The sequence below is a fragment of the Pholcus phalangioides genome, unplaced genomic scaffold (assembly GCF_987345545.1).
Source record: "Pholcus phalangioides strain wild (caught in Gottingen) unplaced genomic scaffold, Ppha-v1.0 ptg000017l_1, whole genome shotgun sequence".
Taxonomy (NCBI): Eukaryota; Metazoa; Arthropoda; class Arachnida; order Araneae; family Pholcidae; genus Pholcus; species Pholcus phalangioides.
Window position 1 is genome coordinate 50006664 of NW_028301610.1, and position 288358 is coordinate 50295021.

The window sequence follows — 288358 nt, forward strand, 5'->3', positions numbered from 1 at the left end:
TAAATTGGTAAGCTGGTATATTACACATGCTCTATGCCAACATGCCCCTCAGCTGGGATGTCAATTTGCCTCCAACATGACTACACAAGAGGACTGCCTCACTGTTCCACAAAAGTTCCACGAAGCACTTGGATACAAAACGGTGTTGACCATTCTACATATCGCAATTGTTGGAACTGTCTCATATTCATGGGCTTCACAGAATAAAAAAAAAATACTTTCCTAGCAAGAACTTGCTGGTCTTCCGCTCTGGCAACTCCCATCATACTGAAACTACAATGAATGATGCGATACTCTAAGGTGGTTTGACAGTGGCAATAACTCAGTGCTCACTATGGTAGAAAAGAGAAGCTATATGTCAACTTGCTCCAGTCTTCCTTACAACTGATTAAATTTTTACTCAGGATAATATTTAATGTTCAATTTTTTATTTAATTTAAATGAAATTAAATTGAATATTTAAAAAATATTCTCAAAAATTCATACGAACATCTTAAAATCAGAATGGCAAAAAAAGTTATTGGAATAAACTGCGACTTTATCACACTGTTTAACAAATTTTCACAAAGTCTTGGTAAATGCATTCAAATGAGGTTATTTACATTTCTATGACCACAAGGGAAACGAATATTACTAAATCGCTAAATCATTAGCTCTATAATTTAATTGTTCCACATCTATTTTAAATACATGATGCACATTCATAATTAGAAGGTGAAATTTTAAAAAACCTTAAAACATTCCACATATTTATTGGGAATTTTTATGACAAACTAACATTTTATATATACACAGGGTGCATATATAGCAAATGGGGTATGACATTTTACTGGCTAACCATTGATCCTAGAGGTATATTTGTAATATTTTTATGGGCATCTTTTTCTCAGCCACCTCGTTGGGCATTTGGCTTTTTGTGGCGTTGTATTTGTATTTACAATGCAATTCTCAATACATTCTCATTTAAGGTATGAGAATTCAACTTGTGAGATAATGATGAATCAATCAAACTTTGTACACGAACGGTGAGAAAATTTGGTCATTTACCTGGACTCTGGGTTCTAAGTTCTACTTGCTCCGCGATTTTCTCTCTCACGAACACATCAGGGTACCGATTCTTCTGGAAATTCGATTCTAGAGCATCTAGCTGAGGTCTTCTAAAAGTTGTTCTTTCCCGACGCTGTTTACGACCTGCTGTTGGACCACCTATTATAAAATTCAAGATTGTTTTATCAAACAAGCTGAAGTTCTCAAAAGCTGTTTTAAAACAATTCTAAAACAATATGAAATTTAATGCATTTCAAATATTTTGATATACATGTACTCTTCAATGTATTTCTCCATTTTATCTAATTACAAAGGACAAGTAACGTATTTCTTGGCTTATTTCCCGCTGTGCATACTTTTTAAAAAAAAAACGTAATAATGGAAGCTTACCGATATCCAAAATAATTTTTATTTAAAAAAAACCGCAATGTGTGTGACCAAGAAATTTACTATGAACATTATCGTGTTAGCATCAGGTCCAAAGTGATTCACCCTTTAAGCGGCATTGGCGAGACATAAGGCCGCCATGGAAAAAAGCCTCTTATTTTAGCATTCATTAAGATCAGATATTTTGTGAAGTTGATTGCTGAACGCAACATTTTCTCCCATACCTCTCTTAGTTTGCACCTGCTAAAAATCTATTTGATCAAGAAAAGTATAGAATTTCGAAGGAGATCTTGTGATTTCTGCTGTGCCGCTTAAAGGTATAAATTGCATTGCTACTGATTGAAGAAAAAGATCCTAAAACAACAATACTTACTCGTATATCTTGTGCTATTATGATTTATACGACAATAACAATTTTATAAGAGAACGTTATTATATTATAAAACATATTTTCATACTGAAATCACTAATTTAAGGTGATGTACAATCAAAATATCTTTTTAACGCATTTATGTTATTATTTTTAAAATGAGAAATCAAACATTACAGGGGTGTAATGTGATAGGCCTCCTCGTGGTGCACCCTGGGTAATGCTAAATCTATCACACGTCATTGTCATCGCTTATTTGTGCTCATATCCTTCACTTTCAATAGCCAAGATTACATGTTTTTTTCTACACATCTTACAGTACTTGTCTTGCGTCTTGTTTTGTCCTGTACATGTTTATGTCTTGTGTCCAACCCCTCATTGTGGACCCCGCTTAGGCGGAGAGGGGTCCTCCCAGACGGGGCGTTGCTTCTAGCGTATGCTCTGTCTGGGACGCTGTCTACCTGCGTGTTTGCCGTGCGTGGAGACCCGTAAGGCTGGAGATGGGGATCCTGGTTAGCCTGATGCGCTAGCTTTGGCCTCGGATTCAGCCGAAACGGGAGGCTTGGATTAGCCCCGTCCAGGTCAATCGGCTGTGGTCGCCTCGGTGGCTGAAGGGGTTACACTACTGGGCAGGTAGAGGGGCCGGGCCTGCCGGACGTCGTTGAGGTTTGTTGGTGCTGCTTCACGACGATCTTGGATCTTGAACGCGTCTGCTCGCCTGCTTTGGTGGTGTATAGCTCCCACCTAACCTGACGTTGCTACTAACCTTCACCGGTTACGTGTGCGCGTCCCCTCGTAGGGCTCCATGGTGGGTGGGAGTGGAACAATACCCATTCAAATATGGGAAAAAATCAAAATGCACCAAAACGTCAAAGAACTGCTTCAAACCAAACACATGTCAATGTAACTGCTTCAAATTCATCAACTGTCTCATTTTTCTTTCTGCACTCTTCAGATGCTGAAAAACCGCTGGCCAAAGTATCACCATTTGTAATAGATAAAGCTCTCTATGGCACAGTTGGTACCTTAAAATCGGTGAAGGCCCTTCGTTCAGGAGACCTTCTCATCGAGACTAACACATCCAAACAAGCCGAACTCATTCAAAAGCTCACATCTCTCGGAGACATTCCAATAACAGTCAAAATCCATCCCACGTTGAATTATTCACGTGGTGTCATTTCAGATACTAACTTAATTAACATGGATGAAGAAGAACTAACACAAGAGCTGACGTCTCAAGGCGTAACATCTGCCAAACATATTATGAGCCGCAAAGATGGCAATCCAGCTCCCACACGAAACATAATTCTCACATTCTCATCACGAACATTGCCGAAAGATATCAAAATAGGTTATTATAACCTCAAAATCCGGCCATACATTCCTAACCCTGTTCGATGCTTTAACTGCCAAAAATACGGCCACTCACGAACGGCGTGCCGCAGTCAACCCACCTGCGCAAAATGCGGTGAGAAGGACCACATTTCGGACAACTGCACTAATTCACCATTCAAGTGCGTCAATTGCGGTGGCGACCACCCCGCATTTGACAGAAAGTGTCCGAAATGGAATGAAGAAAAAGAGATCCAGAAGATCAAGGTCCTCAATAACATCTCATATATCGAAGCACGCCGTCGTATAACCTCTAACCAAACTCCAATAGGTAATAGATCATATTCTAATATGGTAACAAATCCATCATCAGCTAATATGACTAACAATGTTGTCACCAAAGCATCCGTAACAACTCAGACTGAACCAATAGCTGATACATCAACTCAAACATCATCATCTAACCAACCGTGTAATAGTTGTGGCTGCTGTTGCTCTGCTGGATTACGGAGGGAGTCCACTACCTCCGAAGAAGAGGCAGGAAAAGCAACAGTGCACACATTCAAAAAACCTACGGTTACTAAACCCAAGATTAATTCTGGAAATAAATCTAAAAAGACCGGATATTCAAGAAAAGCAATACAGAGAGCAATAAAATGTCCCACCCTCAAGAATGTGTCACTAATTGATGACAAGTCAATTGGTGACATGGATCTTGATAATCTATCAGAATCTGGTGGTACTCGCCGGAAACTAGACCGGAATAAATTTAAAGACCTCGAACCGTCTACTTCTACCTAATTTATGGCCAACATAATCCAATGGAACATTCGTGGTCTTAGATCCAATTACGAAGATCTCAAGGATTTGATCAATCACTATCATCCTGTTTGCGTGGCACTCCAGGAAACTTTTACGAAGCCCTCGGAGACATGGAACATCAGGCGACATTCCCTGTTCCGTATTGATTACGATGACGGGAGTAGAGCCTGCCGCGGTGTTGCTCTGCTGGTTCCACATTACGTGTCGTCGCGCGTTCTAACGCTGCGCACGAACCTGCAAGCCATCGCGGTGGAAATCTCTACAGGCCCAAGAATTACCATCTGTTCCATTTATTTGCCACCAAATGACACCATCTTACAGAGAGATCTAGAAGATCTGATTGATCAATTACCTCCACCATTTTTTCTTCTTGGAGACTTCAATGCACATAACATGATATGGGGTTCTAACAGCAACACCCCACGTGGCGAAATGGTTGAACGGCTGTTAGAAGACATGGACCTCGCCATCATGAATGATGGCAGTTTCACTCATTTCCATGCCCCAAACAATAGTTTCACTGCAATAGATCTATCCTTATGTTCACCCTCACTCTTGCCCAACTGGTCCTGGTCGGTTGATCCGGACCTCCACGGGAGCAATCATTTTCCTCTAGTGGTTAAGTGCCTTGATCGAAGCCATAGCATACCTGAGGGTCCTCCTCGGTGGAAGCTTGTGGCCGCCCGATGGGCAGACTTCACGGTCAAGGCAGAAATCACGGAGGATATGGTTTCGCAACCCGACGTCGACCATTGTGTCGACCTTGTGACCAGTTGTATGATCTCAGCAGCCAATGAAACAATACCTAAAGTCTCCTCGAAACTTCCTAAATTTCCTAAACCTTGGTGGAACCACGAATGTAATCTCACGATTAAATCACAAAAGAAAGCATGGAGTAGGTTCCGGCGGTATCCTACCCATGACAACAAGTTGGCATTTTTAAAAGCAAAGGCGATAGCGAGAAGAACCAGGCGCCAGGCTCAACGCGAGTCCTGGCAAAAGTTTACCACGGGAATCAATTCATCTACTTCATCTAAAGTCATTTGGGACCGGATCCGAAAAATCAATGGTCATTATCAGTCTCATCCGATCACTATTTTAAACACCAATGGCACTATCATCAGCGATGTGAGGGATATTGCGGATACCATCGCCGCCCATTTCGCCACTGTCTCCAGTGATGCGAATTATCCCCCATCGTTTCATCCCATTAAATCATCGGCCGAACGTACATCGTACACCTTCCGGCCTTTTACACCGGAGGGATGCAACTCATTGTTCACCCTTCATGAACTGACGACGGCCTTCCAGCGAAGTCCTGACTCAGCTGTAGGGCCCGATGCCATTCATTATTCCATGATTCGGCATCTCTCACCAGAATCACTGTCACATTTACTCATTTTATTCAATCGGATCTGGGTCAGTCATTCATTTCCTGACACCTGGCGAGCAGCCATTGTTCTTGCATTCCCGAAGCCTGGAAAAAATCCTCAGCAACCTAACAGTTACAGACCTATTGCTTTGACCAGTTGTTTGTGTAAGCTCATGGAACGCATGGTCAACTATCGCCTTACGCACTACCTTGAGGTTAACAATATTTTATCGAAACATCAAAGCGGCTTTAGACGGTTCAGGTCCACAACATGCAATTTGTTACGCCTTGAGACATCAATAAGACAAGCATTTGTGAAGAGGGAGCATATGCTAGCCATATTTTTCGACATAGAAAAGGCCTACGACCGTACTTGGAGGCACGGAATTCTTTCCGACCTCTATAATAGCGGCTTGCGGGGCAACTTGCCCATTTTCATTAAGAACTTTCTTGCTCGCCGCATCTTTCAGGTACGGATCGGAAGCACGTTATCAGCTCCCCAAATTCAAGAACAAGGTGTACCTCAAGGTAGCATTTTAAGTGTAACACTTTTCATTTTAAGACTCAACGGGGTGTTGAACCAACTCCCGTTGTCTGTCACTGGCGCACTCTACGTGGATGATCTGTTGATATCTTACCAATCAGTGAATATGAGGTCAGCCGAGAGACAATTACAAACCGCTCTCAACAAGATCAGCAAGTGGGCTCATAATAACGGCTTTTCATTCTCCGCTGACAAGACTGTTGCTATGCACTTTTGTCGGCGTCGAGACCTACATGATGACCCACAATTGTTTCTCAATAACAATCTAATACCTATTGTAGAAAATACTAAATTCCTCGGCATCACATTTGACAAGAAACTCACTTTCAAACCTCAAATTGCGCAATTAAGAGCTCGTTGCATGAAGACGATGAACCTCTTGAAGGTCATCTCTTCTACATCGTGGGGAGCTGACCGTAAGTCGCTCCTCCACTTATATAAAGCTTTAATAAGATCGAAGCTCGACTACGGCTCCATTGTATACGGGTCGGCACCTCGGAGCTATCTGAGTGTGCTCGACCCAGTCCACCATCTCGCCCTGCGGATTTGTTCTGGAGCTTTCCGGACGTCTCCAATGGAGAGCCTGTATGTCGAATGCAACGAGCCATCACTGATATCAAGACGACAACAACTTTCTTTGAAATATTATATCAAAATGAAGTCTTTACCAGGTCATCCACTTCATCGTGTCACTTTTAATCCCTCATTTCATAGACTTTTTGCTGCTCGCCCTTCATGTGTTCCATCTTACGGTCTTCGTATGAGGGCACTTGTGGAAGAACTAGAATTAGACATCAGTCGTGTGGCCCCAGTTGCTTGGCAACTGGCACCATGGGAGCAGTCTCTGCCAGATGTCTCTCTTTCATTATCATTATACCCTAGAGCCACCACAGCAGATGTCACATATCGACAGATATTCTTTAGGCACAGGGGTAGGTACAACAGGTACTTCCCCATATATACCGACGGCTCCAAGAGCCCTGGCCATGTCGGTTGTGCCTACATCTGCTGTGAGGAGACATCTTTCAAACTTCCAGACACATTGACTATATATTCGGCAGAACTGTACGCAATCCTTCAGGCTCTACGTCATATACGACGCAAACGCCACCGACGATGCATTATCTATAGCGACTCTCTCAGCGCATTACAAGCACTGTGTTCCTGTACGTTTCACACTCATCCATTCATTCATTCCATTTTTCATGAACTGCATTACCTCATTCATCATGGTACCACAGTAAAATTTTACTGGGTACCAGGTCATGTAGGAATACCGGGCAACGAAAAAGCAGACACTGCAGCTCGAACAACAACTAACATTGACAATAACCTTTTGGTACCTGCCAGTGACCACTTCTCAATCCTCCGGGAAGTGATGCATCACCGCTGGCAGGACCATTGGAACAATCAAATTATTAACAAATTACATGCCATCAAGCCCACACTTGGCCATTGGCGTTCGAGCTGCAGAACTAACCGAAAGGAGGAAGTTCTGCTTGCCCGGTTGCGCATAGGACACAGTCGTATCACACAATCATATCTTTTATTACGAGAGAGTCAGCCACAGTGCCCACATTGTCAAAGTCCATTAACCATTGCTCATGCTTTTACTTGTTCACATCATCGTCATCATTTTACGACCGCTTTTGGTCAAAGTCATCTTCCACTTCATGACATTTTAAATGACCACAGCGATGCATCTCGCATTTTTAAATTCATCAAAGCCATTGGTTTTTATAACAAATTATAGATTTTTACAATTCATGTCATTTTTTTATGCTTTACGTTGCTTTTTATCATGCATGATTTTAGTATTTTGACATGACAAAAGGATGATTTTTCTTATTTTTATAATTTGTTTTGGCGCAGTTTGACCAAATTGGTCCTTGCGCCAGAAAATTTAAAATCCAATCCAATCCAATCAAACATTACAGTCGATGCCGCTCTTGGAACTAATTTTCGTTAATTTAATTTTTTTTCCTATATTGATAACGTAACTTTTCCCGGATACAACGTTTAAATTTTAACTATTCCCGCTTTTACAACGGGCTTCTTCTTTCCTTGGAATCAGCGCGTACTCTTTTTCACCTTTTTTTTTCATGTGAAGAAACGAAAATGGTGTATGTGCTAGCGTTGAACACTTCTTTTTCTTGCGTCCAGCAATAGTGTGCAAAGCATAATTGCCCTTGCCATTTGTTCAAATACACAAGGTTAATCCAAGTTACATCACTGAATAAGGAGACATAAGAACTAGAAAACGTTCCCAGAAAAGATTTTTTTTTTCCTTTGCGGTCTTAGGCCGGGATTACACTATAAAAGTTTGATAAAAGTCCTATTATAAAACTTGAAAAATTCAGCCAATAAGGTCAACGGTTGCATTTTCTAGAATGTAACCAATAACCTTATTGGTTAGATTTTTCAAGTTTTATAAAATGGATTTTATCAAACTTTTATAGTGTAATACCGGCCTTATTCAAATGTTCATTAGATCGATTCCAAAAAATTAGTCTTCTCATAGTGGTGTTATAGACGGTATCGCGTCAAATCATCGCCGTGACAAAAACATCGCACGTCAAAAACATCGCCGAAAATTAATATATATATATATATCGTATTTACCTGCATATAATCAGCGACTTTATTATTACTTTCAGCGACTTATGTATTTTTAATTGCGCTTCATTATTTTATTGCTTTATTCCTTAAGATTATACACTATCGCATATTTTTCTGAGATTTTATTACAGAAATAATAAAGGTACAGGTGAACTTGGCTAGTTCGAACTTGGTTAATTCGAATATCAGGAATTCCCTTTGAGTTTCTTGCAAAAATTTCAATTCAATTTGAAATTACTTGTTTAATTCGATTCCCCCCCCCCCCCCCAACGTTTTGGATAATTCGATGTTTGATGCAGATAATGTCATTTGCAAAATGTCTCGTATATGTGTGTTACTGCCAAAGCCGGAAGTTGTCTAGTTCTCGAACTGGCCGGCACAATTGAAACGGCCATTGTCCGAATTTCGGGCTTTCGTTGAGCTTAGGCCGGCCCCTATATGTCGATCATTATATATCCCTCCATATATGTATCACCATAATATTGAATAATTTCTTCTACGAACAATCCTCGTAATGACAGAGTATCGACAGCTCAATTATTGTAGTAGCAACGAATATTGCAGTTTGATGCAGAAAACTATAGTGAAAGGTTTATTAATTTAACGGTTTACCAGAAAATTCGTACCCCTTTTTTTGGAATCTGGAAACCATATTTCCATGATGGGGTGGTGCGAAATGTCTCCCCGGCTGAAAAAGCGTCTAATAACGGCTCTGGGTACAGATAATACAAAATCCGAGGATGATGTCACTCTCCGCTTATCCATACAAACTTTATTAACAACTGGCTGATGCGAAGATATATTGTGGAAAGAGTAACTTCAACTGCCCTTGCGGGGAATCGAACCCACGACCTTTCACTCTCCGGGTAAAAGGACGTGTTCAGTGCACACGAGCTCCAAGGAAAGACTGGGATATTCGTTGCCTCTGTATAGTCTAGGGCGGTGGTTCTCGGCCGGGGCCCCAGGATATTCCAGGGGGGCATGGAGGAAAATATCGCAAAAGGGGAGCCATGAGGAAATTTATTAAAAGAGTGGGCAAAAAAATTTAATTTCAAACAAAATGCATAGAATATTTTTTTCGCAATTTTTTCCCTATTTAAGTAAATAAAGATTTGATTTTTGATTATTGGGCAGAATATTTCAATGCCGAGCATAAGGATTTGAGTAGTTGAAAGATGAAATTTAGCACTTGAAAGATCAAAAATTTTATGAGTTTCACAAAAACAAGCACAATGATTTTTTTGCGTGTGTGTAACCAATTTCTCATAAGTAGGGCTCTGATTTTTACCTAAAGATGAAACGTCATTGCTGATAAATTATTAGCTACTACGTTTCTTCAGGTCATAAAAATCAAAGCCTTTGTCGTAAGCTTGTGTTATCAATAACTATAAGGTTTCGAGATGAATGTACTGTATATATGCTAACAGTGCCACTTTATTGACAGTAACATTTATTTGAAGACAACCAATCAAAAAACAACGTTAAATGCGGATAAAACTGTTTTTTTTTGGCGTCAAAAGAGACGGGGCAAGAACATTGTAATTGGGTTTTTGAGCACACGTGTCCGTATAAAAAGTTAACATTTTTATTTTAATAACTATACACCCCCTTGCAACATGAATGGCATATCTGAGTACTACACATAATTTTTCTAATTGAAAGTATTCCTGTAGGGTGATCAAGGTTTGCCAGTAAAGTAAAATACCGTACGTCTTGTTACCTATGCCCTCTGTACATTATATATAGTATGTGTTATGTGAAATATTGTGTTGTGTTTAAGCCAACTCACACGTTACTTCGTTCGCCTGTGGGGGAGAGGTCACATTATTAACCAAAAAGATACTTGGAGATAGCTTGTCATTCAGCGCGACATCAATAAACCGATAATTTTTCGAAATCTGATTATTTATACTTCCTGATTTGTTTGAAATTCCGATTTACCCAAATTCAAATTTACCCAAGAAAAACTAATTTGTAAATAATTCAAACTTCATCCTGAACAGTAACTTGATGACATTATGCCGTCTTCAAGCGCAATGTTTACATTGATTGAAAATAACTTAGTAAAAAAAAAATATGTGTTTTAATTTTCATAAATTAAAACATTTATACTGCAAACAATATTTGAACAATTGTCATTTAACGGAAAACGGGGGGGGGGGGGTAGGAAATTGATCATGGTCGTAAGGGGGCCACAGGAAGGAGAAATGGTTGAAAGGGAGCCATGAGCAAAAAAAGGTTGAGAACCGCTGGTCTAGGGCGTTCACTCGATTCGTGAAAGGAAGTGTGGGTTTGGTTCCCCGCAGGGGCAGTAACATTTTTTCTTTTCAAAATATATCTTCGCATCAGCTAGCTGTCAAAAAAACCTTTGTATAATACAGAATTTATAAGAACTCTGTTCATTGTCCATTACTCAAAAAAACAGGCCGAATTCGAAGGATTGAGAGAAAACTAATTGGTGTGGAAACAGTCAAAACACAGACATACACATGACAGTTTGGCTTTGTCACAACCAAAGCCGCTTGAAAGTTTAATGCACTTTTAGTGCAGCTTTGGTTACCAGTTGAACAAAAAAAAGGGATGAGGTGATTTTCATTACAATGTTTTATTTAAAAAATTTTCATAAAGCGATCTTTTTTCCAGGGCCATGTTCAGGCGATGTTTTTGTCACGGCGATGTTTTGACGTAGACCCGTTATAGACGACTGCATATAACGAAAAAATGGTCTTTCTTATCCACTTCTGAATCTATTGATACAAAATTAAACCGCGAAAGAGTGGACATGGACACAAAACAAGCAACTTGACAGATTTTCAGACGCCAGCATCAAGTAGCATTTAAAAGCGGTTTTTTTTTTTCAGATACGAAAAATCGGATTTCCCAACTGCACTCTTGGAATTTAATACTTCACAGACAATACCACGCTTTCGTGACCTTTGAAATTTCAGAAAATGAAGCGGTGAATGCATTAAATTTTGCCGAACCCTGTTCGAGTCAAAATATAGCAAGTTAAGAGGAGATAATTAATAAAGTTAATTAAATAGAGCAAGTTAATAAGAAAAGTTCTCAAAGTTTAGAGCTGTAAGTTTTTTTGTACATAATAACCAGAATCGCCACCAGTTGCAACGTTTGCAAAAGCAATTAAAGGAGTGGAAACTTTTCGATATTTTGTATAAAGGCAAGAAAATTTGCCACATGTAATATGCAGATTTCACGGAAACTTGACTGTTATAAAAGAAAACTGCTAGTTTGACTATAATAACAAATAATTACTTTTTATTATATATGTTCCGTAATGTTAGTTTTTTTTTTTTTGTCCTTTAAAAGAGTTACGACATTGTTAATAAATTAAAGACATTTCCCACTTATAACGTTTTTAGTTGGTGTTTTTGAAAAACTTTATAAGCGGGATCGACTGTATATATATATTTTTTACAGATTCAGGGTAAATTTTATTAGAGTCCATTATACTACACCTGCATTGAACTTTCTAATGCTAGCAAAATGCATTTCACGAGGAATCATTTTCCGATGTGTGGCATTAAAGCCTGTTTTGGGGAATTTTTCCTCTAGTTTATTACTCCTTTGTATTTCTTACAAGAAAACAGTAATTATATGAAAGCGATATTTCTTCCTGGAAAAAGTGATATTTACAATGAACAAACTTTTTTTATTTTTGCTGCAGCGCTTGCCCCAAGTAGTATGGTAATGCAACCAAATTTTCAGCAGTCACCGCTAAATAGCAATGAAATTAATCATTTTAAAATCAGCCCTTATATTGATATTTATTAATTATTTTCTGAAAGATACACATCCTCCTCACAGTGAGAAGCTGATAGTATTTTAACGGGCGTTGGTGCTTGGATGGATCTTATACACTGAAGAGCCAAAAAAACTGGTACACCTGCCTAATATCGTGTAGGGAGCCCGCTGAAGTGCCGCAACACGACGTGGCATGGACTCGCTCGACTAATGTCTGAAGTAGTGCTGGAGGTAATTGACACCATGAATCCTGCAGGGCTGTCCATAAATCCGTAGGAGTAAGAGGGAGTGGAGATCTCTTCTGAACAGCACGTTGCAAGGCATCCCAGATATGTTCATGTCTGGGGATTTTGGTGGCCAGCGGAAGTGTCTAAAGTCAAGAGTGTTCCTGGAGCCACTTTGTAGCAATTCTGGACGTGTGGGGTGTCGCATTGTCCTGCTGAAATTGTCCAAGTCCGTCGGAATGCACAATGGACATGAATGGGTGCAGGTGATCAGACAGGATGCTTACGTACCTGTCACTTGTCAGAGTCTGTTGAAGTTTTATATTCTGCTGGTTTACAGAATGGCAACTCTTCTGTTTTTTGTTTATCTTGTACAATTTACTTTTGATATGAGTGGCAACTATCAGTCTTGTTTACGCGGCCATGCTGTACGGTTGTATCTGTCTATATCTCTATACAATTAAACTTATATTACGGGATTCCCTGCGCCCAGTCAATGTGTTTGACTATGAATTAGTTTCATAATTTTCACAGGTTATGTCCCCAGCCCCAGTTGACAAGTTAATTGTAAGTTTTGAGGGATTTATGTTCTTTGTGAACAAGTTCTAGTTTCCGAATCCGTTAGTTTACGTTTCGACTACCACGATGGCTGCAGTTGAGGTTTCGTCAATCAACAAATTCGACGGCTCGAATTATTCCCAATGGAAGTTCTTGGTGAACTGTGCGTTGAAAGCTAAAGGAGTCTACGACGTGGTTGTAGGCGAGAATGCTAAACCGGATGTAGGTCCTGCCCTCGCACGATGGGAGAAAGCTGACGCAACAGCGATGTTTGTTATCACCTCGGCGATGGAGATGACCCAGATATCCTTGGTGCAGAACTGTCGTTCCTCGAAAGAAATGATTGACAAACTAGACTCGATTTATCAGCAAAAGTCCGCCTTCAACAAAATGTTATTGCTGGACAGATTTCATCAGCTGAAAATGGAAAGCAGCGAGTCAGCTGTGGAGTATATAGCGAAAGTTGAAAACCTCGCTCGTCAAATCACGGATGCCGGTGAAGAGGTGAGTGATGTTACAATCACAACGAAAATTCTAAGTACTTTGCCGACAAAATACAGGAACTTTCGTCAAGCCTGGTTGTCTATGGATTCAAGTAAACAAACGGTCGCCAATCTAACGGCACGTCTCATCGATGAAGAGCTTTCGATTTCGCGCAACGGACAGAGTGAAACTGCGTGTGTCAGTTTCTAAGCCGAAGAAGTACTATTCGTCGAAAAACAAAAATTTTCAGAGTCATGAAAAATCCGAAAAGCGTCTCGACAAGTCGAAAGTGATCTGTTATTCTTGCCGAAGGAAAGGGCACTATGCCTCCGAATGTAAACAACGAAAGCACGACTTCAATCGTCGTTCGTCCGAAAATGATGGTGCGTCCAATTTTACCGATGTGAATCATGATTTGCTCAGTGCTGAAAGTGTCTCCAGTGCTCTTCAATCAGGTGAAAATGAATGGATTCTTGACAGTGGCGCATCTGCTCACATGACGTGTATTAAAAAGTGTCTTAGTGATTATCAAGAGGCAGATGGTCAAATTAAGCTCGGCAACAACACTGAATTACCCGTTCTTGGTAAAGGTAAGGTTTTGATTAAGAAATTCGTGAATGGTACATGGAATAATGGGGAGATCCATGAAGTATTATGTCCCTGGTCTAAAAAGAAATTTACTGTCGGAAGGTGTACTGGCTGCCAGGAACATGAAGATAATTAAAAAAAATCACTATGTGAAAATTTATAATGACAATAGATTAATTGCTGAAGGTATTCGTACTGCAAATAATTTGTATAAAATGCTTTTCAAAGTCATATTTAGTGATGAGGTAAATATTACAAGTAACAACGACTTGCAATTATGGCATGAAAGAACTGGTCACATAAATATGAAGGCTCTTAAAGAGCTATGTGAACGAAATATTTTGAAAGAAAATATTAATTTTTCTGATGCCGAAAAATTCTTTTGTGAGGCTTGTCAGTATGGAAAGCAACACAAGCTATCTTTCACAAGAAGGGAACATAAATCGACTATCCCAGGTGAACTAATTCATTGTGATCTTTGTGGACCGATGTCTGTTCAATCGGCGGGAGGATCAAATTATTTCATTCTTTTTAAGGATGATTTCACAGGCTATCGTTCAGTTGCTTTCATAAAACACAAAAGTGATGCGTTTGAACAGTTCAGAAAATTTGTTCATCTCTGTGAAAACAAATTTCAACATGTTGTCAAAGCAGTCAGAACTGACAATGGAACTGAATTTATCAATAACGAGTTCAACAATTTCCTTGGTCGTAAAGGCATCTTGATGGAAACAACGGCACCACACACGCCCGAACAAAACGGTCGTGCAGAAAGAGACATGAGAACAATTGTTGAAAGTGCCAGATCAATGCTGTACGCAAAACAGCTACCTAAATACTTGTGGGCAGAAGCAGTGAATACTGCAGTATATATTCTGAACAGAACACCAACAAGTCAAGCTCCAAATTCTACCCCATATGAACTTTGGACTGGAAAGAAAAATTGCCTGAATCATCTCAAAATTTTTGGAAGCGAAGCGTTTATGCACGTTCCGGACTCTCAAAGAAAAAAACTGGAACCCAAAAGTAAGAAGATGATTTTTGTGGGATATGATAGAGACTCGAACAACTATAGATTATTCGATCAGAATAAAAGAACTGTGAAAGTGTCGAGAAATGTCAAGTTCAATGAAGTCCATGATGTGAAGATGTTTCCTTCAACATCCAAGGTACATGTCATTCCGGATGAAAACAATGATATAAGCCCGAACTGTGAAGATATGCAAGATGATATGTCTGATCGCGAATCTAAGAATCCTGATCCTGGAAGAAAAACCCATAGGTATAATCTTCGAGATCGATCTGCAATAAAGTCTCCTTCTTACTTCGAAGCGAATGTGACGGAAATCGAAACACCTATTTCATATGAAGAGGCGATGTGTTCTCCTCAGTCACAGGAATGGAAGAAAGCGATTAAAGAAGAAATCGATGCTCTTGAGAAGAATGAAGTTTTTGACTTTGTCAATTTACCAGATGGCAAAAGGACTGTAGGTTCAAAATGGGTATTCAAAATTAAATATTTCCCAGATGGAAAAATTAAGAAGTTTAAAGCAAGGCTGTGTGCAAAAGGCTTTTCGCAGATTGAAGGAATTGATTACTCAGAAACCTATTCACCAACTTCAAGGTACGACACGATAAGGGTTCTGTTTGCTATTGCTGTCCAACGCAATCTCAAGATAATGCAATTTGACATAAAAACCGCTTTTCTCCATGGTGAAATAGAGGAAGAAATATATCTTGAGTCACCTCCGGGATTAACAAGCGATGATGACAAGGTGTGCAAACTAAAGAAATCTTTGTACGGTCTGAAACAAGCTTCAAGATGTTGGAACAAGAAATTCTCAGACTTTCTAAAAAGTTATGGTTTCGTACAATCAGTTGCAGATTCTTCAGTTTATTTTGGGACATTCAAATTGAAGACTGTGTTACTAGCCCTTTACGTAGATGACGGTTTACTATTTTGTGAAAATGAAGACATCCTCATCGAAATCGTCAATAATCTGAAGAACACTTTTGAAGCTGTGGTGTGTGAAAAGGGACTTTTCGTTGGTATAGAGTTCATTGAAAAGAAAAATTCCATCTTCATCCATTCGAAAAGTTATATTCATAGAATGCTGAAACGATTCTCTCTTGAGAATGCAAATCCTGTCAGTGTTCCTGCGGAACCCAATGCTATAATCTCTGCAGACTCAACACCACTTGAAAAAGGTTCAGTACCTTACCGTGAAGCAGTTGGAACATTAATGTTTCTAGCTACCACTACTCGTCCCGACATAATGTTTGCCGTTCATATCGTGAGCAGGTACCAAGAAAATCCTGGATTGTGTCATTGGAATGCCGTCAAAAGAATCTTCAGATACCTGAAAGGTACATTATCGTACGGAATCGAGTATACACAACAGAGCTGTGATGAATCAACCTTGGTTGGTTATTCCGACGCTGACTTTGCGAATGATGTGGACACTCGAAAATCGACATCAGGATATGTGTTCATGATTAGCGATGTAGCTGTGACATGGGCTACCCAAAAACAGTCTGTTGTGTCTACATCAACTACAGAAGCGGAATACATCTCTGCTTCGACAGCTGTGAAAGAAACTCTGTGGTTAACTCAACTTCTCAAGGATTTTGGTGAAATTATTAATGCCGATGGAGTACCCTTGTGCATTGATAACCAAAGTGCCATAAAACTCATCAAAAACCCGGTATTCCATAAGCGAACCAAACACATAGATGTTAGGTACCATTTCATAAGAGAAAAATATGAGGATAAATCCATCTGTGTGAAATATGTTAAATCAGTTGATCAAATAGCCGATATTTTCACCAAACGCCTTCCAAAAGAGAGGTTTGAAAAATTGCGAAATATGCTCAATGTGAAAATTTCATGATTATATACATATATTTTTGACAATTTTGTTTTATATATATTACCTGTAAACCATAGAATTGGTGGGAGTGTTGAAGTTTTATATTCTGCTGGTTTACAGAATGGCAACTCTTCTGTTTTTTGTTTATCTTGTACAATTTACTTTTGATATGAGTGGCAACTATCAGTCTTGTTTACGCGGCAATGCTGTACGGTTGTATCTGTCTATCTCTCTATACAATTAAACTTATATTGCGGGATTCCCTGCGCCCAGTCAATGTGTTTGACTATGAATTAGTTTCATAATTTTCACAGAGTCGTATCTAGACGTATCAGGGGTCCCATACCATCACAGAGCCTTCACCAGCTTGAAGTCCCCTGTTGACATGTAGGGTCCATGGATTCATGAGGTTGTCTCCATACCCGTACATCAGCTCGAAACAATTGGAACCGAGACTCGTCAGACCACGCAACGTGTTTCCAGTCCTCAACAGTCCAATGTCGGTGTTGTCGGGGCGAGGCGTAAAGCTTTGTGTCGTGCAGTCATCAAGGGTACACGAGTGGGCCTTCGGCTCCGAAAGCCCATATCGATGATTTTTCGTTGAATGGTTCGCACGCTGACACTTGTCGATGGCCCAGCATTGAAATCTGCAGCAATTTGGGGAAGGGTTGCACGTCAGTCGTCGTTGGTCCCGTTCTTGCATGATCTTTTTCCGGCCGCAGCGATGTCGTAGATTTAATTTTTTACCGTAATCCCGATATTCACGGTACACTCGTGAAATGGTCGTACGTGAAAATCCAAATTTCATCGCTACCTCGGAGATGCAATGTCCCATCTCTCGTGCGCCGACCATAACACCACGTTCAAACTCACTTAAACCTCGATAATCTGCCATTGTAGCAGCAGTAACCGATCTAACAACTATGCCAGACACTTGTTGTGTTATATAGGCGTTGCCGACCGCAGCGCCGCACTCTGATTGGTTCCATATATCTTTATTTGCATACGCATGCCTGTACCAGTTTTTTTGGCTCTTCAGTTTATATATGTTACGGTAAAAGCCCGAAATACGCTTGAAAACGTATACATTTCTGGCTTTTACCAAGCCCTTTGGTAAAAGCTGACATTTAGTAACTTTCATGAAAATTAGTAAAAATGCGAATTTTCTAATTTTTTTTTTAAATTTGAAAGCGCTTTTCATTTATTAATCACAACGATCCTGATGCTAATGAAGATCTCAATTAATTAACTAATTAGTCATTCAAATTAATGAAAATTACTAAGAATGCCAATTTTTTTTTTTGTAATTTTCATAAATTTGAAAGCTTGTCATTTATTAATCACAACAATCCTGGTGTTAATTAAATCATAATTAATAAACTAATTATTCATTCAAATTCATGAATTTTTCTAATTTCCCGCACGCCATCGAGTGCACATGTTCCGGATATTTTCATTATAATTGGCAGTAAACTTTGTAATTACAGCTCATTTCGGGCTTTTTTCACCTCGGCAACAACCAAAACCAATCGGAAAATTTTGGAACATGTTATTATACAGAAAATCGTAATAACTGTAATTTACAAATTCTGAAAATGATTGATTTTGGCAAATTCATTGAATTTAATTTATAGTAATTTTGCCAGCAAATGATTTTCGAAATAGCCAAAAATCTTATTATCTTTTAAATGAATTTCCAATCAAAAAGTTGGTTCAAAGAATTGTTCTCTAAATCATTGTCATTCCTTAAACAGCGTGGGTTCCAAGCGCAGTGGGTAGGAGTTGTTCCATTTTATTTTATGTAGTTTTTGGAACTGATAGAAATCCTGTGTGATTATGAGTCCATATCTTACTAGCACTGCCCCCCCTCCTCGTGCGGCGGCTCGAACTTGTCCACCGCCCGGGACCGTCGTGAGACAGTTTAGTTTTATCCGAGGCTGATGTTACTTTCCGCTATTCATACGAAGTTTTTTTAACAGCTGGCTGATACGAAGATATATTTAAATTCATCTGCCGTTGCGGCGAACCCACGTCTTTTCACTTTCCGGGTGAACGCCCTGGACCGCTAGACTACGAAGGCAACGATCATCTTAATCTTTCCTTGGAGCTCGTGTGCACTGAACGGGACCGTACATGGACGGTCGGACCTAACTCAGGCCAAAGCTCGCAATTGATGACCCTGCCACCAGATGGCGACTTATCCGAGGATGATGTCACTCTCCTCTATCAATACCTTCTAAAGCAGAAGGTGCTGTAGAAGGTGTTGCCACTATCCTTAAGAAGGTTTTTTAACAGCTGACTGATGCTAAGATAAATCCAGGAAAGAAAATTCAACTGGTCTTGCTGGGAACCAACCAACTTCCTCTCACTTGCCGGGTGAGCATACTAGACTACAAAGTCACCGAGTCCTCTTCCCTTCCAGCTCTTGTGCGCTGAACGCGACCGTACATGGACGGCCAGACCTAACATGGACTGCTGTCAAAACTTTCGGAGCAGAGAGTGACATCATTTTCGGATAAATTTCCATCTGGTGGCAGTGTTAGAAATTGTGAGCTTTGGCCTAACTTAGGTCTGGTTGTTCATGTGCGGCCCCATTCAGCACACACAAGCTCTAAGCAAAAAAGGATTCGTTGGCTTTGTGGCCTAGTACGCTCACCCGGCAAGTGAGAGGATGTGGGTCCCCACAAGGGAACTTGAATTTTCTTTCCTGGATTTATCTTCCAGCTGTCAAAACCCTCGTAGTAATAGCGGTGAGACGAGACACATCATCTTCGGCTATATTATCAAAGCCTTTGCAAGTAGGAAAATAAAAGCGTTAGCGGGAAACACCAAAACCATTCAAGTGCTTCAGGGCCTCCAAACATCTTAATCCGGCCCTATTAAGTCCCCTACACACGCTCAGCTAGATGCTGTTTTTTTAATCTTCTCTGTCCCTAATAGAATGCCAGTCTTAAATGGATGGACTTGAATTCTGTTTGGGCCATTTTTGCAGCGGAACTGGGAGGTATGAGTAGGGCGACCTACTTGGGACCGTCCTGTATTTCCCGGGACATTCCCGTATTTTCACGTAACTTTTTCTATGTCGACTTTTTCGTAAAAATGTCCCGGTTTTTTGAATGAAGTCAACTTTAATTTTTAGTCTCTATTGAAATCAATGATTGAAATAACTGTATTTTAAACTCATAAATTACAATAACGACTATAAATAAGAAAATTCATCTCGCATATTTGTCATAATTTTATACCTTTTTAGCATTCAGTAAAAGAGTTTGCAAAGATATATCAGCTTTTATTTGGCAAACCACTCAGAGATATAACAAAGTTTTCGATTTCATCGATAACTGCTTCCATTATGATAGCTTGTCTACGGATTAGCAATAATACCAAACAAGCTCAATATTTCTTTCGTTCTCAACTTCACATACGCGCGAATCTAATTTTTCCATAACGAACAATATCATCGTTCCCTCGATGAATACCCTCCCTCTTTCATCAAGGATTTTTTCCGCAAGCATTTCCATAAATTCTGGAACTATGTAAGTCGGCGGGCCACAGCAAAATGCTTCGAAGGATACATGTGGCCAGTGCCATGAATTGAAAGCTCCATGGCTAAAGCCTGCGAAAAGCACATGAAAGAAAGAATGAACGAGTGGACAGCATAAGTGAGCGCCGCTGGAATTCCCCGTGCCGAGTGGTCATAGCGACGACTCAGGTTCGAGCCCCACCGTCACCACAGGGGTGAAGTTGGTTTTCTGTGGTTCCCAACTTCAAGGCGCAAATGGGAGTCGATCTCCCCGTTAAAAAGTCTTGCCACAGAGAGCACAGGCCTACAAGGAGTACAAATATTCAGCCATTACACTTCGCTCACTTCACTTCTGAAATATATCATTTGATCATTTTTGTTGCACCGCGGTCATTTTCTGCACACGAGGGCTAATTAGACCGGGACCAAAAATTTATTGCCGATTCCGAACGGCAGGCTTGTTTTTATATTCATCGAGAGGTTGGTGCGCTGATGGGAGACTCCCTGCGGTAGCAATTTTTTCTGAGGTCATGTCGCCGTTTCTGTTGTACCCGTGTCAGGAAAGTTTTCTGACAAGGACGAACCGTTATAGATGGAGAATTTTATGAGCTTGATACCAAGAAGGGAAAGCTGAAAGCATTATATACCAGGAATCAATTCACATTACGCCGAGAAAATTTTCTAGGCATTGAAGTTGGAGATGAGAGAGTAAGTGTTCGTGAAGTAGTGAAAAAACTTTCTTTAGTTGGTGGACAAGGTTTTAAAAAATATAACTGTGTAAAGAAATGCACCTCGAAAACGTGCTTATGCAGATCGGCCAATTTACTGTGCAACAGCAAGTGCCAAAACAGCCAACCTTGCAACAAATGAGTAAATATTTCGATGAATGTGGTCCTGTGGCAGAGACAGTTTCTCAGTCAGGGAAATCAAATCATTTATTTTAGAAGTGATAGTCTTCTACACCTATTATCATCCGAAAATTTCTTTACGCCGGTGTATCATATAACGTGTTCAGCTATCAAATCTAATATTTTCAACTTCTTTTTCTTGTATCAGTTTTTCCTGTTACCTCTTGGTGTTATTCTCTATTGTTTTCTAAGTGCCGTCTTAAGGCATTTGCCCACTCGGCAACGACTCGGGGGGCCTCACAAAAATGAGACTTGGTTGAAATTTTCATTCATTGATGATCATCAATCAATGATGGGTTTTGATCATCAATTCTTTAAAACCATGCTAATGCGTATTCTGAAATCCAATAGTTCTATCGTATGTATTTTACAGTTTTTAATCAATGATTGGATTGTTGATAATTTAGTTGAATTCGCGTTTCAAGTTCCCGAATATCATTTAAATTGACAACCAATGCCCCACAGTAACGTTGCAGGTCATTTGAGTAAACTGGTTTCAGAATATTGGAGAAGCTTACATTGAAAACAGAAAGTGATGCAAATACATAATGCAGGGGTTATCGAACTGTGTGCCGCGGCACCCTGAAAAGGTTTTCCGAAGAGACTGTTAAACTGCTCTGGGGAGCCGCGGATAAGCGATGATTAGAAAAAGAGGTACCGCGGGTGAAAAAAGTTTGAGAACCCCTGACATAATATAAGTGTATAAGAGGTCCCACACATCCACCAACGCTGCCTGCGCTGGGATCTTTGACAGGCCTGCAGGCCAAGTGATTTTTCTGAGGCCCTCCCTATTAGGCAAATTATCGAAAGTTTCAACCAGATCTAATTTTTGTGAGGTTTCTTCTTCTCTTGGACCCTCGAGCCGTGCCTGGGTGTGCCCATTCTTTGACGGCACTCCCACCCTTAGGAGCCGTTCAAGTATTACGTCAGAAAATTTTTAGCCATTTTTGACCCCCCCCCCCCTGCAAAATTTCGTCAGCACTGCCCCCTACCTTCTAACGCATATTGTTGGGATCAGAAACGTACGCAGGAGGGGAGCCAAGGGGGCTAGTGCGCCCCCCCCAGACCATTAAAAAAAATATTTTTTAATGTAAAAAACAAAAAAAAAAAATTTCGAAAGTAAATACCTTTAAATGTAATTATAGTCCATTTCTGTTAATTTCAATGCTATTTGAAGGGTAAAAACTCAAAATTTCTTTTTAAGAAATTCATTGCGACCCTCACTTTAAGCCATATATGGTAAACCCTGGACCCCCCGGACCAAATGTGGGCCTGAAGGTTATCTGATGTGGCTTGCCCCATGGCCCCCACATAGGGGGGGGGGCTGACAGGGCTCTAGCCCTGGGGCCCGGGACGGTTATCATAATTTTTTTACTTTTTCACGCTACATATTAACTACAGAAGGGGCCCGTTAAAAGTCTGACCCAGGGGCCCGCAAAAGAACCCAGCCTAGGGGCCCCGCTACAGGATGTGGGGGCCATGGCTTGCCCCCTCAAACCCAATTTTGTGAAAATGAACTAAGCGGCACATTTTCAGATCACCGAAGTAAGCCTGTGGCACATTTTCAGATCACCGAAGTAAGCCTGTGGCACATTTTCAGATCACTGAAGTAAGCTCGTCGCACATTCAAAGATCACTGAAGTAAGCTCGTCGCACATTCAAAGATCACTGAAGTAAGCTCGTCGCACATTCAAAGATCACTGAAGTAAGCTCGTCGCACATTCAAAGATCACTTAAGTAATCCGCGACACAGTTCCAGAACACTTGAACGATCCGTGGCACATTTAGAGATCCCGTGAGTGAAATGTGGCAGTTAAGCGGCCCCCACTGTGGTTCTACATGACTCAAGTTACCCGCGGAACATTCCCAAATTATTTAAGTGATCCGTGGCCATGACTCCCACAAGGGGTGGTCTGACAAGGCTCCAGCCCTGGGACCGGTGTTGATTTTCATCATTTTTTTTTTCACGATATAAATTTATCATAAAGGGGCCCGTGAAAGTCCCCAGCCTAGGGGCCCTGCTTCAGGATGTGGGGGTCATGTCCGTGGCATAATTACGGATCACTTGAGTGATGCGTTGCACAGTTCCAGAGCACTTAAGCAGCCCGGACATATTTCCTGAGCGCTTGAGGGGTCCGTGGAACATTTAGAGATCGCTGAAGAGGCTCTGTAAGGAATTTATCTTTAGGGAGAATGTTAGTTCAGGCGCCCACAATATATACAAAGATTTTTTTCGTTTTTGACGGACCGAGTAAGATGCCATTAAAAATATTTCATATTTTCACCAAACCCATTGGTTTTTATAACAAATTATAGCTTTACAATTCATGTCATTGTTTTACGTTTGTTTTCCTTTTTATGTGTTTTAGTTTTTTGACACGACAAAAGGACATTTTTCTTATTTTTGTCTCATGTTTTGGCGCAGTTTGGCCAAATTGGTCCTTGCGCCAAAAAATTCAAAATCCAATCCAATCCAATTTCATATTTTCATAAAGGGTGGTTGATGACTTAAGCATCATCCAAACCCCCCTCCCCCCTTGTCATCAAAAGTCAGCAAATCGGAACCCCCTCCCCCATCGATGCTGACGTTATACAATAGTTTCGGACACGAAAAATATTTGCTCGATTTTATATATTTGGGGGTAGGAATCTCAAGGGCGTAGTGAGGGGAAGACTTGGGGGTCTGGTCCCCTCCCGAAATGACCGAGAAAAAGATGGCCAAATCTATTGTTCTATCACTTTCGTTCCCCCGAACGAAATTTCTGGCAACGCAGATGAAGAATCGGCATCCATTATTTAAAAATATACAAAAATGCTGTGAAATATCCATATAGAAAATGTTAAATACACAATTCAATAGATTAATACAAAAACTGGCGAAAATTCATCACTGAAAGCAATTTTAAACTAATGAAAGAAAATAAAATCCTGAAACTGATAAAAATTTTGGACTTGATGAATCAAAAATAATTGAAAGAAATAATTCCTGCACCAATTCAGAAGTTACGGGGGAAAAATTTGTCAGAATTGTTGAAACTTCAGAATCAATGCAAGAAATAATTTCAGAATTCATGAAAGCCTCAAATAGTTTCCCGTGAGTGCGGGGGACCACAAAGCCAGGTGCCCAGTGCGACCGCTCCTGTCGCACATTCCTGAGAGCAGCTCTCACTTTCACAGCGGAAATCACTTTTCCTCATTTCTCTTTGTCAGTGAATATCTGTTGTTTAAATTTTGTTGGCTGGGATTTTTGTCATCCCGAAGCACAGACAGATTTAAGGGCGGGCACACCCCAGGGCCGTCATTTCAACTTTTTCCAGGGGGGGGGGCGACAAAGAGCATGTACTAAAGGTACGTGTGTGTGTATATATATACACACACACACCATTTGTAGTGTATTTTCAAAAGCCAGGTGGGGCAGTCCGGGGCCTCAACTGACTTTAATCAACATCTGCCCCCCCCCCCCTCCTCCCAAGCAAAACTTTTCACGGTTTCTTCTGTAGTGAATTTACAGCTTGAAAGATACCCCAAAAAATTATGGTAAGTGTCTCAGGCCTGCTTTCGTGTCGGCCTTACCCTTGTGGGGGTCAAATCAAATGCCGAACTTGACCATACGGAAATCGGGCGTCGACATCTGCACAACAATTTTACGGTATTTAAGAGGTGAACTTTAAAGTTATTGGCAACATCAGCGGATGGTTTTTCTACAGTTAATTACACAAAAGAAAGCAAAAAAATAAATAATAATTTAGATAAAAGCAAGCTAACGTGGGGTAGAATCTAGTTCAATATGTCACTATGAAATCCTTTGAACTTTGAAAAAAAACAAATCTTAAGCATTTTTTTGCTCACATAAGACCGTTTCATTATTCAATAGAGCAAATTCGTGATAACTACTATCTGATATAAAGTTTAATCTTACACGAACGGCGGGGAATGGTTCGATTCTCTACATGCATCTGGTCATCCGACAGATGAACGGGAAAAAAATTACACCACAGGAAGTCAGGAAGTCCAGCCAGAGCCGCAACTAGAGGGGGGGGGGGCAGACGGGTTCTGTACCCCGCGCGCTAGATCCGGAGGGGGCGCAGATTTCATTCTGAAACCTCGCCTTCAACATTACAAGGAGGCGTCAAAATGCGCGCTTGCCCCGGGTGACCAAGCATCTAGTTGTGGCCCTGAGTCCTGCATAGGAATCCGTATTGCTGTACAGCAGAAACGACTTTTTCCCCCTCGTGTGTGTGTGGTATAGGTATACTGTATATCTATTCAAGAAAACAGCCGGGGAATATTAGCCGCACGCTATCAGCGGCTCTCTTTTCGCTGAGTAAAAAAAGACCGACAGCTTCAATATTGATTGAACGCATGTGTTGAATGGGTCTGCAAAACGATTTCTTCCTCTCCCTATAGAAATATTTGGTTCCGGAAAAAAAAAAACGAAGCCCCTTTGAAGTTATGCAGCTTGGTCACTGTAGCACAGATGTTTTTTCAGTCTCCAAGGAAGGTGGGATACCGAGTTTTCTCATGGCATTATTGTCATCTAGTTGTCAACAAAGCCCTGAAGCAAAAGGATATTTTCGGGGAAAAGGAACGGAGAGTATGGAAGAGCATTTCCCACCCCTGCTGTGTTGTTTGAGTCTCATGAAGACGGATACTCAAAAATACGAAAAGAAAAAAAAAATACAATTAAAAATACTAGGGAGTATTTTAATAGGGAGGACCAGAGACATGTTTCCCTTCCTTTGGGCCTTGCAACAAAACGAAGGATTTTCAGTGCGATAAGGGGAAGAGGGATCCTCCAAATTCTTATAATTTACAAATGAGGTTGCAAGCCTTTGTTGTGGGAGGGGTTTTCATCTTTCCCCTTGTCAATGATTTTTAGACTGAAAAATTGAAATAATATGTACCATAATAGTGAAATAAACCAATTAATTATTCGTGGAAATGCTTGAAAAATGAAACGGTAATGAATATAGCGGCCCGATACGATTGATGTCACGGCACAGTACTCGGCGGGGTGTAATGTGATAGGCCTCCTCGTGGTGCACCCTGGGTAATGCTAAATCTATCACACGTCATTGTCATCGCTTATTTGTGCTCATATCCTTCACTTTCAATAGCCAAGATTACATGTTTTTTTCTACACATCTTACAGTACTTGTCTTGCGTCTTGTTTTGTCCTGTACATGTTTATGTCTTGTGTCCAACCCCTCATTGTGGACCCCGCTTTGGCGGGGAGGGGTCCTCCCAGACGGGGCGTTGCTTCTAGCGTATGCTCTGTCTGGGACGCTGTCTACCTGCGTGTTTGCCGTGCGTAGAGACCCGTAAGGCTGGAGATGGGGATCCTGGTTAGCCTGATGCGCTAGCTTTGGCCTCGGATTCAGCCGAAACGGGAGGCTTGGATTAGCCCCGTCCAGGTCAATCGGCTGTGGTCGCCTCGGTGGCTGAAGGGGTTACACTACTGGGCAGGTAGAGGGGCCGGGCCTGCCGGACGTCGTTGAGGTTTGTTGGTGCTGCTTCACGACGATCTTGGATCTTGAACGCGTCTGCTCGCCTGCTTTGGTGGTGTATAGCTCCCACCTAACCTGACGTTGCTACTAACCTTCACCGGTTACGTGTGCGCGTCCCCTTGTAGGGCTCCATGGTGGGCATGGTGGGTGGGAGTGGAACCATACCCATTCAAATATGGGAAAAAATCAAAATGCACCAAAACGTCAAAGAACTGCTTCAAACCAAACACATGTCAATGTAACTGCTTTAAATTCATCAACTGTCTCATTTTTCTTTCTGCACTCTTCAGATGCTGAAAAACCGCTGGCCAAAGTATCACCATTTGTAATAGATAAAGCTCTCTATGGCACAGTTGGTACCTTAAAATCGGTGAAGGCCCTTCGTTCAGGAGATCTTCTCATCGAGACTAACACATCCAAACAAGCCGAACTCATTCAAAAGCTCACATCTCTCGGAGACATTCCAATAACAGTCAAAATCCATCCCACGTTGAATTATTCACGTGGTGTCATTTCAGATAATAACTTAATTAACATGGATGAAGAAGAACTAACACAAGAGCTGGCGTCTCAAGGCGTAACATCTGCCAAACATATTATGAGCCGCAAAGATGGCAATCCAGCTCCCACACGAAACATAATTCTCACATTCTCATCACCAACATTGCCGAAAGATATCAAAATAGGTTATTATAACCTCAAAATCCGGCCATACATTCCTAACCCTGTTCGATGCTTTAACTGCCAAAAATACGGTCACTCACGAACGGCGTGCCGCAGTCAACCCACCTGCGCAAAATGCGGTGAGTAGGACCACATTTCGGACAACTGCACTAATTCACCATTCAAGTGCGTCAATTGCGGTGGCGACCACCCCGCATTTGACAAAGTGTCCGAAATGGAATGAAGAAAAAGAGATCCAGAAGATCAAGGTCCTCAATAACATCTCATATATCGAAGCACGCCGTCGTATAACCTCTAACCAAACTCCAATAGGTAATAGATCATATTCTAATATGGTAACAAATCCATCATCAGCTAATATGACTAACAATGTCACCAAAGCATCCGTAACAACTCAGACTGAACCAATAGCTGATACATCAACTCAAACATCATCATCTAACCAACCGTGTAATAGTTGTGGCTGCTGTTGCTCTGCTGGATTACGGAGGGAGTCCACTACCTCCGAAGAAGAGGCAGGAAAAGCAACAGTGCACACATTCAAAAAACCTACTGTTACTAAACCCAAGATTAATTCTGGAAATAAATCTAAAAAGACCGGATATTCAAGAAAAGCAATACAGAGAGCAATAAAATGTCCCACCCTCAAGAATGTGTCACTAATTGATGACAAGTCAATTGGTGACATGGATCTTGATAATCTATCAGAATCTGGTGGTACTCGCCGGAAACTAGACCGGAATAAATTTAAAGACCTCGAACCGTCTACTTCTACCTAATTTATGGCCAACATAATCCAATGGAACATTCGTGGTCTTAGATCCAATTATGAAGATCTCAAGGATTTGATCAATCACTATCATCCTGTTTGCGTGGCACTCCAGGAAACTTTTACGAAGCCCTCGGAGACATGGAACATCAGGCGACATTCCTTGTTCCGTATTGATTACGATGACGGGAGTAGAGCCTGCCGCGGTGTTGCTCTGCTGGTTCCACATCACGTGTCGTCGCGCGTTCTAACGCTGCGCACGAACCTGCAAGCCATCGCGGTGGAAATCTCTACAGACCTAAGAATTACCATCTGTTCCATTTATTTGCCACCAAATGACACCATCTTACAGAGAGATTTAGAAGATATGATTGATCAATTACCTCCACCATTTTTTCTTCTTGGAGACTTCAATGCACATAACATGATATGGGGTTCTAACAGCAACACCCCACGTGGCGAAATGGTTGAACGGCTGTTAGACGACATGGACCTCGCCATCATGAATGATGGCAGTTTCACTCATTTTCATGCCCCAAACAATAGTTTCACTGCAATAGATCTATCCTTATGTTCACCCTCACTCTTGCCCAACTGGTCCTGGTCGGTTGATCCGGACCTCCACGGGAGCAATCATTTTCCTCTAGTGGTTAAGTGCCTTGATCGAAGCCATAGCATACCTGAGGGTCCTCCTCGGTGGAAGCTTGTGGCCGCCCGATGGGCAGACTTCACGGTCAAGGCAGAAATCACGGAGGATATGGTTTCGCAACCCGACGTCGACCATTGTGTCGACCTTGTGACCAGTTGTATGATCTCAGCAGCCAATGAAACAATACCCAAAGTCTCCTCGATACTTCCTAAATTTCCTAAACCTTGGTGGAACCACGAATGTAATCTCACTATTAAAGCACAAAAGAAAGCGTGGAGTAGGTTCCGGCGGTATCCTACCCATGACAACAAGTTGGCATTTTTAGAAGCAAAGGCGATAGCAAGAAGAACCAGGCGCCAGGCTCAACGCGAGTCCTGGCAAACGTTTACCACGGGAATCAATTCATCTACTTCATCTAAAGTCATTTGGGACCGGATCCGAAAAATCAATGGTCATTATCAGTCTCATCCCATCACTATTTTAAACACCAATGGCACTATCATCAGCTATGTGAGGGATATTGCGGATACCATCGCCGCCCATTTCGCCACTGTCTCCAGTGATGCGAACTATCCCCCATCGTTTCATCCCATTAAATCATCAGCCGAACGTACATCGTACACCTTCCGGCCTTTTACACCGGAGGGGTACAATTCATTGTTCACCCTTCATGAACTGACGACGGCCTTGCAGCGAAGTCCTGACTCAGCTGTAGGGCCCGATGCTATTCATTATTCCATGATTCGGCATCTCTCACCAGAATCACTGTCACATTTACTCATTTTATTTAATCGGATCTGGCTCAGTCATTCATTTCCTGACACCTGGCGAGCAGCCATAGTTCTTGCATTCCCGAAGCCTGGCAAAAATCCTCAACAACCGAACAGTTACAGACCTATTGCTTTGACCAGTTGTTTATGTAAGCTCATGGAACGCATGGTCAACTATCGCCTTATGCACTACCTTGAGGTTAACAATATTTTATCGAAACATCAAAGCGGCTTTAGACGGTTCAGGTCCACAACATGCAATCTGTTACGCCTTGAGACATCAATAAGACAAGCATTTGTGAAGAGGGAGCATATGCTAGCCATATTTTTCGACATAGAAAAGGCCTACGACCGTACTTGGAGGCACGGAATTCTTTCCGACCTCTATAATAGCGGCTTGCGGGGCAACTTGCCCATTTTCATTAAGAACTTTCTTGCTCGCCGCATCTTTCAGGTACGGATCGGAAGCACGTTATCAGCTCCCCAAATTCAAGAACAAGGTGTACCTCAAGGTAGCATTTTAAGTGTTACACTTTTTATTTTAAGACTCAACGGGGTGTTGAACCAACTCCCGTTGTCTGTCACTGGCGCACTCTACGTGGATGATCTGTTGATATCTTACCAATCAGTGAATATGAGGTCAGCCGAGAGACAATTACAAACCGCTCTCAACAAGATCAGCAAGTGGGCTCATAATAACGGCTTTTCATTCTCCGCTGACAAGACTGTTGCTATGCACTTTTGTCGGCGTCGAGACCTACATGATGACCCACAATTGTTTCTCAATAACAATCTAATACCTATTGTAGAAAATACTAAATTCCTCGGCATCACATTTGACAAGAAACTCACTTTCAAACCTCAAATTGCGCAATTAAGAGCTCGTTGCATGAAGACGATGAACCTCTTGAAGGTCATCTCTTCTACATCGTGGGGAGCTGACCGTAAGTCGCTCCTCCACTTATACAAAGCTTTAATAAGATCGAAGCTCGACTACGGCTCCATTGTATACGGGTCGGCACCTCGGAGCTATCTGAGTGTGCTCGACCCAGTCCACCATCTCGCCCTGCGGATTTGTTCTGGAGCTTTCCGGACGTCTCCAATGGAGAGCCTGTATGTCGAATGCAACGAGCCATCACTGACATCAAGACGCCAACAACTTTCTTTGAAATATTATATCAAAATGAAGTCTTTACCAGGTCATCCACTTCATCGTGTCATTTTTAATCCCTCATTTCATAGACTATTTGCTGCTCGCCCTTCATGTGTTCCATCTTACGGTCTTCGTATGAGGGCACTTGTGGAAGAACTAGAATTAGACATCAGTCGTGTGGCCCCAGTTGCTTGGCAACTGGCACCATGGGAGCAGTCTCTGCCAGATGTCTCTCTTTCATTATCATTATACCCTAGAGCCACCACAGCAGATGTCACATATCGACAGATATTCTTTAGGCACAGGGGTAGGTACAACAGGTACTTCCCCATATATACCGACGGCTCCAAGAGCCCTGGCCATGTCGGTTGTGCCTACATCTGCTGTGAGGAGACATCTTTCAAACTTCCAGACACATTGACTATATATTCGGCAGAACTGTACGCAATCCTTCAGGCTCTACGTCATATACGACGCAAACGCCACCGACGATGCATTATCTATAGCGACTCTCTCAGCGCATTACAAGCACTGTGTTCCTGTACGTTTCACACTCATCCATTCATTCATTCCATTTTTCATGAACTGCATTACCTCATTCATCATGGTACCACAGTAAAATTTTACTGGGTACCAGGTCATGTAGGAATACCGGGCAACGAAAAAGCAGACACTGCAGCTCGAACAACAACTAACATTGACAATAACCTTTTGGTACCTGCCAGTGACCACTTCTCAATCCTCCGGGAAGTGATGCATCACCGCTGGCAGGACCATTGGAACAATCAAATTAATAACAAATTACATGCCATCAAGCCCACACTTGGCCATTGGCGTTCGAGCTGCAGAACTAACCGAAAGGAGGAAGTTCTGCTTGCCCGGTTGCGCATAGGACACAGTCGTATCACACAATCATATCTTTTATTACGAGAGAGTCAGCCACAGTGCCCACATTGTCAAAGTCCATTAACCATTGCTCATGCTTTTACTTGTTCACATCATCATCATTTTACGACCGCTTTTGGTCAAAGTCATCTTTCACTTCATGACATTTTAAATGACCACAGCGATGCATCTCGCATTTTTAAATTCATCAAAGCCATTGGTTTTTATAACAAATTATAGATTTTTACAATTCATGTCATTTTTTTATGCTTTACGTTGCTTTTTATCATGCATGATTTTAGTATTTTGACATGACAAAAGGATGATTTTTCTTATTTTTATAATTTGTTTTGGCGCAGTTTGACCAAATTGGTCCTTGCGCCAGAAAATTTAAAATCCAATCCAACAGTACTCGGCCGCGGCCCGGCGGTGGAGAAACACTGTTTTAGACGATAACTTCATGGTGATAATTAAAACGTTGTGTATCTTTTCTTTTTATATATTTGAAGTCATTTACGTATTTATTTTCCTTCACAAATTCTCCCTCACACTACCAGAAGTCGTGGAAAATGGAAAAACAAACGTCGAGCCATTTCTCCTTCCTCTTTGAATCTCAATATACAGCATCTCGTTTCACTAGGATGTTTTTTTAAATACTTGTTTCTATGTCTGTATTTGTTTATTTAAACTTATGTTGAGCTTTGAATTTTAATTTTGACAATAGCACTGGAATAAACGATTCTGTAGTATATTTTTTGCGGTAAAAACTTTAGATAACAAAGCTGAGACATTATTGCATTTATTATTTTACAAGTTTTATTTTCTCAGCGACTTTTTTTTGTACTATTTAACTACATCGATGAGACTATACCTTTTAACCCTTTACACGGCATAATAGCAATAAGCTTCCTTATGATTTTCAGCAGTAAATGAGTATATAAAGTAATGAAAAGTAATGGGTATACATTAGTGTTTTCAAAGTGATTGTCGCTGTTTCTAGGGGCATCGCCAACCTTTATGTGGGGTGTCGCGGCGAGCTTGCGATATTGATTTGTGCACCTATTTATGCTTTTAAGAAGTTATTTTATACGGGGAAATATCTATTAATCTATCCTGAAGAGCCAGTGACGAATCATGAATTAGGCAAGGGAGTTACAAAAGTCTGGTTGAAAAAAGTTTGTGAACCATTGGAATAGGGCAGCGGTTCTGAACCGGGGCTCCTTGTGCACTCCCCAGGGGCTCCGCGACCACTCCAGGAAAAAAAAAACAGTAAAATTTAAAAAAATAATTATAAATATTTTTAAATAGTAAAAATAAATCAGTAATTTTGATGGATAATTAAAAATGGGCCTACGAGGCTCCGCCATAGAATTTTTTTACTAAAGAGGGTCCGCTAGTCAAAAAAGGTTGAGAACCGCTGGTATTGGGAAAGTGTTCAACTGAGAGAGGGATTAACTTTACAAAATGCCAATGCTAAAATAAGAAGGCGAGGTATCTTGTCAATGCCACTCAAAGGGTTGAGATCCGTCTGAAATCAGCGATGAAACGTACTGTCTCAAGTCTATTGCTGTGACTACCGTTGTGGAATTGAGATTCTATGATGCTCATTTTATTCTCATGCTTAATGGACATATAGGGTGTATGAGAAAGTCCCTTGGACCTGAAATGACTTGCAAACAAAAAGAGCTGCAGCAATGCAACTCCTCACAAGGAAAGGATCCCATGGATATGTCTTAAAAAATTTTAATTAAAAAAAAAAGCGCTTTCAGTGCAATATTTGAGCTATGTTCAAATGATGATTGGTATTTCTTTAGCAATACGAGCAGATATGTTCCGGCGTCCCTGCCGAATTCTGTCATCAGGATGCATCCCGTTAGTTATTTCATTCATCAGTTGCCGCAACAATGCTCGCAAAAATGCCATAGCTGCTATTAATCTGCTTGACGGATCTGTCAGAACCTCCGTTCGTATCCGAGCTGTATATGTGATCTGTTCCGCATTAAAACGGGTGTTTTTCTTGCGGGAATTTTCTTGCAACACGTATGATTTCGTGGCCTCCAAGAGAAAGGAGTTGTGGTATCATAGCAGATAAAAATAAAACATAATACACAAAGAAAAAATTTAATCATTCGAAAAACTTACTCTGGATGTACCTTCGCCAGGGTCGTAGTCTCTTCCATGGCCTATCTGATCCATGGCTTCCTATTAGAGAAACGGAGTTAATGTTAGAATATATGTATATACTCGTGAAGAAAAAAACTAATGAAAAAGGAAAGTTGGGAGGCATAATTAAATCTAACCCTCGCAACTTGACACCAATCGATTTCTTCTAAGAAAGGGTTTTCACCCATTATCCACTCTGCTTCGTCGATGGTAAAATCCGGTCCAAATAGAACGGTATTCTAGAGAAAATGTACTTATTTAACACCATTCAAAATATTCACTCATGATATTGACTAAAGATATAAAAAAAAAATTATTAGTACCTCTACTTCTTGTTCCCATTCGATATCATCAGGCATTGGATTGTTAGATTCACCATCGAAAACATTCTGAAAAAAACATAAGATTTAATACGCTATTTATTATTACACAAATACACACACGTACATTAAAAACAAGCATTCTGGTGTTGACTGCAAAGACTTCTCACTAGACCTAAATGAATTATATATTGAATATTTTCTGCAACAGCTAACATATTTATTAGGTATGTCAGAATGTATTTTTGTGTTTATACAGTTTTGAATAAAAGTTTAGTATACTTATATAGAATGAAGGTCAATAGAATATATTATTAATTTCAACTCCTGACGCCACGTCGACAGAATATTCCATAGCTTTTTCCAAAATCAAATAATTTTTAGCTTGTTTGTTAAGGTAATTTTCATTTCTATAGTTCAACAAACATTCATGGCGGAGATATTTTTCAACAAACTTGAAGGTTGTGTCCTCTGGCCAACTCACCATCCAATATTTCCGCGGAATTCTAGCGAAACTTCAGGAGACGACGGAGTATGAACAAGTTCACGCTTGAGATCAAAATAAACCCCTCCGTGAGAGAGAGCAAAAAGACCCCTCCAGCGCGGCAGGTTACGCCCACTGGCGCATAGGTCTACTTAACCGAAAAAAATAGAACCGTTCTTATCTCACTTGCCAACTAAAGCCGTGTAAACGGCCCTTATCGTCTGCATACATTGTATCGTACTTGGCAACTAAAAATTAAGTTACCAACTAAAGCGCTTGCCTCGTGTAAACGGGCCTTTCTATGAATAGGAAAAATGTTGGTTCAGGTGCCCACAAACTAGTGAAAGGTTTTCTCGTTTTTGGCACACTGAGTAAGATGCCATTAAAAATACGGTAAATACGGGCTCCCACTTGTCCTACTTTTACTACTTTTTGGTAAAATGTCCTACTTTTGTCACCAAATCCTATCGACAAAATTTGTGTAATTGATTTTAATTGAGCAGGAAATTATTGATATATTGCCAAATATTACAAATGTTAGAGAATGCAATTAATGATTCTGCCAAAGCAGAAATCTTATCATTTTTAAGGTAATTCAGAGGGGGGGGGGGTATGTGGACCATTTTATTGATTAATTTTTCATTTGCTTAGTTTGAGGGTTCAGCAAGTATAGTAGTCATTAAAAAATTCTGTCTGGATGGAAAAATAATTTTGTGTTTATTACTTCGTGATCTTTTGGACAGTAACTTTCATCATTCAAAATTATGGTGCAAATAGGTGAAACAACAGTTTGCATTTCAAAGCAGTTGGATACATAGGCCTATTCTAGGTTAGGTGATTCTGATGCTACCCAATAGCATTCAGTTGTCTTCTGTATTTTTAAGGCATGAACAGGCATAAACAATATTTACAATGCTCAGCAAAGAGCTAGAAATGAAAGTGCTTCATTTGTCAAAAATGATTACACTGGCATTAAACAGTAAAATATGAACAAAACAGAAAAATCTAAAAAATGATGAGCAACGCAGTAAAACTATCTGGTTCACCTTGCCTTATATACGTCGGATCTTGTAATTTACACATTGTGCTTTCGAAAGTGGTCTCGAAGGTGCGTCATTCTTAAAAAATGTACGTCTTCGAAATTTGCTGTGCCTTGTCGAAGAGAGTTGACAAGCTCTTCACTTTGGAAGACTCCAAAAAAGAATGTAATATATATGAGGAGAGACAGCAAAGAATTATCTGTGGTTGCTAGTGCACTGTTTTGGCCAAAAATTGGTTTTGTAACCAAGTCATTTGTCATTTTGTTTTAGCTTGACTGAAATAGTGCTAGGGGGAAAAAAAATTAATTCAAAATTTAAAAAAAATAATTTTTTATTATTTAAAAAATTTGTTTTTTCCAAAAAATTTTTTTAGGGATTTTTTTCCATTATGCTATGATTATGTTGTCTATAGTTCGTTTCAGGTTAACTTTGCAGTGAAGAGGAAGCTACGAGGGAACCACATCACTCGTTGCTATGACAACGAAAGCCTCTTAACCTATGTATCGATGCGCGGCCTCGGTAAGGTATGGCTGATTCTCGCCAATCTCGCAGAAAAAATATTTTTTTCGTGTAACATAATGCTTGTAGAAAAAATTGCAGTCAGTTAGTAACAAAAAATTAGCTAATGAAAAAAAAAAACCATTGTCGATACTTTCAGAAATTAAAGTGCGGTTTTTGAAATATTTTTTTTTTAATTGAAAAGTATCTTAGTAACTCCTATTAACCCGGTTTTCACGTTTGAATTTGGGAATAGCCCCAAATAATAATAAAAATGATACGGAAAAATTTAGAATTCTTTTACTCACTTTTCTTGCCGAAATTTCCGTCGCTGACCCACCCGAACGCATATACGTCGATGCCACTTGTTATCACTACAGTTTTAGTCATTTTTTACGGATTCCCATTCTATGGAATCCTCACTCGAAGTTGTAGAACTATCAGTTCTTTTTCAATTATTGCCAAAAAGAACGGAGAATGTTTTAGCGTGTCTATCTTTGGTGAAAAGAAAGATACTTAAAGTCCTAGCGTCCCGCCCCTCGGGGCATACGCTGGAGTTCTGACGATCAAAGTTACACCTGGATTCCCGCTCATTTAGGGTAAAAGCAAAATTTCCCAAAAATTGGTTCGATTCAGATCAGTTATTTTTGCTACCATCCGCTCTTCATTTCGCCGCCCCTGCCCAGTTCTCCCACCTCCAGCTTGTTTTCTTCCTTCCCTATATCACTTTATCTAAAAAATGTACATATATATCTATACACACACACATATACATTATAATTATACAAAGTCATGTATGTACAATGGGGTGAACCATGCTAAGCAGGGCGCAGTTGTTCAATGATTCGGGTTCTTCGTTGACGGCATGAATCTAACAATCTCTGTACCAAATATTACCCATTTCGTAACAAAAACTGTCACGTTAAAACGAAAGTCCATTTACAATTCAGAATTCGTAAAACAAGGATAGGAATCCTTCTATTTCTCACACTCGAGAAATTTACAGACCAATCGTTAATTTTTTAGGAACAAAAGGGATATGTTACGGTAGTACATCCCAACAATAACACACTTTATGAAAATATCGTATTAATAACATAGCAATATCGCCCAAAACTTTTGGGTTACCACTAAAGAGAAAAAAAAAAACACAGTTCAAGAACTAGCCGCACATTGCAGGCTAACTAACTTAAAAAAAGGAAAAAAAAGAGAGAGAGACCCTCTTCCCCCCTCTTCTCTAGCTGTAATTACTTCTTATAGATAGCAAATCGATTGTATATATAAATACATACATACACACACGCACATATATATATTCTTCTGACAATGATTCTGCAGGGACATCAATTGTAATACAAACACTCCAGTTCGTGTATTCTCACAAATCAAAAAGTAAACAAGAAACCAAAAATCCCCCTCTCTTCACTTTTCCTTATACCAAAATATATCGTTTAAATATGTCCATGTTACATACCACCAATTTACATAACGTGCACTAAAATTCACATAATACAATTCTTAAGGTCCTCATTTAACTGTTTTTTACCGAGCGTTCTATAAACAGTTAAATTTATTAATATTCTAACAATTTCTCCAGAGAGCTTTTCATTACTTTTATGCAGAATTCGAATGCTTCTTTATTTCTCAATAGGGATAATATGTCTAAGTGCATTTTCTCTCGAGGAATTGCCTTACTTCTCTCTCCAATAGCAACACTCATATATATAATGTCGTCTTCGTGCTTCGCGTTCACCACAAAATATGCAAGAACTGTCTTTATGATGGTACCAAGGGCGCCATGTTCAGTGAAAATCTGGTTCAAATAGAAATTCCCCTTAATCCATCTAGTCGTGACTTTCGGGAACAAGGCATATGTTACTCTTCCTTTTGTCGAGCTGTCCCAAATCCTTTGCCAAAGTCTGATGCTTCGCTGTTTCAATTTGAAGCAATGAGTAGTGCACTGAAACGTCTACTTGAGTTTTTGCAGTAGCTCTCTTTGCCATTTTGTCCACCTGTTCGTTTCTTGGATTGCCTACGTGGGCCTTAACCCAATCTAGCTTCAGTTGAATCTCATTTGTGGATTCTCTAATTTCTTTTACCATCTGGTCCTTATTTTTGGATGAACCTAGTGCCTGAAGAGCCGACATGCAATCACTATACAAGTCCAGTTCCGAAATGTTCATTGTTTTCTGCTTTGTTGATGGCATACCTTATTGCAGTCAGCTCTGCCATATAAACTGTGGCGTTGTCACTTAATTTCAGTTCTTCACTGTGTATCAAGTAATTTCCATTAAAGATTACATATGCTGATCCTATGCCAGCATCCGTCTTTGATCCATCGATATATATGGACCACTTTTTTCCATCAGTTTCTTTCTTATCCCAGGATAGTACTTTTCTCTCCCAAGGGTTAGAGAAATCCTCTACCTCTCTGTATACATTATCTGCTTCAATCTGTAACTGACCAATGGTAATATTTCTTCTCAGTACTTTCAGATCGAATATTTTCTTCTGGATGTCTGCTGTCAAGTACAGCGGAATACACCCCGATAATACTTGAATTGCGTGATTAGATACCGACTTGTAACATTTCGTCACGATTTTAAGGGCCACTCGTTGAATCTGTTCTAGTTTGTCTTTAATATATTGTAGTTGGTTATTATACCATATTTCTGATCCATATAAAATCTTTCGCTCTGTACATCCAAGATAAATCTCTTTCACAATCGATGCGGTCAGTCCCCAAGTTGCCCTTGTTATTCGGCGAAGTTTTTGCATGAAATTGAAGATTTTTTTTTCCTTGACCTCATTTAGATGGCCAGTAAAGCATGCATTATAATCAAGCCTAATTCCTAAATATTTAATATTTTTCGAGTGTGGAATTGAGTGTCCATTAATTCTGATCGGTGGATATCGATCTACTTCCTTGCCATGTTTAAGGATCATATATTGTCATTTGTGGTAACTCAGCGTTAAACCATATTTCTGCGTCCAAGAGTTAACTTGTTCCAGAATGTTGGAAGAGTAATACTCAAAATTAGTATAGTTGGTTGACTGCAGTGTGATGACAATATCATCTGCAAACGCTTGGATATTTTCGCGCTGGTGTAGAGGAATTTCCAATAGCTCATTTATTATGAGTAACCATATAATAGGTCCCATGGACGATCCCTGGGGGACTCCCACGTTATAATGTTTTCTTACCTCTGTGTCACTTTCTATTATAGTTCTGTCACTCAAACAATCCAATATTTGGTTCAGCAGTGGGCCTGGTATTTCGTTTTTTATTAGAAGTTGTTTGACTCCCTCTAGTCTCACTGATCCAAACGCATTCTTGACGTCAAGACTTATAAGACAGGTATACATATGCTGTTCCATGTTTTGTTTTATGGTTGCCAATATATTATGAAGAGCGTGAATAGCTCCTTTTCCTCTGCGGAAGGCATATTGCCGATTACTAATTTTGTTGTTAGACTCTAAGTAGCAGACCAATCTTTGTGTTATGACTTTGTCCAGGATTTTTCCCCCACACTGGGAGCAAACTGATTGGACGGTATCCGTCTACTCTCATCAAGTCCTTTCCCTCTTTGGGGATATACGCTATCCTTGCAATTTTCCACACTTCTGGAAATTTATTTGCTTCTACGCTAATGTTTAAGATTCCTCGAAATCAGTTTTCGTCACAATTATAAAGTTCACTTAATATTTCTATAGTCAGTCCATCTGTACCTGGTGCTTTCTTTGGTTTAATCTCGTTCATTATACCTCTCAGTTCCGTTTTTGTTATGATATGCTGGTGCTCTCCTTCCGTTAATTGTAACGGCTCCATATCTTCTTGTCTATAGTTTACTTCTTTGAAATAATATCTATTAAGTACTTGAATAGTTTCGTTGTAACTCTCAGTCAAGTTGTTGCTTTCATCAAAAATTCCAACTGCCACAGTGGATCGACTAAGTTTCTCTTTTGCTATCCTATATGGGATGCCAAATGCATCCTTGACTGATTTTTTTTTTTTTTTTCCAAGAATTCTCTTAATGATTTTCTTTTAGTTTCAACTACCATTCTCTTATACAATTTTTTTTTCTCTCCTGTATTTCATTTTCAGTCCTTCTTTCTCCTCCACTCTTTGTTCTCTCTGAAATCTCCTTCTTAGAGCTCATATATTTTCTTCCTGTATTCAGAGTTGGATTCCACCAATACGCATCCCTAGTCTTTCTTTCAGACTTTCTCTTACTATATACAGCTGAGTTGTATATTCTATCTTGAATACGTTTCAAGTATTGGTCTATATTATGGGGTTCCTAGTTCTTCTATTCCGTTTTCGTAGATAATTTTTGTGATTTCGGACCTAAATGTCAAAATGATGATACAACTGTCACAGAAGGAAAAAATACACTGCAAGCCTAAACCATTGTGGGTCTCTCTCTTGCGTATTTATATTTATCTGGAGAGACACTGAAGGGGCATCTGGAGGAACAGCCTCTGCTGTGGGGAAGAAGGCGTGTTGGTGTGGGTGAAAAAGAGACATTACTTATGTCAACACCCTCCGCTATCGGCTATTGGAATTCAGAAACCATTCCACATCGGGCGCGGTAGCCCAGGTCGGTAAGATACTCTCCTAAAGTACCAAAGGATGTTTAGAGGTATCGCGAGTTCGATACCCGGTTCGTCCTTATCAGAACACTTTCCTGACACAGGGGTACAACAAAAATGGCGACATGACCGCAGCAAAAATTGCTACCGCAGGGAGTCCCCCATCGAGGGGTTAGCGCACCAACCTCTCGACGAGTATAAAAAACAAGCCTGCCGTTCGGAATCGGCAATAAATTGTAGGTCCCGGTCTAATTAGCCCTCGTGTGCAGAAAATGACCGTGGTGCGACAAAAATGATCAAATGATCAAACCATCCCTATCCTACGAACACGGCAAGAAATAGATATAAAAAAGGGGGGGTGCCTGGAACCGTAACCTACACCCATAAAGAGAGCCTCTCACAATGGTATCGGCGCTGTCGTGAAAGAGGGACACTTCCTGTAATCTGTGAGTGAATATCTGAATTCGTTGGAGGTTATTTTCGGGAGAAAAAAAAAACTAATTGAATATTCGTCTGGGTGTGTAGGCCTATAACTACATGCAAAACTGAATGAAAAATTGTATCGGAAAATTCAACAAAATGACGATATATATATATAACTGTGCAACCAAAAAAAAGCACGCTAGTAATATTGGCGGGGAAAATTTCTTGGAAATCACGCCAAAATGTTCTTGAGCTCGTCATGGATTTTTGATAATGGTAACCAATATTTTTTCTAATTTAAAAATTTTAAACGAATATACATTGGTTCAAAACGGTATTTTTTCAGTATCTTTTTCAAAATCATAAAAAAATTTGAAATATTCTATATAAATGATCATCATAAACCTCCGATGTATGGGAACTATATTTAGCGGCGAAGGAATACACTCTCTACCTTTCTCTTCACTGCAAAGTTAACCTGAAACAAACTATAAGGGGGTTACCCTCCCCCATCCTACTTTTTAGTCCTGCGTTTTCCTACTTTTTCTCATTTTTTGAGTGGGAGCCCTGAGTAATGGAATTTTGTGAGGGAAAGGTAAGCCGTCACAGAAAGCGAAACACTCTTTTGTGAGGGAAAGAAAAACCATCACAGAAAGTGAAACGCTTTCTTTATCCCCTAAACCGGTTCCGTAGAAAAAGTGTAAAGTGTGATATAATGTTTCATTGGTTTGTGGTGGGGGAAATGTTAACTCTTCCGTGCTTAGGCTGAAAGAAAATAAAGTTCGGCAGAGGAGCGTGTGTATATCTATACAGTAATAGTTAGGCCCCTTTCACACGAGCACTGAAGATGCGGGCGAAACGCCGGCATCTTTAGTTTGCGAAAAAATTGTTTTTATGCACGAATTTCAATGTTTGTAATTATTTTTCTCCTTCACCCCTAATTCAGTGCCCATAGGCAGCCTAGAGACATTCTTTGGTAGTTTAGTCTAGAGCCCCATAGAATATGAGTATAACGATACCTTCATTCCGATCCTTACAAGTAGTCGATGGGAGAAAATATCTTAGATTTTTTTTTCAAAATGTTTTGAAAATATTGTCTTTTCGGAAAAATGTGAAAGAAAAATTCCAAAAATACGTCAAATGTTCGAAAAATCCAATCCAAAAACATTCGATGTTCCAAAAAAAAAAATTCAAGAGATATCAAAGAATTTGCAAGTAGAAAAAAAAAGGGGGGGGGGTGGAGACTTTCATAATGTCTGTGCTTAGAAATATTCACATCACAATTCTGTATTAGGCCGGGATTACACTAAAAGTTCGTTTATAAAACTTGAAAAATGCAACCAATAGGCGGATCAGTAAGTTCGCTCGAATGTAACAGATGTGTTTATTGGTTACATTTTTCAAGTTTTATGAAAGAATTTTTAATCAAAGTTTTATAGGGTAATACCAGCCTTCGGCCGGGATTACACTATAAAAGTTTTGTAAAAGCTCTTTGATAAAACGTGAAAAATTCAACCCATAAGATCACCAGTTGCATTTGCTTGAATGCAACCGATGCGCCTATTGGTTGAGTTTTTAAACTGTTATAAAACTTTATAGTGTGATCCCGGCCTTACGCCCAGATTACACTATAAAAATTTTATAATTCTTTTAAAAACGCGAACAAGAAGCTAATCAGTTGCATTTGCTCGAATGCAATCGATAAATTTATTGGTTGCTTTTTTGAAGTTTTATAAAATAAACCTTTTATAGTGAAATCCCATCCTTAGATTAGTCATTTTTTAAATATAAAATTTCATTTTTTTTCAGTTTATAGACTGAATATCGAGTAAAATATACTTGTAGTTATCGGGGAACCACCAAAAGTATTCAAGTGCTAGGGTCTTTAAACGCCTTAATCCGGCCCTGAGTGAACACCGTACGTGGATAACGTTGTTTAGTAAAAGTATTTTTTTAAAGTTTAAAAATTTAAAATAATAATCAATATTTAAAATAATAATCGGTACAGCTTCGATATAGGGGACACGCCAAATTGGCGACTTTTTCCGGCGATAAGTTGCCATCGTTGGCGCGCTCTGGTTTGTTGTTGTTCTGCTGGGTTGTCGTTGTTCCAGAATATTCGAAGAATTCTGCGAGGCAGTGGCGCTGGTGGTTGTTTTTCCGTGTTCCTAGCGTCCTAGCGCGTCTTTTACTGCCATTTTCAAACTGGTTTTCTCTTTTTTCCATTCTATTCTCTCTTTTTTTCTTCCAAATGACGTCACCTTATAGCCGCGGCGTTTTGAAAAACCGTTGGGATAGTTCTTCATATTTTCTCTTCCTTCCGTATATATGATGTAGTGTGTGTGTCGGATTAATTGGAATTCCGAATTATTTTGGATATATTTTCCCTCAGGTTGTATCTTTAATATTTTCCAATATTTATTCTTTTCCACATGCAGGATGCCCCTGCATCGTTATTATTTTATTTATTTATTTTACCGTTGTTTATTTATAAGAACCCGGATTCCCGAAAAGAGAGTCCGGGTTTTAATTTATAATACATAGAATATATTTATTTATACATCATGCAGGACCGTTGTTTATTTATAAGAACCCGGATTCCCGGAAAGAGAGTCCGGGTTTTCATTTATAATTATTTTTTTATTATAATTATGCTTGTTGGTTTTAGCATTTTTATGTTCAATTCAGCTGTTATTTACGTTTCCATTTCTCTTGTGTTTCATGATATTTTTCACATTGTTTTCTATGCTGGCGATTTTTTTTTTCGGCGCTCGTAATGTGTCTAACGGCCTTGGCGACTTCTGATGGAGTCGTCGGACATATTTGGCGCCGAAAAAAAAAGTCGCCGAAAATCGCCAACCTGTCCCCTATACCGAAGCAAATTTTTTTCAGTTTATAGACTGAATATCGAGTAAAATATACTTGTAGTTATCGGGGAACCACCAAAAGTATTCAAGTGCTAGGGTCTTCAAACGCCTTAATCTGGCCCTGAGTGAACACCGTACGTGGATAACGTTGTTTAGTAAAAGTATTTTTTTAAAGTTTAAATATTTAAAATAATAATCAATATTTAAAATAATAATATTTAAAATAATAATCAATATTTAAAATAATAATCAATATTTAAAATAATAATCAATATTTAAAATAATAATCAATATTTAAAATAATAAATATTTAAAATAATAAACATTTAAAATATTTCAAATACAGTATTTATATTTTTTAAATTTCAAATATTTAAAAAAAATTAAAATTTTTTAATTAAATTTAGAAGTTATTAAACTATATAGTCAATTAAATATTCGTAATGAACAGAACGACTTATAATTTTCGTCCTGTCAGTGGCCGTTGTTGGCAAGTTTTATTGTATAAAATTGTAAAGTATGGACAAAAGGTAGTTAAAGTTGCTGTATCTCCATCTCAGAAAGAAACGGAGGGATAGACGTATGTGGGTACATCATATTTGATGCACTGGGACCCTCATATGGTGTTTTTAAGTGTATTTATGGCAAAATAATTCCTTGCAAAATTCCGTTAAAAAAGTACCCAAAGATGAGGACGAATTCGCTCCGCATCCGCATCGTTTGAATAGCCCCGAATAACCCAATTGTCAAAACTTGTATGTGCGGATGCGGAGCCCGCACTTGACACATGCGGACGACGTCCGGACCCGTATGAACATTTCCTAAGTGCGAAGATATTTCGGCTCGTCTGAAAATCTCAGTATATTCCAATTGTTAAAATTTCTTCCGGACCCGCATCCGCTCCGTGTGAAAAGCCTCTTACGCTACCCAAAGTTACGTGAACTTGGAGGTTTGCGATTTTTTAATGAAAAATTCACATTTTTCAAATTCAAGTTCGCAGGACTATTGGCATTTATTATAAATTCAATATTGATGAGAAATTATAGCAAAAATTAAGGAATCAAAAATGATGCTGTCAACAAAACCAAAAAATTAATGAGAGTTCAGTTTCAGAATCGATGAAAGTTCAGAATTTATGAAAAACATAACATAATTACTGAAAGTTTTGGAGCCCCCCCCCCCGATTAGTTCAGGAATCCCAACAGTGGTGTCAGAGGCTTAGAGCAGGGATTTGTAGTGGATGCTGAAGCACCCACCGTATTTGTAAAACGGTTCTGAGCTTAATGTGAAAAATTCGATGTCTCATGTATAAAAATAGGGCAGAGCTCTCACGAGTGTATAATAATACTCTTCCGACACCTTTTATCCTGGTTAATTTGGTATAGATGAGTGATTTAAAAATAATACTTTAATGAAAATGGAAATTAATTTAAGAAGTAATTCTCTCCAGAACTCATTGAAAGTGATAATTCGGCGTTTATTATAGATTAAAAATTGATGAAAAATTATAGCAAAAGTTAGGGAACGAAATAATGTAATTAACAAAAACAAACTTTCATCATTTTGCAACTTTTTTGAAAGTTTGTGAGAGTTCGAAGGACATTAAACGTCCGTTTAAGGGGTCATTCAAGTATTACGTCAGCATCGATGGGGGGAGGGTGTTCCGATTGGCTGACTTTTGATGACAAGGGGGGGGGGTGTGTTTTGATGATGCTTACGTCAACAACCACCCTTTATGAATATATGAAATATTCTTAACGGCATCTTATTCGGTGCGCCTAAAACGGGGAAAAAGTCCCTTACAGAGCCGTTTTAATGATCTCAAAATGTTTCATGGATCCTTAAAGTACTCTGTAAATGTTTCCGGGCCGCTTAAGTGCTCTGGAACTGTGCCACGCATCACTCAAGTGATCCGTAATTTTTACAAAATTAGGTTTGTGGGAGGCAAGCCACATCAGATAATTTTCAAGGCCACATTTGGGCTGCGGGTCAAGGGTTTATCATATATGGCTTAAAAGGTGGGTCGCAATGAACTTTTTAGAGAAATTTTGAGCGCATACCCTTTAAATACCATTGAAATTAACAGAAATCGATTATAATAACATTTAAAGATATTTTCTTTCGAAATTTTAATTTTTTTAAAAATATTTTTTGCATTAAAAATTTTTTTCCTTGGGGGGGGGGGGGCAAACGAGCTCCCCTATGCCGCCCCTCCCACGTACGTTTCTGTTCCCACCATTATGCGTTAGGAGGGGGGGGCAGTGATGACGAAATTTTGCTGACAAGGGGGGGGGTGTCAAAAATGGCTAACAATTTTCTTACGTAATACATGAACTTCCCCTAACCTGTAAATAATGCGATATTAGGAATCAAAAGTTTTTATGCTTCATTTCAGCTAGCACGAAGTAAATGGTTTAGAAAATATTTGTGGGATTTATCATTTAACGTATAGAAGTTTTCACTTCTATCGCGCGAAATTCTGATGAAGTTTTTTCTCTTCCAAGAAGTTTCGTTTTTTTCTTTCTAATTACAAGGCAGAAGAAAGCGTAAACGTCGAAGCGCATCGGTAGAAGTTCCAGTCCGTGATGCAAACAGCTACAGAAACCTTTTGGATGATGGCGACGATTCGCGTGGTGTCGGAAACCACGAAAAAGAAAGTAATAAGCTTATAATTTTTGAAAAAGACGAACAGGGGGGGGGGGGCGGTGGCTGATAAAGGCATCAATATTTTAAAACACGCTTGTGTTTCTTTTCTTCCAAAAAATTCCGTTTTACTAAATCGATAGACATGAAAAGACGTCAACGTCGGAGCAAATCGTTAGACCCATCAGTCCGTGATGCAAGCCGCTGCAGCCACCTGTTGGATAACGACGACGATTCTCGTGTCGTTAGAAACCACGAAGATGGTAATTACCTTACGTATAATTTTCTAATACGATATGTAAGGAGACTAAAAGGGTAATCCCATCCTCACACGGGGTACAGAAATTGATTTCGAGTAAAAGCCTCAACTTGAAAGTCGGGTTAATTTGAAACTCCGGTTAACTTTAACGAGACGCGTTGCCCGTTGTTTCTGACACATACCTACATTGCAAAGACATCACAATTTAAGGAATGTGTGAACTCCGATAAGCGGGCGATTACCCCGCGGGAAGTCAAGTTCATATTGTAAATACCCATTATTTTGAGCGAGTGATATATAAGATTAAGCAACTTTATTTCTATATAAGACCAGCAGACCATGTTGCTACCGTACGCAGAAAAAAAATGTTACTGCCTTTATCTTGGAGTGTGTGGAATTTTCCCCATATTCTACAACACGCACGCATGACCCTATATTTACATTACCCGCATTCCAGTCAAGTGGGAGATTATGGGGGAAGGGTAGTGTCAGGGAAAATTTCTTTGGAAAATAAAAGTTAAATCCAACGCGTGGCCACCCGTCTTATAGCCTCGACCGACGAAAATTTGAAGAATTAATTCAGAGTCGCGCTACCAATGTAGCGTTCGACTAGTATGGCAAGTCGTCAGTGTGACTCCGGTGCGTAGGATATCCCATCACCAATACGCTAATATCCTCATGTGAGGAGCACCATAGAAATATAGATGTTGGATCACTTAGATACCGCTTCTCTTATCAGTCGTCAGATTTCATTTTCCCCCGTGTAACGAAATATCAAGTCGTCTTTGTGTTCTTTTTTTTCTTCCTTATCGATAGGCAGGAGAAAGAGTCTACGTTCTAGTAAATTGGTTGAAGTTTCAATCCGTGATGCAGGTGACTGCAGAAAGTTGTTGGATAATAGCGAGGATCCCCGTGGCTTCGGAAACTGCGGAAAAGACGGTAATTATCCTTCTATACCTATAATTTTTGAAAACAACAAACAGGGTGGCTGATAAGGGGAAGGACATATGCATTTCTTTTCTTCCAAGAAGTTCGTTTTTCTTTCCAATCGATAGGCAGAAAAAAGCGCCAACGTCAGAAGATTGGTAGAAGTTCCAACTCTACAAATTCTAATCCGTAATTCAAGCTGCAGCAACCCTTTGGACAATGGCGACGAGTCTCGTGGTGTTGGAAACCTCGAAGAAGATGGTAATTACCTTACCTATAATTTCCTAAAATGATGTACGGGGGTGACCGATAGATCAAAATAAGACATAGCTTAGTGTCTTTTTCCAAGCAGTTTAATTTTCTTTCCGATCGATAGGCAGAAGAAAGCGTCCACGTCGAAGCAAATCGGCAGTGGTTTCATTAGTTCCAGTCCGTGATGCAAGTAGCTGCAGAAATCAGTTGGATGATGGCAATGATTCTCGTGCTGTTGGAAATTCCGAAGACGGTAATTATTTTACCCTGATTTTTGAAAGCTGAAAACAGGGTGGCTAATAGGGGAAAGACATGTATTTACGTTACTTTTCTTCCCAGCAGTTTTGTTTTTCTTTCCAATCGATAGGAAGAAAAAAGCGTCAACGTCAGAGCAAATCAGTAGAAGTTTCAGTCCGCGATGCAAGTAGCTGCAGAAATCTGTTGGATGGTGTCGACGATTCTCGTGGTGTTGGAAACCCCAAAGAAGACAGTAATTATTTTACTTATAATTTTTGAAAACTATGTGTGGGTAGACTGATAGGATACGACATATCTTCCCAAATTTTTTTTTTTTTTTTGAAATGAAACTTGTTCCGGGACGTAGTAATGAAATTTTGTGAGGGAAAAGTAAACCATCACAGAAAGTGAAACACTTTTGTGGGAGAAAGAAAAACCATCACAGAAAGTGAAACATTTTCTTTTTCCTCTAAACCGGTTCCGTAGAAAAAGTGTAAAGTGTGTGATAATGTTAACTCTTCCGTGCTTAGGCAGAAAGAAAATTTCGAAAAGTTCGGGAGAGGGGCGTATATATATGCACAGTAATAGTTATGCTACCCGAAGTTACGTGAAGTTGGAGGTTTGCGATTTTTTAATGAAAAATTCACATTTTTCAAATTCAAGTTCGCAGGACTATTGGCATTTATTATAAATTCAATATTGATGAGAAATTATAGCAAAAATTAAGGAATCAAAAATGATGCTGTCAACAAAACCAAAAAATTAATAAGAGTTCAGTTTCAGAATCGATGAAAGTTCAGAATTTATGTAAAACATAATTACTGAAAGTTTTGGAGCCCCCCCCCCCCCGATTAGTTCAGGAATCCCAACAGTGGTGTCAGAGGCTCAGAGTAGTGGTTTGTAGTGATCCTGGTTAATTTGGTATAAATGAGTGATTTAAAAATAATTCTTTAATGAAAATGTTAATTAATTTAGGAAGTAACTCTCTCCAGAACTCATTGAAAGTGATAATTCGACGTTTATTATAGATTCAAAATTGATGAAAAATTATAGCAAAACTTGGGGAATGAGATAATGCAATTAACAAAAATAAACTTGCATCGTTTTGCAACTTTTTTGAAAGTTCATGAGAGTTCGAAGGACATTAAACGTCCGTTTAACCTGTAAATAATGCGATATTAGGAATCAAAAGTTTTTATACTTCATTTGAGTTAGCACAAAGAAAATACTTCGGAAAATATTTGTTGGCATATAGAAATGTCCTGTCCACTTGTCAAAAGAAGATTCATTGAAAGACTGGTTATTTGTGGAGATGGAGATTACAAGGAAGAAAATTCATCATCAGTCTTTCAATGAATCTTGTATTGACAAGTGGAGAGGACATTTCTATATGCATGTGGCCATCTGGTTGGCCTATGTCATTCACGAGCTATTAGTTGATTGTTGACGCCGTCCATGTACGGTGCCTATCAACACATATATACGCTCCAAGGTTGAAATATTCTATCTGCTTCCATAGCTTAGATGGTAGAGCACTCGTCCGGCAAGCGAGAGACCGGGGTTCGTGTCCCCGTGGCGGCAGTGATGAATTTTCTTCCTTGTAATCGTCATCTCCACAAATAACCAGTCTTTCAATGAATCTTGTAATATTTGTTGGATTTAATATTTAACCTAGAAGTTTCACTTCTATCGCGCGAAATTCTGATGCAGTTCTTTCTCTTCCAAGAAGTTTCGTTTTTTTCTTTCTAATTGAAAGGCAGAAGAAAGCGTCAACGTCGAAGCAAATCGGTAGAAGTTCTAGTCCGTGATGCAAATAGCTAGAGAAACCTGTTGGATGATGGCGACGATTTGCGTGGTGTCAGAAACCACGCAAAAGAAGGTAATAAGCTTACTAATAATTTTTGAAAAATGACGAACAGGTTGGCTGATAGAGATAGACATCAATAGAAATGGATTACCTTTTGGGTTTGATAATACGATTAAATAGTCGACGTTTGGGTTTACCCAAAATTCCAAAACGAACACGGCTATACGCGTTTCAGAACTATATGAAGTTCCTTCATCAGTAGCAGAAACGAAGAAGAAAGAAAATATTGAAAAAACTCCTTATAGCAGGAGTTACTCGCTGTTGTAGACAAGTCAAATTCAAAATGAACCGGCAACAAAAGAGCAAGAGGACGGAAAAAAACAAAGCTGCATTAAGAGTAACTTACAAGCGGCTTTGGAAAAAAAAGAAAAATGGCGGAGACAATCTCAACCAAGAACGTGATAGTGATGCTGATGGAGAAGAATAATTATTGTAGAAACTGTTGCCAGATTTTTGAGAAGGGTGGTGTGCTAGATAGGTCGTTGACCAACAGGTTTGTGTTTTTGTTGATGTGGAATGATTCGAAGAAATCCAAGTCAGACGGTGAGGGACATTTTTGGATGATTTTGGCAGACGAGAAGTCAAATTTATGGTCAAAGGACCAGCAGTGTTGAGTTTGGATGAGCGGTTAAGGTCTTGGTTGCTTACGTATCTTCTATGCTCATTTAAACGGTATTTTAGGGCACGTTTAGTTTGGCATATATATGATAATCCGCATTGGTATGAAATGCTGTAGATGCCCCAGTTGTTGAGTGTGCCAATGGGATCTTTTAGTTGAGAGAAACGAAGTTTATTGACGGGGGTGAAAACCACAGAAAAATTGTATTTTCGAAGGATTTTAGCGATGCGTTGGCTGGTTTTTGGGAAGAAAGGCAAAACTTGATCAAATAAATGAGTACAGAATCATTTAGCGCAGAAATACGGGGCAATTTTTTTTGTTCCGTGTATTCGCTATCAAATATTTTAACGGCCCCTTACCGTATTCGCTATTACATGTTTTAATTTATGTATTAAATTTTAATTTTTTTTGTCCCGTATTTGCTTAAACGTATGTCCCGCATTTTATATGGTCAGTCGTAAGGAAACCGTGGTTGAAGAACCGTTTAGCCGCCTGTGTCTACTGACGTAGATCCGCTATGTTACGTTTGGCGATGGAAGGGGGACCGGTCTCTGCCTTCATTCGCACCATGATCATCAATTCAAGTTGGGACTCTTGATTTTATTTGTTCTTTTTTCAGATCTGTTTTGAAATGGCCACTGTTCCTGACGAATGTGCACCAGTTGCTGGGTTTTTCCCTTTTAGATTTCACAGATGTAAGTAGTTATTTTTATTGTACTCAAATCGGGGTTGGTTTTTACTGTTCTGTCCAAAACCCTCCTGTCCTAAACCTCCTATTTCAGGGGCGTAGCCAGAAATTTCGTTCGGGGGGCGGGGGGACCAAAGTGACAGAACAATGGATTTGGCCATCTTTTTCCTTTTTTTCGGTCATTTTCTCACATTTCGGGGGGGGGGGGAGAGGTTTTCAATTAACTTAGCAGATAGACGTTTGACAAGCAGCTCTGGAATAGTCAGTTCAAAGAAGCCTTAATCCTTTTGTAAACGAAGAGGAATTTTCAGAAAGTATAAAAAAGGCTGCTCTTCAGCAAGAAATCCCCCACCTAAAAGGCACGTCTTTATGTTATGATAGAAATTCTTATCGCTTGATTGTAGGATATGTACTGGCATTCACTTTTATTTTGGCATGAAAAAAAATTACATTGTATTAAAACTCATTGACTGCGAAACACTGAATGCAAGATAGAGATAAACTGGATTCCCCCCCCCCCCCCCGAATTTTGACATCCTGGCTTTCTAGTGATTTTAATTTTTTTACAGTATAGGTAAAATTTTTTAATTTTATTTTTCATTTGTTTATCTTTACCTCTTTATCACTACTCAAGTACGATACGGCAGAACCTCAATTATCCGATGTGATTGGAAAGCACTACATCAGAAAACCAAAAAATACAGTATCATGTTTATTTACACAGAGCATAATTGATACCAGTGTTTCTTAACTCCTTTACCCTACACCCTGTAACCCTCTTTGGACCATGTTTTCTTCTCACTCCTTGCTTTCTTGGCCCCTGCCTTTGCCTGGGCCCCTAACCTCACCCAGCAGACTAAACCATTTCTAAGTATACAAACTATTTTTCTCTTTGAAAAAATTTATAGTGAAAGCGAAAATTTTATAAACAAAGACTGTCAGTGTCTGTCAAGACTGTCATTGTGTTTTGTCAAGACTGTCATAGTCTCTGTCAAGACTGTCATAGTCTCTGTCAAGACTGTCATAGTATCTGTCAAGACTGTCATGTCTCCAGCGAGCTTCCCTCTTGTGAAGGTTATACGCTGGGCAGTGATGCCAAGATCGCGCCAACCCACCCCCTCCCGCTTGCAAAGTGATATTCGGGAAGGGGGTTCAGTATTTTGATGGAAGTAACAGCTTACATACTTTCGAAAATTATTGTGTGCCAGAATTTTATCATGTAGGCCCATGAAGACATTATACCCCCCGGACTATGCCTGGATCAGCCCATACTTGTGAACCAGAGTTAGGCGAACGTACACAGAGAAAGCATATGGGAACGTATGCGCATCACATTTGTGGTAAGACGTATATAACATGTATGAAATTCTATTAGCTTTGCAAACTATGGCATGTTAATGTTCAGTGAAATCGAGAATGCGTCTTATTTGCAATACCTAAATCCACGCATGTATTCAATCTCTGCAATATTTTATTGCTTAGTTGATAATTTTCAGCTAGTACCATTACTTATACAAATATATACATTTTTATATCATTGTTCATCGCTTCGTTGAGCAATGCTCTAAAAAATAAATAAGGCAAGGGCACTCGTGTGTGGCTTTATTTTATCGGTTATAGTAAGAATTAAAAAAAAAACAGTTGGAAGTGGAAATAAATATACGCATGTTATCACAATTGTTGACCGGTTATGAGTAAATTCGAACTTTCAAGCAGGATAAACCTGTAACCCAGCGATTCTCAACTGGTGCTCCGTGTACACTTCCCAGGGGCTCCGCGGTGACTCGAGGAAAATAAAACAAATCAGTAACTTTGATAGATAAATAAAAAATAAGAGGCCTACAAGGTTCTACCATAAAAATTATATGCAAAAAGTGCTCCTCGAGTGAAACAGGGCTCCGCCATAGAAATTATATACTGGAAAGGGCGAGCCCAAAAAGGATGAGAACCGCTGCTGTAACCGTTCATTAAGTGGAAAAACCACAGAAAACGAACTTTGGTAGACCACCACTCTGCCGCCAGTGAGGTGCAAACCTGGATGCTCGTGATGAGATCCCAGAATGATGTCCACGCGACGACACAGTAGCTCTAGAATATACTAAGTGGCCACGGGTGAAAATCCAGTAAAAAAGTATTGTGTTGTAAAAGCTGAGCCACGGCTTATGATTAAGCATTCCGTACAAAAAAAAATGTGCAGCTCATCTATCAATTCCTCACAGTTATGTGACAGGACATGAATAAGCTTGTACGTGCTCATCAAGCACAATACCTCAACATTGAACGGGAAAAAAGTATATTTAAATTTAAAAATAAAATACAATTTTTTTATTGTATCTTTTGGTCATTTATCACACTTCTTATAAAATGTGTGCTCAGTGTACAAACGAAACATCCAAATGGTTGACTGACTTCTTTTTTTCCCGCCTAAGATATTGATCTGGTGGCCCAGACATTAGATACGTCGGAAGAGTTACGAAACCGTGGGTGCTTGACTTGAGCTTTACATGGAAACTATTGATCCCTGAATGAATTTTGGGGGTGCTCAGATCAGTGGTACAGAATACTGTAGGTACTAGAGTACTCGCTGTACCCTCTGGCTCCACCCCCACTGCCAGTCATCGCCCTAAATGCCAGAATTTTACTTATATATTGTGGAATCTTGACTAAGTACTGCACTGTCTGTTCCCTTCCCTCCAACCCACAAGAAATTTCTGGCTACGGCTCTTCCAATAGCACCATTGTCCACATAATAGAAAGGTCTTTCAGGTCTTGAGGTCAAACAACCTAACATAACATTTATTTGCACAATAATGTTTTTAGGAAGAAATTTAACGATCAAAAACAGTTCAGCTCCTGGATGTAAAACGGGCCATAGCAATTGAATTCAATTAGTGCGAAAAACTAATTTCTTAGTAAAATAATTACTGTACTCCCCCACATTAGCTGGCATGCTGGGAAACAGTGAGGCAGACCAGCATGCTGAAAATATCCGAATTTTCCGGAATGCCAATAAATTTGATTCACGGATTCTGGTAAATTCTTGAATATCTTTATTTTTCATTAATTTCTTATCAGCAAAATAGATTATACATATCCACGGAGCCAACAATGTTGGCTCTTACTGGATGTTACTGAAAACAAACAGTTGAATATTTAATATTAGAATGAATAACTGAATGGGAAGAAGGAAATGAAACATTTCATAGAGAATCAGAAATATTGTTCAATGTCGGTACTGTAATTGGAAAGAAGGTAAAATTTGATTAGTCTTCTATACATGTGTATGAACAGGGCCGCAACTAGATGCTTGGTCACCCGGGGCAAGCGCGCATTTTTACGTCCCCTTGTAATGGTAAAGGAGAGGTTTCAGAATGAAATTTGCAACCCCTCGGGTTCAGCGCCCGGGGTACGAGACCCATCTGCTCCCCATAGTTGCGGCCCTGTGTATGAATGAAGGCTGACAGTTGAATTCATATCAGATGGCATAGAGTTATAAAATTCAGGAACTATTTAAGTAAAATACTTTCTTTTCAAAGTTTCATGAACACAAGATAATGCATAGATTCAATTTATTTCTGAGGAAGAACGAGACAAATTAATATTTAAAGAAAACTGATTTTTTTTTTAAATGAGGAAGTGTGATTTAGAAAAATATACACATATATATCAACTTTATTTGGAAAATCCACTGATTCAGCTGAATGCATGCTGTGATCCTATTATAACCTCACTTTTTCCGGCATGCCGAAAGTGGCCAAGACCACAACATACAAAAAGCTGGTGCCCCTCGTGTTTTATGGCATGCCGGCCAATGCGTGGGAATACGGTAAGTTTATTGAAATTTTTGAGTAAAATAATTTGGTATTTGTTCAAATCAGCGCTCGTGTAATCACTTCCATTTTGCCCAGATCTTTACTTGAAAAGTAAAAAATATGTTCGCAGAGGAATGGGAAAAAAGACGAGCCCACAAAAAGCCAAGTATTGTACTTAGTTTGAATCCTTTTACGAGAGAACACACCTTTTCTTTTCCTCTCCTACAAAGAAGCATTCAACAGTGGGCGGAACAAAAATTTTAAACCACACAACACTAAATCCGATATCCCGCTGTTTGTACGGGGGGAAGGAAAAATTGTTGGTTTTTTTTCGAAGAGGTTTTGTGACAATTACCTGAACCTTTTTCAAGTAGATTTTCTCAACACCCTCAAACCGTCAGTCGGTTAACCCTTTACCGATTCTTGAAGGGTACTGGGAGGTTCGTGAAAATAACCTATTTTTGCTTTCTGAAATGGACTCATCCAAACTTTTACCTCTCACCTAATCCCCCGTCCTTCCATTCAGTTCGCATTCATGCCGGCCACAGCGTTGCTGTTCATTTTTTCGTTTCAAGATACCCTGTGGAGACAAATTGTAAACTGAAATCACCCTTTTTTATATAGCATTTTTCTTTTTTGTAAAGGAGTAGGTACCCAACTCTTTTTTTCCTCATGAAAGACATGTATATATGCATACGAGTTAATTTTATCCCTGTACGCGTATACGGGTCCAGCTGAAGGTCCGGTTAGTTATTTATTCGTGAGCGGCGGTATATCGTCCCTTCTCTTCAAGATATTCTCGCCAACTTTGCCAATTTTTTTTCCCTTTTCTCGATTTTTTTTTTATTTTGTTGAAGTGAACTATTAATATGAATTTTTAATTCAAAAGACAACTTCAAAAATTAGAAAAGACAAGTGCTTCCAGATATAAACTTTCGTGTATCTCGTTATGAAAACAAATAGGCTAAGCTTTACCAAAAAAAATTCAGGCCCCATTCCAATTTTACGTTAGCATCAGGAGGGGGGAGGGGGTGTATTCGTTGATTTTTGATTACGAGAAGGGCGACAGTACGAAGCTTGTAAAAACATGAAATTAGGTCCAGCGTGGTGTCATTTTTTTTGAGTGGAGTGTCTGTGCTATGCTGACTTTTGATAAAGACAGAGGAGTAAAAATATTGGCAAAATTCTGCCGACAAAAGAGGAATCTAATTTATTTTTGGTTCTGTCAGAGAAATTACGAATAACTGACGTTCTCCCTAGGGCCGCAACTAGATGCTTGGTCACCTGGGGCAAGTGCGCATTTTGGCACCCCCTTGTAATGTTGAAGGTAAGGTTTGAGAATGAAATTTGCGCCCCCTCTGGTCCAGCGTCCGGGGCACGAGACCCGCTTGCTCCCCCCCTAGTTGCGGCTCTGGTTCTCCCTCTCCATTAGAAAACAAAAAGTGAAGATGTAACGAAATATTTTCGCACACTTGTTGCTGGTGATACGTTGAAACTTACAGGCATACAACTAGGAACATGATCGCAACGTACTGGAGGTGAGGGGATAAACTTAATTTTTCCGCTTGCAAAGTTGTAAAAAGTGTTTATGCGCAGTATATCTCCTGGAAAAATTTCACCCTGCTACTGTGCCTCTAGTTCCAGCCATATTGAACTTCCTCCAACTCTTCTTGTGATTGGGGGGGGGGGGGTATATATGGAAGGGCATTATTTTTACCCATGCATACAAAAACGACATGATATTCACAAATATACGGATAATCATTCAATCGTAATAATTCAACCTCTTTCCTCCCAACCGTGGCCCTCTTGCATTTTCAGTGTATCTCCGTCATAGGCGTCTGCAGAATTTTCTCGAGGGGGTAGGGGTTCAAAATTTTTTCCTTCTGGGGGGGAGGTTACGTTTTTTCCTGCAAAATAACACTATAATCTCGGTTTGAGGGGAGGGATTAGAACCTCAATATTCCCCCCCCCCCCCCCCCCCGCGTACGTCAATGATCTCTGTCTATGCTTATGCTTGTGATAAAAAGTAATCAGAGAAGGAATCCCCTTCTTATTGGTTAATATAGCATATAAAAGGTATTTAGTTTCGATATAGTATTTTTTTACCAAAATAATTTTTTTCTAATTTTTGTTTGACTTGGAGGAGGAGATACGGACCCTCTATGCACCTCCCTGCTTACGCCTCTGCTTATGACGTTATATTATCCACTATCCTATCTCCTTATAGCTATGATATACGTGTACTTGTGGTCTCTTGTTCGTGACTATATACTCGCTGTCGGAACTTTCAATTGGAGAATCGGAATCACCTGAATCCTCATCAAACAAAATACGACGAATTTCTTCATACACGAGACTTTCTTTAGGCATTTTCCAAATCGAAAGTGATGCTTCAAATCGATAATTGACAACTTAAACATAGAAATGGTAAATATTTAAAATTCTCAAGAGTAAGGAAAAAGGTCAACCTATTCACGTTTGGATAGAAATGGAATGTGAGTTTTGAAGAAAAATATCTATTAGTAAAACCAACGTTGACCTTTGGATAAGATCGTATCTGTGGGGAAGAAAGGGGGCTGGCCATTTTCTGAATGCACTACCTAGAAGTGATAGGAAAACTCTATTTGGGAGCCATACGAAAACTTTACAATCAATTTTGTTGTATGTATTCACGTATGTATCCGGTGCCAGTGTACTTTATTTGGAACACTCCCATAGAGACAGCCCACTTATAAGGTATTATCTGCTTCGTAAGAAAAAGAGGTGAAATCACTATGTGGAAGTGTCACTTTTGCGAAAATGAGTTTTTCAAACTTGACAATGAAAGGACACAAATCCCCTGAACAAATTACAGCCATGTCTTTTTTGCTCACGTTGACTGTCTTCTTATCAATAATCTTAACCCCAGTTGGTAGTAAACGAAGATGTTTATCAAAACGCTGGATCCGTAGAAAATGAAGTCTCATGCTCAGATACTACTACAATCGGGCAACAATCAGAGGCGTATTTACTGTTTTGCCTCCCTTCTCCCATTCTATTCTAATATTCTTGACCACTTATATTCCTAGAATTCACCACCCTGGGAAATATCCGTCTTGGACTCCCGCTCCTGTGAAAACGCCTGTGTCTGTAAATCAGTAAATCACACTTTGGGCCACTCGCATGCTGGCATACTGTTTTGGTCATTTACGTGCTCACACAATCTCTATGTTCCCCCCCTTTTAGTCACTCACATGATAGCATACGCTCTATGCCACGATTTTGATTGCTCACTGACCTGGTTAGTCGCTCTTTAGGTTACTTTTTGGTCATCCACATGCTTGCACCCGATCAAGGTCACGATTTCGATCGCTCATTGACCAGGTCCCTCGCTCTGTAGTTCTTTGCTTGGTCATTAACATGCTTGCACCAGTTCTAGGTCACGCTTTTGATCGCTCACCGAACTGGGGTCACTCGCTCTCTCTTTTGGTCATCCACGTACTCACACACGCTCTAAGTCAGGGGTTCGCAATTCCCAGGTGCCAGGTCAATATGACATGACGAATATAGAAATTTGGCATTGGTGCCTAAAATGTTATATGTTTGATTGCTAAATTGAAGTGTTAGGATAACAAAGTTTTTGGTGATTATGTCAGTGTGTCTACCAACATGGAGAAGGGTTGCTGAGTCCTAGATAAGCTGAAAAAAGGGCATTATTTTTAAAATAAAGCCATTATTTAAAAAAAAATGTGTGGCTCCTATGAAATTTGGTTGGCGCTTAAATTATTTTTTTGATTTGTCAAGCCCTGCTCTAGGTCACTCACTCTCTAGGCAGAAACTGATTTATGCTTTTGCTACTCTTCTCACATTCTACTAATTTTCTCGGCCACCCATTCCTCAAACTTGCCGCCCTTTGCTATAGCTCGCTAGACCCCCCCTGTAACAATGCTTCCCCCCCCCACATTCTTTATTTAGGTGGTTTTTTTTATCATTGCACAGCCATTTTATGCACAAAAATAGGCATAATTAAGCCTGTGCAGTCTGGTGCCAAATCCTAAAGGCAGCCGTCCCAGAAGGAAGTCAAATCGTATTGCTAGAGGTTTGTGTACTAACCACTCAACTAACAATCAAAAACCTTAGTAATACGCTAAAGAAATAAAACAACACTTGCAAAATGCCCTTATGTTTTTTTACACAAAAAAAACATACCGTAATTTTTTTGCTTTTCACAAATTTTTCTTTATTGCTTTTACAGTCCTAGTAAATAATATCGGTCAGCGATTAGTCATGTTTATCCAAACATAGAAGGTTCTCTTTGTGTGAACTGAAAATATGCGTATTGATGACCGCAACTAGAGGGGGGGAGCAGGCGGGACTGGTGCCCCAGACAGGAGTGGGTGCTAATTTTTGCGGCTTGATTTTCCAACTCCCAGAATCACAACAAAGTGCTTTTATACCTTTTTGTCACTAAAATTGCCACCCCCTCAAATTTTCCGTACAGGGCAGATGTCCCTCCCTAACGCATGATCCAAATATATGACCATTAGAGAAAGTAACAGAACTTGCGAAGTATATGGCCGTTAGGAAAGGAGTCTCAAGATTGTGAACGTTTTCAAGCAGGACCGTTCCCAGTTTCCTAGTTAAAATTCATTTCAGCTTATGTAGAGAATCTTCATGTTTTTCATTCGATACGAGGGGCATCATCCCCATAACAATAATTGTTACAATAGTACATTAAAATTCATATTCACTTCTAAAAATCTTATTAGGAGTAAAATACTTCTTCGAATTTTGGGTAAAGGAAAGTTTTTTTCATGAGAGTATCGACATAATTGTAATAAAAAAGAATAAAAAGATGGAGGCTTTCAGAAGTTCAGTACGGATTACATTACACAAATGGCACCGAACTTTTGGAAATCTAGCAAACTTTTATTGTATTACGAGCAATATTAATTTGAAAGATTATAAACAATTAATCTTCTGCACAACTTGAAAATAGCAGTTCTGAAAATTTTTCAATTACATACATTGCAAGGGCGTAGCCAGAAATTTCATTTGGGGATCAGTGATATAACAATAGATTTGGCCATCTTATTCCCTTTTTTCGGTCATTTTCTCACATTTCGGGGGGGGGGGGGCAGACCCCCTCAAGTACCCCCCCCCCCCCCCCCGCTACACCCTTGAAAACATGTAAATGCTAAAAATGGTTGGGGCTTGAGTTGGGAGAGATGAAAAATAAATTTTTTTTAAAAGAAGGGCTATGGAACAAAAAGTTTGGGAAACTTTTCACTGAAGCAGCAGTTCTCAACCGGTGCTCCGTGTGCACTTCCTGGGGGCTCTGCCGCCACTCTAAGAAAATAAAATAAATCAGTGAATTCGATAAATGAATATAAGAGGAGGGCCTACGGGGCTCCGCCATAGAAATTTTACGTCGAATAGAGGCGACCACTGATGCATATTTGTGTTTGAGTATAGGCAGTGCCGTCTTAACGCATGGGCCCACCCGGGCACCTCACGAGGAGAGAGGCATCAGAAAGATGAGAAGTAGTTAAATTTTTCGAGAATTTGCCGGGTAGAGCCTCAGAAAAATCACTTGGCCCGGGGGCCCGTGATGCTCCTAAGACGGCCCTGATTACAGGTGATCATTTGTGGAGATTTTACTACATTTAGGAAAATATAATGGAACCCTTCCTATACGCCTCCCTATTACGTTTCTGACCTTACTCATTTGCACGACGTTTGACTTCAGTTGTTATATATAGGGCCTAATTTCTACATGGGCAAATGAAGCCTTTATAACTTTGAGCCCCCGAAATTCAAACAACATACATTCACTGACTAATTAACATCTTTGACTCTTTCCGCAAGAGCCTGCTTTACCCAGGTTCCCTGCTTTACCCTAATTCCTGCTTTACCCAGGGCCCCGTCTGTATACACTTCAATTAATCAACGTTTTCACTTCGATTCGAACTCCCAAGTCTTTGGAAAATACCATTTCTATCAATCGAATATAGAATAATTTTTCAATTGGTAAAACCATGTCATTGAAATAGTGTTTCCCGGTTTTCAAAAACACATCATGAAAAAACTTTATAAGCGGAAAAACTAAGCCGGATCGACTGTAGTTTCTCATGCATATTTTTTACTGAAAAAGCCGTAAAATTTAAGATAATTGACTGGTTCAATGGATTTTGACAGGTACTGAAATAATTATTGAACGGGCTATGGTATGCTGATAGCCAGGGCCGTAACTAGGATTTTTGCCGACCGGGGCAAATGATTTTGCTGCCCCCACATTTGATAATTTTCTGACGGTGTTCTCTGTTCCCACCTAAAATTGCTGCCCCCCCTAAATTTTGCCATCCGGGGCAGTTGCCTCCTCTGCCCCCCTCTCTAGTTCCGGCCCTCTGCAAACATGTACACTATTAGTTCTTTCTTTAAGAGAAAAATCTTTCAACAACAGAACTCATCATCTACTTTTTGCTTAGATATAGAAAGCAAAACAAACAAGTATAGGACGTTTTACAAAAGGTTTAAATAACACTTTTTTTCTGTTAAATCTTGAAATGAATACCGTAAAATTGCTTGAGACTTTAGCAACAGTAATGTTATGATAGTGTAATATTTCTCCTCAAGCATAAGATTTTGGATCAAAACCACAGATTTTTTACAAAAACTTTTTTGTTTTGAAACGTCTGTAAACAAAAGGGGTGGGGGGTAATTTTCGAAAAAAGTTCCAGTTATACGGTTTTCGCATTTATACGACGCGTCGTATAAATGAGGTTCCATTACTTGAGCCTGAGCCCCCCCCCACCCCAACATTTTTGATAAGTTTACGCCTATGGATACCGGCCCCGGGCGATAGTACAATTTCGACCCGTGTTGCTACATACCGTAATCAGATCCAAAACTGGGGGGGGGGGGGCAATGCCTTGGACGGCGTTTTTGATGGAATGGTATATTTAAGAAAACGCAATAAAAATTCCTTTGCAAAATTATCGAATTTCACAGTCAAGGGGCAGTAAAATTACGTTTACCCTCCAGAAAAAACAATTGTATTACAGCCATGGTAAATCGGGTGTCCCGGGTGGGGGCGAATTCACTGTTTTTGTTTGTTGAAAATTACGGGAGGAGTCAGCGCTAACGTGGCGACTTTTTTTCGCGCCAAAATAGGTAGCCCTGACAGCAGCATCCATAAACTCTGTATCAACTGCATTTATAAACCCTGTATGTTGATTCAATTTTTGTGTTCATTTTATCCTAATTTTCCGTATTTCCCGATATATATCTATAGATTTTCTCATATTGCCGTATATTAGGTTAATTCATATTATAAATTATATATTTTTTTGTAATTTTTTATGTGCCCTTTCTCAGCCATCTTGAATTGACTACCGCAAAACAGCGATTCCTTGGCGCGAAAAAAGTCGCCACGTTGGTGCTTACAAGGTTCATGGGAAATTTACCGGGGAAGGCCGCTGAGTATTACGGGGGGGGGGGGCCAAAATTATACTGTTTCCAGGGGTGGGAACACTGCGCCAAAATTAACATCTTGCGCTATCCTGCTCCAATAGTGTATTTTCGTATTTTTCTGCGCCAAATAGCTAATTTTGTTACGTATCCCTGGAATTTCGGAAAGGACGGCAAAAATTTTTTGTTCCTGCTTACCGCGAAACAATTCTTTCTAAGAGCGTGTTTTATTCCACTGTACACCTTATTTAAACTATCGGCTTTTCCATCGCGAAACCCCGATAATATCCGTGATTGTGCAACTGAAGATGGTTTGCAATGATCTTTCAGCTCTAAAGTGCAAATGCGAGTCACAGTTGCCGTTTAAAAAAGTTACAAGGAAGAAAATTCATCATCAGTCTTTCAATGAATCTTGTATTGACAAGTGGAGAGGACATTTCTATATGCATGTGGCCATCTGGTTGGCCTATGTCATTCACGAGCTATTAGTTGATTGTTGACGCCGTCCATGTACGGTGCCTATCAACACATATATACGCTCCAAGGTTGAAATATTCTATCTGCTTCCATAGCTTAGATGGTAGAGCACTCGTCCGGCAAGCGAGAGACCGGGGTTCGTGTCCCCGTGGCGGCAGTGATGAATTTTCTTCCTTGTAATCGTCATCTCCTCAAATAACCTGTCTTTCAATGAATCTTGTAATATTTGTTGGATTTAATATTTAACCTAGAAGTTTCACTTCTATGGCGCGAAATTCTGATGCAGTTTTTTCTCTTCCAAGAAGTTTCGTTTTTTTCTTTCTAATTGAAAGGCAGAAGAAAGCGTCAACGTCGAAGCAAATCGGTAGAAGTTCTAGTCCATGATGCAAATAGTTACAGAAACCTGTTGGATGATGGCGACGATTTGCGTGGTGTCGGAAACCACGAAAAAGAAGGTAATAAGCTTTACTAATAATTTTTGAAAAATGACGAACGGGTTGGCTGATACAGATAGACATAAATGTTTTAAACCACGCTTGTGTTTCTTTTCTTCCAAGAAGTTTTGTTTTTCTTCTCAATCGATAGGCATGAAAGGACGTCAACGTCGGAGCAAATCGTTAGAAGTTTCAGGTCGTGATGCAAGCAGCTGCAGCCGCCTGTTTGACAACGACGACGATTCTCGTGGTGTCGGAAATCGCGATAAAGATGGTAATTAGCGTACCTATGCTCAGACCATGAACCGAAAAATTATATACAGTCAACGCACGTTATGATGACCCCCATTGTTCTGTCAAAAATGGATGTTATATCGAAAGGAAAACAAGAGATATTCGTAATATATAAACATTTGAGACTTATCCTACCGACAGAGGCAGATTTAACGGCGGGCGTGCGCCCAGGGCCTTAGGACTTCTAAAGAGGCCCCAAAAAGCCAGCACTTCCATCCAGACTTCATAGCAAGTTTGGCACACAGCATCCTATTTCGTTTCTTCTTATTTTGGCATAGAATCTTCCTGATGGGCTCACAAATACGGCATAGTGATTGGATGTGGGGCATAGAAATCGCCAATTCTGAGCCCGATCATTACTTTTCCTCACAACGATGATACTGGCACGAGAAGGGATTTTTTCCCCTGAATATTCTGAGGGGAAAATGGACTACTTACTGACGTCACAAGCAGACTGCGGAGGCTTTCTATCTCTAGGAGGTGCCGAAAAAACCCAAACTTCACACTTTATTCTAATTTAAGGGGCCTAATATTTTCTTTTGCATGTAGGGTCTCGACCGACTTTTAATCCGCCACTGCCTACCGGTCATTGTAATGGAATGGTTGCGTTATAACGAGCATTGACTGTACATGATGACCGATAGGGACGTCTGTTTTTTTCCCCTCATTTTTCTAAGTTACGTTTTTCTTCCAAATCGATAGGCAGAAAAAAATACCAAAGTCGGAGCATATCCGTAGACGTTTTAGTTCTTGATGCAAGTAGCTGCAGCCACCTGTTGGATAATGGCGACATGTCTCGTGGTGCCAGAGACCGCGAAAAAGACGGTAAAATCCTTAGCTGTAATTTTTCGGGAACGATGGTCAGGGTGTTCCAGAGTTCCATATCGCCAAAATGAAAGCTGATAGTACACGTCAAGATAAATCTTTTTCAATGGAACCTAGGGTTGCACGTGAATTTTGTATTAAGAGCTTGTTAACAAGGAATTAAAGCCACTGACACCAAAAAAAGGAGAGGAAAGCTCTGAAGTAATGCTTGATGTGAGGGGGAAAAATATTTCTCCAACTGAAAAAAGGAAGAAATTCCTCTGTGGCTTCTCATGATGTGATCAAGGTTGCTATATTTTAGCAACTTCTGAAGTTGGGAAAAGCACGTATCCCCCCTCAATAAGTGGTTGCGAACCATGGTTCTATTGGAAAAATTGTTTGTTTTGACATGCACTATCACTTCCTCTCATTTTGATGGTCTAGAGTTCTGGGTGATCCTGTGTACGAGTCAGAGTAAAGAACAAAAAAATGAGTGTATTAAATTTATTATTTCAATTTGGCAGACATGAAGAATCACAAGAAACCCTTCGAATTCTGCCTCGAAGGAGTTCAATCCGTCGGCGAAATGAGAACACGTACGATTAAGAAGGATGTCGATACAGGTAAGCTTGTAAATATCAAACGTTTGGGGGGAATTGCATCATGGAATTATAAAATTGTTTATTAAATAAGTTAAATTTTTGTTTCTCTTATCCCAAAAATTCTGCTTTAGATAGCGCAACCAGATTCCACTGAGACGAAACTGGGACATCTGATTGATTCTTACCAAATACGGAATCGTCAGTTGATAGCAGGGCTTTTAAGAAACGAACAAAAATATACTGAACGGATATTTCAAACGGGTCGGGGGTGTACAGTTTTTCCGACAGAAGGATATATATTATTCTATTGCCGAGTATTAATTTTTTATTCGTTTGGTATATAAGCTGATCTACTACTTTGAGGGGCATATAAAAGCTTAATTTTTTTTTCGAGTGTAATACTCTTCTTATTCGAAAAACGTTTACTTTTCAAGGATCCGACATGCTAAATTAATTTCTGTCTTCAAGGACTTGTTCTTTGCGGGTCGTTCAAACACTTAAGCCGGGTTTTCCTAGGAGTAAAACTTTTGCGCCGTGTGCAGCGTGAAAATGCTGATTGAAACCTGAAATTCAGGTTTTTTAACCAATCAGCGTTTTCACGCTGCACACGGTGCAAATAACCCGCTCCTAGGAAAACCCGGCTTGAAACTGAATTTATTTATTTAAGGAACCGTATAAATACGTACTTGATTACTTTTTTCGGAGTTGCGCATAAAAATTTAATTATTGTATTTCGAGGATGCACATGCTAAATTAGTTTTAGGCAGAGGTTCATAATCTTTTTAGTATATGAAGTTCCTTTCTCTAACCAGATATGTGGTATATCTGCCGCTCTCAGGCTGAAATTGTTATATATACAGGGTGACCATGTGACCCATACTTCTAATGGCATTCTGATGATTTTTGGCTGTCCTGGAAGAAAAAAAAATTCCATGTCTGGGCTAACTACATTTCCCTTGGAAAAATACGGAAAATAGATTACCCAAACACAAGTAATTACCAATTGTCACCAAAAATGATGTCTAATTTGAAAAAAGCTGCTTCTGTAATTATTGATGAAATCATTTTTTTAAATCGCCAATGGCAAGAAATGAACTGGGGTGTAATGTGATAGGCCTCCTCTGACATGCAATCTGTTACGCCTTGAGACATCAATAAGACAAGCATTTGTGAAGAGGGAGCATATGCTAGCCATATTTTTCGACATAGAAAAGGCCTACGACCGTACTTGGAGGCACGGAATTCTTTCCGACCTCTATAATAGCGGCTTGCGGGGCAATTTGCCCATTTTCATTAAGAACTTTCTTGCTCGCCGCATCTTTCAGGTACGGATCGGAAGCACGTTATCAGCTCCCCAAATTCAAGAACAAGGTGTACCTCAAGGTAGCATTTTAAGTGTAACACTTTTTATTTTAAGACTCAACGGGGTGTTGAACCAACTCCCGTTGTCTGTCACTGGCGCACTCTACGTGGATGATCTGTTGATATCTTACCAATCAGTGAATATGAGGTCAGCCGAGAGACAATTGCAAACCGCTCTCAACAAGATCAGCAAGTGGGCTCATGATAACGGCTTTTCATTCTCCGCTGACAAGACTGTTGCTATGCACTTTTGTCGGCGTCGAGACCTACGCGATGACCCACAGTTGTTTCTCAATAACAATCTAATACCTATTGTAGAAAATACGAAATTCCTCGGCATCACATTTGACAAGAAACTCACTTTCAAACCTCAAATTGCGCAATTAAGAGCTCGTTGCATGAAGACGATGAACCTCTTGAAGGTCATCTCTTCTACATCGTGGGGAGCTGACCGTAAGTCGCTCCTCCACTTATATAAAGCTTTAATAAGATCAAAGCTCGACTACGGCTCCATTGTATACGGGTAGGCACCTCGGAGCTATCTGAGTGTGCTCGACCCGGTCCACCATCTCGCCCTACGGATTTGTTCTGGAGCTTTCCGGACGTCTCCAATGGAGAGCCTGTATCTCGAATGCAACGAGCCATCACTGACATCAAGACGCCAGAAACTTTCCTTGAAATATTTTATCAAGATGAAGTCTTTTCCAGATCATCCACTTCATCGTGTCATTTTTAATCCCTCATTTCATAGACTATTTGCTGCTCGCCCTTCATGTGTTCCATCTTACGGTCTTCGTATGAGGGCACTTGTGGAAGCACTAGAATTAGACATCAGTCGTGTGGCCCCAGTTGCTTGGCAACTGGCACCATGGGAGCAGTCTCTGCCAGATGTCTCTCTTTCATTATCATTATACCCTAGAGCCACCACAGCAGATGTCATATATCGACAGATATTCTTTAGGCACAGGGGTAGGTACAACAGGTACTTCCCCATATATACCGACGGCTCCAAGAGCCCTGGCCATGTCGGTTGTGCCTACATCTGCTGTGAGGAGACATCTTTTAAACTTCCAGACACATTCAGTATATATTCGGCAGAACTGTACGCAATCCTTCAGGCTCTACGTCATATACGACGCAAACGCCACCGACGATGCATCATCTATAGCGACTCTCTCAGCGCATTACAAGCACTGTGTTCCTGTACGTTTCACACTCATCCATTCATTCATGCCATTTTCCATGAACTGCATTACCTCATTCATCATGGTACCACAGTAAAATTTTACTGATTACCAGGTCATGTTGGAATACCGGGCAACGAAAAAGCAGACACCGCAGCTCGAACAACAACTAACATTGATAATAACCTTTTGGTACCTGGCAGTGACCACTTCTCAATCCTCCGGGAAGTGATGCATCACCGCTGGCAGGATCATTGGAGCCATCAGATAAATAATAAACTTCATGCCATCAAGCCCACACTTGGCCATTGGCGTTCGAGCTGCAGAACTAACCGAAAGGAGGAAGTTCTGCTTGCCCAGTTGCGCATTGGACACAGTCGTATCACACAATCATATCTTTTATTACGAGAGAGTCAGCCACAGTGCCCACATTGTCAAAGTCCATTAACCATTGCTCATGCTTTTACTTGTTCATATCATCGTCATCATTTTACGACTGCTTTTGGTCAAAGTCATCTTTCACTTCATGACATTTTAAATGACCATAGCGATGCATCTCGCATTTTTAAATTCATTAGTCATTGGTTTTTATAACAAATTATAGATTTTTACAGTTCATGTCATTGTTTTATGCTTTACGTTGCTTTTTATCATGCATAATTTTAGTATTTTGACATGACAAAAGGATGATTTTTCTTATTTTTATAATTTGTTTTGGCGCAGTTTGACCAAATTGGTCCTTGCGCCAGAAAATTTAAAATCCAAGAAATGAACTACATCGCAACAAAAAAGAGAAACCTATCAGCATGCCAAATAATGTGCGATGAATATTCGTATTCAGTCATAATTATCATAATACCTTTATAAGTTGGGTTTTAATCCTTGATTTCAGCAAAGAATAAAAATTCAAATAGATTTTGTTGTTGAAAATACGAGAAAAACAGGATATTTTTACAATAAGACGTCAATACGGCCAAAAGTACGGAGAAATACGAGAATGTCCTATGAAATACGGATATTTGTTTCACATATTTATCAAAAATGCAAGGCCTCCCAAGTAGCCTATCATTCAAGTTCGGTCCTGTTTACCGTATATGCTAAATTTGGCGGAGATTAATTTGTATAGACAGCACACACAGACTTGCGGAGAAACAATTTTATATTTATGACTCGTCCTGGGGTTAAGCACTCCTCAACCCTCTGGAATAAAAGCGCTCTCCACTTAGATTGAACAACTGGGGCACTCATACAGATGTTTCCTAGAGCTGAAAAACATTTTCTGGCAAAAAATTGATCTTGCCATACTGTTTGAGAATCACTGAATTATTGCAATATCGCAGGGTTCCTACAGTCCAAAAAGTCATTGAAAGTCAGGGAAATTTCTAAACATTGGAATATTTCTCTAGAAATTCGATAAAAATGAAACATTTCATATTAGATACACATGAAACAATTTTAATTCCACTATATATTCATTTTCTTCACTAGTTAGGCCAGATTTTTCATTGTAGATATATAGTTAATGCCATCTTTTACTTTCCTTTCTTTTTAACTTGCCGGGTCAGCAAAATAATTCTCCAGAGCAAGGGCGTAAAGTTATTGAAAATGTTGGGGGGGGGGGCTCAAGCCCCATACAATGGAACCTCATTTATTCGTCGCATCGTATAAACGAGGTTTTTAAGCACGTCGCCGAACAGTCGGGTCAAAGCGTCGTATAATTGAAAAACCGTATAACTGAAACGTTATCTCTACCTTACTCTTCCGCAAAAATATCCCTAAGAAAACTAAAAATTATTGTAATTCAAAACCATATTTCATGAAATTGAAATCAAGAAAAAATTATATTACAAAAAAAAATTACTCGAAATACAGCACTAAGATTGACATAACATTGCTGTTTCATAAATCTCAAGCACTCTTATGATGTTCCTTTCCAGATTTGAAATACAAAAATGCGTTATTTATAAACTTAAACAAAAAATTCGTCTGTGTTGTTCGATTTCTATATTCAAGAAAAAAGTCAATAAAGCATAGAGTTCAGCTCTTTTGAAAAAAAATCAGTTCTGCTTTAAAGAACTGTTTTTGCGTGCATCTACGGTCAACAATCAACCTCCGTTAGCAGTCAGTTCATTTCGGAACTTGCAACAGATATTGTTGAAGCCACCTCCATTCCGTGGTCACATCCGCAGGCGATCAACGACCAGCCTGGCCCCAAGAACTTTTTCAGTGCATATGTTATATCGATATGCTATACCCGGTTCCTACAGGAAAGTCTGTTCAAAGGTTCTGGTGCACCATGCGCTGGACCAGAGAGGGTGCCAATTTCACCATTTAACCTCTCCTTCAACATTACAAAGGGGCGTCAAAATGCGTGCTCATCCTGGCCGACCAAGCATCTACTTGCGGTCCTGTTTGCAACTGACATTCATTAATTTAATAGTTTGAAATAATTTCAGAGCAATATCTCAAGTGCAGTATTTTTCTGTCAGATTCAAGAGCAACACCTTTTAAAGCTCAGAAATACCTCAGATATGCGTGACCATGTATTCTGTTTTGAACATTGTCCCGTAACTCAAAGGTTCTGACTTTTGTCAGCAGCGGCTTTTTGCACAATTCATGGTTCATCCGCGACTCCACGGAATAGCTTGGTAGATATTTTTACTTATAAAAGAACCACTTTTCAAAGAATAAATAAGCATACAAATCAATATTCCAGCTTGTCGCGCTGCCCCTGACAAAGGTTAGCTACACCGCTAGAAGCCACTACGCACACTTTGAGAAACACTGACGTAACTCATATGATCGTTGTTGTTTAGTTCGTTTCCATCTCAGCAGAAAGTAGTTTAGCGGGGATTGCGGAGGAGGGGGGGGGGGTAAGACAAAAATTGATTCAAAAATTCAAACACCTTGAAAATGATTATAATTTTTTTCAAGGACTTTTAAAGACTTGAAAATGAACTTTTTCTGTAAGGATTATCAAGGAGGGTACGAACCCTGTCCCTATATACCAGGGCTTGACAAATCTTGGGCTCCAGGTCACCATGGCTTCTAGAAAATCGGTATCGGCACCAAACATTCTCTGCATGTGATTGCTAGAGTGGAATCATAGGATGACGAAAACAGTGTGGCTTTCGACATGGGAGAGGGGGGGGGGGTCTCCGTAAGTCCTGAAAAAATCTAAAAAACGCATTAACCCTATATAGTCCCGTTGATTTTTGAATAGACATGGTAAATGGTCAAAGAACTACAAACAGGTTTTTTGGTATTTCAGAAAGTACATCCTTTAGTGTCATTTCAGTACAAGGTACAGCTATATAAGTACAATAATTTTTATCTATCTAGAAAAAGCTGATTCCTTGTTGGTGTCATATTTGAGAGCTGTCCCAATTTTACGTGCTCAGAGATTTATATTATAGCACCAAATTGAGGGAAATGAAATTCAAGGACGAAACTATTCAACTTTACTGAGCAAAATTTATCTGTTTATAGATAACATTAAAATTAAGGCAGACTATATTTTACCCTTAATTATTTTAGCTAGTTAAATCCAGTATAATTACTTAAATTGCTGTGATGATGTATTGTTTCAGTCAAAAATATGCTAACAGTGCCAATTTACATCGGTTTCTGGAAAAATAATAATTTTCAATACTCCCTTTTCGTCTTCGCCGTCGTTGGGAACGGACGTGCTATTATCGCGCTCCGCTCACCGACCAATAGAAGAAGTTTTATCCGAAACCGTTGCCGGGGGATTACCGTCACGCCAGTGCGCCATTTTGTGTCTTTCTTTGTGTTTTTCTTCGTTCTCGTGAGTTTTACTTAGCGTGTTGTTTATTTTTGAGTCATATTCTGCGGTGATTTTCTTTTTTTCAGCGCACGTTGGATTGTGAGATAAGTGGTTTTTTTTATTATATTGCTCTCATTTTTTTTTAATTTTCGTTGTGTATTTTCGATCGACTTAAATTTATTTTTCTCGTTCGCATTTCATTTTCGTTGTTCTTTCGCCAGGTTCGCTCGCTTCTTTGATATAAGTTCGTAGGTTTTTGGACGTTAGTGTTAGCAAACAGTGTATACTTTTTCCCGGGTACTCTCAATAACTTTGTTTTCCTTCCATTTGGGCCTATTGTTGTAGTGTAAGTGTGATGAGATAGTTAGCTAATTCTAATAAGTATAAATTGTACTTCGTAGCTTAATACTTTTTTTAGAGGGTGTTGTATTCTTTATATACATATTTATTTTTTTCTTCGTGATTTAGTGCTGAGCATTCTACTTTACGTAATTTTTTCGTATAATCTCTTACGTATATTTTGCATAGTAATGTATTTTACATTATTTTAATTTCCAGTTAACGTTTCTCATTTTCCTATTTTTAAGTATTATTATTATTATCTAGCTTTAGCAATAGTGTTAGTATGCCTCGACCTCGACTAGTGTTGTGTAGAGCTTGCGACGGGAGGTTTCCCTGGTCTAGGGGTATAGTAGCTGATAGTTTCAATTGTAAAGGGTGCTTGGTTAGGAAAAGGCTGGAACTCGAGGTCGAAGCTTTACGGGAAAAAGTTAGGGTGCTAGAGGGCCCGGTTATAACGGAGCCTCTGGTCGTCGAGCCACCTGTTGATGAAGAAGCAATCTCCACGAACAACGACATTTTAGAGGGCGAATGGGTGGTCGTGGATGAGGTAGAGGGTGATAGTGATAGGGGTTTAATCATCGGCGATTCTATGGTTAGGGAACTTGGGAACCGAGTGTGTAGGGATTTTCGGGGTTTCGAGCGCTGTTGTCTTCCTGGGGGGAAGATTGGCAACGTTCGAGACGTTTTTCATCGCCGAAAGTTGCCCTTGCGGGTGATTCTGTGGGTGGGAACAAATCAGGTAGGAGCGAATATTAGTGAGTCTCTGTCAGAATACCGGGATTTACTATTATCCGCTAGGGAGGGGGGTTCAGATGTGGCAGTGATTCCAGTGCTGCCAAGGGGTAGTAGGGGATATAGGAGTAGGATCCATCAATTCAATATAGGCCTGAAGGACATTTGCTCCTCACTTGGGGTCACGTTCTTGGAGCTTCCCGCATTTACCTATAGGTGGCTTCGTTTGGATGGGATCCATCTAAATAAGAGAGGGGTCTGGGAGGTTTACGATAGTCTTAGGTCAGGTTTTTTACTCCCAGACCACGTAGTCGGGAATGCGGGTTAGTTAATGATAATCACAACAGTATTGACGGAAAATTACCCACCTCTGACTTGGATGGCTTCTCGATTGACACTAAATCACCGGGCAAATTAAGATGTGTGTTAATAAATGCCAGGAGCTTGGGTAATAAGAAAGATTTTTTAGAAACTATGATAGTTGTGGAGGGCTTGGATCTTATAGCCATTACAGAATCTTGGGCAAAGGATGGGGATGAATCTTTCTTACACATCTCAGGATACGATACTTTTTTGAGAAATAGATCTGATAGGAAAGGGGGTGGAGTGTTGATATACGTGAAATCCTGTTTGAAGGCTAGAGAGTGTAACGTGCAGAGAAGTGATATTGAAACCATATGGGTTGAACTTGAGAGCAAAAGACGTCATAAGCTTATTGTTGGGGTTTGTTACAATCCACCGAATAGGGATCAAAACTACATCGCCAAAATTCATGATGAAATTTCCTACATGTGTAAGCGAAAGAGGGTTCTCATACTAGGGGATTTCAATTACCCGGGTATTGATTGGGAGAACCTTTCATCTGGAAATCAGTATGAAAGAGACTTTCTTAAGTTGGTGCTCGAAAATTTTTTGTATCGGCATGTATCAGAAGCCACTAGGGGTACTGCTATTTTGGATTTAGTTCTTACTAGTTCTGAGGATCTAGTTGAACATGTTTCGGTGGGGGAAGAGTTTTCTTCCAGTGATCATCGTATCGTCAGATTTCACTAACTTTTCCTCGGGTAAGGTTGATAACAAAAGACTGGTTCCTTGTTTTCGGAGAACTAACTTTGATGTTTTGAGAAGAAGGTTAGCGGAAGTTTTCAAAGACCGGTTGGAATCAGTAAGGGTGGTAAGTCAATGGGAAGAATTTAGTACGAAGCTGTCCTCTGTTTTGCACGACGTCATACCCTTTGTTCGAAAAAAGCGTGTTTGTACATCACACCCTCTATGGTTCACGGATAGCGTGCGGAACCTTTATCTTGAAAAGAAAAGAGCATTCAGAGAGTATAAAAGTGGACGTGGTGATCTATCATTGTTTACTGATAAAAGAAGACTGTTGAAGAAAGCGATGAGGGATAGTAAAAAGGAAGTTGAATCTAGGTTGGCAGATAACATTGGCTCTGACCCAAAATCATTTTTTCGATACGTCAATAATGGATGTAAGGGGACAGTTGGCCCCCTCTCGATAGGAGGCTCTAAGGTAGAGAGCAATGTAGGCATGTGTAGTGCTTTCAATGACTTTTTCGCGTCGGTTTTTAATGGAGATAATGATATTCGATATACGGGTGTTGCATGGGGTAATAAAACCCTCAACGTTATTCAAGTAGAAGACGTGGAGGTCCTAAATCTTCTAAGAAATGTATGTGCAAGCAAAGCTCCAGGACCAGATGATATCTATCCCAGGGTTCTCAGGGAAGGTGCTAATGAATTGTTGGGGCCAGTCGCACAGATATTCAGGAGTAGTGTTGCTGAGGGTATCGTCCCGAGAGATTGGAAACTGGCTAACGTTGTTCCGATATTTAAGAAGGGTAGTAGAGAGGTGGTGTCTAATTATCGTCCAGTGAGTTTGACGAGCTCCCTCTCGAAAATTTTGGAAATTATCATCAAAAGGCAGTTTGTGAAGTGGATAGACGAGAATAATGTATTGTCGGATAATCAGCATGGGTTCAGGAAGGGGAAGTCATGTGTAACTAACCTCCTTTGCTTCTATGATTACGTGACTAAGGCTTTGGGTAAGAGCAAAAATGTCGACATTGTTTACCTTGATTTCCAGAAGGCATTCGATCGGGTCCAACATGGCAAACTCTTGAAGCGTTTACACGAGATTGGAATAGGGGGCAACTTGCTGAATTGGATAGAATCGTGGTTAAGAGATAGGTCGCAACGAGTTATGGTGAACGGGGAATTCTCTGGTTGGACAGACGTCACAAGTGGAGTTCCTCAGGGAAGTGTCCTTGGCCCCATACTTTTTTGACTTTTTATCGACAAACTCGATCAGGGTATCGATGGGATTACTAGCAAATTCGCAGATGATGTGAAGCTAATGGGAGTAATCGGGAATGAAAGCGATAGGGAGTTGCTCCAGACCAACTTAAACAAGATTGCAGCATGGGCAAATTAATGGGGCATGACGTTTAGCGTAGATAAGTGCATGGTCGCTCATTTTGGTTCGAACAACCCATGGTTATCTTACGAGTTGAATGGTGTCACTATCCCGGATGCAACTACAGTCACCGATTTGGGAATTCTCATTGACGAGCGACTTAAGTTTTCTGAACATTGTTCAGCGGTTGTCAAAAAAGCGAATAGAATGCTTGGTCTCATTTTCAAAAAGGTCTCTTCGCGTTCTCCTAAAGTCATTCTTCCGCTTTTTCGAGGTTTAGTTCGTCCTGGACTGGAGTATGCTGTAAGGTTTTGGAGACCATACCTACAGAGGGACATAGACTTGATTGAAGGGGTGCAGAGAAGAGCTACGCGTGTCCTTATTGGCACACAGGGCTTGAGTTATGAAGAGAGACTTCATTTTTTGAATATGTTTACATTGGATGAACGCAGGTGTCGAGGAGATATGATCGAAGTGTTCAAAATTTTCAATGGGATGGATAGGATGGACCATGAACTTTTAGTACACCGCCAATCAACTGCTTTTACAAGGGGACACCAGTATCGATTGGTGAGGGACAATGCAAGGTTATGGTGTCGCAGGGAATTTTTCTCTAATAGGGTTGTTAATAAATGGAATAGCTTACCCCCGGAGGTAGTAAATTGTAACTCAATTGACACGTTTAAAAAGAAATACGATAAACATGTTGGGGTAAATCGAGAAGCTATCCATTCTTAGAATAAGACAACCATAAGTATTCTTTATGGGCATTGTATGATATTTTATCATGTGTATATATTGTTTATAATTTGTGTTAATTGCATTTTTAATGGGGTTGCTGTATTTTTGAAACATATGACATCCATATTTTTATGGGCATCTTTTTATCAGCCACCTCGTTGGGCATTTTGTCTGTTGTGGCGTTGTATTTGTATATAATACGTTTTATGGAGGAGAACCATAGAGGGTATAAAAACATAGGTTTCGATTTTATTTGGCCAACATAGGTGATCAGTTGCTATTAATATTAAGGTGCGCCGCAGATAGCAAACGTTTAAAAACCCATTGGCATAGCAGCTCGCTTATTTTTCTTAACAAACACACACTTCAGTATTAGTATAATACTGAAGACATACTGATATCAGTAAAAGTATAAATACTTTTTTTTAATTCATAAATCAGAAGGGGGGAAATCTTTGTTTACATATAATATACGTCTGAACGAGTGCTTATTAACCGAAATTTTAGTATTTGTACAACACTTATATTCAACGCATAGTGTTTTTTTGCTCATATACTACTGATGTATGTAAAAAATTTCAACGTTGAAGTGACCTGCAGGACCGGTAATTATTTTTGGTCAAGCAGCATCTTATTTGCAATCATTTTCAATAAATCAATTGGTATCGGTTTTGACCATAAACACCCACGTGATAGATATGCCATTCATATTTTATCCTAAAAATTAATTTTAACAAAAATAACTTAATAATCTAATGATATAAAAATTTTCAATCATGTAATGCTGACCACGGCCTATCGAAAACCACGGTTTAAATCACCAGGAATAACCAAACATAGCAGCAATAGCAAACAGTTCGAATGAAATGCATATTTATACATTTCGTTGATTTAAAATAAATATTTATTGTATCCTCATGTTGTTCATGTCAAATACTCACATTTAAATTTACGCAAAAAATACACACAAGAACCTATTTATACAATTATATAGTTTCTGAACCGGTCCTAATTTCTGCATGAAGTGGCCCATTTAATTTAAACAGCACAGTATTTACTCTATTTGCTAATAAACTAAACACCTTTGACCCTATTTATGCAGGGTTATAATTGTCCACTTTTTTCTAGGGGCACTTCAAGTCAAAGGTCCTGACTTGCAGAAAAACCAAAAAATTTGGGTGTCATAAGATGTTTTTTTTACACAAATTATTTTCGACTTATTTTGTTCTTTGTTATTAGAGACCACTGTTTAAGCAAAACAAATTTGAATAATCCAACTCGCAGTTTTCCAAACTTTTTGTTTCATCGTCCTCCTCTTCAGAATTTGTTTTTTTCCCATCCCCCCCCCGGACATTTCCATGCCCCCAAGGGGCGATATTGCCCATTATACGATACTCTGATCTAACTGATCATAACTTCAATGACAATCTCTGTTCCCATTCTTCTAATCACTATCACCGAATATTATTACCAAAATCTCTTGTGTTGTCTGATCAATAATTTCATAATCGGTTTTCTTTCACCTTTCGTAGTTTTGTAATTTCTGAACTCCGGATAATCCACCCTCAGATAATCGAGGTTCTACTGTACTTTAGATTTCTTTAACAATCTTGTTCCAAACAATGTTTGTCGTAAAAGCTTTTGGCCTCAAGAATATCTGTATAAACATTTTATGCAATCGCAAAATTCCCAAAAAATTAGAGAAACTGCTAATGAGGTTGTACTTACCAAGATTATTGTTGCTCTGCTACAAATTGGGCTTTGATGATGATTCCTTCATCATGAAGGATGAGTAAGGATGCAACGATCGATCAGCGTTGACTTGAAAATTTGTAACATGAACACTCAACGATGACACTTGGATTCAAAAACAACTGGATGTTTCTTCCTCTTCTTATATGCTATAGTTAATATGACAATCCGGTTTTCGGTATTGTCAACTCTGTACAGAAAAATTTCTCACGTCTTCGTGCGCAACCATTTGTCGGCAATTACCTTTTGTAACTACTATAGTTCGGCTGGTCAAATCACCATTTGACCAGCCGAATTCATCTTTTGTGAACATTTCGGATGTCTTATTCTTCGTTTTTTTTCTCATGGTTAGTACATCTGGACAACATAAAAATGTAACACTATGCTAGCTTCCTGAAGGAGGGGGGGATGTAATGTGATAGGCCTCCTCGTGGTGCACCCTGGGTAACGCTAAATCTATCACACGTCATTGTCTTCGCATATTTGTGCTCATATCATTCACATTTCAATAGCCCCGATTACATGTGAGAGACACAGAGGGAGGAATTTATACTCCCCTTTTACAAGAAGTTTGGGACCACATGTCCTCGCATGGCCTTTTCGCCTCAACAAAAATATCGAATTTGCATATTCGTGCGTCACTATTATAAACATTACAATTTAACTACATTGGAATCTGGCAACATGACATAATCCGGAGAGCTGATCAGACTCTCCCGATTATGTAAACATTACTAACATAACAATATGAAATGAATTGTTCCGACGGAGGTCTGCAGCCCCCCCGCCGAAAATAAGTGAGTACAACACTATATTTTCGTATCCGCACAACGAGACTTGCAACAACTCCCCCGGGAGGTTCTTCAATAAAATTAATTTAAACTGGGCTAAGCCTCGCCCAACTATACATATATTGGATCAAACCCCTCCACGAAAATAGCGGCATCGTCGTCATGAGGGAAATTAATTTATGTGGGACATCAGTAGCCCTACCTCTGGCCCGTTCTCGTTCGACAGCCGAAAGACCCCACCCGCCGACTGCCGAACTAATCGAACACTCTGGCCCTTACCGGTTCGCCAGTGGGTCCTCGGGTGGTTTCCGGTAACTGAGAGGTCCCTGGGGTCTAAAATAAGAAGGAATTTCCCACATAACGACAAGACCACCATTAACGTAGAGGGATCGGATCCCGATACGTTACACAGCTTTGGCCTCGGATTCAGCCGAAACGGGAGGCCTGGATTAGCCCCGTCTGGGTCAATCGGCTGGTCGCCTCGGTGGCTGAAGGGGTTACACTACTGGGCAGGTAGAGGGACCGGGCCTGCCGGACTTCGTGAGGTTTCTTGGTGCTGCTTCACGTCGCTCTTGGATCTGGAACGCGTCTGCTCGCCTGTTTCGGTGGTGTATAGTTCCTACCTAACCTGGCGTTGCCACTAACCTTTATCAGTTACGTGTGCGCATCCCCTCGTAGGGCTCCATGGTGGACATAGTTTGTTCGGCCCCTACCGACCATCTCCAAAATGGAGAAAAATGCACCAAAACGTCAACGTATAGCTATGAGCAAAAAAATTGTCACTGAACCTGCTCCTACTGTTTAATTTTTCTTCTTGCATTCTACTGACACCGATAAACCTCTGGCCAAAGCATCACCATTCTTAATAGACAAAGCTCTCTACGGCGCAATAGGCACATTAAAATCAGTGAAGGCTCTTCGTTCAGGAGACCTTCTAATTGAAACTAACACACCGAAACAATCCGAACTTATTCAAAAGCTCTCATCTCTTGGGAATATTCCCATAACAGCAAAAATTCATCCCACGTTGAATTATTCACGTGGTGTCGTTTCGGATACTAACTTGATTAACATGGATGAAGAACTACTAACAGAAGAGCTGGCGTCTCAAGGCGTAACATCTGCCAAGCATATCATGAGCCGCAAAGATGGCAATCCAGCTCCATCACGTAACATAATCCTGACATTCTCATCACCGACATTGCCAAAAGATATTAAGATAGGCTATTATAGCCTCAAAATCCGCCCATACATTCCTAACCCTGTTAGATGCTTTAACTGCCAGAAATTCGGTCACTCACGAACGCCGTGTTGAAGTCAACCCACCTGCGCCAAATGCAGTGAGAAGGACCACATTTCAGACAACTGCACTAATTCACCATTCAAGTGCGTCAATTGCGGTGGCGACCACCCCGCATATGACAGGAAATGTCCGAAATGGAATGAAGAAAAAGAGATCCAGAAGATCAAGGTCCTTAATAACATCTCATATATCGAAGCACGCCGTCGTATAACCTCTAACCAAACTCCAATAGGTACTAGATCATACTCTAATATGGTAGCAAATCCATTGTCAGCTAATAAGATTAACACTGTCACCAAAGCATCTGTAACAACTCAGACTGAACCAATAGCTGACACATGAACTCAAACATCATCATCTAACCAACCGTGCAATAGTTGTGGCTGCTGTTGCTCCACTGGATTCCGGAGGGAGTCCACTACCTCCGAAGAAGAAGCAGGAAAAGCAACGGCTAACAAATTCAAAATAACTACAGATACTAAACCAAAAATCAACTCTGCAAACAAATCGAAAAAGAAACCATTCAAGACCGGATATTCACGAAAAGCTGTACAGAGAGCGCTGAAATGTCCATCCATGAAGAATGTGTCACTAATTGATGACACATCAATTGGTGACATGGACCTTGACAATAGATCAGATTCCGGTACTACTCGCCGTAAACTAGACCGGAATAAATTTAAAGATCTTGAACCGTCTACTTCTACTTAATTTATGGCCAACATAATTCAATGGAACATTCGTGGTCTTAGATCCAATTATGAAGATCTCAAGGATTTGATCAATAGTTATCATCCTGTTTGCGTGGCACTCCAGGAAACTTTTACGAAGCCCTCGGAGACATGGAACATCAGGCGACATTCCCTCCACCGTTTTTTCTTCTTGGAGACTTCAATGCACATAACATGCTATGGGGTTCTAACAGCAACACCCCTCGTGGAGAAATGGTAGAACGACTGTTAGAAGACATGGACCTTGCCATCATGAATGATGGCAGTTTCACTCATTTCCATGCCCCAAACAATAGTTTCACTGCAATTGATCTATCCTTATGTTCACCCTCACTCTTTCCGAACTGGTCCTGGTCGGTCGATCCGTACCTCCACGGGAGCAATCATTTTCCTCTAGTGGTTAAGTGCCTTGATCGAAGCCATAGCATACCTGAGGGTCCTCCTCGGTGGAAGCTTGTAGCCGCCCGATGGGCAGACTTCACGGTCAAGGCAGAAATCACGGAGGATATGGTTTCGCAACCCGACGTCGACCATTGTGTCGACCTTGTGACCAGTTGTATGATCTCAGCAGCCAATGAAACAATACCCAAAGTCTCCTCGAAACTTCCTAAATTTCCTAAACCTTGGTGGAACCACGAATGTAATCTTACGATTAAAGCACAAAAGAAAGCATGGAGTAGGTTCCGGCGGTATCCTACCCATGACAACAAGTTGGCATTTTTAAAAGCAAAGGCGATAGCAAGAAGAACCAGGCGCCAGGCTCAACGCGAGTCCTGGCACAAGTTTACCACGGGAATCAATTCATCTACTTCATCTGAAGTCATTTGGGACCGGATCCGAAAAATCAATGGTCATTATCAGTCTCATCCCATCACTATTTTAAACACCAATTGCACTATCATCAGCGATGTGAGGGATATTGCGGATACCATCGCCGTCCATTTCGCCACTGTCTCCAGTGATGCGAATTATCCCCCATCGTTTCATCCCATTAAATCATCGGCCGAACGTACATCGTACACCTTCCGGCCTTTTACACCGGAGGGATAAAATTCATTGTTCACCCTTCATGAACTGACGACGGCCTTGCAGCGAAGTCCTGACTCAGCTGTAGGGCCCGATGCCATTCATTATTCCATGATTCGGCATCTATCACCAGAATCACTGTCACATTTACTCATATTATTTAATCGGATCTGGGTCAGTCTGGCAAATATCCTCAGCAACCTAATAGTTACCGACCTATTGCTTTGACCAGTTGTCTATGTAAGCTCATGGAACGCATGGTCAATTATCGCCTTATGCACTACCTTGAGGTTAACAATATTTTATCTAAACATCAAAGCGGCTTTAGACGGTTCAGGTCCACAACATGCAATATGTTACGTCTTGAGACATCAATAAGACAAGCATTTGTGAAGAGGGAGCATATGATAGCTATATTTTTCGATATAAAAAAGGCCTACGATCGTACATGGAGGCACGGAATTCTTTCCGACCTCTATAATTGCGGCGTGCGGGGCAACTTGCCCATTTTCATTAAGAACTTTCTTGCTCGCCGCATCTTCCAGGTACGGATCGGAAGCACATTATCAGCTCCCCAAATTCAAGAACAAGGTGTACCTGAAGGTAGCATTTTAAGTGTGACACTTTTTATTTTGAGACTCAACGGGGTGTTGAACCAACTCCCGTTGTCAGTCACTGGTGCACTTTACGTAGATGATCTGTTAATATCATATTAATCAGTGAATATGAGGTCAGCCGAGAGACAATTACAAACTGCTCTCAACAAGATCAGCAAGTGGGCTCATGATAACGGTTTCTCTTTCTCCACTGACAAAACCGTCGCTGTGCATTTTTGCAGGCGTCGTGAGCTTCATGATGACCCACAATTATTTTTAAATAATAGTCAAATACCTATTGTAGAGAATACAAAATTCCTCGGCATTACATTTGACAAGAAACTTACAACCTCAAATTGCGCAATTAAGAGCTCGTTGCATGAAGACAATGAACCTCTTGAAGGTCATCTCTTCTACATCGTGGGGAGCTGACCGTAAGTCACTCCTTCACTTATATAAAGCTCTAATAAGATCAAAGCTCGACTACGGTTCCATTGTATACGGGTCAGCACCTCGGAGCTATCTGAGTGTGCTCGACCCAATTCATCATCTCGCTCTCCGCATTTGCTCTGGAGCTTTCCGAACTTCTCCCATTTAAAGCCTCTATGTCGAATGCAACGAGCCATCACTGACATCAAGACGCCAACAACTTTCTTTGAAATATTATATCAAAATGAAGTCTTTACCAGGTCATCCACTTCATCGTGTCATTTTAAATCCCTCATTTCATAGACTTTTTGCTGCTCGACCTTCATGTGTTCCATCTTACGGTCTTCGTATGAGGGCACTTGTGGAAGAACTAGAATTAGACATCAGTCGTGTGGCCCCAGTTGCTTGGCAACTGGCACCATGGGAGCAGTCTCTGCCAGATGTCTCTCTTTCGTTATCATTATACCCCAGAGCCACCACAGCAGATGTTATGTATTGACAGATATTCTTCAGGCACAGGGGTAGGTACAATAGGTACTTCCCCATATATACCGATGGCTCCAAGAGCCCTGGGCATGTCGGTTGTGCCTACATCTGCTGTGAGGAGACATCTTTCAAACTTCCTGACACATTCTCTATTTATTCGGCAGAACTGTACGCAATCCTTCAGGCTCTACGTCATATACGACGCAATTGCCACCGACGATGCATAATCTATAGCGACTCTCTCAGCGCATTACAAGCACTGAGTTCCTGTACGTTTCACTCTCATCCATTCATTCATTCCATTTTTCATGAACTACATTACCTCATTCATCATGGTACCACAGTAAAATTTTACTGGGTGCCAGGTCATGTAGGAATACCGGGCAACGAAAAAGCAGACAACGCAGCTCGAACAACAAGTAACATCGATAATAGCCTTTTGCTTCCTGCCAGTGACCACTTCTCAATCCTCCGAGAAGTGATGCATCGCCGCTGGCAGGATCATTGGAACAATCAGATAAATAACAAATTATTTGCCATCAAGCCCACACTTGGCTGCTGGCGTTCGAGCTGCAGAACTAACCGAAAGGAGGAAGTTCTGCTTGCCCGGTTACGCATAGGACACAGTCGCATCACACAATCATATCTTTTACTACGAGAGAGTCAACCGCAGTGCCCTCATTGTCAAAGTCCATTGACCATTGCCCATGCTTTTACTTGTTCGCACCATTGTCATCATTTTACGACTGCTTTTGGTCAGAATCATCTTTCACTTCGTGATATTTTATCTGACCATTGCGATGCATCTCGCATTTTTAAATTCATCAAAGCCATTGATTTTTATGACAAATTATAGTTTTTACAATTCATGTCATTGTTTTATGTTTCATATTGCTTTTTATCATGCACAGTTTTAGTTTTTTACATGACAAAAGGGCATTTTTCTTATTTTTATATTTGTTTTGGCGCAGTTTGACCAAATTGGTCCTTGCGCCAATAAATCCAATCCAATCCAATCCTGAAGGAGGGACACATAGATGTGTGTTACTTAAACACCTATAAACACATGATTCAGTTAGATGGCGGTATCCATGACTGAAAATTTCGGGAAAGTTCTCGCGCTTCCTCAGGGAAAAATTTCCAATACATCTGGCTGCCCATTCGTGTGCGTCTTTGTTCGGAATTCGCCTATATATATGTGTGTGTTTGTGTATGCTCCGCCTCGCTTCAGGGCAGTTGTATTCTAGAAAGGCTACTAAATTTCTACAGTGGAACAAAAATAGTCATAGTGCCGCTGACAGGAAAACTACAACATCCATCTCATTATTGCTATCATATAACACATTGCTACCTCCAGAGGGGTGTACAAACAATGAGGAAGGAGATCGTACAGGAAGCGATATAGACCCGTCAACCAGTTCCCAAGTTAACAAGTGAGGGGGGGTTGGGGTGTATTCTGTTGAACAGTTTTCTCCTTTTTTTTTCTTAACTCATAATGGGTATCTGTCACAGGCATAGTACAGAAGTGCATTCAAGAGGATTCACTGATGGCATTTTCTACTTCTGTCGCCAGCCGATCTACAGAGACAGTAAACAATCGTCAGCTAAGAAAAAATAAATTAGTGATTGCTCTTTTCTGATGCCCGTGTCAGAAGTACGTGCTTTGTTGTCCTCAATGGTTAATCCTGCCTATTGCGACCTAACGCTTTTCTTTGATCTTGTCCCAAAGCGATTTGCCTTGTCCTATCTACCCGCAAAAGCTGGTTGTCTGGAATAACTACTATATGGTCATACAGGCCCCCTAACTAGGCTGGGACAACCGGGGCATTGCACCAGGGCCACATGCCTAATTGGGCGCCACAAAATAATGTACATTTATTTTGCATAATAATAATCCTTTCCAAGGATCCCCAGAAAAAGTGTGCCCTGGGGGCCCCGAAAAGGCCTGTGTTCATAGAAAAGGAATTTTCTCGCTAAACATGGAAAGAAAACCTATAATTTTTTCTTTGTTGAATTAATTTTCAATTTGAAATCTTATAAACGGATGACCGAGAGAGAGGCTTGAAAAGATCTATCGTCCAAAGATCTCGTTGTAAAGTCATAACTATTAACATCATCAGACATACATTGCACTATAAACATGTCCCCCCCCCCCCCCCGCTCAACGGTGGGACTAACCAACACTTTCTAGAGCAAGCTACTTTAGAAGGTATTGGACAAACAGGGCTCCAGTGTGGGGGGACGATTCCCCCCCCCCCTCTCTATCATTTTTTGTTTTTCACACGAAAAATTCACTATATCCACCAAAGGCCCCAGCCTGAGTCCCTGATGCAGGATAGGGGATGCCTATAACATCTCTTTTATAGTCCTTGCCAACAAAATTAGTGAAATGGGATTACTCGTTATCAAGTTATCGCAGCTTCCGGTCATTTTTATTTGGTCCCCGAGTGACGTTATACCGAGGACTGACTATTTATGATTTATTGAATTTTAAATAGATACATTTTGCGGCACTTACATACCGATATTGTGCATGCATTTCACTATTTATGAAGGCGTGGCCAACCTGCTTCCTTAGGTAATTGAAGATTAATTTTTACTTTTTAAATTGAAGAAATTCTTTTCAATTTGTGAGCGATATTTTTTTTTATGAATGAATGAGTCTTGTAGCCAACTTGTAGGCTATTTCCCTTCCCCCCCCCCCTCACCGATAATGTGCAGTAGGCCATCTTTGCAATGACCTAATTGATAACTTTTTATTGAATTAGTTTTAGTTTCGTTTCTCATCTTCGAAATTCCCAACCAGATGGGGGAGAAAACGTTGAGGGGGCGGGGATATCACATACCTCATTGGCGTTGCTGTCACTGCCTTTTCAGTCACCTCATCAATAAAAATTATACAGTTTGTACAATTTTTATTGATACACATGCACAATTTAGATTAGGATGTTCAGTTTTCCTACTCAAAAATTCAAAAAAAATTCTAATTTTCTTTCCTAAATGAGCATTCTTATGAAAACGAAGAGCCAGTCAAATTATATTAGTGGAGGGTGCAAATCTGTTCCACAAAACAAGGGTTATGGTGTTGACTACACTCTTTAGGAAGACGTTGGCTGAGGTGTTGGGCAACATTTAAAATTTCCATGAGTGCTGCGAACGTAAATAGTTCAGGAATCCCTTAGTTATAAAGATAATATTTTGTATTCATTGTTAAAATGTAGTGGTGACTTAACGAATGGGCCAATAAATCCCGGTCGATGGGTTGGTCTTGGACCTTTGAAAAATTATCATTTATTTTTCATTTCCTTTTTTAAAATCAATATTATAATTCACTTGTTGTTTATTTGATTATATGTTCTACCCCCACCCCCAGTCAAATTTTGTTGTAAAGGGGCTTGAAAAATGTTTTGGCATCTGTCCTCAAGATCTGTTATGAATGGGCATTTAGAATGTGCTTTTTTCCCCAATATTGTTAAAAAAAAACATTGGGGGGGGGGGGCCTAAAAGTTATTGGTCCTCCCGCATATACGGGACTCAAGCGTGTACGAAGGAGAGGCAAAATTTATTGCGGGGGGGGGGGGCTCAAATGGCCTCAGCCTCTAGGTTCTGGCACCTATTCTTTATAGAGTGTAATTTATTTCGGTTTCAATATCATTGCTTCCCAATTTTCAACCTCCCCCTCCTCCCCACCATGCATCTTTGGGCTTATTTTCATGTCGGCGCCATGGCCGTCCTCCGGTCGCAGTGAAAAAAAGAAGAGAGACACAGTTTTTGCCACAGGCAAAGAAGAAAGAGCCCCCTCAACACCTCAAAGAATCTTCCTCTCAGCCGTGCCTTCTGGCAGTAAGGATTGGAACCGATGGAGGGTGCAATTGGGGATTGAACGGCAGGTAAGAAATGAGATAAACGTATTGTCACGGAACAAGAAAGCCAAAGACCATCCAGATTTTTTAAAAGAACTAAAATTTTGAGCAGATTGTTTCCATTAACTAATTCATAACTAGGACAACTTTTGGTTAAAAAAAAAATTTTCATCATTGCAAAATGAATAAGCCATATTCATACGAATTTTTGGCGGGGCTGAGCCGCGTCTTCAAAAATGTTGGGGGGGGCTCGGGCCCATGGGCCGTATAGAAGTTTACGCCTATGCTCCAGAGCAGTCTAAAACTATTGATCTGCCATTAGCTATTGAGCAGATGTTTATGAATTCGTGTTTTCTGAATTTTATGAAATCTCTCTCATTTGCGAGCAGTTCTTTCCATTAATGTTTGATTTTGCATTTGTCTCACAGGGTTCTTAGTATTTGTGATTGGGCCTCAGTTTTATTTATAATTTTTCTATCTTCGCCCAATCGACTAAAATATTTACCATTTTAGAATACTATATTTTGAAATTTTTCTACATTCTGAAAAATCACGCTGTCTCTCAATCTAATCTTACTCACTTAATCATGGAATAAAAATATACTTTGCAGTTCTATGCATATCTGAATTTAACTCATCCAATTGTGTTAGAGTTTCTAATTTATAGTAGCTATAGTATAGCTACGAGAATGAATATAAAATCAAGCTTGCAGTAGAAAAAAACTTGAAGCTCCACTTATATCCGAATGAAGTTATGAATCAGATAGGACCCTAAGATGCAGAGAAGCAAGGTTGAAGTTGGCCACTTCAATCAATTCTTACGAGTCCAGATATTTAAGAATTGGTCGGAATCTGTAACTCGTATTTCCCAGCATAGGGGCTAATGCAGTAATCAAACAATTTTCATCTCAAAATTAAACAGTTAAATGTTTACGAGTACCATCATTTGTTGTCCTAATCAAATGAAAATCTTGATAAAAAATTTGTTTTTAGTATTATTGTATAACATGCAACTTTTGAGTGGTATCATAGTGTATCAGTTCGATGTTTTAGAAAATATTCGGTTATTTGATGTTGTAGGAACCCTGTATTGTTTTTTCTAACAGTTCTGATCCTCTCAATATGCTACTGCTTCTATTTTTTTTAAACAGCTGCCATTTTGATTTTAAAGTTTTACTTCACTCAGGAATGCCTGTGAAAATTGTGAATGTCGAAGAATCGAGCCGTCGCGAAGAAAGTGAGTTCGATACCGATGAGCAAGAGCAGTTTGATCAATCAATGGTCATTGAAGATGATGATGATCAATCAGTGGTCAAAGAAGATGATCAGCCAGCGACCATAGAAGATGAGGATGATCAACCAATGGTCGAAGGGGATTATACTTATGCCGGTGATAAGAATGGAGATCGCACTGACGTGTACCTGGGTCAGTAAATACGCTAATTTTAGGTTATTAAGGTTTAAAGCATACATGCTCAACCCATGGCCCGCGAGCCGAACATGGCCCTCGGAGTCGTCTGATGTGGCACGTGACCTCAATACTATATATATGCAGAGTTGCCAACTGCTACGAATTGAATATACTGCTGCTTCTGTAGTTTCTACGGATGGCCGCAATGAACTACGGAGCTACGGGAGACACTCAATGCTTCGGAAATCGGTTCGAAAAATTCGGGTCTTTGAGTTTCTTGTGCTGTTTTACTTATTTTTATTATTATTTTTATAAAATTGCATCGATCTTTACCGTAACGCTGAATTCGTATACGCATGTGAGAGAGTTCGAGAGAAAACAAGCTCGGAGCGATCTGTTTTGTCTGTGCGCGGAAGGCAATCTCTAAAGCCGCGTAAAAAGTTCGTTCCGCCCCGCGCTGTTGGCTAAAAACAGGTTTTTGAATGGTTCAGCGCTGTGGTTCCGGATCCGGTTCATTTGCGTAGTGCATGGTTGAGTTTGCAATACGACTCACGACAGTGCTTTACATCGAGCGTGGGGGTGTAATGTGATAGGCCTCCTCGTGGTGCACTCTGGGTAACGCCAAATCTATCACACGTCATTGTCATCGCTTTTTGTGCTCATATACTTCACCTTCAATAGCCCAAATTACATGTTTATTTCTACACATCTTGCAGTACATGTCTTGCGTCTCGTTTTGTCCTGAACATGTTTGTCTTCTGTGTCCAACCCCTCATTGTGGGCCCCGCTCAGGCGGGGAGGGTTCCTCCCGGATGGGGCATTGCTTCTAGCGTATGCTCCATCCGGGACGCTGTCTACCTGCGTGTTTGCCGTGCGTGGAGACCCGTAAGGCTGGAGATGGGGATCCTGGTTAGCCTGATGCGCTAGCTTTGGCCTCGGATTCAGCCGAAACGGGAGGCCTGGATTAGCCCCGTCTGGGTCAATCGGCTGGTCGCCTCGGTGGCTGAAGGGGTTACACTACTGGGCAGGTAGAGGGGCCGGGCCTGCCGGACGTCGTTGAGGTTTGTTGGTGCTGCTTCACGGCGATCTTGGATCTTGAACGCGTCTGCTCGCCTGCTTCGGTGGTGTATAGCTCCTACCTAACCTGGCGTTGCTACTAACCTTCATCGGTTACGTGTGCGCGTCCCCTTGTAGGGCTCCATGGTGGGCATGGTCGGTAGGAGCCGAACACATTATCTCCAAAATGGGGAAAAATCAAAATGCACCAAAACGTCAAAGAACTGCTATGAGCGAAACTATTGTCACTGATCCTACTCCTGCTGTTTCATTTTTCTTCCTGCATTGTACTGACACTGATAAACCGCTGGCCAAAGTATCACCATTCATAATAGACAAAGCTCTCTATGGCGCAATAGGCACATTAAAATCAGTGAAGGCTCTTCGTTCAGGAGACCTTCTAATTGAAACTAACACACCTAAACAATCCGAACTCGTTCAAAAGCTCACATCTCTCGGAGACATTCCAATAATAGTCAAAATCCATCCCACGTTGAATTATTCACGTGGTGTGATTTCAGATACTAACTTGATTAATATGGATGAAGAACTACTAACAGAGGAGCTGGCGTCTCAAGGCGTAACATCCGCCAAGCATATCATGAGCCGCAAAGATGGCAACCCAGCTCCATCACGCAACATAATCCTTACATTCTCATCGCCAACATTACCGAAAGATATTAAGATCGGTTATTACAGCCTCAAAATCCGGCCATATATACCTAACCCTGTAAGATGCTTCAACTGTCAGAAATTCGGTCATTCACGAACGGCGTGCCGAAGTCAACCCACCTGCGCAAAATGCGGTGAGAAGGACCACATTTCGGACGACTGCACTTCAACATCATTCAAGTGCGTCAATTGCGGTGGCAATCACCCCGCATTTGACAGGAAATGTCCGAAATGGAATGAAGAAAAAGAGATCCAGAAGATCAAGGTCCTTAATAACATCTCGTATATCGAAGCACGTCGTCGCATAACATCTAACCAAGCTCCAATAGTTGGTAAATCATACGCCAATACGACTTCACAATCACCGACTACTAACAAGATTAACTGTGTAACAAAAGTTTCTATTACAACTCAGACCGAACCAATTGCTAACACATCCACTCAAACTTCATCCAATCAACCATGCAATAGTTGTGGCTGCTGTTGCTCCGCTGGATTCCGGAGGGAGTCCACTACCTCCGAAGAAGAAGCGGGAAAAGCAACAGCGAACACATTCAAAATATCTACTGCTACAAAACCCAAAATAAGTTCTGGAAATAAATCAAAAAAGAAACCTTTCAAGACGGGGTATTCGAAAAAAGCCATACAGAGAGCTTTGACACATCCCACCGTTAAAAATGTGTCACTTATCGATGACACATCGATTGGTGACATGGATCTTGACAATCCCACAGAATCCGGTACTACTCGCCGCAAGATTGACCGGAATAAATTTAAGGACCTTGAACCGTCTACTTCTATTTGAAATTTATGGCCAACATAATTCAATGGAACATTCGTGGTCTTAGATCCAATTATGAAGATCTCAAGGATTTGATCAATCGTTATCATCCTGTTTGCGTGGCACTCCAGGAAACTTTTACGAAGCCCTCGGAGACATGGAACATCAGGCGACATTCCCTGTTCCGTATTGATTACGATGACGGGAGTAGAGCCTGCCGCGGTGTTGCTCTGCTGGTTCCACATCACGTGTCGTCGCGCGTTCTAACGTTGCGCACGAACCTGCAAGCCATCGCGGTGGAAATCTCTACAGGCCTAAGAATTACCATCTGTTCTATTTATTTGCCACCAAATGACACCATCTTACAGAGAGATCTAGAAGATCTGATTGATCAATTACCTCCACCATTTTTTCTTCTTGGAGACTTCAATGCTCATAACATGATATGGGGTTCTAACAGCAACACCCCTCGTGGGGAAATGGTTGAACGGCTGTTAGACAATATGGACCTCGCCATCATGAATGATGGTAGTTTCACTCATTTCCATGCCCCAAACAATAGTTTCACTGCAATAGATCTATCGTTATGTTCACCTTCACTCTTGCCCAACTGGTCCTGGTCGGTTGATCCAGACCTCCACGGGAGCAATCATTTTCCTCTAGTGGTTAAGTGCCTTGATCGAAGCCATAGCATACCTGAGGGTCCTCCTCGATGGAAGCTTGTGGCCGCCCGATGGACAGACTTCACGGTCAAGGCAGAAATCACAGAGGATATGGTTTCGCAACCCGACGTCGACCACTGTGTCGACCTTGTGACCAGTTGTATCATCTCTGCAGCAAATGAAACGATACCCAAAGTCTCCTCGAAACTTCCTAAATTTCCTAAACCTTGGTGGAACCACGAATGTAATCTTACGATTAAAGCACAAAAGAAAGCATGGAGTAGGTTCCGTCGGTATCCTACCCATGACAACAAGTTGGCATTTTTAAAAGCAAAGGCGATAGCGAGAAGAACCAGGCGCCAGGCTCAACGCGAGTCCTGGTACAAGTTTACCACGGGAATAAATTCATCTACTTCATCTAAAGTCATTTGGGACCGGATCCGAAAAATCAATGGTCATTATCAGTCTCATCCCATCACCATTTTAAATACCAATGGCACTATCATCAGCGATGTGAGGGATATTGCGGACACCATCGCCGCCCATTTCGCCGCTGTTTCCAGCGATGCGAACTATCCCCCATCGTTTCATCCCATTAAATCATCAGCCGAACGTACATCGTACACCTTCCGGCCTTTTACACCGGAGGGATACAACTCATTGTTCACCCTTCATGAACTGACGACGGCCTTGCAGCGAAGTCCTGACTCAGCTGTAGGGCCCGATGCCATTCATTATTCCATGATTCGGCATCTCTCATCTGAATCACTCTCACATTTACTCATATTATTTAATCGGATCTGGGTCAGTCATTCATTTCCTGACACCTGGCGAGCAGCCATAGTTCTTGCATTCCCGAAGCCTGGCAAAAATCCTCAACAACCTAATAGTTACAGACCTATTGCTTTGACCAGTTGTCTGTGTAAGCTCATGGAACGCATGGTCAACTATCGCCTTATGCACTACCTTGAGGTTAACAATATTTTATCTAAACATCAAAGCGGCTTTAGACGGTTCAGGTCAACAACATGCAATCTGTTACGCCTTGAGACTTCAATCAGACAAGCATTCGTAAAGAGGGAGCATATGATAGCCATATTTTTCGACATAGAAAAGGCCTACGACCGTACTTGGAGGCACGGAATTCTCTCCGACCTCTATAATTGCGGCTTGCGGGGCAACTTGCCAATTTTCATTAAGAACTTTCTTGCTCGCCGCATCTTCCAGGTACGGATCGGAAGCACATTATCAGCTCCCCAAATTCAAGAACAAGGTGTACCTCAAGGTAGCATTTTAAGCGTAACACTTTTTATTTTAAGACTCAACGGGGTGTTGAACCAACTCCCGTTGTCTGTCACTGGCGCACTCTACGTGGATGATCTGTTAATATCATATCAATCAGTGAATATAAGGTCAGCCGAGAGACAATTACAAACCGCACTCAACAAGATCAGCAAGTGGGCTCATGATAACGGATTCTCTTTCTCCGCCGACAAAACCGTCGCTGTGCATTTTTGCCGGCGTCGTGAGCTTCATGATGACCCACAATTATTTTTAAATAATAGTCAAATACCTATTGTAGAGAATACAAAATTCCTCGGCATATCATTTGACAAGAAACTCACTTTTAAACCTCATATTTCACAATTAAGAGCTCGTTGCATGAAGACGATGAACCTCTTGAAGGTCATCTCTTCTACATCATGGGGAGCTGACCGTAAGTCGCTCCTCCACTTATATAAAGCTTTAATAAGATCGAAGCTCGACTACGGCTCCATTGTATACGGGTCAGCACCTCGGAGTTATCTGAGTGTGCTCGACCCAGTCCACCATCTCGCCCTGCGGATTTGCTCTGGAGCTTTCCGGACATCTCCAATGGAGAGCCTGTATGTCGAATGCAACGAGCCATCACTGACATCAAGACGCCAGCAACTTTCCTTGAAATATTATATGAAGATGAAGTCTCTTCCAGATCATCCACTTCACCGTGTTATTTTTAATCCCTCATTTCATAGACTTTTTGCTGCTCGCCCTTCATGTGTCCCATCTTACGGTCTTCGTATGAGAGCACTTGTGGAAGAATTACAATTAGACATCAGTCGTGTGGCCCCAGTTGCTTGGCAACTGGCACCATGGGAGCAGTCTCTGCCAGATGTCTCTCTATCATTATCATCATACTCTAGAGCCACCACAGCAGATGTCATATATCAACAGATATTTTTCAGGCACAGGGGTAGGTACAATACGTACTTCCCCATATATACCGACGGCTCAAAGAGCCCTGGGCATGTCGGTTGTGCCTACATCTGCTGTGAGGAGACATCTTTCAAACTATCAGACACATTCTCTATTTATTCGGCAGAACTGTACGCAATCCTTCAGGCTCTACGTCACATACGACGCAAACGCCACCGACGATGCATCATTTATAGTGACTCTCTCAGTGCATTACAAGCACTGTGTTCTTTTACTTTTCACACTCATCCATTCATTCATGCCATTTTCCATGAGCTAAATTACCTCACTCATCATGGTACCACAGTAAAATTTTACTGGGTACCAGGTCATGTTGGAATACCGGGCAATGAAAAAGCAGACAACGCAGCTCGAACAACAACTAACATCGATAATAGCCTTCTGGTTCCTGCCAGTGACCACTTCTCAATCCTCCGAGAAGTGATGCATCGCCGCTGGCAGGAGCACTGGAACAATCAAGTTAACAATAAATTGCATGCCATCAAGCCCACACTTGGCCATTGGCGTTCGAGCTGCAGAACTAACCGAAAGGAGGAAGTTCTGCTTGCCCGGTTGCGCATAGGACACAGTCGCCTCACACAATCATATCTTTTATTACGAGAGAGTCAACCAGAGTGCCCTCATTGTCAAAGTCCATTGACCATTGTTCATGCTTTTACTTGTTCACATCACCGTCATCATTTTACGACCGCTTTTGGTCATAGTCATCTTTCACTTCATGACATTTTAAATGACAACAGCGATGCATCTCGCATTTTTAAATTCATCAAGGCCATTGGTTTTTATAACAAATTATAGTTTTACAATTCATGTCATTGTTTTACGTTTCATGCTGCTTTTGTGCAAAATCATGCGTCTTTTTAATTTTTCGACATGACAAAAGGACAATCTTTTTTATAATCATGTGTTTTGGCGCAGTTTGACCAAACTGGTCCTTGCGCCAATAAACCTAAAATCCCATCCCCCCATCCCATCCCTACATCGAGCGTGATTGGCTGACTGCTTCTGGAGGAGTCAAATGCGTCGTGCGCCGCGCGTTTCACCGATCTTCTCTTCATTTTTGTTGTATTTTCTTTCCCTTCCCTTCAAACCGGAGCATGCAGATGACAGAATAGCTGATGCCAGGGCCATATAACTATGCCGTTCTGAGCTGATGCGCCATGCTAGGGAAACACAAACGTGTAGCGTGATTATGTAACACGTTTCTGCCGATGTGAAATGATCTAGTTTGGTTTACGCTTCGCAAAAAGCATACTCTTAGGAAAATCCGGCTTTGAAAATTTGGTCAGCGTAAACTTGACTAAACATTGAGGTGATCCCAAGAATTTCCTCAATCCTCTGCCCTTTCCCAAATTCAGGCGTATCTGGTTTGAACCAAGGAGGTAATATGGAGCCATGTTACCTCTATGACCGGGGTCTTGTGACCCCGCTGATAATTTTTAGGAAATAACAGAAAAACTTCAAAAGACAGCTAGCTAAATAAATAAATCGATGAAGAAAAAATTTCAGAATTAGCAAGAGAAATAATTTCAGAACTATTCAAATCAGTTTTAGAATCAGTAAAAAAAAAAAATTATCAAAATGAATTTCAGAATTGGTGAAATAAATGATTTCAGAACAAGTAAAAATTTTCAGTTATTTGGGGGTGGGGGGGCTGTGTTTGATCTGAGCTGTTAAGAACAACACTACACATTAATTACATTAGGTTCTTTGAATGTTGTATTCTTTCGTTCGGTTTAATTTCGTTCGGGTTCAATTATGAATACCGCCATTTGACTTGGGTGTGGTGGCTCGCGGGCTTCATAGGAACGTCGCACATTTGGCCCTCAATGTCAGAAAGATTTGAAGACCCCCTCCCCCCCTCACCCTCCGTGCTCTGTAGTTCATACATGCTTAGTTTTTAAGTGAAAAGTTATGAATTTATCTGGTTTTTTTCACGTATTGTGTCCGTTTTTAATATTAGAGCGAGACGGGGCCGAAGAAGCAAGAAAAATCGAATCGAAGAACTCTGCGATTAAACCACAGGAAGATACAATGTGCAAAGCGAATACTGGTGAGTGAATTTCTCAACACACTTTTACATCTTCAGCCTGTTATTTTCGAGCACCGTGGGTGCTCGATGCTTGTTAATCCTAATTCTGTGCTCACCTCACGTCACCCTAATTAATCCCATTAAGTGGTGGGTTTTTGTTTAACTTTACTGGAAAGCCCAGAAAATTTTCTGGACATACCACTGAGTCGGATGAGGCGGAATTATTGTTTTGACTCCCTTTGGCTGCACAAATTTCGCCGCCCTTTCTCCATCCTGGTAAAATTTTCTTGATCACTCATTTCTCGAATTTGCCACCCTTCCGAACTTGCGGCCCTGGGATAATGCTAGCTTGCCCCACCACACTCAGGGCCGCAACTAGCGGGGAGAAGGCGGATCTGGGGCTCTGGACCAGAAGAGGCACAAATTTCACCCTTTTAACTTCTCCTTCAACATTACAATGGGGCGCCAAAATGCTTGCTCGTCCCGGCTTATGAAATGTAATGTAGAGAAGCAGTTGAAGGGTGACTTCGGCGATCTCTCTGGTCCAGGATCCCGAGCACCAGACCCGCCTGCTCCCCTCAATTAAGGCTGTAAATATGCCGGTGTATCGGTGGTAGTATTCCGATGCTGCTGGGTGTGAACGGTGTTCGCGCCTCGAAAAATGGTGAAGACCACCAAAGTCTACATAAGTGATCATTTTCCCCATATGTATTTATTCATTTTTTTTAATTGTAAATTTCTTTTTTATTATTATTTTGTCAGCTACACCAAAAAAATCGATGGATGAAGACATTTCAGGTGAGCGTTTTTTTTTACTCAATACCGTATTCATTGTTAAGCTTAACCCAGGGCCATCCATCTTAATGCATGGGCTCACCAGGGCACGGCGGGGGAACTCAAGTGCATTAAGGGCTTCGTAATATAGTAAACTTCGATTAACCGTCGCCGTCCGGACCAGGGCTGTGACGGATAACAGAAATCTCTTTATAAATATGTACAGTAATGTGATTTAACTGTGGCCTTGGGACGAAAATTAAAATAAAATTCTTTAAAAGTGAATAATACATACATATTGTATTTAATTTTATAAAACGATCAATATAAACTTCAATATAAAGTCAGCCCAGGCAGTGGCGACATTAAAAGTAGTGTCCTTTATGTTGTATCTCTTCCAAAATTCTTTGACAGTCATCTGATCATCAGATTAAAGTAGCCTTCGAAAAAGCTTTTCTGTAATGTTGCTTCATATTTTCAATTATGCCCTGGTCCATAGGCTGGATAAGTGGAGTTGTATTCGGTGGGAGAAAGTGGCATGTTATTTTGCCATCACCAAACTAAATTTGGAGTTCACAGGAGAGGCATTGTCCATTAACAACAGTGCTTCCTGCGGCAATCGTTTTTTGGCCATATAAGCTTTAACTTGAGACACGAAAACACTGTGGAGCCATTCTGGAAAGATTGTTTGGTGCATCCAAGAACTTGTTTTTTGGTTATAATAGTTTACAGGCAATGCGTTCATACTTAAACTTTTGAAAGCACATGGTTTTCTTGGATTGACCAATTACAAGCAGGAGTAATCTATGATTGCCGGTGGCATTTGCACAGACCATAGCAGTGACCCGATATTTTCGGACCTTAAAACCTGGGGCTTTTTTTTTCCTTATTTTTTTTAGACCATGACGGATAACAGAAGCTGACGGTTACATGAGTGACGTTCAATCCAAGCTTTACTGTAATGAGGTTTTTCACCACGATTTTTCAACCAATATAATTCAAAGGTGCTCTCACCAGACTCGGGGCTATGGACGTTGTTTTCGGGAATCCGATTCTCGGGGTTCGGAGTCGCCCCTCCCAAAATCAAAACTTTTGCGAGGGAGAAGAATCGGTATCTAAAAATTCTTATGTTGTCATAGAATTCTGTACAAATCCCGTTGTAACGAATACTGTTATAGGGAAAATCTCGTTTTAACGAACACTTTCTAATTCCCCCAGATAAGTTTTAATAGGAACAATGTAAAAACCTGGAATTACTGACGAAATCACTTCGTTATAAAGTATCTTGGAGTTCGTTATAACAGGATTCGACTGTACTACAGTCTACTCTCGTTATAACGACACACCACCCTATCATTCCGTTGGAAACGGACGTGACATCGAGTAGTCGGTGTATCGATAGGAAAAAGGCATAGTCGATATACGGAAATATTCGGGACTTTTCCTAATCTATCGCAATGAAACAGTCATTGTAACGTGGGGTTGTTATAACGAGCGTCGAGGGTATAATGCTGAAGAATAAAAAAAAATATAAAAACCCAAGCAAATGCAAATTAAAGATATTAAAGTAATGAAAATTTGGTAATGATGAACAAAATTTCTAATGAATGAAAGAAATAATTACAGAATTTATTGAAATTCAGAATTAATGAAAAATATTTCCAGAAGGAATGAAAGAAAAGTTCCAGTGATTAATGATAAATCAAAATGAATGAAAGAAATATTTTTTAGAATTAATGAAAGAAATATTTCAGAATTAATGAAAGGTATAATTTTAGAAGTAATGCAAATTCAGAATTAATGAAAGGTACATGTTGGGATAAATCGAGAAGCTATCCATACTTAGAATAAGACAACCATAAGTATTCTTTATGGGCATTGTATAGTATTTTATCATGTGTATGTATTGATTATAATTTTTGTTAATTGCATTTTTAATTGGGTTGCTATATTTTTGAAATATGACATCCATATTTTTATGGGCATCTTTTTCTCAGCCACCTCGTTGGGCATTTTGCCTGTTGTGGCGTTGTATTTGTATAATTTCATAAGTAATGCAAATTCAGAATTAATGAGAGGAATAATTTCAGAAGTGATGCAAATTCAGAATTAATGAGAGGAATAATTTCAGAAGTGATGCAAATTCAGAATTAATGAGAGGAATAATTTCAGAAGTGATGCAAATTCAGAATTAATGAAAGAAGTATTTTTCAGGATTAATGGGAAATATTTTTCTGAATTTTTTTAGTGAAAGAAATATTCCCAGAATTAATGGAAAAATAATTTCAGAAATAATGCAAATTTTCAGAATTAATGAAAGAAATATTTCCAGAAATAATGCAAATTTTCAGAATTAATGAAAGCAATATTTCCAGAATTTAACAAAAATGTTTTCAGAATGAATGAAAGAAATAATTTTGCAAATAATATAAATTCAGAATTGATGAAAGGAATAATTTGAGAAATAGTGAAAATTCAAAATTAATGAAAGAAATTACAGTCGACGCTCGTTTTAACAACCCCACATTATAGCGACCATCCCATTACAACAACCAGTAGGATAAGGCTCAAATTTATTCGTAGAACAATTATCATATAAGTTTTTTTTTCGATATAACGACCCTCCCAATATAATGTACGTTTTTGACGGGATGAAAAAATTAAAGAATTGGTGAAAGCTTTCTTTACCCCACGACCACCTAGATAACTAGGGCTAATTTAGGAGGTCGTGTTTACCCTGAGGCGACTCTGATATAATTATCGAATGAAGTATATACATTATTAAAAGTAGTTCCAGGTACATGATTGGTAATTATTTTCAGTGACGTCACCTGCCGCAATAAATTTCGCTCTGCCTCGTGAATGGGAATCACGAATCAAGAGATCGCGGATGTTTTTTCCTCATTAGAGAGCCGTCCTAATTCTAACATCGAATTTGTTTGTTATACAACATGTCTAGCCCTGCTTAATTCAACTGTAACTGTATACAACATGTCGCTGGTTGCAAATTTGTGCACATGGCTGAATGTTTATTGTTTCCCCCTCCCCCCTTCATGTTGGTGCGAGGTATTCACGCACAATTTCGTGGCGATAATGTTTCGACCAGCGTGATCTGATTTGTTTATGAAAGATTGAAAATTGAAATTGACCTAGGTTTGTAGTCGTTCAACATTCCACCCCCCCCCCTCCAAATTATAAAGAATAACAACAAAATTACATTCTACTTGTTGTAATTAGAAATAATCGATGAGTATATTTTTATAATGTACGAGTGAAAATTTTATAGTTTACTCGATTTTGATGCAAGACTTCCTTTTTCAGACTGACAGTGATGATTGCAATGAGTGAAGTTATTTTTTTTTCCCAATGAAAAAAGAGGCTTAATTTACTCTGTTAATGAAAGGGTTTATTTGTAATCTTATTGGGAATTCATGAAATCATTTTTTTTATTTAAACAAACCTTTTTTACCTCTGTTTTTGAAATGCATTTGGGCTAGTTTTTGCGAGGTTATAAAAGTATGCACCGAGAGTTAACTCATATAATTGCTGTACAGGGTTGTCTTAAACATGGAGTCCCCCAGATGAGAGAGAGAGGTTATGTTTTAGGTTCTCTCTGCTTAGCTTCAGAGCGAAGCATCTAGATCTCACTAGTTCAACTTGATTGGTTTGTGGTGTGCACACTGCAGATATTAATACTTGCTTTATATTCCAGAACATACATACTCAATCCATGTCCTGTGGACCAAATGTGGCCTTTGGAGTCATCTGGTGTGGCCCGTTAGAAATAAGCAAACCACTGAAGTGGCCCACGAAAGACTATTAGATGACTTTAGTGGTCCGTGCCACACTTTCAGATTGTTTAAGCTGCCAACTGTTTATCCAGATTGCTCAAGCGACCCCAAGCACATTTCCGAATCGCTTTAGCAACATACAGTAGGTCCTACACAAAACAGATCAAAAGTTGCAGTCGTGAACGCTGGAATCGTAAAAGTCAAAATACCTACCTACCGATTTCTACACTGGCTATTGAAAAACAAATGTTATAGCAGGACAATCTTGGGAAGAATTTTGAGAAAACGCTAGCCTAGGAAATTTGCAATGTAAAAACCTTAGCCAGCTGAGGACTGATATGTGGATTTACATAAAGTTTAGTGTGATGATCAATTCAAGTTGGGGCTCTTGATGATTTTATTTTGGTTGTTTTTCCAGATCTTTTCGCAATGGCCACTGTTCCCGATGAATGTGCACCAGTTGGCGGGTTTGTGCTTTTAGATTTCACAGATGTAAGTAAAGTTATTTTTATTGTACTCAGATAGTTATTTATCTGGCTTTTAACTGTGTATCTTATCACAAGCATCCTTTTTATTCTAAATCATGATAATAAGTTGTTGTTCTGGGTCTCTAATTCTCCCCCTTCCCCGCTTAAACCTGTTATTATCCTATGCTGTACGAGATAATATAGAAATTTTATACACTTTTGGCATGATAAATATTGTGAAAGCAAAGTTTGGTTACTCTTATCGGGTGCCAAGACCTAAGGTTGAAATCCTCTCCTTGCGTAACCTGACGCATAATGTAGGAGATGAAAAACTTTCTTACTACTCACCTGTTTTTTCTCTTTTCCATCCTCAGGCACAGTAATAATTCACTATATTAGAATAATCCGAAGGACATTCACGCGGCTATACATTCATGGAACTGAACTACGGTACACTGGTAGTACCCAATGAAAAAAAATCATAAAATGTAAAATGAAATTTACTGGAAAAATAAATTCCGCAGGGTTAGAAGAAGTCGTGAAGCCTGGGCCAAACATAAACAGTATAACACCTGTGTTCCAGATAATTTTTCTCACACAAGTCATATAGAGGTAACAAAATGCAGGATGTCACAGATTTATTCAGAACAGATATTTAGCTACATGTATTCACATACAACAGTTTGACAACACGCTGAACAGAGAGTCTTGACATGTGGCTTCTCATATGTGTGCCAGAGAACTCTTAACTCAATTTGTCGTCCCCTTAGTTCTATTCTGGCAGCGCTTTCATGCAGGCCAGGAAATGTTTCAAGAACATTCTCCCATATTCTTGTGAAATTCTTTCCTCTGCCATCATTATGTCCCCAAATTACTGGAACTGTCACCAAACTTGCCAAGTTTGTAGTTAATTTGGCATGATTTACAGAGAAATGCATTGACCACTATTTACAAGTGAAAAAGGACATAATAAATTATAAATAAGGACTACTTATATAATTTTTGTAAAAACTGTAAACATGATGGAAAAGAACAGGTGCTGAAATGTCACTGCAAGCAGAATATGCAGCAGCAGCACTGCCACGTTATGAAAGCAAAATTACAGAGTTCAACCCCAAATATAATAAGTATTAAAAAATGAATATATAAGAAATGCAGCTGCCTACAGCATTGCAAATGTATTGGAATATTTGTGAATCAATGATAGTAGGGCCCAGCTTTGCGAACCATCATTATTGTCACCTTAATGCACCTGAACTGTGTTTCAATTAAATCAGAAAAACTGCTATTGTTGTCACGTCAGTGTTATTATTTTAATAATGCCTTTCATCAATTGAGGGGAAGTTCACAGGTCTCACTTTTAGGGTTCCTTGATGAATCTCATTGTTTTTTGTTGCTTTAGCATTCTAAAATTTGCTAATAAGCTGAAATTATTTCTGAATTAAGGAAAATTCATATTTGGTGAAAGAAAATGATTTCTGAACTAATGAAAATCCATATTTGATGAAAGAATAATTCACAATAGACAAAAGTATGGGCCTGTCAGCCATCCTTTGCGATTTCACTGTACATAGGTAGAGATAGACGTGAAAGTTTGGGGGAGGCACGATGATGATGATGTCAATTCATATATACACATATACATTAGATCAGTAGACTCCACCTTTTGACACTCTGGGATCTCCTCACTGTATAAGTGTATATTACATTAAATCCTGGTGAGTCTGAGCACTATTTTGAAATTCTAAATACAGCAGTATAAGTTCATGGCCCGTGGGCTTCACGAAAGTTTTAATTTGGCCCACAATGTCTGAAGGTTGAAGGTCCCCTTATCTAAATGATACTTGATTTCATCCCATGTATTACTCTCAGTATTCTTGTCTTTAGTTCCACAAGTTTGGTTAAATGTGGGGTGTAAACTTGTTCTCTAAGATATCCTCCACAAAAAGAAATCAATAAAAATTAAATCTAAAGGCTGAGGTCGTGCAAAACTTTCTTTGAACTGTAATAACAGAGTTTGTTTCAAAATACCAAGCTACACAGTTCGTTTTTTCACGGAGTGAAACTATTTCTAGAATGATGCTATTGGAAGGCGATATTTTCCGATTGCATTCCATTGTATGTGGCAAATAGCTGGAAACAATCGTGGCAAAATTCAAAACAACTCATTTCTGGATCGTGAAGAATAAGGTTGATAAATGTCATTTATCTGTTGTGCTATCTACACTGTTTATGGCATGTTGTTTTGATACAGCACAATCTGTGGATAAAATTCCAAACTAATTTTTGATGTATCAAAAAAAGAAAACTCAATCAATTGCCATGATAATTATTTTAGTGCATACTTTACTTTTTATGCCTATTGGTTGAGTTTTTTTCATAATTAATTTTCAAAATGTATCGTGGACTTTTTCCCACCCTGTATATCGACCATTATACTTGTGTAATTCTTATTTTATATTTCAGCTGAGTGAATTCACTTTCACCTGTGGTGAGAAATCACCAGCCAAACTTCCATCAGCCAATGTACCACCTTCCACTATCCCTGTTCATGTATCTTCTTGTGTTTATGGAAATATCTCTAATGACGAACAGAACTGGGCAAATGCTTTGGTAAGATATTTTTTTGTATCGAACACCAAAAGTTCACTTCAGAAGGAGAGTTCAACAAGTTTGGTATGGCACATATGTCATACAACCTCTGACAATAAAGTTTGGTGAATAGTCCTGTAACATTAACGTAGATGAAATGTTAACGAAAGTTACCTTACTGTCCTTCGAAATAGTCACCTCCCATTATTATGCACCGCTGAGATCTCCTATACATGTCCTGGAAACTTTGCAAGAAGTCTTCTTTTGGGGTGGAGTTCAAAAGCCTTGTCACGTTTCGTTGGATGTCAGGAATATCGTCTAATCTCTTTCCTTTCAAAGCGAGTTTGAGTTGTGGGAATAGGAAGAAGTCTGGAGGATTGAGATCTGGTGAGTATGGTGGATGTTCAATTTGCACCACCCCCTTTTTTGTCAGGAACTGTTTGACGATATTGGCTGTGTGAGGGCGAGCATTGTCGTGAACAAGAAACCATGAACCTTGTTGTGCGTATTGAGGTCGTACTCTGCGTAGACGTTTCATGAAACGGGTCTAAATTTTAATGTAGCTTGCAGCATTCATCGTCATTCTCTCAGGTAGAAATTCCTTATGGATTTTCCTGTTCATTTTCCTGTTCTCAGTTAAGAACCAACGCACTAAACAAGCACTTCGTAAAACAAGTCTTTCACGGAACACAAACGTTGCTCAACTGAACAACGGTGGCAGCAGATGGTCAACACCTGTCGCTACGCATGTGCAGCGTTTTGCTTCGCCAGTGTTGCCAGATCGGCCGTTCTGACTTCATTCACCAAACTTTATTGTCAGAGGTTGTATATTGATATTGTATGATATATTTTTATTCACATAATTCGATATTCTATGAATATTTTTTTCAAATTTGTCTGCCCATATATTTTTTTCTGCCAAAGTCACAATGAAATATATTTTTTATAAAAATCAATTTGATATTCTTGCATCACTCATGCTGATATTTCTTAGAATAAAAATTTCAGACGACCTTAGTGTTTTTCTCGATTATTCATGCTTACCTTGATATTATTGAACAATTTAGCTGAATCCAGATTCTGGAGAGACTTTGGATGAGGATAGTTCAGCAACAACTATTGAAATTGATGTTCAAGATAAAATGAAGGAAGTAAGTATAGAAGTGAATGGATGTATATTTTTCTTACATATAGCCATAAACCCAAATTTAATTTATACAAAAATTGTATATTGGGGATTGTATCATATCATTCACGAGTTCTTCGTTACATTTTATGATGTTCTTCTCATTTGTCATGTCATTTTATTAATCAGAATTTGACAACTGTGATTAGATAAATGCTATAAAATGTATGAATAAATTGAACTGAGCAACATTTTTTTAATCTTCTGTCATGTGCAATATCGTAATCGCTTAATTCATGCGCAATGTGCTTGATGGACACACATCCAAAAGGCAATAAACTCCCAATTAATTCAACTTCCACCCTGTGGGCCAAATGTGGCCTGTGAAAGGTATTCCAGTAAAAAGCATCAATATACACAAACACTATTTATATTTCCATACTCATTATATATCCATGATAAATTATGAGAAATCTGAAATTCTCACAACATACATTTACTAAATAACCAAACATATTTGACCTTAGTTGCAGTCTCTCTAATTTCTGCTTTGCCCTTGGCCCTTCACGTCAAAATGGGGGTTCTGGACAAATGTGTGTTTTGGAAATATTAAAAGGGCTCAAACCCAATATTTGTATAGGTATCATCCAGATGGTGACATGTATTAGATGGAGAGGAGGCTCGGGCTTATAAGCCCAATACAAGTTTTGACCTATGGTCCTGGATATGGATAATCAACTATTTTTGTTAATCAAATTATTAATTACATTTTCTGTACGTCTACACCGTTTAAAAATAACAATGATCTATCAAAGCAATATTGAAGGGTATAATTTGTGCAGCAAACCCAACTGATATTTTTCAATGTTGAAAATCAAAGTTTAGCTTCAGCAGGGTATTTTGCTCGGGGGAAAGTGCCCTAGGATACTGATGCTGCCATCTAACTTTTAAATTTGAATACAATATTGAAAGAAGAGTATGAATTTTCTTAGTTTACAATTTATTTTCTGTTGCGCTTGTTCACATTTTTATTTCATGGCATCTAATGCATTAACTGGTGGCGGGAAAGTCATGTCTTTGTATTTTTTTAATAGGTTAAAAAATAGTGTTAATGAGCTCAAAAAATTGTGGGTTTAACGAAATTAAATTAGTAAATTCTTCTAATCTATTATTAGTCGTTAGGGGTGAATATCCTCTGGCTGCATGATACAGCCTCGATTTCTCTCTCCGTAGCAAACTTGATTGTTAAGAATCTAGTTAGCTTCCTGCTGTACATTTAGGGATAAGCACAACCGCAGGGTCAAATCTCATTCATTAACAACAAAAGTCTTTACTAGAGTCATTAGCGCTTTATCGACTACAAAAACTTCACTCTCACTCCATTCTTCCATCACAACTACTATTGATGGATCATCTTGATGTAAACACAGCATATATATATATTTTAGAGACCCTTTCTTTCAAATCGAGCACAACTCTGATCTATTGCCATGGGCAACTTACTACAGAATGAGTTATTCTGGAAGTGTGAATGAGTGTGTGTGTACCTAACAGTTTGAGTGCTTATCAAGTGTTGTCTGATTTTTCAGTGCTGCCATCTCTATTTCAAATGTGAGTAATTTGAGATCCTACATCTCTGGATATCTTTTGATACATTGATCCTTTTTAACTTTATGCCTCTCAATAAATAAATCTCTTACACTACAATAATGTGTGCTGTTTGTGTTTTTTAATACATAAACAAACATTGTGATAAAATGTAATGGTTATGGAAGTTCCTTTATTACAATGATTAATTATTAAATTGTGATGGTGATTTTTTTTTTTAAATCAAACCTAATGATCACTTTTATGATTTTTTCCTATAGCTTGAAGTCGTTCTGGAAGAAATACCAAGGCCTGTCTCAGAGTAAGCCATGATAATTATTATAATTTAATGTATTTAGTTCTCTCCTCTCCCCCCCCCCCCCCTATCCTGCAATCATGTAATTCAACACGAGTTCTTGCACACTGCTGTGGATTGCCCATAGTTTCTATAGATGGCTGCTCTCAACTACGGGGGATACTCTCAATACTTCAGAAATAGTTTTTATCTTTGGATATTTAAAATAGAAATCAGGCCTATTGAGTTTCCTGCCATATTTAAAAAAGGGGAAGAAAACCTCTTTAATCATGCCAATCTTTACTATCTGTGTCTTAGCAGGGAATACACATGTGAAATAATAGAAGAGTTTGAGAGAAGACATTTCATTGGACCATAAAGGGGTTAGTGATTGAATTGATATATTGTGTGCCGTTAAGGAGCAGTGCACATCGAAGCAATACAACAGCGACATCAACTTGGAATTAGTTAAAAACAAAATTGGTATTGATTTCAGGTTTATAACTGATCCGTGTATGTGTCACAGTTGTGTTGCTTCAGTGTGCACAGCACCTAAAACAGTACTGCAATGTGACATTTGGGCTGTATTGAAAAGAATGAGACAAGTTCACTAACCAAGCCTGTAACAGAGTGTGACAGTAGAGTAATTGACAAGCGTCTAACATTGGGATGCAGAAAAATCTGAAAATGTGTAAGTAATTTGCCAAATTTATAGTCTCTGCAGTGGCCCATGGTCTTCCTTGCACTGGTTCCTGCATCTGGTAAGAAAGGGTCCACAATGTCAACTAAGGTCGTCTCAGAGGGAGGTGTTCACTTCCCTGATAAAGGTCAACATTTATCACCACTGAGAGGCAGGGTTTAAGCTAGATAAAAAAATTCCTTTTGGGGGGGGGGAGAATGGGGGAAAAGCTTTAGCAAAATGCTGCAATGATTGGTTGGATGTCTACTCGTTTCTTATCTCCTGTACGCATTTGTGCGAAAGTGGCTACTACATTTTTCGCATTCTACGATTTTTTCACATTTTGCGAAAAATGCGGCCGTAGCTTAAACCCTGCTGAGAGGCTTCATGCCAATGTTGAAATGTCTGGTTCTTTGAAATTCATTTGGTATGTGTACACCTCTATCTTAAAACTCCTCTATACCCAAAGGGGAAAAAATTCCCTGCATTTGCTGTACAGTTCTCTCATCCAAGCAGCAACTGATCAGATTTTTAGCTCAATTGGTGTAGATTTAAATCCTGATGTACATATGGATCTTGTCGTTAGTCTTTATGAAACCAATATCTTACTACCATTATTTAACCATACATGCATCTCATATGCATTCCTCTGTGGAACTTCTAATGCATTGGTTTATGCAGGGGAACATGTGTGCTTGCATGATAATGTATGTGTGCTCATGTGATAATGAGCATATGTCATCATATGCATTGGAATATTTCACTCCTTTTATTAGAATATTATCATTTTAACATTACATAGGTGAAGTCTTGTAAATTACTTTTTTTGTCTGGACATGAACGTTATAAATAAGGAATTTATTGTATTTCCATTTAATATTTTTCTGATATTTTATAGTGCTGTTTGGTCATTTGTTTTTTTATTATTTTGTTTTGATAGAGGTGAAAGCTCCACAAGTTGTAGTGGATGTAAGATGTTTGGCGCAATTAAAAAGGAGTATGAATTGTGCAAGATGTGAGTATAAATCTAATAATTTTTTTGCCATTATGTGGGGGGGGGGGGGGTAACCAAATATTTGAAGAATCTGTCCCGGAAGAGTAGAATATAACAGTTTCTTAAAGTGATTCTGAGTAGGTACAGTTTTGAATTGAAAACACTGTATAGTTCTCACTTTTTGTATACAGATAATCAGAAAAAAAATCTGCTATTTTTAGGGAGAATTCATTGGGTGTCTGTTTCATCTTATTGAAATTTAGTTGGAAATACCATTAGGTATTTCCTCAATTTTTTTTTTTTTCCTAATCAGTATTTTGTTCAGTTTTCAGACTTAATTATTTTATTGTTATTCTTCTTCAGGAATTACGCTAAATGCTTGTCGAAGTTGAATGAAGCTCTTCCAAAGTTAGAAGCAGCAGATGAAGTAAGTTTAATTTCAAGTTATGATTTCTTTTTAATGAAGTTTTGTCTGTGATAATGACTCGATGACTAGTGTCTTCAGAACTTTTACTGTCATTGTTTTGTTAAAATTTTGTTTATGGTAATTTTCAGTGACATAAGTCACGTTTTCAGAAAACTTGGGTGAAAACGTTTTTTTTGTAGAAATTCCATGGTTTATATGTATGCTGCATGTAGTTTCCATTTGAGAAATTTAAAAAAAAACCCCATTCATTTAAAATTAAATGCAATAAAAACATCAGCGTCCCATCAGAATTTATTCTTTGAAAGGTGCAATTGAATTTATAGTTGTTACCTGAGTAGTCTGTGTAAAGCTACAGTTGAAACATATACAACTTTGAAGTTGTTGGGCCATATCTGGGGAAGGGGACAAATTTTGGAGGGATTTTCATTACAATAATAAAATCATAGACTTTCACAAGGGGGAGGCAGCAAAATCAGATATGCACCCCCCCCCCCCCCATGAAAATCATTATTAAGTGTACAATATCATTTTCTTGAGCCAGTTGTGTACATCAAGACAAATGGGCCAATATCGGATAAGCGAAAATGTCGGATAATAGGGAGGTGTTAGGAAAAAGTCTATAAAATGTCAAATTATGTTATAAAAATTACAAACCTAATTATCATGCTTTACAACTTTCTTTTTGTCGCCATACATGCATGAATTTCAACTTTGAAACAACACAACGTTTGTCAAATTAACAGTCACATATGCATGTAATAGACGATAAACAAATCTGCATACAATGTTAAACTGCACTATTGAGTGCAGTAGTTGTGACAGTGAGTGAGTGCGGGTGGGGCAAATGATAGACACGTGAGTCAAAGTGTAGACGGGCGTGCCAGTGTACAGTCGAGGGCAACAAAAAATAGACTATGCTCGCAATTGCAGTTCTTGTTGCAGATTGATGTGGTTTTTTCTGAATGGGATGTCAGATAATACGGAATGTCGGATAAACGAGACTACTGTAGTTGTATATGTTCCATGAAATGCCGGCCATGCACACCAAAGGTGACAAATCGGGACAATTAAAAATGATGTATATATATTAAAGACAATATTTCAAAGCTGCAGTTGTCTGTTCTCGGTTATTTTGATAATATTCTCTCTGTAAATTTCTCAAACAAAAGGTGGTCGTGTTATAGTCAATCATTTTGTATGATATATGGGAGTCAATTTTTTCATAATTTTCCCTGATTATATCAAGTTCTTTCTTTGCTGTTAAACGAGTTTGTAAAATCCAAGATGCCTTATCTGATTATAATTTTTTTATATTGTGTGTAGTATTTGTATAATAATTATTATATTTGAATATGAATTTTTATCCATTTGTTTCTTTCCCTTCCCCAACTTTCTATTTGTCCAGGAGATGGAGAAGGCAAAAAAATTCAACAAGGATTATGAGACCTTGAGAGAGCAGCTAGCTAGTAAAGAGGTAAGGATTAAACAAAAGTATTGTGTGATGAGATTTCTTTTTTCTCTCTCCGTCATTTCAAGATACAGTGCACCCCTGCTTAATGTGATCACATCCGAATTCAGTTTCTGATAATACCGATTGATAAGTACAGTGGAACTTCAGTTAACGAGTTAAATTATGAAACTAAAGTCGAGCACCAACAGTTTCGAAACACTTCCAATGCCCCAACTCAAGTAAGCCCATAAGATCCTATGTAATACCTGTAGCTTCTATCGCACCCTCCCGCCAGGTAACACTGGTTTAGTGCAATTCACAGACTCACTCTTGTCTGTAAAAAAATTTTTGTGTGACTTTGAAAAAGAACCTATCGGTGACACTTGCCTTTGCCTCTATTTTAGGATTTCTCGGAAATAGAAAAGTGCATTGTCATTGGACAGATTCATAGTTTGCTTTGCTATAGCTTCATTTGATTGGTTCTTTTCCACAAAATTTTGCATAGAATATCCACATTCTGTACATCTCTAATCTCATTTGAAAAGTGAGAGACTTCTCTCTTCCTCAAATGAGATAACCTCCATAAACTCTTACTGTTGCGTGCAAAGGAGATCCATCAGTTCATCTGCGGTCAACTCCTGGCCATGCTCCTCTACAAGTTCTTGATTTTCATTCTCATTCACCTACAAGTCCTGTGGGCTTCCCCAAGGACATAATCTTTTCGACAAATGTTGGCTCCTTTATATGAGCTAGCCCCTCGAAGTTGCGTTCAATAGTGCTATCAGCCCACAATTTTCTCCAAACGGAATGAAACAAAAATTTCCAGTGCTCATACTTGTGGTTAAAATTCTAGATCTAGTTTTGTATCGTAAACAGTCACACTCTCACCTGTGTTCATTTTTCGAGTGAGACACGCTGACTGGAGACTGTAGGGGTGAATATCATCCGCAATTTCTCAATACGTGTGTGGACGAAAGCAAAGAAACCATCAGCTCAATTGTGATAATGGGGAAATAAGTGAAGTGTCAATTTTTTGCTTGTTATGCAAATTGCTCGTTAACTGAAGTTCCACTGTATAGGCTATCCATAAAAAACTCGGCGGTTTTTTTTTTCACATAACTTGTTGTAAAATGTTCAGTTGTGGTGGGTCATATTGCTCTAAAACTGAATTTTTCTTCTCCTTTGAGCTAAATCCTGTATTTGATTTATTCAGCTTTTGTGAGGAATTAGAATGTAAAAACCTAATGTTTCACAAATTATGTTACATAATTTTTTTTAATGTACAACACATTTCCATAGATCCTTTGAGAAAGTCTTTTAGGCAAAAATTGAATCTGGACAACAGTATTCTGTTTACCGAATGGAAAGAAACTAACTGGCAATTAGAGTATTTTTTTTTTAACTTGCATTTATTCGCCTTCACTGTAGGAAGTTCATTATGAAAGAATCTCCACATTTATATGGATCATAGTAGCCACTACGGCTCGATTAAGACATTGTGAACTGAGTACAGAAATATTTGGGTTCTCAAACTGTGTGCTGCCCTTTACAAAGGTTTTTCGAAGAGATATTTTGTTAAATTGCTCTGGGGAGCCACCGATAAGCATTGATTAAAGGAAAGGGGTTCTATTGGTGGAAAAGGTTTGGGAACCGATCCTATACATAGGCTTACCTACTGATGATGATAAATTGAGCAAAATATTAATCTTGTTAAACCTTAGCTTTAAAATTTTCAAAAAAAACTTTTGACAAAAAAAAAATTGACAACGTATAAACTGAAGTCCCCCGATAACTACAAACAATTGTTTTTCCATGTTATGATATTGGTCCATTCCATACTCCACAGAAGTGATGACAATACCTGAATGATAGCATTATCCATGATTATGCAACGTCTATTGTATTTGATTTCTGTTTTTATTGGCTGTATCAAATTCGAAGGTTATCCACAATCATCATATCTGTATAGGCCAAAAAGAGACAGCATTGAGAGTGATAATTTGAAAAACTGCGTTTAACTGTGTATGCCTTTTTTAATTAATTTTTTATAATTTAAGTGTGCCTTTTATATTTTCCTTACACCAAATTCATTTACTTTGCTCTATATTTTTCAATTTTTTTAGGCTGAAAATGTGCAGTATAGGAATTTGATCCGGCAAAAGAACATCTCTGAAAACGATAACATCGTTTTGAAAAAACTGCTGTATGTACTTGTTTCTTTTTTCTCAGAGACAAAATCTAATTTTGGAAAATGTTCTAAATCGAATCATTCAATTAATTATTTGTTTGGCTTATTTGAAATATCCTATGTGTTAGGTTTGTGAATGATGAAATGTGTGTAGCACAACACGCACACACTAGGACTTTTCTCTCTGAATCCATTTTTTTCCGAGATCCTGTAACTTAAATGTAACCGAAAATTTCCTGGGAATCTGAATTCATTTTCTGGGATCTCAGAAGAAGAATAAGGTGGAACCAGATCACATTTCTACACTGAATTAGATATGCCTAAAAAAATTTAATTACTAGAAGCTGCAATCAAAAAATTTGAATTAATCAAATCGTATTAATACACACAGTATAAGCGACATTGGCGAGATATCTCATCAATCGCTTGCCTTATATTTTAGCATTGGCAGCACCAGACATTTTTTGTAATGTTGAAATATTTTCCAGTAATTTGTCGGACAATGGGAATCTGGAATAAATAAGTTACTTGCATTCAACTTTTTTTCTTCCATTCCACATTTGAATTCATTTATTAACATAAGTCCATCATTGAAAACAGTGCAGAATGTGAAGCATTTTTGCAATGACAGATCTCTTTATTTCAATACTAATTGAATGAAATGTTTCTTTGAAAAATAAAAAGTGCATAGCTCAAATCATTTGAAGGATTATTGTACAAATATATATATAAATATGTTTGCGATAATCAAATTCCAGGAAATTCCCAGGATCACGGAAATTACTTCAAACGGGGGGGGGGGGGGAAACTGAGTTTTTGTGGTTTAGTAAATTTTTCCAAAGAACTTACATTATTTATGAAATAATTAAGATTACATTATTTCCAACAATATTATATAATATTTTACACTGCAATAATTGTTCTATTTAATGAAAATATTATAGTGTAATAGTTTGATTATAATAATATCTGCTCTCCAGGGTAGACTCTGTCTAAAATTATTCTACCACAGCTTTGCCAACTTCCTACAAGCTGATGACTTTTATAATAATAGCCAGGCAATATAGATGTTTGTAAACGATGGCAATGTGTGTGAAATGATTTTTATCATTTCACACACAATGCTTGAAATTTGCTTGTAATTTTTTGAGTTTTCAGCCATGGGTTTGTCCCGAAAGACAAAGCTGTTTGTTGGACGAGAACCCACATTAAATGTTTTGCCGTTGTGCCAAATCTTCAGATGAGATACAGTGCCTGCATTTATTAAAATCACTTTGATGATTTAAATTTTGTTATGCGCCTGGTTTTTATAATGGGCAACAAAAACAAATTTTGAAATATATATTTCTGAAGAATGCTGGCATTACATTTTTTTTGTTTTTTTTGTTTACAATAAAACTTTGTATTATGAGTATTTTGCAAGACAAAAAAATTTGACTTAATGAACTATCGATGTCTCACAATATGAGTACTTTTATTGAAACTTCCTGGATATGGACGAGTCTATTAGTTTAATAATTAGAAGCTTTTCACATTGTCCATTGAGTGTCAAATGGTTGAAACTAAGTTGACTTTTCTTCCTTTCAGGCAGGGCCATCTTAAGTTCAAAGGGCTTGAGCCCAAGCATTTTTTGGGACTCCTCTTATTTTAATGAATGGCCAAAATCAATAAAATATATTGTACGCTCATTAATGAAAACCTACAACAGTGGTTCTGAAAGTGTGCATTGCAGCTGGGGGGAGGGCATATTGCCATTTTCTGTCAATTTATCACTAGAAAGTTAGTGTATTGATGTGTGCCTATTGAGTGCTCTGTGTGTGTCATTTCTAAACTATTCTGGGGAGCAGGAAATCCCGTAGGGATACTATTGTGTAATGTATCATTTCAATTATTTCATAAGGAGGAAGGTCACTTTGATACATAAGTGCTTTGGATTTTTTATATTTAGTACATTTGCCTAACAAATTATGTTCGTTAATCAGAGTACCCCTGTAGTTGAATTTGGAATAATATGAGAAGGAAAAACAATTGCAACATTGCGATGTTCATAGTATTTGGGTTTTTTAGGCCAGTGTCATGGAAATTTTTTATCTTTTGGTGTTTTATTTGCATACAACATTTTCAAAAAAGTTTTGTGTGTCGGGAAAGAAGCTACTATCTATCTCTTCACCCTTCTTGTATTGGACCACCTTGTCTGGATTGGTCAGTTGAGGAAAAGAAGTAAACAGTAACTTTTTTCCCGTTACATAAGACTTTCTTGGAAATGCTTGCTATCTGTGCAAACGAAACATGGAAAAATAAAAACTTTCTATCACATTGGTCTAAAAACCAAAAACTAACTTTTGCATTAAATTAATGGCCATGAAAGCCTTGTTTGTTTCATTAACTGCAATAGCGATAGAATAATTATGAATCATATGAGTAGTGCAAGTCAAATGTTTACATGTAGTCCAAATCTAGAATGTGTGTTTTTTCTAGTAATACCTTTCTTTTTTTTCGATTTTGAGATTGACTAAACCATTATTTTTGGTTTTCATTTCAGTTCTCGGCGTGACAGAGCTATACAGCGATTGAAAAGTAAGTTCCTTTAGAAATCTCAAGCTTCTTTTTTTTTTTAATTTTGAAAAATTACAAACACAACGAGTGTTATAGCGGTACGTCCCATATCACACTTTCTGTTAACATTTTTTGAGTTACGTCAAGTCTTTGGTGTATTTTACTACAACACTCCCATTAGCAAATAAAATTTTCCATCCCAAGCGTGTACAATATTGCAAGGTTCTACTGTACTATGACGATCATGCTGTACCTTAAAAACAATAGGTTATGAAAGCTGTATTTTCTTTCTTTCCTAGGAATTGGGGGGGGGGGGGACAAAACAAATTTGAACACTTGACTCTGTTGCATAATGTGTTTAAGAAAGCAGAAAATTCAATTTAAAATTTGCTTGTGATTTTTTGAGTTTTCAGCCATGGGTTTGTCCCGAAAGACAAAGCTGTTTGTTAGATGAGAACCCACATTAAATGTTTTGCTGTTATGCCAAATCTTCAGACAAGATACAGTGCCTGCATTTATTAAAATCACTTTGATGATTTAAATTTTGTTATGTGCCTGGTTTTTATAATGGGCAACAAAAACAAATTTTGAAATATATATTTCTAAAGAAAATTTTTTTAAGTAAAAAACATGATGTATTCTACAGAAATTAATTTACATTTGTTAACCGACTGACGGTCCTGCACGTATATGTGTAACGTTCTTGATCGTTACCTCCCGGTTCTTTAATATTTTTTCCCCCAGTAAACATTGAGTGGATGACAACAATGGAATAGACAAAGTTTAGATAGAACTATAACATTTATTCAATTATATTGTTAAACCATTAATCAGCGTAATCACTATTATCACAGGCCCTTTTATATGTTAAACTATTAATTAACGTTTTATCACAATTATCACAGTTAGTCTTTTCTCTCACTGTCACAATGAAACAAAAATATGAATCGATCTCACCGCCGTTGTCCAGGTTTTCACGTCTTATCACATCGTCCGGTAGATACTCCCAGGTGTCTGCCACACAGCCAAAGACTCGTCGTCACCAGCTTCAGACGACTTTGGTGTAAACACACGTTGAGATGAAAGCTCAGCCACTGCACATGGAACTGGAGATGAAAGTCCACGGGTGGCCGGTCTGGCCACTAACCGATCACTGGATCACGACGACATTGAAACCTTACGTGCGATGAGACGAGATAAGTGCCAAGGCACACTTCTACTATTGTAACTTCATCGTTACTTATGAGACGATCTGGCTCACACCATGACAGGGCGTGACGCCTTACTGATTAAGTCGGTCGTTAGTCGTAGGTGAGGAAGTAGGTAGGTAGCGAGCGAGTGTCAGCACATCTCTAGCTGGCTTTTATATAGTAGCATTCCCACAATGCCTTACTGAAGAACCAATCACAACATAGAAGGTGCGGTATTAGCTTGTATCTGATTTACATAACTTCATGAGAAAAGGAAAACCAATCACAACATTAGCTTGTATCTGATTTACATAACTTCATGAGAAAAGGAAATACTGTAAGCATTATAATATTAAATCTGGCATCCAAACATAACAAATTGGAGATCTGGCCAGGATCCACAACTTTTAGGCCTATTGCACATTGTAAAAACTCATGACATTATAAACCGTGAGATGGTCCTAGGAACCACCGACGGCATGGAGGTAAAATATATTACATTTTTATATAACACTTTGCTGAACATTTATATTATATTGCACTAATATATTACACAATTAAAATAGAGTTTGACGATGACGACTCGACGTGGCCTCCACCGACGAACCACGGGAACCCCCAGAGGGAAAGAGAAGGTAACCAGACGAGCTATTGGGATCTCTGACATAGATGTAAAGCGGAATTTATATGGGACGTTGGTAGCCCGACCTCTGGCCCCGTTCTCGCCCGACGGCTAGGAGACCCCACCTCCGGACCGTCAGACTAAGCGAACTAACTGACCCGAACCGGATTGTCAGCGGAAGCCTCGGGTGGTTTCCGGTAACCAACGAACCCTGGGGCCTAAACAAGATTAATTGAACAACAGGATTGTAAGAGATCCCAGGTCGTCATGTTACACTTCCTCCCCCTCTGCAAAAGAAAATTTTTTACCCTAACAAAAAAATTTTCATAACTACAAAATAAAAAAAAATTTGCCCACTCAAACAAGGAGTGAAACACAGAGATAAAATAATACCTAACCTAAATAGAACAAATCTATTAAACTTTTTTTTTTTTTTTTTTAATTTACCGTCTGCCCACAATACGATAATTATCTCCCTGTAAAGATTTTTGACCATTGAAACAGAAATTTTCAACCCGAAGATCAGTATCCTGTTGACTGAGATAACGGAGAACTTCCACTGAACTACGGAACTTTAAACCGTCAGGATTATAATAATATACGTCCACGCGAGGTCCTTTCTTTCTCTTAACTAGCATTCTTTGCCAACCTCTTTGTAAAGGAACCATCAGATCAGAAAATCTACGAGGATTATGAAAACTAGAACGAGTTCTAACCTTTGGCACTGTCTCATCACTAAATACATGTTCAATCGAAGGATTCAAATTTTGACTAGACTCTCCATTAGATGCAATAGCACTTTGACTAGAATTAACATCCTCTGACCGATATGTCTGTTCTTGAATAGGGAAGGCCTCTTGACTAGTAAAAGATTGACTAGTTTCAGGATTAATCTCTCCACTCTCCCTAGCCACAATAAAGGCCTTAAGATCACAGGCATTATATCTACCAACAATCACAAAACTCTGATCGCGAATTAAATAAACAACAGGTGACATTTTTTTTTGAATGAAAAATGGTCCATCCCACCTAGGTTTCAGTTTGCCCATAACATTTCCAGGGGCGCTGGATCTGTAATGAGTACGGACTAACACACTATCTCCCACCTTAAACTCATGTTGAATTCTCCTTTTATCATAATAATACTTCTGTCTCCTTTGCTGTTTTTTAACTCTTTCCTTAACCTGTTGAACCAAAATATCTGGTATATTGGCTCTTTCCCAAATTGGGGTATCCAGAGCCCAGTCAAAGGGTAAAGCAAGCTCACGACCGAGAAACAACTTCGAGGGAGAGACACCAGTGGTTTCAGACGGAACAGACCGTAAAGCCAAACCAAAGAAAGATAAATTTTTGTCCCAAGTACGGTGATTATCAGAAATAAAACAGGCAATCATCTGCTTCAATGTTTTATTTATTCTTTCTGTCAAATTAGACTGTGGATGATATGGGGTAATAAATCGCTGTTTTATCTTAAGGACATTACAAGTTTCTTTCAACAAATTAGAAATAAAACAGGGACCATTATCGGAAACAAGATTTTTTGGAAAACCAAATCTTGTACAATATTCAAAAACAAATTTTTTGGCAACCACAGAGGCTGTTATTCTACGAAGGGGAAAAACTTCAACCCATTTTGAATAGTAATCTACCACTACCAAAAGATGCACATTTCCCCTAGAGGAAACAGGAAAAGGACCCATGGTATCCACTCCTACGACCTCTCCTGGGAAATTTACAGTCGAGGACACCATAGGACCCCATCTTTTTTTATTGTCAAACTTTCGTGTTTGACAAATAGGGCAACTAAGTACATAATTTTTGACATCCCTTCGTATACCAGGCCAATAGGCTCGCTTTAAGCATCTTTGATAAGTTTTTCCTACCCCCATATGTCCCGAAGTGGGATGATTATGCATCTCCATAAGAAATTTTTTTCTACATGCATTAGGAATAACCAATAATTTTGCATGTTTATGTAAATAATACAATTTATCTGATTCATAAAGATAATATTTTTCCAATTTATGATCAACAATTCTATTTCCCAAATTTTTTTCTTGAAAATATTTTATGATGTCTGTGTATTCCAGTCTCTGTTTGGTAACCAATTCCGAAACATCCAAAAGAGAAAATAAAAATAATCTGTTATCAATACATTCCTCAAAATCCATTTCATCATTTGATGAAGAGGGCATCCGTGATAGGGCATCGGGAACTTGCATTGTTGAACCTTTACGGTACTCGAAACAAAGAGGATATTCTTGCAAAAGTTGGGCCCATCTACTGAGTCTTCCCTTTAGATTTTTTGCATCAAAAAACCAGGCTACAGCTCTATGGTCAGTGACCACAGTTACAGACTCTCCTGTAAAGAAGCCCCTAAATTTATGGCATGCCCATACTACTGCTAAACCCTCTTGCTCCGAAACTGAGTAATTCTGCTCTGCCGAATTGAGTGTACGACTAGCAAAAGCCAAGGGTTTCTCGCCCTCAGGTTCAACTTGCTGTAAAACAGCGCCTATTCCTATACCCGAAGCATCAGTATAAATCTTTAATCTACAACCTTCCTTTCTGGTTGTTAATACTGGAGTATCAATTAAAGCCCTCTTTAATTTCTCAAATGCCTGTTGATGGATTTCTGTCCAATGAAATTTATATCCCTTTTTTGTCAATTGATATAAAGGATACGCAATATTACTAAAGTGAGAAACAAATTGTCTATACCAACTACAGAGTCCAAGAAATCGTTGGAGTTGTTTTACATTTAATGGTCTTTTGTATTGAGAAATAGCCTCTGTTTGTGTGGGCTTAACATGCCATCCTTCACGGGACAAATTTAGACCCAAAAATTCTAAATTATTCTTAAATAGACAACATTTTTCTGGTTTTAATGTTAACCCCGCCCTTTGAAGACAAGAAAAAACAATTCTTAAATTTTGTAAATGTTGTTCAAAAGTTGAACTATAAACAACAATATCATCCAGATAAAACTCTGTACACCTCCCCACCAAATGACCAAGTACCATAGTCATCATGCGCTGAAAGGTGGCAGGCGCATTATTAAGGCCAAACGGCATGACCTTAAAGCGGTACATGCCAGAGTCTGTGACAAAAGAAGTTTTGTCACGATCCTCAAACCTTACTGGCACCTGCCAATATCCTGACGCTAAGTCAAAAGTGGATATAAAGGCTGAGCTGCCAATTCTTTGTAGTATCTGATCAATCGATGGCAAGGGGTACCTATCTGGAGCGGTAATTTTATTAAGTTTTTTATAGTCAATAACAAATCTCCAATCTCCCGTTTTCTTTTTGATAAGAAAACAAGGTGAACTCCAACTGGTGGAAGCCGGTTCTATAATGTCATCTTCCAACATTTGTTTAACCTGTTCTTCAACCAATTGTTTTTTCCACCTAGGTAGGGGAAATGGAGATCTAAAAGTAGGGCCACCCTGTGTAACAATTTTATGTTCTATTAAATGTGTTCTACCTGGTTTATCCCGAAAAAGATTTTCAAATTCTGACAACAATTCAAACAATAATTTTTTCTGATTATCACAAAATTCAGAAGATTCAATTAGATTTGTAATTTTTTGTTTGTCAATTTCCCCCCTATATTGCTGAAGTCCTCCATTCAGTTCCTTGTGCTTGAAATCAATTATTAACTCCAATTTAGATAAAATATCTATTCCCAACAAGACCTCAGTAGGCGCTCCGGCGAGAACTATCAAATCCGTGTCAATAGTACTATTTCGTACTTCGACCCGAGTCATTAGAACTCCAACAGGTTGACAACACTCGCCCGAGGCCAACTGAAAATTACTTCCTATATAGGGTCTAATTTCATTTTTGTTTTTGCACACCCTCTGTGCCAATTCAAGGCTGATCACTGATTTATCAGCCCCAGTATCAATTATAGCTCTTACATAACTGTCATTAATTTTAACAATCGGAAATAAAAAATCAATTTGAGAGGTACTAGAAACCACAGGAACACCACCCCTCTTTATGTACCTGTAGGCCCGTTTCCCTGTCCACTGTTTTGTTGTAAAGGGCAATTTCGAACTACATGACCGGTTTGATTACAACCAAAACAAGTTAATTGAGAATATTTCGGTGTCTGGGTCTTTAGCATAGGAGGTCTAGTAAAACCCTGTACATTACGAGACTGAAAGGGCACTCTTGGTAAATTAGACCTCTGAAAAGGTACATTTCGATAATTTTGAGAACTTGAATTTTGAAAGGAGTTGTATTGATCCAACAACACAAATAATTTTTGCAACGTATCTGGTTGACGTATTTCCAAAAAGGTTCTTACCCGCGGTGGAAATTGTTTGATGATCAATTCAATTTTTTCAGATACCAGTATCGATGAATCGTAAGATTTAAATAATTCAAGTTTATACAAGACAAAGTCCAAATAGGAGCCACTCAAATAATTTTGAGAAAATAAGGCCTGAGCCAACTCAATCCGTGTATGATGCGGTGAAAATGTTTGTAGCATTAACTTCCTAAAATTTTCCCAAGGATCACCATAATCCATTTTTTGAAGTTCATCTTTACCTATATTGGCCCACCACAATTGAGCTCTACCCTCAAAGGCACTTACTGCAATTTCGATTTTATTCCGGATATTTTGTAGAGAAAAGAAAATATCACACTTGCTCAAAAATTCTCGAACATTATTATGTCCGGAAAATGTTAAACGATCATTACTCGGATAAGCTAGCCCAGTAAATGAATTGCCGGAATTTAATGGGATCGTGGGTGAAAACCCCGATCGAGTCCGATCGTCATTCTCGAAAATAAGATCATTATGATCGGATTCAACTTGTATACAAAAATCATCTCTACCTGAATATCCAGGCGTACTATTCAAATAACTAGAATTCATTGTTACAATTAAACATTAATTTATCAAAAATATTTGCGAAAAAAAAAAATCCCGTAAAAATTATTAGAATCAAAACACAAGTGCAAAAAAAAAATATTAAATTGGGTTCGATCATCGATCACAACATTTTTGAAAAGTTCAAATTTATCATACGATCATAATATTTGACTAGATATAATACCCACGACTAGATCGACTAACAGAACACAAGCGATGTTCGCGATCGCTCGTTGAAACACGAATTTGCAATGCGATCGCCCATTAAAACATGAATTTGCGATATGATCACAAAAACTCAAACCCGAGATTAAAAATACGATCTCAATATTGCGATTCCAAAACTGTCATCCAAAATCAATGAACTGGTACCGGTCGAGCCCCCAGAATTTATGTAACGTTCTTGATCGTTACCTCCCGGTTCTTTAATATTTTTTCCCCCAGTAAACATTGAGTGGATGACAACAATGGAATAGACAAAGTTTAGATAGAACTATAACATTTATTCAATTATATTGTTAAACCATTAATCAGCGTAATCACTATTATCACAGGCCCTTTTATATGTTAAACTATTAATTAACGTTTTATCACAATTATCACAGTTAGTCTTTTCTCTCACTGTCACAATGAAACAAAAATATGAATCGATCTCACCGCCGTTGTCCAGGTTTTCACGTCTTATCACATCGTCCGGTAGATACTCCCAGGTGTCTGCCACACAGCCAAAGACTCGTCGTCACCAGCTTCAGACGACTTTGGTGTAAACACACGTTGAGATGAAAGCTCAGCCACTGCACATGGAACTGGAGATGAAAGTCCACGGGTGGCCGGTCTGGCCACTAACCGATCACTGGATCACGACGACATTGAAACCTTACGTGCGATGAGACGAGATAAGTGCCAAGGCACACTTCTACTATTGTAACTTCATCGTTACTTATGAGACGATCTGGCTCACACCATGACAGGGCGTGACGCCTTACTGATTAAGTCGGTCGTTAGTCGTAGGTGAGGAAGTAGGTAGGTAGCGAGCGAGTGTCAGCACATCTCTAGCTGGCTTTTATATAGTAGCATTCCCACAATGCCTTACTGAAGAACCAATCACAACATAGAAGGTGCGGTATTAGCTTGTATCTGATTTACATAACTTCATGAGAAAAGGAAAACCGATCACAACATTAGCTTGTATCTGATTTACATAACTTCATGAGAAAAGTAAATACTGTAAGCATTATAATATTAAATCTGGCATCCAAACATAACAAATTGGAGATCTGGCCAGGATCCACAACTTTTAGGCCTATTGCACATTGTAAAAACTCATGACATTATAAACCGTGAGATGGTCCTAGGAACCACCGACGGCATGGAGGTAAAATATATTACATTTTTATATAACACTTTGCTGAACATTTATATTATATTGCACTAATATATTACACAATTAAAATAGAGTTTGACGATGACGACTCGACGTGGCCTCCACCGACGAACCACGGGAACCCCCAGAGGGAAAGAGAAGGTAACCAGACGAGCTATTGGGATCTCTGACATAGATGTAAAGCGGAATTTATATGGGACGTTGGTAGCCCGACCTCTGGCCCCGTTCTCGCCCGACGGCTAGGAGACCCCACCTCCGGACCGTCAGACTAAGCGAACTAACTGACCCGAACCGGATTGTCAGCGGAAGCCTCGGGTGGTTTCCGGTAACCAACGAACCCTGGGGCCTAAACAAGATTAATTGAACAACAGGATTGTAAGAGATCCCAGGTCGTCATGTTACATATGTACGTGTGAAGTTTATGCCTTCCAAACGGTCCAGGCCGTATTTTTATGTGTGAACTTTTCGACTTCCAAATGGTCCTGGCCGTAAATATACTGCCTTGCTTTCCCCCCCATAAAGAATCACTAAGCTGGCTTAGCATACGCCCCTCTCCTTTCTCCACAAAATGACCATTGTACTTGCAACAGCGCTGGGCGTTGAAAACGACAAAATGGCTTCTGCCTCTTCGGCGAGAGGTTTTCAATTAACTTAGCAGATAGACGTTTGACAAGCAGCTCTCGAATAGTCAGTTCAAAGAAGCCTTAATCCTTTTGTAAACGAAGAGGAATTTTCAGGAAGTATAAAAAAGGCTGCTCTTCAGCAAGAAATCCCCCACCTAAAAGGCACGTCTTTATGTTATGATAGAAATTCTTATCGCTTGATTGTAGGATATGTACTGGCATTCACTTTTATTTTGGCATGAAAAAAAATTACATTGTATTAAAACTCATTGACTGCGAAACACTGAATGCAAGATAGAGATAAACTGGATTCCCCCCCCCCCCCCCCCCGAATTTTGACATCCTGGCTTTCTAGTGATTTTAATTTTTTTACAGTATAGGCAAAATTTTTTAGTTTTATTTTTCATTTGTTTATCTTTACCTCTTTATCACTACTCAAGTACGATACGGCAGAACCTCAATTATCCGATGTGATTGGAAAGCACTACATCAGAAAACCAAAAAATACAGTATCATGTTTATTTACACAGAGCATAATTGATACCAGTGTTTCTTAACTCCTTTACCCTACACCCTGTAACCCTCTTTGGACCATGTTTTCTTCTCACTCCTTGCTTTCTTGGCCCCTGCCTTTGCCTGGGCCCCTAACCTCACCCAGCAGACTAAACCATTTCTAAGTATACAAACTATTTTTCTCTTTGAAAAAATTTATAGTGAAAGCGAAAATTTTATAAACAAAGACTGTCAGTGTCTGTCAAGACTGTCATTGTGTTTTGTCAAGACTGTCATAGTATCTGTCAAGACTGTCATGTCTCCAGCGAGCTTCCCTCTTGTGAAGGTTATACGCTGGGCAGTGATGCCAAGATCGCGCCAACCCACCCCCTCCCGCTTGCAAAGTGATATTCGGGAAGGGGGGTTCAGTATTTTGATGGAAGTAAAAGCTTACATACTTTCGAAAATTATTGTGTGCCAGAATTTTATCATGTAGGCCCATGAAGACATTATACCCCCCGGACTATGCCTGGATCAGCCCATACTTGTGAACCAGAGTTGGGCGAACGTACACAGAGAAAGCATATGGGAACGTATGCGCATCACATTTGTGGTAAGACGTACATAACATTTGTGGTAAGACGTACATAACATGTATGAAATTCTATTAGCTTTGCAAACTATGCCATGCTAATGTTCAGTGAAATCGAGAATGTGGCTCATTTGCAATACCTAAATCCACGCATGTATTCAATCTCTGCAACATTTTATTGCTTAGTTGATAATTTTCAGCTAGTACAATTACTAATACAAATATATACATTTTTATATCATTGTTCATCGCTTCGTTGAGCAATGCTCTAAAAAATAAATAAGGCAAGGGCACTCGTGTGTGGCTTTATTTTATCGGTTATAGTAAGAATTTAAAAAAATAACAGTTGGAAGTGGAAATAAATATACACATGTTATCACAATTGTTGACCGGTCATGAGTAAATTCGAACTTTCAAGCAGTAACAATAAACCTGTAACCCAGCGATTCTCAACCGGTGCTCCGCGGAGCCCTTGGGGCTCCATGTACACTTCCCAGGGGCTCCGCGGTGACTCGAGGAAAATAAAACAAATCAGTAACTTTGATAGATAAATAAAAAATAAGAGCCGTACAAGGTTCTACCATAAAAATTATATGCAAAAAGTGCTCCTCGAGTGAAACAGGGCTCCGCCATAGAAATTATATACTGAAAAGGGCGAGCCCAAAAAGGATGAGAACCGCTGCTGTAACCGTTCATTAAGTGGAAAAAACACAGAAAACGAACTTTGGTAGACCACCACTCTGCCGCCAGTAAGGTACAAACCTGGATGCTCGTGATGAGATCCCAGAATGATGTCCACGCGACGACACAGTAGCTCTAGAATATACTAAGTGGCCACGGTTGAAAATCCAGTAAAAAAGTATTGTGCTGTAAAAGCTGAGCCACGGCTTATGATTAAGCATTCCGTACAAAAAAAAAAATGTGCAGCTCATCTATCAATTCCTCACAGTTATGTGACAGGACATGAATAAGCTTGTACGTGCTCATCAAGCACAATGCTTCAACATTGAACGAAAAAAAAGTATACTTACAATAAAAAAATTGTATTTTATTTTTAAATTTATCTTTTGGTCATTTACTCACACTTCTTATAAAGAGTGTGCTCATTGTACAAACGAAACATCCAAATGGTTGACTGACTTCTTTTTTTTCCATCTGAGATAGTGATCTGGTGGATCAGCCATTAGATACGTCGGAAGAGTTACGAAACCGTGGGCGCTTGACTTGAGCTTTACATGGAAACTCTTGATCCCTGAATGAATTTTGGGGGTGCTCAGATCAGTGGTACAGAATACTGTAGGTACTCGAGCACTCACTGCACCCTCTGGCTCTACCCCCACTGCCAGTCATCGCCCTAAATGCCAGAATTTTACTTATATATTGTGGAATCTTGACTAAGTACTGCACTGTCTGTTCCCTTCCCTCCAACCCACAAGAAATTTCTGGCTACGGCTCTTCCAATAGCACCATTGTCCACATAATAGAAAGGTCTTTCAGGTCTTGAGGTCAAACAACCTAACATAACATTTATTTGCACAATAATGTTTTTAGGAAGAAATTTAACGATCATAAACAGTTCAGCTCCTGGATGTAAAGCGGGCCACAGCAATTGAATTCAATTAGTGAGAAAAACTAATTTCTTAGTAAAATAATTACCGTACTCCCCACATTAGCTGGCATGCTGGGAAACAGTGAGGCAGACCAGCATGCTGAAAATATCCGTATTTTTCGGAATGCCAATAAATTCGATTCACGGATTCTGGTAAATTCTTGAATATCTTTATTTTTCATTAATTTCTTATCAGAAAAATAGATTATACATATCCACGGAGCCAACAATGTTGGCTCTTACTGGATGTTACTGAAAACAAACAGTTGAATACTTAATATTAGAATGAATAACTGAATGGGAAGAAGGAAATGAAACATTTCAGAGAGAATCAGAAATATTGTTCAATGTCGGCACTGTAATTGAAAGAAGGTAAAATTTGATTAGTCTTCTATACATGTGTATGAACAGGGCCGCAACTAGATGCTTGGTCACCCGGGGCAAGCGCGCATTTTTACGTCCCCTTGTAATGGTACAGGAGAGGTTTCAGAATGAAATTTGCAACCCCTCGGGTTCAGCGCCCGGGGTACGAGACCCGTCTGCTCCCCATAGTTGCGGCCCTGTGTATGAATGAAGGCTGACAGTTGAATTCATATCAGATGGCATAGAGTTATAAAATTCAGGAACTATTTAAGTAAAATACTTTCTTTTCAAAGTTTCATGAACACAAGATAATGCATAGATTCAATTTATTTCTGAGGAAGAACGAGACAAATTAATATTTAAAGAAAACTGATTTTTTTTTAAATGAGGAAGCGTGATTTAGAAAAATATACACATATATATCAACTTTATTTGGAAAATCCACTGATTCAGCTGAATGCATGCTGTGATCCTATTATAACTTCACTTTTTCCGGCATGCCGAAAGTGGCCAAGACCACAACATACAAAAAGCTGGTGCCCCTCGTGTTTTATGGCATGCCGGCCAATGCGTGGGAATACGGTAAGTTTATTGAAATTTTTGAGTAAAATAATTTGGTAGTTGTTCAAATCAGCGCTCATGTAATCACTTCCATTTTGCCCAGATCTTTACTTGAAAAGTAAAAAATATGTTCGCAGAGGAATGGGAAAAAAGACGAGCCCACAAAAAGCCAAGTATTGTACTTAGTTTGAATCCTTTTACGAGAGAACACACCTTTTCTTTTCCTCTCCTACAAAGAAGCATTCAACAGTGGGCGGAACAAAAATTTTAAACCACACAACACTAAATCCGATATCCCGCTGTTTGTACGGGGGGAAGGAAAAATTGTTGGATTTTTTTCGAAGAGGTTTTGTGACAATTACCTGAACCTTTTTCAAGTAGATTTTCTCAACACCCTCAAACCGTTAGTCGGTTAATCAAGGAGTTAATAAGCAATTTATTACTAATTAATTAATCAAACTAGCACATACACATTGTGATGTATAAATGGTACAGATGTTTTGTAGGAAGTGTGATCACATTTCCTTAAAGACTGTTGAGCAGAGTTTGACATTTTCTGAATATCATTTGAAAATTTATGTATAAGTTCTGTAGCCCTTTCTGACCCTGCACACACAAATGCGGTGTTTGCTTTTTCTCCCTACTGTTAATAATTTTTTTTTTAACCTCAGATTGTTTAGCCAGGACTTGAAGGACTGTGTAAGTTTTGATTTAAAAGTATGGTGAATATGAACTTTAGAGGCTTTCATCAGAGGGCAGCACTTAAATTTGAATTTTCAGGTGTTTTTAACATGGCTTCCCGGAGGAAGTGCCTATGAGAAAAGTGTGATTTATTTCATAAAATTTAGCAATAAAATTCTAGAAAAAATTGTATGTGAAGATGAATATACCTTGCATCATCTTGGCTGAAAAGAATTTGAACAAAGTGAATTATCAAGGAAACAGTTATTTTCCGGATATTATGCTGAGGTGAGCTCGGAAAGAAAAGTCATCACGTCTCCGCCGGGACTCGAACCCAGGCCTCTTGCATACCGGGTAAGCATGCTACCATCTACACCACTGGAGACACATGAATCTGCCTTCCTAATGTCACGCACTGTGTCGTGAGGCGCTGAAGTAGAGGCATTAGTAGCCTCTCTTAACTTCAGGAAATGGCCCCCGGGTGGGACGGTTTAGGGAGATATAGATGGCTTTTTTCTCAGCCAGAGATATCAAGGAAACAGTTATTTTCCGGATATTATGCTGAGGTGAGCTCAGAAAGAAAAGTCATCACGTCTCCGCCGGGACTCAAACCCAGGCCTCACGACACAGTGCGTGACATTAGGAAGGCAGATTCATGTGTCTCCAGTGGTGTAGATGGTAGCATGCTTGCCCGGTATGCAAGAGGCCTGGGTTCGAGTCCCGGCGCGAGACGTGATGACTTTTCTTTCCGAGCTCACCTCAGCATAATATCCGGAAAATAACTGTTTCCTTGATATCTCTGGCTGAGAAAGAAGCCATCTATATCTCTCTAAAGTGAATTATTTCTTCATGTAAAAAAAAAAAAAAAGAAAATCTAAAGTTTGAAAGAGAAAAAAAAAATAAAAACAGAAATGTCAGAAATGCCTAATGTTCTCTTTGCTCCAAGGGTCATCTATCAACAAGCATAGCCTGCTGGCGACATAAAGTCAAGTATCTGATCATCTTCCGATCTTCATCATTCTAGTCTGTCATTTCTTTGATTTTATGATTTCACACACAATTTTTTATGAATCATATTTTTACCTACGTTTGAAGTTCTTTTTATGGTAGTAAATTGCCCAAAATGGCAATAGACCTAAATTGTACTTAGTGGAAGACCTCCCCCCAACGTTTTCAATTTCTTTTGTCTCTTCCATTTCATCCCTCTTTCCTCTTGGTCAATGTCTTGGAGATAGTATTTTTTAAAAACAAAAATATTAACAGGTGCTGCATCACTATAGTTACTGCAAGCTTCCAAAACTGCATATGTTTATTAATATGTTATTGTGAAAGCTACAGTGGATGGAACAAGAAATATGTAAATGAATTTTAAAATTCTGAATTTTCACATAATTTCATTTGTGAATTTTTTTCACATTGAAATTTGAAAAAAAAAATTCCAAATGTCAAAAATAAGAGTAAATAACTCAGAAATTTTTAAAATTCATGTAAAAAGTATTGGTGATTTTTAAAAGTGATGGTGTTGATTTTATAAAGCAGAAATTTTATTATGTGATTTGATCTTAAAAAGTGGCTGATTTTATCAACCAGCGGTTTTATTAGCGGTTGGTACTGTATCAGAACTTTAAAAATGTATGCGCTGTTGTCATGAAAATTTTTTCAGTTTATTATTGATTTATCACTTTTTAGTTCATTCGTTGAATCATTGCATGATAAAGTTTTCGTTTGTCAAGGCTTTCTTTTCTACCTGTTTTGTAGGTCAACTGGCTACTGAAAAGCGGACATTGGTGAAGAGTCGGTCAAGGAGTTCAAAGGTGAGATGAGAATTATTTATTAAAATGTTCCTCCCCCCCCCCCTTTCTGTCGAATGTTTGTTTTTTTTCCATGGCATTCAGCATGAGAAGTGTGTACATATTATTTATTTGTGCATGTGTTATTTGTGTAAAAACAACACAGCTTGATCTCTGCAGAGCTACCTTGGTATCAGCGTTTCAATATGAAATGATTGTCCCTTTTGTACTGAAAAATGTTTACTGATGTAGATTTTTATTAGATTAAACTTTGTTCTTATTGAAATTAAGTTTTCCCAATTTATTTTCCTGTATTCTTGTTATTGAGTGTGTATTTTAAATGCATTTATAGAAGAAAGAAGTTGAAATGAATGGATTCATCATCAATGCAGCCAGTCCAGAAAATGCTAACATGGTGCCAAAAGGTCAGTTCATGAAATCAATTTATTTTTTCATCATGGTGCATTGATTCTAAGTTTTTGTAGCACACGATAAATATGTATTACTGAATTTTTTTTTAAGTTAATTTTTGATTTCTTTTTAATTTTAAGATATAATACAGTACAATAATTTAAATCTATAACTTTGCCTGTGATTACCATAGAACAAGAAATACAACATACAGTCAGCCCTTGGTATTCGCAAAGGGGGGTATGTTCCGAGAGTCCTTGCGAATACAGAAAATTTTGTTTTGAACATATAATGAAAAAAGCAGGGTATGCCTGGAGTACAAAGAAGCATTCGGGAGGATTCTCTGTGATGATTTAATTAATGTCTTATTGTAATTTCTTTTTCTTTATTTAATTAAATATGTTGGAGCATATTGGCAATGTTTCATCTACGAAGTTTTCTATATATGGAGAATTAGTACATGTGTTATTTCTTTGTCAATTGTTGATTTAAACTTGTGAAGTCCATCTGCTTATGTTGCTTTATAGTGAATTTGTGTCCTCCGCTTCTCTCTCCATCTTGATCTTCATGGAGATATGACTTCAATTTCGGAAGCAGTCATCTCGATTAATTCCCCCTCTGTGAATGTATCTAGATTGCTGTTTGTTAATTATTGGATTTCTATGTCCATATCATCCATCCATCCTTCATCAACCTACGGTGAAAATGTCTTTTATAACCTTTTTGGTTAGTGTCGTATTAGCACTGGAAGTGTCCTCAAGCACCAATTTAAAGAGTTTTTTCCAACATCAATTGACTGTTCCCATATTTATAGCTCCCACAGCTGCAGCAGTGACAAAAATGGCATTGGTGATGGTGTAATTCATTTATAACTTTACATTTGATATTCTTTTATTAGATGCACAATCATCACAATTAAGTAACATGTATAGCTAGTCTTAAATGCTTGCATCATATCCTGATCAAGTGACTGGATAATATTTTGTTATAATTATAAAATAAGTAGAGAACATCTCCTGCGTGGTAGATTCATCGATACCTTAATGATGTGCAATTTACATAGTTTTGTTATGCATAGTCAATGTGTTGAATTTTTCTTGGAAGGTTTTCCATTTTCTTCTGTCTTTCAGAAAAATTTCCAGAAGCACTAGAAAAGTCATTATTAAGTACAATTCATATTTTGTTCAAAAAAAAGAAACGTAGGAAGAGGGTTTTTCATAAACATGAAGACCTCAAATAGAAAATTTGCGAATACTGTATGGTTAGCTCTAAATAAATTTGAGAAAATAATCCTGGGTTCCTCGCAGGGCAAATAGTTTTCAATAATTCATTGTAATAATAATAATCCTTCACCTAGGAATACTTTCAACATTTTCAAAATTGCTTTGGTATGTAATTTTTTTTCTCCAGTTTATATATTTTATGACAGTCAATCACTGGTGATAAATGTGTAATATTATTGGCATAGGTGTGATGGTGAAAGTGGACATTCCTCTCTGCCGATTCACTATACTTACCCTTAATGATTTGCCCCCCCCCCCCAGTGGCACAGTTTCATGCCTTTCTGAACGCAAAGTATTCATTGTAATGTGTTGTTAAATTATTCTCAACAGTATACAGCCTGCAATAGTTAAATCCTTTCCAGTATTTCCAATGACTTGACGTGTGTGAAAGTAATCACAATAATATTTCTATTGTATTGCAAGTTTGCAATTTGATGCTGAACTGAACACACGTACAAAGCCAAAACCTCTTATAGATAAGATACTGGGGAAAGGGGGGGGGGGTGTTAGCGAGGCCCAGGCAATTTTAGCCGTTAATCATCACGATGTCATCCGAGAAAGATTTGTCTTTATTTCACAGATTTTATTAAAGAATTTACATAATGGCCCGGTTCTCAATCAGTGAATTCAGAGGGTTTTTTTTCCAGTTTCTCAGTTGCATTATATGGCCACTCTAGTTATGACTAACTCTGTTATTTTTTAATGTTTGATTGATGGGATATATATTTCTTAATCCTTCTTTACCTAACATCTGCTGAAAATAAAAAAAAACCATACTTTTTGAGAAGAGGAAAAATGTTGTTTAGAAATACCTGTGTAATGAATTGTGTTGGGATAAGGATTAATAGTATTGAACTTGCTTACTATTTTTGTCTTTCCTCATTGCAAATGTTATTTTACTTTAATCTTCACAGAAGATTTAGATGCTGCTAATAGAATGAATAATCAGCTCACTGTAGAGCTGAGGAGGAAGGATCTAGAGCTTGAAAAAAAGAGTCAGAGTGAGGTAATAATCTTTTTTTTTCTTTTCTCCAATGAATTGTACAAATCATCTAACTAATATAATTTTTCTGTGATGTTTAACAAAAACCGCAGCAAAAAGGCAGCTTCTCTCGACTAAAAGATCCTATTGACCATTTCAACAACCATTTAAATGAATATAAAAGACATGTATCAAATTAAGTTCTTAGCTGCGCATCCATTGCCCAACATTGCTGGTCTTTTGGCATTTTGTTAGCTATAATAATTTAAAAATGACCTTTACCTTTTCACTTGGATTTTTATCGATCTTTTCACATTTTGAAAAATAACATCAAACTTCATCAATGTCTTAACAAGCCCACCGCTCCTCTCAAAAATCTGGCTACAGTTTCTGTGTCTTCATTCCACAACCATCAAACAAACAATGTATATATTTTTTTCATCACCATCACGTTCTATACCCCGATTGGCTCTGCACCATTCTTCCTTCCTCCTCTTTCTTACGTTTAACATTTCGACTGGTTGTCCCAACAAGCGAGTGACCCTGCTGTAAGAGGTCTTTTTTTTTTTTCCTATGCTACTGAAGAAAGAACTTTAGAACTCCATATCGTTCCAAAATGCATGTCACTGTTATTCTCACTGTATTTTTGGGTATTTCTGTGTTTTTATTTTAGTCTTAAAGAAATCAGAATTTTTCTATTCTTGCCATAGTTTGTCTTCCTATATCGAGTTATTGTCACGAATAGAGCTAATAACTATAATTTCTAATTTGGTCCTTCATTGAAATAATGAAAAAGACTATAGGCAGAGATAGATTCGAAATTCTGGGGGGGGGGGGCACGTTCATTGCTGAGGGCACGATGATTGATGTCAGTTCATGTATACCAGGGATCTGTCCAGCCAGAATTTGGGTCTGGAAAACGGACCCTTCACAAAATTTGGAGGATAATAAACGGATCCATCACAAAATTCCGGAAAACGAACCCTTCATGAAAATTACGTCGTAAAAAACGAACTTTTGAGACTGCTGTGCCACAAAATTATCAGTTATGACCCTAGTAATAATAGAAAGCCATTGATCTTTTTTTTTAAGCATGCATTGTTGGCCCAACACCACCACCCCCTCCCCCATAGATGAGTAATCTTATCTATAGAAGTCGTTGGTTAGATACCAGAGAACATGACCTTGAAAAAACGACCAGAGAAAGAGCGTGACCTTGAGAGGGCTTTCTTTGTTTCTAGGCTTCCTGTTAGGACGTCCCGCTGGTTGACCGCGTCCGATATTTTATCGCACAACCTATGCCATTATACAAACGCTTTAGGCCCGCACTTCTCCTCAAATGGTCTTTGAATCACAACCTCTTGTTAGTCGTAAAATCGGCGTAGTTGATGCTTATTGTAGAATCGGATTTTTTGTGCACGTTTCTTTTTCCTGTATTGCGCTTTCATTTTTGAAAATTTAATATGAAGCGTGGTCGGCCACCAACAGGTGAAAATTCAAGGAATAGTGATTACTACATTAAAAAAATACGACCAACTGACGTTCGGGGATGCAGCTCCATAACATAGTTTTTTAAACGAGGATCTGAAAACGTCACCAAAAAGACGTCGGATACAGATAATTCCAATTGTGCTAACCCGGAAAAAATTACTGAAACATTGCTTCCTTCATCGGTTTCGAACCACGCTGTCGAAACCTTGGAAACGGCGCGATACATTACCGATTTATCGGAGGCACCGAAAGACATTTCAGATTCTTCGAAAGACATTGCGGAAGCGGCGACCGATTTATCGGAAGCGGCGGAAGACAATTCCGTTTCTTCGAAAGACATTACCGATTCGTCAAAAGCGGTGGAAGACATTGCTGATTTATCGGAAGCGCTGAAAAATGCTACAAATTCGTCGGTAGAGCCGGATTTTAAGAAAATTTCATCTACAGAAACTAGAAAAATGGGACCAAAAGTACCGAATTTGTTGAACATCGCACGTTTTGAGAAGCCTCACAGTTGGCTATGTTACAGCATTTCTGCATCTGGCTTTCTTTGCAAAATATGCTCTACATTTTTTGATAAGGGACCCTGGATTGACCAAGGGGTTCAATTTGGGGATCACTCAACACGATGTGTCAACAAGCATATATATAGCCAGAAACACAAACAAGCTGTGAGTGCATCAGAAACTGCATCCAAAAATCCCTTGTATTTGTTTACAGAAAAAAAATGAAATTGCTGTGCAGAAGACTAAGGAAAAAAATGTAAAAGTTTTAACAAAATATATAAAGATTTTTTACTTCATGATAAAAAAAAAAAATGGGCAGTCTCCGATAATTTTTCTTCTGTAGTTAAGTTCATTGGTGAGGATCTTGGTGACAAAGAAATAGAATGCTATCTTGCTACATGCAGCAAGAATGCCACCTATGTATCAAATGTGTCAGTAGACAATCTTACAGAGGCAATATCTTTGTATTTAGAGAGGAAAACTTTGACAGCTTTGCAAGTAGCCACTTACTTTACGTTGATAGCTGATGAGGCAACTGACGAAGCACAAAGAACACAGTTGGGTTTAGTAGTGCGTTACAAAATAGCTGGAAGTCCGCTCAGAGAAGAGTTCCTCAGTCTTGTGAACCTAACTGCGACAAATGCAGAATCTGTTACATCTGCCATTGAGAAGTTGTTGATAGCAAAAGCGATTCCAATCACTAACTTGTTGTTTTTAGCTTTGGATGGAACTAATGTGATGAGTGGAGAAATATCAGGTGTACAAAGACGTATACGACACTTGGCACCTCATTCTATTTATGTCAACTGCAGAAATCATTGACTAGCTTTAGTTTTTGTACATTTGATAAAAAAATATCCCATTTTACAGGCCATGGATGCTGTTCTCATAAGCTTATGGAAGCTTTTTCACTACAGCCCAAAGAAACGGCAAGTGTTTTTAGATATTCAGCAAAATGTGTATGGTGTAGATGTTTTGAAAATGTTGAGTGTTTCGGTTACGCAGTGGTTATCTCATGAACTTGCATGCCAACGAGTGATTGATAGGTTCCAACAGTTGATTGAAACGCTCAATAATCTTTTCTCAAAGACTCAGGAGCCTGAATTGAAGGGGATTAGAGAACAACTTCTGAATACAGATGTTCTCCTATGTATTCTGTTCTTGGCTGACTTCCTCAAAGTTATAAACAGATTTAGCTTGTGGCTTCAGGGCTCTACAATCATGTTTAGCTCTATTAATGCAAAGGTTCTAGTTGTTTGTCAGGAAATTGAAGTGCTTGCAAATGATTTACATACAGGGGAACACTTCAAGCAGTGTAAAGATCTGTTGTGCTTCTCCCAAGAATGCACTGAACTTGGTAGGAAAAAACGAAGCAAGAAAAAGTATGGAATGAGTGCAGACAGCACTCCAGGAATTTAATGAAAACTTTGTTCAAAATTTTATTTGTGATTTTCAGGAAGAAATGTCGGCTGCATTTGGTGTGAAAAACAAAATATTAAATGCCTTTGATATATTTCACACAATGAATTCAGATTTAAAGACAGTGGAGACTCCTGAAAAATGCCTGGATATATTATTGTCATTTTATGGTGGAGAGCAGCAAAATGAATTTCAGGGGACTGTGAAAATATCGGAACCCATACTTAATGCATCTGAAGGTATGATGGAAAAGAATGGGTTCAATAAAGAGATATCTCTTGCAAAATTGTATTTTAAGACACAAAAGAATAATGAAGCAAGTGCGTTTCTTAGAGAAGACAAGAAATGTGAGGCCAAAAAAACTCTGGAGAAAAAATTTCTCCAAATGATGTTTTGACAATTCTGGAGAATGATGCAAGCAACTGGACTGCTTATCCTAATTTAATGAGGTTATTATCATTATGCACTATCATACCTTCATCAACAGCATCTGTCGAGAGACTTTTTTCTCAAATGAACCTTGTGCGCACCGATTTAAGATCAAAATTGTCACTAACCACTCTCGACAGACATCTTCGGATCATACTCAATGGACCCGACAAGCTTACAGATATTGAATGCCTTTCAATCATTGATATTTTCAAATCGACTGGAAATAGAAGTATAAGGATATGATTGTCGGTACGTTTTTATATTTTTCTAAAGATTTAGCAATTCTCACTTTTTAACTTGAAACTCAATTAGATTTCAAATTAACGTAAAATAAAGTAATGCAAAGACTACGACACACAGATTGTTTTTTTTTTGTATAAAGTAATAAATGGGAAAATGAGGTTGCTGTTTAACTAGTATTACTTTCACTGCTATTTTGAACGTTTTCACAAAAATATGGTACATTTTCACAAAAACAGGACCCTGTGCAAAATGTCTGGACAGACCCCTGTATACACATATACATTAGATCAGACGACTTCACCTTTGACGCTGCCCCTTCTCCCTATATCTCTGCCCATGAAAAAGACTCATACTACGTGTATTGACAACAATATATATCCTTTATGAAGTTGTGATAAGTTGCAAAAATGTTTTTGCTTGTCTATTTGAGACACTGCTCTTATAGTGAGTCAAAATTTGTTTAAAATTTTTGCTCATCTTCATGTATATTTTTATATTTTATCTTATCACTGTATAACAAAGGTAATAATAGACCTCTCATTCCTAACCTGTGCCACTTTAACAGTAGCGGCACAGTGGTTGATAGTTTATTTATGAAATTTAGAGATACAGTAGACTGTAATCTTGCACATATCAGACCAGGGTCATGCAAAATTACAAATACAAAAGCTACAACCGACAAAATGCCCAGCGAGGCGGTGAAAAAAAAAGGTGCCCATAAAAAAACATGAATGTCAAATATATATCTAAACTTTATCAAAAATAAAGTGACACAATAGGAGTAATAAAAAACCAATAATTATGAAAAAATATAAATATACTGCTATAAAAAATCACTGGAATGTCTTCGAAAAAAAAAAAAGCATCCAAATTATTTAAACCACTGTATGCAAGATTTTTATGAACAAAACACCCATGTAAAGCCAAAAATTAACTGAACTTTATATATGAATTCAGAACATTGTATATTTTATTAATCTGCATTTCTTCTCTGTATTAAAAAAATGTAATTATACTTGGTAACTGCATTTCATTCTAGTGAAAAAATAGGGGTTGCAGGGGGAGGCATAATGCTATGCAACGTCAACTAATTTTTCATCTTTTTCCCAAGGTTTTTAATAGTCTAATTTCTTTGAACAAGAGTTTAATGTTTCGACTTCAATGACATTGGATATACAAGAGAAACAACAGAGATGCAGCCAAGACACAATCAGAAATGAAGGAGGCTGAGAGTAAAATTGAAACAAAGACTGAAATGTATTGGCGCATTGTTGCTCATTACAAGAACAAATACCACGCCACAACAGGCAAAATGCCCAAAAAAAATCATCCACTGGGTGCGGTAGCCTGGTCGATAAGATGCTCGCCTCAAGTACCAAAGGATGTTTAGAGGTGTCGCATGTTCAATACCCGGTTCGTTCTTGTCAGAAAACTTTCCTGACACAGGGGTACAACAAAAAACGGTGATTTGACCGCAGCAAAAAATTGCTACCGCAGGGAGTCCCCCATCGAGGGGTTAGCGCACCAACCTCTCTGAGTATAAAAAATAAGCCTGCCGTTCGGAATCGGCAATAAATTGTAGGTCCCGGTCTAATCAGCCCTCGTGTGCAGAAAATGACAGTGGTGCGACAAAAATGATCAAATGATTAATGATAGCGTCCACGAAAGGAAACACTTTTGTTTTATGAACAGTATGTAGATGTGAATTCTCTATTCTGCACGGAAGGACTGACACGGAATTGTATTCTGCTCAGGGGCAATGCGGAACCTGCCTTGGGGGGGGGGGGAGGGAAATGTAACTTTTTTTTAAATAGAGTCTGTGTGAGTGCCGGGGGGGGGGGTCCCCCTTGGGAGAATCTCCGGATTTCTGTATTTCAAAAGTTGGCAGGTCTGTACTTTATAAGGTGGTAAAATAATTTTTTAATCCTTGATTTAAGTGAACAAAACAAAATTCGGGTAAGCTTTGTCTCTTGAGATCTTTATAAAAAGAAGTTAGGTGACCAAAATATGGCAGTGCCCTGGAAAACTGGTTGTATAGTCAGGGTATGCAATTCCAAAAAATCCCTATTGTCCCATCTGTTTTCTTCAGAAGTGGAATATTTTGCCACGTAACAAACTACAGTAATACCTTGGCAACGAAGATGATTCTTTCTGGAATCGTGGTCATTAGCTGAAACATGATTTCTTATAGATTTCTGAAGAAAATCATGTAATTCGTTCCAGATACGGCCCAAAATTTGAAGATAAATTTTGTAAAACACCAAAGAGTGCTATAAAAAGACAGACAAAGGCTAAAATGAACAGCTTGAAAATCTGATAAATGAGAATTTACTGGAAGATTAGATACTAAAGAACTTTTTGATTTTACACTATGTGCACAAGTTTTTGACACAACCCAGTCAAGTTCGTAGATGTTCCCATCCATTTCTGATTTGGTCAGCTCATTTCTGTGTCGGATACATACAGATGCAAAAGATGAGGCCCTAGAATGCCCAAACAGTTGTTTCATGCCTAAAGAGCCTTGCACTGAAAGAACATGTGCTCTTAAAACATGAGCTTTTTTTTTTCTGATGCATCTTCTATGGGCTGAATCTTTCATTTTATATGAAATTGTTCAGGAAGAGAAATGAAAGTACATCTGGAAAAATATTTCAAGGTTGACAACATGAATTAATCAGGCTTTTGTGTGTCTGCGTGTGCGTACCATTGAAAAAATCTTTGATCTTTGTAAGCGGAAGCATTCGTTAATCAAGGTATCACTGTGCAGACTTAAAGTCCTGTGCAATGGATACAACCATTGGCATATGCAAAATGATGGTTTTGGGGTTAACCCCTCCTCCCCAGCCAAGATTATATTGTTATTTTACAGGAAAAAACATAAACCTTGCCCCCATTTCAGAAGGGGGGGGGGGAGACAAATGAAAATCCTGCATATGCCTATGCCATGGCCCCCACATCCTGAAGTAGGGCCCCTAGGCTGGGATCTTTTACGGGCCCCCCGACCAGACTTTCACGGAGCCCCCTTTATGATGAATTTATATCGTGAAAAAACAAAAAATCCTCCCGGGCCTGGAGCCTTGTCAGCCCACCCCTAGTGGGGGCCATGGCCTATGCATACAACATTGTATATGCAGATGCTGCTGCTCTCCTGTATTGGCTTGATGATCCCTACCTTAGGGAAAACCCTATTTTAGATCCAAATGCCTTTGTTGGTTCTTTTGAAGCCCTATTGTGAAAAACTTCCAAAATTACATTATGCAAGTTAGAAATGTTGCTGAGCTTGTCAGGAGATATCCTACAGAGGTTTTGAAAAAAATAAGCATGTTCTTCATAAATCAGAAATATATGGGGAAAATTATGACAGTGTAGAAAAATGGTGAGGATTTGTGCATGCTTAGAAACAATGAATTTTTTTTGTGTCATTTGTTCCTTCATATATAAAAAACAAACAGCCATTATTCCTTTTTAAATGCCTCTTGTACTTAGGAGTGCGTAATAATTAGGAATGCATTTGAAGCCATGCTAATGAAAGTATCAGACATTATTCCAGGAAAAATTATCTTGTGTAAGGTTTTGAAATTTGCAGTAAAACCCCTTGTATGCAGTCACCTGTTGTATTGCCAAATTCTAATTGCTGATAATTTGTATAATAAAAGTATGCATTTTTCAAACCCTTTGGTAATGGTCACACCCTTCTTTTTTGTGGAAATTTTTTTTGTCCTGCCAGTATCTGCAAAAGAGGAGTTTTACTGTATATTCAGACACTGAAATCAAACCTAGTTAATAGTAATTTCATGATATTAAAATATGATTTTTCCATGTTCTAGAACAAAGAAAGAGAAATGAAGAAAAAGAGGCGCTCGTCTGCAGAAGGTAAAAATAAAATATGTGATTTTTTTTTTTGTTTCTGTTTCCCCCACCTCATTGTCATTTGCAAGCGAAAAAATTTTTGTGCACTCCAACTTATATAACCCATTCTTTTTTGTTTAATAATAGTATAATGAAATGTTTACTGAAACATTCACATTTTCATTAACCCTTTGAGCAGCATTGATCTTATTTTACCACTGACAAGCCCAAATATTTTGTGAAGTTGATTTCTCAGTGGAACACTTTTTTCCTATACACCCTAGTTTGCACCTTCTGAAAATCAAAAGAACGCCTACTTTATCTGAGAAAGATGTGGTACTTTAAAGGGGGTCTGGTGATTTCTGCAGTGCCACTTAAGGGGTTAATTTGCTTCATACAGTCTGACTTAATTGTAACAAACACAGATATTGAGATTCTTCACATATAATAAAGTTTTTTTTATTTCTAGTGAACAACTTACCTATGCTTATCAAGCTAGGACAGATACAAGGAAGTTCGCACTTAACAAATATTTTTGCTATTTTTTCTTATTTGGTTATTAGTGGGTTAGAACTGTATTACAGATATTTATTTCTCTATAGCAACTTTCCCCCCTTAAAACAAAGCAACATGTTAAATGAAGAACTGAACTCCATAACTGACTGTAATTTTTGTTTTTCAATTCTTCTAATGAATGGGAAGTTCTAGCGATAACATTAATATTTGTATTTGGGTTGCAGGAAGGGGAGAAGTTCTCTCTATACCCTCAATTGAATGAAACCTGACAGTCTTTGGCAGTTTTTTTCCCGTGAGGTTCAGAAAATTTAATGAGAAGAACAAATATATCAGGAATGCTCATTGGTTCAAAATTGATTTATTGCCATAATATAGTATATTTGTCTCTGTTTCAATGTTTATTTTGCTTTTTTGAATGCCCTGTGATTTATTTGATCAAATTTTTGTGATTCACTCTGAACATTTAAATTGCTTCTGTACAATTTTTATTCTTCGTTTATGTTATTTAGTTGCATTAAAAGAGACATCTGAAAAGCTTCAGCGTATGCGAGGATTAGAATTGGAGCTTCTGAGTGAAAGGGTATGTTTGCATGTTTTATTCTTAGATGTTGATTTAGAGAATTGATACTAATACTGATGATCCCTACTGTGTTTTTAAATAATCATTTTTATGTTTATTAGTGTAAGGTATTTGTAGAGCATTCAGATCCTCATAAAAAATCTCCCTGATGGTGACAACAATGCTATGAAAAAAAAATTTCTAAACATTATAGTTTTTCAATTTAGACAATATCTATACTAATAAAACAGTAGGACCTCTCAAATCTGGACTCCATGAGATGTAAGTGATTCCAGATTATGAATCCAGTCTTGTGTGTTTCCCTGTTTTCATATTAAAGGCGGTAATACTGTTGATGCCTGTTATAACAACCCCATTTTATAGCCACCATTCCATTACAATGACCAGTAGGATAAGTCCCAAATGTTTTCATAGAATGACTATCATATATGTTATACTTTTGATATAACGTCTGTTTTTATTAAAAAGAGTCGTTATATTAAGGGTCAACTGTATATTATTTTGAGAACTTCGATTGATATGTTTCTTTGTAAAAAAAATTAATAAATAATTACATGCATATACACTGCTCAAAACAATTAGGGGAGCACATGGTTTTAACAAAATTACGCAAGGATGTATACCGATAAGTAACATAAAATGAATCATCCATAATTTAAAGCCTAGCAGGAAACGGAAGAAGAAAACTTCATATGCAAATCAAAGTTCATGACGTCCAAAACCAGAAAAAGGAGATAAGGGCAGAAATCGGGATGTTGCAGAAACGTCTGTTTTACTGCCGTAACTGTGAAATTCGATTGCGCAGTATTTTTTTTTTTAAAGACAAGGTGACTTGAGGATGTCTCAACAACGTGATTTACCGGAATCCATGACATGGCGTGTTATAGGCAGACTGGAATCCGGGCAAACACAACGTAGTGTCGCGGACGCTGTTGGAGTCGCCAGAAGCGTTGTTGCAAGGCTGTGGAATCTATTCCAAGAAACAGGAAATGTTAGACGTCGACCAGGGCAAGGTCGGCCACGTGCCACTACAGCAACTGATGACCGGTATGTACGGTTAACAGCCCGTCGAAACAGAACAGAGAATGCTACGCAGCTGCAAAGACGATTGCTCTTGGCAACAGGACGAAGGGTGCCCAGCCAAACAGTACGTAATCGGCTTCATGAGGGAGGGCTCTATGCACGTAGGCCAATGGTCTGCATTCCATTGACCCCCACGCCACCCTGCAGCCCGAAGAAGATGGGCTGCTGAACATTGAGATTGGGAGCAACATGATTGGAGCCAAGTGCTGTTTACAGACGAGTCCCGATTCAGTCTGGAGTGTGACACCGGACGTGTTCTGGTATGGAGGGACAGGGGCACTCGAAATAACCCTGCATTCGTTCGTGAAAGGTCACAACGAGCTGGTCCAGACGAGCTGGTTGGATGGTATGGGGTGGAATCAGCATAGGCGGACGTACGGACCTGCATATCATTCGGAATGCCACTTTGACGGCCCGAAGGTATGCAGACGAGATACTGCGACCTCATGTCATCCCTTACACTGGAGCCATTGGAGATTCCTTTGTTTTCCAGAATGATAATGCCCGACCGCATAGAACTCGTCTGGTGGAGAACATGCTTGAAGCTGAAACAATACAGCGTATGGAATGGCCAGCGTGCTCTCCTGACCTGAATCCAATCGAGCATATTTGGGACATGCTCGGACAACGCATTGCTGCGCGACCAAGGCCGCCTGTTACTGTCCGAGACTTGCAGATTGCACTTCTTGAAGAGTGGAACAGTATTCCCCAAAGTCTGATCGATAACCTCATCACATCCATGGCAAACAGGTGTGCAGCAGTCTTAGCTGTTCGAGGAGACCACACGCCCTATTAAAACTCATGCATCATGTCTAAACAGTACTTTTTTTATCGTTTACATGTAACCAAATTGTTGCCCTAAATCATCTTTTCATGTTTTTTCCATATTTTCAAAGAATTAAAGCTTAATTCCAAAATTTTTTTACGTCTTTTTTCTGTATTGCGCATTGATATGCGTGTACTATCCATTGCATGCCAATACGTGGCTGTCTTGCACGGTTTTCTTCACTTTTTTGCTTGCTCCCCTAATTGTTTTGAGCAGTGTAGTATCAGATAATTTTATTTAAAAAAATTCTAATATACTTACAATTACCAGTCATCCATAGAAGAAGAAAAATGTATTCTTTAAACATTTCTTGTAGTTGTTGCTCGAATCTGAAAAATAAGAAAAACAATTTTTTAAAAAAAAATTTCTGAAGACTGTAAACCTTAGATTTTACAAATCAGAAATCTGATTTCATGTTCTCCACATAATATTTGTTCTGCATTTTAGCTTCTTAAAAAGTTCAACTTTCTCACATATACTTTAAAGGGTTGTTTCTGTTTGCAATATGTACCTGCCACATCAGTTGAAGTTTTCAAGTATGGAAATTCACTTATAAGGAAGGGGTTCCAAAGTGTTGTCCTAAAAAAAAAAATGAAAATATTTAAGTGAATTTTCATATCACCCAGAAACACATAAATACAAAAAATTAATGCAGAATGGAATTATAAAAGCTCCAAAAATTTATTAAAAATGATATTTAGCTACTCATTGCTTCTTGCGTTTCTTGGCAATATCTGTAAAAAATACTTTTCTTTCAATTTATTTTCCTTTCTCTCTTCCAGCTCCTCTGTTCTAGAAACTAGTGATTTCTCTCTTTTTTTCTTTCTTTGTCTGTGCTGTAATTGATCATGTGTTGTTTGAATGATGTCACTGTAACACTAAAGTTGCTGGATTTTCATTCTTGGCCTCAATTGGTATTCAAAATATTAATACAGTAAAACCTTGATAAGTCGTCACCTCAATTTATCGAAAAATTATGGCGGCTTAAGCGGAGTTCCGTCAGGTTTAATGTGCAATGTTATGAAAATCATATAAATTTAAAGTAATATGGCATTTATTAAAGTATGAACCAAAATAACAATATTAATAAAATTTATAGATTGCGAAAGAGAAAATAATAGCAATATTTTATCTTTTTCTATCGTTATTTAAATTATTGTGGTGAAATGTAATGTACACTTTGATTTATACCGGTAATTTTTAATTTATAGACTAACAGAGCAACTGTTTGAATAAGTAGCTTTTCTTAATAGAAATTCTCTATTACACATTAATTTTACATATACATCAAATTTAATTTTAGTGTTTGAATTCTTCATCAGTAGTTCATGCAACTACTATGCAACTACAAAGTAATCTCGAACACTTTTGACTTGGTGGAGGGGCCCTGGGCAGGGAAGAGTAAACAGAAGACCAACTTGGGAAAAAATGACAGATTTTTTCAACAAAGATATTTCGTTTAAATTTCAAGCCCTAAATTAATAGTCCATGCTTTCTACGATTATTATGCGTGCCCATTGCACTTTGACTTGATTAATTTTATTTTTGATTTCCTTGCACTATATGTAATCTTTGACATATCAATAAATTTTGGTTTTGCCGGAGATGCCCGGGGGCGAAGTGCTTACGTTGCAACTTCTTGCGACACAGCTTGGGTGTCTCCAATGGAGCCCAGGCAGAAATGAGATCCAGCTTGAACAGTCCCCAACGTTCCGAAAACCTTATTCGGCAAATGAACTTCCCCAGCGTAACTTCCGTTACTTAAACTGTTCCGTTCGGGTATATAGGATTTAATGGTGACTTTTAAGCATATGACAATGCTTTTAACAAGCTCTTTTTTTAATGGGAGCCAAAAAATAGTCTGTTCCTCTTTCTGAAACTTTTTCATAGTGACGACTTAACCGAAATTAGCAACGAGTAAACGAGGGTTTAATAACATTGTGGTCTATGAGAGCTGGAAGGGTCTGAAGAAAAATGACGACTTAACCGGAGTGACGACGTATCAGGGTGACGACTTAACGAGGTTTTACTATATTTACAAATTTTTTTTGAGTGGCCTATAATAACTCTGCCAGATTTTTAAATATTTTTATGCATATTTAAATGAGTAGAATCTGGTAATTTTTTCAAAACTTTTTGAAGATATCACCTTCAGACCCTTTCCTTGCCAAATACAAAATAATAGAAGAAAATCATAGAAAATATTTGGCATGCCCCTTACAATCCTGGGAAAAAGGGCTCCCAGGGTGGGATCTTTGTCGGGTACCGAAGCCTGACTTTTGGGGGGCCGCATGGACACCCTGTGTCCTCTCCTTGAGATTCCTGTGGCTGTGGACACCTCCAATAAATGGTACAAAAAAAAGAAATGAATGTTCGATAAAGGTAAAAAAAAATATTTCAGTTGAAGTGTCTGGATTATGGATTCATCCAGATTTGGGACATCCTACTGTAGCAATTTACGCAAAAGAATGGTTTTGATTTGTATAATCTGTGATAAGAAATTTTTCAAGCATGAAAGAATGATCTAAATAAGTTATGCGTTATCTTGAATGCTGTGTTGTAATTTAATTTTACTACGGAATATAATAGATAGTGGAAATGGAAAGCATCTTACTGAGACCATTTAAAATATTAAAATTAATTTTTTTTTATAATATTATTCCAAAATGTGTAGTTGAAATAATTTATAATTCCATAGAATAGAATATGACAATCTGCATAAGTCTCTTACTATTTATCATATCTATTGCGTCATAACAAAGTAATTGAATACACGAATATAAGTTTTTTGCTGTGTAAACCATTTTTTGCCATCAAGAATCGAACCTGGTTTATATATTATTGCATATAGAAGTCATTATCAAACATTTCTTTTAATATTTAAATTTACTATATGGTAAGTGATTGAATTTTGAATTTCTGTTATAGGAACAGACAAATTCACTGAGCGAGCAGGTTGATGAACTTGAGAGTGAGTTTTATTTTTGCCTTTGATAATATATATATTAAATAACATGATCCTCACGTATTTTCCATAAGATCCATCCAAGAAATTTGTTAGGTATTAGTAGACATCCATGCCCGAACCGGGATTTGAACACTGTCTTACACATTCAGAGGCTAGCTCCCTAACCGCTGGACTGCCCCCTGGCAGTCCTATTGGGATAGGAATTTAAAACTACAAATGATACTCGTTTGATACCACATTTTTATTTTCCATTTTTGTGATTTTATGTTTTAGGTAGTTTGCACTTCAGATTCTTTTGCAGTCAGATGGCAGCACTTCTCAAACAAGAAGCATGCTCAACTGAGACATCATGAAAACATTATAGATACACATTCACAATACTTTTCAGCAGGCACCAATTCCTAGAAATTCCTCAGAGGAATGTTCATTATGTTTTTGTGTAAAGCTCAGTGATAGACAGTAGTGTCATCTATATTAATTTCAACTGTTGCTTGCAAAAGTAACTAAGAGTGCTTGATGTGTGTGCAATTTTGTACTTGTGGCTTTTAGATGGATAACATCCTCAGTGGAACTCGCTCGAGGATTACTTAATTATGTTGATTTGAATTTGAGTGCATGCCATAGTTGCTAAATTGGTGCTTTTTTTTGTTGATTGTAAATAGACAATGTTCTTGACTAGAAATGACTTTCGGGTCTCTGTCCTTGTCTATTAATTGAATTTAACCACTGCAAAGTTTTGTGGGGCATTGTGAAAACTTGCATCACAAGGACCTCCGTGTTGATCCTTGCAGGTAATACGGTGGTGGTCAACTAATTAAGTATTATTACTTTTTTAAATAATGTATTCCTCACGTATTATCGAGAGATTTGTATGATATGTCCAGAGAATTTGTTAGTAGACACCCATGCCCGAATTGGGATTCGAATTCAGGCCTGCACAGTGAGAGACTAGCTCCCTAACCACTCAACTGATACTGGCGGTCAAGTGTTTTAAATTGGTTTGTCAACTTTGGAGCATGAATGCAAGCGAGTCTCTCCACTGAAAACAGGCAGATTATGAGATACTTACATAAGCACAAAAATTCAGGCATCTACCACTTTTAATTCCAAATCTGGAAGACAGGTGGGAGCACAATTTTATCACTGAATCAGCTTAATTCTGATATCATAAATAGAGCTATGCATGTATATGATAGATCACATTTACACAACATTCTCCACTATAACCACCCCCCCCCCCTCCTGAAGAATGTTTACGATGTGCATATATGGTTGAGTTTCTGTGTTATTTAAATCATTTATCAAACCGTCTTGTGCATCAATGTCTGTATTGCATATTATGTAGTTCAAATGTGCTCAACCTTTTGGAAAGTGTGGGCCACATCATTTGTATGAAAACTTGTCATAGGCCAACTGAGTGATCTAGAGCTGGGCCTCAGGTCACTTAAAATATCTGTAAATATGCCGCTTCCACTGTGTAACTGATCACTCAATTGATATGTAAATATACTGTACGGCTTATGTGGGAATGTGTCATGGATCACCTAAGTGATGTGAAATTGTGCTGTGGGTCTCTTCCATGATCCACTGTGAAAGTCCTGCAGCACTTTTAGGGCAGTCATTTCAACTTTTTCGGGGCGGGGGGCAAATACATGTACTCAGTGTATGTATATATATATATATATATATGTGTGTGTGTGTGTACATACACACACACATACATACACACGCACATACATACACACGCACATACATATACATACACACACACACACCATTTTTAATGTATTTTCAAAAGCCTGGGGTGCCCCCTCCTAAATGACGGGCCTGAGCACTTTCCAGTGATCTAAAAATGAGCCACTAGTCACTCAAGTGATCCGAAAATGTGCCCCAGACTAATTGTGATGTGGAACTGCACCACAAGTCACGTAAGTGATCTGTTAATGTGCTGCTTAGTTCATTTTTACAAAATTAGGTTTTAGATCATGGGTTACATCAGAAGACTTGCCAGAAAAGTCAGCTGTCTGAACATGGCCAGAGGGCCACATTTGGACCATGTACGATGCAGTTGTATTATCTTTTATTTCTGAAAGTTTGAATACAATAAAATGATCAGAATAAATAAGCATTTCATGGTTTCAAATTTGTATCTCACTCGTTATTGCACATAATTTTCCAAAATATTTATTTAAAGATGGTAAGTATCGTTACATGGAACTTGCCTTTTCTTTTTTTCAAAATAATAGTGAAGTTGTCTGAGTTGCAAAAGAAGTTACACCTCTCTTGGAAAGAAAACACAAGAATGAAAGAGCAAATGAAAAATTCGGTATTTACAAAATTTAATTCATTTTATGTCCAAGCTATATTTTTTACATATGAATTTTGTGATTTCTATTGATGTGTGGTGTTGGCAGACACCAGAGTAATGTTTTTCTTTTATTTCGACTTTGGTGTGATTGCAAAATCTAAACAAATGAAGCTCATAATCGCAATGAAAATTCCATAAATTTTATTATTTTCCTCTCTTTTTGTTTGCAGAATATGAGGAAAAGAAAATTCACTTCCTTCACTTATTTGGACAGTAAGCATTTCTCTTTACTTCTTTATTTTTGATTGATTAAATTTGCATAACTTAATTATTTTTACCTGTGTGGAGGCTGAAGGCATCAGGGGTATCTACCATCTTGGAAAAGTCACAAAGTCCCTGAAGAGTCATGAAATGAAAAAAGGGTCAGGGAGGTCAAGAAGAAGTCATGAAATAAGATTTTTACGAATTGAATTTATGATTTTTCCCAGCAAGTTCTGCTGCTCAATTTTATCTCAGAAGATCATGGGCCCTAGATACCTGCAATCGTGCGTGCAGTAGTGGTCTATTGAAGATAGTTTTCAGGCTTTACGAGTCAATTTTCGTTCAAAAAAAAAAAAAAACACCAATATGAACAGCAGAAACAACTGGAGTTTCTATTGCTGATAGCCATTGCTCTGAATCTCAATGAAGTTCCATTTTGCATGCAAAAGAGCTATTTATGTAATGTCAATAAATAGCAAGTGTTAAATTGCCAATATTGCCAAATAGCAAGTTGTTAAATGCTCAAATAAGTCAAGGAAAAGTCACAATTTTTCTTTGGGTATGTGGACACCCTGGTTTCGCAAAAGGCTTTTTAAATAAATTTTATGATAATTAAACTATGTTATGATAATAACTTAAGAGTTTTCTTGTTAAAACTGAGTTTTTGTTTTAAATTTTTTTAAAACAAATATATTTAAAATATATGCATTTTCATCACTGAGAAATTGTGCACTCATTAGATAGAATGTAAATGTGTATTTCCTTTTTGAAATGACAACCACTATATAAAATATATTGTTGTAAATTTTTTGTCTTTGTAGGTTCTTCCAGTTCATCTAATGAAGAAGCGCCAGTGTCTCCTCAAGGTTACTTTTTTTAAATTGCTATAATATCTTTCCCTTTTATTCATTCAGTGTAACAAGAAGCACTGCCATGTTTTTATGAGTCCTGCAATCAATTTCTATTTTTTGCTTTCTGTACTGCCTGAAAGGGATGGTTTTTTTTTTGTTTTTTTTTTTAGTGTTCATGGGAATTTTATTTTCAAATTATTCAAATTATTTTTCTCTCATAGGCGATGACCAAACCTTCATTTCTGCTGCAGGCTCAGATTTTTGTCTTGGTGAGTAGATCTGCTTTCATCATTTTTCAGTTTTACTTTTGTTTTGCCCATCATGGTTTTGAATATAGTGAAATCTTGATACTTTACAGGGTGATTGTTTACACTAGGGCTGGTCTGATTAACCGATCAATCGTTGATTTTATTTAAAATGTTTAGTTTGGTTAATCGATCTGATCAATGTGATTTAAAATTTTCATTAAAAGTTTGTAAATTTATTTCTTTTTCTAATCAGGCTTCTGTTCTTTCCCGTTGATCATCTTCAATTGCTATATTCCTCATCAGAATTTTTCTCAATGCTCAACACCTGAGATTGAGAAATTTCGTATTATTTGGTGATTTCAGCATTTAGCTTTTTTTTTTTTATTCCATCCAAAAAATGTCTAGTTTAGTAGTAGCAGTCAATGCCAAGATGGTTGCTTAAAAACAACCATTTGAGTAATTTGAAGTAATTCCTTTCTATTTAGCTATTGATGCAATTAATAGAATTATTGCCGAGGTCTTGGCTCTAGCCAATGACTACCAATTTTTTTCCGAGTGGTGTGGGCCAACCTTGCACATGTGATCAAATATTTCAGGGGGAATGATAAATAAATGCACCAAACATGTTTGATTCTACAATATCCCACCTATGCACAAACCAGTTGCATTCACGGCTTTTCATACAAGAAAAGTGTTTTCATGATCCACATGATCTTTCCTTGCTCCGCAAATCATCACAGCTTGTTTTCTCATCCACATTGTACAGGAACATAGACAGTACAGGGGGGGGGGGGGGGTGATCCACCATTCACAAAAAATTGTATCATTAATATAGGCAGCAGAGTGAAAGTTACAATCCCTCCCACCATGCACATCCTCTGGAACCACATCTCCCCTTCAAAGAACATGTAACCTGTTACATACGGGTAGTCCAGCAAATCACTGAAGGACAGCGCATTTGACGCACTGAGTGGATACAAAACAGTTTAGCTGGCACCTCTCTATAAAGCCCTGTTCACATGTGTAAGATTGGGGGGTCGCTTTGGTGATAATTACCAGCATGGCAACTTTTTTCCCCTCGTAGGGAAAAAAAAGGTGGAAGAAAAGTTCATAAAAAAACCCCATTTTTCTTGGAGTGGATTGGTGGTTGACACCGACCATCTCTCTCATGATCCTTTGCGCCGCGAAAACTACTGTAAGCTCCTTCGTTAGCCATCTTGAATCAAGCACATCCGTTCAACCCAAGTAACCAGTGACAACTTCTGGAAAGAAGAGGGGGATTACTGGCACGAACTAAACGTCATGTGAATGGTTTGTAGTGAAAATCCCTGTTACCGGGAACTTCCCGGGATGTTTTATTGCACATGTGAACGGGGCTTAAGTGAGACAAAGGGGGTAGGGGGTCTGTAAAAGGTCTACTAGAGAAGGAAGTCTACAGAGGACTGATCAATGGGTGGGGGGTATATTTGTTTGATGCCCACAAACTAGGGAAAGGTTTTTTTATAATTTTTGGCATCTACAATGAAGATGATATTAAGAATATTTCATTTCAGATTTTTATAAAGAGTGGTTGATGACATAAATAGCATTCATACTCCTCCCCCCCATCATCAAAAGTCAGCAAATCAAACTCCCATCGTTGCTGATGTAAGACTTGAATGGCTCCTAAAGCAGTTCAGGCTTAGGATTTTTTTAAAATCTCATCTGGCAACATGTTTAAAATAAATCTCGAATACAGGGTGAGCAAAAAAGTCCGTAGAAACGTTAAAAATTCATAAAAATTGGAAAAATAACCTAAATAAAAAACTATTTGCAGCGTTAGCATCGTTAGGTCACAGGAAGTTTTTTAAGACAGGAAAAAACTAAAAAAACAGCCGATAGGTGGTGCTGACATGTACAAGTGAAAGGAAAGATATGCAAATAACGAACAGAATGCCTCCAAATCGTTTATTACAGCAGTATGTGTTGGCCACCCTGTGTTCTATATGACCACCACCACAGGCGAGTCACAGATCCAACAATGGCAGAGTGCAGCAGGTCCACATACGCTGTTTACAATGGTGAACTGGTTGTGGATTAGGAACACAAATTTTTATAACCATCTCATTTGCATATTTCCACCAAAGTTGCTCATACCATCGCCACCGATTGGCTGTTTTTTTTCAGTCTTAAAAAAATTCTTCTGACCTAGCAAATGCTGAACCTGCAAACCATTTTTATTTCGGTTATTTTTCCAGTTTTTATTCATTTTTAAAGTTTCTACGGACTTTTTGCCCACCCTGTATTTTAGACAGTAAGTACATAATAGTTAATGTTAACAGGTGTCATGTTGGTTGCAATACTATTGAGTAGGATAAAGTTTTTGAAATTAACCACATCAAGGAGGAACTTTAACATTGTCTCTATAGGAGACATTTTGGTTCCAGAGGATGTTATTCATATAAGCAGAGTATTCATTACCCAATAATAGAATTAAATGGCAAACTATGATTCTGTTTCATTGGATCTTTGATGCGCAAGGAAAAACTGGGACAAACAGACATCCCAAAAGCTTTTTTTCAGGAAAGGGAATTTTACAGCAAAAAGCCGGGATTGTAGTGCTCAGGAATCAAGTGTGGTATAAATTTCCTGCTCTTGTATTTTTTTTTAATTTATTTGTTTTCGTTTTCAGGTGATATACCTGCAGATGTACTGTTGCCACGAGATGCAGAATTTGATCAGAATTTCAATGATGATTCATTAAAACCCAGCTGTACATCTTCAGTATTATTCCAAAGACTGGATGCAAGCAGTATAACAAATTCACATTGGAAGTTGGAAGATTCATCCAGTGGACAAGGATACAGTGAAAACATTGGGGAAACAGAACGATGTAGTAAAAATTCTGAATCCTATCCATCTTTTGCTGTTTGCCAGAATTTACTTCAGTCTTTTCCTCCAGCTACATTAAATACGCGACATCACCATAACAAAATTAAAAGCTTTTTCGAAAACTTGGCAAAGGCAGCAGGTCTTCCAGATATTTCGCCAATCCAATCTCCAAAACTAGTCCGGGTAAAAAATGATGATGACGGTGTGGACAGTGATGCTTTACAAAAACACCATGTCTCATCTTTACAAAAACACCTTGAGGGTATTTTACAGTGTGAAACTGAAACATGTAAGAAAAAACGACCTCGTGTCAGTGTTGCTCAAAGAAAGAAAAAAGTGCAGAGGAAGAAGAAAAAGAATTCTAAAGCCATAGTTGAACAGGAACATATTGATGCACTGCCTCAAGAACAGGAAGAGATCTTATATCCTCGGTTCTTGGAAGATTTACATACAGATCAGGAAACTGAAACAATGTCAGTAAGGGATGAAAACTTAGAGAAAAAATGTGACATTATGGATGAGGCCACTTTACAACATCGTCGATCAACATTACCTTTCCAAACACAGCATGAAATAAAGGTCGAAATATGTCCTACGCAATCAAGGGAAAAAGATGAAAGTGATTCAGTAACTGATAAAGAGGAATTACAGCCAATCATCAACATCAATAAAAATATTGGAGGATCAGTGTTGAAAAGTACAGAAAATTGTGACGTCAATGCCTCTGCAGTGAATCCCAGTATCCCATCATCACTTATGCATGAAGACTTACGTGGTTCACAACCTACTAGTGAAATGAGGGATGAATCGGGAAAAGAAATTTGCAAAAATTCCACAAGAGATGATGGTACACTTTTGGAATCCTATAGGGACTGTATTAAGAAAAAAGTTCGTATTGCGAGAAAAACAGTTGCAGAAAAGGATCAGAATGATATCATCTCATCTACCAAAAATCTGGTTAAAAATGCATATCGTTCATTGCCCAAAGTTGAAAGAAGTGGAAGTCAAAAAGAACACGATCATATGAACATTGGTTTCAAATTGTTCAATATCAGCACAGAAATCCCAAAAAAGAAAAATGTTCGACAGACCAGGAAAAAGAGAAAACAAGAAAATGATCATAACACAGTCATTTCCCAGCAGCTAAAACCTGGTATTTCACCATTGCAAGATCAGCTTGCAGACTCTAGTCCTTTAGAAACTGAAATATGTGCTACACAAATGGATAAAAAAAAAAGTGATTCAACTTGCAATGAAGATAACATGCAGTCCCTTATGGATACAGACTTTAAGGGGGGAAATCCGCCATCCTCTAAGGAGAATGTGTGTCAAAAGGAAGAAACCAATATTGAGAATAAGTTCATTTTGGATGAACGTGACATTTTATCCACATCCAAGCAAAAGCAAGGCTTTTTGTTGTCTCAGATCCAAACCAAAATAGATAACGAACAGACGAATGTTTATTCCCCATCAACTGAAGATGAACCCCAACCACCTTGTATTGACACAGATTCTGAGACACAGAATCTGATGCTGCCGATGAAAAATAGAGTACGAAAAAAGAAAAGCAAAATCAAAAGCTCTTTACAACGATCTCATTTGCCTCAGGAGAGTCATTCACCATGTGTAACTGAACTTACAGACCTTACAGATGAGACCCAGTCCCGAATAGATCTGAATTGTGAGAATCTGTGGCACGATAAGAATGGACATATTATGGATGAGGCTGGTGTACATAAGCATAGTGTTTCATTCATAGGATTGCCATCGCCGCAGAGCATAACTGAACTAGGCAGCAAACAGCAGAACATTGATTCGCCATCTGCTGAGGATGAACCAAAACCACCCAGTATTGACACCAGCTCCGATCCTGAAAATCTGCTGCCATTCAAGGGGAAGAGGTTGCAGAGAAAGAATCACAAAAGTGCTTCACAAAAACCTGGTTCATCATCATGCTCACCAAATCATCAGAAAAATGTTTGTTCCCTAGCTGAAATATTTGATGTTAAACCATGCAGTGATGCAGTCTTTCTTACAAATGGAACCCAGTCCCAAGTTGATTCTACTCATGAAGCCAGAAATATTTCATCCGGATTCGAGACCACTGAAAGTGAAGAAAATTTTGATGTAAGTGAAAGCGTTTCTTCATTTGATGCTCATTTGTCGCCAATGCAAAATGAAAGCATGTCTTCTCCACTGTCTGAGAATGTGATGTGTGACAAGCTGAAGGATGAGAAACAACCTGTGAGTACAAAAACCTATTCCAATCCTGAAATGAGTTCAGAAATTGAATATAACTGGTTCGAGAGGAAATACCAGCGACGACAGCGTGAAGCTGGAAGGAGCAATGAACAAGTTAATAAAAAGGTTGAAAATGATGTGGATACTCATGTCCAGCCCCGAAACAGGGGATATCAAAAGATGCAAGATATTCTGCAGCCCAAAAGACATGGAATACGGGAAAGAATTCATGACATTTGGGCCAAGACCCATGTACAACCTAAAGTTACACCTGCGCAGAGAAAGAAGTTTTATCCATCTCTGCTGAAAGTTGAACCTTTTGAACAAAACGATAAAATGAGGACTGAATCCCAGTCTCATATCAGCATAGATCCTAACATGAGGAACCTGCTGCAGCCCAATAGAAATAGGACGATCAACATTCATACCCAAGTTACTGAAAAAGTTATTCCACAGCAAAGTCAAAAAAATTATTCTTATTTTAAAGCGTGTACCAGCAACGTCAAGGAAGAAAATTTTTTGTACGAGAGCAAAAGGCTAGAAATGTCTGATGATTCTCTGAATATGCACACAAAGGAAGAAGAAAACAAAAACAGCCATGGTAATGTTCTGGAAAGAGAGGAACAAATGGCACAAACTTTTAATGAAAGTGAAGATGAAAACACTCTTGTGATGGCCATGAATGAGTCGGATGTGGATGATGCTCTATTTCCATCTACTTCAAGTCTGACCAAAACTCCGCTCACAATAGCTGTTGATCAGCAAGAAGAAAACTCTGAAGATTGTGAGGGTGAAGGGAACTTGCTTATTGCTGCCGAAGATTCTTTTCCGGAGGGAAACAGACCCGAAGAAATGAACAAGAAAAATGAAAATGATCTGACAAGTATGCATCTGGATTCCAAGAGTTGTGACGTTAGTAAAATTTCGTTTGTACGAAAGCACAGGAATGTGAAATATCCGGAGCTGGGCCATCATCAATCGAAGTTCGTTCCAGTTTACGAGGAGGCCATCACCCAAAGAAAGATCCAAGAAAATCTCACATTGTACGGTGCCCTCAGAAACTTGGACCAGTTGCGCTTGAAGAAGGACAAATACAAGAAATGCAAGCACAACCTCAATGTCGCTCTTCTGAACCCGAATAATGCAAACGATGCCAATAGCGCTGCGCAAAAGATTGCCATCCACCTTGGTCTGTCGAAGAGGAATCCGTTGATGACGTTCATGGAGTCTTCCGAAACAAGTTACCTGTTGCCTGTGATGGAACGGTGCATCGTGGAATCCTTGTTCGAAGTAGAGACTAAAAGGAAGTTGCATCTCAGTGATCTGGTGTGCACAACACAGCAGGCTTTATATGAGCGAATTTTCCGCACCATTAACCAACCGTCTCCCGAAAAGAACATTTGTGGCATCAGTGCTCTAGCACGTGTGTTTACAGAGATCTGCAGGAAATTGGACCGGCACGAGTTTGTGCGTGATTTATTTCTGAATATTTTTCAGTGGTATCCTGACTTGGCTCCTCACATCATGGCTTCTATAGTGGGTGTTTGGTCTGATCCATTTAAGCTGAGCGAAGGAAAAGGTTGGTGTGTTTTTTTTTTTCAACCTTTTTTTGCAATATTTTATCATTATTTTTTTTTTGATGCAGTCGTAATTTCCGATGTTTAGTATATTTATATATATATATATTGGATCTTGCTTTAAACGTTTTTGAAGCCTCAATTTTATTTCCCATATCAGAACATTCCCCTATTCAAGAAATCCCCCTCCCCCACCTGATACGTTTTGAAATGTATGGTCTTGATGATGCTTTCTTAATCGAGATCCACCTTACTTTTATGGGTGCGCATGTATAAGTCAGTTTGCATTTTTGTTCCAGACAACCCATTGAAGAGGGTGCTCAACCATATGTTCAAACAAAAGCCTGCCAAGCTTTGCTTGGAATTTTGGAGGCAGAGCGTTTTTGCATTCAAGAATATATTTTCGGTAGACCCGACTTCAGAGTCTTCTCCAGATAATATTGCAGCATCCATCATCCATTCGCTTGAGAAAAACTGGCTGAAAAGTAAGCTTTTATTTTCCTCCTCTCTTTTTTTCATTGTTAAATTTACTTGCATGGTTATATATATTTTTTATTTTTGCAGGTTATCCTTCGGTGGAAGAGGATATAAAATTTGCTATCTTGGCACTTGATATAATGGCAACACACCAGGGTTGGGATTGGACGAAGCAGGTGTTGGTAGATGGTTTCTTGAGTCGCACTGTATCTGGTCTTGGTGGGATAGCTAAAGAGAGCCAGTCGCTAGTTGTCAAAATATGCGTCCATCTGCTTGGTAGGTTTTTGTTATTACTATCTTTTAAATGGCTGAATGGCCTGCTGAATTTGTCGACAAGTTTTGCATACAGTCAACCGAGGCAACTTTGCCTTTTTTTCTTTTTACAACTGTTTTCTCAACTGATAATGTACGAAAAAGCTTTGAAACCATCATAAACCATTAGTCTTGATGTCTAGTTTCACAATCTGTGGAAACACAACAAATTAAGTAAACCTATATACCTAAAAATAAAAAACTGCATTGGGGCAAAGTTACCCTGGAAATGGGGCAGCTTTGCTATCTGTGTTAAAACCCAGTGGAAGTCACCAAAAAATGTTAAGGAGAAAATTCTTTAGACCACATGGCCTAATAGCCCAGAAACTGCTTGCAGGCCATTGAACACCGGCCATGAGAGCCTCAGATAATACTTCAATGAAAACATCTTTCATATCAGTATTAACTCTTTATTGCAAAGAAAGGTACACAGAAATATTCAAAACATTAAAATCGGAATGTTTAAAATTCACAAATTTCAAAAAAAACTTTGATTGTTCGACAGAAAATTTGAATTTGCTACGGTTTTCATAGTAAGGAAGGTCAATTGTATGCAGTCAAATCTCTTAGTCGAATATGCAGTGGCTGACAAAAAAACTGATTTTTTATTATTAGTTCGTCTTACCGAAAATTCTGATTTCAGAGTGGGAAAAAGAAAGATTTATCAAGTAAAAGCGCTATTTACAAGTGTTTTATTAGTAAAACATGTCGAACTACTGGAAATAGAATAATTCATCTTGAATTTCTCCAATTTAATCATATTTAATTATTGAATAAGGAAATGTAAAAATAAACTAACATACTGTATTATGGACATGGACTACTACTTAACCGTACATGCACCTCGTACACATTCCCCTGCTGAACTTCTAACGAATCGGCACATGCCAGAATGTGTGTTCTGAGTGTATGTGTGGCCCCTAACACATTTTTGTTGTTAAGTTGCGTTTCTTTTAGTGCTCATACTGCCATCTGTCTTCCATTTTGTGAAGTAAAGATGGAAATGCTTGTATTTTCATGTTATGTCAGTATCGTGTTCTAGGTGTGCCTGCTCGCTGTGGAGAGACTTTTTCAAATGGGAGACCGGCTTTAGAAAGTCATTCTCATTTTGTAAGCAAATAAAGGAAACCGTTAAATGAATCTTCTAAATTCTATTGCTAAATACAAAATTCTATTGCCAAATGCTATTTTTTAAATTTCTCTTATTCGTGAAAAATTCAACTTGTAGGAAGAAAAAATTTTCCCTTAACTCGAAGTTAACACTAAAATACAGAAAAAGTTCAGGGCTGAGTGAAAACTTTGACTTAAAAAAAATGCACAATTTGAAAAAAAAAATATGCAAGAATTTGGGAAAATGGCAAAATTCTAGATTGGCAAAGTTGCCCCCTTTTACTAAGCTTCTGGGTGCAATATTGCCAAATAATGGTATTCAACCTAAATAAAATGCAAAATTTGCATTTAAAAGTGATCCTGTGAAAGTGGATCATATGCTGTTTCAAGTAAAACACAGTTTTTACTTACTTTCGAATGAATAGTCAAGGCGAGACACTTTTGTAGAGAGATTACCAAAAACTCCTATTCTACAAGTCTAAAAAAAACACTGATAAAGACCTATAAACAACTATAGTGAGACTTTATTGGTTGGCTCAGGAACTTGACAGAGCGCAAAACATTGTTTTAAAAAATTGGGAAAGTTGCCCCATATGGCAAAACTGTCCCTGTTCACGGTATATAGGTTGTTCATAATATGTGTAATTGAGTCTAAGTGACTGGTATCTTCTGTCAATTACAGAAAGCTTCCGGATAAATTGTCCAGAAGGTGATATGTCTTGTGATGTCCTCATTGCACGTATGTCGCTGCCTGAAGATATTTATAAATGTGAGTTTATTTTTTTATCAATTTTCTATTTATATGTATGTGATTTTTCTTTTTGCTTAAAAAAGAATGATAGTGGCAATTGAATAAGGGAAGGAAGTAGTCGGTGGCACACGAATAAGGCCGTGTTCACACTGGACTGATACGATAAGCAACACAACCCGCAATTGGACACGAATTGGTTGAAAACCTGAACTTCAAGTTTTTTAACCAATCCATGTTGAGTTGCCAGCATAGCAGTCCAGTGTAAACCCGGCCTAAGTTTCAGTCAATTGAAATTTGGTCTGCATCAGATTTTCGGGAAAGAAAATTATTCCCAAAGAATTTGCTTGAAAAAGCTTTTGAGATTTTTATTCCAGAGATGATGTGGAGTGTAATGTAAGTTCTTGCCATTGCTTCAAATCAAAAAATATATTTCATTTTCAAGGGAAAAGACAAATTTCGCCAAACAATCTGCGTCAATTCTTCCTGTTGAAAAATTCCCAAAATTGGGGAAATCACTTGAATCTGCTTTGACCATGTGTCCTGTTTCATCTGCATGTTATATTTTTGGCACGATAAAAAAAAATTTGTTGGGAAGATATTTAATAGTAGTAATGGCAGATAATTTGAACTACTGGTTGATTAATAATTGCCGCTAATCGATAATGCCATGCATGATGTCATGTATAGCAAAAAGAAAAGTCCCTCTTCAATTTTGTCTTTATCAATTGAAAATTCCTATATTAGACCTGCCAACCCTCTGAATTTAGGCAGTAGGCTCCAAATTTTTTATTCTTTTTTTTCGTGCTCTCCAGAATTTATATAAATTCCTTCCAAATTTAGCCGAAAAATACTTTTCATTTTAGCTGAAAAATTACGAGCGTTAACTGTATGTATGTCTTTTTCAGCATATGTTGTGTGGGATGAACAATAAACTAGGGTTGTTTGATGATAGCGTGCAGCGAAAGTCATCTAGCATTTGACAGACATTCTGTTTGAAACTGTTTCCTTCATTCCAAAGAGCACCTGACTGAGAACTAATTGTGCATTCTGTTATCTTTGGCATACAGCAATAATCGCTCTCGTCTGGCATTAGCCTGAAAGCTGAATCTTGTTTTTTCTGTTCGTTTTTTTTAATGCGAGACGTTTCGAAAGATCTTTCACCAGTTCGCTGGCTCATACTGATTTTACTCTTGTGAGAATGCTAGTTTCAGTGTTTATGTGGACTTCCCGCCCCTATTTTATTACAGTTTTGTTGTGCTGTCAGAATCACCTGTGCAGAATCCTTAGTCACACTTCCAAATTGTTTGGTTTGGCATGGCACCACGCAGCCAGTCAGAACTCTGTTACATTAGCGACTGCGGTTTGCAGTATCTGCAGTGGCCACTGTGCAGTTATATGGCCATCGTGCTTGCCTCTCCTCCTGAGGATCCAGGTTCAAACTGTGTTGACGGCACAGTGGTGGCTGACTGAAGTTGGTTTTCTGTGGTTTGCCAGCTTTGAGGAGTGAATGCAAGCCAGTCTTCTATTTGAAAAAGTTTATCTGCAGAGAGCAGGCAGAACTACAATACCGATACTGACATAACATGAAAATTCAAACATTTCCACCTTTACTTTAGAAAATGGAAGACAGATGGTAGCCTGAGCATGAAACAAGTGCAACTTGATAACATAAATACAGTAGGGCCACGCATGCACTCAGAACACACATTCCGGCATGTGCCGATTCATTAGAAATTCTGCAGAGGAATATGTACAAGGTTCATGTACTGTTAAGTAGTAACAGTAGCTTCTGTAACCTATGGGTGCTCTGCGCTGTTGCTATCATGTGCTGCCCGTGTGATTGTATTGAAAATAAAATGTGGGGACATTCTAGGTAGCATAAAAATTGATAGAGAAAAAAAATTCACCTTTTATCAGAAAGTTGATGAAATCTGATAGTCTCTGTTCTTAAGATTTCATATTAAAAGCTGTTACGTTATCAACACAAGCAGCAAATGTTTTGCATTATTATATTCTGGTCAGGAGAGTATGCAAGACCTACCTGGGGGGGGGGGGCGCACTTTCCTTCAATTGATTTGTTTTAATTTTTCTCACAAATGAATGAGATATTTTTGATCGGGCCATAGCATTGGTGGATCAATGTGGGGGTCCCCTCCTAGGAGAATCAGAATCTGGATTCTCCAAAAGTTGAAACGTCTGAAAGAAAACACAAGCAGGTAAAACTATCTGGAAGAGTAATTTGGTTTTTTTTAATTTTTTAAGATAATGTTTCCAGACAGTGATATCGCAGAAAAGGTAAATCTTGCATTCCTTGATTGCTTTCCATTTTTCCATCTGGTGTATTTGAAAAGCTTAAATGTGTGTATTAAAAAGATTAATGCAGTGAAACTGCGCTACAATGATACTCAATATAACGATAAATCCCTCTACAACGATATTTTTTCTTGTTTGACAGTATCATTGTATTGAAGTTTCAATGTAATTAATAATCTACTATTATGATAATAATTATAATTAATATTAATAATTTTATAATTAATTATACGAAATTTTCAACAAAAATTACCAGGAACTTTTTGAAAGTGACTGGAAAACTCAGGGAAAATGTTTGGTACAAAAATGAGTATGAACCCTGTTGTATGGGAATTTTTACTGCTGAACGTTTCTAGTCATCTGAGGGCTCGTTGCAGAACAATGCAAAACTTCTGCTTTGGGACAATAAGTAACTTCCAAGAAGGAAGAAAATGAGCTTGTAATTTGAGGTGCTGCTGTACTAATGAATAAGTCGTAATTGTGTGGAAAACTTTTCTCTGTATAATCTGTGTTGTGTACTCAATCCAGTGCTGTTTCCTAAGAAAGTTTTTACTAGAGTATTTTAACCTTTTTTTTCTTTTTTATATATATATATATATATAAAATGAAGTATGACATTCTTTGTTTGGTTTACGTTTTCGTCTTTGTGCATGTTTGATATGTTATGAAATTATGTTCCTATCTACTTCAGTTTTGTTTAGAATTTCATTCATCTGTCTCTGCATAGTTAGATTGATATTATTGCTGGTATGCTCAATCCGCATAGTGCTGACCCCCGTCCAGAATGCAGCCTTTATGAGGGTTTCTAGCAATAATGTACAATTACGGAATCAGGAAGCATGCATTGTATACCTCTGATCACTGTGATACTCATAAATGATAGACTGAGAAGGCTATACATAGATCAGTGGTGCACAACCTCTTTAGTCCACAGGCCAGATATGCAGTGCACTATTTCTCTGGCCATATGACCCGTATTTTACTGGATATTCCATTAATTTTGGATGTCCCAACTTTTTTCATAAAAAATTTCCCCATTTTTCCCCCTCATTTTCAACAAGGTGTGCTTGAATTTTTGAAATTAAGAATTAAGATCATTTTCATGACTTATAAAATATATTGTGCTGATTATGACTCTAATTAACACAATAGAAATAAATTCATCTTGAATATTTGTCCAACGCAAGTTGTTTTTTTTTTGTCAATTTTTCACATGCATCATTTTCTGTGATTGGTGATTTTTCAGCAGTTTTAGTGATAGGTTGCAACTTTGATTGCCTTTGACAATTCTTTCTGCTTTAACTGGCAACTTTAATTGCCTTGATAGTTTTTTGGCTGTAATTAGAAACTTTACTAGTCTTCATTTTTTTTTCTCTCTTCTGCTGTAACCACCAACTTTACTTGCCTCTGACAAATTGTTTTGGCTGTATATTCCAACTTTAATTACCTTTGTGACAGTTCCCTTTGGCTATAAATGGCAACTTCACTTCCTTTTACAATTTTTTGGATGTGATTGGTAACTTTACTTTCCTTTGACTTTTACTGCTTTTGACAAATTGTTTTGACTGGTAACTTTACTTGTCTTTGACAACTTTTTTTTGTATCCTGTATCCCCAAAATCAGAATATGCTGAAATCTGTGATGTGCGTCACAGATTTGTGACATGATGTATGCCAGTGCTGCTACAGAAAAATCGAAGAAGTTCATGAAAAGTTTAGAAAACACTATTATGGGAATTTTTACTGCAGCAGTCAGCCAAGGGCTCATAGCAGGGCAACACAATATATTCCGCTTTGGGGCCCGTATCTTTATGAAAGAAATATAGTCTGCCTATAGGTATTTATCATATTGTGTGTTATATTTTTCTACTGGAAAAACTTTCATATCGCTGGCCGGCTGCATTTGGCCCATGGACTGGAGATTGTGCACCCCTGACGTAGATTAATCGTCCAACTTAGATTACTTTTTGGTATTTCTCTAACACTAATTTTGGCATTTCATCTTTTTTTCACAAACAAACCTCTGTCTTAAAGAATTTCTTGTTGAAAACGATGAACCTTACCACACCATGAATAATGTTATGGATAAAAAAAAGTGATCGAGTAATTGAAAAAAGGAGCAAGTCGCTCTCATTCACTCACTTTCTTGTTCATTGAATTGCTCAATTTCTCAGTTGCTTTCTGACTCAGTCAGTCACTCATTTTCTCTATTTGCAGGAGGAAATGCAGACCTGTTTTCAGAGATATGTATGCTAATTTTTTGACATGATGTTTGTGGGCATGCCACCTATAATTTGATTAAGATAGTAATTTGAATGACAGTGTGAGTGACTGATTCAGAGAGCAAGTTAAAAAAGGTGGGTATGTGAGCGTATGACCAAAAAAATCAGTGAGAGAGTGATCAAGTGAGTCACTGTCTCACTTGTTCTCATTTTTTTTCCTCACTCACCTTTTTGCTCATTCACTGGCTGCTCACTTGCTCAATTTCTCACTTGTTGACTGACTGACTCACTTTCTCCATCACTAACCCATTGATTCATTTTCTCCCCGACCAGCTTAGTCAAGTAATTTGACCAAGTCAGACAGTTGCTCATTTGCTCTGACCAAGGCAGTAATAAAATTAATTAATTAAAGGGAACTCTCTCTCTCTCTCTCTCTCAATAGTGAATTATTGCTAGTTTTTCCAGATTCAAATCTCTGTTGAATGGCATCTCAAAATGGTTTCCATATAGCAAGAGTAACATTACCTCATTATAGTTCTTTTTATTATTAGTGTCTTTTGTATATCTTATTTTGTGCAATACATAGTTTCATTTTTTTTCTTTCAATTATCGCAAGTATTGAAAGTATTTTTATTGCATTGCATACATATTGCATATTTTTACAATACGCGAGCGTGTGGCGCAGTGTTCAGTATATGTTGTTACAGTCAAAGTCTAGAGGCTTTCCAAAAAAGCCAGTGTTTGAAGCACACAATGTTGACCATAACATGTACATGTTTTGTTTAAAAAAATTTGAACACCCCCAGACAAAGCCGCTTGAAAGGTAAGCGTATTCACTCAATGTTAAAGAATGGCAGCGGAATTGATAGCAGCGCCATCTGAGAAGCGGAAGGAAAAACTTTCAGATTGATGGGCGTGGCTCCCCCTTCCTCTACTGCTGATTACGTCACTTTTCCACGGATTTTCGCTGCTAAATCAGCCGTCAATGATGTGAGAATTAACTCATCACCAAAGAAAGCTTTTCAAGCGGCGTTACTATCGAATTACAAAGGAAACCGATTCATCATTCAAGCATCGTGATTTAAAAATTAGTCATTTAATATAGCTGAATTGCATTTCATGACCTCTATCTTGGATTGGTTATTTTTACTTAAAGTATTCAACTAAATTCCGTTGTTCAAATCACCGAAATTTTACGTCATAATTTTAACCAGTCTACTCTGCAGAACAGTACGAGACTAATGCCATTCCTCGATAGTATTTTTATGTAAGCAAGAATTTTTTTGAACAGATTTTTTTTCAGAGAAATGTAGCTTGGTTGACCAAGTATTACCGCCATAGCAATTTATAGTTAACATATTTTGTTCGAAATTTCGAGCATTTTTACGGTTCTAATGTGGTGAAATGAAAATTACGGATGAGAATGACTGACTATAGCCCTGATAAATCAATTCTTTTATCATGTCCTAGAAAATAATATAAAATGAAGGAAATTTTTCACTTACCTGTTGCTGTCTTTCGGAAATTTATACATGTGAACACGTTTTCGAGTTCATTTTGCAACCATAAAATCTGCACTAAAACTTCGGATACGCGGACATATTCAATAAATATAGCTACAAGGTATGTAGAGAATTTTAGTTGGCCCTTAGAAGGATCTTTTTAAGAATTTTAAAGATTAAAATTCGCCAAAAAAATAAAGAGCAATAGCTAACTAAGCGTCTTCACGTGAGTAAAGTAAACAAAATGGCGTGGAGGGGAAAAAAGACGATTCCTTCCCGACGCAAGCAGCCAATCACAGGCCAGCAGTAGGAGTTTGTCCTTCCTCAACAGAGAGGGCGCTGATGTCATGTGTGGATTCCGGTTTTCCCATAGGACTGTTCACGCTTACTCTTAATGCAGCTTTGCCCCCAGAAATTCACGAGCGGTTCATAAAATGCTCAAGTAGGAAAGCCCAAATTAACAGTGTGGTTGTAATTTGCATGTCCATCATCCGAGAGGTTCCTCTTGATCATATGAGTGGCAGAAAAATTTGTGATAAGTAGATTAAATGTGCCAAATTACTTTTTCCTCTTTTGTTTCAAAAAGTTGGAACACCTGACTTAAAACAGATTATTACATTAATATTTTCGTGTAAATTTACATCAACTTGGTCAAATGCAAGTGTTGTATGTCTTTCCTAGTTATGTATGAGCCACTGTGATGGTCGAGTGGTCATAGTGAGACTCTCATTGCAAGTACCCGGGTTTGAATGTGAGCTGTTCTCCCCATGAAAAGTCTCGCCACAGATAACAACAGGCCTAAAATGATACAATTATTGGATCATTACACTTTGCTCATAGTTAGGAAAAAAAATTGATGGCAGCATTACACATAACAAATATTATACAGAAACAGACTCCACATTAGGCTCACAACACATACATGCACAGCTTCCAGCATGGCCTAGGTCTTCTTGGACAACCTGCTTCATTGAGACAGAGCAGTGGGCTATAATCTGGTTTGGAGGTTATGTATGTAAACCTAAAATATAGTTCAATCTTCGCATTACAGATTGAAGAATGAGACATTTCTGCAAATGCAAAATTATGACGATGAGATTGGTTGAGGTAAAGTCCAGATCTGTGACAGACTTATGAATGCAATGTCGTAATGTATAAAATCCACGGTCAAGGCCAAAGATGACCACAGGACAATGTACTAGTACGATATCGGCTCTAATTCTATCCTAGCAAATGCACATGCAATTTTGCATTTGCAGAAATGTCCCATTTTTCTACCCGTAATGCATAGGTGCCAATGCTTTCAATTTTTCAGCTTTATTAAAATCTTCCGGTCGGAATCAGATTCTTCCGATTTTTTTTATAACTTCATGGAAAAATTCCTAAAAGTTCACTAATTGTGCTTTGTCTGAATGGAAAATCCCTAAAGAAAATATCTCTTCAGTCCTTGCAATTCTAGGCTGACCATGTTTTCTCAGGAAAAACATGGGAAATCTCAGGATTTCAAGTATGAAAAATTGGTAATTGTTGCCAAATATGATGCCAAAAGCGAGCTAAGTAGCCAATTATTGCTAAAAAATTCAGGTCTGCGAAAAATACATCCCGTGAAAATTGGATTTATATATGGTCACCCGTTGCAAACCCCCCCCCCCCCCAAAAAAAATCAACAGGTTTTTTTTGTTATTTGTGCTTTGTTTCCTTCGATGCGAAGTATGTCATCACGTGATAAAAACTACAGATTTTTCAGGTATGCAAATTGGCAGCTATGCGTAATGCGAAGATTGAACTGTATATACGTGTATAATCCAGATTTACATAGATAAAAGACGTACAACATTTATTCAGTCGATGTAAATTTGCATGGAAAATATTCATGCAATAAACCATTGTAAGTCATGTTCTAACTTTTTGAAATAAAATTGGAAAATGTTGTTTGGCACATTCAATCTACTTAACGCAAATTTTTTTGCCATTGATATGCTCAGGAAAAACCTCTTTGAATATGAAAATGCAAATTATAACTGTACTGTTAACTTGGGTTTTCCAACTCGAACATTTCATGAACTGTTTCTGTAAATTTCCAGGGTGTTCTAATTTTTCGAAACTAATGTGTGTATAATGTACATCAACCAATAATGTCTGTATGATAATCATATATAATAATTACATTTTTATTTGCTTTCCATTCATTCATTCACATAAGTATCGAAAAGAAAACTACCATAAGGCTGTTGTGTGTTATATTGTACAATTTTCATCCATTTTTATTGTTTGTATATTCGTAGGAATACTGATTCAAGTCTGGAATCTGGAATGTTGTTTTGAAGAGAGACATCTTTTTTTTTCTTTTTTTTAAGATCGAGAACTAAGTCATAGTGGGAAACGCTCAAAGCTAACCCATGCGTGTGTAAGATGTTATTAATAACAATAAAAAATGAAACTAAAGTTTTTTTAAACAAAATCATCTGTTATTGTATTGTTTTGTGTTCTTTGGCTAGAGTTTTTATCAGTTCCTATGCAGAAGGGAAAAAGTTGCTTGTGGCATCTTTCGAATGAATGGGTAAATCACTCGCTTGTATCACTTCAATCATTTGTTTCCCCACTAACTCAGTTGCTCATTCAGTTACTCTCACTTGCTTATTCACTCATTTTCTTGCTAATTTGCTAATTCAGTTGCTCACAACTTGCACACACATTTGCTCGCTCTCAATTTCTCATTTACTACCCTTCTCATTGACTTGCTTTCCAGGGGCGGCTGCACACGCTCTGAGAAAATTTCTAAGGATCGGTTTGATGTCCTAAGTTTTATATATATATATCTGAATGTTAATTTAATGTCTTAAAATTAGTATATCCCATGGGTTTTATTACTGTTTGATCGGAAAAAATATCCTGAAGTGAAATATAGTTTCCATTTGCAGGAGGATTATTTAGAACTTGTAGCGAAAGAGCTTTAAAATTAAACAAGTTCAGTTCATATCTTTGGCTCTCGTGGAGTAGCGGTTTGGTTTTGAGAGCTCTGTAAGTAAGGATGTAGCAGTGGAGAGGCAAAGAAAAATCCCACCCCTTCTTAGGCCGGTATTACACTATAAAAGTTTGATAAAATTCTTTTATAAAACTTGCAAAATGTTACCAATAAGCACATGTTACATTCAAACGAACTTAACTGATCCGCTTACTGGTTGTATTTTTCAAGTTTTATAAAAGATCTTTTATCAAACTTTTATAGTGTAATCTCGGCCTAAGGGTCCTTGACTACATATTTTCACCGATACAGGCAGCACATTTTTCAAAATGTGTGTGGGGAAAATTTAGTGAAGAGAAATTTTTTCCTTTCCATAAGTTGATCAAAGAAGGTAAAAATGCAATAATTTGAGGAAACAAACGATTTACAGTTCGCAGAGGAATATATTGTCGGAATAGTTACGTTAAATAAATATTTCGCGGCTTACAAGTGGTCTGGAAGTGATCCGCGGGACAAGTGATCCGAAAATGTGCTGCAGACGACTGCTTAAGTGTTCTGAAATTGTGCTGCGGGCAACTTAAGTTATGTGGAAATGTATTATATCGGGATTCTCTCTTCTCCCCCCCCCCCCCCCCCCGTGTAAAGTCCAATCCAGTTATAACGAACTCCAAGAGACCGGAGAAATCGCAATTTCGTTATAAAGGAATTCCAGGTTTTTGCATTGTTCCTACGCAAACTTATCTGGGGGGATTAGAAAAGTGTTCGTTAAAGCTGTGGTTCTTAAGCTATGAGTAGCGAAACAAAATTGGGTCGCATGGGCTTCCGGCGAGATGGATCGTACAAATCCACTTGCAGCCATCGACTGCATCGGGGGGGTTCTTATGAATTCACTATAGAAGGGCCCGAAAAGATCTAGTCTAAGGCAGTGGTTCTCAACCTTTTCAAGCCCGCGGCCCGGTTTCATTCATTTTTGTGAGTCGAAGGCCCGGTCGAACACACGACCAACGGAAAATGAATGAGGAAAAATGAAACGGCTAATCATTCGCGGATTGGTATGAATGATATCGGGGCCGCGGCCCGGCGGTTGAGAAACTCTGGTCTAAGGGCCCTACCCAAGGATGGGGGCTATAGGAGCTCAAATAGCCTCAGCTCCTACGTTCCGGCACGTACAGCTGAAGCGCCGTGACAACCCTTATTTACCTTTTTTTCACACTGTAAATTCACTACGGGGGGGGGGGGGCATTTTAACCTGACCTAAGGGCCCGCCAAAGATCACAGCCCAGCAGGAGGGAACAGATTTATAAATTTAAATAAAAAAATGAATGAACATTGACAATATCTTGGGAAATTTATCCTCCAGTTCAGTTGTTCTCAACCGGGGGTACGCGAAATGGTAATGGCGGTCATCCATCTAAAAAAAGAACAAAATAATTAAAAAAGATTTTAAAAATTTTTTAGAAGTAGGTAGGGGGGGCGGTATATATATATCATAGGCAGAGATTGACTTGGAAGTCTGGGGGGGGATGATGATGATGATGTCAATTCATCTATACACATTAGATCAGTCGACTCCACGTTTGAGGGGGGGATGCCCCCCCCCCCCTCCGTATCTCCGCCCATGATATATATCAATAAAAATTCTTCTATAATAGAGGGGTTGCGTCCGCTGGAAGGAATTCCTTCCTCACTTTTCTCCGGCGTTTTAGATTTGATTGTTGACACATGCCGGGCTGTGCATAAAAGCGAAGAATTAATTCGTGTTGTGTTTAACTTTTGTTGTGGGCGTGTTGTTCCCGCAATTTTCTACGTCATCTTTTCTACCAAGCACCTACTACTCACGTGATTGGCGCTATGGATCAGCGGCTTAAAACTGGATCTGTGCGGAAGCGGACTGAAACACCAAAATGAATTACAGTGCACCTGTAAACGTGAAAACACATTTTGAATCTTCCAAAAGTGATTCTGCCAAAGCTACCGAGACCTCCTACTACAGTGATTCCCAACGTGGGCGCTAACGTCCAATTGGGGGCGATGGAATGTTCCAGGGGGGGGGGGGGAGAAGCTACGGGTATAACATAGGATCCTATGGGTTAAATTGCGATGGGAGAAATTTTTTTCTGAAGAATGGGGCGATGTGCGAGGCAAAAGAGGTTGGGAAAACTATGTCCTACTACATTAGCTATCGTATTGCGAGACGAGGAAAAAAATCACACTATTGGTGAAAATATGCTGTCAGATGCATGTTTGCAGAGGAAAGCGCTCATATAATGAGTTTAATACCTCTGTCAAATAATACGGTATCTCGAAGAATACAGGATATATCAGACGATGTTGAGAGCGTAGTCATAAGTCACGTCAAAGGTTGTGAATTTTTTTTGTATCCAAGTCGACGAAAGTACCGACAGTTTGTGCAACATTCTGTGCTCTTGTAATTGCTAGGTACTTGAAAGAGAATTCGAAGTAAATCTTTTTATTTGTCACCCATTGAAGGGGTCGTACGAATGTTAAAGACTTATTTGAAGCAATTAATCATTATTTCGGTGAAAAAAGAATTCAATGGTCAAAATACATTGGGCTTCAGATGAAGGAAAATCCACTCAGGCCTTTGCGTGGCAGAAGTCGCCCCCAAAATGAAATGGACTCACTGCTATATTCATAGACAGAGCCCGGCATCGAAACCTTTGCCTCCAAATTTGCAAAACGTTCTTGATGAAGCGGTCTAAGTTGTCAACTTTATCAAGGTGAACCCTACCAACTACAGGTTATTTGAATTGTTAAGTGAAGACATGGACAACCTGGGGTGTAATGTGATAGGCCTCCTCGTGGTGCACTCTGGGTAACGCCAAATCTATCACACGTCATTGTCATCGCTTTTTGTGCTCATATACTTCACCTTCAATAGCCCAAATTACATGTTTATTTCTACACATCTTGCAGTACATGTCTTGCGTCTCGTTTTGTCCTGAACATGTTTGTCTTCTGTGTCCAACCCCTCATTGTGGGCCCCGCTCAGGCGGGGAGGGGTCCTCCCGGATGGGGCATTGCTTCTAGCGTATGCTCCATCCGGGACGCTGTCTACCTGCGTGTTTGCCGTGCGTGGAGACCCGTAAGGCTGGAGATGGGGATCCTGGTTAGCCTGATGCGCTAGCTTTGGCCTCGGATTCAGCCGAAACGGGAGGCCTGGATTAGCCCCGTCTGGGTCAATCGGCTGGTCGCCTCGGTGGCTGAAGGGGTTACACTACTGGGCAGGTAGAGGGGCCGGGCCTGCCGGACGTCGTTGAGGTTTGTTGGTGCTGCTTCACGGCGATCTTGGATCTTGAACGCGTCTGCTCGCCTGCTTCGGTGGTGTATAGCTCCTACCTAACCTGGCGTTGCTACTAACCTTCATCGGTTACGTGTGCGCGTCCCCTTGTAGGGCTCCATGGTGGGCATGGTCGGTAGGAGCCGAACACATTATCTCCAAAATGGGGAAAAATCAAAATGCACCAAAACGTCAAAGAACTGCTATGAGCGAAACTATTGTCACTGATCCTACTCCTGCTGTTTCATTTTTCTTCCTGCATTGTACTGACACTGATAAACCGCTGGCCAAAGTATCACCATTCATAATAGACAAAGCTCTCTATGGCGCAATAGGCACATTAAAATCAGTGAAGGCTCTTCGTTCAGGAGACCTTCTAATTGAAACTAACACACCTAAACAATCCGAACTCGTTCAAAAGCTCACATCTCTCGGAGACATTCCAATAATAGTCAAAATCCATCCCACGTTGAATTATTCACGTGGTGTGATTTCAGATACTAACTTGATTAATATGGATGAAGAACTACTAACAGAGGAGCTGGCGTCTCAAGGCGTAACATCCGCCAAGCATATCATGAGCCGCAAAGATGGCAACCCAGCTCCATCACGCAACATAATCCTTACATTCTCATCGCCAACATTACCGAAAGATATTAAGATCGGTTATTACAGCCTCAAAATCCGGCCATATATACCTAACCCTGTAAGATGCTTCAACTGTCAGAAATTCGGTCATTCACGAACGGCGTGCCGAAGTCAACCCACCTGCGCAAAATGCGGTGAGAAGGACCACATTTCGGACGACTGCACTTCAACATCATTCAAGTGCGTCAATTGCGGTGGCAATCACCCCGCATTTGACAGGAAATGTCCGAAATGGAATGAAGAAAAAGAGATCCAGAAGATCAAGGTCCTTAATAACATCTCGTATATCGAAGCACGTCGTCGCATAACATCTAACCAAGCCCCAATAGTTGGTAAATCATACGCTAATATGACTTCACAATCACCGCCCATGATATATATCAATAAAAATTCTTCTATAATAGAGGGGTTGCGTCCGCTGGAAGGAATTCCTTCCTCACTTTTCTCCGGCGTTTTAGATTTGATTGTTGACACATGCCGGGCTGTGCATAAAAGCGAAGAATTAATTCGTGTTGTGTTTAACTTTTGTTGTGGGCGTGTTGTTCCCGCAATTTTCTACGTCATCTTTTCTACCAAGCACCTACTACTCACGTGATTGGCGCTATGGATCAGCGGCTTAAAACTGGATCTGTGCGGAAGCGGACTGAAACACCAAAATGAATTACAGTGCACCTGTAAACGTGAAAACACATTTTGAATCTTCCAAAAGTGATTCTGCCAAAGCTACCGAGACCTCCTACTACAGTGATTCCCAACGTGGGCGCTAACGTCCAATTGGGGGCGATGGAATGTTCCAGGGGGGGGGGAGAAGCTACGGGTATAACATAGGATCCTATGGGTTAAATTGCGATGGGAGAAATTTTTTTCTGAAGAATGGGGCGATGTGCGAGGCAAAAGAGGTTGGGAAAACTATGTCCTACTACATTAGCTATCGTATTGCGAGACGAGGAAAAAAATCACACTATTGGTGAAAATATGCTGTCAGATGCATGTTTGCAGAGGAAAGCGCTCATATAATGAGTTTAATACCTCTGTCAAATAATACGGTATCTCGAAGAATACAGGATATATCAGACGATGTTGAGAGCGTAGTCATAAGTCACGTCAAAGGTTGTGAATTTTTTTTGTATCCAAGTCGACGAAAGTACCGACAGTTTGTGCAACATTCTGTGCTCTTGTAATTGCTAGGTACTTGAAAGAGAATTCGAAGTAAATCTTTTTATTTGTCACCCATTGAAGGGGTCGTACGAATGTTAAAGACTTATTTGAAGCAATTAATCATTATTTCGGTGAAAAAAGAATTCAATGGTCAAAATACATTGGGCTTCAGATGAAGGAAAATCCACTCAGGCCTTTGCGTGGCAGAAGTCGCCCCCAAAATGAAATGGACTCACTGCTATATTCATAGACAGAGCCCGGCATCGAAACCTTTGCCTCCAAATTTGCAAAACGTTCTTGATGAAGCGGTCTAAGTTGTCAACTTTATCAAGGTGAACCCTACCAACTACAGGTTATTTGAATTGTTAAGTGAAGACATGGACAACCTGGGGTGTAATGTGATAGGCCTCCTCGTGGTGCACTCTGGGTAACGCCAAATCTATCACACGTCATTGTCATCGCTTTTTGTGCTCATATACTTCACCTTCAATAGCCCAAATTACATGTTTATTTCTACACATCTTGCAGTACATGTCTTGCGTCTCGTTTTGTCCTGAACATGTTTGTCTTCTGTGTCCAACCCCTCATTGTGGGCCCCGCTCAGGCGGGGAGGGGTCCTCCCGGATGGGGCATTGCTTCTAGCGTATGCTCCATCCGGGACGCTGTCTACCTGCGTGTTTGCCGTGCGTGGAGACCCGTAAGGCTGGAGATGGGGATCCTGGTTAGCCTGATGCGCTAGCTTTGGCCTCGGATTCAGCCGAAACGGGAGGCCTGGATTAGCCCCGTCTGGGTCAATCGGCTGGTCGCCTCGGTGGCTGAAGGGGTTACACTACTGGGCAGGTAGAGGGGCCGGGCCTGCCGGACGTCGTTGAGGTTTGTTGGTGCTGCTTCACGGCGATCTTGGATCTTGAACGCGTCTGCTCGCCTGCTTCGGTGGTGTATAGCTCCTACCTAACCTGGCGTTGCTACTAACCTTCATCGGTTACGTGTGCGCGTCCCCTTGTAGGGCTCCATGGTGGGCATGGTCGGTAGGAGCCGAACACATTATCTCCAAAATGGGGAAAAATCAAAATGCACCAAAACGTCAAAGAACTGCTATGAGCGAAACTATTGTCACTGATCCTACTCCTGCTGTTTCATTTTTCTTCCTGCATTGTACTGACACTGATAAACCGCTGGCCAAAGTATCACCATTCATAATAGACAAAGCTCTCTATGGCGCAATAGGCACATTAAAATCAGTGAAGGCTCTTCGTTCAGGAGACCTTCTAATTGAAACTAACACACCTAAACAATCCGAACTCGTTCAAAAGCTCACATCTCTCGGAGACATTCCAATAATAGTCAAAATCCATCCCACGTTGAATTATTCACGTGGTGTGATTTCAGATACTAACTTGATTAATATGGATGAAGAACTACTAACAGAGGAGCTGGCGTCTCAAGGCGTAACATCCGCCAAGCATATCATGAGCCGCAAAGATGGCAACCCAGCTCCATCACGCAACATAATCCTTACATTCTCATCGCCAACATTACCGAAAGATATTAAGATCGGTTATTACAGCCTCAAAATCCGGCCATATATACCTAACCCTGTAAGATGCTTCAACTGTCAGAAATTCGGTCATTCACGAACGGCGTGCCGAAGTCAACCCACCTGCGCAAAATGCGGTGAGAAGGACCACATTTCGGACGACTGCACTTCAACATCATTCAAGTGCGTCAATTGCGGTGGCAATCACCCCGCATTTGACAGGAAATGTCCGAAATGGAATGAAGAAAAAGAGATCCAGAAGATCAAGGTCCTTAATAACATCTCGTATATCGAAGCACGTCGTCGCATAACATCTAACCAAGCCCCAATAGTTGGTAAATCATACGCTAATATGACTTCACAATCACCGACTACTAACAAGATTAACAGTGTAACAAAAGTTTCTATTACAACTCGGACCGAACCAATTGCTAACACATCCACTCAAACTTCATCCAATCAACCATGCAATAGTTGTGGCTGCTGTTGCTCCGCTGGATTCCGGAGGGAGTCCACTACCTCCGAAGAAGAAGCGGGAAAAGCAACAGCGAACACATTCAAAATATCTACTGCTACAAAACCCAAAATAAGTTCTGGAAATAAATCAAAAAAGAAACCTTTCAAGACGGGGTATTCGAAAAAAGCCATACAGAGAGCTTTGACACATCCCACCGTTAAAAATGTGTCACTTATCGATGACACATCGATTGGTGACATGGATCTTGACAATCCTACAGAATCCGGTACTACTCGCCGCAAGATTGACCGGAATAAATTTAAGGACCTTGAACCGTCTACTTCTATTTGAAATTTATGGCCAACATAATTCAATGGAACATTCGTGGTCTTAGATCCAATTATGAAGATCTCAAGGATTTGATCAATCGTTATCATCCTGTTTGCGTGGCACTCCAGGAAACTTTTACGAAGCCCTCGGAGACATGGAACATCAGGCGACATTCCCTGTTCCGTATTGATTACGATGACGGGAGTAGAGCCTGCCGCGGTGTTGCTCTGCTGGTTCCACATCACGTGTCGTCGCGCGTTCTAACGCTGCGCACGAACCTGCAAGCCATCGCTGTGGAAATCTCTACAGGCCTAAGAATTACCATCTGTTCTATTTATTTGCCACCAAATGACACCATCTTACAGAGAGATCTAGAAGATCTGATTGATCAATTACCTCAACCATTTTTTCTTCTTGGAGACTTCAATGCTCATAACATGATATGGGGTTCTAACAGCAACACCCCTCGTGGGGAAATGGTTGAACGGCTGTTAGACAATATGGACCTCGCCATCATGAATGATGGTAGTTTCACTTATTTCCATGCCCCAAACAATAGTTTCACTGCAATAGATCTATCGTTATGTTCACCTTCACTCTTGCCCAACTGGTCCTGGTCGGTTGATCCGGACCTCCACGGGAGCAATCATTTTCCTCTAGTGGTTAAGTGCCTTGATCGAAGCCATAGCATACCTGAGGGTTCTCCTCGATGGAAGCTTGTGGCCGCCCGATGGACAGACTTCACGGTCAAGGCAGAAATCACAGAGGATATGGTTTCGCAACCCGACGTCGACCACTGTGTCGACCTTGTGACCAGTTGTATCATCTCTGCAGCAAATGAAACAATACCCAAAGTCTCCTCGAAACTTCCTAAATTTCCTAAACCTTGGTGGAACCACGAATGTAATCTTACGATTAAAGCACAAAAGAAAGCATGGAGTAGGTTCCGTCGGTATCCTACCCATGACAACAAGTTGGCATTTTTAAAAGCAAAGGCGATAGCGAGAAGAACCAGGCGCCAGGCTCAACGCGAGTCCTGGTACAAGTTTACCACGGGAATAAATTCATCTACTTCATCCAAAATCATTTGGGACCGGATCCGAAAAATCAATGGTCATTATCAGTCTCATCCCATCACCATTTTAAATACCAATGGCACTATCATCAGCGATGTGAGGGATATTGCGGACACCATCGCCGCCCATTTCGCCGCTGTTTCCAGCGATGCGAACTATCCCCCATCGTTTCATCCCATTAAATCATCAGCCGAACGTACATCATACACCTTCCGGCCTTTTACACCGGAGGGATACAACTCATTGTTCACCCTTCATGAACTGAAGACGGCCTTGCAGCGAAGTCCTGACTCAGCTGTAGGGCCCGATGCTATTCATTATTCCATGATTCGGCATCTCTCATCTGAATCACTCTCACATTTACTCATATTATTTAATCGGATCTGGGTCAGTCATTCATTTCCTGACACCTGGCGAGCAGCCATAGTTCTTGCATTTCCGAAGCCTGGCAAAAATCCTCAACAACCTAATAGTTACAGACCTATTGCTTTGACCAGTTGTCTGTGTAAGCTCATGGAACGCATGGTCAACTATCGCCTTATGCACTACCTTGAGGTTAACAATATTTTATCTAAACATCAAAGCGGCTTTAGACGGTTCAGGTCAACAACATGCAATCTGTTACGCCTTGAGACTTCAATCAGACAAGCATTCGTAAAGAGGGAGCATATGATAGCCATATTTTTCGACATAGAAAAGGCCTACGACCGTAGTTGGAGGCACGGAATTCTCTCCGACCTCTATAATTGCGGCTTGCGGGGCAACTTGCCCATTTTCATTAAGAACTTTCTTGCTCGCCGCATCTTCCAGGTACGGATCGGAAGCACATTATCAGCTCCCCAAATTCAAGAACAAGGTGTACCTCAAGGTAGCATTTTAAGCGTAACACTTTTTATTTTAAGACTCAACGGGGTGTTGAACCAACTCCCGTTGTCTGTCACTGGCGCACTCTACGTGGATGATCTGTTAATATCATATCAATCAGTGAATATAAGGTCAGCCGAGAGACAATTACAAACCGCACTCAACAAGATCAGCAAGTGGGCTCATGATAACGGATTCTCTTTCTCCGCCGACAAAACCGTCGCTGTGCATTTTTGCCGGCGTCGTGAGCTTCATGATGACCCACAATTATTTTTAAATAATAGTCAAATACCTATTGTAGAGAATACAAAATTCCTCGGCATATCATTTGACAAGAAACTCACTTTTAAACCTCATATTTCACAATTAACCCTTCGATGGGCAGCGCCGTATATATCCGCTCAAAAATGTTGTGGCGAATCTGGGCAGCGCCGTATATATCCGGCCGACCTGATCAGTTGCCTTCCCCTACTTTCTTTGTGTAAATCTGTCGCCCCTGCAGTTGACGAGCTCCTCCTCCAGTATTCAGAAGAGATCATGACATTGTAGGACGCTCTATACAGCTACACAATACAGAAAGCACACGGTAACAATGCTATTATCCCTTGCATTGTAATTGCTATCTTGAGGTGCAAAGGGTTGTAGGGAAAGAGAATTCTTGAAGATGTTTCTGTGGTCTGAAGTATTTTTTTTTTTCAGTCCAAAAATAGAGTATCGCTTTTTTTCCCTTTCACTCAGTTATTTCTTCTATATTTGATTTTTTTCTTATTTTTGAAACTTTCGGGTGATGATTAGTTTAGAAATGGATATGATACAGAATTTATGTTTCAAAATAACTATGAACGTTAAACTAACACCCCTTGAGCTGAATTTTTTTTCGTAGTAAAGAAAGGACCCCCCCCACTCCTTCACCCTCTCATCATAAACTGACTTATTTTCCGCTAAACTATGCTATATAAAATTATCCGTGGTCAAGTATGATACTGTAACTAAGCCATCCATCCTATATCTCTAACATAATATAAACCGTCCCCAAAAATTAAATCCTATTTCTGCATCTTCTGACTATCTATAGTCGAATGGAAAAACTCTCTCCCCTCAACTATCATTGATCACAGTCTGTCACAATCAAACACATTCTTTTGTATCGGTCTCGACAAACAATATTGTATGAGTAAATGTAAGGAATTTCGCAATTTCAGCATTTCTTTATTTTTTCAACTACAATCTCTCGTTATTATCTATGCATATCATTTCCTCAATAAACTCACAGTCTATAAATCGAGTTTATTACACTGCTGATGTATTCCAAAAACATAGAAATTTTAGTATCCATTACACATCTTTCACGTTCTTTGCGAGCATCGAACTTGAATATTACCATAATTATTTTAAACTTCTGGAACTTTAGGTCGTACATTGCAGTCAGTTCTGTGAAGTGACACTTTCCCAAGCCTGCACAATCTTCCAATCCTAACTTATCACATTCCTGAGTTAACGCAAAAGGGAAGGTCTAACCACCCCGATGAGCCAGTATAATAGTGTTATTTTGCAGGAGAAGACGTAACCCCCCCCCCCCCCCCAAGGAAATATTAAATTGTGAAACGCACCTCTCTCCCTCTGAGAAAATCCTGCCTACGCCCATGATCACATTCATCTCTTTGGCGTAGTCTTGTCTGTTATTTCTGTGATTGATAAATGTCAATATTGTGTTCAGAAAAGCGCTCTTGTAGCGAAACTGCGTGGATCACAGAATGCCCACTTACATGGGTTGTGATATACGATGCAGTTCATTGGAAAATTCTGTCGCTCTCAAAATAATAACATTTTGAAAGTACGATGAAACTTTTATGAAACGGCCGTTCGGTATTCCGAAAAAAAAGACCGTTTGTGAAGTTGATCACCGAATAGAAGTTGGGCGATGGTAGAAAGAAGAATAAGGTGGAAAGCGTGTGGTGTGTCAAAATTTCGGATTTCATTGTCACCAAAGAAAAAATCTCATGCTCAATATATTTTACAATGCCCAAGAAACAGGTGCATATACTTTGGGCAGAGCATTGAATACCAGATTATCCGATCAATTCTTGAATCTGTATTATCAGAGATCTGTTTTTTCCTCGTAGTGAGTCCCTCAATGAAAAGGAAAAGCCTTGTGTTCGTTCTTTCCTCGCATTATTTTATTCTCTCACTGTTTTTATACTATATGTCTGCGTGCTAAAAAGTAAAGAAAGCTCCCACAAAGAGCAAAAACTTTCACGTCCTGTTTCTATTCAGTAAAGATCATTGGTGATCTGTCGTATTTATCCTGGGCCATGGGCGAAAATTTTTTAACTGTCTTATCAGCTAGGATCAATTGTATAGCATTAGCTTTTGTCATCTTATTTACAATTTTTTTTAACCTGATAATGTCACAACTGAATAGGAAATTCGATTGAGCTGGAAAGGTATTTATACTGATGTCCGAAGATTATAAGGTTATACAAAGAGAACTATATAAGGTGTTAATGCATTCAAATAAAACGAAGAAAAACTTGGTTTTTTTTTCTTCAACTCTTACGGCCTAAGTTTGAAAGAAAAAACAGCTTGACAAATGTGACGGGACCACGGATCAGTCTGGATTAGGGAGTTAACTCAATTTTTTTGGAAGAGACTCTGTGAACACTCCTTCTTTTCAATCCCACCAGTGTCTCTTTTTACCCCCTCCCCAAAGGTAGGTTTTGCGGACGCCCATGGAAGAAAGCAAGCAGTTCATTCAAAATAAATTGGTTGTATTGACCAGAGCTGATCATAACTGAACAAGGCAGAACTAAATTCTAGGAAGAGGAAGAATTTCAAGAAATAGACAAGAATTTCTCATTTGGTACCCGTGAAGTTATCTGTATCCGCCCAAGAGTATAAGCCTCTTATCATCGTGGCTTGTTATAGCCAACACCAGAGGTAAACACAAATAAGCATTTGGTTGTTTCAAACAATGCTTGTCTCGTGATCTCACACATTCCTACTTTCCCACCTATTTCCTTTCTCCTCGCTCTTTTTTTCTATTTTTTGAGCCATGTGTGTTTCACAATGGTTTTTGATGATTCTGTATAACATTCATACTATTTGACAGGCGAGTAAAAGCAAACCCCCCCCCCCATAAGTACAATAATACTGGCTCTATTGAGTGAAGATGAATTCGATGAGAGATGTTAATATCAAGTTCGGAGAACGATTGCTCGTTTTCATCAGTTTCATCCGAATCTTAGGATGAACTCCAGAGTGTAAGAGACTAGTGCAGTCGTGTTGTATTGAAAATTCCACCACCACCTCGAGTACGCCATTTTAGTGGGAACCCAGGCATATAGGTCCCACTATACAACGTTTCAAATTCATTCAACTAGTTAAACCTTTTTTTTTATTTTATGAACCAGTTATTGAAAACATAGTAACGTAGATCAATGACTTTGCTGCAGAATATATTCAACAAAATAATGTGGCACCAAAATCAAAGCGTGTTGGTGCGACACGAACAATCCACAAAAAAATTCCAAGTTTCCAAGTGCTACATTCACAGAGATATTCAAATTCGAAAAGTGGAGGCAATTTGGGGAAGAACAGAGTTAAAAGCGTGTAAAACTGTTTTCCCGCATTTAACACTGATCTTTTCCGAAATCTCCTCCGTTTTTCGAATTCGAATACCTCTGTGAATATAGCATTTAGAAACCATGGAATTTTTTTGTTGGGCATCGGGACAGACAGGACAACAACTTTCTAATTGAAAGTACGGAGGACGGTATAAAAATTTAATTTTTTTTATTTTGCTACACACTATATTTTCATTCTCAAAACTAGTACAGGGGAATTTTTGAACGCCTGCTGAGCGTTTTTTAAATTGAAATCATACCTCTACGACGGACGGTTGACGAGATAAGGGCAGAGCTAGTACTAACAGACAGGACCGTAACTAGAATTTTTGCCGCCCGGAGCCAACATTATTTTGCCACCGCCACAACTTTAAAATTCGATATACTTTTTTAAAGGTGCTCTTGTTACCACCTAAAACTACCTCCCCCTAAATTTTGCCGCCCAGGCAGTTCACTCCCCCACCCGTCTAGTTCCGGTCCTGCTTACAGGACACCTAGTATAAAGAGTTGATGAAAACTAACTTGTATATTGAAAATAATTGGGGCAGCATAACATTTCACGAAACTTTGTCGAAGACAAAATTATCCACGAAAAAATTATTTCATTTGTATGGTAACTAATCAACTGTTAATTATTAATATTTTTTTTTCAAAACATTTTACGGAAGTTTAAATATAGCGTACATATATGAATATTCGTATCATCGCATACTGAATACCAACAGATAAATTAATAGACTGACATTTATCCAGTAAACATTGAATGTCCACAATGTGTGTTACACAATAGAAATTGATTTTATATTGAGTATTCACGAAACTTTCGATTCAATCCCCGTAAATTCCGGTAAGGATGTATAAGCCACATCTAGAAAGGAAAAAAGAAAAGTTTTCGTGGAAAAATATTGTCGTCGAAGCCTCAAGTAAGACGCGCATAATTTTCGTCAAAGAATTTAAAAAAAAATGATTAAAATTCTTCGTACGTTTCCACTTACGTTCTTTGATTTCTTTATTAATTTTTTTTACCATTACTTGATTAAAAAAAATAAATTAGTAAACATTGAGCGTTTTTCAGAAGTGAAAATGTATAGAATTTATTGGAATTCTCGAAGTTTTCATTATTTTCAATCGAATACTCTGTCGTAAATGAAAAAACGTTGACGCTCGAGATTTTCATGTAATAATAATTATTTATAATTATCTTTCAATTAAAATAATGATCTATTTGCATGAATCCAAAAAATAGAAAGAAATTGGTGAAAATGAAAATTTCTCATTTTTCTCCAAGAAATCGGGGAAAAATGATTTCCTAGGTTTCATAAACATTTAAACACTCAATGAGGCCATTGTGGCTAACCTACAATAGGTCTATTCATGTTGTTGAGGTATTGTTGCGATGGGAGGATCCCCAATTACCGAAAATCCGGCTACCTGCTGGTGAGAATGGGGGAAAGCATCGTCTTTCCTGAACAGGCTCTGCCCATTTTCGAAGGATTTATCTGAATATGCGTAACTGTCGAAGGGTTAAGAGCTCGTTGCATGAAGACGATGAACCTCTTGAAGGTCATCTCTTCTACATTGTGGGGAGCAGACCGTAAGTCGCTCCTCCACTTATATAAAGCTTTAATAAGATCGAAGCTCGACTACGGCTCCATTGTATACGGGTCAGCACCTCGGAGTTATCTGAGTGTGCTCGACCCAGTCCACCATCTCGCCCTGCGGATTTGCTCTGGAGCTTTCCGGACATCTCCAATGGAGAGCCTGTATGTCGAATGCAACGAGCCATCACTGACATCAAGACGCCAGCAACTTTCCTTGAAATATTATATGAAGATGAAGTCTCTTCCAGATCATCCACTTCACCGTGTTATTTTTAATCCCTCATTTCATAGACTTTTTGCTGCTCGCCCTTCATGTGTCCCATCTTACGGTCTTCGTATGAGAGCACTTGTGGAAGAACTACAATTAGACATCAGTCGTATGGCCCCAGTTGCTTGGCAACTGGCACCATGGGAGCAGTCTCTGCCAGATGTCTCTCTATCATTATCATCATACTCTAGAGCCACCACAGCAGATGTCATATATCAACAGATATTTTTCAGGCACAGGGGTAGGTACAATAGGTACTTCCCCATATATACCGACGGCTCAAAGAGCCCTGGGCATGTCGGTTGTGCCTACATCTGCTGTGAGGAGACATCTTTCAAACTATCAGACACATTCTCTATTTATTCGGCAGAACTGTACGCAATCCTTCAGGCTCTACGTCACATACGACGCAAACGCCACCGACGATGCATCATTTATAGCGACTCTCTCAGTGCATTACAAGCACTGTGTTCTTTTACTTTTCACACTCATCCATTCATTCATGCCATTTTCCATGAGCTAAATTACCTCACTCATCATGGTACCACAGTAAAATTTTACTGGGTACCAGGTCATGTTGGAATACCGGGCAATGAAAAAGCAGACAACGCAGCTCGAACAACAACTAACATCGATAATAGCCTTCTGGTTCCTGCCAGTGACCACTTCTCAATCCTCCGAGAAGTGATGCATCGCCGCTGGCAGGAGCACTGGAACAATCAAGTTAACAATAAATTGCATGCCATCAAGCCCACACTTGGCCATTGGCGTTCGAGCTGCAGAACTAACCGAAAGGAGGAAGTTCTGCTTGCCCGGTTGCGCATAGGACACAGTCGCCTCACACAATCATATCTTTTATTACGAGAGAGTCAACCAGAGTGCCCTCATTGTCAAAGTCCATTGACCATTGTTCATGCTTTTACTTGTTCACATCACCGTCATCATTTTACGACCGCTTTTGGTCAGAATCATCTTTCACTTCATGACATTTTAAATGACAACAGCGATGCATCTCGCATTTTTAAATTCATCAAGGCCATTGGTTTTTATAACAAATTATAGTTTTACAATTCATGTCACTGTTTTACTTTTCATGCTGCTTTTTATCATGCGTTTTTTTTTTTTAATTTTTCGACATGACAAAAGGACAATCTTTTTTATAATCATGTGTTTTGGCGCAGTTTGACCAAACTGGTCCTTGCGCCAATAAACCTAAAATCCGAATCCGGCATGGACAACCTTCACAACGCTTTGCTTTTGCACATCAAAAGTCAGGTGGTTGTCCCGGGTTAAGTCCTGACGTTGCTGTTCGAACTTCGGCACAAGGAAGCTCTTTTTTTGGATGTGTTCGACACTTCACGATTTCTTGTCACAAGCTGAGCTAAGTTTAGCAGTCGGTCAATTGGAAGGATTAAAATCCTCGTTTGAAAAAAATATTCTTCAGAGCCGGAAATGGGTGATCGGTGGACATCGAATTCTTTTAAAGAAGAGTATTTTGAACCAGCTTCATTGTCGATTCCAGAAAAGGAGAAATTGCTAGAGCTCGCATGAGATACCCCCCTCTGAAGATTCTCTTCAATGGTGGAATGGTGAACCTATATTATTTTATTAGTCAGTTTTTGGGATCTGCAACGTCCCTTATGGGAGTTGCTTGCCCGGTTCAAAATATCCAGTAAATATCCAAATGACAAGTGGAAAATGATTGCAAGTAAACTTTCGCATGAAATATTATTTATTAAATTCAATATAAGGTTAATTTTAACAATAGGTTAGTACAACATGGAGCCCTCTATTTAACATTAACAGAAAGGGACTGGCTCACCAATTGATGATAATCAACAGTCAAATTTTTATGCTGATCGGACATCCGATGTTGTTAGTCACTTCGACGTAGCTTTTCCCCGCAAGTATCAGTGAAGGCTTTTGACTGTGAAGATTAACTAATGTTTTCGATTCCGGATTCCGGACCTGCTGGGAAACAAATTCAAATACTGTAAACTATTTCATTTTAACTAATTATCAGCTTATTTTCCCAGCCTAAGGCCAATGGATACGGTAGCAAGACGGTGAACCGTCCTACTGGAGAGCTTCAGTTGAAAAGAACAAAGGATGAACGCGATGTGAGAGACAAAGAGGGAGGAATATATAAGTAGTATGGGCCCCACTATAGAACCGGAAGTGACGTCACACTTCCGGTGTTGAGATATAGTACGAGGTGTCTTATCTCTTTTCCGGTGTTAAGTGGCAGCTGTTGTTAATTAAATGACTTCCGGTGTTGAGATATAGTACGAGGTATCTACTATAGTACGAGATGTATAATTACAAATTATCTCTTTTCCGGTCATTAAGTGACATCTGCTGTTAATTAACCGACTTCCGGTGTTTATCAAGTGACCTCTGTTGTGTATTAGGTGACCTACGCTGTTTATCTCTACAGAATGCCGACATCCGGTGTTTATTAAGTGACATCTGTTGTTCATTAAGCGACTTCCGGTGTTTTTCAAGTGACCTCTGTTGTCTATTAGGTGACCTACGCTGTTTATCTCTACAGAATGGCGACATCCGGTGTTTATTAAGTGACATCTGTTTTCTATTAAGATACTTCCGGTGCCTTATCTCTATTCAGGTGTTTATTAAGTGACATCTGTTGTTCATTAAGATACTTCCGGTGTCTTATCTCTACAGACCCCTATATACTTCCGGACCTACCATCGTATAAATAGCGCGGTCTGTGAGAGACAGATACCATTAGCTTTTTCTTCACCGTTCTAGCTTGTTCGCTTTCTCTCATCGACTTCATCATTCTTTCGACTCTGAGCAAGATGGAAAATCGTAATGTAAGTACCTATATATTCATCAATTCTAAATGTGCAGATATCGTGTTTTAATGTAGCGTATTAAATTTTTGTTTTTTTTTTCCAGAATGTTTTCGACGTGGAATATGTGTTTGACAACAATTCATTGCCTGATGGTATTGATTGGGACGAGGTAACTTTATTTAATTCATGTATTCAAAAGATTCACCTAGTATTTTACACTGATTTTTATACTGATGACAGTGCTGTATTTTTTCTAGAATTCTAATCTGTTTGGATCTGATTTTACCATGGACGAAGCAGAACTGATACTGGCCAAAAACCCGTTCTTGGAAGAAATAGATATGAACCAAGCTGAGAAGGTTTGTTTCAGTTGTCTTATGGCTTTTTCTTTTTCATTAGTTTCTTCCTCATATATGTACATACATATATTCTAACATTTATTCTCTCTCTAACAGGACCCCGTGGATCAGATAGGCCAAGGAAGGGATCCTGGCGAGGGTACATCAAGACAAAATACTGTAAGTTTTCTTGAAATAGAACATGTTTATTACTGATTATTTGACTGTTATATACAAAAAACACTTGTTTTCTCTCTTCACATATTCTAACATTTATTCTCTCTCTAACAGGAACCCGAGGATCAGATAGGTCAAGTAAGGGACCCTGGTGAGGGTACATCGAGACAAAATGCAGTAAGTTTTCTTGAAATAGAGTTTGTTTATTTTTGATTATTTTACTGTTTCCCCACAATACTCATTTTCGTTTTTTCTCTTACAGAACACGAAACCATACGTGTTGCAGGAAAAGTCCCGCAAGAAAAATGTCCGCTTTAATGCGGAACAGATCACCTTCACAGCTCGAATACGAACGGAGGCGTTGGTGGACCCGTCAACTCGTTTAATAGCTGCTGTGGCATTTTTGCGAGCGTTGTTGAGGCAACTGATAGACGAGACAACTAGCGGGTTGCACCCCGAGGACCGAATACGGTATGTATTTGTTGGATATTTAGGGACTGGATATTCAAAGTGACGAATTATTTGGAATAATTGATTATTTTCTCCTTTTTCAGAATCGTCATGACATCCGACAATTTGGACCGACCAATCTCTACATCACTTGTTCCAGTGGCTTCGCTCACGATAGAGTCGCTGCTGGCAGTAATAATGAAAGTGCTGCAGAGTAAAAACTCCATACCTCTGGACGACCCTTCTCTAAGGTTTGACGTTATCACAGTCAGATTACCACGAGGAGGGGGCCGACAAAAGATCGTCAATATATCGTCTGACCGGTTGACAAAAAAGTCAGTCATACGTACGCCCGAAGACGGACTCTGTTGTGCCAGGGCGATAGTTATAGGCAAAGCTGTCCTAGACAAACATCCGAAGCTTACAATGATTAGGAACGGGCGCAAAAATATACAGAGGGAGATGGCTTTGGATCTGTATAGAGAAGCCGGAGTACCCGAAGGTCCTTGTGGTTTTGATGCAATCGCCAAATTTGCCGAGGTCCTGGACGTGCAAATATTTGTCAAGTCCTCCGAAGAATTTTACCAGGTAATTTATCATCACCGAGAATTATACTAATATTATACTATACAATGTAATATATGTTTTTATATAATTTCTTACTTATGTCTTTTTTTATGTAGGTGGTGTTCAAGACGGCCAAGAAGGACAAAAAAATATTTTTGTTGCTTCATGGCGGGCACTACGACCTGATAACATCTCCCAAGGGCTTTCACGCATCGAAATTCTACTGTCCGGACTGCGACAAAGCTTATGATCACGTTCAAAAACACAAATGTGCTACGAGATGCAATACCTGCTTCAGCGATGCATGCATCCCCGTCGACCCATATTTATGCAGGGATTGCCATAGGACATGTAGATCCGCCGACTGCTATGCAAGGCACAAGAGTCTCGGAGGCAAGAGCAACACCTTTTGCCAACAATTCTATGAGTGCCCGTCCTGCAAACGGTTTCTCGTGGAAAAAGAGCGGCCTCGAGGAAAACACGTCTGCGGAGAAAAATATTGCAGCAACTGCAAAGTTTTCCATCATGACGAACGGCACCTATGCTCTCTCAAGAAGAAGACGGTGAAGGCCCCCACCGACAAGCTCATCTTCTTCGATTTTGAGACAGACCAGTCAACAGGGGAGCATATTGTCAACTTCGCAGTTGCTCAATATGCGGACGGCCAAGAGACGGTCTTCAGTGGCTACAACACCATCAACAACTTCTGTGCATGGCTGTTCCGCAAGGAACACAGAGGATACACCGCAATCGCCCACAACATGAAGGGATTCGATGGCCAGTTCCTGCTCAAGTAAGTTTTTTTTCCACTATTCGAAAATGTTTACATAAATACCACGTTACTGTTTTTTTATGTGTTGTTTTTATCTTTGTAGATATCTCCTAGAGCAAGGAGTAAAACCTTCAGTTGTGCCGTGCGGATCAAAGATTATGGCTTTGCGGCTGGACACCCTCAAAATCCGGGTTATAGACAGCCTCAACTTTCTCCCGATGGCTTTGGCCAAACTGCCAAAGACTTTCGGTCTAGAAGAGTTGAAGAAAGGTTTCTTTCCTCATCTCTTCAACAGACCAGAAAATCAGGATTACGATGGAGCCCTTCCGGAGAAAGCGTTCTATAACCCGGAAACATTCAACGCCGATATGAAGGCGAAATTCGATGGCTGGTATGAACAGAGAAAAAACGGAAAATTCGTGTTCAAACACGAAATGTACGAATACTGCAAGTAAGTCCTTTTCTATTATGATGTTTTATTTACTGTTCTATGTGTATATATATATATATTATTTATTTCTTCACTGTACTTAATATTTTTTTATTTTTTTAGGTCAGACGTCGATATTCTTCGACGGTGCTGCTTGCAGTTTCGTGAGGAATTCCTGGAGCTAACCGGTGTCGACCCATTCCAATACCTCACCATAGCCTCGGCCTGTATGGCAACGTACAGGTCGAAGTACATTGAGGTGGGGTCAATTGGGATGGTGCCCGTCAACGGTTACGTGAATCAAACCAACAGCAGCCGCCTTAGTATCGAATGGTTGTCATACCTGGGTGAGAAGAACAACCTAAAAATTCACCATTCCAGAAACGGGACTGGAGAAAAAAGAGTGCTTGGTCTCAGCGTGGACGGTTTCTGTACCGAAACAAACACGGTGTATCTGTTTCACGGTAATTACGTTGCAGATTTTATTTTCAAAACTTTTTTTTTTCTACAATTATTATTATTTTTTCATGTTTCATGTTTCTTTTTTTTCTTTTCAGGATGCTATTGGCACGGCTGCCCGCAGTGCTTCGATAGGGACCTGGTGAATCCCAGCACGCAGACATACATGTGGGAACTCCACAAGAAAACATCAGAACAAGAGCAGAAAATCCGTCAAGGCGGGTACAGGCTTGAAGTCATGTGGGAGCATGACTTCAATGCCATGAAGAAAACGGACGGGGGTCTGAAAAGTTTCTTGTTGGATTTCCACTATGTCGACAGGTTGGCACCCAGAGATGCATTTTATGGTGGTAGAACCAGTGCCACCAAGCTGTTCTACCAAGGAACAGCAAAATACATTGACTTCACGTCATTATACCCGTGGGTCAATAAATACTGCAGGTAAGTACTTTAAATATTATTTATAAGTTCGTATGACCATCACATGTATGAAATGTTTTTAAATGAATTTTCCTTTCATTTGCAGATATCCGGTTGGCCACCCCCGGATAATTACGGAGAACTTTGGGGAGCTGGGGTCGTATTTTGGTATCATAAAGTGCAAAGTACAGCCACCAAGAGGACTATATCTGCCCGTACTCCCATACAGGTAAATGGAATGATTTTTTTTCTTATTATTTGTTTTCACATATCATTATAACAGGTACTAATGAGTTTCATTTTTTCTAGATCCGGCGGAAAGCTGACTTTTCCCCTATGCCGTTCGTGTGTGGAAACACTGTCTAACGAATGCCACCACAACGACGAGGAAAGGTGTATTACGGGAACATGGGTTACAGAAGAGCTCAAGAAGGCAGTTGAAAAAGGTTACGTCGTGATGAAAATTTACGAGGTATTTTTTTAATCTCATCACTTTATTACTCTAGCAATATATTGTGTAGTCATATGTTTTAACTTCTTTTCTAGGTTTATCATTTCGAAGAATCTCGGGAAGGTCTTTTTGCCCCCTACATAAACGCCTTCCTGAAAAATCAAGCAGGAGTCCTCGGGTTGGCCGTCTAACTGCGTCACGAATGAGGAGAAAAACTCATACGTGAAGCAATATGACCAGGTTGAAGGAATCCAGTTGGAGCCAGGAAACATTAATATTAACCCCGGACGTCGACAGGTGGCGAAGCTATGTCTGAATAGGTAGCTATCAATTTTTCAACATCTTTATGTATTTTTTAAATATTCTGCTTTTTTAAGATAGAGTAAAACAAACTATTCTTTTTTTCAGCTTCTGGGGTCGCTGGGGTATGCAGGAGAATAAGTCACAGTTGTCGTACTTGACTAAAGCCTCCGATTTTTATAAGATGATGAATGATCCTGCGATAGAGGTACTTTTTTAATAATTATTATGTGCTATGATTCTTCATAAAATATTTAACATGTTCACATTTGATTTCATCAAACTAAAAAATATTTTTGTTTTGCAGGTCAAGGACTTGTATCTGCCAACTGAGAACGTTGCTGCAGTTGAATGGCAGTACAAGTCGGATTTCATACCCCAGACCGACAGGACCAATGTTTTCCTGGCTGCCTTTACAACAGCGTGGGCTCGCTTGAAGCTATACTCCGAGATGGAGAAACTGGGCGATGCCTTGTTGTATTTTGACACGGACTCGTAAGTATCTATAAATTTTTATGAAACTAATTTTATGTGAGCATTTCTTGCATTTGATTTTTCTTTTATATTTGAATTTTCTTTTATTTGATTTTTCTATTATTTCAGAATCATCTATGCTAGCGATGGTGACAATGACCCGCCATTGGGAGATTTCCTGGGACAGTTTACAGATGAGCTCGATGGTCATGTGATTACCGAATTTGTGTCAGGTACCTTTTTCAATTTATTATTTTTCAACGAAAATTCTCATTATTTCATCAACGAAAATTCCCATTATTTTATCAACAAAAATTCTCATTATTTTATCAACGGAAAAATTTATTCTTATTACTTTTATAACAACAGGTGGAGCCAAAAACTATGCCTACAGGAGATCTGACGGTAAAACGTACTGCAAGATTCGCGGCTTCACCCTAAACTTCAAGAATTCGGAAGTTCTCAACTTCGACACTATGAAGGCTCTAGTACAGTCAATGGATTTCTCCACGAAGGTCGTCATTCAAGACAAATACAAAATTACAAGAGAGGTGAAAAGGAGGCGTGTCACAACCCGAGTAGAAGAGAAGAAATACGGCATCGTATATGACAAGAGGGTTCTTCTGCCTGATTTTACAACATTACCTTATGGGTACTAATTTTTTTCTGATTATCGCAATAACGGCGAAGACCTCTACTCTAATGAATAAATTTTTTATTGTTTGTTATAGATTTGTTTCTCTCGTTCTTGTGTTATTTTCGTATTTAATGTTATGCAAACAGAAATATCTGTCATTTACGATGGAGGAGTTGAAGCTTAAACATCCTTTTGGATGTATAGTGTCTGGACCGACTTCTTCGGGAAAAACCCGTTTTGTTTCGAGACTCATAGCCGAAAAAATGATTGATCCATTTCCTATGGAAATTGTCTGGTTCTATGGTATTTATCAATCGTTTTATGAACAGATTTCAGGTGTCGAATTCGTAGAAGGTTTACCTACAGATTACGAGTCTTACATCGGTTCACGAACGCTATTCGTTATCGATGATCTGATGTCAGAGCTAGGCAATGACAGGCGATTAACTAATTTGTTTATTCGCGGAAGCCACCACAGAAACCTTTCTGTGATATTCATCGTTCAAAATTTCTTTCATAAAGGTAGTCAGATGCGAGAAATATCTTTGAATGCACATTATCTGGTCTTGTTCAAAAATCCGAGAGATAGAAGCCAAGTTCAACATTTAGCTAGGCAGATGTATCCGGGTAGACAAGCATTTTTTCAAGAGGTTTTTAATGATGCCTGCAAACCCGCTTACGGCTACCTGTTGATAGACTTGAAACCGAATACGGAAGAACAATTAAGACTGAGAACCGGTTTTTTCCAGGATGATACCTTTGTTTACCTTGATTTCCAGAAGGCATTCGATCGGGTCCAACATGGCAAACTCTTGAAGCGTTTACACGAGATTGGAATAGGGGGCAACTTGCTGAATTGGATAGAATCGTGGTTAAGAGATAGGTCGCAACGAGTTATGGTGAACGGGGAATTCTCTGGTTGGACAGACGTCACAAGTGGAGTTCCTCAGGGAAGTGTCCTTGGCCCCATACTTTTTTCACTTTTTATCGACAAACTCGATCAGGGTATCGATGGAATTACTAGCAAATTCGCAGATGATGTGAAGCTAATGGGGGTAATCGGAAATGAAAGCGATAGGGAGTTGCTCCAGACCAACTTAAACAAGATTGCAGCATGGGCAAATGAATGGAGCATGACGTTTAGCGTAGATAAGTGCATGGTCGCTCATTTTGGTTCGAACAACCCACGGTTCTCTTACGAGTTGAATGGTGTCACTATCCCGGATGCAACTAGAGTCACCGATTTGGGAATTCTCATTGACGAGCGACTTAAGTTTTCTGAACATTGTTCAGCGGTTGTCAAAAAATCGAATAGAATGCTTGGTCTCATTTTCAAAAAGGTCTCTTCGCGTTCTCCTAAAGTCATTCTTCCGCTTTTTCGAGGCTTAGTTCGCCCTGGACTGGAGTATGCTGTAAGGTTTTGGAGACCATACCTACAGAGGGACATAGATTTGGTTGAAGGGATGCAGAGAAGAGCTACGCGTGTCTTTATTGGCACACAGGGCTTGAGTTATGAAGAGAGACTTCATTTTTTGAATATGTTTACATTGGATGAACGCAGGTGTCGAGGAGATATGATCGAAGTGTTCAAAATTTTCAATGGGATGGATAGGATGGACCATGAACTTTTAGTACACCGCCAATCGACTGCTTTTACAAGGGGACACCAGTATCGATTGGTGAGGGACAATGCAAGGTTATGGTGTCGCAGGGAATTTTTCTCCAATAGGGTTGTTAATAAATGGAATAGCTTACCCCCGGAGGTAGTAAATTGTAACACAATTGACACGTTTAAAAAGAAATACGATAAACATGTTGGGGTAAATCGAGAAGCTATCCATTCTTAGAATAAGACAACCATAAGTATTCTTTATGGGCATTGTATAATATTTTATCATGTGTATATATTGTTTGTAATTTGTGTTAATTGCATTTTTAATTGGGTTGCTGTATTTTTGAAACATATGACAACCATATTTTTATGGGCATCTTTTTATCAGCCACCTCGTTGGGCATTTTGCCTGTTGTGGCGTTGTTTTTGTATTTGTATTTGTATTTGATACATATTACGCTTACCAACCCAGATAAATTCATTTCGTGTCGAGCAGCCAAAGTGGTCACATCATGGAAGGGGGTCTTGTCATAGACTTTGAAGGTTTCCAATGTGGTTCGAGAGGATTTATAGTTAAGGAACTGGCTTACTTTTCGTTAGTTGGTAGTAGTTACGGGGCCTATACTTTCCAGCCACCTTATGAATGGTCCGAACTGAGCAGTAAAGAAAGAGCGTCTGCTACATGGGTAATGTCTAAGCTACATCATATTTCTTGGAGAGACGGCGACATACCTTATGACAAACTTTCCGGTATTCTTTCATTGTTATCGGATTCGTATTCTGTTATTTACTGCAAAGGTCAAGATAAGTGCAAGTTCATACAGCGGATGATGGGGAAGCCTTGTTACGATCTCATCGGTTATCCTCAATCTACCTCTCTACCAAATCTCTCTACCTATCCTCTTTACCAAATCCTAAAGTCCGCTGTTTCAAACACGGCTTTAATCATCCCCATTGCGCACTGATCAAGGCCGTTAAATACGCTATGTATATACGAGAAAGAGGTTTCGACTGTCAGTGAGGATCAAGATGTCGAGGTATGCACAACAAAATTTAGAAACTCTTAAAGAGCTAACCTGCTGTAGAGGCAGAAAGCGCACTGAATTGATAAAGAAAAGTAGCAACAGTGTCATACGGGCCCTCTGCGAAGTGTGTCTTAACGTGTTAAAAGGTAACGTTCCTGTCACGAAAACTCAGAAAGCTAAGCTCAGTCGTCACAAGAGGAGTCTGAGAAATCTGTCTAAGAAGAATCTCCCACTATATAAAAAACGGCGTATTTTAGTCCAGAGAGGTAACGGTTTTCTCAGTCTACTTTTACCAGCAGCTATATCCGTTATCTCTTCCCTCATAAATGGAGCACGCTAAAAAATACGTCATCGTGCCGGCAGATAGACATTTGAACGCTGTAGAACAACAGCTAAGCAAGTTAGATGGTGATATCAGCACTGTTCTCAAGAAGAAAGGTCTGAGAGATGATGAAAAAGCGAAACAGTATTTGCAGGTATTGCAAAGGTACCTAGCGCTCGCCGAAAATGTGGATACTAAAAATTTAGGGGAAAAGAAAGAAGATATAAGACCCGATTTTGAGAACATGATCATACGAAAAGTCGCTCCGAGTCAGAAGAAAAGAGCTAGAGAACTGGTTGACACCATGAAAATGAACAATAGACAGCTGTTTTGGAATGAGGATGGCGAACTTGTTCAAGATGGCGTTGTTGTCCCGGGAACAAATATCGTGGAACTAACACGACATAATCTGCGAAAGAAGAAATTTGGAAAAGTACCTAGAGGAAACGAAGCATTTAAAAATTCTGTTGAACAAATTATGTCTTCTCAATGGTTAAGCTTGTAACTATAATACAATAAAAATGTGAAAATTTAGAAAACTTGTGTTTCTTTTTTCTGGTATATACACTGCTGGCCACCCAAATTGCAACACCAAGAAAGACAAGAGATATCGCAACAATATTTATTTTGTAGATAACATGTTGACCAAGCATCAAATGATTAAATTTATAGACTTCTGTGAAGTGTGGTTCCTGCCAAAATCAGTAGCCAGAGTAGCCGCCATTGTTGGAGATCACCGCTGCCACACGCCTCGGCATTGATTCAAAGAGACTTTGGATGTGTTCTTGGGGTACAGCAGACCAAGCAGCTTCCACGCGTTGCCAAAGTTGATCTGGTGTGGCAGCTGGGGATGTAATCCGGGTCAATCGTTGAGCAACCATGGACCACATGTTTTCTATCGGCGAAAGATCCGGAGAGCGAGCTGGCCAGGGAAGCAATTCAATCTGGCGATTGACGAAGAACCTTTGGACAATGCGTGCCACGTGTGGTCGCGCATTATCCTGTTGAAATATGGCTGTGGGCAAGCCCTGAAGGTAAGGAAGGACAACTGGCTCCAACACCTCGGAGATGTAGCGCTGGCTTTTTAAAGTACCGGCAATGCGTACTAGAGGAGTGCGAGAGTGATATCCAATACCGCCCCATACCATAATACCCGGTGCAGGACCAGTGTGGCGGTGCATAACGCAGCTGTTCAGCATCCTCTCTCCACGGTGTCTCCAGACTCGAATCCGACCATCGTGGTGTTGCAGACAGAAGCGTGACTCGTCAGTAAAGACAATTTCATTCCATTGTGCCGTCCACATCCTTCTTTCATCGCACCATTGGCGGCGGAGACGTCTGTGGTTCTGCGTCAAGGGTAGACGAAGCAATGGACGTCTTGCGGACAGACCACTCTGCTGTAAACGGCGTCGAATGGTACGCGCAGACACTGGATGATGCGGTACAGACTGAATGTGCTGTGCTATGGTTCGTGATGTGGCTGAGCGATCCGTCACTGCCATACGCGCAATACGCCTGTCATCACGTGAAGTGGTGCACTGAGGTGGATGCGATCGAACACGTCGGTTCGTCGTACCCTCCTGCATCCAACGATCACATATCCGCATTACAGTTGTTTGGTTTCGTCCAACACGACTACCGATTTCCCTTAAAGATAATCCACAATCTCGGTAGGCCACTATCCTTCCTCTGTCGAACTCGGATACTTGATCAAAAGATGATCGCTGTTTTCTACGAGGCATAATTGATCGTTTTTTTGAAAAAACCACAAGAAAAACACAATTGCCGTACTTCAAATCGTCGAAATCTCCAAGCCTTAAATAGCGCTTTGAAGTGGCGCCACAGGCGCGCGTGATGTGCGTCTGCGCTGAAATTCTAATCATTTGCATATCTCACCTCCGCTAATGCATGTTGTAAATTTCATATTATTTGCATGCTTCCTTCAGGGTGTTGCATTTACGGTGGCCAGCAGTGTATATTCTCACACGATATAATTATACTCTCATTTGCTAATGAACAGAGCTAAGAAACGGGTGTGTTTTAGCGATAACGTATCAATATTCGTAGTTGGAGGCGAGGATAGAAGAGGGTTTTGGCTCGAGGATGCGATAAGATTTAGGAAAAGAATATCCGATTTTGAAAAAATATGGATAAATATACAAGTCCCTCCGAACCGGCCAGTTTTGGCGGAATCAACGCGTTTCACAGGCGACAGAGAGAAGTCGGTAAAAACGTGACTTTGAAAGATGTCAAAGAAATATTGCAGGGTAACGAAGCATATACATTGCGCAAGCCATCGAGGAAGAATTTTAAGAGGAATCGAGTGATAGTGGGAGGTATAAACGAACAATTTCAAGCCGATTTGGTAGACATGCAGGCTCTGAAGAAGGAAAACAAAGGCATCAAGTACTTACTTACTTGTATCGATGTTTTATCAAAGTTCGCTTGGGCCATACCCTTGAAAGATAAAACCGGAAAAGAAGTTACCGAAGCATTCAGAAAAATTTTCAGAGGCCGCGTATGCAAGTATTTGCAGACTGATAAAGGTACAGAGTTCAAAAATAAAACTCTGCAAGTTTATCTAAAATCGATGAATATCACACATTTTTCAACAGAGAGCGAGAAAAAAGCCTCTGTCGTCGAGAGATTCAACAGAACTCTAAAACAGAAAATGTTTAAATATTTCACACATAATAATACGCACAAATACATAGACGTATTAAGCGATCTGTTACATAGTTACAACAACACGTGGCACCGCAGTATAAAGACTAAACCCGTTCTTGTTACCGAAGAGAATCAATCGGTCGTTTGGAATGAACTGTATAAGGATATCTTGAAACCCGTGAAGACAAAATTCAAGTTTGACATTGGAGATACGGTCCGCATAAGTCGCGTCAAAATGGTTTTCGAGAAAGGATATGAACATAATTGGACTCGAGAGATTTTCACTATTAAAGAGAGACTCGAGCGCTTACCTCCAGTGTACAGGATAAGCGACTCTGACGGTGACGTAAAATTTAAAGGCTACGACAGCAAGTTCAACGCATGGGTGAGTCATCTCAAGCGTATATAAGTGACAGTGTTTGCGCATTTATCAGTCATTCAACAAGATGTCGTTCTATGTAACACTCCCCAGCGACAGTTCAGGATCATACTATCCTGAAAACACTATATCCCATTTTGTCACAAGACTGCCATTTCCAATAAGCTTGACTGGTGAATGGGAGTGTGCACTTTCGGAGATTGTTTATTCTCACACGTGGTACAACATAACCGAAAAAAATAATCTGTTCGGATTCGATCTGGGTGATGACAAACTACATGGAAGAAACGTTCCAGTCGGATATTACGAGACAGTTCCCGATCTCTTGAACGGTATGAAGATACCGGCTTTAAGAAACAAAATAGTGTTTAATTACAATGAAAACACGAGAAAAGTGAAAATAACTCTAAAAGATGGTGCAAAACTTTTGTTAAAAACTGGCATTGCGGAGCTGCTGGGATTTGAACCATTGCTGATCGAAGAAACTACCGAAAGTCCTTACGTTGCTGACACAAACGTGTTTTTCCCAGTTTTGTACGTCTATTCAGATATCGTGCAGCCTCAGGTTGTGGGAGATGTGCAAGCTCCACTACTGAGAGTCGTTCGCGTGAAAGGAAAAGATAACGAGGTTATAAGCTCTCATTATGATAGACCTCACTATCTCCCTATTGCTCGAAAAGAATTCCAGACTATAGAGATAGAAATTCGAGACAGTTCGGGAAATCACATACCTTTCAGTAGAGGAAAATCGATTCTGATTCTTCACTTCCGCATGAGACAACTCTTATAAAAACACCGGTCTTATCGACCTATTATCATTTACGAACTAGATACGAAAGATGAAGGTTCCATACCATTGTTGCACTGAACAGTTTGAAGACTATTATGTCCAACAAGCCGGCCAAGGCCTGCCGTATTATTCGGGCGTTGTAATGCAGAGAGGATATGGACTAGGAAACATATTCGGCAGTCTTTTTAGAGTAGCCTTACCTTTTCTAAAAAAAGGAGCTAAAACTGTTGGCAAACAGATTTTACGCTCCGGTGCTGATATTGTTGATGACGTAATGAAAGGGGAAAACGTCAAAAAAGCAGCGAAAAGAAGAATGGGTGAAGCTGGAAAGATACTGACGGAGAAAGCAGTGGCCAAGACTCGGTCCATGTTTGGAGCGGGACATAAAAGGAAACGCAAGAAGGTGAAACGCATCATTTTAGCCAAACGACCCAGCGTGAACACACACGATATTTTCGATCCGTGATGGCTTTTCTCTTGAAGGATTCTCCTCAACTGGCAAAATCTGAACTCAACCTTTTCACTCTACCTGGAACTCAGACTACGATAGAAAGTGGAAAATGGGTTACCTATTACCCAATTTCAAACGTCTCCGATGGTGGCCCACTGGAATTTAACATTGGCGGAAGTGGTGACGAGTATCTGGATCTCTCTCAAACGTTAATTCATGTGAGAGCTAAGGTCGTGAAAGGCGATGGAACTTTTCTGGATAAAGAGAGTAAAGTCGCCCCTGTGAACCTATTCTTGCAATCCATGTTTTCCCAAGTTGATGTTTCCCTGAATGACCGTCTGATATCATCTTCCAGTAACACGTACCCCTACCGAGCTATGATAGAAAAACTCCTGAATCACGGAAACGAAAGCAAAACCAGCCAACTGACTACAGAACTCTTTTACAAAGACACTGCCGGAAAAATGAGTGATGTGGACCCGAAGTCAGAGGATCCCAACGAAGGTCTAATACAACGAGCAGCGTTCATCGAAGAAAGTAAGACCGTCGACATGATGGGTACTATTCACGGAGACATATTTTGTCAACAGCGACTCCTACTGAATCTTGTCTCTCTAAGAATAAAAATAATACGTAGCAAGCCGGAATTCTGTCTCCTTTCACCAGACAAAGATGCAAACTTCAAAGTCATTCTCCGTGACGCCTGTTTATACATAAGACATGTCAAAGTGTCTCCTGGTGTACTTGTGGGACATGCGAAAGCTCTGAGCCATACTCCAGCCAAGTATCCGATAGACAGAGTAATATGTAAAGTTTACTCGCTACATCAGGGTAGCATGTCGTGGGTTCAAGACAGTGTCGTCGTTGGACAATTACCCAAGAGAGTGGTAGTCGCTTTAGTAGACAACGACGCTTTTTCGGGATCGTATAGCAAATCGCCGTTCGAGTTTAAACATTACGATCTTAACTTCATAGCCGCGTATACTGACGGACAGCCAGTACCTTTCAAGCCTCTAGAGCCCCAGTATGATCAAGGCTTATATGTCAGAGCGTATCATAGTTTGTTTTTAGGTACTGAAAAAGCATGCCAGACAGGGGTATAGACATCTCTCGAAGTGAGTTCCCATTGGGGTACGCTATCTACGCCTTTGATCTCAGCGCCGATCTCTGCCAAGGTGATCATTTCAATCTGATCAGGCACGGCAACCTACGACTGGAAACAAAGTTTAAAGCCCCGCTTGTCCAACCAGTCTCTGTCATTGTCTACCTGGAGTTCGACAACGTCGTAGAAATAAATCGGGCACGAAACATCCTCCATGATTTCAGCAGTTAATATATGTATTCGTCTCAAATAAAAACAATTTTAGAGCGGGAAACACCATATTTCATCGGCGTGTTTCCATGTGACATGTTACCTGTGCATATTCAAACTTATCCGGCGTCTTTAGTTGTGAACGCAGATAAGCATACAGAACCTGGTTCTCACTGGATGGCAATCAACATTCCGGATAAGAACACCTTGGAATTTTTCGATTCTTACGGACAGAAACCAGAGACTTACGGAAAAGAAATTGCATCATTTACAAGAAGATATAAAAACATTTTATGGAACTGGACTCCTCTACAATCACCTACCTCCAATGTATGTGGACAGTATGCTGTGTTCTTCGTGATACAGAGAAGTAGAAATGTAAGTTTAGAAAGTATTGTTAAGAAACTAAACAGAAAAGGAAATGATTTTGCTGTTTATCAGTATGTGAAAAAACATTTTGCTGTACGAATGTTTTTCAAAAAGTAATAAAGAGATTTTGCCGATACATTTTGTTGTCTTTTATTTCTGTCGTTTGAAGTTTTTTTTATTAAAATGTTATGTGAATAATCTTCACGCGTAGTAAAATGAAACACAACTAGTTCATTCGGTACAAATATTTATTCATATCAAGATATCGATTGCATGCTCGATAAGTTTATACATCTGTCTGGAATTTAAATTTATTCCTTTTATCGTCGGTGTGTAATTGACAAAAACACGAATATCATAAATTGTATTACATCTCGTGAAAAAAACACCATCACCAAGAGATTCGGAACGGGAACAGTTTCCTCTAAATTTAAAGCTTGGGTCGTCGTACGCAGTCAATGCAAGGCTAGATAAAGTGATAATTATAATCACGGACACAACGATGATCCCGATTAAGGCTTTTCCGGTTTCTTCACGGCTAAAAACTTTTCTCTGGGCCGTCACAGCGATATCCGTCTCCTGTTGCATAATGGAACACTCTGTACTGAGAATGAAAAGAAAAATGACGACCGATCCCCCGGAAGTTTATAGCGACAAGGTAGCAGTAGCCAATAGCGATAAGGCACCGGAAGTCGGATAATTAACAACAGATGTCACTTAATAAACACCTGAATAGCGATAAGACACCGGAAGTCTCTTAATCGAAAGCAGATGTCACTTAATGACCGGATGTCGGCATTCTGTAGAGATAAGCAACGGAAGTCACCTAATACACAACAGAGGTCGCTTGATAAACACCGGAAGTCACTTAATGAACAACATATGTCACTTAATAAACACCGGATGTCGGCATTCTGTAGCGATAAACAGCGTAGGTCACCTAATAGACAACAGAGGTCACTTGATAAACACCGGAAGTCGCTTAATTAACAGCAGATGTCACTTAATGACCGGAAAAGAGATAAGACACCTCGTACTATATCTCAACACCGGAAGTCATTTAATTAACAACAGCTGCCACTTAACACCGGAAAAGAGACAAGACACCTCGTACTATATCTCAACACCGGAAGTGTGACGTCACTTCCGGTTCTATAGTGGGGCCCATACTACTTATATACTCCTATTTCACAAGAAATTTGGGACCACTTGTCCTCGCAAGGCCTTTTCGCCTCAACAAAAATATCGTATTTACATATTCATGCGTCACTATATTATAAACATTACAATTGAATTATTACATTGGAATCTGGCAACATAACACAATCTGGAGAGCTGATCAGATTCTCCCGATTATGTAAACAATACCAACAAAACAATAAGAAATGAAATGTTCCGACGGAGGTCTGCAGCAACCCGCCGAAAACAAGTGAGTACAACACTATATTTTCCGTACAACGAGACTTGTAATAACTCCCCCGGGAGGTTCTTTAATAAAAATAAAAATATTTAACCGGGCAAACCCTTAAGCCTAGCCCAAACTATACATAATCTGGACCAGACCCCTCCACAAAAATAGCGACATCGTCGTCATGAGGGAAATTAATTTATGTGGGACATTAGTAGCCCGACCTCTTGCCCGTTCTCGTTCGACAGCCGAAAGACCCCACCCGCCGACTGCCGAACTAAGCGAATATTCTGGCCCTTACCGGTTTGCCAGCGGGTCCTCGGGTGGTTTCCGGTAACTGAGAGGTCCCTGGGGTCTAAAATAAGAAGGAATTTCCCACATAACGACAAGATCACCATTAACGTAGAGGGATCGGATCCCGATACGCCGCGGTGACGAATATGTTGAACTTTCTATAAAAGCCATAATATTTTTGTTGCCGTTTGTTAACACGGAGTTTGTCGGACGGGCGTTTTCTGCGTATACTTACATAAAAAATGAATGTAGAAGCAAATTGAACGCATTTGAGTTTGCATTAATCCTCTTTTGAGCCTAATTTTTCAAAACTTTGTAACTCAATACAGTCCCAAACATCACATTAATGTTTTTCCCAATCCAGTCTTTGTGTTAATTTGTTTGCTTACTTGAAAAATAAAAAAAGCTAAATAATTAAAAAATACACCATTTAATTTAATTCAACGTGTACCTATTTTAGAAGTTTTTCGAAAACTGTAACAAGTGAAACAGATTGTGGGGGAAGATTCGGGGTTGGCGTATGCGGAAAGGAACCGAGCCAGCTGGGGGTACGCGGACTTAAAAAGATTGGGAACCGCTGCTCTAGTTCGATAGCAGTAGTAAAATATAATGCTTACTTTTTCTCTAAACGTTTCCTTCGGCGTCAACTCTATTTGGTCTCTGACGTCTTTATATTTTAATTATAATCCTTATTTTTAATATTATAATTCGTTTAAAAACAATAAAATCGCCGACCTTCGCAGTTTGTAACTAACTACGTGACTTTCTCTCTTCCGAAAATGGCCGTCTCCATTGTTGACGTTCACTGACAACGAACACGGGAGGGGGGGGGGGGAGAACGCGTCATGTCTTATACCGTTCTTGGTCGTTGTCCGTCGTCATAAATGGCAAGTGCGACATTATGATGGGGGAAAAAACTGGATTATTTCAAAAGAAACTAATTATCGTACAAGATATTCTACTTCGAAACGAAATGCTGTAAAAATGAGAGTAAATTTTGTATATAGAGAAAAAACGAAGATATTTTGGCGTTTATTGAGTGAATACATTTTTATTATACCGTTCGGTATCGGACCCGTAGAAATTTCCGACCTCTTTCCGACACGCAGTATTCATCCGACGTCGATCCGACGTCCTGACGATACCGTTGTGCTGCCGGGGAAGTTAAACGCTTTTTTTCCCTCACCTAGCACAACTAGTGTTAAGGCGCGTATACACTAGCGCACCGATCTTGCAACGCACGACCCCCTGCAGCGGTTCTAATCCGCTCGTAGGTACACAAATTCCCTTTGTGTTCGTTGAAAAAACCGATTGCAGGTGGGTCCAGTGAAAACAGCTCAAGAATCGTTCACGACACCGTACAAATTACTGAACAACCAATTGTGAATGCTTTCATTGCTTGATCCGCGCGCTAGTGTATAAGCGCCTTTACACAGCCAATGGATCAAGGAGTGATTCGCAACGTGAAAACAAATTACCGGAGCTTTGTAATGCAATCACTGCTGACAAAGATGGAAAATGCATCAAATTTATCTGAATTAACAAAATCTATCAACGTACTTGATGCGATATTGTGGCTTTCGAAAGCATGGAAAAAAAAGTTGATAGTGGAAACCATAACTCGGAGAAATCAATTCAATAGAGGAATCGGTCAATCATGAAATTGATAATCCATAACACGCATTAGATGCAGCAAAAGTAGGATTGCGTGCAATAGATTTCGTAACAGTATATGATGAACTAGCAACGGTAGCAACGTACAAAAGCTGTATTAGAACCAGTGCCGTCTTAACGCATGGGCCCACCCGGGCACGGCCCGGGGGCCTCAAGAGAAGAGGGCCTCACAAACATGAAATCCGGTTGAAATTTTTTAGAATTTACAAGGTAGGGCCTCAGAAAAACCACTTGTCCCGGGGGCCCATGATGCTCTTAAGACAGCCCTGATTAAGAACTGCTATATCCGGGCAGCTTACCGATGAAAGCGGCAGTGATGAAGAAGAAAAATCCAACACAGTTGCAGAAAAAAACTTTAGGATAAACTCGTACGTAAGTGCAGTTCAGTGCCTTACGAATTTACAGGACTTTGCAGCTTATAAAAATGACACGGAGCTTTTGAGCATGATAAGGGGCCGTTCAAGTATTACGTCATCATCGATGGGGGGGGGGGTACACACTTAGACTATTAGGTGCACTCACTTTGTTCCAGACTCTGCCACGAAGCTGGGCTGGAAGAGATCTCGGCAACGGGATAAAAGTCCGGTGGCAGAGACCCTGGCGTTCATTCATGTATTGTATTCAGGAAAGCGTTTTATAACGAAGTTTAACTATTTGCGTATTAAGTATGAAATTTCAAATGTGTAGTAATTTGAAATAACATGAAGAAAATTCAAAATACGGTTATAATATGCATGTCACTGTTTAATATTCGTTGGTATTTTGGATGATATTCTCAGAATTTAAGTTTTGCATAATGACAGGAAAAAAAAATAATACTGAATATGTTTTCGTTTGTACCTTTACAAAACGGAGAACCCTGTCTGTAACGGAAAAAATTTTCAGTCCCTTGACGTTCCGTTTTATACAGGTTTCACTGTATTTGATTAACGGCCGTATTCACCAAAGCACAGTTTCAACTGCAATCGCAGGTGAAAGGTTAAATTAAGGATTTTAACCAATCAGTGTCGATCGCTAATCGTTTAACCTGCGATTGTAGTTTAAACTGTGTTGGTGAATACGGCCGTAAAAGAGTGAGTAGGACCGCTTTTTATAGAAGAGACTGTAACGTAGCCCTGATAGAATATCCGCGATTCCAGTTATATATTCTTCGAGTACTCGTCACCAATCAGGCCCTCCAATAACCACTGAAGAAGTCGCACCAGGAAAGAAATCCACACTCGTCATACCTCTACCCTATTCTTAATATGTGAACCTGGTGCTTTCTTGGAAATATCTTTTTACCGCATCGCCACCCCGCCTTCATATTTCGATGCTCAGCTAAAAGTTAGATGGGTGTGAAGACTGAACTTATAATAATCCCTTCCCATTGTAATTTGCTCTTACCTTCAATTTCATCACCTTGTTATTTATCAATTGGATTTTATGTAATTAATTAATGGACCTTATAATGAATTAATGACCCGTACTTGTGCCTTTATATAGACAAAGGATATTGCGCATATAACTGTTTTCAATCACAACAAACATTCGAAATCATTGTTTGACGTCTCCAAACAAGAACCTTTAGAGAAAAAATACACTGTTTGCAACAATGGCATTTCAACAACGGGAAAGAAATGACATGAGAACAATGGAAATATCGAGGAAATACCCCCCATATTTGTCTCGCGGGCTGAAAAGGTCGTGCACATATTATAGGTGGTAACTGTTTTTTAAAAAAATTTACCGGCATTTAAAATGCTCACGAGGAAAAAATTTTGCAATGTTCAAAATTGTTCCCTTCCACTGGCCACAAAATGCGGCCCACATTTGGCCCTCGGAGCAGCATTTTGTCGTGACCCGCCAAAAAACGTTTATCTAGTGGGGTGTATCTAATATCGCGCTTCTAATATTTCACCCACCTTGTAATATTCTTGTAAACGTGACTTTTAATTAGCTGGATATATATCGAAGAGCAAACTTTGTAACCCGAAGATGGTATTTAGAATAGTATCTTGACGGTATTTGTGAATATCGGAAATGTCATGCAGGGCCGTCTTAAGAGTATCATGGGCCCCCGGGCCAAGTGGTTTTTCGGAGGCCCTACCTGGTAAATCCTAGAAAATTTCAACCGGATCTTATTTTTGTGAGGGCCCCCTCTTCTCTTGAGGCCCATGTGTTAAGACGGCACTGATGTCATGTTGAAATGAATAGCTCCACTTGCGTGAAAAAATATTAACCCGCCGAATGCCACAAATCTAGACTGGCCCTATTTCGTCGAGAGAAATACGGGAAAATACGGGACATCGCCAACTATCGCCAAAAATGATGCCAAAACCAAACAAAGTTGCAAAATATTGTTGAATTTACGTAAAAATCACAATGGCGGGAAATGAACCATTACTGCAAATTGCAGTGGATTAAAATGAATTCCACGGAAAAAAACGTTCACAAAACAAATGTGGGAGATTAATATTTTCTCATTTATAGTTGTAATTATCATAAAATAATTTGTGATTTGATAAATAATGTCAATCTTTGACATTATGACACGAAGTAGGCTTCATGTAAAATACGGGAAAAACCGGGACACTTTTGCCAAAAAGTCGGGACGACCAAAAAAAAAACAGAAAATACCTGGACTGTCCCGGGAAATACGGGACACATGGTCAATCACACAAATCCTATCAATGTTTTAAACGAAATGTATTTCGGGTTCCTCTGAGCAGAAAGTCGCCAAAAAAGGAAGATACGATTACATTAATGCGCGGTAATAACGAGGGAAAAGATAGTCTATTTTTTTCCAGTGAGCGGATTCCCAAACTAATTCTCATGATTATTTGTGTTATATTATTTTCAGCTACTTGCGTGTGAAGATAAATACATTAACAATGGAACGATATTTTTTTCATTATTTTTTTTCAAAATCAGAAAAAAATTGAAATATTCTGTATAAATGATCATCATAAAACTCCGATGTATGGGAACTATATTTTGCGGCGAAGGGGAGTACACTCTCTCTACCTTTCTCTCCACTGCAAAGTTAACCTGAAACGGACTATAGCAAAGCGACTTAAGATCTTTAATACAACTTTGGACTATAGAGATCTGAATATGCATCTCAACTTTGAGATACAACTGCTCAGTGTTGGGCACGATTAAATATAATTACATTTCCACTGCCAAAAGCTCATGTTTGTACAATGAATGGTTTAAGTGCTTACTGTCGCTCAGCTACGATCGAGCTTCGCAAATAGCTGTGTAGACTAAGACATAGGCTAAGCGCAGGGCCGTCATTTCAACTTTTTCCGGGGGGGGGGGGCAAAGCACATGTACTCAATGTATGTATATATTTGTGTGTATATATATATATACCATTTTTAGTGTATTTTCAAAAGCCAGGGGGGCGTTGCCCCCTCCTAAATGACGGGCCTGAGGCTAACTATTCCCGTGGAATTGGCCGAAATTTTTAGACATTCTAAAAACAATTATAGAAGTATCTGTCGGGAGACGAAATCTGAATATTTAAAAAAAAAAGAAAAAAAAGAATGATACACTGAGTGCTAGCAACGACTCCAAGACATTTTGGTCAGTATTGCCGAGAAATTTTTTTAACGATATCCCAAAAGATATTTGGTATGAGCATTTCTCAAATCAATGTTTGCGTTAGATATATGCTCAACCCCTGTTAGTATATATATGCTATGTGGGGCATAGAAATCGCCAACCATTTCTTTTCAGCACAACGATGATACTTGCACGAGCAGCGGAATTTTTTTCCACTGAATATTCTGAGGGACTTTCTGACGTCACGAAGCCTTCGATCTCTAGGGGGTGCTGGTATATGGTAGCGATAAGCTTCTGCATAAGCTCAGTGTGATGCCCCCGAGCCGCGACGTACCAGCACCTCCTAGACATAGAAGACCTTCGCACGCTGCTCGTGACGTCAGCAAGTAGTCCATTTTCCCTCAGAATATTCGGGGGAAAAAAATTCCCTGCTCGTGACAGTATCATCGTTGTGAGGAAAAGAATTGGTGATTTCTATTCCCCACATCCAATCACTATGCGGTATTTGTGAGCCGGTTCTAAACTTTAAGGACGTGTGGTGTTAAGGCATTGGCCTAACTTCGTCGTGAGCTACTCGACAACGAAAGGATAAATTTCCTTCTTTCGCGAAGTGATTTTTTTAACGTAATAACTCGTCGCCAATTGGATATTTCCTCGTTCTTCCTTCGCGAGTGTGTAAAGAGATCCTCCGACCATCTTCGTGTCGAAGTTTGTGATCCTGCGTTCAACGTGGAAAAAGCTACGTGTATTTTCCCGGATCGCCTCTTTTCAGCGGATTTCAATGTTTTCCTATGGACGATGAAGTTTGCCCTCCGCCTGCGTCCCTTCCCGAGAACGACCGCTCCTGTTATTCCTACTGAAGGTGAACAATTTGCTCCCGTATTTTTTACCGTTCTCCGTTTCTGCTGCGACCAATGGTTCGTCAAATATTCCGCTTTGGAATCCTGTGCGCATCGGCCACCCACGCCACTTTGCTCTCTTCACACAAAGACTGTATTGTCCCCTCTCCGGATATCACCAGTTTCGTAGCGTCTGTTCTCGGCCATTGTGAGTAAGTGTCATCATGGTGTCTACATTGTGCGTGTGTATTCATCGGATAGTTGGGTATTATACGAACATATATATATATTTTTTTTGTTTGACATGGTCTACTCCTCCCCCTCCGCCTGGGGCTATAGGAGCTGACTTCTCTCCGGCTGATCCGATCATCCCTGTACTTGGTGAGGAGACTGCTCACATCGTATGAGGGACTGTCAAAGTTGTCCCATTCAGATTGCTCGTCCCGCTCCTGAGTTATCTGGATTTTTTTTTTTTTTTTTTGTGATATTGTACATATTTCTGTGTTTTTTGCATCGTGTCTTTTTGCAGTGTATATTTTGCATTGGGTATTTTTGCATTGTGATAATTTTCTAGTGCCCCACACCTATCATTCTGTGCATTTCTGTGTACCCACCCCCTTGTTTTCGAGCCCGTATTTTCTCCACCCCCGTTTTGCTCTGCTCGATAAGTTTCCTCTTGCCCGAACGGCATGTACTCTAAGCGCTTCTTGAGCATTGTTGACGGGAAGACCCCTGCCCCCGCGGATAACAAGCAAAATCAGGACTATAGGATGATGAAGAAGCGCATGCGGGTACGCATCCGATCACAGGTGTGGCCCAGTGAGCTGAAGAACTCCCTCCACACCCCCACAGCCTACGAGGATGACAGTGGAAGCGAGTCATCAACTGCTACTGTCGTCTCCATTTCATCGATCTCGAGCTCCAATGGATCCCTCCTCCTAGACGCACCACCAACCAATACAATCGCTGAGATCGTGCTTTCCCCAGTCTCTACGGCCGTGCCAGGCCCCCCCCCGAAAGACAATAGCAGCCCAGCAGCCCAGCAGGCCCCCCAGCACTTCCCAAGCGCCTGCGACCTCCGAGACCCAGAGGAAGGTCGAGGCCCGGTCTTACGAGCCTCGGGAGTCGTCGAACAACCCAACGGGCGGACCCCAGAAGGAATCAGCTTCACCAACAACGCCCACTGGGGATGTGAGCTCGTTCTTCGTTTCGCCGCTTGACATTCACGACGAAGAACGATCAGAAGGAGAAACTCACGAACACTCGTCATCTTTCCCCCCGCCCACATTGTGCGTTCGCACAGCCAAGCATGTGTCTGCCCCCCCCCCCGCAGGAAGCCTCGTCATCGGACTTCCTGGCAGCAAAGGTACACGAAGACCCGTCATGCTCCCCCGCCGCCGGGAGTCTAAGGGGCGAGAGTCTAGGCAAGAAAGCCAAGAGAAGGAGAGCCCTGGACAACAACCTGGGAATCCCGTACTCCACTACGGACTCCGGAGAAGACTTTGATCCTCCCCGGCGGACTCCCCTCCCCCTCGTCGTCACAGGCTCTCCCACATAGATCCCCCTGCTGCGAACGCCCCCAGCCCCAGAGATATGGCACGAACACGCCGGACAACGCTGCCAGCTGACCCAATTACCCCCCTGGAAAGGCATAATGGGCAATCGAAAATCACTGCGAACTCTGACGCTCCCAAGCCGGGCCCAGATCAGATTACGACCTCCCCTACGCGCCGCACGCTGATCAACGTCTCGGATATCATCCAAGAAGTCAGGGAGATTGTCCTGCACGCTTCAGGGAAGGGGAAGAATCTCCGCTAAGGCGTCCCCTCAGCCCATAGGAAGACTGCCCTCCGGCACTTAGATACCCTCGCTCTGCGGGCCGACAAGGCGGACCAGATGCCTATCCCCACGAGCTCAGCGATACCGCCTGCCGGAACAGGGTACTACGCCACCTCGCCAACGTCAATGAACTCTGGCGCCCGCCCGAAAGAGTACAAGCGCAACCAACAGACCCAGACAGACGAAATAAGGGAAAGAACTATCCAGGACATCATGGAAGGAGATGGAATCTTCAGTGCTGCCACCCGCCTACAGGATAACACCCCCGAGGTAAACGTTCCATCACCCAGGCCTCAGAGACCGCAACGAAATCGCAATAGGGGCCGCAACGTATCAACTATGCACCCTACGCCCCCCTTGAGAGAAAACCGGGCCCTGGGACTTCTGGAGAAAACTGGCACGCCTCCACAGGACGCCTTGAACCCTTCAGCGGACTCGCCAGTGGCGTACGAGGACGATGCACCCATCCCTCCCCCCCCCGGAATTTGCGGACACCACCAGAGGGCCGACAATCATGCAAGCGACAGCAGCGGACGAGACCTCCAACAGAGCCGCGGACACGACAAGACAGGACAATCCCCCAGCGAGTACACAGGGCCATGTGTTACCTCAGCCGACCGCCTTTCAACTGAGACTTTTGGAACTGGCCGACAGATCGGCACCGGATTTACAATACCGAAGGGAGAACCCTTGGACCGAGGTCACCAGCCAAAAGTTCCGTCGTCGACAGCGTCATGCGCCAAAGCGATCCCGCCACGTCCACTTCGAAACGCCCAGATACCTGAAGGAACACCCCTCGACCTGCCACCGGAACCCCCCCCCCCCCATTCGCAATAGATACACGGCAACCCCTCATCAAGAACAGAACCTTCGTCAGCACCCTGACCGAAGGCATCAGCAACAGGAGCGGACTATTGACCCCAACCGGCGCCCCAACATGGTGAGTGGCAACGACTGGGCCCGAACAACACCCACGCATGGGCAGCGCCCGAAACCAACCAGAGCGACGCAATTCCAGAGGGACCGCCCTCTCATTACTGACCACCCCTCCAGCGCCCCGCATCTGAACAGCCGCCCCCAACAGTCTTTCGCAATTGATCCTCCTCGCTATACTACGTATGCAAGGGCAGTGGGCAACGCCCATCAAACCTCGCACTTCTCCAGGCAGTGGGCCCTCCACGCATACTTCTTCTCCCCGGAACAGGGCACCAATAGGAAGGTTTACGACGACCTCATGGAGCAAATCCTCCTTTCCAACATCATTTCGCTGGAAGCCAAACCACTAGTCGCTGCTAAACTTACCTCAAGTGGCATCACCATCACGGGACAGACCACAACATTCCGTCGCCAAGTGGTACAGGAGATATCAAACAACTTTAAGCTTAAGCATAACATCTACATTGCCTAACTTTTTTCTGTTCTCCTCCCAGCCATTATATGTCTTCATCAACAACTTCTTCCTCAAACTCTGACTCAGACTCCCTACTGGACCCTTCCTCGCTTTCTAGGAGAGGCCTTAAGATCCTACAGATCAATCTGGACAAGGCACATGCCGCCACCTCCAACGCCTACGTCCACCCCAGGACACATGAATACGACTTCCTCCTTGTACAAGAGCCAGCCCTACTGCACCACAGAGTGGACTGCCCCAATAACTGGCGTTACTGGCAGTCTCGAAACGCAAAAGCGGCAATCATCCAAATCAACCAGTCCTTTTCCCCCATTTTCCTGTTCCACAGCCAAGGGGCAGTTGCCATCAAGTTGTCCCTCCCATCCTCTACGGTGGTCCTCTGCTCGGCATACTGTTCGCCATTAGCGGACATTGACGCGTCCATTGCCGAACTGGACTCTCCCATCCAGGCAGCAGGCCCGGCAGACACTATCTTTACTACAGACCTCAACGCCCACAGCCCTGTCTGGGGTTATAGAAATCAAGATGACAGGGGCAGAAAAGTCTTGGATTTCCTGTCGTCTTTTGACCTTTTCCTGCTGAATGACCCCTCTTCACCTGACACATACACGCATGGAACGGGCTCCGGCTGGCCAGATATCGCATTCACAAGTTCCAAGCATATCTTTGATCGCACGAAGTGGGCCGTGGACACAAGGAATAAATCCCTTTCCAGCCACAAGTACATCGACATTCACGTCCACGATCGCCATCTTCAACACAACCTGCCAGGACCTATCCGGTATAAAGACACGCAACGATGCCTGCTCAGACACCGCGCTCATCTCCCTGCAGCACTCAATCAACTCTGCCGGGAATTGCCCTCATCTCCACAAAAGCAGATCTCGACACCCACGTTACCACGCTGGTTTCTGCTCTTCAAGCGTCCTGTGCATCCACTCTCTGAGTCAAGTTACCCCCAACCTTCACGCAGGGCATACGCTGGTGGTCCCCTCAACTTTCGACACAGAAAAGGGCCATCAGAGCCCTGGAGAGGCGCATCTCCAGATGCAAAAGGCGCCAACAAGACACGACGGAAGAAACTCTCTCCCTGCGACAACTTCACGCCAATTTCAAACGGTTGGTTAAACGTACCCGGATCGAATCCTGGAGAAAGCTCTGCACGACGACAAACACAACATTCGGAACACCTTACAAAGCTATCTTTCGTTCAAAGAAACCACCGCCATCGCCTCCTACGCCCCATCCCCATCTCTCAGCAAAAGAACTGGCAGCCATGCAGCTCAGGGACTTTTTTCCCGACGTGGAGACAAACATACACATCCAAGCACCGACAATCAATACACATCATGAGCCGCCTTTCCACCCACAGGAGGTCCTCCGCATAGCAAAGGCACTGAAACTCAACAAGGCGTCCGGTCCAGACGAGCTCTCCAACAGAATTGTACAGGCGTTTGTCCAGACAATGTTGGACTACTGGACAGGAGTGTGCAACAAGTGCCTGGATTTTTCCCTGTTCCCATCCATCTGCAAAAAGGGCCGCCTGGTACTTGTACCTAAGCCGAACCCGCCGGTTCCGCACTAACAACGTCATCCCGCCCTATCACGCTGACCTCGAATCTGGGCAAGATACTGGAAAAACTAATTGCACAGAGGCTGACGTTTTACTTGGAGCAAGGAGAGGCGCTTCATCCGATGCAATTCGGCTTCAGGGCAGGAAGATCAGCAGACGACGCCCTTCGCCACCTGCTGACTTCGATCGAGGCAAACCGCAGGGAGAATCTCCTTACGGCAGTCATCTCGCTGGACATCAAGGGAGCCTTTAATAACGTACGCCACGAGAAAGTCATCAGCGCCATCCGCAACCTTGATGTCCCAGCCCCATTTAGTGCGCTCCTAGAGGATATCCTGCCGGACAGAGAGGTCACCCCGTCTACGGACGTGGGCTGCCCGCAAGGTTCATGTACCGGTCCGGCCTTCTGGAACCTCGCATTCGATCCTCTTCTCCACTCATCGTTCCCCCTTCCCCCTGGCACAAAGGCGTTCCTTCAAGCCTATGCCGACGACCTGGTGCTAGTCCTAGCCGCTCGCCAACCGGAGAATGTCACGTCACTGGGACGCATCGTTTTCCCTACGATCTCCAGATGGCTCCAGGAAAACGACCTTCAGGTGGAACCATCCAAATCACTGGTCCTGTGGCCAAACAAGCGCCTGAAGAAGCCCTCGTTCAAACTGAACAACGTCAGGCTAAAGCATGCCTCATCAATTAAGGTTCTAGGGATAATTATTGATAAGAACCTTAACTTCCTCTCGCACGTTTCGTACTTGCAGAAGAAGACGGCAAAGATGCTCAAAGACTTCAGGCGCCTCTCAGGCTCGAATTGGGGCTACGGCAAGGAGTTTCGGAATACCCTCTATCGTCAGATAATTGTCAGGCAAGTGGCCTACGGCGCATCCATATGGTATTCCGACCCCGGCGTCAGGCTCTCAAGGGCGGTTCAGGCTCTTCAGCGCCCGCACCTCCTGTTCATCACTCGAGCATACAGGTCCACGTCGAACAAGGTACTCCAGCTGGCCACCCACAACCCTCCTCTGGGCCTCGTTCTGCAAGCGGAGAATCGCCAGGTTCGGCTGCTTAGGTTCAGGGAAGACGTCACGTTTTTTAACACGAGATTCCTGGCCGACAGGTTTGAACGCCCGGTCCCCAGCGTTCCCCAGCACCCGTCAAAGGAGCTGCCCACGGACCAAATTGCTCTTTTCCAGGCACCATTCAACGAACAACAGTGGCAGATCTTCACAGATGGCTCCAAGAACTCCGACGGCGTGGCCTCTGCATTCGTGGCATTCCGCAACCATGTCCGAGTACAAGACTGGAGCTCCCGACTCAACAATTTCAACTCGATCTTCCAAGCGAAGATCTTTGCCATTCTCCAAGCGGTCCGCTTCGCTTCATCATGCTCTGAACCTTCCATGATCTTCACTGACAGCCTCTCTTCCCTCCACGCCATATCAAACCCGTTCAACCGAACCCAACTGGTGAACGACACTCGTAATACCCTCCTCCTGCACCCACGCATACGCCTTTCCTGGATTAAAGCCCACCAAGGATTTAAAGGCAACGAGGAGGCCGACACCCTAGCTAAAAGCGCCACGACAGCCACTTCTGCCATCACTCCCGCTGCCAGCTTCGCACGCGAAGTCACATTTTGCTACGCTGGTCCTCCGCAGGTGGCAACTCATATGGAATGCGGAGGAGACTTCCACCAACGTTAACCTCATTGTCCCAACGGTCTCACGTGGTCGGGAGGTGTGGTCAAGGACGAAAATCATCTTTTACACCGAACATGGTCCCTTCCCGACGTACTTGAAGAGGTTTAAGGCCTCGAATAACCACTTCTGCGCCTGCGGGGGAATCGGCGATCTCCATCACTACGTTTCCATATGTACCCTTACGGAATCGTACCACTCCTTCTTCTTGGGAGACTGGAGCGTGCACCAATATGCATGGAAACGACGTATGATGCGCAGCCCCTTCAACTACAACAAAATTGCTGCACTAATTAACTTCTTGGAAGCTTTTTCGCACCTTCTACGTCAAGATACCATGTCTGACCCCCCCGTCTAGCGACTCTGACAGCGGAAATACGGATGATCTTGACCCGCCAGTTACCAGATCACGCTCCACCGGTCAACATTTTATGCTGGTGTAATCCGAAACCCCTCAACGAGATGCGATACGACCAACTCACCCAGGGCTTGTGTAAGCTCCCTGATGTCGACGCCGTAACTATAGGATCACATGTGTATTATCGTGTGTATATAGTGTGTATTATAGGATCTCCTGTACATTTTGTATATTTGTATACTGTTCTTTCTTGCACTTTTTTTTCATCATTTTGGAAATCTGCACAGCACGGGCACTCTGCTTCGCTCAATTTTTTTTTTCTGTGACCGTCGTAGAGGGACGGCGCGGTGTCCCCCCTTGGTAAAACTTGGCTCTCCAGCTTCCTGGATGGGAGCGCTCTCTAGCAACGGCTAGATGGGAGCCATCACTCTCTGGCAGACGGCCAGCAGAGATGCTCCCCGGCGCAGACGGCCCGGGTGGGAGCCTAGGTCTGGACACCAAGCTCCCTCGAAAGCGGACGCGCTGCTCTGTCACCTTTCCTTTTCTCACATATATCTATCCAAGAATCTTGGACTCGTGATGGGACAGTATTGTCTTCCACGGTTGTGTCCATTCTGTATGGCTCTTGCAGTCAGATTTTCTTTTACTCAATAAACGGTCTCCGGCGCGTCTCCAATACGTTAGAGGTTCTCACGAATATTAACGTGGAGGCGCGTCTGGTCTTGAAGGTATTTGTGAGCCAATCAGGAAGATTCTACGCCAAAATAAGAAGAAACGAAATAGTATGCTGTGTTTCAAAATGTGGCAACCTTGCTAGGTAGTCTGAATGGCATTTATGTCAAACAGTGCAGAGGCCTTCTATCTCTAGGAGGTGCTGGACGTACGCACCGAGTGTATGCACGTGTGATGTGCATCGTGGCTCTCAAGGAGGTCGCACTGAATCTATGACAGTGATGTGCGCCGTGGCTCTCGAGGGCGTTGCACCGAATCTGTTGCGGTGACGTACGCCTGTATGATCATTCCCCTCTCGAGAGCTCCACTGCTCACACTTTGAGAACTATCGCACACACAGAAGGAGTAAGAAATCATACAGCAAATCTTGGAAGTATAATGTGACCGGCTTTATTCTCTCGTACACGTCAATATTAGAAGACCAAAGTTCGAAATCAAAGCTTGCATTTTTTTGACACGAAATGAAGATGGCCAATAGGCTTTGGTAGTGACCGGGACGTTGACAGTCCTGTGCTCGACGGTCGAGTTGGCGATCGAGCTCTTGTGGCTCATGGCGGTGCTGAGCTCCCTGGCGACTTCCGAGTCGATGCTGAGGTTGACTTTCCTGTACTTGACGAGCTCCCTGCCACTGAGCACGGTCACGACGAAACCCAGCATGAGGCACGTCGGGCCGCTTATCAGGACGGACGTCTCGTCGCTGTAAGGGTGGTGCACCAACATGGACGTCATGATGAGCGTGATGCCCAGCGTTATGAGAAGCATTCCTCCGGAGAATGTGCACACCGCCGTCCTGTGCTTGGACGCCGTCACGGTCGGGAATTCGTTCGGTGGGAACTTCTCCTTTATCATCGAATCAACGACACGCGGGATTCGGGTGCCCGTGTCGGTCTAGAACCTGAAACACATGAGCATGAATTACATGTGTGAATACACTTTCAGGCCACACAAAAGAATAAATACAGTAATTTCTCAGTTACACCTTTCTCTCAGTTGTAAGACGCATTCCCAGTCAAAGAAATGGGATAACTGGGAGAGAAGGGGGGGGGCGCCCTCCCCCCCAACCTCCTCCAATAAACCTTGTCACTCGTCAAATCTTTATCTTGTCAAGCAAAAGTGAACTTTGGAAACGTGCAAAATAGCCACTGAATTGCCAGTTTCCTAGTTCCGATTTCGATACGCAATGAACCACAATCAGCAGTGCAGCATAATATGCGATGTATGATAATAAGCAAAACTACAATACGCACAATACAGTGCAATATGCAATACAGTGCAATACGCAATACAACGCAATATGCAACACACCGCAATGCCCAATAGAGATAGGCGATGCACTACAATACCCAGTGCCTGATTTCCGCATGGATACAGTCGAGTCCCGTTTTAACGAATACTGTTACAGCGAAAATGTCGTTTTAAAAGGAACCCTTTTTTAATTCCCCCAGATAAGTCTACATAGGACCAATGCAAAACCTGGAATTCCTTTATAAAGAAATTTCGTTGTAACGGAGTGATTTCTCTGGTCTCTTGGAGTTCGTTATAACGGGATTCTACTGTATTTGTCAGGGCTCCATGTGTTAAGGGGACCGAAATTTATATTGGTATATATTTTACTCAAATTTTTATGAATTTTATTTGGTAAAATTTCAGAAAAGTCAAAGAATTTTCCCTAAATCACATCATAATACAAAAATGCCCATTAATAGCAAACCCTATTAAATATGAACTTTATCATTATACCCATCAATAATAGACTTTACACAGCATGTAGTACGATGTGCACCTATTGCAACAGTTAGAAAACTTGTGGCAGATGGCAGCACTACACATAACAAGCATTACAGAGAAACAACAAAAACTTCACGTCAGGTTTCACTACACGTACACGCACATTCCCGCATGTACCGATTCGTTGGGGGGTTCCGCGGGGGGGGGGGTGCATGTGTGGTGTAGTAGTAGTAGGTAGGGCCTCCAAAAAAATGTCTCGGGGATCCATGATGTTCTTAGGTCAGCCACCTCGTTGGGCAATTTGCCTGTTGTGGCGTTGTATTTGTATTTGTATTAACCCCACGACAAAAATATGTTTCAATGTGTGACAGTCGATTCCTCAATTTCATATTTCAACCTTAAAATGACAAGAAAGCTTGCATGTTTGATCATTGATGTTGGGGTTTTGCAATACAGTGTTATGTTTTGCGATACAATATTATCCTCGAGGAAGCTGGACCATGGTTGGTTGGGCCATCTGCCCTGCTTGGAGGCAAGTCTGGTTCTTTTGTTTCTAACGAATCGGTACATGCTGGAAGGTGTATCGCACACACTTTTGGATGATGTGTGTGTAGCTCCTAACGAAAGTGTTTTCGAACGATTGTGTTGTCGAAATTGCGACTTCATGCTCGCCGAGTTCCGGATTGCTTTAAGCGTATTATAACTCCCTCTAGCGGCTCCGGATAGCGTTTCTATGCAATTTTGGCTTGTTATCGTATGCTTAAATTGCCCTTTCACATTTTGGCGACGTTTTTCTAAATCACCCTGTATATAGATCGGCAAAATTCTCTAATCAATGGGGAGAATAATTAAAAAGAATTATTGAAAGAAATAATTTCGGAATCGGTATTAAAGATTATTTCATAATCGGTAAATTATTATTTACAGAATTATTGAAAGAAATTATTCCAAAACTAATGGAAATAATAATTTCCAAATTACGGAGTTACAGGAATAAATAATTACAGTGAATAATGATCACGAACTAATTAAGTGAAGTAATTAATTCCCCCGCCAAAGGTGGCAGGGGGCAGATCCCCCCCCCCCCCAGTAATATATAAGTTATGAAAATCATCTTCATTCGATCCCAATGAGGACTACAAATTCAAACAAGCTTCGTTGAAAAACAGTCAAAAGTAGAAGAATGTCCCGTAACGAACGGGTCGTGTGGTCAAACTGCTCGTGCTGTAAGTTGGTGGTCGAAACGAGTCATTATTCGTCATCCCAAGTCATGGCTTTACTGCAATATCAGCCACTATCCAAAGAAACGGAAAATCGGGGACGGTTCTTGCGAGAGGATGATGCCACTCTTCACCATCCATAACAAACGTTTCCCAGCTAGTAGAGGCAATGCATCAAAAATTACGGTTTCTTTCGCAAATTAGACCTTTCAATTACATTCATAATTTGCATTAAAAAAATTGTTTTCTAAATTTTTCTCTGCAATAATTTTTATCCCTTACTGATTTCCTGATTTGGCAACTCTTCGGGCAGCACGGGTCTAACAGACGCTTACGGAATCGATTCACGCACCGGTAGACCAGTCTTGTGGATAGTGTTGACTATCCGGAATGGAGGTAAACCCCGTGATGGCACCAAGATAAAATGAACCAACTTCGCATGGACCAGGCAGATGTGAGGAGAATGCAAAAAAGCACCATTACCTGGTGTTCCTGTATCTCATAGGATTAAACGGAACCAGATTTGCGATACATGTATTCTTATTACTTGACTTATACGTTTATTTTTATACATCCATTCTTATTGTTGTTACTTCTTAGAACAGATTATCGGTATTAAGGTGTTAGTCTGCTTCAACGTGGAATGCCACCAATCAGCCAGCACCTCCTAGAGGTGCGTGGTGTAGCAGTAGTAGGTAGGGCCTCCAAAAAATGGCTCGGGGATCCATGATGTTCTTAAGTCAGCCAACTCGTTGGGCAATTTGCCCGTTGTGGCGTTGTATTTGTATAGAGATTGAAGGCCTTCTCACGGGTTGCCATAAACGTCATTCAGACTGCCTAATAAGTTTGCCACATTTTGAAACACAACATCAGTAGTATAGGCTGGTTCGACTCTGGACCACCATCGACATTAGGGAAATATATTTCGCGTTTTGATATTCTATAAATTCTTCATCCGACTCCAATGTCGACGACTTTGTTTTCGAGTGAAGAAACTATCACATCAGCACGTCTGTGAACCGGCTTCATCGTTTCAGTGGAGAACCAGTTTTTGCAATTGAGGTTTACAAAGGAGATTATTTCGTTTTTCTTTCCTTAGTTACGACTTCGACCATATTCAGTTTCACAATTAGTATAATATTTCCCTCTTCACGCGATGTCCATAACTAACGTGGAAGTTGATGATGTAAAATTTAAACACCCATCTACGGTTATTCTTTGCGGCTGTTCACAATCAGGTAAAACAACTCTAGCAAAGTCAATGATTCATAAAAATGTGTTTGGTGATAAATTGAAAAATGTATTATGGTGTTGTTCAGAATTCCAACCCTGGCTTTTGGAAGAAAAAACTATAAAATTTGAAAAAGGAATTCCAGATTCATTAGAAAATTGGGATTTGATTGTAATCGATGATTTAATGTCTAAAATTGATGAGAAAATTTCTCAGTTATTTACAGTGAATTCTCATCACCATAAGATTAGCGTAATTTTGATTTTATAAAACTTGTATCCAAAAAATAAAATAATGCGAGATATTAGTTTGAATAGTCATTACATAATATTATTTCGAAATAAACGTGATTGCAGCAATATAGTAAGTTTTGGCAAGCAAGCTTTTCCTCGAAATTTTGATTATTTTTGGGATTCTTATAAGAAGGCGGTTGCAAAGAATTATGGCTATTTAGTCGTGGACTGTCATCCTCAAAGTGTAGAAGTTTTGAGATTACGAGACTCCTGTTTTGCCGATGATAAAGGAATTCATTGGGTGTACGTTCCAAAATGAATAACATAAAAAGAAACGTTGATTTCCTTTCCATATTGAAAAGTTCTTCTCCAAGTCAAAGAAAAGCTATTTTAAAGACAATGTCTCCCGATCAGTTGAAATGTCTTTGTGAAATCTGTCATAACGTGTTGCGAGGTGTTTTGCCAGTGAATGTCAATAAACTGAGAAGGTATAAAAAAGCAATGCGTGATTTAGCTTCCAGATCACTCTCGAATAAAGTCAAAAAAAGTATATTAATCAAACAGAGTGGTGGCTTTCTTCCATTTTTGATTCCAGCAGTTTTATCTACGGTCGGAGGGATCGTTAGAAAATTAATTGAATAATGGCTAACAAAATGGCTCTAGTGCCTGAGAACTTCATATATTCGCAAAAGTTTCAGAGCAGACCTGAAAACAGAATCGAGGATGAAATTTCCTTACTCATGAATGAACGGAAAATTCCAGATGATCAAAAAGTAAAATTATTAGGTTCTCTTTTGACTCGATATACTCGTTTGATTCAAACCCCCTATGAAGCACTTAGGGTCAGCATGGATACTAAAGAAGAGAAGGATACTAAAGAAGATGAATTTTCAAAAAATATTCCTGCAGATATTTATAATGAAATTATGTTGGCAGTTCCTAAACGCTATGAAAGGTTTGTTCCTGATATACTTTACAAAATGGAAAAAGCTGGTATAAATTTCAATGAAAAAGGTGAGATTAAAATTCAAAATTCACCATCTATATTGAAATCAAATATTGCGGATATATTCTCATTTATATCACGTTCAAAGAAAACAGAAACTGCTCCCCTCGGGTTCTATGAATTTTATGAACGTTTGAAGACGCAAAATATACCTAGGTCTTTTATTGCTAACAAATACCTCACGTCATTAATTCCAGAAGAGCCATTGCCTTCACAGCAGAGTCCAGAAACCTCTGCATATTTCAGACCTACATACGGAGATGAAGAAGATCCGCAACGTTATCAAGTCTCAGTGAGAGGGAGAAAACTAAGTGACCTTGTAGAAAAATGGAAGCCTTACTAAGTAAAATTTATTACGATTATCGCAACCCAGGTGGTTTCGGAGGCGTATCCCGCTTGGCAGAATCTTCAGGAATCGCACCGAGAGATGTTGGAAGGTGGTTAGCCTCTCAAGATGTTTACACACTTTATAAACCTTCAAAGCACTCTTTTTTACGGCTTGAAACGGTGGTGAAAGATAAATCTTTTCAGTTTCAAGGGGATCTTATTGATTTTTCCAAATATGCACGATTTAACAATGGTTTTAAGTATATCTTGATTAACATTGATTGTTTTAGTCGATATGCATATGTTATACCATTAAAAAATAAAACACAGGACAGTGTTTTACAAGCGTATAAAAAATTGTTCAAAGTTGATAAACCTAAAAAACTTCAAACAGATAGAGGTAGCGAGTTTTACAACGCAAAAGTACGAAATTTTTTTAAAAAACAAGGCATCCACCATTTTTCGTCTTATTCTGAAAAAAAGTGTTCGTTAGTAGAGAGACTCATCAGAACTATAAAAACGAAAATATACAGAATATTCGAACATCGAAATTCCTATAAATATATTGATATTTTACCCGACATCATAAAGTGCTACAACAACACGATCCACAATAGCATAGGAATCTCACCTATCAAAGTGCATAAGAAAAATTACAAACCAAAATCATATGCTGTATTCGATGAAAGCGTCTTAACAAAAAGATTCAAGTTTCGAGAAAACGATCAAGTGAGAATATCTAAAAGAAAAATACCATTCCGGAAAGGATATTTACCTCAATGGAGTGATGAAATATTTTTGATTCATAGAAGATACAACACCGTTCCACATACTTATAAGTTGAAAGACCTTGCTGGAGAAATTATTAGCGGGCGTTTCTATTCCCCAGAGTTACAATTAGTTAAAAAAGATTTTACCGATTACTGGAAGGTGGATACGATTTTACGATCTCGAGGATCTGGACGGAATAAGGAGATTTTAGTGAAGTTTAGAGGATTTCCAGATAAATTCAACCAGTGGATAAAGCAATCATGGCTGAAATGAATTCTCAGTTTTATGTAACATTGGCTAGTAATGCCAGTTCAACTATGTTCAAATCGAATACTCAATCCCATTTCATAACAAAATTAGCATCTCCTATTAATTTCACGGAAATGGATTATGAAGTTGGACTTGTTGAAATAATCTGTAACAGGAGTTGGTGGAATGTCACTGATGTTAACAACAGATATAAAGTATCTTATGAAGACGAAATAGAAGTGGGTGAAGAGAGAACTTATAAAATATCAATGTTTTTAACTCATGATGGCAAGAAAAATGAGAATATATTTGATACTATTAATGAAAACATTGCATATTATCTTAAAAAAGAAGAGCTATCGTTTCGATTAGAAAACGATAACGTTCATCTGAATATTCCTGAGGGTTATGAAGTTCGTATCACAAAAGAACATGCACCAAAGATGCTATATATGTTATACTTAGCTGAAGAAGATATAATCATCAATAAATCAGGTGAATTTAGATTCAGACCAACATATTCTAATATTTCAGGACAATATATTGAAGTAATCAACAGAAATAAAATTGAAAATCCTACGTTTACCGTTCCAATAACTTTCGATGGCGACTTAATCAAAAATCTGAATGAAAACATCAATTCCATCGTGGGAAGAAATGTTGTTACGTTTTATCGAGATGATAATACTGTCATTATGGATATCATGCCAAATTATGCTGTGTTAATTAGCAAGAGGCATGCTCCTATTCTTAGCAATATTTTTAGTATAGATGAAAATGAGAAAGAAATAGAATCTATTACTTTTTTTAATTTTAATGAAAAAGATATCAACAAAAGTGTGTTAGAAAATATGGAGTACTTTAAAATTATTGAAAAACCGATCAAACAGAAAGAAAAAGTTCATAAATCTGATAACTTAGAAATACCTGTTGGTCTATATACTATTCCAGAAACGTTTCTGTCGAGCTTTAAAAAAGTTTCTATGCGAATATTGCCCAGTAAGAAAGTGGAGATGGAAGTTCCTAAAAAGCATGAAATTGTCTTCTGCGATGAGTTAAAAGATATGCTAGGGTTTAGCGATTCATCATTTGAAGAAGGAATCTATACCAGTGAATACCCTCTAGATTTAACGGCAGGTCAGTCCGAGCTTTTTGTTTATTGCGACATTACATCATATAGTAGAGTGGGTGATGTCAGCGCTCCACTTCTACGTATAATTCCTGTTTTAAAAGATGAAAATGAACAGATAGTTCAAACTTATTCATCACCTTTATACTTTCCAGTGAGAAAAAAATATTTCGATACAATAGAAATAGAGATACGAAACAGTAGCGGATCCCGCGTAACCTTTACTTCAGGGAAAGTGTTCTTAGTACTCAGTTTTAGAAAACAACCCCGAAAAGTATAAAATCAAAGTAGCCTAGCTGCAACCTGAACATGTTACCTGTTTCTGAATGCACTGAATATTATTGTAATCAAGCCGGAGGAAATGTCCCATATTTTCAAGGCTCTAGATATCAGAGAGGATATGGATTCTGGTCAAATTTAGGTCGTTATGCCATTCCAATGATTTTTTCGGCTGGAAAATATCTTGGCCGTCAGCTAATTAAAACAGGAAGCAGAGTTGCAGAAGATGTAATTGGCGGAAGAAATTTTAAAGAATCTGCGAAAGATCGATTAAAAGAAACTGGAGGGAGTATAAAAGACGATGTTTTGAGAAAATTACAATCTGGAGGGGCTATAAAAAGGCGAAAAACCAAACAGAAACCATCAAAGAGAAGCAAAAAACGGAAAGGAAATAAAGACATTGATATATTTTCATAAAACATGCAGAAAAATAAATGTTACTGTCTGAAATCTGAACTAGAATTGTTTTCGGAAAATCCTGTGCAGTTAGCTATAGAGAATTCTTCGCTTGTTGAAGTTCGTCCAGTGTCAAGTATAAGTGATAAATCCCCTATTGAATTCTTTGTACCCGGATCAAGTGAACATTATCTTGACTTATCTAATGCTCTGATACATTTACAAGTCAAAGTTGTGAAAGCTGATGGATCAAATACTGATGAAGCAAGTGATAAAGTTAGTGTGATTAATTATATCGGTAATACATGGGCTTCTCAAGTGTCTGTGTACCTCAATGATAAATTAATATCATCTAATCCAAATTATGGTTATCGAAGCATTTTGGAAGCCTTATTGTTCTATCCCGAAAAAGCTCAAAACACCTACCTTACTGCAGGACTTTTTTCTCATGATACACCAAGCTCTGCAGATGAGCCAGATCCCACAAAAGCAGTAAGACCTTTCAACATTGGTTTAGCTAAACGATATGCGTTTACGAAAAACAGCGCTACAGTTGACCTAGTCTCCCCTCTTCATTTAGATTTGACTCATCAAAGTAAACTTATAATTCCAAATGTCTCACTTCGATTAAAATTTGAACGCAGCAAAGAAGCATTTGTTTTGATGGGGACTAGTGAAAATTATAAACTCCTCATACAACATGCAGCTTTACTCATTCCAAAAGTTTCAGTGTCACCGAGCATATTTCTAGCTCAACAAAAGGCTTTGGAACACGCAGTAGTTAAGTTACCTATCAGGAGGGTTGATGTGAAAAGTTTTACGCTCGGTTCTGGTGTTCAGTCTAATACTGTTAACAATGTATATATAGGACCTAATCCCACTCGAATCATCGTTGGATTGGTATCGAATGCAGCATTCAATGGTAATTTCAAAAAGAATCCATTCAACTTTAAAAACTATGGAGTGAATTACATCTGCATTCTAAAAGATAATCAGATGATACCTTCAAAACCGTACACCCCTCAATATGATTTGAACTTGTATGCAAGAAGCTATATGAGCTTATTTAACGATCTACACAATCAAGACATAAACATAGCTTATACAAACTTCAAAGATAATCTATGTTTATACGCCTTCGATTTAAGCGTGGATTATAATGCAGACGAAAGCCATAGCTCGCCGGTAAGCAACTCTTCTCTAAGCATCGATCTCAAATTTGCTGAGCCCTTATCAGAAACGGTGAATTTGATAGTGTATGCAGAATTCCATAACGTTATTGAAATCGACAAGGCTAGAAACATTTATATTGATTATTAAAAAATGGACACTGTAACGCTGTGGACGTTGGCTCTGAACGATCCTGTTCTGAAAGACATTTTTGGTGGAGTTTATGCGTGTGATAGACTCCCTGAAAAAACTAAACATTTCAAAGCATTCATTGTGAGGGGTGTAATGTGATAGGCCTCCTCGTGGTGCACCCTGGGTAACGCCAAATCTATCACACGTCATTGTCATCGCTTTTTGTGCTCATATACTTCACCTTCAATAGCCCAAATTACACGTTTATTTCTACACATCTTGCAGTACATGTCTTGCGTCTCGTTTTGTCCTGTACATGTTTGTCTTCTGTGTCCAACCCCTCATTGTGGGCCCCGCTCAGGCGGGGAGGGGTCCTCCCGGATGGGGCATTGCTTCTAGCGTATGCTCCATCCGGGACGCTGTCTACCTGCGTGTTTGCCGTGCGTGGAGACCCGTAAGGCTGGAGATGGGGATCCTGGTTAGCCTGATGCGCTAGCTTTGGCCTCGGATTCAGCCGAAACGGGAGGCTTGGATTAGCCCCGTCCAGGTCAATCGGCTGTGGTCGCCTCGGTGGCTGAAGGGGTTACACTACTGGGCAGGTAGAGGGGCCGGGCCTGCCGGACGTCGTTGAGGTTTGTTGGTGCTGCTTCACGACGATCTTGGATCTTGAACGCGTCTGCTCGCCTGCTTTGGTGGTGTATAGCTCTCACCTAACCTGACGTTGCTACTAACCTTCACCGGTTACGTGGGCGCGTCCCCTTGTAGGGCTCCATGGTGGGCATGGTGGGTGAGAGTGGAACAATACCCATTCAAATATGGGAAAAACAAAAAATGCACCAAAACGTCAAAGAACTGCTCTTAGTGAAACAATTGTCACAGAAACCGCTTCTTCAAATCTGTCATCTGTCTCATTCTTCTTTTTGCATAGTTCTGATACCGATAAACAGCTGTCAAAAGTATCACCATTCTTGATAGATAAAGCTCTCTATGGCGCAGTTGGAACTCTGAAATCAGTGAAGGCTCTCCGTTCAGGAGACCTTCTCGTCGAAACCAACACTTCCAAACAAGCCGAACTCATTCAAAAGCTCACATCTCTCGGAGACATTCCCATAACAGTCAAAATCCATCCCACGTTGAATTATTCACGTGGCGTCATCTCAGACCCTAACTTAATTAACATGGATGAAGATGAACTAACCCAGGAGCTAGCGTCTCAAGGCGTAACATCTGCCAAACATATCATGAGCCGCAAAGATGGCAATCTAGCTCCATCACGTAATATAATTCTGACATTTTCATCCCCAACATTGCCGAAAGATGTCAAAATCGGTTATTATAACCTCCATATCCGGCCATACATACCTAACCCTGTAAGATGTTTCAACTGCCAAAAATTCGGTCACTCACGAATGGCGTGCCGTGGTCAACCCACCTGCGCAAAGTGCGGTGAGAGGGACCACATTTCGGACAGCTGCACTAATTCACCATTCAAGTGCGTCAATTGCGGTGGCGACCACCCCGCATTTGACAGGAAATGTCCGAAATGGAATGAGGAAAAAGAGATCCAGAAGATCAAGGTTCTCAATAACATCTCATATATTGAAGCACGCCGTCGTGTAATCCCTAACCAAACTCCAATAGCTAGTACATCATACTCTAATATGGTAACAAATCCATCAACAGCTAATAAGACTAACAATGTCACCAAAGCATCTGTGACAACTCAGACCGAACCCATAGCTGATACATCCACTCAAACATCATTTAACCAACCATGTAATAGTTGTGGCTGCTGTTGCTCTGCTGGAATACGGAAAGAGTCCACCACCTCCGAAGAAGCAGGAAAAGCAACAGCGAACACATTCAAAGTAACTACAGCTACTAAACCAAAATTCAATAGTGGAAATAAATCTAAAATTAAACTATTCAAGACCGGATATTCAAGAAAAGCCATTCAGAGAGCAAAGAAGAACCCTACAGTACAAAACATGTCACTGCTTGATGACAAATCAATTGGTGACATGGATCTCGATAATCCGCCAGAATCCGGTGGTACTCGCCGGAAATTAGACCGAAATAAGTTCAAGGACCTTGAACCGTCTACATCCATTTAAAATTTATGGCCAACATTATTCAATGGAACATTCGTGGTCTTAGATCCAATTACGAAGATCTAAAGGATTTAATCAATCGCTATCATCCTGTTTGCGTGGCACTCCAGGAAACTTTCACGAAGCCCTCGGAGACATGGAACATTAGGCGACATTCCCTGTTTCGTATTGACTACGATGACGGGAGTAGAGCCTGCCGCGGTGTTGCTCTGCTGGTTCCACATCATGTGTCGTCGCGCGTTCTAACGCTGCGCACGAACCTGCAAGCCATCGCGGTGGAAATCTCTACAGGCCTAAGAGTTACCATCTGTTCCATTTATTTGCCACCAAATGACACATTCTTACAGAGAGATCTAGAACAACTGATTGATCAATTACCACCACCATTTTTTCTTCTTGGAGACTTCAATGCACATAACATAATATGGGGTTCTAACAGCAACACCCCTCGTGGGGAAATGGTTGAACGGCTGTTAGACGACATGGACCTTACCATCATGAATGATGGCAGTTTCACTCATTTCCATGCCCCAAATAATAGTTTCACTGCAATAGATCTATCGTTATGTTCACCCACACTCTTGCCCAACTGGTCCTGGTCGGTTGATCCAGACCTCCACGGGAGCAATCATTTTCCTCTAGTGGTTAAGTGCCTCGACCGACGCCATAGCATACCTGAGGGACCTCCTCGGTGGAAGCTTGTGGCCGCCCGATGGGCTGACTTCACGGTCAAGGCAGAAATCACGGAGGATATGGTTTCGCAACCCGACGTTGACCATTGTGTCGACCTTGTGACCAGTTGTATGATCTCAGCAGCCAATGAAACAATACCCAAAGTTTCCTCGAAACTTCCTAAATTTCCTAAACCTTGGTGGAACCACGAATGTAGTCTTACGATTAAAGCACAAAAGAAAGCATGGAGTAGGTTCCGGCGGTATCCTACCCATGATAATAAGTTGGCATTTTTAAAAGCAAAGGCGATAGCGAGAAGAACCAGGCGCCAGGCTCAACGCGAGTCCTGGCACAAGTTTACCACGGGAATCAATTCATCTACTTCATCTAAAGTCATTTGGGACCGGATCCGAAAAATCAATGGTCATTATCAGTCTCATCCGATCACTATTTTAAACACCAATGGCACTATCATCAGCGATGTGAGGGATATTGCGGATACCATCGCCGCCCATTTTGCCACTGTCTCCAGTGATGCGAACTATCCCCCATCGTTTCATCCCATTAAATCATCAGCCGAACGTACATCGTACACCTTCCGGCCTTTTACACCGGAGGGGTACAATTCCTTGTTCACCCTTCATGAACTGACGACGGCCTTGCAGCGAAGTCCTGACTCAGCTGTAGGGCCGGATGCCATTCATTATTCCATGATTCGGCATCTGTCACCAGAATCACTCTCACATTTACTCATATTATTTAATCGGATCTGGGTCAGTCATTCATTTCCTGACACCTGGCGAGCAGCCATTGTTCTTGCATTCCCGAAGCCTGGCAAAAATCCTCAGCAACCTAATAGTTACCGACCTATTGCTTTGACCAGTTGTCTATGTAAGCTCATGGAACGCATGGTCAACTATCGCCTTATGCACTACCTTGAGGTTAACAATATTTTATCTAAACATCAAAGCGGCTTTAGACGGTTCAGGTCCACAACATGCAATTTGTTACGCCTTGAGACATCAATAAGACAAGCATTTGTGAAGAGGGAGCATATGCTAGCCATATTTTTCGACATAGAAAAGGCCTACGACCGTACTTGGAGGCACGGAATTCTTTCCGACCTCTATAATAGCGGCTTGCGGGGCAACTTGCCCATTTTCATTAAGAACTTTCTTGCTCGCCGCATCTTTCAGGTACGGATCGGAAGCACGTTATCAGCTCCCCAAATTCAAGAACAAGGTGTACCTCAAGGTAGCATTTTAAGTGTAACACTTTTCATTTTAAGACTCAACGGGGTGTTGAACCAACTCCCGTTGTCTGTCACTGGCGCACTCTACGTGGATGATCTGTTGATATCTTACCAATCAGTGAATATGAGGTCAGCCGAGAGACAATTACAAACCGCTCTCAACAAGATCAGCAAGTGGGCTCATAATAACGGCTTTTCATTCTCCGCTGACAAGACTGTTGCTATGCACTTTTGTCGGCGTCGAGACCTACATGATGACCCACAATTGTTTCTCAATAACAATCTAATACCTATTGTAGAAAATACTAAATTCCTCGGCATCACATTTGACAAGAAACTCACTTTCAAACCTCAAATTGCGCAATTAAGAGCTCGTTGCATGAAGACGATGAACCTCTTGAAGGTCATCTCTTCTACATCGTGGGGAGCTGACCGTAAGTCGCTCCTCCACTTATATAAAGCTTTAATAAGATCGAAGCTCGACTACGGCTCCATTGTATACGGGTCGGCACCTCGGAGCTATCTGAGTGTGCTCGACCCAGTCCACCATCTCGCCCTGCGGATTTGTTCTGGAGCTTTCCGGACGTCTCCAATGGAGAGCCTGTATGTCGAATGCAACGAGCCATCACTGACATCAAGACGCCAACAACTTTCCTTGAAATATTTTATCAAGATGAAGTCTTTTCCAGATCATCCACTTCATCGTGTCACTTTTAATCCCTCATTTCATAGACTATTTGCTGCTCGACCTTCATGTGTTCCATCGTACGGTCTTCGTATGAGGGCACTTGTGGAAGAACTAGAATTAGACATCAGTCGTGTGGCCCCAGTTGCTTGGCAACTGGCACCATGGGAGCAGTCTCTGCCAGATGTCTCTCTTTCATTATCATTATACCCTAGAGCCACCACAGCAGATGTCATATATCGACAGATATTCTTTAGGCACAGGGGTAGGTACAACAGGTACTTCCCCATATATACCGACGGCTCCAAGAGCCCTGGCCATGTCGGTTGTGCCTACATCTGCTGTGAGGAGACATCTTTCAAACTTCCAGACACATTGACTATATATTCGGCAGAACTGTACGCAATCCTTCAGGCTCTACGTCATATACGACTCAAACGCCACCGACGATGCATCATTTTTAGCGACTCTCTTAGCTCATTGCAAGCACTGTGTTCCTGTACGTTTCACACTCATCCATTCATTCATTCCATTTTTCTTGAACTGCATTACCTCATTCATCATGGTACCACAGTAAAATTTTACTGGGTACCAGGTCATGTAGGAATACCGGGCAACGAAAAAGCAGACACCGCAGCTCGAACAACAACCAACATTGATAATAGCCTTTTGGTACCTGCCAGTGACCACTTCTCAATCCTCCGGGAAGTGATGCATCACCGCTGGCAGGACCATTGGAACAATCAAATTAATAACAAATTACATGCCATCAAGCCCACACTTGGCCATTGGCGTTCGAGCTGCAGAACTAACCGAAAGGAGGAAGTTCTTCTTGCCCGGTTGCGCATAGGACACAGTCGTATCACACAATCATATCTTTTATTACGAGAGAGTCAGCCACAGTGCCCACATTGTCAAAGTCCATTGACCATTGCTCATGCTTTTACTTGTTCATATCACCGTCATCATTTTACGACCGCTTTTGGTCAAAGTCATCTTTCACTTCATGACATTTTAAATGACCACAGCGATGCATCTCGCATTTTTAAATTCATCAAAGCCATTGGTTTTTATAACAAATTATAGATTTTTACGATTCATGTAATTTTTTTATGCTTTACGTTGCTTTTTATCATGCATGATTTTAGTATTTTGACATGACAAAAGGATGATTTTTCTTATTTTTATAGTTTGTTTTGGCGCAGTTTGATCAAATTGGTCCTTGCGCCAGAAAATTTAAAATCCAAATCCAAATTCATTGTGAATTTAGACCCTGCTAGCGAACCTGGAAGTCATTGGGTTGCTATTTATTTTGAAAACGGAAAATGTTATTATTTCTGTAGTTATGGTACGAGACCTAAGATTTTGAAAATACGCAAATTTATTTATGACAACGCTAGATTTTTAGAGTGGAATGAAATCACATACCAAGGACCGTATTCAAAAAGTTGTGGACATTTCTGTTTGTATTTTTTATGGCATATAGCTAGAAAAAAGCCTTTGCATGGATTATCTAGAAACACTGAATACAGTGAGAATGTGGTTGAAGAATTTGTGAAAAATAATTTTGAGTTAATTAGCGCTGATTCGCTCTCAGATATATGTCAAACATGCTCTAGCATGATTTTTATCAAAGAATGAAATTCCATAAATTTATTGGTAAGAAACCGGTTTTCTGGTATATAATATATTCTGTTTGAACCAATCAAAGTCTGTGACAGGTGCTTTCTCTATAAATTGAAAAAAAATAACCAAGTCGATTTCATAATAACTCAAGTGATGGAGCGATACGGATTCATATTCTTGTATAGAGCAAATGAAAGCAATAAGCAATACAAACCATATTTCTACAGTGAAAAGTTGTATTCTACAATACTAGAATGTATTCAAGCTGCAACTACGAGTGCAATTGACGTTCCTGAAACGCTACCATTAAAGCTGGGATATTTCAAAATTCTCAGCAACTCTGAGATTGTGAAAGATTTGAATCTTGGTGCTCCTCAATTCAACAAACAAAGCAAGAAGATGATGGACTACGATAACGAGTGTTTGATCACCATCTGATAAAACTGAAAGAAACTTTTTGTACCAGTATGTTGTAACTTTCATGATTTTAATATGTAAGCCATGTAGGCAAATGTATAGAAAAAATAAAAATAGTCGTACAATCAATCTCCTGTCTCCGTTCGGTTATTTAGCATCTTGTTTGCTTAATTGGGAATTTCTGGTATGTGGGATAAGAGACTACCTACACACACCCACATGCACTCCAGTGCTGTGGGTTATTAAACTTTCATGAAGAGGGTCGTTGTCAAGGTGAGACCAAGGGGTTGTCAAACGTTTAAGATAACCTTCAAAAACTATAGGTCATTTCTGGAAAAAGTATTTAAACTCATCCAGTCTCAGAGCTAACTCACATTCACTTCAGAGCTCTTGGATCTCTGCATCTTAAGCATCTACAAGTCATCATCATGAGCGAATCGGGTAAGTGTACTTAACTTATTGGCTATTTATTATTTTCATTATTACTTTTTTACCCTAGAATACTAACTAAAATAAAAACTGTATGGTACTTAAACTATCGATTCTTCTTGGTATACGTATCAGAGTACACAGAGTTGATATTCTAGGTTTAAACAAAGACGTATATCTTGAATTTAAAAATAAATTTAATTTTTCAATAAATTTTTAGAGACTGGTTCAGATACCATATCCCAAATCGAAAAGAAATTGAAAAGGAGAAATAAAAACTTGAGTAGTAAGTGGAAAAAAATTTGAATTTTAATTCTAACTAATCTTGGAATTTAAATATAAAATAATGGTGATTCTTATCATACTTCAGACCTGTTTATTCAAAAAATTTCATTTTCTTAGCTAGCTCTCTGTTGAAGAAAAAACAGAAGAGAAGAGATTTTGACATTGAAGAGAATATCTCATCTCCTCCAATCGGGAATCATCTACTGCAAAAAAAATCGAATAATGAGATGAACTTTGACCTAATTTTGTTGAACGATTTCGTCAACAAACCAAAGGACATCCCCAACTATAAAATTTATGTGGGGAAAGGAATTTGCCTTGAAACTACTGAGTATAAAAAGGCAAATTATCTCAATTTCTACAGACTCGAAAATGGTCTGATAAAAAATCGGTTCAATGTGAATCTGGAAATGTTGGATAACCTAATGAAGGGGTTACAAAGTGTCTCCGACTTCGTGAAACTATATGAATGATTTGTGTTATTTAGACGGGGAGAGCTTATAGAATGATGTCTATTTGATATTGATTTACAGGGAGTGGTGTATTATAGAACTTGGCATTATTTTTACGTAATGCTTATTAATGGGAAACATGGTATGGACGTTATAATATTTACTATTGCAATTGTGATTTGTAGTGTGATTTTATTATATACTCGATTCATTTATTTGCTAGCTTATAAAGTCTAGTTTTTGGAAGTAAAATTTTGAATTTACATGTCACAGCTGTCCCCTTTCCAAAAAATGTTTGCAACCGAAAAATCATCCTTCAATGGCTACATAGTAAACTACACAAAATTGTTACAAAATGCAGTAGATCCGCTCGGGGCATTAATTAACAATAAGAGCGAAATCAAGAAAATAATCAAGTCTCATTTAAGGCAACAAAGCATAAAATTTTTTATCATTCTGACTATAATTTTCATCAAGAATTTAGATACCGACACTAACTTCAGGTATGCATATTTCAATTCATCTACGCAAATAGTTCTAACTGTGAATCTAATAAATACAAAATTGAAGGATGCATTTTCTAAGGTTCTAAACTCAATTGAATCTTATATATTTCAAGGTTCGGGTTGGAAAATATATAGAGTAGAAAAAATTAACATCCATATTGGTGTGTATCATCAATGGAGAGGTGGGTGTCATACAAATCTACCTGAGAAATTAAATAACAAAAAAGCTGTACTAAATATTCAATGTAGTGATAATTTATGTTTCATTTATTGTGTAATTGCAAAATTTTTTCCTTCCCGGTCTCACAAGCAACGAGTTACAAAGTACACAAAATATGTGAAATATTTCAATATGAAACAACTTGAATTTCCTATGACGATGTCTAAAATCCCAACCTTTGAAAAATTAAACAAAATCTCTATAAATGTTTTCGGATTTGAAAGTAATGTTTACCCTTTATATATAAGCAAATACAAATTTAAAAAGTTTGTAGATTTGTTGCTTTTCAAAGATCACTTCTTTTTAATTCTTAACATAAATCGATTTTTATATTCAAAGCCAGGCGTACATCATTACTGTAGGAACTGTCTTCTCGGATTTCACCGAAAACATAGCCTTGACAGGCATGAATTTTTTTGTATGAACCAAAAACCTCAAGCAATAAAAATGCCTGACAATCCGCAGTTAAATTTTAAAGAATTCAAGTTAATGGTGAAGCATCCGTTTGTAATTTATGCTGATTTCGAAAGTTTAACAACGAAACTTAAAACGGTTATCCCCTCACCTGAAAAATCTTACAATACACCTCTAGAGTTTCACCAAGTAATATCATATTTTATTTTAGTTCTAGAAAACGATGATAAGATAATTTACCAAAAGTTTTATTGTGATGTTGACGCAGTGAGCAACTTCATCCATACAATAAGAAACATTTCTAAAAAACTAATAGAAAGAATGAAAATCATACTACCGCTTGAAGATAAAATAAGTGAAGCCATTAATAAAAATACGTGTCATATTTGTAAAAAAAAATTTCAACACAGTGACATTCGCGTTCGTAATCACCATCACACTCTCCCTCTTGGTATAATTGGTTATGCCCATCAAAGCTGTAACCTTGCTTATCAAACAACGTACACAATTCCAGTAATAATCCATAATTTAAAAAATTATGACTCTCATTTTATCTTAAAAGAAATTCCCTCTAACTTGTTCAACAATATCACAATAATTCCTAGCACATTTGAAAAATTTTCATCCTTTACTTTGGATGAGGTAAAGTTTATAGATTCTTATTCATTTTTAAACGCTTCATTGGATGCTCTAACTAGAAATCTAATTAACGATGGACATGAATTTAAAATATTCAACAAAATTTTCGGAAGTTTTGAAAAGAAAGAGCTCTTAAAAAGGAAAGGTATATTCCCATACTCATATTTTTCTGACCTGTCGGTATTAAAAGAGAAAAACTTACCTCCTAAAGAATGTTTTTATAATATACTTTCTGGAGAAACTATCACAAACGATGAATACGATCACGCCAAACTCGTGTGGACGTCATTCTCTTGTAAAAGTTTTTATGACTACTTGTTATTATACCAAATTACTGATGTTGTCCTTTTAGCTGAAGTATTTCAGAATTACAGGAAATCTGTTTATGACGTATTCGAGCTCGAAGTTGTTAGCTTTCTATCATCCCCCCAACTCTCCTGGACAGCGGGACTGAAGCATTCAAAAGTTAATTTAGAACTCTTTACAGACTATGAAATGTATTCGTTTATAGAACGAGGGATACGAGGTGGTGTTTGTTTTAACGGACGTAGGTATGCAAAAGCTAACAATAAATATATTCCCAACACTTATGATTCAAACAAACCAAATGTCTACATAATTATGTTAGATGTAAATGGACTTTATAGTAAAGCATTGATGGAAAAACTACCGATATCGAACTTTCGCTTTCTCTCTGATTATGAAATAGAGAATTTCAATCTGATGGATATCTCAGACGATTCGGATGAAGGATATATATTAGAGGTGGATCTACATTATCCATCTAAGCTTCATGACTGTCATAATGAATATCCACTTGCTGTGGAACATTTGAAACTTTCAGAAGACATGATGTCGGATTATCAGATTAATCTTATGAAAAAATTTAATATAAAATTAAGCTCCACAACAAAACTCGTTCCTAATTTCTATGACAAAAATAACTATGTAGTACACTATAGGAATCTCAAATTTTACATATGTCATGGTCTAGTGATAAAAAAAATCCACAAAATATTATCTTTCAAACAAAAAGCGTGGATAAAAAGTTACATTGAACTGAATAACCGCTATCGTCGAAATGCTAGCAGTGAATGTGAAAAGAATTTATATAAACTAATGAATAATAGTTTTTTTGGTAAAACTTGTGAAAACCCTCGAAAAAAAATAAATGTGCGAATAGCGACCTCAAGCGAAGAATGCAAAAGATATTTGGGAAGCCCTAATCTTGAAAATTTTTTATGCCTGAATGAAAACTTAGCCTTATTCAAAATTAGAAAAAACACGCTGTTACTGAACAAACCAATCCATGTTGGTTTCTCGGTTTTAGAACTTAGTAAGCTTTGGATGTATACATTGTTTTATGATAAATTTGTGAATTTTTATAAAGATAAAGTGAAACTTTTATACACGGATACTGACTCATTTGTACTGGAGGTCCATACAGCTGATGTATATAAAGATCTGAAAACATATTTTTCAGATATAATTGATTTTAGTAATTATGAAATAACAAATTCTCTGCACAACGAAGCAAAAAAAAACCAACCGGGTCTCCTAAAAGATGAGACTTGTGGTAAACCTATTGATGAATTTGTAGGGCTCAAGCCTAAAATGTACAGTTTATCTTGTCCTGGTGAAAATGACAAAAAACGTGCAAAAGGGATAAAGAAAGAAGTAATTGCTAAATACACTATAAATGATTACAAACAGATTCTTTTGAATCAAAATATACGAAGAGATATTCAGCATTCTATCATTTCCAAAAATCATAATGTTTTTACACAAGAACAAAATAAGTTAAGTCTGAGTTGCTTTTATGATAAAAAATATATACATGTCAATGGTATCGATGTCAGCTCTTTAGGACATTTCCGAAATAAATAATTTCAAACTTCATCTTTTACGACAGCATTCATCTACCTCACTCAGTTCAATGATAGCTACACACTGGAAGAACTAAATTTCCCTGGTCCGTTGGGTGAGCGTGAAGTAAAATCAATCTTGAGAAACGCTTCTGAAATGTCTTGGTACATTTTTGAATGTAAGGAAAATGTAGATAGAATATGTAGAACCTGCAAGTCATTTGAAAATTTTTTGATATTTGATAACAATTTGACTAAATCTTATGAAGTAATGTTGTCAACAAAATTATCATTTGAAGAAGTATTGAATACCATATTCAATTTAAATATAACAAAAGTTTTCCAATCAACTATGTTCAGTGTGGATTTTCGAAGAATTGCGCGATCCGCGATAAAAACAATTTCAAATGATATTTTTTTTTTGAATGCAGCTCATAGCGTAGCAAATGCTCATTGATGTATAGTTTAAATTTCTGAAAAAATGTGTCCAAAAGTGACGTTTATATTTTAATTTGAATATTTTATAAAATGTTTTTCAGCAAAATTTAATGAAAAGTATGAAACATTGTAATGGAGTTCAAACACACTGAGATTTAGTTTTTATATATGAATTGATGAGAAAGTTATATATATATTATATATATATATATATTGTATGCATATTATACATTATTGGAACATTTGTGATTCTGCTTAACACATTTTTGTATATAATAATGAAAAGGAGGAGGAAAATCATGGACTATCATTTTTGCTCTGTTCTTTTTTATATTTTGATTTTTATCACGGAGTATCATTCACATTGCTATTTTTCACATTTTGATATTTTCAAAAAATCAGTTCAGACATGAAATTTGTAATTTTTTAAGATTTTCACAAACTTCGATTGCACGCATGTGAAACTTGTATAGAACTTACGTAAAAATGTATATGAAATAAAAATAATGAGGTATATAATCACAGGAACTTGCATTTTCTTATATAATATATTACTATTTTTGGTATTTTAACATCAGTTGTATCTGAAATTACTTTCTGTTATGATTTTATGTATACGAAAAGCCTGTGATAATTTTTCAACCGATTGTGTCACTCAAAAAGAAAAAAAACCGATTGAATGTATGCGCTTTTCATGTTTGTATTTGAAATAAAAGAAATTCGAATAAAAGAAAGGACTAATTCGAAAATGGGAGTTGTAGGGAAAAAAATTTGTGTCACTACGTTTGCAAAATGTGACTATAATCAATTTTGTAAGCGTGGTGATGCATATTGACTTTTCCATATCCTCATGATTACGAAGCTAATGGATTTTGACTATTCTTGGCGAATGGTAAGTAAAAAGTATATATTAATAATAAAATAATAATAATAACAAATATATGTATTCAAGAAATATATATAAAATGTTATAACTAATAATACACAACAATTAATTTTTTATTGGATAAAATGCAGTCATCATTTGAATAAAACATAAAAACATAATTGCAGGTATAAATTCTTTTTTGAATACTTTTATCAATTCTTATAATATCATGATAGAGTTGTTTTACAAATTGTGAACAATAACAAAGAACCATAGATGAATGTTTAAATTTAACATCATCTTCTTTCGCTATGAACTTCATGTAGAGAAAATATTATACTTCTTGGCATTAGCACTTAGTGTACTCAAACTTGTGATGAGAGTCTACTTGCTTCACTCGAAAACAAAGTCGTCGACATTGGAGTCGGATGAAGAATTTATAGAATATCAAAACGCGAAATATATTTCCCTAATGTCGATGGTGGTCCAGAGTCGAACCAGCCTATACTACTAACATCCTATTTCGTTTCACAGCATCTTATTTTGGCGTAGAATCTTCTCGATTGGCTCAAAAATACCGCGTAGTGATTGGATGTGGGGCATAGAAATCTTAATTCTGAGCTCGTTTCCGCACAACGATGATATTGGTATGAGCAGTGAATTTTTTTCCCCTGAATATTCTGAAAGAAAATGGACTACTTACTGACGTCACAAGCAGAGTGCGGAAGCCTTCTATCTCTAGGAGGTGCTGAATCAGCTATGTCGAAATTTAGAGGTGACAGCTTCTTTGTTTTTGACACACAATATGAATCTGACCTTCAAATATGGAGTATTTTTACTCTTTGGATTTATTAGGGTCTGCGCAGCACCTCCTAGAAATAGAAGGCCTCCACACGTTGCTTGTGATGTCCGTAAGTAGTCCATTTTCTCTCAGAATATTAAGGGGAAAAAATTCCCTGCTCGTGCCAATATCACCGTTGTGCGGGAAAAAAAATGATCGGGCTCAAAATTGGCGACTTCTTTGCCCCACATCCAATCACCATGCGGTATTTGCGGGTCAATCAGGAAGATTCTACGCCAAAGTAAGGAAAATGAAATAGGATGCTGTGTTTCAATATGTGACAAACTTGGTAGGTGGTCTGAATGGCGTTTATGTCAACCCGTGCGGAGGCCGCCTATCTCTAGGTGGTGCGGGTCTGCGTCGGTTGTGTGCGTGTGTAATTTCGAAGTGCCATAGTGGGTTGACACATCCGCTTTCAAAAAAGTCTCGCCACAGTGAGCAGAATACCAAATATTCATTCGGCTACAAATACAGAGGCCACGAAAAAAGCAACTTGCCAAACGAGGTAGTGGAAAGACATGGGAGAAAAAATGCCTATGAGATAATTTAAGAGACTTTCCGATCGCAGTGTGACGAGAACAGAGCTAATTACTATCGTCCCTAGAAATAATGAATGTAAATAGTTTGTTAAACAGGGTCTGCTCCACCCCTCGAATCTGGCTTCGCTGGCTCTCGATTCGGGAATTATTTCCATCTCGCCCGATCAGATTTGTACTGAGTCATCGGATGAACACCCTTCGGGGTGGGACAGGGGTGTGTTGGTGCATTAATCAGGTGTGCTGTTGAAAATAATGGCTTAAATAATGATAAGAAAACTAATTTAATACAAGCAGTTTTACCTGTGGTCATGGGCAGCACGAAATCACCTCGCGGGCCAGCTGTTATCCACTGTTCTAGACTATAAAATTCCAATAGAAATGTTGCCATTATTTGCGAAATCATCAATCGGCAAAAACTATAAGGGAACAACACATCATTTGCCCAAAATATTGCCGATATAGGGGATTTTCTTTTGTCTAAGATACCATGTATGAAAGCCCGTTGCTGGCTACCATAGCGGCAATTGGGGGGAAGGCAGGTCTTACACCCCAGGCGCTAGAGGGGGGTGCAAATTTCACTCTTTAAACTCTCCTTCAACTTTACGGGGGGGGGGCGGGCGCAAAAATGCGTTCTTGCCCCGGCTGGCCAAATAATTAGTTCCTGGCCACACAAAAATTTTTTTTTTAGAAAGCGTTCTTTTACTGAAGATGTTTTCGGATAGTGTTGCTCGCGGAAACATGCGAACGCATTATTTATCGAAGATTATACAAATACAAATACCACGCCACAACAGGCAAATTACCCAACGAGGTGGCTGACTTAAGAACATCATGGATCCCCGAGCCATTTTTTGGAGGCCCTACCTACTACTGCTACACCACACATGTACCCCGCCCACACCTCACCCCCGCTCCGCGGAACCCCCAACGAATCGGTACATGCGGGAATGTGCGTGTACGTGTAGTGAAACCTGACGTGAAGTTTTTTGTTTCTCTGTAATGCGTGTTATGTGTAGTGCTGCCATCTGCCACCAGTTTTTCTAACTATGAGTGAAGTGTTATGATTGAATGATTTATCGTTGTAGGACTGTTGCTCTCTGTGGCGAGACTTTTTAACGGGGAGATCGGCTCGCATTTGCGCCTTGAAGTTAGGAACCACAGAAAACCAACTTCAGCCGACCAACGCTGTGGGGTTCGAACCCGGATCCTCGCATCGCGAGTCCGTCACTATAACCACTCGACCACCACAGCGGCAAAGTTTATTATCGGAAAGTTTCGTTTATCGAGGATATCATTCGAAGGCATTGTTTGCCGGAGATTCTCTCGCCGAAGATATTGTTAGAAAGAGCGTTCTTTGCCACAGATATTGTTGAAAAGGTATTGTTTTCCGAAGATATCATTCGAAAGCGTCGTTTGCTGGAGAAAATATTATCCGAAAGCCCTTCTTACGAAGATTATTGTCAGAAAGAGCGTTTTCTATTTATTTTTATTTATTTAGCATTTGAAAGAATCGTTTTCTGGAGATGGCATTAGAAATCACGGCATTAGAAAGATGACATCGTTTGCGGGAGATTATCATTCGGAAGCATCATTTGCCGGAGATATTCGGAAGCGTTGTTTACCAGAGACTATCATTCGAAAGGATTGTTTACCAGAGATTATCATTCGCAAGCATGGTTTGCTAGAGACTATCGTTCGAAAGCATTGTTTGCCAGAGATTATCATTCGAAAGCATGGTTTGCTAGAGACTATCATTCGAAAAGATTGTTTGCCAGAGATTATCATTCGAAAGCATTGTTTACCAGAGATTATCATTCGAAAGCATGGTTTGCTAGAGACTATCATTCGAAAGGATTGTTTGCCAGAGATTATCATTCGAAAGCATGGTTTGCTAGAGACTATCATTCGAAAGGATTGTTTGCCAGAGATTATCATTCGAAATCATTGTTTACCAGAGATTATCATTCGCAAGCATGGTTTGCTAGAGACTATCATTCGAAAGCATTGTTTGCCAGAGATTGTCATTCGAAAGCATTGTTTACCAGAGATTATCACTCGAAAGTATTGTTTACCAGAGATTATCACTCGAAAGCATTATTGCAGATATCATTCGAAAGCATTGTTTGCTAGAGATTATCCTTCGAAAGCATTGTTTGCTAGAGATTATCCTTCGAAAGCATTGTTTGCTAGAGATTATCCTTCGAAAGCATTGTTTGCTAGAGATTATCCTTCGAAAGCATTGTTTGCTAGAGATTATCCTTCGAAAGCATTGTTTGCTAGAGATTATCCTTCGAAAGCATCGTTTGCTGGATATATCATTCGAAAGCATTGTTTGCCGGATATATCATTCGAAAGCATTGTTTGCCGGATATATCATCCGAAAGTGCTTCTTGCGAAGATATCGGAAATAGCATTTAGCCACCAAAGATATTATCGGAAAGAACATTTTTTTTTCCGAAAATATTATCTTGCCGAAGGTATTCTTGCAATGCGTAGCTTATCGAAGATATCATTTGAAAGCATTGCTTTTGCCAGAGATATCGCAGAGAAAGAGCGGTTTTTTTCCTTCTTCGAAGATATTGTGAGAACGCGCTGTTTAGCCAAAGATATTGTAGAATAAAAAAAAATCTTGTGGTGGCCAAAATTATTATTGAAAACCGTTATTTGGTGGATTAATTTTCGAAGTCCCTGGTTCTGAGGCCTCGAAACATTCTTTGAAAATCACATCGTTTTGGGTCATTAAAAAAGAACGATTGTGCAGAGAACAACAATTACCATAGCATAATTTTACACAATATCTATATTGAATATTGTTTACGAAACACAGCGTTTCGTTGATCAATGAGATCAACAATGAAAAAAAGCAAGCCTTTTTCTTTTTAAAGTCAATTCAAAAAGAAAAGATAATGAACGGCACGAAATATACCGGCATATTTTGAATTTAGTTTTAAAATTTCAAGCATAATAAGATGGAAATTATACCTTCCGCCTCGTCGCGATGATCTTCGTGAACTTACTTCCTGATTGTCCGACGAGAACGCGTCATGTCCACCTCGTAAAAAAAAGAGCTCTGAGAAGAGCTCTTTATGCGTGTCTTCCTTATTTTCGCTCGAAAAAGAGCTCATTAATTCCCCTCACGAAAACTTACATTCAAATGCCAACAGGGGGCAAAGAACTCTCCCGTTCTCCTTCCAAAACGGCAGACGACCATAAGGAGGGGGAAAAAATTCATAAAATATTCCTTACGTGTCTATAATTAGGAAGAAAGGAAAAAGAATCCCTTTTTCCCCTTCCATTCGTTTCTTTGGCACTTCCTCGGCAGAAAGTACGTCAAATAATGACGTTTTGATGGGGCCGCCACTTTCTTTTGCAGACGACAACCATCATCATCACCACCATAAAAAAGAAATTATCGATATAAGAAGTTTGGCGGGAAGTGTAAAAAAATCGATGAAAAACTCTTTTTAAATCTTTTTTTCACCCGGATCTAGTATAAACAGTTTTTAAACAATAAATGTAATGACCACACGGCGTTGAGACTTTGATCCTTCTCGCCATGGCCCCCCCCCCCCACACAAAGGTGGGGCTGATGATGGGTCTCCGGCTCTGGGGCAATAACTATTATTTTTTGTTTTTTCATACTATAAATTCACTATAGTGCCTATAAAAGCCTGGTTTACGGAAATTTCACCTCTGACTTTTCATCCCCGACACTTCGCCACGGCACGTTTCGTCCTCGGAACATTTCGCCTGTCCTGACCATATGAGTGACCAAGCCAGTGACTGAGTGACCGTATGAGTGACCAAGTGAGTGACTGAGTGACAAAGTGAATGCGCGTGTGACAATTGAAGTTATGAATGACTGTACGAGTAGATAAGTGTGAGTGGGTAATTGACCAAATGAGTGGAAAAGTAAGTGGGTGGGTGACCGTGTGTGTGTGTGTGCGTGTATATTGAGCAAGGGAGTGCACGGGCAACCGCATGTTTGAGTGACAGTATTTGACCATATGAAAGACCAAGTGAGTGTGGTCACTCATACGGTTACTGACTTCATCACTCATACGGTACGGTCACTCATATGGTTACTGACTTTACCACTCATACGGTCACTAACTTGACCCCGAAAACGACCACTAACTTGATCACGAAAACGATCACTCATTTGATCACTCATACAGTCACTCACTCATACGGTCACTCACTGACTGTATGACTGACCTCACCTCAACGGTCAGGGCGGGTGAAATGTCGGGGACGAAATTTCCGAATACCGTTTGTCTTATAGGGCCTTGCTGCAGGATATGGGGGGCCGTGGTTCTTACATGAGCGAAAAGGGAGGGGGGTAGTGAGGATTGACGGTTCGTAGGCCTCGAAAAAGGGCCCAAACGTAATAATTGATTGACGATAAAATTGGGAAAAATTAAAACCGATCGAAATGTTCTTGAAACTAAAAACAGAGGTGCTTTTGCAAGGGGAGCTTAGCAGGCCCACAGCGCATTCGCGGATCCAGGGTAATGTATGGGGAGGGACGAGTTATTGAGTCTCTTCGTTGAATCGTCCCGTATTTTACGGGAAAGACTTATTTTCCCACATGTTATGTGCTGCTCTTGGGAGGGACAGTCATCCCTCCCGGATCCGCGCCTGTCAGAGTAGCAAGTTTGCAGTTGCGGCAAATTTGAGGAATGAGTGGTCAAGAAAATTAGACTAAAATGGGGGAAGGGCGCGGCAGAATTTGACGGTGGCCAAACCATAGATCCGCCTCTATCTAGTGAGTGAGAAGCTACGTCTGTGAGCATCCGATGACCTAGATGGTGCGTAAGCAAATGAGTGACCAATTAATGAGCCAAGTCAGTGAGCAACCAAAAGAGTTACCTAAAGAGTGTGCAAATGTATGACTGACCAAAAGAGTGACCTAGAAACGGCAAATTTGAGGAATGAATCCCTTTTCTGATTCATTCAACCCCAGCCCTGTCTTCTCTAAAGTAGGCCTGTTGAATCTTTTTTAAAAAAAAATTCAAGCCCTCTGGCCACGATAGGAAGCCAAATCATATATATTCTCAAATTTTACGCTCATGAAATTTCCAACAATCTTCATATTATTTTCAGCGTCAGACCAGTCGCAATCACCTCTACATGCTGCAAGCATTTTTGATCATGTAAATGAGTTACCAAGAAAATTCACTCACACCTTGATTCGATATAAACTTATTTTTCCTTAACCAGCACGGCTTTCGATCATCTTTATCAGCATTAGCTCTTTTAATACACGATCTATGTCTAGCAGGATCGACAAAAAAAACGTCCAAACTGATATAATTTCTTTGGATTTTCCCAAAGCTTTTGACAGGGTGGCCTATAATAAACTTCTACTTAAATTTCAAACCTTGGCCTATGCATTCAACTCCTCAAATGGGTGGAAGCCTTCCTCACTAATCGCAGTCAGTTTAAGAAAATCTAGCTGCAGTGTTGAACATTGTTGAATCTAGGTGCTGGTTGAACATTGAACATGTGTTTTGATTGGCAACTTATCGCCAAACATGAGAGTTGATTGGCGATTTCGCTCAAATGAACAGCGTTTATAAATAAACGCTCTCTCTCTAAAGAAAAAGATATTTAGTTATTTTCATTTTGAACCAATAACAAAGGAATGAGTCGGCTCCTTATGAGTTAATAAATGATAGCAGGGCCCAGCGAGCCGTTATTATTGTCAACTTGATGCCGCATTGGGAATAAATCAGGAAAAAATGAAAGCATTTTTTTACTGAATTAATAACTGATAATTTATTGTACGGGGGCGGCCCCCGTCTCGCCACGTTCGCTGTTTGGAACCCCCCCCCTCCCAGCCTCGTGCATCTGGCGATTCGTGGTGAAACGTAATGAATCACATTTAACCTGTGCAATGGTGTTTAAAAAAATTAAATGTTATTAAAATTTAAAAAAAAATTAAAATTGAATACAAATTTAAGATCATCAAGAAATTAAGATGGTAGTGTGGAAAATAAAATTCCGGCCGAGTATAAGAGGGGATCGAACCAACAACCTTCGTCATGGGCGCCCCACGTCCTAACGACTGTACCAATTGCCGATGTCGCCGACTGATAAAATTAAGTACAGAGCAATACCTCGGCTTCAGTTGACCGGTTATCGCTGGTTTCGGTTTCCGTCGATTTTTACCCCGAAAAATTAGTATCGGATTTCGTCGGCGTGCCCACGTGACTCAGCTGCTAATTTTTGTTCTCCTGCTGAGCCTGGTGTTTCTCGTTATGTGATCATCTACCAGAGCGTCTAACCAAAAAATTCTATGGGGCCAAGGAAAGTTTCTAGAGACAGCAGCCCTTCGAAGAAGGAAGGTAGTCGCCATCCACGACAAGTTCCATATTGAGGCGAAAAAAGGATGCAAAAGTAAGCTGATATAGTGAAAGCCGTGAATGTGCCAACGAAACAGAGATCGCAAGCAATATTATTAATTTATATCAATCAAAAGATGGCGATTCTGTTTCGGAGGCCATCCAGTGCCATCTTTAATAGCATCAATAGCATCCAAGAGATCTTTCTGGTGAAATCTCGAAAAATTCAACTACTTCTCGTTTTTCCGAGGCCCTTCTTCCCTTGAGGCTCCAGGGCCGTGCCCGGGTGGGCTGATGCGTTGAGACGGCACCGAGGCCATCATATGTAAAAGGGCCAGACTGTTGCATGCCGATCTCATTGGAGAAACATTTACAAAGATAGGATTTAAAAAGAAAATAGAGTTTTTGGCGAGAGGAGAGGGAGGGAGGGAGGGGTGGTGAAGGAAAAGAAAACCTCTTATCAGTGATAACAAGTGCTTTTGTACATATGTACAGACGATTTCTCTTCATTCCATGGGATTTTCATCCAGAAGATGGTTAAATACAGTCATTTTGAACAATGCTAAGGATTTATTTCGAACACTCAGTGGCAGAGAATTCCAAATGTGAATACCCCGGAAGAGAACCGCATTTTTCTTGAAATTAGTTCTCGGGGTCGGGATACAGTTTCTAGAGGAGAATTTTGTTGGATATCCGTGTGCAGTGATAGGAAAAGAGGGAATATGTGTTAGTTCATGTAGTGATTCATACATTATTATACCTAATCGATATTTTACCAAGCTATCTAACGGAAGAATTCGCCATAGTTTAAAAAGAGGAGCCGTGTGTTCATTAAATGAGGCAAGGCAAAGCTCATTACCCTCAATATTTTCTTTTGAGCAATTATCAGGGTTGTAGAGATGTCATAATACCCAACTCCGTTGGTAAATTTGATAAATACTAAAAAAATTATCACTTATACCGAGGATCATGCATAATAACTAACTGTCATTAATAAATTTGATAAATACTTGAAAATTATCGCCTGTATCTGTGAATATGCATAATATCCTAGTGTAATTGGTGAATTTGATAAATATGACAAAAAATTCCAAATGAGATTAGTATGTGTGATGAATATAGTCGGACCCTAATATAATGATAACAAATTTTACGATCGTACCCAGATATAGTGATACATGTATGAATTATCATGTATAGTACACAGCCAATCGACTACTTTTACAAGATGACACCAGTATCGATTGGTAAGGGTTATGGTGGTATATCCTGTCTTAATTCTAGGTTATGGTGTCGCAGGGAATTTTTCTCTAATAGGGTTGTTAATAACTGGAATAGTTTACCCCGGAGAAAGTAAATGCCAACACAATTTACACGTTTTAAAAAGAAACACGATAAACATGTTGGGGTAAATCGAGAAGCTATCCATACTTAGAATAAGACAAATCATAAAGCATTATATAATATCTTATCATGTATATATATATTATTTATAGTTTTTGTAATAGCATTTTTAATTGAGTTGCTGTATTTTGGAAATATATGACATACATATTTGTTATGGGTATCTTTTCTCAGCCACCTCGTTGGGCATTTTGCCTGTTGTGGCGTTGTATTTGTATATCATATTGCACGATTTATCATGTTTACCAACGACGCGACACTTGGGTATATATATATGTTACATGCCAAAGCCCGAAATTAGCCACTTCGCGAATTTGCCAATTTTTTTAAATATTGATCAGGCCAGTTCACGAAGTGGCAGGTGATCCCTCGCCAAAGTCCGATAACAAAAGACATATTCGGGATCATAGTCAAGTTGGCGTATTTTTTGGTGGTAATTCTGTCCTCGTTAGTTATGGCAAACCGCAGTCACGATGCAGTAATCATTTGTTTCCTCCAAAATTTGGCAGAAAAAACTATATGTTTATATAATTATTTTTATAGTTTTTCCCTCGAATTTCACTTTTTTTTCTCTATATAGCAGCTGTATTGGATTAGCTCCATAATTTGGTTTTCAGCCGACCAATTCGCGGAGTGGCCGGGGATCCCTGGCCAAAGCTCGATGTGCTAATATAAAACGGCCCAGTAGGAGCCAAATCCATTTTTTTAAATCGCCAACGTATGATACATGTCTATATATATAGCAGCCATATTGGATCAGCTCCACGTGACGCATGGAGCAAATGTAAATCGGACTTTGGCCAAAACTTTTGGTAATTTCGCGAATGAGCCACACTTCGGGCTTTGGCAGTAACATATTATATTGGATTTTTTTTATTTACTTATTGTTTATAACTTTCTCAATTTGTCTGTTTTTCCCCCTCAGTGTTTTTATTTATATTTTTTTTTATTGCCATTATATATAGAGAGTGGATTTTCCACCACATATGCTAATAATACAAATTTATATTATTTTACAGTCATGTTACTGCGAGGGCAGACTTTTTCTAGGTATGCCTGTAGGACCAGATATGGACTGGGGGGGGGGGGGGGGGAATATAAAAAGTTGAATTTTATCATTGAAAAAAAATGTTTTGTTTATGTAAGCTATGGTAAAAGTAGGCTACCATAATATGAATATTTACCTCATTTAGGCCGGCATTACACTATAAAATTTTTACGAAAATTCTTTTAGAGTACTTGACAAATGCAGCCAATAAGCTTATCGGTTGCATTTGCTCGAATGTAACCGATAAGCTTATTGGTCACGTTTTCCACGTGTTGGTAAAGAACTTTTACAAAACTTTACAGTGTGATTCGGCCTTAAAAACATTTTTTAATTGGAAGTTTCTGTCTACGACCAACGGCTGAGAGGAAAGAGCTTGGAAAAGGACTTCTTAGACACACTGTATATTCATTCATATGATTCAGTTCCTGCAATCCATGAAATTCAATTCACTAATGAAGTTAATGATTTTTCGAAGCAGATCTGAGAGTACAGAATATGAAAGAGGCAGAAATTTGCATGAAATTATCCATAGGCATTATTTTTCGTAGTATGCTGTACACTGTAAAAATAAGCTTATTAAAAAGAAAATGAAAATGGCCTGTTTCTTTCTAAATGATTTATTTCAAAGTATCAGAACCATTAAAATATACGCTCTCGTTCAATATCTTCATATATATATATATATATATATATTTGTACGCTATATCTAAGGAAGGCATTTTTTTCTACAATATACATATTTTTATACATTTCATATAATTGTTTACAACACAACTCATGAATGAAAATTTTTCCGACTCGAACTTCACTGAAGCAATCACTCGAAATTTTCAATTTCATTTATAGTTTTAGTTAATAAAAGTGAATAAATCTCTAACAAATGAGCGAAAAAAATTTGCAACTAATATGCATCGATATTATAATAGAAAATAAAGAAAGACAAGTATAAATGCATCTAAATGAATTCTTACATAAATTTGACATTTATTTTTAACATTTATTTTTCTTGAGTAGCCTGCGGCATATTTTCAGATCATCCGAGTGACCTGTGGCAGTTCCAGAGTACTTAAGTGAACCGTAATCAGTGGCGTATTTACGAGTGGGGGGCTTAGAGGGCTATATTTGCCCAGGGAGGCAAATCCAGAAGGGTAGCAAATTTAAGAAATTATTGGTCAAGAAAATTAGTAGGAAGAGCTGCAAAATCTGTATGGACCACACGCAATAAAACCTTAAATAGTAAAACCTTTTAAAATCATACTGTAATGTGAAAAAAAAATTATCATTGAAAGTTTGAATACATATCTCGGAATTAAATGCTATAGGCTTATATATATATATTTTTTTTTATCATTTTAGGCTTAGCGTAATTTTTCTACAATATAATTAGGATTTTTTTTTTAAAATTGCATTTTGACTTTTCGTTGGTGAAAGGACCTGTAAGGTCATGCTCTGTGCCCACAAAAATAAAATTAAAAAATAATTGGAATATGATAACAGAGTAGATTCTGAATACATAATTGAAATGTATTTGATTACATAATTGAATTTTACGAGTAATATACTGCATATATATATCGATGTTTCCCTTCAGTCAACACAATAATTATTATAGAAAATGCTTATTAAATGTTCAAGACGAATTCCGAGTAGTTGAAATTTGATTTAGTTGATCAGTTTTGTCATTCGGAAGTTATGCGACATTGTCCATAATTGATTTTTTTAAATCGTATTTTATCAAACAAGAACTAACGCATGCAGTGCAGAAATTTTTCCTAAGAATTACGGCGAAAATATCAATATATATGTATATATCTTGAGGCTATTTTTTTTTTTTTTTTTTGCCTTTTTTCCAACATTGCAAAGGAAAAATTTATGTGGCTCCAAAATTTTGAAGTTTCATTTATAAAAACATAATTTCCAGGCCGCTTATTCCAAGAAACATAGTACAAAGTATCAGAAACAAGGTTTTTGTACGGTACAATCATTTACGTAAATTTTTCTGAAATTAACATAAAACTTTGTTAATTAGGTATTTTAAATATATGAGAATTCTTTTTCTTCAGCATTCACATGGAATGAGAAAACTCTGAAGAGAATACTTGACCAAAAGCAATGCCACTGTATAATCTGAAAATATTAAAAATATGAATTGTATTACAGGGTGTCTATGATTGAAGTTGACGTTCTGAGCTGTCTAAAACCTTAAATATTATACGTGTCAGAAAATTTAAAACCTTGGTAACACCATAATGAAGGGAATGGAAAGAAATTAGACGAAAAACAAAAATCGGCTCCGACGTTAACAACTAGAGTGTGTATACTATGCAAATTGCAAGCGCATATGCCGAATTTTTGCAAACACAAAACCAAATTGCCAGATTCACACATGTGGCAGCGTATCTAATAACATTTCCAGTAGAACAATTTACATTCTCATTTCTTCACTAAAGATCATTGTTGACTTCACAATAACATTTTTCGAACAAGTTTCGCACCTCGGGACATCCTCACAAGGGCATAGATACTGCAGCGCTGGACGAATCTATTGCCCGAAGCATGTAAAAATTTTGATCGGGCATGCATTTTTTTTTATCTCATGCCCGACGCGGAACTATAAAAAAATGGATCATTTTCGTTTTTTTAATTGATGTAGTCAACGTATTTTGATCGATTTTCACGGAACTATATATATATTATAATATATATATATAATGTTTAGCAGCAAGGTGCGATCGTAGGTTTTCCCAGGACCGTAACTAGAGGGGGGGGGAGGCAACTGTTCCGCGCAGCAAAATTTATGGTTTGTTGTTTTAGCTGGGAGCAAAGAACACCATTACAAAATTATCGAATTTTAAAGTTGCGGGGGCGACAAAACCCTAGTTACGGCCCTGGGCTCCCTTATACTGCAACTGGGCTGTTTTGGACCCTCACTTCCAGTGAAATAATATATCCTAATGATATTCAGCGAAAAAGAGAAAAGACTTTTGTAGTGTGCATAAAAACGTAAAAATATACTTTTCCAAAATCATACATTATATGGCCTTAGTACACAATACATAAAGTATCCAAAAAGGATAAAAATTCTGCGCTTGATTGTAAAATTGCATAAAATACTTATACCGCATTTCTCTTCTATGCAACAATATCGGAAGTAATATCCATCACTGAAATATGGGGCACACATGCTCTGCCTCCTATCAAATAAAACCTAAACTATCTGTTATTATTTTTTGAATAAAGTTATTAATTGGTTTCAAACCGGCATGAAGCGTGATAACGAACATAATGCGCTATAATACTATACGTTATTTGTTTTTATGCTGCACACCGGTTTAAATTTTGTACTCCAAAATACCGATTAATGTGCTTTTTTATGTTTATCTTCTCTCCCTCTCTTTCTCTAGGTTACTTTTTTAAACACCAAAAGGCATATTAACCGCTATTTTGGAGCATGAAATTGACATAGGTATGCAGAATAACAAAAATTACAGTTGTATATCACATCTTGTTCGTTTTTATTCGACACATCGATTTAAAACTAACAACCATTTTATTTTTGAGAGAATTATAAAGATAGTTTTGATTTTATTCAACAGGTGACAGCACGCACACCAGTGTCGGAGGCTGCATGGGATCACCTATCCCTTCCTCCACGTCTCTCTTAAAGGGGAGGGGGCATCAGACTTTTACATAGCGATAAAAAGGGATTGGGAACCTTTATCCTAGAGCTATGCGGAGATTTTCGGTCCATATATACAAAGGTTTTCCGAAAATTCTTTCTATTCCTTCATTAAGACATTCTTAAGTTGCTTAATTTTCTCATGAGTATTAGAGACTGCAGACGACTTAGAACAGGTCAACTTTAATTACCTTTTACCTACTCAACTACATTAAATATTAAACTGAAAATATTAGTTTTTGAAGGAAAAAAAAAATAATTTTGAGGAAAAACATATATATATGTGTGAAATAAATCATTGTGCAATTTTCTCTCACCAATCTAATATGTGTATATTGTGTAGGCTGCAATCAGTGGCTAAGTTTTAATATTTGAGAATTAACCAATTCCATTTCATATTCACTGGAACCTCGTTGATACGTCACTCAGTTATACGACTTTCACATTTATATGACGCTTACGTTCGGTCGCAAGTGGTTCCTATGGATTCTATTGTTAAAATAATTCATTTGTCCGACGCAAAACCGCAACTCTGTGATGTTTTGTCAGAACATGATATCTCGCAAAAATGGCTTTTTGATCTAAAAAGTAATTCTTGCTAATTGAAACTAATTAGAAGTGAGATAAATGCACAAATACATGCGTACAACATGCTGACGTGTGATATTTTCATTTGCATTTGTGCGTATGCTTTATTTTTGATTTTTAAATGACAATGAAAATGTGATTTTGCAGTTATCATGTCCTGACCAAACACCACAGAATTAATTATTCGCCGTTTACACTTCGACTCGTACTCCAAATCTTAAGAAAAAAAACGTAATTTATGTCCATCAAATATGCACGCAATTTCTATAGACCAAGGGTGTTCAACCTTTAGGAGAACGCGGGCCACTTCATTGATTTGAAATGTGTCACGGGCCACTTGCTAAAGTGATCTGGAACAGCCGCAGGTCACTCGTGCAAAATATAATCAAGTGACAACTCAAGTGTAAATACGCTGAGTCACCTAAGTGATCTAAAAATGTGCCGCAAAACACTGTAATCTAGAACTGCACTGCTGGTCACTTACGTGATCTGGAAATATGCCGACTAGTTCCTTTTTGCAAAATTAGGTTTGAGATCGTGGGCCACGAGTTGAGCATATACGCCGTAGACAGTGTAAACGCAAGATGCAATCAAACACATTGAATTTATTTGAATATTTTCAAATAAATTCAATGGCTATTTTGGTCGGGGGGTAGCCTTTTTTTTCTTTAAAAGGAGTCTCAGTTATACGACGTTTTGACCCGGCCTCTTAAAAATTGTATAGACGAGGTTCCATTGTATCATAGAAAATTAAAAATCTGAATCAGATTTGCATTCACGTGATGCTTCATAGACGTTATGAACTGAATAGTTTTCAAACAAAACATTTTTCAAAGCTCTAATTAGTGTAAGATGCTGTCGTCTTGGTCGAGGAAGAGTCGGAAAAGATACAAATCTCGATAACTTATCACTCTTGATAAGTTCTTCCCATATAGCAATCGAAGCTTGACGTCGCTTGTATTATCAACTGTCAATATCAAACTATCAACAATCAATCGCTGATATTATCAACGCGGTTTGCTCATATCGTTCAGTGAGTTCTCAATCTTTTCCTCTTTAAAATATATATGCTACGGGGACGGTAAATCCGGTTATTATGCATAAGCGCTGACCATTTTGGTAAGTTTAATGAATTTCCCTAAATTGATCACTTTTACCGGTGATTATGCACAATACCCTAACAGATTTTTTTCAAACGAAAATATTTTTAGTCGAAATTACAACGTAAAGTGAGTCGTTTCTGCCAGTGTCCATTCTCTCACTTCGGTATCTTTCATTCGAAAGAGAACATATACAAAGCGGTTGTCCTATTCACGTTAACGGATTTTTTTTTTTCAAAACGCTACATTTTTCAGAAGCACTTTCGAAATCAAATTTTACAGTAGAACCTCTCGATAACGAACACCCATGGGACCGAAAACTTTGTCCGCTAACGAGGAGTGTCCGTTAATGGATAGTGAGATACGTTAAGTCCCGTCGAAGTAATTCTAAAAAAGTGTCCATTAGTGGAGATGTTCGCTAATGGGAATGTCTGTTATTTGAGGTTCCACTGTAGAATGATCGGGTTTATTATGTTATTCACGAAAGAGAAGTAATAATACCTTGCTTGAGGGCCAGGTGAAACCTTCTGGTATCGTAAAAATTTCCAATTTTTCAGATTTAAATCAGCACTAATTTTGATCAAAAGGTAACGTTTTCCATTTATTTTCTTTCAACACGGAACATGTTCAAAATTTGAATGTAGATAACTCCCTTGAATGTTGATAAAAAAAACGTAATATTTAAATATTCTCATACCACTCTTTTATGCTAACCGTTGGGCTACTTTTTACTTTTGTAAAGTATTCCATTCGGAAGAAAAAAGGGTTTTCACTTCTACTGTAGGTTCGGCAAAAGTGGAAATGTTCCCTTTTGAAAATTAGCTTCTCTTTCATAAAACTTACCAACGATGCTTGGGTATCGCTATACAGAATCGCCGGTAAAAGTGATAAATTTATCAAACTTACCGATACGGTTAGTGATTACGCATAACAATTGATTTATCACATTTACCGTAACATGTATGCTAACCAAGTTGGTCATCACTGGGAATAAAAATGTTTCGAGTCGTTTCTGTCGGACTGAGACATCAGGGGGTTGGAGGCGGAGTTCCATTAATGCTATCAGGTATCATTATCGAATCGTACCTCTCTATGCTGTAGGTGTTGTACGTTCTGTTGGACACTAAACAAGGCGAAGTCAGTAGTATAGAAATGGGCGCTCTCGTGTTCTATTTTTACCAAAAAGTGAGCGCTCTCACGATACATTTCTTTATCATCATTTTCCTTGAATATTACACCGTAAAAGGTTCTTCAGTACGGCTCATGAACATACGATTTATTTTCTCATTCTCTCTCCTTCCTCCCCATAGAACGAACACACATACCACTTCCACCCAAGAAACATCTGATATAATTTCTCAGATGTTTAAAAAATTGTGAAGAAGAGGTATTCATTGATCCGACTCGGATAAAAACCTCATACATTAACTTTTAATTACCGGTCGACTATTTTTTAACGATAATTATGAAATGAAATATTTTTTAACAAATTGTATTTAACTATAGATGATTTTTTAAAGTCTTTTGATAATGCTGCGAATATTAACATCACATATTTTATGACTGAACTAGGGGGGGGCTCTGCCCCCCCCCCCCGCGCCATTGGTGGCCAACCCCCTTTTCTCTTCACATTATATCTTGTTTATTTCGTCCCACTTCATCAGCGTGCTATGGAAAGGGAAGTGTGAAAGCACCAGCTTACTCAAGAAGCGAATTTTACAATAACAAAGCAACAAAAAAGAAATGAGATTCATCAAGTACCCCCAGAAAATTTCCCCATGGGGGTCCCAAAATTTAATTCGCTGAATTTTAGAGGGACCCCCCATACTGGATATATCTCGGGCTACCGATGTGTTGCAAATTTTACAATTTTGAACAACAAAAATCAATGAGATACATACAGGGGGCCCCCCTAGAACCTGTCAACATTTCCACGGTAACCTGACCTGGAAGCTTGTCGGACACCCCCTGTGAGGGGACACGAAAATTTTTCATTTTTATCAATATTACAACGAATAAAATCCAGAGCCCCACATCCAGTAGCGGGGACACAATACGCAGATTTTTAGCGGGGAATCCAGCCTGGATTTATCTCGGTCTTCCGCTGTTGCAAATTCTACAATGTTAAACAACAAAAAAGAAAGATTCATCCAGGGCTCCCAAAATGAAACCTGTAAACATGGGGGGCCCCGACTTGGAAGCTTCTCGGTCATCCCCCGCAGCGACTGTCATGCAAAATTTTCATTTGTATTCGTTTTACCAGCGAATAAAATCCAGGGCCCCCAACCAATTACCCGGTATACAAATTCGCATACTTTTAGTGGGGCCCCAGACTGGATATATCTTGGGCTATCGCAAATTTTTCAACGTTAAAGCAGCAAGAAAACAGTGAGATCTATCAATCCCCCCCCCGGGTACCCGACCCTGTGTGTTTGGAGCACTGGTGTTATATGTATAATATACATATCTCTCGGCATGACTGCTCCCCCCCCCCACAAGAGCAGGGATGACGGGCCGACATCACTTTTTGATTTTTCACACTATAAATTAACCACTGAGGGGCCCCTGAAAAGCTGGTTTGGGGGCTCTGCTGTAGGATGTGGGAGCCTCTCTGTACATACACATAACATGGTCCCGATGGGTCACATGGGTCCCGATATATGCTATAGTTAAATGAATACTTGACCCAAAATCGTAACCGACTTCCGTAACACAAAAACGTAACAGATTTCCGTCACCCATTTCCGTTACATAAAATCGTCACTAATTTCGGTTGCTTTGAAACAGGCCCTTTTCGAGTTTGTGATTTTATATTATAGAGTAGATGTATAAGAACACATCTGATAAAATTGTTTTTAAAAAATAGTCGTCTATTTTTTTTTACTATTTTGAAAACTGCCAAAAACAACGCAAACATTTTTTGTATAATCATTCAAATGTATATAGATACTGTACAAAATTTTGAATGATTATACAAATCAAACAAAAAATATGCACAATAATAAAAAGCTTATATATATATATATTCATCCCATAACCACACATGCTAATGATTACTATATCTCGTTAAGTATTATGTAAAAATACAGATAACTATTCAACTGTTAAGTGTTTTTTTATTTTATAATTACCATAAGCCCTTGTATTGACAGCATCTATTAAAAAAGTTTTACCGGTAAAAGGAGATTCAATACTATTCTATTTGTCTCTCTGTAGTCGAAACAACGTGTTTTTTTGAAACTATGTTTGTTTGGATTTTTTTTGCGATATTTTCATCATACAAACATTGTTTATACATGACAATGTTTATGTAAGTACCACTCGACCACCACAGCGGCGGTGTGTGGTCGAGTGGTTATAGTGACGGACTCGCGATGCGAGGATCCGGGTTCGAACCCCACAGTGGTGGTCGGCTGAAGTTGGTTTTCTGTGGTTCCCAACTTCAAGGCGCAAATGCGAGCCGATCTCCCCGTTAAAAAGTCTCGCCACGGAGAGCAACAGTCCTACAACGATAAATCATTCAATCATAACACTTCACTCATAGTTAGAAAATCTGGTGGCAGATGGCAGCACTACACAAACAAGCATTACAGAGAAACAAAAAACTTCACGTCAGGTTTCACTACACGTACACGCACATTCCCGCATGTACCGATTCGTTGGGGGTTCCGCGGGGGTGGGGGTGCATGTGTGATGTAGCAGTAGTAGGTAGGGCCTCCAAAAAATGGCTCGGGGATCCATGATGTTCTTAAGTCAGCCACTTCGTTGGGCAATTTGCCTGTTGGGGCGTTGTATTTGTATGTCTATTGTTAACTCGTTAAGGATACTTTTTTTAATGCCTTTACCAGCCTTTTTATCTGCAAAAGTGTAATTGCCTTCATTAGTAATATTGTGTAATGAATTATCTTTAGGTTAATTGCTGAAATCCATAACGTCCGCAAACCTGGTACTCAAAATATCGTAAAGATTTGAAGTTTTTATTTCAAGAACTAAGTTAGTGAATAGTAATTTACTGTCTGTGTTTACTGTAATTTGTGTCTGTGAATAGTAATTTACATTTTTTGTGTCCGAAATATGATTGGAATTCATCATAGTATAACTTGTACAGTAACTCTTTAGACAATTCCAATATTGTAAAACCAATAAATATTGGTTTATTCAAAATAACTTCTTTTTTTTTTAAGATTCTTAAATAAAATGCAATCGGAATCTAAAATTTCAAAAAACTCTACATTATAAATGATGATAGGAGTTTTATTGCTTGCTCTTCATTTAGCGCCCATTTCATATCCACCTGCTTTCGAACATTTTGACAGGTTTTTTCCGTAAAACGAATTATTCATTAGCTTAAAAAAAGTTTTGTCGAAATCATTTGTAGAGTTTTTTCTGCAAAAGTTATTGAAATCTACATAACTTCTTAAATATGGTTCCTGTCGAAAAGATAAAACTTTATGTATTTTTTTTAACTCTAAACCCTTTTCTAAATAATATTTTAATAATCGATAGTGACATGTGTAGTTCTCTTTATTATGTAATGTGTTGAAAAGTTTTTTTATTTTTGTTGGATGATTTAAGTTTAGTTTGTTAACCAAATTTTTTTGATGTAACGATAACATATCCTCAGTTATTATCATGTGCTCGGGGGCAAGGGGAAAAGAATCATGCAATGAATGCAAATGTTCTGGGTTTATCAAATCGACTGCAAAAATATATCCCGTTTCACTATCATTTTGAAGTTCAAGAATATCAATACTTTCTATTTCTTTAACCATCGAAAATTACCAATTGGGAGATATTGTGTCTGACAATAACCATGAAGGTTATTTATGTCGACCGATAAAATATATGTTTCTTCGTCATTTGGATCGAAATTTTGTACGTGTGGATTATTTGCGGTTATAGTATGACGGGTGTTGTTGAAGCAGATTCCACCCCTCATTGCTTTTTCAAGCATAATAAACATGTCACCATCAGGAAGCAAATCTATGTGCGCATTTGTATATTTAATGCCACATGCAAAACTAAGGCTTGGAGTGGATAAAAAATGGACCGGATCCAAGGAATATTTGGTGTGAATTAAGCTTCTCTCTGAAATTTTCAAAAATGTCTGCAAGAAGTAAACTATCAGTCATTTGGTAAATACACTCGTGTCCATAAATTAAGGATAATTCAGAATCACACGAAAATCGGAATCTAAAGTAAAAATTTCACCTGTAGAGTTATCACACACATCTGCAAGAATGATATGCAAATTTCAGGAAGCCACCAGATGATGCCGATAGTACGTCACAATGACGAGAGTGTAAGAGGGGAGTATATAAGGAATGGTGGCAAAGAAGTGAAATTGTTCACAAGAGTTCTGTAAGGCGCTCAGTGCCATAAGCGAATAGTTATGACAAAGAGGACGCATGTGGATGATTTTTTACGTGGTAGAATTGTCGGCCGCCTGGAATGTGGGTGTACTCAGATGGAAGTATCCGAGGAACTTGGAATTGCCCAAAGTGTCATCTCTAGGCTTTGGCAACGATTCCAAAATAACGGAAATGTCAGTGGACGTTACAGTACAGGTCGCCCCCAAGTTACAACGCCGAATGAAGACCGGTATTTGGCAGTAACTGCCAAAAGAAGCAGACGGAGCACAGCATCCGACCTGTCTCGTCAGCTATCTGCAGCCACGGGTACCACAGTTTCAAGGCAAACCATGTACAGACGTTTGGGAGATATTGGTCTATATGCTCGCAGGCCTGTCAGATGTGTTCCGCTCACGGCAACTCACTGTCGGCAGCGATTAGCTGGAGTACAGAACATGCAATGTGGACATCGTCACAGTGGGCTTGTGTGATGTTTTCCGACGAGTCCAGGTTTAGCTTGCAGTCTGATTCACGTCGGACTTTCACATGGAGAACGCCAGGTACCCGTTACCACCAAGACAACATCATTGAACGACACCGTTACGGTGGTGCAGCATTGCTCGTTTGGGGTGGAATTATACTGGGTTCCAGAACAGATCTGCATGTTCAAACCCGAACCATGAAAGCCCAAATTTACGGGACATCATTCTGGAACAACATGTACGTTTGTTTAGGGGTGCCATGGGTGCAGAATTTGTGTTTATGGATGACAACGCCGTCCTCACCGTGCAAACATCGTAAACGAATGCCTTGAATCTGAGGATATAACCCGTATGGAATGGCCAGCATTCTCACCTGACTTGAATCCGATAGAGCATGTGTGGGACATGCTTGGCCGACGAGTTGCAGCCCGTCAACCACCTCCTACATGTGTACCGGAACTTCGGAGAGTATTGCTTGCTGAGTGGAGTGATCTTCCCCAAGATCAGATCGATAATTTGATACTCAGCATGCCTAGGCGTTGTACGGACTGTATTTCATCGCATGGGAGACATACAATGCATTAACCATCATACCAACCATGTAATAGTAAGTTTTTGTAAAGGAGATATATATTTTACAATTGCTCCAGGGAGCGAAAATCGTAGTTTTTATGAATGGTATCATACATACACCATCGTTTTTGTTCTTTCTCTTTTGTTTAATAAATGGGCTTTATGAATAACTAACGTTTGTTTTGTTTCTGAACCTTTACTTGCCGGAGCTGGCATTATCCTCAATTTATGGACATGAGTGTATATAGATAATCGGAGAAAGTTTTACAATTAAAAATTTTCCAAACAAGCTTCGCATGGTTATACTCATCGTCTGAAATATTTTGTTTCGTTAAAGAATCGAAAAATTTATCTTTATCTGGTAGGAATTTTTCTCGAAGTACTTTCAAATCCTTAAAATAACTATACGGGAAAACACCTTTGCATTTTAATAAATGACTGTTTTTGGATTGAAAAAAAGAATTGAAAATTATAAGAACTCTTCACTAAATTATCTGTTAGATTTGACAACGAACTTTGTAAAAATTTAAATGAGTCAAGGATCCAAACATCGTCTAATTGTAAGGCTATAACTCTTTCAGTGTTATGGGGTATGATTTTGAATCTTACGTATTAGTTGTTCTATATTGGAATTAGGGCCCTTTCACACGGAGCAGATGCGGACGCGGATGCGAGTCCGGAAGAAGTTTTAACAATTGGAATATACTGCGCCTTTCAGACGAGCCGAAAAATCTCCGCACCTACGAAATGTTCATGCGGGTCCGGACGTCGTCCGCATGTGTCTAAAACCTAAGTGCGGGCTCCGCATCCGCACATTGAAGTTTTGACAATAGGTTTATTCGGAGCTATTCAGACGATGCGGATGTGGAGCGAATTCGTCCGCATCTTTGACTACTTTTTGAAGGTGATTTTTCACGGAATTTTTTTAATTATTTGCCATAAATACCCTTAAAAACAGCATATGATGGTCCCTGCTCATTAATATAATGTACCTACATACGTCTATCCCTCCGTTTCTTCTGAGATGGAGATATAGCAACTTCAACTGCCTTTTGTCCATATTTCACAATTTTATACAATAAAACCTGTCAACAACGGCCACTGACGGGACCAAAATTATAAGCCGTTCTGTTCATTACTGTTCACTCAGGGCCGGATTAAGACGTTTGAAGACCCTAGCACTTGAATATTCTTGGTGGTTCCCCCGAGACCACCTACAAGTTTATTTTACTCGATATTCAGTCTATAAACTGAAAAAATGAAATTTTATATTTCAGAAGTGAGACTAATCTAAGGATGGGATTTCACTCTACAAGGTTTATGAAAGTTATTTTATAAAACTTGAAAAATGTAACCAATAAACACATCTGTTACATTCGAGAGAACTTAACTGATCTGCCTATTGGTTGCATTTTTCAAGTTTTATAAACGAACTTTTATAGTGTAATCCCGGCCTAAGACAGAATTGTGATGTGAATATTTCTAAGCACAGGCATTTTGACAGTCTCTACCCCTCCCCTTTTTTACTACTTGCAAATTCTTTGATATCTCCTGAATTTTTTTTTCTTTTTTTTGGAACATCGAAAGTTTTGGATGTTTTTGGATTTGATTTTTCGAACATTGGATGTTTTTGGAATTTTTCTTCCATATTTTTCCGAAAAGACGGATTTTTTGTTTCAAAATATTTTGAAAATATTTGAAGACATTTTCTCCCATCGACTACTTGTGAGGATCGGAATGAAGACATCTTTATATATCCATATTCTATGTGGCTCTAGATTAAACCACCAAAGAATGCCTCTAGGCTGCCTATGGCCACTGAATCAGGGGTGAAGGAGAAAAATAATTACAAAAATTGCGAAAAAACAGTTTATATGCACGAATTTCGAACTAAAGATGCGGGCGATTCGTCCGCATCTTCAGCGCTCGTTTGAAAGGGTATGCGGACCCGCGTCCGCACCGTGTGAAAGGGGCCTTAAATGTGAAGATATTTTGTTTTAATCGCTCATTTTTATAACTTCAAGAGAATAAATCTTTTCACTTTTTCTTGGTTATTATTTTTTTTGGTGATTCTGCGCCGTTTTTTCCCTGAACCTTTCTGGATCTTATCAATAACATCGCTTGGAATTGAATCGCGCATTTGCGTCAATCTGGATTTAGCAGCTGCTTTAAAATCTTGAACACTTATTACATCATTTGCAACGTTAGCTGACGTTCTCAAAATCTGTCGGCCTAAATATCGACCACTTTTGACTAGAAACGGAGTAACATATCTGAATACCTTACAAAAAAAAACATTTCCCCGTTGAATAAACCTGCCTTGAAAATATGGTAAGCCTTCTCCGGTTTGTTGATTAATATAATAATTGCAACAAGCTCGCTCGCACAACATGGTTGCATCAGATGCCACTCGCTATAATAAGAATCTGAAAAAAATGGTAGCATCTTTTATATCTCCATGAAAGATAAAACTAAAAAAACTTTTCCTGACTGGAAACGAATTTTCGAACCAGAAGAATCACGCAAAACAACTTCGATCGATTCGATAAAATTCTTCGATACAAAACAATATAATGGGCTGGGGAAGCTTAGTATAGCCTGTTCATTTTCTTTCAGGACAGATATAATTTTAAGTAGTGGCGCCATTATATTCCCAACGATTTGATTGGAAATGACGTCTGTATAGATAAATATTTCTGAAACCGCAGCAAACAACTCGATTTCATGTTTTCAATGATATATACCATATGGATAGTTTAGTTCATCAAAACCCAAAATATCTGCTAATTCCCTAGAAAGATTTAACTCGTGGTTCTGTGGTACAATTATTCTCGACATACCCTTTTTTATCATTTGAAAACTAATTTTTTCGAAATGAGGTGTTAATTGTTCACCTTTTGAATACAGTCCTGGAGGCAGAGAAAAATTTTCGGTTTTTTGAACTTCTATTTTACGTTTAAATGCCACTTCGGTTATTTCAAAAAAATCTGAATTATTAAGATTAACAGAGTTTTTATCATATACACTTGCTGTGCCACCGTGAGAAAATTTTGTAACTTCTTTTTTCAGATTCATCATAGCAGAAAAAGATGCGGCATCCTTGTTATTGATAATCAATTCAGAACCTTCAGAGACTCTAATTTGAACGTATTTCTCAGATTTATCGACTGAAAATTCGACCGAATTTCTGCCTGTAATCAACGTACAGATGGCAGCACTGAAATAAAATATCAAGCACAACACTAGCTACACACTCAGACTGTTAGGTGCACTCACTTTGTTCCAGACTCTGCCACAAAGCTGGGCTGGAAGAGATCTCGGCAACGGGATAAGTCCGGTGGCAGAGCCCCTGGCGTTCATTCATTGCCTGTAATCAACTTAATATTCTCATCTAAAGCTGAAAAAAATGGTAAATGAGAAAATTCATCTTTGACTGGTTTAACTGGAATCATAAAGTGGGGAATTTCAAAATTACGTTTATCTACTAGTGTAAAGTATTGTTTGCTCAAGTCCTTCTTAGTAGGTAACCATAAAAGCGTATTGTATGTTTCCCAAGTTAGAACTTCATCCTGAGGGGGAAACCCCAAAACCGCCATGAACTCATATGCGTTTTCATCAAATTTTATTTCATAGTGTTCTGGAACATTAATTTTGTTACTTCTTTTTTACATTAAACGATACCATATTAGTATTAGCAGTGTGTAATATATTTTTATTTATATTCTCACTAAGTGTAGCACTGTCATCTCCGGTTAAAAAAATTTTTATATTCTCTAACACCCGGTTCATCAATCTGTTCTAAAAATGTTACTTGATATTTGAAGTTATCAGTAATGTTATACCATGTTTTTGGAATTATGATGTCTGTTAGTGCGCATCTCCAATTCCCTTCAAGAAGCAATGGATTGAATAATTTTGTGATGAAATGACTCTGCGTATTGCCTGGAAACAAATCATTATTTGCATTACTTGCGAGCGTTACAAAAAACTGTCTTTTCACGTTTTTAAATCCGATTCCCGCATCCATTCATTGAAGTTCGAGCTGAACCCCAAAAAATTTCACGTACAATTCTTTATTTTTACCCACTTTACGGGTTTTCAATATTTTTTCAATCTTCCAATATGTACTATCGAGCGGCTTTATAACCTTTTGTAATTCGAATTCGTTAAAGCGTCCAATCAGTGGTTCTTTTTTCAAATCAATCAAATCATAAGTCGGTGGTTGAGTTTTATATCGTGCTTTGATGAGAAAAATTTCTTGTGTCCGGTTAGGTAGATAAGAATTGTGGAAGACTTTCCTGGTTTACGAAATTCTCACTTGATCGTTTATTTTCAACTTGAATCTAACGTTGCGGCTAGAGCCGTACAGTCTTTCAAAAATTTCTGAATGATGAATTTTCTTAATTTTTCACGGAGCAAAACCAGTGCTGCGGTTTACTGAATCATTGATTGATCTAACTAAAGCAGGTAAAAAGTGAATATATTTATATTTCGAGGTGTGAGTGAAAAGCCTACATATCTTTTCTTTAATTTGACGAATTTTTCGTTCAGCTAGTGCAGCTTTAAAAACTGACTGTGTTGAATAATATTCGACATTATTATCCTGAAAGAAAGTCTGTAGTTTTCTGTTGAAAAACTCGGTTCCGCGATCGGTATGGAGTTTTTTACACTTTTCTTGTTTGAAAAAAAGCTTTGAAAGCACTCAAAACCTGGTCCTGTGATTTGTTTTTAAGAGGATGAACAAAAAGTTTCCACGTCAACACAACTAACAAATATTTTATCCCATTATTGTATCGTAAATATTTCTTCATGTCCATCAAATCAGCTTGCCACAACTCATTAGGCCCTAAAGCTATTGTGGCTCGAGTTGGAAATTTATATCTGACTGGTTTATGAAGCGTATAAGTGTCCTGACGCATTAGCCAATCTTTCGCTACCTGCTCAAAAATCTTCGCTTTTTTTGCTAACTTCTTCACCCCGCCAAACGAAGCAGGATTTTCCAAATCGTTGTAAATATCCCTTCATAATTCAGCCATTGAGCGCAAGGTTCGTGCGTTCTACTTCGTTTACGTGTGCTTTTCTTGGGTTCTTTTTTTTTAATGGTACTCGCACGATCATATCTCCTCGACACCTGCGTTCATCTAATGTAAACATATTAAAAAAAATGAAGTCTTTCTTCATAACTCAAGCCATGTGTGCCAATCAGGACACTCTGCACCCCTTCAACAAGTCTATGTCCCTCTGTAGGTGTTGTCTCCAAAACCTTACAGCATACTCCAGTCCAGGACGAACTAAGCCTCGAAAAAGTGGAAGAATGACTTTAGGAGAACGCGAAGAGACTTTTTCGAAAATGAGACCAAGAATTCTATTCGCTTTTTTGACCACCGCTGAACAGTGTTCAGAAAATCTAAGCCGCTCGTCAATGAGAATTCCCAAATCAATTGACCCTAGTTGCATCCGGGATAGTGACACCATTCAACTCGTAAGAGAACCGTGGGTTGTTCGAACCAAAATGAGCGACCATGCACTTATCAACGTAAACGTCATGCTCCATTCATTTGCCCATGCTGCAATCCTGTTTAAGATAATAGATATATCTGCTTAACTATCGGATCTTCGTCAAGTTTTTTAGGTGATTCGATAACTGTTTCAGTCTCCTCATTCGATTCTTCGGGTTTTTGGATTGAAACTCTAACAGGATCATACGGAGTATGGACAAATTTTTTGTATTTCGAAACGAGATTATTAAGTATTTTCACTTTGACATCATGTTATTGCTATTCAAAAAATTTCCAATTTCATTTTCGGTTTGTGACTCCTCAGATATTCTCATTCGCCAACATACGTAACAAATATTCTTCCGGAACTAAGGCCATTTTTAACGTTGGAAAAGACTGCCTATTGCGCTGATTACAGAAGGGATAAGGTACGGTAGAAATGCACCGCCGGTTTGATTAGATAATAACCGTTTCTTGACGCTGTTTGAGACCTTCTTGTCTGCAAGCTTTCTAATCACTGTCTTATATTTCTTAAGTTTAGAAATATTACTGTTGAGGTCCTTGTTACGTAAGGCATTACAGCATACTTCCCATATAGAATGCAATTGGGATGGACTAACATTTTTCAGAACATCACGACGTTGAGATGGACTCGCTTTTTGTAAGACAGCAAGCATATTGTAATTTTTACGTATCGACTTCATTTTGCAGGTACAAAAACCCAGTAGACACCTTCCGAATCTCTCAAACGAAGTGTTTTGTTGCTTAATGGATGACAATCAATTAGCAAATAAGCATATGGTTTCTCAGTGCTTTTTTCATAAGCATCGATGAAGTATTTTGACTGACCCGGAAACATCTGACGAGCCAAACATTGAATTTGACTGGAGTCCCTGTTGTTCCCGAATAGAATAAGATAATGAGTGTTGAGGGAAATATTTCGAAAAAATTTATTTTTTGGAAACAAATTTTGAGTTAGCAGTATAACACTTTTATTGCCATGATGAGATGTCACTGTGAATAAACGCGATACTTCATCATTTAATGATTCTAATAAATCGTCAAGAACCACGATGTTATGAAAATCCTCAAACGTTTGAGGTATTCCCCGATAAAAAACTATTTTTGATTCTTCTATAAACCATGGCTGGAACATTGAATAACACCATAAGATGTTGTTAATGTCTCTCCCATAAAGATTACACGTCAATAATTTTCTAACTAAAGTCGTTTTACCACTTAATATTGGTCGGACAACCAGTGTAGTTGATGGGAAACGAAAATTACACATAAGCATCATTCATCACTGGGCGCGGTAGCCCGGTCGATAAGATACTCGCCTAAAGTACCAAAGGATGTTTAGAGGTGTCGCGTGTTCGATACCCGGTTCGTCCTTGTCAGAAAACTTTCCTGGCACAGGGGTACAACAAAAACGGCGACTTGACCGCAGCAAAAAATTGCTACCGCAGGGGGCCCCCCATCGAGGAGTTAGCGTACCAACCTCTCGATGAGTATAAGAAACAAGCCTGCCGTTCGGAATCGGCAATAAATTGTAGGTCCCGGTCTAATTAGCCCTCGTGTGCAGAAAATGACAGTGGTGCGACAAAAATGATCAAATGATTAATGATAGCGTCCACGAAAGGAAACACTTTTGTTTTATGAACAGTATGTAGATGTGATTTCTCTATTCTGCACGGAAGGACTGACACGGAATTGTATTGCGACAGAAATGATCAAATGATCATTCATCACTACTTCTTGAATGGCAAAGTTTTGAGAATTCATTTCTATTCAATTGCACTCCAACAAAATATGGAGCAAGCTTTCTCTTTGATCGTTTTTAAAGAAATGCCTAATATCAAAAAAGCTTTTATTGTCTTCTAAACAAACGTGAAAAAAGTAACTCCTCCCAAGATAAACCGATTTATAACAAGATGAAATTCGGAATTAAAGCTTCTTTATCACAATTAATGGAAAACAATATCAACAGGGAGGAAAAAAAGCAGACAAATAATGCTTATGACATAAAAATAAACAAATCTCGAACGTGGGTTTTGAAAAGAGCGCATCGTTTTAAAAGAGCAACCTTTAAAGTTGCGTGACAATCGAACAACTGCGTTTTTTTAAAAGCGGATTTTCCTTGTTATAAATGTTCAGTTAAACAACAAGTAGGTGAATTATAATGAAGAAAAAAGGGACAGCGGAGCAGTCAGAACAACCCACAACACTACTACTCCCTCCCAACTTTCCTTGTTCGTTTTTTAAAAAAAAGAAGTGGTGACAATCATTCTGCGAATAACAATCTGAAGAAGCTTTTACGTCATAATATTCAAGGAAAATGATAAAGAAATGTATCATGAGAGCGCTCACTTTTTGGTATAAATAGAACACGAGAGTGCCCATTTCTATACTACTGAAGTCTGCAATGTCGAATAATGACTGGTCGTGGGTTGACCGTGACTCAGTGGAGAATGCGACGGTGCAGTGTGACCAGTAGGTGGACTGTAATAATCGTTTACGGTATTGTCGTAATAGGAATTCGAGTAGGTATTCTGTATGAATCCATTGGGGCTGTAAGTGCTGTACTGAGGAGAACCGACAGGATTTGTCGTTTGGAAGTATCCAGAGGAAGTTGAAAATGACATGTAAGTAGATGGTGGTGAGTCCAAACTTGAGATGGATGCCGTTGAAGGATTCCCCGTGAGGTGATTGCTGTCGGTATGGCCCGATAATGCCGGACTAGTGTCGGACGAAGATCTGGGGCCGTGATCGACGTGGTGATTTGATGCCAATACATCGGGCTTGATCATCTCCGCGGCAGAATCGGACTGCGACTGAGGTAGATGCGTCAAATCGGGAGGACTCGAGGGTTGTAGTGTTGGGCTGTTCCTGGACCTTCTGCCTCTGGAACTTTTCTCACCGTTCATCTGTTGCTGTCGTTGTTTGGCTCGGCGATTCTTGAACCAGACCTGCAACATTACGTATCATCAATTATAAATGCCATAAGTGTTAAGAAAGAACATCATATACTCAACTAATAATGTTCTGGTATTTATTAGTGGAATTCATAATACATACCTGTATTCGAGGTTCGGGAAGTCCTATGTCCTGGGCGATTTTCTCTCTCATAAATATATCTGGATACCTATTTTTATTGAAACAAGATTCTAATATTTCTACCTGCGCCTTCGTGAAAGTTGTGCGCTCTCTTCTCTGTTTACGGCCAGCGGGAGAAACTCCTGCAAATATAGAGAAAAAAACCATCAATACACATTTTTCCGCGGCAATAAGAAAATAAGATTTCTCAAAATTTCAAACGAGCACTCAAAAATACATCCAGAGGAAAAAAAATTATTGTCTCAATATGAATTTTCCGATTGTGTTCGACAAGTTAATGTCACATACAGTCGAATCCCGTTATAACGAACTCCAAGAGACCAGAGAAAAATCACTTTATTACAACGAAATTTCATTATAAAGGAATTCCAGGTTTTGCATTGGTCCTATGTAAACTTATCTGGGGGGATTAAAAAATTGTTCGTGTTAAAACGAGAATTTCGCTATAACGGTATTCGTTAAACGAGGTTTTTGCTGCAACGGTATTCGTTAACGCGGGATTCGACTGTATTAATGTGTTTCCATACTCACTATATTTTATCGAGATGATATTTAATTAAAATACCATGAAAAAAAGACATGTTGTGTGCTACGAAAATTACAAGTATAGAGTTTTTGCCCGTTTTCATTTCCGTGAGTGGCTATATCATCAACTATGTCATTTTGATATAGCATAAACACTCGGGCGCTGATAGAAAAAATAAATAAATAATAAATAAAAAAAACAGTAAATTTGAAAAAAAAAGTAATTATTAATATCTTTAAATAATAAAAATAAATCAGTAACTTTGATGAATAAATGAAAAAAACAAATAGGCCAACGGGACTCGCCATAGGAATTATGTACCAGAAAGGGGTCCCCCGAGTCAAAAAAGGTCGAGAATCGCTGTCACAGAGGAATGTGTAAAAAGGTGCATGTGCTGTTAACAGTAAGTAGTACTTTATGAGCAACACGTAAAAAGCACTTCTCAGAAACAAGCTTCAGATTAGTTTCACAACCCATGCATTCCGATAAGCACCCAATTTCGTTAGAAATTCTATAGAGGAATATGGACGAGTTTAGTAGTAGTAGGTATCACAGTGGAAACTAAATTTTAAAATATACTTATATTAATAATTAAAATATGATGATGAAAATTTTGAACAAAAATTAGGATCATCTTCTTCTGTAGTCCGGCAGATTAATAAGATTAACTGTCATAAAATCCGCTAGATTATGATTGAGCTACATTTGGTCGCGTCCCACGTGTCCAACGTCTAGCGTGTATAATCCAAAGAAAGCGTTTTTCAACCATTTTACACCTGCGGACACAGTAGTTGAAAAACTTCACGGACCGCCAAAATGATATACATAATTTGCGAACCCGCTGAGGTATGAAATGCAAATAAAAACCAAAATGGAAAGGGTATTTGGTTTATTAATACTCTTGAACTCCTGAAATCTTCTTAAGGACCCTGGGTTACAAACCCCCGATATTGACCATAATAGGCCTACTCTAGATCAGTGGTCTTCAACGACCAATCCGCAGAACATTTCGCCCAACTAATGTACCTATTTTTTGGTTTATATGGGGGGTTTGTAACCCGGGGTCCTTAAGAAGATTTCAGGAGTTCAAGAGTTTGGATGAGAAAATAATGAGAATTTTACTATTTTGCATCATTTTGTGAATATTGTTCCGGAAGTGTCTTCAACGGGAATCCGTGGAACACAAGTGAATTCCGCTTATAACGTTTTTCAAAAGACCGTCATGAAAAATGTTGTGAGAGGGAAAACGTTTTAAACGGGAAATATCAATGTCTGGAAAATAAGTCGTACTAAGCGGTAAAGCGTTCTAAGTGTGATCGTTATAAGCGAGATCCACTGCATTAAAATCTTTTCTTTTCTGCATGATGTATTTGCCAAAACGAAGGGTTTTTTCTTCTGAAAACTTAACAGTAAGCCAGAGTCATTCAGAAAGTGGCCAGTAGCTTCCAAGAACCTTCGTAAGTCATTTGAGTCAAAATTTTTTGCCCTGGTTATGAAATTTGAGAGAAGTGGCTCTGTTCCGCTCTTACAAAGCTATGCTCTCAATACATTCTTCCCCAGCGCCTTCTGGGAAAAGACTGGTTTCTTGTCAATACAAGATGTTGCACCTCCACATAACTCTCGAGATTTTTTTTGAAACAAAACGCAATTGTTGCTACCTCTGTGGATATATCAAAGATATGGTCTAAAAATCGTTCCAGGGTTGAGCATTCTATTTCTTTGAAGTAAGCTCAAAAGCTTAGTAGATAAGAATTTTTAAGGGGTTTACCTTTCATTAATACACGATAACATACTCAGGCGCACAGGTTCTTTATCTCTAGCCTATAGATTTTGAATTACAGCGAAAGAAAAAGGCCTCAATAGCATTTTGAATTCATTCACGATCTCAAATGCACTTTTATTTCAATAAAGCTTCATCCACAAATAAAATGTTCGGTTAATTATTAAATATAGCCTACACTCACTATATTAATTACCAAGTAAATTTCCATGCTTGTAAAAAACTAAAAAACGCAATTGCAGCAAACAAATAACAATATGAATATTTTTTGCACATAAATATCTTTAATTCAAAAGTAAATGGAATAAAATATATGATATATAAAAATGAGAGAAAAAAATGATATCAGCATCTTTTTGATATAACTCTACTTTTCCTTATGTATTACTGCTAAATAGCTGAATTGAGCGGCATTTGTTTAGTCTGGATCTTCACCCTATTCACTGTGTACTAACACTCCGACATCCTGATTTACCAATGCAGTTGAATATAGAAAAAAAGATGCCTGAAGTGCAATAGGAAAAAAACAAAGAACTGAAAATGGAGGTTAACTAATTCTGACTCGCGGAGCCCTTTCCATCGAATAATTTTTATGGCGGAGCCCCGAGTTTGGCTGAAGAAGCCCTTTTTAGTATATAAATTATATGGTGGAATCCTTCAGATTTTTATTTATTTATTAATCAAATTTACTGATTTATTTTACTTTCCTCGAGCTGCTGCGGAGCCCGCGGAGCACCTGTTGAGAACCGCTGTTCTAGTGCAACTAATCTTTCCTACTCTCCATACCCTTGAATTTTTTTCTTTTTAGTTCTCTCCTGAACCATTTATATGCGTTCTGCAATACGAGCCTTGTAATAGTGACATTATCTTAAACATTAGCGCGATCCAAGCGAAAAATTCCGAAAAAAAAGGTGTATCCATCTACTAACATTGGCTTGTATGAACCTCATACGTTCACTTATCACTAATACTTAATCACTTATCACGAAACCTGTTCGAGACTCTGGCAGTTACAAGTTGAAATATTTTGGCAATTATTATTGTGGAATATCAGATTATAGTTGAAGTTTATATTAGCCATGGAAGAGAAGTACATAAACTTAGTTTTTGTTACATTTATTTGTAAGTCGTTACTGATAAACCAATTACTCTCTGTGGCGAGACTTTTTAAAGGGGAAGATCGGCTTCAACACTAAGAAGCAATGATTCTCAAACTTTTACTACCGGTGGCTCACTTGCCTTAGTCATTGTTTATCCACGGCTCATCAGGATATTCTTGAAAGGAACCGCTTCACGGCATTGAATAGTCAAACATCAACATGGACAACTCACCGCGACGCACGCACTGAGAAACGCTACTACAGCATACAGTAGACTAATATATAATATTCCAAACTAAATAATGGTTAAAATATCCTAGGAAGGATAGGGGAGTAGAAAGATGATCTTTTTGTATGTTTGCGATAATCAGTCATTCCCAAAATTCATGCCGTGAGTGATAAAAAAAAAATCTCGAAATGACAAGAAATATTCTTCCGTCGTGCGTCAATTGCACCAGTAAATGCATTGCAGTAAAAGTGCCAAGATCCATAGAAACGCCAAATGAACTGAATTACGTACGACGGCAAACTTTTTCTGAAAGTGCACCTTTGAATGGTAAAAAAATGGATACTGGAGTAAACCATGCTGAAACATGTATTCCTTGAATATTAATGTTGGCATAAAAAGACTTAAAGGCCAGTCGTGGTCCAGGCTCTGTCCCTGATGGGATGTAAGCCATTTACCCGGGAGGGTTGGACCACGCTGGAGAGGGCCAGCCACGCCGGGCCGGAGGGCCTGGAATCCAAGCCCCCCCAGCCCGGCGCCTCGCATAAAATGACTGGACATTTTAGCTTGTTTTGCAATTATATTAGTTAAATATGATTGCGTATGTCTATTGGGTTATTACCGATGAGAGAGTATCTCTATTTATATATCTCTAATATATGATAATATCTATTTGGGCCACTATATACCGTGGTTCTAGGTAGAACCAGGGCCGTCTTAAGAGCATCATGGGCCCCCAAGTGATTTTTTTGAGGCCGTACCTGGCGAAATCTCGAAAATTTGAACCTGTTCTAATTTTTGTGAGGCCCCTCTTTTCTTGACGCCCCGGCAAACCCATGCGTTAAGACGGCACTGGGTAGAACTTCATTTTATCACTGAACTGGAAAAACCTAGAACATTTATATTTCAAGAATTTAGGAGCCTTGACAGGATAAGATGAGTCATGACATTTGTACAACCTGATATAAACCATTTGGTTGTATTCGCATGTCGAAGTGGTTTTGCGGTCAAAATGAACGCTTCCGTCGTTGTAGTGTTAAAAAAGAGTAGGAAAGGATTAGTAACTAATAGTTAGTAAACTAGCATGTGTGAGTAGCTGCGGTCTTATCTCATTCCGAAAGAGTACCATGAACGTAAAAAGTTTGGAAATTTCGAATGTAGAGACAGAAAGAGAGAGTAAAAATGTCTGTAATGTATGAAAACGCCTCTAATTTCTGCTAGATTCGATACATAATACTCATAAGCTTACCTGCGAATGTAGGGTAACAAGGTAGCCTGTCGAGAGGTCCACCGTTAGCCAGTGCCATAGGACTGACAGGATACGGACTAGTCCTGGAAAAGTTTGGCGTAGCCGGCATTCCCCAACCAGGGCTAATTGTTGGTGAGCCGACGTGGCTGCCGGCGAAGGGTGTGCACGTGATCGGCTGGTGCTGTAAAGACATTTCAGTGGTTGTGGGGCGATGATACGATGTGAGGCTACTCGGTCCGATCTCACCGCGGGGTGTCATAACATCAGCTGGCAAAGACCACGGATTCGAATCTAATAATGAAATACACAAAGAGAAGTTATCAAGCAAACTGAAAAATTATATGCAAATGGAAGTAACGATTTTGAAAGCACGTCTTATATGTAAAGTAAAATCGAATATGTTTAAGAAATATCGCATTTTACAAAATGCAATTTTAAAAAATAAAAATGAAAAACTATAAGTAAATTCAAATTGGGTACAACATGTTATTGTTTCATTTCGATATTATAAAACTCAATGATTAGCCTACTGCAGTGGTTCTCAAACATCTGTCACTCACGCAGGGCCGTAACTAGGATTTTTGCCGTCCGCGGCAAACATGATTTTGTCGCTCCTACAGCTTTGAAATTCGACAATTTTATGATGGTTTTCTTCGTTTCCACCAAAAATAGCCACCTCCTTAAATTTTTAAATCCGGGGCAATTGCCCCCCTCTAGTTCCCCCTCCTCCCTGCACCCACGGCTCCCTTGCCCAATTCATGGTTCTTCTGCGGCTCCCCAAAATAGTTTTATAGTCATTTCCCTTCATAAAGGAGCCACTTCAAATCATGAATAGGCTCAAAAATTACTATCTCCAGCTCGTCGCGACACCCCTGATAAAGGTCCCTTGAAGCCGCGACGTACACTTCGAAAAACATTGGTCTATTGCATAAAAGCGCGATATTATTGCATTCACGTTTAGTCCCCCCAACGATTTTTCAAATTTACAGTAGGCAGGCGTATTTCCCAAACTTTTTGATGCCGTGGACCTCCTGCAGTGAAGGGCAAAGCACGCCGACCCACCCTCAGCAGACATCAGTGCTCCACGGACCCTCTGTAGCATCAGAAGGTCAATTTCCACGCCACCCTAACATAAAATGCAAAAGTGTATTGTTGTTTTTTTTTAAATATAAAAATTTGCACATCTCTCTCATAAAAAAATGAATGAATTGAATTTCGCACTAAAAAAATGTGTCATTCTTTACAATGGAAGTAAATAATAATTGATCCTACGAACCCTTTACAAAGTACCTACCTACTCACGAACCCCCTGGGATCCGTAGACTACAGGTTGAAAAAAAATTGCAGCATGCTATCTCGTTCTTGTAAAAATCAATAATATAGGCTTTCACACATCGTACCGCTGTTTGTGTATTTTGGATAAACCAATCAAAGCAGTGTTTCCTTAAAGTGTGAGTCGTGGGGGCCAACTTTTGTCGGGGGTGTCGCAGTGAGGTGGAGATATTGATTCGTGTGCCCATTTATGCTTTTAAGTGTGGTTTTTTTATAAGTGAAAATATTCTACTGAACTGATGCGGGGAGCCGCAGACGACGTGGGAGCAGCTGGTGACAAAAGAACTATTTCATTAAAACTAGTAAAACTTTGTCCATTCCCGAAGAAGACTAGAGCTTCTTCTTTTTTTTTGATATTTTAGAAAAAAAAATCGTTGAATGTTATTTCAAAACAAAATATACGGCTATATAGATAGAATAACTTTCCATCTAGAGATTTGATTCGTTGTTTGTTCAATTTTTGTGATCTGAAATTTTTTACATATTCAGGGATTTATAAACTCGCACCAAATTGAGGGGATTAGTTCAAGGGGTGATAACTATACAACTTTGCAAGCAAGATTTGATCTGTTTATTGATAACATTAAAACTAAGGTATACTAAAAGATATATATTTACATTATAGACGTTTCTCAACATTATACACGAGAAACAGTGGATATCTTTTCTGCAGCTGCTCACTTTTAGTCCAAAATCTTCAAACGCGATGTAAATAACAATCATTACGTGAATACTAAATTTTTCCTATTCAATTTATACGTCTGTTTGCGCAGCACGTGCAAAAGAATGTTTGCAGACAAAATTCGCACGTAAAAGCTATCTATGTATTGTCCCTGCATGCCAGAAGCACGAATTCCTCTTCCCCCTTTTTTTATGAGCTGGTAAGATACCTTATTTTGCTATGCAAGTTTAGCACCCCATCAACCAAGGAGAACGCGAAGAGACCTGTTTGTAAATGCAAATTTTGATCCATTATGCTTAACCATTTTGGTTAGTTTAATAGATTCTATTCGTATACCAAGACTTCATCACATTGGTTATGTATATTCCCCAGTTCGTAAGGTCGTATTGGTAAATACAATAAATCGTCAACGAATTACTTGAATTCACCAAAAATTATGCATTCGATCGGTAATGCTGGTTTTATTTGTACATAATTACGTGTGTGAAGAAAATCTGTTGACCCTTATTTTAATTTTTATGGCAAAATACGTGTCGTAAACGTATCGCACACTAATAAACAGGTTAAATGAAAACAAGAGAAGTGTATACGAACGACGAACGCGCCGTTATATACGGAGAACGCAAAGGTTTCAATTATAATAAAAAAAAAACCGTTTATTAATGAGATGAAGCAAAGGCACGACTGACTCGAGCCGATACAAAATAACATCTGCCTCAAAAGGCGGGAAAAGTAACATAGATAATAATTGTGTAAGCGGTGCCATCTAGTGAGAATACAGAGAAAAAGAATAATATAAAATACTAAAAAAATTATATACTTACTCAAACATACTCCCACCCTATCAAGAATATATACATGGTGTCATATTATTCTTGATACATGGGTAGAACACATATCTTAGCAATTGATCTTTTGAAAATACCCCTAACAGTTCGAATTGGGACTACTCGAACTATTCCATCTTTACCTGGATGAATTTCGAGTATTCTACCAAGAGGCCAGGTAGATGGCGGAGTGTTATTTCCACTTGTAACGTTGTTGAAGCGTATTTAAGTATTCTAGATGCCACCTTTTCCAAAAGTGTTGCTTCATTTTTTGCAACAGTTCCCATCTGGTATGAAATGTCAATTTTTCACAGTTTGCAGTCAGTTCTGGGGAAGAAGTAATAACTTCCCCAATTAAGAAATGAGCTGGTGTCAAGACATTCAACGAATTTATATCACTGTCAGTTGCAGGTGTCAGAGGCCTTGAATTAAGAACTGCCTCGATTAGAGTCAGAAGTGTAGCCAGTTCTTCGAAAGTTAAGAAAGTATCTCCTATGACTCTTCGAAGATGAAATTTCATTGAACGAATCCCAGACTCCCAAAGTCCTCCCATGTGAGGGGAAGCAGGAGATATCAGATGCCATTCAATAGAATGCTGATTAAGACAATAGCAAACTGATTCGTCTTTATTAAGCTCAGCTGTAACCTTGTAAATTTCTGATAACTTGCGTCGAGCGCCGATGAAATTAGTGGCGTTATCACTATAAATATGCTTAGGAGCACCTCTACGCGAACAAAGTCGTTAAAGGGCTGCAATAAATGCACTGGCCTTAAGATCACTGACAACTTCGATATGAACAGCCTTCGTTGCAAAACATACAAATAGAGCAATATATCCCTTTGTCGAACGAGATCCGCGACCTCTATGCTGTTTTATGTTGACAGGCCCTGCAAAGTCAACTCCACAAACAAAAAAAGGACGATTCATAGTGACTCGGTGTTTGGGAAGATTTCCCATGAGCTGAGTTTCACCAGATGCCCTGAACCTACAACACACCATACACTTATGTGTGACATCACGAATAATTCGTTTAACATGGGTAATCCAATACATTTGACGTAAAACATGTGACAACACGCCGGGACCTGCATGGAGATAGATGACATGATATTGTTTTACTAATAAAGTGCAAATTCCATGCTGATAAGGTAGAATGATAGGTTGTATAGAATTATGACCTGAAGAGGAATTTTGCAAACGTCCTCCCTCCCGTAAGATACCGTCACCATCAAGAAATGGGGCTAAACTACATAATTGACTCTTCGGATTCACGGGCTGCTGATTGGTCAAACATTCCACCTCGTCAGAAAAGAATTTCTCTTGCACATAACGAATCAACATGTACAACACATTGTTTTGCTCTCTCATAGACACGGTTGCACATGGTACATTATTAGACAGAACTGTTTCATTTGATACACGTTTGCGACAATAGTTGATAAATTTTAAGCAATAGCACAAGATGCGAACTATTTTTGACAATGAAGAATATTTTGTAAACAAATCATCATACACTTGAACACATTGATTCACTGCTATATTACAAATGAAATTCTGTTTCTCCTCCTGAAGAGCTGCATTGTCATTAATGACTGGAACATGACTTGGCCACAGGCTTTCATCCTTAGTGAGCCATGGTTGACCAGACCACCACAGGTCATTATCAGGGAGCAAGGAGGCATCCACCACCCTAGATGAAATATCAGCTGAGGTGGATTTAGATGGCACATAATGCCATTTAGCGCCTGGAATCAAATCTAAGATTTCGAGGTGCGATTCGCTATGAAGGACTTCCATTTACGAGGATGAGAGGCAAGCCACGCCAATACGACCTTGGAGTCACACCAAGCATGAAGAACAGCATCGTGACTACCGAATGCTTGCACAAGAGATTTCAATAGCCGAGTAAGTAGCAAGGCATCGCAGAGCTCGAGACGAGGAATCGATATTTGTTTTATCGGAGCCACCTTAGTTTTTGCGCACACCAATGTTACCTTTACCTGTCCGGATTTATCGAGCTGTCCGCAATACACAACAGCTGCATAAGCAAGCTCAGAGGCATCGCTGAATCCGTGTAATTCAATTTGTTTACTGCTAACCCTCAACACCTTGGAATTTGGATATTCTTGAGATAGTTAAATCCATTAAAGTGTTCTCCAATTCTCTTGCAAAGGAGGAGGTAGGACATTATCCCAGTCTAGGTTGTGAAGCCAAAGTCTTTGATAGAATATTTTGAGAGAAACTGTGAAAGGAGACAACCATCCCAATGGATCGAAAAGCTTCGATGTTTGAGAGAGAATGTTCCTTTTAGTGAACTGAAAGTCCGGATTGGAATTGACCTTGAATATGAACTGATCAGAAGCAGAGTTCCATTGTAGACCTAAGACCTTCCCACAGTTGTCATCATCGCCACAAATTTCAATGAATGCATTTTCAGATTTTGTATCCTGAGAAATATATTCAATTAGTTCCGATGAATTTGAATGCCATTTCCTCAGACGAAAGCCATGCTCCTTGAAAACACTGATAAGCTGCGAACACATGTTTATAACGCTCGTCAAATCATCATAACCAGATAATATATCGTCAAACATATGTGTCGTTCTTAATGATGTCAGCAACAGCTGATAAGCTCTCCGCACAGTTCAAGGCCATCTGATGCAATGTTCGAGTTGCGAGAAAGGGGGGCCGATGATGACAATACAGAGAAAAAGAATAATATAAAATACTAAAAGAGTTATATACATACTCAAACAAGAAGTGATAATTCTTTTTACATTTATCAAATATACAGACTTCAATTAGGAATTATGGATAATCGCCGGTAAATGTGATAAACACATTAAAATTCATCGAATTTACCAAGGCGATCAGTGATTATGCATAATCACAACTTCAGCAACTTCCCGTAACATTTATGGGTAAAAAATATTTTGGAGGGAAATATTCCAAAAAAATTCGACATTCGAGTGATAAAAAAAAAATAGTTGAAGTAAATTACCAATGTAATATGGATACAGCCCCGATACACTTCAGGAAAGCAATAACAGAAAGTAGGGGTTACAAAGAAAAAAAAGAAGATACTTAGGAAGGGGGGGGGGGGCTTGATTGTGCGGAAATGTGTACAAAATCTCCCCTATGCGCAAATGCACCGTGCGGATCTGCCGCCAAACCGGCGAAAAGAGCAATGACGCGCATGCTCATTCGAACGAAAACGTCAGTGTAAACGAGCAGAGGCGTATACACATCTGATGAATGACGTTCTCCACCCACTAATGTAGTCGTCATCATCCAATCCTGTTCGGAACTGATGCCATTGGTCAGGGTGATGAGCTGAATTTCGCTTCATTGGTTACGCTTGTGACTCCCGGTCGTACGTGATTGGGGAGTTTGATGACCATCTCTCTCTCTCTCTCTCTCTCTCTTCGGGTGGTAAACTGAACAAGAACGTAATTTGTTACCCACTTTGTAAAAAATTATCTTGAAGGAAGAACCTTCAAAGTCCAAATTCATGACACCTATTCGTCCGAGTGACCATTAAGGGCATCTATAGCCCAAGGAAGCGTTCTCGGACCGGCACTTCATAATTACCATATGAACGACTTCCCCGTAAGCCCCATAGGACTTACGGCTCTTTACGCTGATGACAGCGCGGTCGCCCAGTGCCACTGGAACCCATTGAAGGCATTGGACGCCCTTCAGGAAACTACAAGAGATATTGAGAGATGGTGCATCGACAGCAGGGCCAAGCTAAATGCTTCCAAGACGATCTTCATGTGGATCACCGGAGTGCGCCCAGAAAACCTACCTCAAGGAGCTGTACTAACAGTCAATGGTACCCAGATCACACCGTCCTTAAGGGCCAAATACCTCGGAATTGTCCTCGACAAGAACCTCAGATTCACAAATCACTGCAACGAAGCGATCAGGAGAGCCGCTCGAACTATAGGCGACATGGACAAGATTATCCGTCATGACGTCGGACGTGAAATTAGAAACCGGAATATAAGAGAGGACGTGAAATTAGAAACCGTATTCGAATTTAATCTCCGACTGGCAACAAGATTCTTTGAAGCCCTAGAAAACTCCGAACATAGGCACCTGGCGCAGATATGAAGCTACAGCAGCGATGAATTCTTGGTCAAAAGAAGACCTAAGAATATCTTTCACATGACGAGGCCTGAGCGTCCAGGACTCTAATACAGTGGTTCTCAACCTGGGGCCATATGGCCCCCTTGCGGTCCTGGGATATTCTAGGGGGGGGGGGGGCACGGGAGAAAATCAGAAGAAACGTGATCCACGACAGATGGTGAAGGGTCATAGAGAGCTGTGAAGAGAAAAGCTTTAAAAGTGAAACATGGTTGAAAAATATTACTACTTTCAGAATTCATCAGATCCGTTCATAAAACCAGGGGCATCTTAACCCTTGGGTCTAACGGCATGACACCTCCTTCATGGAGGGAGGGGACTGCACTATATGGGATCTGGTACTATTATTTTCATACGTAAGCTGTTATTTCCAGCTAAGTATGGAGGGCCGCCAGAGCAACGGTTGATATGTTAGGAAGGTCGATTTATCGCGCAGGTTCGTTGGATCGTCCTGTATTTTACACAGACAGTTTTTTACCATATAGTTTGACTCCTGGGAGAGATGGTAATCCACCATTTGAATCCGTTCCTAGCCAGGATGGCAGAGATTAATTTGATTTATTACAATTTCATTCATAATAAAAAAAAAGAAAGTATCTCACTCTCGGATGAGGGTAGGAAGGGGGCCCTGGATAGGGCAGGGGGCCACGAGAAAAAAATGTGATCCATAGGGGAGCCATGAGCTGAAAAAGGTTAAGAAACACTGCTCTAATGTATCCGAATAAAAAATCCCAACCTTGCGTAACTGCAAAGAAATTGATAACTCAAGTGCTTTTTGAAAACGAAACCCTTCCCAGAGATACAGTCCCTACTCCCCCCCCCCCCCCTTACGCCTAAGTGAGCGTGGGAGAGAAAGGAGCATCTAAACAAACCATAAGATTGGAAAGAAAAGAGCAAAAGAGAGAGCAGAGAGGTAAAGGAAAAGAATAGATAAGGGATCACCCGAGGATCGATTTCACTTCAATAGGAGCAGAACGATACCTAACAATAGGAGCAGGTCGGAACAGGACAATAGGAGCAGGTCGGAACAGGACAATAGGAGCAGGAGAGTGCTCACAAAAGGAGTAGACGGCGATAAAAGGTAATATTGAGAAGACACCAGCGAATAAGGCAACGAAAAAGGTAATAGACAACTGGGAACCCTCCCGGGGCGAGATAAGAATTGACTCCTCCGCTGGAGAGAGGGAAAGAGAACGGGAGAAATCTCTCTCCCCCTCCCCGACGGGAACCCCCGTTGTATGACGGTGTAAATAACCTGTAAATAATGTATATATCACGGTGGTGGGATTAAATTTTTCTGTAAATAAATATTGTAAATACTCAATAAGAATTTTTATAATAAACGCATTGTGTAACCATTAATTCAAATGATAATGTACTAACGAACATGCAAGACAGGTGCTCAAAACACCTGGCAACGGGATAAGCCCGGTGGCAGAGCCCCTGGCGTTCATTCAGTTGGTACGACATGCGGAACATTCGTGTTTCCTCGTGTAATCTCTGTCTCTTTGACCAGTATTAGTGATCACTGCGAGAAGAATATATATTTTTGCTGCATGTTCTGTTCTCTAATTCTAGAAAAATTCAATCGAAAGAGACAAAAAACTAGAGATGGTATAAAAGAATGTATAGTAGCCCGATGGTTCTCAAGCTGTGGCTCCCTTCCGGTCCTGGGATATTCTGTGGGGGAGGGGGAAGCTTCATTTCTTCACAGTTCTTTGTCGAGCTGTGAAGAAATGAAGCTCTCAAGAGAAATATGGTGGGGAAAAAACGTGACTATTTTCAAAATCCAGCAAAGCTGCCCATGGAACCAGAGCCATCTTAACCCTTGGGGGCCCATGTCAGTATGACCCAAGCTCTCATATCTATGGGGGTGGGGGTAAAGCTGTACGATGAGATCTGGCACTGTGATTTTCAAATGTAAGTACGTGAATACGTAAACTGTTACTTCTAGCTAAGTATGGGGGTCCCCAGAACACCACTTTGCCCGAAAATAAATGATATTAAAACGACCATGTTTAAACAACATGAAGGCAATTCAGTGAACAGTGTTGACTTGCACCCGGGGTAATGTGCCGGGTTGATTTATTATGTAGGTTTGGTGGTTTGCCCAGTATTTTCTCCATATAATACGGCTCTTGGAGGGGGAGGGGGGAATCACACACCCATCTTCTGGATCCGTGTGCTGCTCAGAGAGACACAGATTTTATTTGTAAAATTTTTATTGATTATAAATTTAGTTTTGATTATATATAAACTCAGTTCGACTAAGAAAGGATCTCGCTCTTGGGTGAGGGTAGAACGACGCCCCCTCTCCCCGGATTAGACAGGGACGGCCGCGAGAAGAAAATATAGTCCAAGGGGCGCCTTGAGCTGAAAATGTTTGAGGTACAATAAAGTAGCCTACTCAATTTGTTTTTATGTTTCCATACACTGCTTTAAAAATCCGTCCCACTGAATGTCTCCCTTCGTACAATCTAATTGTGAAATTTCGAACATTTTTAACTTCGACTTGTCATCTCCGCTTCAATTGTTTGAGTGGCCCATTGGTTCTAAAAGATCGAGGGCTCTCTAACTTTACGATCATCACAGACTTTGTACCTATCCATCTGGCATGGTTACCCTTGATATACAACGCTTAAAGATAAAATATTTCTATAAAATATGCATTAATTCAGAAATTTATGTTTTAAGTTAACAACAGAGGACGATATAACAAATGTTTGGCTCTGGGGTGTCTCGATACATTTTTGACTGCTTTTCAAATTTCTAAACAAAATTGCACATAATTTTTAAATAAGATTACTGATTACTTGAATAACATTTGAGAACTTATGAAGTTGCACCCCCTTCCCTCCGATCACCTGCAATGACAAAAATCGGACTGGGGCAATCGAGCTATCGCACAGTGGTGCATTTGACCCGAAAACCTGGCCAAAATTATTTTTACATCTTCAGTGCGCTATTTTGTGTTGAAATATCGATTAATTTATCGTTTAGATACTAAAAAATAGTTTTGTGGGATAAATTATATAAATACAAACATATAGCAAATGTATTTTGACATACGTTATGTAATTTCTTCAATGATGAGGGAAATTCCTCAATAAAAAGTAAAAAAATTCATTTGATGTAAGTAAATTTATTAAGAATTTATTTAAATTCTAATAAATTTACTATATTCTTTGATAACTAATAAAAAGAAATAATTTCGGAATAAAAATAAGTCTTCAATTGTTCATATTCCCGTTAAACTTGGGGGGCCCCATTGCCTTTCTATTGAGATATCACTAAATTACATGCGTTGGTGGCCCGCGAGCTTCGTGGGAAGTTTCAATTTGGCCCACCGTGTCTGAAAGGAGGTGCAAACCACCTGCACCAAGGTTTGCTGTGATGTGCCCCGCCAGTGTCAATTTTGGACTAAAAAACACCAATAGTTTTTTCATAAGTGCTCTTTCAAACTATCCCTTCGAATGTACCAGGCGACTATTGATGAGAATGTGCTCAGGGTTTGAAAACATAACTTCAAAGATGAAAACAAAATAAGAAGTCATCATTAATCATTACATTTTTTTCGATTTTTTTTACGGTAGGAGGAAATATACAAATCAGAAGAAAATAAATATGTATTTGTGTCGTAATCAGAGAATCTCTGCATGATGGCGTATCCACTCCAACCATTACTCGCAAATTATAAATTGGCCGAAAGCTGCTCCTTCTTCTTGTAGCTGTTGGCGTTTATCGTTTAAACTCATTTATTTCCCACTAACAAGGTTTGAAATGTTTGAAAGGAGTTATGGAAACAGAAAGAAATGGCGTCTCGTTTTCGAGTATTGGTTCTAATACCCGTGGGAATATATTCGGAGGGTTACGCTCAGTGATCGGAGAGGTAACATTTTTCAAATACAGTCTGTACGAAAATAAATATTATTCGCATTTAATCTACAATCTCGTTTCGTGTTACGTTTGTTTCGACATAGTAACGCTGCAAACGTTCGTTCTTCCATGGCGGGTGGCCTAAAAGGGCGTACCGTGTGTGGCACGCTTCGGAAATTCATTACTAGTCTCACTCCCACACATTCAGATTTTCTTTTTTATGGGTACTACTATTTAAAGATTGCGTTCCCACAGTAAAACAATGTTCAGTTGTCTTACAGATTGGTCATAAATTTTCATTTGGTACTATTATACGACTGGTATAGCCTATGTCAACGCGTTAGTCACATGATGGTTCTTGGGAACAGAAACCATGATGTTAACCAAAAACTCGACATTTGGAAGGTTAAGATTTTGAATTCTTTCTTTCGGAGGTTTCTGGTCAGGGAAAGTTAACGAAATGAAGCCGATTTTTCTGAGAACCCCCGAATAGGGGTTCCAATCAAATATTCACATATTTCCATGACTGACTTTTGCTAAATATTTTACTTTTTTTTTCAGGGCCAATCTTTTATTTCTCTGACTTTCCGGGTTGCTTGGAACCTTGTTAATGTTTCCAGCATATGAACATAGAAAACCCGGGCAGCTTACGGTGTTGTTGCTAGCGTTAAGTAGCTTTGTGTGAACATGGCTTGTGTGACTTATACAGCAAAAGTTTGATATAAAGAAAGTTTAAAATCACAAGGAAAGCTGTCGTTATAATGGACTTCTCGTTATAAGCGAATTTCCAATTTTTGCTCTGTGAGGTTATGAAATTGTAGAAAATTTCCGCTTTATCTGCGTTTAAACGCCTTTCACATCATTTCGTTCAAATATTAACGAACGATCTGAACTCTAGACTTGAAACTGATTTTTGGTGCCACAGCAGTTTATTCTCCAAGCAATTTTTACATAGAATTTAGCATTGTCAAAGCAATTTAGCAGACCAACTAAACAATTAAAATTCCCAATTATCATATCATTGCTCACTTCCCTTCATGGAAGCTTCATTTTTTCACAATTTTTTCAGTCATTTGGAAACGATTTTAAGCTTCTGGTCAAAGTTAGTCACTGGACGCGACAAAAGTTAAATAAAATCATCACGCGTCCCATGCGTATAGTGGAGGGTAGCCCAAAACAGAGGTGGAGTTAAATAAATTTGAATTTTCAGTGTTCAGTTTTTGTTAAAAGTACCTCAGAATAATAATTTTTACGAGGAGCATGTGTCATGATAAAGTTATCATTACAGCCCGGAAGTATAGGCACAAAAAGTGGTCAAAATATTTAGGCAAAAGGACACTAAAATTCCTCAAATAGGCACTAAAAAAAGGTATTTATATAATTAGTGGAAAAAAAATTAAAAGTAACTAAAAGCAACGATATTAAAGGTCCAAAAATTGGCAAATTAATGGACTGCATTCAATGAATCTGTTTCAATAATAGATTATAATAACTGCATTATTAGCGAAATTTACAGTATTAGGTAAAAAAAAGTGTTTGTGGTCCTGCAAGGTTAGGTTAGAGCTCAATTCACTCGAATACTTGATACAGTATTCTATTTACTGACACGCAAAATGGATGTAATTTGCTGGATGGAACTAAAAAACAATTTTATAAAAAAATAAAGAATTTTCATGATAACGACATATTTATGTTTCTCAATTTTTTTTTATATATCGAGTTTTGTATTTGGTTTGCATCGATTAAAAATTCTCAAATTCTGGAGATGATTTTCGCACATCTAAAACAACTTTTCATGGTTATTTGCAATGCATTTATTCATGGTGTAAAAAAATGAAATCAAAATAACATCAGCCCTGTCAGCTCCCACCCGTCTCTGTTGAACACATGCGAAGGTATAGGCATATAAAAAATGTCCGGTCAAAATGTATACATGCCTCAGGAAATATAGATCTGTCCCCCTCCCCCGCATTTTCGGTTCCTACATACGAAACATAAAATAAATACTACGAATTACGCGTACATTGCAATGAATAGTTTTTGTTAGTAATATAATTTTTTTTCAGCGGTTGTTTTAATGGTTGTAGATTATTAAGGCAGAAGAAACATCGTATTAACAGATATTTCACTGTATGCACTATTTTATAAGTGAGCACAACTCACCAAAATAATCAATTATTTTATACAAATACAAATACAACGCCACAACAGGCAAATTGCCCAACGAGGTGGCTGACTTAAGAACATCATGGATCCCCGAGCCCCTACCTACTACTGCTACACCACACATGCACCCCCCCCCGCGGAACCCCCCCAACGAATCGGTACATGCGGGAATGTGCGTGTACGTGTAGTGCAACCTGACGTAAAGTTTGTTTTTGTGTAATGCTTGTTATGTGTAGTGCTGTCATCTGCCCCCAGTTTTACTAACTATGAGTGAAGTGTTATGGTTGAATGATTTACCGTTGTAGGACTGTTGCTCTCTGTGGCGAGACTTTTTAACGGGGAGATCGGCTCGCATTTGCGCCTTGAAGTTGGGAACCACAGAAAACCAAATTCAGCCGACCACCACTGTGGGGTTCGAACCCGGATCCTCGCATCACGAGTCCGGCACTATAACCACTCGACCACCACAGCGGCATAACTTATCGACATCCTCCCTTGGGTTCGAACCCGGGACCCTGACAACAACCTTCACGATGGTAGACGAGCATCTTACCACCATGCCACTCGGGCACTATTATTGAGAAATTGGTTTCTCGGATAAAATAAAAACGATAAAAATTGAGAAAGTATGGCCACAAAATTGACGCGTGTAAAGTTAGAAAATGATGTCTAACCTCGATGATAGATGAGGCTAAAAAAAAATCGACACGCGCAAAATCGAAACTAAAACTGCATCGAAACGGAATAAAATTTGTGCACGACAATAAAATAAGTAATTGGTACTAAGGATTGAAGGTTTTAAACATAAAAATGATTTTGCAGTTCTACAGAATAAGGACTCCATAAAGGTGAGCATCCCAGCTGCTGCGTATTTACTGTATTTCCGGTTGGGATAGGTACTATTTTGGCTTTTGAATGTCTGTTGGTCTTACTTTATTGATATTTCTCTAGCAAGTCCTAACACATTAGTTCAATTAAGAGATATACAGGGTGTCCTGTGAGTCAGGGGCGTAGCCAGAAATTTCGTTCGGGGGGGGGGGGGACCAAAGTGACAGAACAATGGATTTGGCCATCTTTTTCCCTTTTTTCGGTCATTTTCTCACATTTCGGGGGGGGGGGGAACCAGACCCCCCAAGCCCCCCCCCCCCCCGGCTACGCCCTTGCTGTGAGTCCAGCTAATGCGGTCTTCATCTCATCAACCGTGAGTCGTAGAGGTACGATTCCAATTTAAGAAATGTTCATAAATCCAAGGCATTCAAAAATTACCCTGTACCAGTTTTGAGAGTGAAAATACAGTGTCACAAAATAAAATCTAATCCACCCCCCTCAAGGGTGGGGCTGACTGGGCTCGGA

The 288358-nt window shown here is 39.3% G+C and overlaps 9 protein-coding genes across 9 annotated transcripts in view; 8 read left to right on the forward strand and 1 right to left on the reverse strand.

Moving 5' to 3' along the window:
* The first annotated feature begins 47051 nt into the window (after nucleotides 1-47051).
* LOC149074051 (uncharacterized) lies at nucleotides 47052-167724 on the forward strand. The gene is made up of 36 exons (XM_089247294.1): nucleotides 47052-47120; nucleotides 47933-48055; nucleotides 48172-48304; nucleotides 48420-48548; nucleotides 48663-48785; nucleotides 63780-63902; nucleotides 64033-64155; nucleotides 64878-65000; nucleotides 65504-65602; nucleotides 88321-88560; nucleotides 95936-96025; nucleotides 96767-96802; nucleotides 100988-101061; nucleotides 103503-103649; nucleotides 104696-104779; nucleotides 106623-106663; nucleotides 108256-108330; nucleotides 108673-108736; nucleotides 110142-110210; nucleotides 112310-112389; nucleotides 114917-114951; nucleotides 129691-129746; nucleotides 130075-130147; nucleotides 132331-132422; nucleotides 140317-140362; nucleotides 141364-141434; nucleotides 146272-146314; nucleotides 148558-148637; nucleotides 148850-148892; nucleotides 149702-149746; nucleotides 149953-150000; nucleotides 152651-156670; nucleotides 156968-157153; nucleotides 157233-157421; nucleotides 159250-159336; nucleotides 167640-167724. Coding segments are annotated over exons 1-36 (7161 nt in total). The 3' UTR covers nucleotides 167642-167724.
* An 18959-nt stretch (nucleotides 167725-186683) lies between these two features.
* Nucleotides 186684-190256, forward strand: LOC149074052 (uncharacterized). The gene is made up of 9 exons (XM_089247295.1): nucleotides 186684-186987; nucleotides 187071-187554; nucleotides 187650-188326; nucleotides 188409-188756; nucleotides 188859-189199; nucleotides 189293-189635; nucleotides 189721-189843; nucleotides 189924-190086; nucleotides 190161-190256. The coding sequence occupies exons 2-9, from the start codon at nucleotides 187078-187080 to the stop codon at nucleotides 190254-190256; spliced, it is 2568 nt and encodes an 855-aa protein (XP_089103421.1). The 5' UTR covers nucleotides 186684-186987; nucleotides 187071-187077.
* LOC149074053 (uncharacterized) lies at nucleotides 190245-191540 on the forward strand. The gene is made up of 5 exons (XM_089246490.1): nucleotides 190245-190385; nucleotides 190474-190573; nucleotides 190673-190860; nucleotides 190969-191072; nucleotides 191209-191540. Exons 2-5 carry the CDS (start codon nucleotides 190493-190495, stop codon nucleotides 191496-191498), a joined length of 663 nt encoding a protein of 220 aa, XP_089102616.1. The 5' UTR covers nucleotides 190245-190385; nucleotides 190474-190492; the 3' UTR covers nucleotides 191499-191540.
* Nucleotides 191541-198736: 7196 nt separating this feature from the next.
* On the forward strand, nucleotides 198737-199825 carry LOC149074054 (uncharacterized protein F54H12.2-like). Its single transcript, XM_089247296.1, has one exon. It carries the CDS (start codon nucleotides 198737-198739, stop codon nucleotides 199823-199825), a length of 1089 nt encoding a protein of 362 aa, XP_089103422.1.
* An 11618-nt stretch (nucleotides 199826-211443) lies between these two features.
* Nucleotides 211444-213002, forward strand: LOC149074055 (uncharacterized). The gene is made up of 2 exons (XM_089247297.1): nucleotides 211444-212547; nucleotides 212634-213002. The coding sequence occupies exons 1-2, from the start codon at nucleotides 211444-211446 to the stop codon at nucleotides 213000-213002; spliced, it is 1473 nt and encodes a 490-aa protein (XP_089103423.1).
* Nucleotides 213003-222084: 9082 nt separating this feature from the next.
* On the forward strand, nucleotides 222085-225018 carry LOC149074056 (uncharacterized). The gene is made up of 2 exons (XM_089247298.1): nucleotides 222085-223034; nucleotides 223491-225018. The coding sequence occupies exons 1-2, from the start codon at nucleotides 222551-222553 to the stop codon at nucleotides 223946-223948; spliced, it is 942 nt and encodes a 313-aa protein (XP_089103424.1). The 5' UTR covers nucleotides 222085-222550; the 3' UTR covers nucleotides 223949-225018.
* On the forward strand, nucleotides 224368-225663 carry LOC149074057 (uncharacterized protein F54H12.2-like). The gene has a single exon (XM_089247299.1). It carries the CDS (start codon nucleotides 224368-224370, stop codon nucleotides 225661-225663), a length of 1296 nt encoding a protein of 431 aa, XP_089103425.1.
* A 6546-nt stretch (nucleotides 225664-232209) lies between these two features.
* Nucleotides 232210-233718, forward strand: LOC149074058 (uncharacterized). The gene is made up of 3 exons (XM_089246577.1): nucleotides 232210-232849; nucleotides 233058-233123; nucleotides 233240-233718. Exons 1-3 carry the CDS (start codon nucleotides 232837-232839, stop codon nucleotides 233593-233595), a joined length of 435 nt encoding a protein of 144 aa, XP_089102703.1. The 5' UTR covers nucleotides 232210-232836; the 3' UTR covers nucleotides 233596-233718.
* A 34111-nt stretch (nucleotides 233719-267829) lies between these two features.
* The window catches only part of LOC149074059 (uncharacterized), a 24890-nt gene continuing 4361 nt past the window's right edge, over nucleotides 267830-288358 (reverse strand). The window contains exons 3-5 of the mRNA XM_089246684.1: nucleotides 273973-274263; nucleotides 269053-269213; nucleotides 267830-268943 (exon numbers count right to left, since the gene is read on the reverse strand). Coding sequence (XP_089102810.1) covers nucleotides 268380-268943; nucleotides 269053-269213; nucleotides 273973-274263 — 1016 coding nt within the window. The 3' untranslated portion in view covers nucleotides 267830-268379. The remainder of the gene's footprint in view (nucleotides 268944-269052; nucleotides 269214-273972; nucleotides 274264-288358) is intronic.

Excerpts from the sequence above, each read along its gene's own strand:
- LOC149074051 (XM_089247294.1), top strand. The coding sequence starts at position 47,052 with ATGCAAGCCGCTGCAGCCACCTGTTGGATAACGACGACGATTCTCGTG. Across the intron at positions 47,121-47,932 it reads CGTTAGAAACCACGAAGATG|GCAGGAGAAAGAGTCTACGT; the intron begins GTAATTACCTTA and ends CCTTATCGATAG. Across the intron at positions 132,423-140,316 it reads AAAAAAAGAGTCAGAGTGAG|AACAAAGAAAGAGAAATGAA; the intron begins GTAATAATCTTT and ends TCCATGTTCTAG.
- LOC149074052 (XM_089247295.1), top strand. The coding sequence starts at position 187,078 with ATGACATCCGACAATTTGGACCGACCAATCTCTACATCACTTGTTCCA. Across the intron at positions 188,327-188,408 it reads GATGGCCAGTTCCTGCTCAA|ATATCTCCTAGAGCAAGGAG; the intron begins GTAAGTTTTTTT and ends TTATCTTTGTAG. Across the intron at positions 189,844-189,923 it reads CTGCCCGTACTCCCATACAG|ATCCGGCGGAAAGCTGACTT; the intron begins GTAAATGGAATG and ends CATTTTTTCTAG.
- LOC149074053 (XM_089246490.1), top strand. The coding sequence starts at position 190,493 with ATGCAGGAGAATAAGTCACAGTTGTCGTACTTGACTAAAGCCTCCGAT. Across the intron at positions 190,574-190,672 it reads TGAATGATCCTGCGATAGAG|GTCAAGGACTTGTATCTGCC; the intron begins GTACTTTTTTAA and ends TTTGTTTTGCAG. Across the intron at positions 190,861-190,968 it reads TTGTATTTTGACACGGACTC|AATCATCTATGCTAGCGATG; the intron begins GTAAGTATCTAT and ends CTATTATTTCAG.
- LOC149074054 (XM_089247296.1), top strand. The coding sequence starts at position 198,737 with ATGGCTTTTCTCTTGAAGGATTCTCCTCAACTGGCAAAATCTGAACTC.
- LOC149074055 (XM_089247297.1), top strand. The coding sequence starts at position 211,444 with ATGTCTTCATCAACAACTTCTTCCTCAAACTCTGACTCAGACTCCCTA. Across the intron at positions 212,548-212,633 it reads TTTCAAACGGTTGGTTAAAC|AAACCACCGCCATCGCCTCC; the intron begins GTACCCGGATCG and ends TTTCGTTCAAAG.
- LOC149074056 (XM_089247298.1), top strand. The coding sequence starts at position 222,551 with ATGGCTGAAATGAATTCTCAGTTTTATGTAACATTGGCTAGTAATGCC. Across the intron at positions 223,035-223,490 it reads TATAATCATCAATAAATCAG|AAACGTTTCTGTCGAGCTTT; the intron begins GTGAATTTAGAT and ends ATACTATTCCAG.
- LOC149074057 (XM_089247299.1), top strand. The coding sequence starts at position 224,368 with ATGCAGAAAAATAAATGTTACTGTCTGAAATCTGAACTAGAATTGTTT.
- LOC149074058 (XM_089246577.1), top strand. Across the intron at positions 233,124-233,239 it reads GAGAAATAAAAACTTGAGTA|CTAGCTCTCTGTTGAAGAAA; the intron begins GTAAGTGGAAAA and ends TCATTTTCTTAG.